Source organism: Phalacrocorax aristotelis, chromosome 18, assembly GCF_949628215.1.
Source record: "Phalacrocorax aristotelis chromosome 18, bGulAri2.1, whole genome shotgun sequence".
In the NCBI taxonomy this organism is placed as follows: domain Eukaryota; kingdom Metazoa; phylum Chordata; class Aves; order Suliformes; family Phalacrocoracidae; genus Phalacrocorax; species Phalacrocorax aristotelis.
In genome coordinates this window covers 11871693-12157725 of record NC_134293.1, presented here as the reverse complement: position 1 = coordinate 12157725, position 286033 = coordinate 11871693, and the positions used below count along the sequence as shown (strand labels likewise).

The 286033-nt window shown below is 47.3% G+C and overlaps 2 protein-coding genes across 6 annotated transcripts in view; both read left to right on the top strand.

Annotated features, from left to right (window-relative positions):
• LOC142066269 (S-adenosyl-L-methionine-dependent tRNA 4-demethylwyosine synthase TYW1-like) overlaps window positions 1-81515 on the top strand; it is a 108670-nt gene extending 27155 nt beyond the window's left edge. For 2 of the 4 annotated variants that reach the window (XM_075113543.1, XM_075113544.1), the window contains exons 9-17: window positions 5352-5404; window positions 8074-8192; window positions 19065-19174; window positions 25512-25689; window positions 29562-29697; window positions 53635-53745; window positions 66755-66922; window positions 79234-79431; window positions 81382-81514. In XM_075113543.1, the coding sequence (XP_074969644.1) occupies window positions 5352-5404; window positions 8074-8192; window positions 19065-19174; window positions 25512-25689; window positions 29562-29697; window positions 53635-53745; window positions 66755-66922; window positions 79234-79431; window positions 81382-81423 (1115 nt within the window). In that variant the 3' untranslated portion in view covers window positions 81424-81514. Of the gene's footprint in view, window positions 1-5351; window positions 5405-8073; window positions 8193-19064; window positions 19175-25511; window positions 25690-29561; window positions 29698-53634; window positions 53746-66754; window positions 66923-79233; window positions 81275-81381 lie in introns of those variants that run through there. The other 2 variants (XM_075113541.1, XM_075113542.1) reach the window with 2 other exon arrangements.
• Window positions 81516-150793: 69278 nt separating this feature from the next.
• On the top strand, window positions 150794-285808 carry CALN1 (calneuron 1). Of its 2 annotated transcripts, XM_075113138.1 has the most exons (7): window positions 150805-150851; window positions 151648-152529; window positions 165305-165429; window positions 204948-205091; window positions 219117-219229; window positions 271600-271753; window positions 278626-285808. In XM_075113138.1, exons 3-7 carry the CDS (start codon window positions 165312-165314, stop codon window positions 278751-278753), a joined length of 657 nt encoding a protein of 218 aa, XP_074969239.1. In that variant the 5' UTR covers window positions 150805-150851; window positions 151648-152529; window positions 165305-165311; the 3' UTR covers window positions 278754-285808. The 2 variants fall into 2 exon arrangements, with proteins under 2 accessions (XP_074969238.1, XP_074969239.1); XM_075113137.1 differs by lacking the exon at window positions 151648-152529 and having other exon boundaries at window positions 150794-150851.
• Window positions 285809-286033: the final 225 nt, after the last annotated feature.

Below are 286033 nucleotides of genomic sequence, written 5' to 3'. Positions count from 1 at the left end.
GGGCTAGAATTTGTTATAGCTACTGGCATTCCCATCCATCCAACTTTGCCAGTCTCATCTTCTTGATACTAGGTTAGGATGGGTTTGCCTGCTGAAGCAGCTGCATTTCTTTCGCTAACCTTAGTAGGCTTTTACTATGTACTAAAAATATTCAGGATGTTCTTCCTGTACGATGGGAAGGGTCTGAAGCAGCATTTCAGCAGCTCCACTGAAAGACCAAACTTCTCATCCATTTTGGAACGACAGTATTTTTGCATACAAGGTGCAGTCCTGTAATCCTTTCTTGTGTCCTCACTCCTGCTTTGAGTTCATGGAAGCAAGTCCTTCCACAAATCCCAAGCTGTTTGTACTTTTTAAGAGCACTTTCTTCCTTTTCAAAAAGAGAGAAAACCTAAAGAGTACATCTTGATGGATTTGGCAAGAGTTTCTTGAAGATTGAGCAATGCTAGGAATGAAACTGGAGGTTTCTCCTGTTGTGCTTGGGCAATCTGAAAAATTCCACTGCACAGATCCCACTTCTTTCTATTTTGGTATAAAATACTGATGTAATTTGAACAGGTTCCTCTCACCAACGGCATTTCTTGTTGGTGTTTTTAATTTTTTGTGGGAGGTTGGTTGTTTGGTGTTTTCCTCTTATTATTTTCTAGCTTTAGTCAGACATTGTCTTTTGGGCAGTGGCTCAAGTGCAGCAATTGTGTTACAACTTTCAAATGGTCCTTAAAGTGGTGGTGATGCGTTACTGCTGTGTCGCTGACCTTCAGCTCCGGCCCTTTTAAACTGCACGCTTGCAAAATGGCAGGAAATGGGAAACTCCTTTCCCCCGTAAACATGCATCTAGTGTGAAGGTCCCTTTCTGCACTGAGTTTCAGCTTTAACAGAAAATCATTGCTTTGAACCAGGGGGGGTTTATTTATGGAGATTTCTTGGTAGAACCACACTGATTTGCCAGCTCTATATTGCTCTTCTGAGAAGAAAAGCCTTCTGAAAAGTCATTTGAGTTTGTGAAGCACATGTGACATCAGCTTGGCTTTTCCAAGCTTACGGTGGCTGAACTCTTAGAGGGGGATGGCGAAGTCTTTTCTTTGTACCTTTTGGGGATTTTTCAACCACTGATCTATTTCATTCTTCCATAATTAAATCTTTTGCTCTGTGTTTTCAGTGTCTTCCGTTGAAGCAAGCTTTTGGTGGTGCAGAGATTTGTACTGGAAGGTGCCTTTGGTTTTTTGCTGGACATTTTGCTGTATTGGGATAGTCAGCAATCTTCGGAAGCTGTTCAGCATGGCTGTCTTACAGATGCATTTTTAAATTTTTTTTTTTAAGACTGCAGATACTGTGATACTGCTTCTGAGATGGACACATGTACTTGTAGAAATTTGGTTTATCTGTTCTGCTTTCAAAACTAAAATAACATAATTGCTCACATGCACATAATTCATCCATGTTCAGGAGCTTAGAAGGGTTTGTTATGTGTAGAGCACTGGGAAACTAGCAAAACCACAACTAGAATACCTTGGTGTCTTGGAATGTGACACGGGTATAGAGATAGCGGTGTCCTGTCTCGGTGGCTGAGAGCTCAGCAGGGTCCCTTGATGAATTCTCTGAGTTTCAGAGAATGGACTTTTGAAACTACTGTTTACACAACAGAGTTGAAATGCTGCAGTGTAGTTTTAAACGGTTTGCCCCAGACAATGGAGCGGTCACCATCTGCAATGCTCTTTGGTTAAAAATCTGTCTGTGGTCTACTAAACTCCGGTTGGATTGTCAGGGTGAGCAATCACCAAATGTTTATCAGCTTAGTGTTATTGCCTGATAATACTCATTTCACCCAAAAGCTTGTTTAAATGCTTAATTCATGTCACCTTACAGTTAAAAATGACACTTAATATCAGTGAAGTTTGGCAGGCTTCTAGGTCATTCAAAATTTATCATCTAGAGCAGGATCAACTAACAGAGACTTCTGATTAGACGTTCTTGTGCCTTTAGTCAGGAGTTAGGCTGATTACTTTGAGCCTGCTAATTATTTAAGGAATCCTTTGATTATTAGGCTATAGAAATAATAAATGTATTTTTTGTTAAGCCTTAGTATCTCCAGATACTAGGGACTGTGAGCTCAGTTCCATCAAGACAACACTCCGTGTTGTTTGGAAGGTGGTGTATCCAAATATTCAGAGTTATTGCTCACAGGTAATATATCTTAAGAGCAAAGAAGTGAATGTGTTCAGTGAGTCCTGGCGTACATAGGTGCGGATTTCTGGGCCATTAGTAAGATTTGATTCAGCCATCTTTTGCCTTGGCAGAGCCACAGTGAAGTTGTGGCAAAGACGATGGAAGACTTGAGCTAGTCTGAGCTTTCAAAAGGGTGGTTCAGCAGAAGCTGCAGTGTGGAAATGGAACGGAGAAGACCCTCAGACTTGTTCTCGAACATATTTCCTCCCATGTTTGGTTTAAAACTCAGTGCTTGGTTCTTGCTTAACCCTTTGTACTTTTTTTTTAGCCCAAATCGGTTTGCTACCTGTGTTACTAGCCAGCAGTAGAGCAAGCACTTGAAGAAACAGGCTTTACAGAGGTGGGAGGAGTAGGGTAGCTCACCTAGAGTAGACGTGTAACAAGTGTTCAGCCTTGATCACTGATATTTTATCTAATTTCTGAGTCTGAAAAAGCATGGCACAGCCAGTGTTCACTGTGGTGGCTTAGCAGGGTAACCACACTTTCTACCCAAGTTACCTACACGGTGAAGGCCTGAGTTTAGCAGCTTTGTACAGTGCTTTTAAGATGTTCTGCAAGTATATGCTGTTTCTTCCTGTAACCGTAGCTGTGACTCCTGGCAGCAGCAAACAAGATGAGTAAACCCCTTCTCATCATTAAAGCTGGCTGAAGTTTGTAAGACTCTGTTTTGATGTTGAATGTGTACAATTTTCTTGGCCTTTATAGGAAGCTGTGGGCGCTCCACATGGTGGAAGTTGATTTAAGTAACTTAAGAGAAAATGCTGCAGCTTTAGGCTCCAGAGCTTGGCACCTTGCACAGTTTAGCTGCTTCCTCTCTTCTCTCAAACAACTCAGTAGCAGATCTGGGCAAGCATGTCCTATTTCCAATTTAATTTTAATCTAAAACCCATTTTAAAGCAACCATATTACTTCTGCTGACAAGTGATCTGTGAGAGAATAATCATATGTGAATGCTGTTGCTGGATTCTGAAAAATTGAGGAAAAATGGCTAGGGCTGTGCTGGCTGAGATGAGCAAAGGGTCTGGCTTGAACAGCTGTATTAGAGGGAGAAGGAATGTATCGCCCTTTTCCACGCTTGTCAAGAAATGCCATAAGGACCTGAATTCTAGCAGCACAGGGAGGTCTTGGTTGAGACTAGACCTGGCTGGACAAGCCCATTTGCAAAGAAATGCAGAAGAAATAGGCAGGACAGACCCGGGGGGGAGGAGATGATGTGATGCAGCCAAATGCAGTTGTGTGTACTTGGCCATGCCTCTGACAAGGGTCAGTCAGAAGTTGCCGCAAGGTCTTCTGGGTCTCATCCAGTCCTAGATAAAGGTGTTCCCAATATTGCATGTGGTTTTGGAGACTATCAGTTCCATGTCAGAAGTGCTGATCAGGCTTACACTGATGCCTTTCTCCGGGAAAGGATTGGATGATGTGAAATACCAAGGCTTTTTGGCTTTCAGCAGTTTGTTCTTCCTTGCTATATTGGCTTATCCATGAAAATGCGTGTGAGGCTTGGAGTTATTAATTTAGGCAGGAAAAGGTTGAAATATTGTCTGTTCCTACTGAGCTGGAGGGGGAGAGGGAGGTCAGGACATGGGAGTGGCCTGACACTGAAGTCACCAAAGCCTCACCTAATCTGGCAGTTGGCCCCTCTGCCGTCTAACGGGGGTCCCTACTGCTTGCTCCTGCTAGCTGCCTCCCGTCTGCTGGCCCAAGCACTTGTACAGTCTCCCGGAGAGTCGCCCAGGGTGCAGATCAGGCTAAAATTGCTTTTGCGCTAACCCCCCAGCAAGGTTAGAGCCAGTGCGAGGAGGCAGGACAAACATCAGGTCAAGGAGAAAGAGGAGACTGGGCAGGTGTCTGCCAGATTTAAGTGGCAGAGTGACTAGAGCAGTGTGTTCTAGCTGCTGTATGATTCCTTGTTAGCCACGTGTCTTCATGTGGCTTGATTTTTATAGTTTGATGTTGTGGCATTTTCTGTCACTGTAGTTCCCGGCTGGCTCGGTGTCCCTGGGGTGGAGGGGACTTTGGGGTGCACTGGCACTGTCCTGGGATCTTGCTGTGCAAGAGACACATGGTGACAAATGAGCAGGGCAGGGTTATTGTGCCACCTTTCGTTGTAGGAGGTGGAGGCCAGTTCTGCTGAACAAAAGGCTTTTTTTTTTTTTCCTCTGTTAAATTCTTGCTGGTTGGCAGGAAGGGGACTAGATACCTAAAATTTATTTCCCTTGAAAGTGTTAATACAACATCAGGCTAAAGCAGCTAGTTGAAAAGTGCTGGGTTTAGGGACAACCAGGCCATTGACTTATAAACGCTACTGTAGGACACAGTGAGGCTTCTCAAATCCCTCTTATTTTTATGCTGATTTTGAAGTGACTTTTAATCCTTCAGACATATTAGTCTCTAAGCACTTTTTTCAAAGGAGAAAATAACCCAACTCAAGCAGTTTGGGTAATAATAGTACTTAGTGCTTAATGAACGTTGTGGAATTAATCCTACTGGACCAATAAATTTAAATGAAATTGTGTTGATCTTGGCAGGGGAACAAGGAAGTTATGTGAAATCAGCTTTCCTCTGGGCACGGAGGAGCAACTCCCTCACTGTGGCAGCACCATGGTCCATGGAGCTGGAGCTGGTGAAATTGGTGAACCTGTGAAGTTTGGGTTCAGCTGGGCCCTGCATTTCAGTTCTCTTCCTCCACTCTCACAACTGCACTGCAAATCTGATATTCTCCAGGCTTGGTCAGCCCTGCTGAGGAGCCGTGGGAATGTGTCTCCTTGGTCCCAGGGAAGAGTCGGTCCTGGGGTGACCGCGCAGGGCCAGGGAGATGCATCCCCTGTGGATTCAAACAAGGCTGAGGAATGTAAATAAATCTGCCATTAAAATATATGGTTTCAAGTTGGCTGAAGTCCCTTGGGTGGCGGTGGCCTTTGCTCTGATGTGCAGGCCCCTAGAATCAAATGGAGAGTGCTGCAGGTAGGCACTGAGGTCTTGCTGGTAGTGTCACCTTTGGCCAACAGGGAAGATCAACATTGAGACAGTGATGCTTAATAAACTTGTGTACACCGATTTATTTTTTTGTGTGTATTGATTATTGTAAATTAAAATTGATGGTTTGATTTATTTCTTGTTTTCAGGTTATAAGCTGATTGGAAGCCATTCTGGGGTGAAGCTCTGCCGATGGACGAAGGTATGCTCTCTTTTCTTTTCTCATTTTATAAATTAAAAAAAGCTAGAGGATTTTTCAGGTGTTACAACTTCCAGGTGAAATATCCTTTTAAAAGGTGATAATACTTGCACAAAACCAATTTCATGTTCCAAGCTGTAGTTTTGTGTTTCAAGCTATTAAAATCCCGCTGCAAAGGGTGAGAAGGCGACCATGGCAAAGAGCTGGGAACAAAATTTTCTGTTGTTTTTCCTGTTATTCTGCTGTCTGCTAAAATACCTCCTGCCTACTAAAATATATGGCAGGAGCAGAACACCGCAGAGAAAATTGGGAAGGTTACGTCACCAGCGTGAGGTCTTCTGGAACAAAGATAACACAGTCCGTCATTACACTCGAACGGGCACCCAAGAGCATTTGAAGCTCTTGTTCTGTGACTGGTACATCTGGTTTGTGGCAGTGCTCCTCCACTGGTTTTCAGCGTTTGTTGAGTAAGATTTAGATGGCGAGGGAACTGTCACTTGTTAATGCTAGGACTTTTTAAAAATTACTCTGTGGGAGTGTGTGTGTATGTATATAGCCGTGTATAGTACGTCTGTGCGTGTATGTACACGCATACATGAAAATGTCATCCTCCAAGCCCTGCAGCTGTATATTGTAGACTACATAAGCCAGTAGCTTTTCAGGTAGTTTGCACACATTAAAATATTGCCAGCAGAAGCACAGAGCCGGGTGGAACAAACTTCAGCCACCTTGGTGTGTTTATTGTTTCCGCTGTCCTTTGCAGGTCCCCAGGAAGCTCACGGGTTGAAAGCTGGTCTGTAATGTTATACATCTGGGGAGTAACATTGATAGAACATCCTAAACCCTTCAGTATTTGTGGGAGAATAAACGATGGGAGTCATCACCTCATTAAAATGCCAGCACATCTCTAATTCTTGCACTGTGGCAGCGATCAGTTTCTTGGACTCTCAGCTCTCTTTCACTGCATGATTAACTTTGTTTATTTTTGAAAGAGCTGTTTGAATGGCAATCACCAAAGTGGGTGGCTGCAGCGAGGTTTTCATATTGAAATGCCTGGTATCAATGAACTGCCTCATCAAAAGACTTGTTCTGGTGAACAGTTTAAAGAGCCCACTGCTGTATTGTCATGAATATTTGTGAGATGTACTGATCCCACTGATGCTTCTGCTGTTTACTCATACAAATATTTCTCTCTTCTATCATTTTTAACATCAGAGAAGGCCATGAAAAGTTTAAAGAAAAACTTGCCAAATTTCTTCAATGCTGTGACTGAGAGAGGAAACCAGCGAACCTATTTTTATTAAAGAATCAGAATTTAATGCAGTACTGTAAAGCCATTTTGCAAAATAAATAGCAGCTCTGTGTGCTTAGATAGGACCATACTATTTTTAGCTTAAGCAGGAATTGAACATAAAGTGTTCTAATAAATTGAGCTGAAATTGGTTACAGGCAGGAACTTTGACTCAGATTCACACCAATATGTGAATATCTTCAGGAGGCTTGTTTGAGATTTGTATCAGCAGAAAGCAGGAGCAGGGCTAGAAGGATTAGTATTAAGTAGAGTTTCATAGCAATAGCTCAGATTGAAATGATTGTGTTTTGCCATGTTCTGGAAAAGAGCACAAAACCTGCAAATTTTAGGAAGAGTGTCGATTTGCCTGTCTTATGAAATCCAAAAGATAGCTTGCTGTCCTAGAATTTGTGAATCTCCTGAAACCTGTTTTCTGAGGGTTGGGTAGAATAAACAGTATTTTCCATTTTGTTTAATCCCCCAATCTCATAACAAGGCTGCGCATATGTTAGGGATTACCTGTATATTCTTTCCCTGCTGCTCGGTGGAGACTTTCTCTTGGATCACCAGGACTCTTCAGCTAGAGCAAGGTAGATTAAAAGTTACTGTGTCATATTTCAAATTTTCCCTTGAGTGTAGTAAAGATTCTTTCTCACTTATTATTATTTAACTGACATAATGAAAGACAGTCTTTGCTCCAAGCAACTTGCATGCTAAATAGGAGATATCTCCTGGCGGGAAGGCTGCTGCGGTTCTCTTGTGAAGGGAAGCGCGGCGTCCTGCTGGAGCCGCTGGCTGGTGTGAATGGGGATTTATAAGGTCAGCGTGTTTGTTTAATTTAGCGCTAGAAGAAATACTCTACTAGACAAATGAAAAAACTTGAGTGTTCAGTAGCGCAGCCTTGAAATTGATCCTTGTTACTCTTTAGTGGGCTTTTACAATAGTATTTCTTGCAGCTTAAGTGGCTTCGCCTGCTTTCTTTTGTTGGCTGGTACACGTAAAAGCTTCAGTAAAGCACATTGTTATGCTTTGGTGTCGCAAGTAAGAAGTTATGGATTATGTTGAAGTTTCTGTCCTCTGAAACAGTTGCAAATTTGACATCATAAATGCCTTGTTTCTGTAAGGATGTAGATAAACAATCAGACTGTATACTAATCTGTGAGCTGTGAATTTCTTTCTGCGTCTGTCATTATTCAGACTTGCTCCACAGCTGTGACCTTGCTCTGATGTCTGCCACAGGTGACTTTGAACAGCGAAGTTACTAGGGACTGGAAACTGCAGATATGCCTGGGAGCAGATTTCAATCCTTTGCACTCAGTTTGTTTACAGATGGTGCATTTTAACTTTTTTGGTATTTGTATGTGTCTTTCTCTGCTGTTAGTCAATGCTTCGAGGCAGAGGAGGCTGCTACAAACACACATTTTACGGAATTGAGAGCCACCGCTGCATGGAGGCCACGCCGAGCCTGGCTTGTGCAAACAAATGCGTCTTTTGCTGGAGGTAAAATACCGATGCAGTTTTACTTCGGGATGGGGGGCTCTGTTCCATTCTGTCCCTCTCCTGTTCCTCACACCTAAAGCAGCGTGCGTTGCTTGTGTGGCCTTTTCACTTGGGAGCTGGGGAGGAAGGGTTTAGAAGGAAGCAGTGTGGCTCCCCCTTCCTACCCTTCTCCTGCCCTTCCGAGAGCCGTGGGGCCCGTGGGTCAGGGATGGTAGGGGGTGAGCTGGGTGGGTGGGCTCTGCACCTCAGAGGCTGAAGAGGATCCAAGGGCTCCCTAGTGCTGCCTCCCCTAGAACTGTCACCTGTGCAGCCAGGTTGTGGGCTCCAACAAGTTCAGTCTGGCTGGGGACCCATGGGAGGAGGAATCAGGGAGGCTGGAGATAGACACCTCTCCATCAGCCACCCTGCAATTCCCACTGCCCCTGCTCTGAGCGCTTCCCAGAGGCTTGGCTCCCTCTGGAGATCACTGTCTGAGGCTCCCCATGGCTCCGGTGCTCTGGAGAATGTGGGCTGGCTTGTCTTGTGCAGAGCCACCAAGGTGTTAAGCACTGCGGGTATCTTTGTTCTGAAATTGGACCGTTTTTCTTATTTAAAGCACCTTCACCCCCACCAATTCAGCTGCATTCTTAATGAGTGAGAAGTGGTGACCTGGTAACTCTTGCCTTCCTGAAACAGTAGCTAATAAATGACTTTCCATTTTAGTCAGTAAAGTGACCCCTTTTCTCAGAGGAATTACTTTGTTGTTAATTCTCTAAAGGAAATGAGCTTTGCCTGGATCTGAACCATGAGCCGCTCTAGCAGCGCTTACTCACCGAAATGCCTGGATTTCCGAGGGAGGTTTTTTGCGAGGCTGGGGGTGTGCAGGATGGGATTGGGGAGAGAGAGACTGAGGGGTTCAGCAGAAATAAAAGCAGTGACGTGAAAGCGTACTGAGTGGGAGGACATGGAGGTTATTCTTTGAGCTCTTTTGTCTTCTACCTTGCTAGTTAATTCAGACCATGGGGGCTGTGCTTCCTTTGGTGTTTATGCCTACCCCAGGGGTCTGGCTGCCAATAACACCCATTCCATCCCTAAGCCTGGGTGTCCAACATCCCAACACTTCCATGCACAACCAGCCAAATTCCTCTGAGTACCATTTTCGTGTCTTTCATAGTCTTAAAGTTATAATAATGTGACTCTTTCCTGAGAACGTTTAAATGACAGCATCAGTGCAAAAGGAGCGCTATAATTTTGAAGGCACTTGGAAGCTGTCTCCCATGTTAGTGTTAAGTATAAGCGTTAGACAGTGGTCATTTGGGGTTCTATACCAAAATGTTAATTGGTGCTCTTGGTGGGCTTTCATCATGATGTCCTGGCTTGAAAGGACACAGCAAATGGCTTGTTTAATGTGCAAGTTCTGCTGCTTTTCTTCGGAGCAATTTGATGTCTGGGAAGAAAAATGTACTGCTCGTTCCTCTTTTTTTCCAATGTATCAGCTAGCAATCACAGAATCCCGGGTTGGAAGGGACCTCAGGGATTATCTAGTCCAACCTTTCTGGGAAGAGCCCAGCCTAGACAAGATGGCCCAGCACCCTGCCCAGACGACTCTTGAAGGTGTCCAATGTGGCCGAGCCAACCCCTTCCCTGGGGAGATTATTCCAACGGTGACTGTCCTCACTGTGAAAAACTTCCCTCTGGTGTCCAATCGGAATCTCCCCAAGAGCAACTTGTGTCCATCCCCCTTGTCCTCCCCGTGGGACTCCATGTAAAAAGGGAGTCTCCATCCTCCTCGTAGCTGCCCCTTAAGTCCTGGTACATGGTGATGAGATCCCCTCTGAGCCTCCTTTTCTCAAGGCTGAACAAACCCAGCTCTCCCAGCCTAGCCCCGTATGGCAGCTTCCCAGTCCTCTGATCATCCCGGTGGCCCTTCTCTGGGCCCCTTCCAGCCTGGCCACATCCTTTTTGTACAGCGGGGACCAGAACTGCACACAGCGCTCCAGGTGTGGCCTGACGATGGTGCATTTAATTCTGCAGTGGTGACTGTACTGGTAGGAAGATTGCCATGCATGTTATCTCTCTGTCCCTATACAGAAGGTACATAAACACCAAATAGAAAGCAATAACATCACCAGAATGAGGCATTTTGTTCCTGGTATTGCACTGCAGACCATTTCATACTGTTCCCCTTCAAAATGACCCAACTCTGATATTTCTTAGCAGCAGCAGCAGCCTGTGTCTGGAGTATGGGACTGAACTGGGGAAGTCAAATGAGTGTACATTGAAAAGTGCAGTAATTGGGATAAACAGCTATGTGTCTCTAACTCTATGTGCCTCTAACTCATCGTCCTGTACCTTTCATTTGTCACTTCTAAGAGGAATCCTGGAAACAGCAGCCCTAATGATAACAAATGCTAGAATGCTTATTTTACTAATGGTAACAGCCTGGATGCAAGGGAACAGCTTTCCAGGGGACTGTGCTGAAAAGTATTCTCACTTCTTTACCTTCTGTGGGTGAAATGGGTTGCAGTTGTTGGACTTTTCCATATGGACTTCAGCTGCCTGTCTTCTCTCTTCAGACCTCTACTGAGTTGGAAGAATTGAGGCTCAGTTTGAGACTTAATCCCAAGGCTTGCTTTATGTAAACCTTAAGCTGACTTAAAGCAGAACTGAAAGAAGCTTTCTCAGTTCTGGTTGCTTTTTCAGACCTCATGCTTGGGCTGCTGTAGCCTTTGTGTGGCTGTGAGCTGTGCCAGGTCCGGTTAATTTGGTGTAGGAAGAGGAGACTTCCATACCCACTCTCCTCCTTACCAGCTGCGTGTCAGTGCAGTTCACAAACCCTGCAGCCAGGACTACCTCTGTCTCTCTCTATATTTCTTTTTAATTTTCACCCCACCATGCCTTGCAGATTCTTAATCACGTGAGGCTAAATGTAAAATCACAGGCACCGCTGGCTGGGTAGGATAAGCATGTTACCTTCTTATTAACAGTTACCATCTGTGCTGTTGGAGACACAAGAAGCAATAGTTTTGATCTACTGCTGGCAAAATGTTTTAAATACAGGTTTTATTCCTTGCTGGTCCCATCGTGCAGCTTTGCACACGAAGTTGCAGATAAGACTGCTGTGTTTCTCATCCCCCGCCCCGATCTCTTCTTTCAGATTTTTGACATTTGTAGAGTCTGCCAATGTTTCCAACTGCATAACCACTGCAGCTCTCCCAGGATTGCTGAGGAAAAGGCCAAGGAGCCTGTTTATTTTCTCTTCCTTACTTTGGCAAAAATGCTGTAGTTGAGCTGCTTTCCCTGGGAATTAGATGTCATTGTAGTTGGCCGGTCATGACTGACACATTTTGGCCCTGAACCAGGCATCATGGTTGGAGCCAGCATCCAAACACACTCAGAAAGTTAGGGTTTTTTTTGTAAAAGATGTAGTTTGACTCTGCACTGGAGACCTTTTTTTCCTCCTCCTTGTCCTTCGAAGCAGTACATCCCTGGTACAAGCCTGCCGCTGCCCCCTTACTGGTGTGACTGCTGGCTCGTGCTTCCTGCCTCTCCGCTTCAGGGAGCTGGCTGAGAGTTTGATGATGCAGGTTTATAACATGGCAGCTTCTTCGGAGGGCAGGAAAAGCAGATTGATCGTTTGTGTGGTGTTTCCCCATGCCGTGTTGAACTCCTGCAGTTGTTGTATCAAAAGCAAGGTTGGGGGGGGGGGGGGAAGGAAACACCTTAATTACTGCAACATCCCAAAGTCATAATTCTTCCTATAAAAATAGTCTGTCACTATCCATTATTGCTCTCAGCTGGTCTCACTGTGTGTGTAGTGTCTCTTTAGCTTAATTGTCTAAATGGAAATGTGCAAGTGACCGAATCTTTTAATCAATTAGAGCAAGTGTGAGGACTGAGGCTTTCTGACACTGTGTATTGTGGCACAATCACCAGGCAAACCTGATTAGATTATGTTTTCTGGCGGAGTGTCCAAAGCCCAATCAATTATTGTGGAGAGATGGAACAGCTAAATAAGATTTAAATTAATAGAGTTTATTATTTTTGCATCTGAGGAGGAAGCAACACAGGGTGAAATATCCCATAAAAAATTGGTTTATATTTCTTCTTCTGTAATTTTATGATGTTTATTACCTGTACTTGGAGGTTTAAGCTTCAGCTGTTGTCTACTGTACAAGTTAAAGTTCTGTTCAGATGATCTAAATAAGTGTGTGACCGAAAGCCGGTGATCATGGTAAGCCCTGCAAAATGAAGAGATTAATAATCTCCCATAGGAGGGGTACTTAAATAAGGCCTTTAAAAAATTAGGAAGAAACTTAAAACATAGATTAAACCAAAAGCTTCTCATTAAGTAACTTGACTCCAGAGGCTGAATTCTTCAGGAAAATGTAAAATATTATGATATTGAAGGAGCTGACACTGCAGGTTTGTAAAACTCGGAACCTGAGCCTGAAAGCTCAGAGCCTCTCTGCATCTCCAGCCTTCTGTCCTTGTTCTGCTAAGTGACTACTTTCTGCTTCCAGTGTTTCAGTGTGGTTATTTTTTGTTTACAGCATTAATATGTGGTGACCCAAGGTTCATTGTTTTCTTCAGATTTGATTCTTCACTCTTTTGTGGTCCTTTGGCCTTGTCTGTCTTCAGGAGCTCTTGAGGTAACCATGTGAATGCTGTGGGAGAGGACATCATAGAATATAGCTCGTTCATGTCCCTGTCAATGGTGAAGGCACAAAAAAGCCTCGATGCCATTATGTGCTGCTCTGCCAGCACTGTAAAAATCTGAGGCATTTCTAGGAGAAAAGGGTCCATCGGGTGAGATGGGAGCAGACCCTAGTGACTGTCGCAGCTGGGTGCTCGTGTGCCAGCTCACGGGAGCGTTGGCCCTTTGCTAAGGCACTGGCAATGCCGTTGGTGCTTCCCGTTTGCACGGGATGGGGTTGCATCAGTTGCTCAGCACTGTGCAAAAGGCTGTGCTGCTCAGGGTGGCTCTCGGTGTTGGTTAGACAGCGCTTTGCCAAATCAGGCACGGAAACGTGGGGGAAGGTCACTGTAACTGCGCATAGTCCCCAAATTAGAATCTGCCTCGGGAGGATTCCCAGCTTACCCTGGGCAGTGGTATGTTATGCAAAAAGGTTATGATAGGAAGAAAAAGTACCCTGCCAGCGACTTACTGGGATTGAGAGCTATACTCTTCATCCTACGGCAGTGTGTTTTTTCCTGGTCTTGGCCTTGTTGAAGGCTTTTGTAGTTGGCCTTGGTTATTAGTTTACATTTTATGGAATCAGCAGTGAATATGAGCAGGTGAAATGCTCACACGTTTCTTATTAGTTGCTGCAGGTGGTTGGTGACTTGGTACCCAGTTACAGTAATCGATAACGTGATGGAGTGATCATGGCCTTTGAAAGCAATCTTGTACATCCTGACATGCAAGCTAGTTTTGAAATAACCTTTGGGACTGCGCTGAGTGTGGTGCTCTGGGAAGGAATGAAATATGTTCACACAAGCACAGGACAGACTTCTGGGAGGTGCTCAGCATTGCCCACCTTTCTAGAAACTGTGCTTCTCTTAAAAAAAGCATTTCTTAGAGTTGGAATGTAGCTTTTCAGTATGAGGCATCTTCCATCCTTATGATTTCAGAAGTGTGAGTTAGAAAAGAATCATAGAATCATTTAGGTTGGAAAAGACCTTTAAGATCATTGAGTCCAACTGTAAACCCAGCACTGCCAAGCCCACCACTAAACCATGTCCCTGAGCACCACATCTAAATGTCTTTTAAATACCTCCAGGGATGGTGACTCAACCCCTTCCCTGGGCAGCCTGGTCCAGTGCTTGACAACCCTTTCAGTGAAGAAATTTTTCCTAATCTCCAACCTAAACCTCCCCTGGCACAACTTGAGGCTGTTCCTTTGCGTCCTGTCGCTAGTGACCTGGGAGCAGAGACCAGCCCCCCCCTCACTCCAGCCCCTCTCAGGCAGCTGCAGAGAGCGAGAAGGGCTCCCCTCAGCCTCCCCTTCTCCAGGCTAAACCCCCCCAGCTCCCCCAGCCGCCCCCCAGCACACTTGTGCTCCAGACCCTGCCCCAGCCCCGCTGCCCTTCTCTGGACACGCTCCAGCCCCTCAGGGGCCTTCTGAGCCCAGCATTCGAGGTGGGGCCTCCCCAGGGCCGAGTACCAGAAGTGGGTTGTTCTAAAAACCTTCTGAAGTTCAGTCCTCTCGGTTCAGAGGAACTGCCAAAACCAACCTGGTCTGAAGTCCTCACTATCGGTACTATCATGAGTTACCACCAGGTGTTGTAAGATGGCCAAGTAATCTCCCAAGGAAAAGACTAGATTTATTTTGATTGAGCAGCTGATTTAAAAAAACCTTAGGAAGTTAGTGAGGGTTCAGCTGCAATGCACTCCTAGTGAAAGTGTAGGAGTTATGGGTTGATATATTTTGTTTAATCTAAAATTCATCAATTAATTTTGGGCTTTTTCACCTGTTTCTGAAATATTTTTATTTAAGTCGATTTTAAAACATGAGAAAAACCCAAATTTGGTTTTGAAAATACTGAATATTTTGTGGCTTTTAAAATGAGAGTTTTCTTTGGATGTTCAGATATCCAAACATTTGACTTCAGCCTTATTTTCCCCAACTCTTTCTTCTCTAAAATTGTTTAAAATTATCAACCTTTAGGAATAATTCCATGACTTTCCAAAAGTTTTTTTTCTCTTCCTGGATTTATTCACAGTAAATTATTATTTTTCTCATCCCTACAGCTAACAAAAGACTGCTCAGAGCAACATGAGAAACAACTGTCTGTTATTGAACAGGAAATGTCTGTAGAAACATCGCGTTCCTCTCCCTCAGACAGCAGTCTAGATAGGGATGGTTTAATTGCTCTTCCTATCAAGACCTTGTTTTTTCTTTTTAAAGTGAGTGTCATCTGATTTGTAGCAAGTAAATCTGAAGGGCTTGGTGTCTTCACTTTATCCCCACCACAAGGCATTTTGCAGTGAAATGCAAGTTATGACTATGTAATACCGTAAATGTGGTGATCTTTAGTTGCACGCTGTCCTCCCGGAGTTTGCATGTCCAGGTGCCAGCTCAGCTGTGGTAAGCCTGCCTCCCGAGCCACCGTTCAGCTCTTGGGAGCTGCTGAATAGGACCAGTGCAGGACCCAACCCTGCAGATGCCTTTTGGGATGGATCTAGTGTCCCACTGAGCCAGCAGTAACTAATCTTTGATTCAGGTTTTCTGCCCTGATTTGTGCTCTCTTACGAAACAGTACTGCTTACAGAGTATTTCTCTGGGCAGGTTATGGGAATACTGGGTAAGGCGGTGTCAAAAGCTCAACCTCTTCTCCTTTCCCTTTGCCTGCAAGGCCCAGGGATGGTCTTGGCATGAAGTGTTCTCAGCAGGTTCATGTTGGCTGTTATCTCAGTGCTTTGTTCTGGGGCTCATGCTTATTTAAGCCTGTATGACGTGAGGAACTGGAAGTTAAGAGGGCTGGTAGGGAAATCTTTGGCTCCTGCAAAAGTGGGCATTGGATTTAAAACACACTTTTCCAGTGTGTTTTTTAAATCACTTTCATGCTCCTCACAAACTTTGAGCTTATTGCTAGCAACTCTGATACTGTCAGCCAATCCATCCAGCGTGCTCCAGGGTGAGTTTACCCATCCTAGTGAAAACATTTAATTTAATTTAAATATCTCTAACCTGTCCTCTTCCTAGTTCCATCTGCGTTCTTCCCGTTGCCATCAGGAGAAAGTAGAAGAAAAGGTGGGAACAGGCCTCTTGTTGTAACAGAGAAACATTAAACATTTGCTTGTGCATTGGACAAGTTTTTCCTTGGTCTTCCTCTTATTCCTGGCATCATTACAGGAAAGTCTTGTTAGCCCTTTTGTATATCCCTTCCTACTTATATCTGATTTTCTGCCTTGACCTTTCTGATGATGACCTTGTGTTCTTGTGCTCTTCCTTTTATTTTCAGCTGGGGGATTGCAAGGTTGCAGAAGAGCCTGTGATTCTGCCAGATTGGTTTCTTACTGCTCTTCACATCTTGGCTTTTTGTTGCCACAGTTTGCACTTCTGCCTTAGTAGTGTTTAAAAAAACCCTGCCATTTCTCCTGAACTCCTTTGCCCTTAAACTCTTCTCTAGGGTCTCACCTGACAGTCTCAGGGTTCACTGAAGTCTGCTTTCTTGAACTCTCTTGTTCTAGTTCTGCTCTTTCCCTCCTGTCCCTTCCTGGGAGCCATGTGCTCTGTCTTTTCATGATCACTGCCACCAATATTTCTTCACCTTTGAGTTCCCCACCAGGTATCAGCATCAATCAGTTGATCATTGGAGTAAATGATACTTCACACTCGTGCTGTGTTTTCCCTCAAAGTTTCTTGAAAGACTTCATAATACTAAGGATTGCTCACAGAAGGGAGCAACCACGTTAAAACAGGGTATCAAGCAAGAGCTGATTTATTAAAATAATACACAAGTGACTGGGGAAGGGGATGCACTGCCCCACTGAAGAATACGCCTTCACAGAGGTCTGACTACCAGGGACATGTTGGCAAATAACACTGGTAGATCACAGGTCTGATGAGAATACAAATAAGGCTGGATTGGAGGCAGTCTTGTTGCCAGGCAAGAGCAGGAGCGAGCTGGGAGCTCCCCATCACGTTTCATGCAGTCTTGCATCGCTCCATGGTGGTGGGCGCTGTGGTGGTGATGGCTTGTCTCCGAAGTATCAAATCAAACCTGTTTCACACCTGGAGTCTAATAAAATAAGGCTTTTCTGGTGTGTGGTTATGGGTGAGATTTGGTGTGTTTTTTTTTTTTTGCTTGTGTTATTTTGGGAAGGGAAGGAATACTATGCACATTACCTGCTCCAGACTGGAGTAGCTGGTGAGGCGGATACTGCAGAGGGTCACAGAGCCTGCAGGAGAATGGGAAGGTTACAGTGAACTAGTGTCTGTGCCAGGGACTGTGAAACAATCTCATAAGCCACAAGACACTACTTTTTTTCCCCCCTATTAGAAGAGAAACTGTTTTTTGCCAAATAAGTCACTTTGTAGACATGGCCTGGTATGTTTATTAAACAGAATGTGTTAAAAATTCAAGGACTGTTAGACACTAACAGGCTCTTGATGCATGCTGGACAGCTATTGATTTTTCTGCCAACTTGCACTGTTAAATATACAAGGTACAAGTTATGCAGTTAAACATGTAAGAGTTTTATAAGTGCCTTTTATAGTTGGCATTCAGAAAACTTTCTGTGTTGGCAGATGAGGGGAAAAAAAGAAAAAGAAAATTCAGTGTTTTAGCACAGTTAAAGCATGGAGGTGCAGGTCTTTCTTACTTGGAGAAGTCAGTGGGAGTCTTGATTGTCTTCAGTAAGAACTGGACCAGCCACTTCATTCTGACAAGGTGCTTCTGCCTGTCTTTTCTCGTTTAGTTAAATGCTGGGTGTCACGTCCTAATGCACATGTAGCTGGAAGGCTGAACACGGCAGGTAACCTCACAGTCATCTCTGGCTGACTTCTAGGGATGATAGAGTGGTTAGAAGAAAAGGAGATCAGCTGGTCAGAAAACCATTTCATTAGTATGTATTGCTTGATCTTGTTTTCTTGTCCAGAGCTATCTGGTCTAGAGCCTAGTCTAACAGTGCTATTTTGAAAGACGCTGCAAAATATGCTACTCTTCCATCAGTAAGTTATTTTGTGAGCTGCAGTAGAATTGGTAGGGGAAAAGTGGAGGAACTTTTGTAGCCTATTTTGGGAAAAAGCGAGAGAAGAGAGAACAAGGAGGTGAAAGCACAGAAAGTTGTTGATTTTCTTGGGATGATACTTAAAGGCTGAATTACCCCTGTTCGATACCAGTCTAAGTGCGGGAATGTTCATGGGAAATTCCTCTCATCAGGAGAGGTCTGTGCCCTTGTGCAGACTCTCTCTGCATTGTTTGTCCAGGTGCAAGTGCGATGGGCACCACACCAGTTGCTTGTAATATTTTATTTGCTGGTCAGGATGCGTTTTTTTTCCAGATGACTTACAATGGCTTTGTAACATCCTCTCAGGCTAATGAAATAGGGAATGGGGAGAAACTCCATATATCTTCCAGGTGCTTGGGTGGTTTTGCCCAGGTAGGCTTTTTCTGTTTTTGAAGAAAACAAAATGTGGGTACAGTGGTCCTTTCTGGGTAGGCAGGGTTGGCTTCCTAACCCAATGTGATACCAGCTGTCCCTCAGATGGAAGATCAGTGGCTTTATTCTGCAGTCTGCTTGGGTTTTAGTAAAGCGGTAGCTAGCAGGTCTCAGAAGTGATGAGAAGTCCCTATTGAGTAAATCTGAGAGGTTAACCAGATCCACCAGCAGTGCACCTCTGGCATACTGCTGACTTCCTAGTCTCTTCATACAGTTTCAAGTCATCTGCCCCCATCTGTCTTGTTACTAGAGCATTACACAAAGACTGGATTAGAAACAAATCGTGTGTTTGTCAGGGTGGCAGTTAGTACCTTTGCAATGGAACTAAAAATGGCTTAGGGCCTTCCTTTTCTAGTGCTTTGCACAGCTGTGGTCAGAAGAGAAGGTAGAATGAGTTTTCCTTCCTTTATAGAGGTCTTTCTGGCTGCAGAGCATCATTTTAGCTTAGAAACTGTTTACCTGTGATTCAAAATAGGTATGTTAAGTTTAACATAAACTGCAAGTTCCATTCTTCTGGGGAGACCAGAGCCTGGAAGGACAGGGGTATGAGAATGGTGTTCAAAGATGACATCTGCACATTGTGTCAGAAGCAGGATATTGCTGAGAATTTCTTGTTGCTTTTAATACTACTAAACAGTGCCAAAGTCCCTGGGTCGACAGACGGGTTCTTCCATGTACGTTACAAGCAACAGTGAATAACTCTGTCTCTTTTTTTCCTTCAGACATCATACAAATCCAGTGGGCACAGAGTGGCGATGGAAGATGGACCAACCTGAAATGATCTTGCAGGAGGCTATTGAGAACCATCAGAATATGATCAAGCAGTTCAAAGGTAACTTCTCCCACTTCTTCCCTGTTAATAATGCCTTTGGAAGATAACCAGCAGTAACATCTTCAAAGCATAGATGAAAACGTTCTGGTCATCTCTGAAATGCTGGGAAGGAGGCATGAGATTTGTAATATCAGAGAGGTGGTTAAGTGAGAAGAAACTTTTGTGGCACACATTATTTTCTGGGATGTTCTGCTTTGGTTTTGACATTTACAATGTCAGTCAGCCATTGGGTATCTACTGCTGCCTTGAGGGAGCAGGGTGGAGTTGCCTCTTGCGCATCTTGGTAGTTGTCATGTCCTTTTCCTCGGTGTGCGTGGAGGCTTCCACAGTGGTTGAATCTGGTCTGGATGATGAGGAATCTTGATTCTTATGTAAAAGTGAGGGCAGGTGGGAGGCAAAAGGAATCAACTTCTAACCTGACAGGAAATACACTGCCCAGCCTTAATCCCCTGGGAGCTTTTGTGTTAGCTCTGAAACGTCTAGATTGCATTTTTTCTCATTAATGAGTGAGCAGCAGCATTCAGCGTATTATTATTTTCAGGAATTGTTTGGTACATCTGTTTGTGACTGAAGCTGCAGTTGCACAGCACCTCTGAAAAGCACTGTACTTTGTTTCCCATAGGAACTCCTTGTGAGTTTGTTATTTATTCATTATGTATCTATATAAATAGATGGTTGGGTTTTTTTCTTTTTTTTCCCAAATGCGATAAACTTGGTTACTCTGCCAAGGTCAGCTTTGTGTGCTGGGAGGGCTGGCCAGCTTGGCAGGGCAGCTCTAGGGCTCTGTTCTCTCTAACTGACAGCAGAGGCTGTACAAGCAGCAGGAGTGGAATGAAGCATCCATAAAATGTGCAAGATGAGCCTTAGTCCTGGCTGTCATTTTGGGAACCCGTTTGTTTATGTTGGCTGTGCACAGAGAGAACCCAATGGATTAAAAAAGTGACAAGCAAAAAAACCTTCTGTCAGCAGAGTAGAGTTGCTCCGTCTCATTCACTGGAGTTATATAATAGGTGGAAAAATAACTCAAGTTAGGGCCTCATGAGTTTCGTTTTCATCAAGTGGCTGGTTTGAATCATCTTACGCTCTCCGACCAGCAGCTCCAGGGAAGCCAGCTCCCTAGGAGCTCCTGTGCTCGAGTGGATAGGGAGCAGCCAGAGGCCTGGCCGCGCTCTGCCTGTCGCACACATGTGCCGGTGGGCTGGCTCACGGCTCTAGAGCTCGTCCGGGGGGAAAGCAGTGAAGGTGCTGTAGTGCGATAGGGAAAAATGATGTTTATTTGGTAGGGGAGGCTTTCCTGGGGAGGAGGTAGCGAGGTGAGAGGTGGCAGTGGAGGAGGTAGTTGGTGTCTTCCTTCAGACTAAGCAAAGCGCAGCTGTCAGTGCTTGAGGCAGGGCAGCCTGTAGGGAAGTGCAGGTCTCATGCCCTAGTCTCCGTGTTTCTTTTGTGCTGCAGCCACGTGGGCAGTGGGCAGAGTGCTGAGTTAAGGCAGGGCGCCTGACTGGGTAGGCTGGAGCTGCTGCAGGGTTTCATGGCTGCCGGTTGACGCGGCTGGTGGGATGCAGTGCCATCACAGCAGTTTGGGTACAGGTGGTTCGTATGAGTGAAGAGCATGTAGGATGTCAAATTTTGTCTGGAAGGCTATAATGGCCACAGAAGACTGTTACAGCTATAAATACAAGAATCACATTTAATGCTTAAGGCACTGAGCGCTTTTCAAACTCTACTTTTTTATTCAGTCTATTCTGGATAGCCAGGCTCTTAAATGAGTTGAAATGTGGCTGGGCATGCTGAAAAGATTGTGATCAATAGCTTGAGGTCAGTTTGGTGGCTGATAACAAGCAAGGTACTTCAGGGGTTGATCCAGGAACCCGAGTTGTACATCATCTCCATCAACAGATGGGGATGATGATACTGAATAAACCCTCACAGCTTTGCAGATGATACTAATTTAAGGAGGGTGGCAGGCACACTTGGTGGCACAGCTTTACTTCAGCGGGACCTTGAGAAACACGATTTCTGGGCCGATAGATGCACATGGACTTCAGCAAGAAGTGGAAGTTTCTGTATGCGAGTGTTATAACTCCATGTTGGTCTGTGCTGGGAGACCCACCTGACATGGTACAACAATGGACAACAGACTTGGGTTTCTTTTTGGGGGGTTCAAGTTAGACATAAAAATAAGCTTGTTCAGCCGAGGTGGTGCCCAGAGAGGTGGGGGACCCTCCAACCTTGGAGGCATTAAGTAAAGCCATTATCACCCTTGTCCAGTGTTGGCAACTGTCCTCTCTGAGCAGGAGGCTGCACTAGAGACCTGCAGGAGCCCCTCCCAGCCAGCAGTTCTGTGACTTTTGCTGCGATTGTTAAAATGGAAAGTTTTAAACAATAACAACCTCCCTCCTTTTTATGAGGCAGGACTTGACTCAAAATAATTATTTATATTCGCTTAGGAAGAAGCCACATGTTTAAAGCGATGACTAGATTTGCCTGCAGTTGCTGATGGAATATCGGGGCTATGCTTGTGAAGGCAGGAATTGCCCTCGAACTGTGTGGCACTGGTGCAGTGTGATGGAAGTGTTGCCCCTGTATGGCAGAAATGTCTGTTGTTTGCCCTAAAGAAAAGTGAAACGCGAATGTTGTTTTGCAGATGCTTGAAAGCCCTACCTTCTTCTGAAAGCAGAGTGCAGGAATCTGTTTAAACCTAACCTCAAACTAAGGAATAAACCTCTCCTTCCCTTACTATCACCTGGTGTCTTCCCAAAAAGGGTTGGGGAGAGGGAAAGAATATAGCTGGACTTGGCAGCATCTGAAAATATTCCCCAAGCGTTGAGAGGCCTATAAGGACATCTCAATTGTCTCTTTTTGGGCTTATTTTCCATTAAACAAATCTGTAAATATTCCCTGAAACTTGCAGGTGCATCCCCAGCACAGTTGCCCTTGACCCGGAGCTGTGAAAGGAGAAAGACCAAAAAAAAAAAAACAGCTCTGGACTAGAACCGTGCTGCAAAGTGGAAGAAGAAAAGATGTGTTACTTTTTCAGAGTGATAGATGGCAACATGCTTCCTGTCTTGGGAGCCTAAAAGCAGAAGGTTTATTAAGGAGGAGAAAAATCAGTACGAAAGGCCCAGTAGCTCTCTGTTACATTTTGTGAATTTTCCCTTGTCGCTTCCCTGAGGTGCATGTGAAAATATTGTTAGAGTAGAATCAGTGAAAGCAAAATTGAGTTGAAACACGATGCGGTAAGCTGGAGCCAGGGAGAGTTAAAAGGTGCACAGTGTCTTGCAGGACAGAAGTCTCCTGCGTGCCGTGCCAGAGCTGAAGTCCAGGGTTGAAGTGCCTCAGGCAAAAAACATGACTGCATACCTCCAGCAATCTTAGCAGCTCTCCACAATAGCAGGTTGGATTTTATTATGATTATTTAAAAGACAAAAACCCACCAAAACCCCACAAACCACCTCAAGGCCTGAGCAGGGAGATGGACTAGGTTGTTCTGAGGGAGAAGAGGGTGCGTCTGTGGTGCTGGCTGGGCAGCCTCCGGGGCTCCCAGAGGAGCTTCCAGCAGGGTGCTGCCCGTGTCTGCTGAGGTGTTTGGACACTGACCCCCAGCACAGAACAGAACAGACTATTCAGGCTACTGGAGAAGAAAAGCATGGGGAAATGTCTTAGCTTTAGAGCCCTCAAGGCTCTTGGGTGTCTGGTAGTGCTGCTCAGGTAATATCCAAAGCTATTTGAATAAACCGGTGCTCTTTCCAATACCAGGACAAAACTTTGCGTTCAGGTGCACACATACAGACATCTCATGCGCCAAAGAAAATGGCAAGCTAATCTCATGCTCTCTTAATTCCACACGTTGTCGTAAAAATGAGGTCATCTTTGAAGGAACAGAAGAATTCTTGGACACCCTCTATCACATAGCATGTCCTACAGGATAGCCCTCTATCCCGTAAAAGTCTCTGCGTGCTTTTAGAGATGTAATGTGTCATCTTCTCTGTTGTTGTTGCCATAGTTTGTACTGTTTTTGAAGACCATAGGCGTTAGTTAATGTCACATAATTCCCTTGTAGAGTAACTGATGGAGAGACAACTTACTGATAGGGAGCTGAGGTGCGAAGGTGCGAAGTAGTTTGATGGATTAATTTTCTAGGTAGTGACTTGTAAGTCTCTGTGCCTTTGCGAAGGGCACACACAGAATGGAAACATAATTCAAAAGTAGGAGAGCGGGAGCCTCTGATAATACAGCCCTGGTTCAACTCGGGGAAAAATGAAGGGAAAAAAAACCAACAACAACAAAAAACCACAAATAAACGAAAAAAACCCAAAAAACAAAAATGAATGACCTGAACTAGGAAATCCTAAGACTACCCGTGTGTCTTGCTGTTAAGAGTGGATAAAACAGGTTCCTTGTCACCCAGTCACTCGTGATGACTGGTGTACAGGTACTTGCAGAGGGGTACCCGAAGTCACCAACCAGCCTCTTTAGGGTGACGTGCCAGATGATGCTTTTCTTTCCCAAATTAAAGCGCACCGGCAGGAGAGCACTGGAATGAGCTTTTCAAAGGAGATGTGCTGATCAGAGGAGGCTTGGCTGCGTGCTCTGTTGAGATCTGAGCTCGGCAGGAGCTGAAAGCTGTGTGCCACTGCCTCTTGCAGAGGCTTCTCAAGTTCTCATGGCTCCAGGCTCCTGCACCTGTGGACCTGCTGTATGCCGCTGTATGCCATACAAAATCTGCCCAGGCTCTGACTTTGAAATTCAGTGACTGAAGATAGAAGGAGGCTCATATACAGGAGCAGAAGTTGGCTACCATACCACTACAGCACTCAAAAGTGCAGGAGAGTTGATGCGCTCAGTGGAATACCCACTAATCCTGTTTAGGTTATTGTTGATATGGTTAAAAGATACAAAACCCCTACCCTCCTCCGGAGTGTATATACTATGTGCCAGGTTTGCTGTAAACTGTTGGGGAAAGTTACTCTCAAACTTTACATGTTATTGGAATTTTCTTCTGTCTGCTTATAAAGCTGGCGTGGTAATTATTGTAGTCCCAACTGCAAGATGCTGAGGGAGAGAAATTAATTCCCAAAATGACTTACATTAGCTTTAGGAATACGAAAGTTAGTCCTTTAATCTCAGCGTGTGGTTGAGATCCTTCTTTCTTCTCAAATGAAGTTCTCAGTACTGTCAAGTTTCTGCAAATAACCATTAGTCCCGTCACTCTACTCAGGACTGAGCCTGGCTGGTTTAAAACGCACTAAGCCTGGCTCTGATCGCAAACCAGCTTTTCTACGTGATGCTGAGGTAATATCCACAAACCTCTTCCTATCTTGACTTTGCAACATAGCATGAAACTTTCTGTACTGCTTGAGCTCCAGCATCGAGGCAATGAGAGGTGAGCTGAGGACCTCAAACTTAAGTCTTTGGGTTTGTGTAGTTTGGTTTGGGTTTTTTTTGTTTGGTGTGGCTTTTTTTTTCATTTTAAAAACAAACCAACCCCCAATCCAAAACAGATATTATTCGAGCACATCAAGGCATGTCAAGGAAATGTAAAATGACATATTGGGAACAAAAGCTTGTTTGTAGTCAGATGATTTCACACGGGGTCCTGAGCACTGGGTTGGATACAGATGGGCTGGAGGAGTATTCGCCTCTCCCCTGCCCTCCCGTGGGTATAATAAATGTGACTCAGATTGGTTAAACCTGCAGGTAGCGTTTTCGTGTGGACGTTACAGTTGAGCTCCTTGCGTTTTCCTCTTTGTTGTGAAATGTCTCTCACTGTTCAGGCTGGTGTCGTGCGCTGGGTCTTCCTTTTGAACACATCCCCTTTGGAGTTGCGTTTCCTGTGGTTGCCAGTATGGCTTCACACCTGGTTGGTTGTGGCCTGCTTGGCCAAGCGTGCCTGGCTCCTCTGGGGGGCTGGTCTTCATGGGGCTGGGGCAGCGCGGGGGTCAGCGGCAGAGACAGGCATAACCTGGTTGTCTTTTTTTAAGACACCGGCTTGAAGTGGCATTAAACTGGCTCTTACCTTCCTATCTCAACATGCAGGCAGCATCTTTGAGGTCTTGGCAATGGAAAGCTTGACTGAAATGTTACTAAAAAATCACTTGCAGGTAGTTACCAGGGCACATGAAGCCCCAGGCTCCACGTGTCTGGGCATACGCTGTCTTGTGGATTCCTGCAGAGCCGGCTCAGTGGGCACTGGCTGTGGCCTCGTGGCCCCTCTGGTACAGGAGGGCTCCAGCTGGTTTTGCTCAGTCTTCTGTGTGCCAGAGCGTATTTTCAATATGGGTGTATGGTTTGGGAGGGGGTCTTAGTTGACTTAAGCCTGTTTTCCCTCTTTTTGCAGGTGTGTCAGGAGTAAAAGCAGATCGCTTTGAGGAAGCAATGACAGCAAAGCACTGCGCACTCTCGCTGGTGGGAGAGCCCATCATGTACCCGGAGATCAACCGCTTCGTGAAGCTCCTGCACCAGCACAGCATCTCTAGTTTCCTGGTTACAAATGCACAGTTCCCAGATGAGATTAGGTAAGAGCTGGACAAAATATCCCCATACTAAAACATTTGGGCGCTGACCTGTGTTTTAATTCCATTTTATCGCTAATCAGAGTCGGCTCTGCGTGAGCACTGACAATGAAAAAGCCTATTCAGCATCTCCTTGATTTTAACTGTAATCTTCCTGTGCTTTTTCTCATCTCTTTCCGTCCCCCAGTTTGATTTTTCTTTTCTGTATCTCTTAAAGTGTGGTTATTTCTGAAAGCAAAGAGAATGTAATCTAGTACCTCCTGGAGGCGCAAGGGAAGGAGAGCAGCAAATGAGCTGAGTTTTGTGCTTGGGGGCACGGATAGCTGGTGTGAGTGTTTCCTACTGTTAGAGCAGGAGACTGAATGTATAAATTGCCGTTCTGGTTTGTCTGCTTCTCTTGCAGTCTAATCTTTGCTCTAACTCCGTAAGACCAGCCGTAACGGCTCAAACCAAAGACCTGTACAGCCCAGCACCTCCAGTAGGACCCAGAGTGCAGGATAAGGACGGGTGAAAAGCGCACACTCTTCTGCAGAAGTGGGATCAGCAGTTTTTAACCTCGCTTTCAGAGGGACTTGAGCTGAACGTTCATGATGTTCTAATGAACTCTGATGAAAGAGTCTTTACAAATGCAAAGAACCCCTGTTTCTGGTGTTCTTGAGTATCCAGGCTGCTTTTAAGGAAATCTGAAGCAATGCAGCCAGGAAATGCTGCATGCGGTGCGAGCTGCAAGATGGCTGGGATCTCGTCGGCTAATAATGCTGACAGAGTCCAACCCTGGAGTTACGTGAATGCGTTAGCGGAGCTGTGCGCAGGGTCGTTCTGATATGTCGCTCAGCTTGTCACTTCAGCTCGATGCCTCTCCGTTAGCCCTTGCCGGTAGAGCTTCCTTTTCACTTCCTTCTGGTGGTCTGAATACGGCAGTGAGGGGGGAGGGCATGCAATTTTTGAGTGAGTAATTATACACTACAAAGGCATTCCAAATGATTGAATAATTGTGTAATCAAGTTACTTTAAGTCATGTATTATGTGCCTGATAGACAGAAATTGCTCTTTCCTAAAAATAGTGTTTTAAAAAGAGAGCACACGCTATATTTTGAAGCTGCGTTTCTTAGGATCTGCTGAATGTTTTTAAAAAGAAACAAAAAAGAAAGCGATGAAATGCTAGTCTTGCTGTCTTAAAAATTGCAACTGATCTTTGGCTCATCAACGCAAATGATTTCCTTAATGTGGGACTCGAACTAAGCACCAAGCTCCCTTTTCCATTGTCAGTAGAGAGGAGCTATAGTCTAAAAGTTAGTCCTAAAACAGGCAGCACGACCTCTGGCATCCAGCGTGCAAACAGCGAGCGTGGCCCGGGGTGTTCGCTGGGTTTAGAAAAGGGGTCCGCTGGCTCTGCAGACCCCCTGACTGGGTCTCCAGCATGGTGCTCCCTGTGCCTTCGTCCCTTCTCTCCTCTTCCTCCTCTCATATTGACTGCAGCTTCATCTGCCTCCAGGCACACACGTTTTCATAAAGTGAAGGAGGTTTTATGGCACATGAGCTCGTGTTGAACAGTTACCTGGCTCTTCTCCTCTTCCTCCTCTTGTTTCTGATTAGTGGATGTTAACAAGAATCCTTGTGTACGTGTTTGTCTTTATGAGCATCAATAACAATAACGAGCAGGTGCTTATTATTGCTCATAAGCAAATGCTCATTTTTATTATATTGGTGTTTCCGTTCTTTGTATTACTGACCAGGCTGTGTCCCGCCTGGCTTGTGAAACCTCCTCATGGCTGCTGGCCTGAAGTCAATTTACGGCTCTTGCATTGTGCTCGTGATTTCTGCCCAAGTTCAGATGTGGTAAACGCTGTGAATTTGATCTCCTGGACGCCATCTGAGCTGTCTAAGCTGGCTTGGAAACTACAACCAAAAATTACGGAGGAGCATTGGAAAAATCCGTCCTAGTACCGTACAACTAAATTTCCTGTTAATTATGAGATGTAGCTGTGTTCCTGGAACATCAGGTTGTGCTCGGCATCTCCCTGCTGCTGGCTGGACCTGTGACCGCCCTTTCTCCTTGTTCACCTCTGGCAGCACGTGCACAAGGTCGTCCTGGCTCCAGTCCCGGCCATGGCAGAGCCCTGGCAGACTGGATCACTCTGTTTTGGAGCAATGTGGGGCAGAAATCCCTCTCTGGGATCTCTGTGAATTCTTGATTTTCTCCAGTATAACAGTGAGTCTGGCTCTTGCCTGTCCTGAGGGCTGAGTTCCTCAGAGAAGAGATGATTTTTTTTTTTTTTTTTTTTCAGCTCATGTTTTGAAAAACACTCACTCCATCTTCAGTGGGGCCCCTTTTAATTAGGCAAATGCAACATTAAGTAAAGAAAAGAGTATTTTGGCTATGTTCTTTGAAACTGAATACTTCAATCCACTTATGACTAGAAGATTTGGTCATTTTTGGAGATCGTGGCTTTGAGCGGCCACTCCAGACTTTTTTTTGTCTGTTTTTGTAAACAGGCTTGGTTTTGGTTTTGGTGGTGGTGTTTTTGTTTGGGTTTTTTTTTTTTCTTTTAACCTAAAATGTTAAATGTGCTCTGGGCTGTTTCATTCTTCTGTCTAAATACATACAGAGAAAATATGTTTAGATGGGTTGTTTGAGTGTCCGTGTTAAGTGGATTCTTCTGGATGGTTCTTGTCACTGTGTCACCTCTGGGGAGGGCAGGGGCTTGGTGTATTTTTAGGTGGCACTGTTTGGCAGCTGCGTAATAGTTTCTAATTTCTTCTCATCTTCTATGAAGAACAAGATCAAGCTGGGCTGTAGCCTGCTCGTTAACAGACTTCACAAAAAAGCGCATGCAGAATCTTGTCCTAAAACTGCGAAGAGCCGAAGAGTTACGCGGTGCAGTTAGGGTGCTGACGTTCCGACTCGGACACCAGGGTGGAAGGGGCCGGGGGGGTGTCACACGCGCTGGCTTTATCAGTTTTGTCTGTGGTGACAAGGGAGCTCCTTTGAGGTTGTTCCTCTTAATGCCCTTCATTATCCCTTTGCTAACGGACCGCAGCATTGCTGCTTCCCCTTTACACCCTTGGGGTTTGTGGAAGGGATTAGACTTGACCCAGGCTCTTTCCACAGCAGAGGAGGTTTAATCTTTTTAGAAGTTATCGGTGTTGGGCTCACAGATGCTGTGCTCCCCGACATGATGTGACCAGAAAGACTATACTGCAGGATTTATATGAAATAAGAGCCTTGGAAGAGGAAGGAGAACGTGTTGTGGGATTGTGCTTGGTTTTATTTTCTAAACAGCTTTGGTTTCCCTTCAAAAAATTATTTGACTGATGATGCCAGCTGCTGGTCAGGTAAGTTCAGCAGTAGAAACTGGCTGAATTATGGCTGTATTTCTATTGAATGTGATTATGTTTCTGTGGGCCAGGGCAGATAGAACTTGGGGAAGGGGCTGAGCTTTATGGTTTTTAACCATGGGAGCTGTGGCGAGAAGCAGAGCCTTTCAGTGCCTCGCGTGAACCCCTGGCACACTGCTTTGGGAAGCCTTTCTGAATGTGTTATGGCTGCGCTGGAGTGAAGTATGTTCCAGTTCAGTGAGGAAAAGATAATTAAAATGTCAGCCAGGGCCTCTGTATGTGACATTCTTATCTTTGGGGTGTATTGTTGAAAGTAGGTTGTAACATCTTGTTATTAAGATGATGGTCACTTGACAGAGACGAACTACTGCACTTGGATAGTTTTTCCGGTAAATACTGTATAGTTCCTGCTGCTACTGGACCAGCAGAGCAGCTTGTTCAGAGATACTGTATTTTATGTGTGCTTTGGTAGAAAAGCACAAATTCAGATAGCAGTAATGCCTGTAAACAACAATTCCCTTCTTTTTATTTCCAAGGAACCTTGAGCCAGTAACGCAGCTGTATGTCAGCGTGGATGCCAGCACCAAAGAGAGCCTGAAGAGAATCGATCGACCCCTCTTCAAGGATTTCTGGCAAAGGTTTCTAGACAGTTTAAAGGCCTTGTCTGAAAAGGTACCCAGTTAAGAGTGTATTTTTAAATTTTTTTTTTCTTCCTTCTGCACCTTACCTACTCAGGACAAAAGTAGAAGCCTTGAGAGGCTTAAGATGGACCGTGGAGTGGTTTCTGGATGTGTTGGGAGCATATTTATATGACTATTTATATGACTTGTACATCAAGGCGTATAAAGTCCAGCAACTTTGATCGGTTTTCCGTGTGGGGAGAAATTAAATGACAAAAAGAGAAGAATGTGTGTCAAATTGGACATTAAACTCTGCTGTGAATATAAGATGCTAAGAGATGGAAAGATTATAAAATAATAGAAGATTTCCTGATGAAGTGTTTACACAGAAAACAGGATGCTGAAGGAAAACTGGAAGTTCAGGGAAGCCTGGGGAGAGTCATAAATCCTCATGTGGCGCTTAGCGTTGGTTCTCCAAGGTTGGCTTGAAATTGCAGCACATAAAGGACATTAAAATGTGCGTTCTGGAGTTTGAGAAATGTAGTTCTAGTCGCCCTCCTGTTACATAGAAATCTGCTTATTTCTGGAAGATTTAGCCAGAACAGTTGATCTGAAGATAATAGCAAGGGTGACCCTTTACACTGTCAGTGGTTTGTAGTAGTTTGTGTCCATTTAAGACAGCTGAACAGTGACCTGAAGGCCCATGGGATGCTGCTGCTGTCGGCTTAGAACATAGCCTACTGTGTAACAGTTTTCATAGTAATTAATGAAGCATTGCATCGCATGAATTAATAAGAATAGTGCTTCATGAGCATGTCTTCTCTCTCTTACTTACTGATCCTGTGCTCTGAGGGGAGCAAGCACTTCTGTTTACCGATTTGGCAGAAGTTGACATGTTACCTGCTGAGATGAAGAGACAAGAGAGACTGTTTCATTTGAATAATGAGTTTTTCTGCTTTCTGAGATGACAATGTTGGACCATTTTCTGCCAAACGTACTTAACGTTAGTCGATGTGGGAGACTCAGTGTAACTGAGTGACGCTTTCTTCCCCAAAAGCATGTGAGGAGCTTGATCAAGATGTTTGCATGCAAGTGTGCGGCTGATCTTGTTAAGCAAAATCTCAGGCCAAACTCTGAGCTTACTGAAATCAGGTACAAACTTACTGAGTTCTCTGTGTGAGTAGAGGAGGCTGTGGAAAGAAGGACGGCTAAAATATTAAAGGCAAAAATATTGAAAAAGGCTTTTGGAGACTTGCTTTTGCCCATTGTTTCTTTCCTTCCGCCTCTCTTGACTCTGGATAGGTATGGTTCATTCATTGCTGTGTGTTGTCAGAAATTTCCTTGCAGAGAATTGAAGGTGAAAGTATTGGCAAGTCTGTCCATACAGCTAAAAATACTCTGGTCAAGGTGAAGAGGAGAGGGAAAAAGAAGCTCAACTAGCAGGTGCATTTTCTCCTCAAAGCCAACTGTGCTTTGAAGGGTCCTTGAAACACTGAGAACGCAAGAGCCAGTTAATAGTTGCTCCAGTTGGTGATGCACAGTCCTGCCAGCCCCTGCTCAGCTGCATATTCCATCATCACACTGGGGGACAGCAAGAAGTCTTGGGGAAGCTGCTCTTTGTTAATGTTATACATGGTTGTGGTACCCAAAAACTACCTTGAACTGCTTCGTCTGGACAGAAGCACCTTTCTGTTTTCCTTCTGAGCGCGTTGCTTGGTGCTCATGAGTGAGGTTACGCATGGGTCTGTAGGACTGCGATGAATGAAAGGTGGTGAAAGCTACTGCATGGGCTGATTCTTGAGAAATGCAGCTCCTGTTTCGGAATAGGTGGGGAAGCGCTGACGCGTTGCGTCGGGAAACTGATGGTAATGTATCTGGAAACAAAATACAAGTCCCGTGTTTTCACACTGCCTGACAAACCGTCCAGGCTTATTCAATTCTCCTGAGACAAGCTGGTGTTGCAGCCGATAGGAGTCACTGCTAATAAGAATCACGGATAGGTTTGATCTCTGCACGTTTAAAAAATAAACACAAATGGGTGAAAGGAGTTTTTTTAAAAAACACAAGCTGTACCTCGCTGTGCTTGCTGCTGTGTTGTTTGGCAGGTGCCGTTCCTGCACTGTTACCCAGCTTGCTTGTGTGCCCGCTGGCTGTTCTGGGCGCTGGGCTCGGTGCTGCAGGGATGGGGAGCTAGAGACGGGTCCTGCTGCAAAGTGTTGATAGTCCAGATAGACAAGGGGAGAAAGGAGGAGGAGGGGACACGGTTCTAGATGAGCAAGGAGCGAGGATGTTCTCTTTCTTGCCACCAAAAAGCAGGCTGATTCTTGTTAAAAACAGAAATGGGCCTGAGCAGAGAGGTGCATTTCAAATTAGTTACCCTAGTGGGAGGTAGTTATACTGATAATGATTTTAACTGAAGTTTTGCACAAAGTTCCTGAGCCTGTAGTGAGGAGTGAATTTAACAGTGACTTGTTCCCCGTACGATTTGACAGCGTCCTACAGCACATTGGTGACTAGTTGCTACAAAGTTTTCAAAGGAAGTTCAGGAATAAAAGAAAAACAATCTCTTGTGAATTTTCTTTCTGCAACAAGCAGCAAGAAATCCCCTCCCCAGCCTGCTGCTATTTGGAGCAAGTTTTGTCCTTTCTAGAGTGATTCTCATTGAGATGATCTTCATGTTGAATTTTCTATGCTGAGAAATGTTTCTTGAGAGAGGAGCTTATGTTAAACAGCAAGTAGACTCCCAGAAGGCTCCGTTTGTTTCTTGTCATGTGTCTTCCGCTCTCCAAATTAAATTGAGAGGAAAAAGAAAGACGTTAACATGTGCAATTTAGAACGTGCCCTTTCCAAACGTCACCTTTGAGAAGTCTTGTAGACTTGTTCTCTGACAGCCTTGAGTTCATCAGAATGATTGAGGTGACTTGACTTGATAGACAAGCGCTTGGAGGAATCACTGAGGATGTGAATCCTTATTCTCATTGTAAGAATGAGAAATCTCTGCTCCAGTGGTTGAAAGACATTTTTTCCAGCCATGGCTTCTTCACAATGCTATATCCAAATAAGAAATAAGGTACAAATTAATAATGAAGGCCCAGAAGCTCAGGAAGGAAGAGGTAGATTTTTTCTTCCCTTGAACTTCTATGCTTCCGCCTCCCCCCCTCCCCACACCACCAGTAATACCATGAACCAAACATGCGCTGTCTGGGGAAGGAAATAAGGAACCGGTGTTCTTTGAGCTCTCATCCACCAGCAGGCAGACTCGTGATCCATTTGCGTTTTGACTTTGTGCTCCCTTTCCCCTAGCGTTACTAGACCAGGTTCTCTATGTTGAGAAATTTTGAAAACTGTTGTTGTCGTTCATAAATCACCACGTGTTTTCCCAAGCGATAGGGATGTTGACTGAGACAAATGGGAGTCCCCCACCGAGTTGCTGATAAATGAAGTGGAGATGCAGTGATCTAGTACGGCAAAAGCCCTTACAGATTTCTACCCAGGCACTTTGAAGATAACTGGAGGAAAGATGGTGATGGACATAGCAGAAGAGCAAACCCCATTTGCGGTTCAACACCACATTATAACATCTCATCATGTTTTATCCACCTGCTTAGAGGGTAAGACAAGTCTGGAAGCAAGTGGCGGCTGCTCCATGGACATTCATGGGCTTGATGAGCGCTGGGGAATAGAGGTTCCTGGTGTCACGCACATGCTCTGAGGAGCGCTTTTCCAACCTTGGTGCAGTGTCACCTCTTCTGTCTGTATCTTTTTTACTTAATCGTGATAAATACTGTCCAACCTGCTTGATACACTGTACCTTGCAGTACTTGCTGTGCTGCCAGACACCAAGTAGGCATTGCTGAACTGCTTTAACTTTCAGGGGACAGGTGCCAGTGCTCTCCTAAACAGACTGGAGTCATACAGGGGAAAAACCCTTCAGGTTAATAGATGTTACGGCATTGCAGGAACTGATGATGAAGCAGAACCTGATCCTTCCTGTCCTTCCAGGAGGGTCACTAAAAGCAAAAGAAACAGCTTATTGACACTTCACAGAGTGCGGTTAGGCTTGTGTCTTCAGGCATTGTATGCAACTCTTGCTTTAGATCTTGGGTAAAACCTCGCCCTCACTTTTTTTTTTTTTCCTCTACTTTATTCCCTTTAAGATTTCATGGAGAAAGAGGGTCATGCCTCTGTGGGTGAGGTATAGCAAATGTCTGGTGGTTTTTTTTGTTTGGTGTTTTTTTTTTTCCTATTAAAAAAAGGACCACAAAGGAAAATTCTTAGCTCTGCTTGTCCTAGGATATCACATATTTGACAGTGTATGGGTTCGTACTCCTTACTGGAAGGTGCTAGAGATGGTTTGTCCAGAGAAAGGCATAAAGTATAACAGTGTCCTACTACCATCTTCCAGTTCTGCATTTGCATGCTGCTTACAGGTAGTTCCTTTTCCATTTCTGGGTGATGAAGACACCAGCTTGCATATTTAAACATTTTCAGGCTTGCATCTGGTGCTGTTCACTTTAGTCATCTTTTTGTTTTTTTTTTTTTGATGTGATCCTTTTTTCAAAGTTATCCTTGGCTTCTATGTGATTACAAAGTTAGTGTAAATACATTGAGTTACATCTTAAGCACGTTTTAGTGCTTATTATATAATATATGACAGTAACAATTGCTTTCATGAAAAGAGCATTTTTGATTTGCATGATTATTTATGTGGTTACTGGGGGAGGGGAGCTGGTTTGTAGAGCCTAGTCTCATGTTTCTGAGCTAAGTGACTTTTTAAGGAGAATTTAAATGTAAAATTTGCAACAGATGTTAGAATCAGTAATCAATTTTGCCACTATAAATTTAGAAGAATTTGACTCTTCTGCATAGTAAATGCTCTCCACCAGCTGTGTGCTTGTTTTAATCGTTTTGTTAATGAGACTTCTGGCGTAAGCCTTTTGAAACACAATATGATGCGTGTTACAAAGGTACGATGTTTAATATTAAGTTATTGTTTCTGAAACACATCATCTCCTTTCAGTTTAGCTTACAGCAAGCAGCAATCCAAATGAGGCTTCAGCGGGATGCTTGGCTGCAGCAGGAGTGAAATCTTATTTCTTCTGCCTGTTCCAGTACCTCTTGGTTTGCTTGCAGGCAAGAAAAGGGGGGAAAAAATGTTCATAAACACACTTCACAATCAAATTGGTGTTATTCCAAGCTGCTGGTTGTTACTGTGTGTCTTACGAAGACAGGATAGGGAGGCTGGGAGGCAGGCAAGGTGTCTCTGGCCACGCAGCAAGCCTGAGGCAGAGGTAAAATCCGTGTTGTCTTAGCCCTTGGCCAATGCTTTGTCCATTATCCCACATCCATCCCCTTCTCATTACTGCCTGGTGTTTTGGGGTAGCCAGGCCTGTGGGGTATTTGCTGCTTGTTCTTGCCAGGGGAGCAGTTAGAGCTGCAGGGAGGCTGCCCAGCTGTCACACTTGTTTGGTAGAAGGCACTCCTCCCCCTTCCCATGTCTTCTGGAAATGGGCTCTGACCTCTGCAGTGTAAATGGGAGAAACAGAGAGTGCTCCTCAGCCGCTTCCAAATTCACCCTTCTCTTTCACTCCTTAACTAGCACACTTTATTTAGCTTGCCTAGCTTTTCAGCTACTTAACATTTAAGACGCGTTCACTATTCTTACCCTTTATTAAACATGATCTTTTTTTGCCTTGAGCTCTTCCTTAGAGACTGCATGAGAGATGCCAGACTTGGCTTTTAGAGAACTTGGTTTAAACCAGTCTCTATTCCCCCTTCCAGCCCTTCTGTTATTTATTAACCCAATCCCTAGCAAAGGGCTGCACTGTTCCCTGGGGCTTGGCTTTGGGAGCCAGAACTCCCAGCTGCCCCAACAGGCTCCATGGTCTTGGGGATGTCTTCTCATTTTCTCATTCTTTAGTTGTGAAATAGAACAGGAGTCTTCATGTAAAGCACCCTGAGAAGGCAGAGCATATGTTTTGTTGTTTGGTTGTTGGTTTTTTTTTAATGTGAACTCTTAAAAAGGAAAGAGTGAGCCTAAAATTCTGCTTGTGGCAACTAGGCAAAGGAAACTTGTATCTGCACTTCATTTTTAAAACATGTTTTTCTTTAAGCCTATAAAGTTGAAGTAACTGGGCCAAATGCCATAGATTGGGATTTTGCAGAGCATTGCATAATATTCCATTCTGCTAAATGCATTAGCTGTTGGGTTTTTCTACTCACTGACCGATTATCATTAGCTCTAGCATGATGGTTCAGATAAGAAGCGTTTATTGGGTTCATTGAATCTGTTCGTTTGACGTATCAGGATAGATGAGTTGACAAAGCATCTGTAAGTGATCTATTTTCTCATCTCAGACAGTGAGTGTATAATTGAGGTGAAAACACTGCAAACGAGAAAATGGGTTTTATGGGAATGTGGTAACGGGTGTGCTGGTGCCCCTCCGAAGCAGAGGGAACATACTCATGGGCTTGTGCGAGGCAAATAAGATCAGGAAGACTTATTGCTTTGGAGGGGTGAGAAGTAAGGGGTTAGCTGCGATGGAGTGCCGTGCAGGTACGTTCAGGTGAGAGAGGCCGGGCTGCTGGGGCCAGGCTTACAGAAGTAGCTGAAGCGACACACGGACTTGGTGCCTTGGGGCTGTTCGGTGCTGCCTGTCGTCCGGTGGGTGGGCTCTGGGAAGGCTCTCCTCTGCTTCAGGGTGAGATCGGTGTGCGTGGCTCAAACTGCTGCTGAAGGTGATTTGAATGAATGTAGTTGGTTTGGGGCTGAAGCAGCTGAGGAGGGCTTGGTCTCTTCCTCCGGTTCTCCTTTTGGGCAGGGTCCTGCAGCAGGTAGGTGCTAGTACAGCTCAAGGAACAGTTGTGTCTTCAGTGCTCTGCTTGTCAGTGATCTTCCTCAGCTCCCATTTCAGCTTCCTGGGGTTACCTGAGTGCTAGCGAGAGCAGAATATGACCCGAAACTTCCGTTGTCAGATTGACTTTTAGTAATAAACCAGCCTGTGTAAAGAAGTGCTGCTTTTCCTTGTCGCATGTAGATGTTTGTGCCTTGGCCCCGTTCCTTCATATTGCTTTCCCCTAGAAAAAAAACCAAAGGGAACTGGTGTTGAAGTTGGGTAACTGTAACTTTGGACGCTCGGTGGTGGGTGTAGGTGATGGTTGTGATCATTGGGGGTGGGGTAGGCTGTGACCTCCCAAACCACGTGCCCCATCCATCATTTCTGTAGCTGCTGCAGTTACCCATCTGGAGCCTTCCTGACTCGCAAGTTGCGCGCTTGAGAGCCAAGTCTTGTATTTTCTCCTTGGATGAAACTGCTGTTAGATTTGCCAATGTAAGAAACGCAGGAACTACAACACATGTATTCAGAGTCTCCTCTGAAGCTGCTAAATTGCTGGACCATCTTTCGTATAAATCTGTGGAGTTCATTGTCTTGCACATACTTGAATACAGAAAGCTGGTAATTAGTAACAGTGACAAAAGGTCAAAGCAAACTGGCAAATCAATAGTGATTTTATTTTTTGTTTTTTACACAATTAACACCTTTTTGATGGGTAAGATCGGCTTCTCTCAAATTTGTTCAGCCGTTTCTAAGTGCAGTAGTTGGGAGCAATTACTGTGCTGACTTATTTGGGGATCTCCCTTTCTTGTTATCCCAGAAGAGCGCTTGGCTGCTCATAAATCTGTTGGGTAGAGGGACTGATATTAGATGCACTGTAAATGATCTCTTCTAACTGCTTAGCTCTAAAAACAGAGGAGCATTGAGAGTATAGGTGGTGATGAGCCCTGGAACTGGAGAGTTGATGATCCATAGCACTAAAGCGACTGTTTACAGACCTGCAAAAACGTGTCTCTGCTTCATTGCCTTTATTTCATTGTGTCTTTGTGGGTTGAAATTTGCTTAACAACCTTGAGGAGCCTTATCACCCAGCAGAGCTCTGCTGAAGAGTCCAGCTTTCTGTGAAAGTAAGAAGATCTGAAGGTTTTTTGTAGAGACTGCGTCGCTAAAAGAAAGCTTTAACTTGAGATGTCAGGGTTTCGGGTAATGTCAAGCCCGTACCCCCAAGGGCAGGCCCAAGCGCGAGCAGAAGTTGCCCTGTGCATCCAGAGACACTTAGGACTTTGTTAAACCCTTTGTTGTGATTTTTTTTTTTTTTTATTTAAGAAGCAACATAATTTTTAAAAATCCATATATTGGGCTCATGAATGCCTTTGAAAGGTGCAGGATTTTATTATTGTTGCAGACTGGACTCACTCCCCTGCAGAAGGTAGAGACTGCATACTGATAGCTGTCTTCTTCGTCCAGCATTTGCTAGGCAGTGTTCCTGCCCGCGGCTCTGGCTGTGCTGGCAGTTGCTGTTTTTGTCCAGAGGTAGGTAAGTTACAGTTGTGGAAGGTGGGTAATTTGACAGATAAACCTGTGCCTCAGTGAAACGAGGTGAAGGGATGGAGCTCATCAGTAGGGACATGGGGAGTCTCCCGTCTGAGCTTTGCATTCAGGCAGGTCTGCGAAGCTGCCTGCTCTGCAGGAACGGGACCTGGCTTAGACCCTGACGCTAGCCCTGGTCTTTGCCATGACTTTGGATTACTTCTGCAGTCTGTTTTGAGAGATTCATTCTCTTTTCTTCTTTACCCAGCCTATCTTGCATTGAGCAAATCCCTCTGATTCTGCTCTAAATACTCAGTTTTCAAGCATTGTTTCTGTCGCAGTTGTCTGTGGGGAACTGACTTGCAAGTCTGAGGGAAGAATACCACGCTTTGAGCGAGGTGGGGATGGCTGGATGCTGCCTGGTGGCAAATGAGAGCTCTTATGTTTTGCACGATGCTTCAAGAGAATCTTCTCTGGTAGCTTTCAGAGATGCTCAGTTACTTCATGTTCATTGTGTCTCTGCACTTGAGAGCACATCAAGCACAGGAGCGGGGCTGAGGTGAGCTTTGCTAATGCCGGTGCCTGACCTCCTTGGAGCTCCTGTACACGGGGATGTGCCCCCCTAGTAGGTATAAGGGGTCCAGGTCAGGTGCAGTCTGATGGTCACCCAGTTGTCGTGGAACATTTAGATAGCTTGTAGTAGTTTTCATCATATTGAGGCAGGGGTGATGGCTGCCTGCAGTGGATTGCTGGGTGCACCTTTGCATGGCTGCAAGATGAGTGGAGTGCTGTGCAGAAACGTAGCGGCAGGTCCTTTGCAAGCAGAAGCAATGCTTGCCTTGTGAGCTGCCAGTCTGCAGTCTCTCCAGACGCTCTTCTGTGATGCTGACCCACACGGGCTGTGGGACCCGCGGAGCCAGTGGGGGTAAACTTTCTCAGCAGATGGAAGTGATGGGATAGGGGTTAAGGAGTTCGAGTACTGCTCCCTCCTTTGAAGTGGTGGTACTCTACAGATTTTCCTAGAGTACATCTGTAGGGGGTAATCCTGTAAACTGCTGGGAACTGAAAGGAGTCCAGCTCCTTGAGGCTACAGCCCAGATGCTAACTGCTCAGAACAAAGAGCCGGGTACGAAGCCTGCAGGAGCTGCTAAAAGGGTCCTAGTGCTGCACCTGAACACTCGGGTAGGTGCTAGTGAGAAGCGTTTGGAGGCGGCTTAACAGCAGCCACTGCCAAACAGCTGTTTTGCAGCAGGATTGATCTCGAGCATCACCCAGGTGCTGTTCAGGCGCTGCTTTCACAAGCCTGCCTGTGTGGAGCATCATTCCTGTGCGTGCTCGGATGGGGAATGTCCCTTCTCGATGCTTCACCTCCTGGCATGTCTCACTCTGCCCTAGCACTGTGCAGGAGCGCTCGCGGTCCCCAGCTCAAGCTGGAGCTCAACTGTTTAATAGGATGGGCAGTTAAAATGTTTAAAGCCTATTTACCTTCTCATAATGTTTGTTACTCTAGAGCCTAACTCCTGAGTTAGGGCTTTATGCGAGCAGTAGCCTTGTAAGGATTGTTTAATCAATAAGAAAGAAATTTACTTTAGACTCCTTGTTTATGTTGTTCTTTGTTAAATGAAATGGGCAGGATTTTCAGCAGATCATGGTGGGGCTTTCAGTTCTATTTTTAGGTGATTTGGACAAAGCCCAGATGAAAAAAATATTATAAATCCTTTGCTTCGCAGACTACAAAAGTGATTTTTAACAAGGTAATTATGTTTTTATGGCGGATTAATCTCTGCTTTCAAAATCATTCGACTCTTGAAGTTGCGTTGCTGGTTTGTTGTTTCCTGAGATAACGAGCGTCAGTTTATTCTCTTAAACACAGTAGCCCCTTCCCAGGCTTCGGCCGAGCCTGCGTGCCGTGCCGTGCCGCGAGTCACGCGTCCGTCGCGACTGCATGGCTGGCTGCTGCCGCCCGCGAGTCATACCCATGAAAGTGCTGACGTTTTGTCAAATCGTGGACTCTCTTTTTACCTTACAGACATGATGCCTCTTCATTTTTCATTATCCTGCAATTGCTCGCTTAAACCATCGTTATTACAGGATTATTTAAAATGCAGTTTATTCTTCCTTCCTGGATCCCCCATTGCTGAGCAAAAAGCACTGACTTTGAGGAAATACTCTCTTAGAGCCCTGCAAAATTTCGGTGGGATGTTGTTTTCCTGACTGAGATTTCCAGCTACAGAGGTCCGTAAGGAGGCATCCAAGTCTCTGGCTGTATCTATAAATAACTACTGGGATGGCTTAAAAATACTGAACACCTGGCAGCTGATGTGGGGGAGATTGGGTTCCTCCATTGGATCTGGAGAGATTTTGGTGAACGTTCAGTTCATTCTTTAGCCAGAAGCATTTGGCTAAAGTTGGAGCCTGTTTTTAAACTGCTCTTATCCTTCCCCCTCCCTCCCCCCCGCAAATGAATGCCATTCAAGTTTTTTCTTCTTTTTTCAAGTTCCCCAGTCTGTGCGTTAAGATATTTTGCACATTACTGTTCAAAACAGACTTTCTTCGTGGTGCCCTCCTCTTTGGGGCTCCCCTGCTTGTCTGTAGTTTGTTTTTTAATGTTGTCCTTCTCTTGACTTCCTTGCACGGCCGGGGTTACAGGTGTGTGTTACTAAGTGAGATGTTTGAGGTGGGGCCTCGCCGGGACCGCCACACCAGGTACCACAGGCTGCCCTCATCTCTGGCCAAGCAGCCAAGCCTGAGGCACCAGGTCACGGAGCTAGAGGGACATAAGTGCATGGAGCTGTAGCTGTGCGCCCCTTCTGGGGAACATGAAATGAAAGGAGGCTGTGGGAAGTCCCAGAGGGTGATTTCAGCTTTTCCCCATCACAGGACTGGATCTGATTGCCTCTTCTCTTCTCCGCGCCTGACCAGACACAAGTATGTTTACCCGTCCTGCACCTTGCACGCTACGTGCTGGCCCAGACGAAAGTGGAGGTGCCTACTCAGCTTCAATACGAATAATTTTTATGGTCAGATCGAAGCAAGTCAGTGATCCTCCTGGATTTTGCACCTCTCTGGCGAAGGGGCAGTTTTGCAGATGGGATGGAGCCGAGGGCCCGAGCAGGTTGGTTGCTGACCGAGCTCCCGTGCTCGTCCTCGCTTGGTGCTGAAGAGCAGCAGCCGGAGCTGGACGAAGTGCTTGTCACTCAGTGCCGGCGTGGCAGGTCCCTGCTGCGGTGGCAGCTGCTGCTCCGACCCGCAGGGCTGCTGCTTCTTAATTGCAAGATGGCAGTGTGGGAAAGGTCCTGATCTCGCCTATGATTGGGAGCCTTCACAAGAGCATACCCTGCCAAGCTTCTTGTTCAGGTCCTTTCAAAGTCAGCGGGACCTGGGAACAAACTTGGAGCGTTGCTGAAGGCTTTTATCCCGGTGAAAGCGCTTTTAGTCACTGCCCCCGAGTTCACTTTCTCCTTAGATTCGAGCCCATCTTTGCTTGTAACAACTCCTTGGCGCAGGGCTTGGTGGGAGTCCTACCCAGGCTCGTGCTGATGCTTTTTCTGGCTGTTTGGTGTTAAACATACTGTATTTCCTCAGGAAATGAAATACCGTCAGGCTGTGCGCTCTGTTTAACAGCAAGCTTTGAAGTGTTTTTTTGCCAATGATTTGATATGATCCATTTTAATGCTGTTCTTCTATTTTAAGTTATGTTGCATTAGACTTTTTTTCCTCTGTATAAATTTTACATGATAATTCCTTAAAACTGCCTTAGAAATATTGAAAACAAATAATCACTGGAATATTGTTGGTGCTGATTTACAAGAGTAAGTGTATTAAAAATGAGTCCATGGAAAATTAATAAGGAGCAGTCATGGTTCTGGATTTACTTAAGAAAAACATTTTTAAGGCTCAGAACAAAGCTGTTGCTGTACTTCGTCTTATTTTTAGAGATTTTTAACTAAACTGATTAATTTCTACTGAAGTGTGAAGCAATAAAGTAGATTACAAGCAATAGGTGGCAAGTACAGGAAGAATGATTGTGGAGGGGAATGTGGCTTAGGACGCTGGTTTAGGAAGGTAAGATAATGAAATATGATTTCTTTTCTCCTTGATTCCAGTCTGGATCGCTTATTTCTGTGGTTCGTACATCAGTAGGACAGCTCACAGGCTGAGCAGCTTTTCTGGTTTAAAATTCTGGCTTGGGAATTAGTACTGATGTGCTTGTCTCACTCCAGGATTGTCTTTTTATTTTGAGGCAGAATTTCAAAGCTGGTCAGTACAAACCGATTTTGTATGACATGAGGACAGTTGTGCTGACTGATTTCTGTCTTTTGAAAAAAACCTGGTCCGAACCAAAAGTCCAACTTTCAATTTTTTGTAATTATTATTTATGACAATTTTTTCATCTTATTTCCAAGGCTGTAGAAAAATAAGAGATTTTTTTATGGCTTTCAGACTCAGCACCTCATAATAACAACACTTGATAGAGACAATTTTGTTTCTCGGACAAGTATATTAAAACCAAGAGAATTAGTTTGCCTAGCTCTTCGGCCTTTGTTGAAGGGGACTGACTTGGGATCCTGGTGTCAAGGCGAGGGGTAGGACCAGCCCCTCCTCATTTAGCTGTGTGCGCTCCGGAATTGGTTTTGTGACCCGATTCTCTCACAACGAGCAGGAATGGCTTTTGCATGAGAAGATAGTACCAGGTTTGTGGGGGTGCGTAAAAAGCTTTTTTTATGTTAAAACAAAACAAAAACCCAAACCCCAACCCTTTCATCCTAGTTTCCTTGGCGTTAGAACTTCAATATTGAGCTGGAGCAGGTGAAGAGTCTTCGCGTGCTGCTTTAAAAAGAGGGTGGTGGTGATGGGGTTGGTTTCCTCTTGTGTCCTGGGGGTGACATGGGGACAGCTGTCGTGCTGTAAAATACTGGGCGAAGACCGAGGGCTTCGGTGCCGATCTGCAGGTGGATGCTGGGGTTGAGTGCTGCCACTTCTCCAGCAAAAATGAAAGTTCTGAGCTTTGCTCTGGTTTTACAGGAGAGTAGCTAATGTGTTAATTATCTTATGGTAATATGCACCTTTTTTAGCAGTGAAGACAAAGCCTCAACTTGCTTTAAACCGGTGTATTAATAGCAAGTGCTTGAACAATGTATGTTTTTAGTAGGTACCTACGCAGCATAACCTATTCAGGATTTTTGCTTTAATGACTATTAGCCTGAAGAAAGGAAGCTGAAAAGTTTTGTGCTCTGTGCTGAGTTAATCTTTGAAGGGGAAAAAACCTCCTCTGCTGTGCGAATCTGCCCAGCAGAATGCTTTCAGGTGTTGGCAATGTGACTTTCAGGAGGATGTCATCCCTCTGGTGCTTGTTCAGGGCTGGTTGTGTAGTGATAGATGATCCCGAATGAAGTGATGAGCCCTTTATTTAAGGGGATGGTCCTGGTTGCCAGAAGAATTGATTAATCTGCCGTCCTTTCAAGGGCACTGAGTCTTTCCCTGATGATGTTCTCCTGGAGCATGATGGGTGCTACAGCTCATCTGCAGAGGTCCTGGGAGCCTGGAGGCTCAGCAGTGCTGGATTTGGGAGAGGCACAGGTGATCTCCAGCCCTCTCTTACAGAGCCTCTGCCTCCAGGCTGAGCTTTCCAGGGTATGGAAAGCTGTGAAATTTGGGGTGTGTTGGCATTTGAGACTTCCTTTTGCTGTGTTTTGGATCTTCTATCCTTCATAGGGTTTTATGCATAAAGATGTGTGTTACTGAATATGGTGAATAGATGCTCAGCGGCAGGGATTTTTTTCTGATTGGATCCCTGTGACAAGTAATTTCCAAGTGTGAAAATTGCTTTGATATCTTTATTCAGGGCTTGCTCACTTAGTAAGGTGTTGCATAACCTGAACAAGGGAACTGAATCAAGTCTTTGGAGAGGACAGCTTCTCCCTTCGCAGGGGCTGTCACTCGGAAAGGGCAGCTCGCCTCCTACCGCCTGAGAGCAAGGAGCCTGCCAAGAGCACCAGCGCTGTACCGGGCTGCGGGGTTGCACACACGTTGCAGTTTTTAGTTTGTTTTGTATCATGATCAGAGCGGGTCCTTGCCAGCTGGGAAACTCTGAAAATGTGTCATGAAGTTGGTTTAAGTCAAGCCTTTCATTGAAGGAAATAAGGAAAAATAATGAAACTAAGAAGCTGGCTTTTGAAGTGGCTTCTTATTCTTCATCTAATACCTGCAAAGGATCTGTGAAGTTGTGTGAAACAACGAGCAATTTCTGTTTAGAGTCTACACCATAATTTCTGTTCCCCAAGGGAGCTTTCTCCACTTAAGCAAAGCAGTGTTTCTATTGACAGTGTTGGTTTTGTTACTTGAGTTTCATTAGCTGCAAAATACGGATTTATGTTGAGTCGTCTGTGAATGAAGTGTCATTTTCTAGCAATAAAATTATTTTATCTATATCTAAGGAGGGTATATGAGTGTTCAGAATACCTGGTTTTAAGGTAGTGAGTAGAAGTCTGGGTTTTGTGGTGTTTATTTCCAAACAGCGGGACACTGTTACTCTGCTTTATCGAAAGAGCAAGTTCAAGTGACACAATCCAAGGTAGGGTCCTGTAGGACTTTGGTGCGTGGTTTGGAGGAGGAGGTTTGTCTGCTCTTTGCCTTTCTCTCCCAGCCTTGTGCCGTCCCATGAGGTCCAGTCCTGTTCCCAATGCCTCCCTGCCACGGCTGGAGAATGGGATGCTCCCCTGCCTCGGCCAAACTGGTATCAATCTATCAATCCAGCAAACTGCTCTTTACAGTAGGGTTGACGTGTTCACCCCTCCCTCTTCCTCCTGAGATTAGACCTGGGATGTTTTATGAAGAATAATTATATTTGATGTATGAAAAGATGAATGTGGGGGAGGAGGGAATTAAAGAGAAATTATTAAAAAAAAAAAAAAAGGCAACCCAAATCCTTCATGGTTATTGAAGCAAGAAGGGAACACTTTGTCAAAGTGACAGGTGAAGCCTTTATTTTAACATCTGGGCCAGCAGCTGTCAGAGGAGCAGCGTCACCTCCTGGACTTGGGTTTGGTCTGAGGTGTGTTGGGTGGTTTGCCTTTGATGTTTGGCCGTTGGCAAAGTATGTGCATGCAGAAAATGCTCATTTACAAATGTTATAGGACTAGGAAAATTTTAAGATGGTTTCAAAGGGAGATGTAACGGCCTTGGAAGTGGGCAGAAGCGCCAGTGATGCTCCAAGGACTGGGCTTTGTGCGGGGCTCGGCATGGCCAGGGTGGGTCACGGCGCTGCTCTCCGAGCTGGGCTGTGGAGCCACCGCAGTGCTTGGTATTGTGTTTCAATGTGAGCTGCTGCTGGAGGGGTGCAAGAGCGCAGCGGCTTGGTGACTCGTCCGTGGCTTCACCCGCATCTCAGCCACCCTGTGGGAGACGGAGGAAAGGCACCGCATCCCCGTCGCTGGTCCCGATCATGACTTTGAGCTCTGGCCGGGGGGCACTGCTGGTGTTGGGACCAGGGCACGAGACTCTCTTGAGACTTTTTGGACTTTTTATCTTCTGGTTGAGAGACCAGGATCTCGGGCCCACTTAATGGCACTTTTTTTTCTTTTAAAATAATAAGTACCCTTCCCTCACCCCCTTCAGTTTATTTTTTTACTTCCCCTTGTGCCCTGTTCTGGCATTCAAGGGCTGTAATGCTTTTTGGGGTAGCAGGGATTGTAGCAAGAGCTGCCTGAAGCAAAAATACTGTGTTTCCCTAGGTTTTTTTTTTTGTTCCTTTATCCTCAAGTCTACTTTCTCCTCAAGTGTTTGGGAACCAGAAGGCTGAGCTAGCCCCCGTTGGCTTGCATTTGTAAGACCCCGTTAGGGAAGGGTGACAGTGCTTACATGGTTTTCAGAATTCAATGAGAGAGAAGGGGCAGTACCTCTTTCTTGAGCATGCTGCCAACACCAATGTGGCTTATGCGTCCTCCAAGGAGTAAGGTTTTTTTAAAGATTTGGGGGAGCAAGTCATAGTGTGGTATGTGCCAAAGTGGTTATCATAGTTTTGTTGTTTTTTTTTCTTTTAAGATATTTCTTGGACAAAATTCTGCATTAAGTTGCCTTTAATGGATAAACTACCACATATAATCCCAAAGAAACTGCATGTGCTGTATTTTAGAGAAGTCTGCTGTGATAACCTGAGCAAAGGTTTGGGAGTTGAGAGATATTTGTATAAAATTGCTCAGTTTCTACCCATATGCTCAGTGGCCTGTTGTAGGACAAAAAAGTCTCCCATTAACTGCTTTTACACCTGAGATTGAGGGTTGAGAGTTGGAGGAATTCATCGGAACGGGGCAGGGTCACAGAACCACGTTGCCCCTTTGCTCCCGAGAGCTGTGCACTAGTCTGAAGGAACATCTCCCGCTGTGAAGGACTCGCAGAAGCCGATGCTGATTGTCCTTAAGCAGCAGCACAGGCCCTTCCACGTGCTGTTTTGGCAACTCTTAAGGACGGGCTTTGCGCTTTCAGCGTATGGTGTGACCTGTGCTCGTTGCCGTTACGATGATGTGCTCGGTCAGAGCAGCATCTCCTCCTGAGTCAACTGATGTACCAAGGGCAAGAGTAAGAGCATTGCTGACCCCTGAGATTTGGGACGGAGTGGGGATTCCCTGGCAGAGAAGGGTGGGGCCGTCCAGGGATACTGCTCCCAGGGGCACAGAGCATATGTGGGCACCCGAGGGAACCCAGCAGTGATGCTACTTAGCCTCTTGGGAGGCTGCGGAGATGTTCGTCAGGGCCTGACTGCTCCCTCTGTAGCCCTTACTCGCCCGCATGGTGAATGCGCTGTGACCTGCAGCCGTGCAGTGCTCTTCTGTACCTTGCAGAGACAGAGGGGAGCTCTTTTCTGCTGCTTGGCTGCAGACTGGAGCAGAAGCATTGAGAAGTCCAGCGCAATGGTCTGCTGTGGCAGACCGGTTGGGCTTGGGGTGCAGCCAAAGAGGCTTCATTTGGCTTTCGAGTGCTCACAACTGAAAAAATAATAACCCTTTAATAGTCAGTTATTCTGTTTCTGTGATCAGCTGTTTGTAGAGCATGCTCTTTGGCCGTGATCGCACTCAGGCAAAGGCTGAGGATTGCTGCTCAGTGCTCTCCTTTTCCCCGGGCTGGGTAAGCATGGTCAGTGCTCAGAGCAGAGGGTTGTGTTGAGTGAGAATGCGCCCCGCTTTCCATGCAGACCTGCAGGCATCGTGCCATATAACTGCTCCCGTGAACTCCATGTTTTTCATGGTATTACTTTAAAAGTTATTCTGATTTCCCCAGCCTTAAATAGATTTGTTTCCACATACTCAACTGCTCTTCTCTCTGTGCTCCCAGCTCTTCATTGGGCTCTGAATTGCTGCTTATTTAATCTCCTGCGATTATGATCTGATGGGAGGGAGGGCTCCCGCTCCGGCTGTAAGTAGGCTGCTTGGTTGCAGCATGTACTGTCTGTTGCCCTCCCAAATTGTTTTGTGCTGATGCTCGCCTAATCTAAGGGAACGTTCTCGAAAAGCTGCTGCTTGTTATCCTTTTTCGTGGGGGTGGTCTGCATGCTGCCCGTGGCTCTCCTCCTGAAAGGCACTTGACAAAGATCTGCAGATGCTAGGTGGGCAGGATGGGAGCTGTCAAGGTGGGAAGGCATCTCTGGAGATCCTCTAGTCCAACCTGCCTATTCAAAGCAGGATCAACTCGGTAGGTTGAGTGCGGAGTATCTCCAAGCATTGAGACTCCTCAGCCTCTCCAGGCAACCCCTTCTGGGGTTTAGTTACCCTCCCTGTAGAAATTTCATTTAAAAAGGCAATTTTCTGTGCCTCAGCCTGTGCCCTTTGCCTCTTGTCCTTTCCCTGGGTATTGCTGGGAAGGGTCTGTCTCCATCCTCTTTAATTCCCCCACCAGGTGGTTGTTTATGAGGGCTCATTCTCCTGTTTTCTTTCCCATCTCCGATTTTCCATCACCGCACAACAGGCATGCGCGGCCCTGCTGGGCCCTGGAGCTGCCCCTTCCTGGGAGGCTGATCATCAGCTGCACAAAGAGCTTTTTGGCATAAAATAGGTGCGGTTCCACGCCCTCAACTTTCACCCTTTCGAAAGGCTCATTATCGTATTAACTTTTTCTTTTCCGCTAATGTTACTCTGATGGCTGTCTGAAGCGAAATAATGGTTGCTTTTCCTGGAAACACGGGGCGTAAAGCATTGCAGTCTGGTTTTATATCCTGATGGTTTAGATCATTAAATTCTCAGGCCTTAAGCTCTTATTTCTTGTTTTTCAGTGCCTATTAGAGGATCTCCCGGGGCCCTATTGTACAACCAAATACAAATAATGCATTAATAAAACAGGATTGTCTATTTGTACTGCCAGCAGTCTGTAAGGATTACTTGTATATAACATTTTGTGGTATTAGGCCCTTAGTCATTTTCATCTGTCCCTTCTACCACTTCAAAAAAAAGTGGTTTTTCTCTCTGCTCAGACCATGCTTGAAACGCTCCCCTCTGGAAAGAGGTTTCTTCAGCTGCAATATTAATTTCTGATTTTTCTACCTTTTTTCTCTGTGTCCCTTTGGCAGTATTTTAGTTTCTTTACCTGCTTCTTTTGCCGCCAGTCATGATTAGTTAATACAGTTTTTGTGATAGTTCAGTTACTGAAGTGATGGATAATACACGTGGGCTGCAGTTCTGACTTGTCAGTTAGTGCTGCCCGATGGGGAGAGAGGCCCTTTTAATGCGCTTACAGCAGTTTTAGTTTTATGAAGTACTTGAACTTTAAAGCTAGACTTCTAAAATGATCTAGGATGTATATTGGAGAGTATTAAAAATGAGATTTAAAGAGGAGAAAGCCCCTCCCTTCGTTCAGGCATTCATTGCCGTAAGGAGAAACACTCGCTGAAGCGTTGTACTTAATGTATGTTAGGAAATATTGTGATAAAAGTGAACTGATACGGTTGCATCCTCTCTGCAAAGCTGCTGTTGCAGTGTTGCATTTACTCAGCTCTGCCGGCGCTCCTCGTGTGTTCAGCCTGTCAGCCTCAGCTTCGAACCATTTTTTAGCAGCATTTTTATGTTTAGTCCCTCTGCAGAATGAGTGTAAAATATTTTTTTCTCATAGGAAAAGTATTTGCGTGCCTCAGCCTAGTTCCAAAGTGAGGAGAGAAGGAACTGTTCGTTATAAGAACAAAGCACAGAGAGCGATTGGGGATTAGCCCCTAAAATCCATTTTTTTTTAGATTAGAGAAGGAAGAAGTGAGATGGTCCCAGCACTTGCACGCACAGACGTGCTGGGCAAGGGTGTCCCCACTCGCCCTGGCTTGCAAGCTGCCAAGTGACTGGACTTCAGATGCCAGAAGAAAGGGGAGGGAGGGCTGGCAGGCTGCTTGGTGGTGGTCGTGGCACATGGCTGTCCTCTGCCAACATGAGGTTTTTTGCAAATGTTTGTATTTTTTCAAGCTTTTGCTGGTCCGGTTGGGTTTTGGTCATATCTGTGCGTGTCCCCCTGCTCCGAGGCAGAAGCAGCTGTTGGTGGCTATGTGCCAGCTTTCCACGCCACACCACACCACCACCAGCCTTCATGTTGCGACCTCCCGTTGCATGGGTGGCAGCCACTGGGAAGCAGGGTGGCTCTTCCAGTTGCTGTCAGTGATTTGTGGCCTTCCCTGAACCTTCCCCATCTGCTCTGGCAGTTGCAGGGATGCTTTGGGAAACACCCAGGAGCGTATAAAAGATGTTGACAAGTGCCGGAGGCTCTGCCTGTGATCCCAGAGGGAGGCAGGGCTCCATAGGGTCAGTCCTGTGTTTATGAACCCTGGGGGACCCCTGTCTTCTGCATCGGCAGGGACTGAGCCACATGTGTGGGAGCAGGCAAGAAACCTTCCTCCCTGCTGCCTCCTGGAGAGCTGTCCCAGCGAGAGACGTCCCGGCAATGGCCATAAGCGCAGGGCTGAGGATTGGCGAATAAGAACCAAGTGTGTATTTGGTTCTTCTTTAATAATCACGGATGTTAATCTTTGCAATTTGATTTAATCCATTTTTTAATAGCGTAGACTTGGATTTCAATAAAATATATTGCTTCCGCTGTATTTTGGCAAGAAACATGAGCTGCAGGCAGTCCCTTCCAGTGTGGTCTCCTGCGGGGTGTAATGTGTTTGGCACATTCTTCTGCCAGCAGGGATGGAGGGGTGAACCAGTGTGACCCCCAGAAACCCAGAGCACTCCTCTGAAGTCCCAGCGTGGCACTCCCAGAGTCATCTCCCTCCAAACCATTGACTTCAATTTTTGCTGCTAAGGTGCTATTCATCTTTTTATTGCTTAAATGGTCTTTTCCAGCTTTTAGAAAATGTTTTTCACCATTTTGGAGGTCTTGTAGAGGAACTGAAACTGGGGAGAATGCTTGGTGGCATTTTCTAAGCTTGCTCCAAGCAAAGTGGTGGTACCGTAAATGACACAGGTCAGACGTGTGCCTGCCACAGTAGCAGATGCTCCCCTGAACTGCCAGCACTTCAATTACCTAAAGATCTTGCCTTCGCTGCTCAGCAGACGTGATGTGCAAAGCTCTAGTCGATCCGCCTCGTGCTTGGGCTAGGTATAAATGTTTTTCATGAGTCTATAGGAGCTTTCCATATATCTATTGATATCATTCACTACCCTTAGTTCCAGCACCTGAGGCCAGTTTCTGTCTCGTCCAGTCTCCCATTATGTCTGTCGTGTTCAAGTTCCCCAAATAGTAAGTATCTGCTGGCTGAAGATCAAGTGCATTTTTTAAGACTTTCATTCCATAAATGGATTTTCCTGTATTTTATTTCTCTGTGTTAAGCTTGAGGTTCTCTTCTCTTTTTCCCTTTTTCTAGGTCCTCCGCTGGTGCTGAGGATCCAGCCAGCAGTGGCGATGCTGCTCGTGCTGGATTTCACAGGCTGCGCTGTCCCGCTCGCTTTGTGCTCCCTGCCAAGCTACGTTTTCTATGCACAACAGAGACATCCAGAAATCTGCTCTTAATTTGAGCACAAAACCATCCTGCCAAAAAAAAGAGACACCCCTAAAGGCTTCACTTTGTGGTGAGCTCCCTGCTCCAGGGGTTGCACTGGCGACCTGACCCCAGTCTGAGGAGTGGGGCTGGATCAGCAGCCTTTGATTTTTATTTACTGTTGCCTTGAAGCTGCCTGCATTTGTTTACCACTGTGAGCTGACCTTTGGGGAGACATTTCTCGATTAATTGGGTATCTAATCACTTCAGACGATTGATAGACCTGTATGTATTGGAGTTTTTTTCTCGTTAGACGTTTTCCCTCTGCTTTCTTCTTTCCCTGTTATATGGTAAATGATGCGTTTATTTTTTTTATTAGTTCCTTCATTATTTTTCTCTTTAGTAATTAACTGTTGATTTCATACTTGCCTGTCGTCTCTTGGCCTGAACCTTTCTTTTGCCAGTGCATTTAAATCATAACCGGCTCTTGCTCTTAAATATGTGCTTATATGCTACGGGTAAAGTAGAGGCTAGCTATTTTAATTCTTGTAATATTTGGCCTTCGATAATCATGCTCTCAATTCTTTAAGGTTACTTTCCACAGGGTTTTTTTTTTTTTTAAAAGAAGCTCTACCTTTAATTATTTCCTCAAAGCACTGACTCCTTGTAGGTATCGAATCCTCACTTGTGTTTATCCCCTGGAGAATTCTGCAGGTTTACCTGGTGCTTTAGGTTCCCAAGACGACAGGCAGCAGGCAGTGAGTGTGTTGGGATGCTTCTGCCTGCACTGGGTTTAGTTCCCTGTACATATGCGCCCTAAAGACCTGCCCCAGGCTGTGTTCAGATGTTGGCAGGAGGAAGAAGATGCTCCTGGTTTTTATTTTTGTCCTCTAGTTATTTGTCAGTAAATAATCCGGAATGTTTCCATACCAAACTGGTGTAGAAATCTTTTTCCCCCCTGTGGAAAACATAGAAATGTGTTTTGGGTAAGTGATGTTTTGTTTTTATACAGAAGGCAAAATTCACCTATGTGGCCTGTAGATCAGAGGCTCTGAAGAAGTAAAATGTGGCTAGGCTGGGGATTGGTACTGGCAAGCATCGTTTTTCTTCTGGGGAGGAGTAATAGCATGAATTTTTTAATAGCCTTGGACTGGGACTCGGGCTCCAGGGATCTGTCCCTGCTTTGCCCCTGGCCAGCGGGTGCTGTCAGAGGTATCGCAGGGGAAAACGGTCTGAGGTTTAGTGATGGGAAGTTCAGTTCAGTAGCAGATCTCTTCACTAGCTTATAATTGTAGGTTGAAAAATGCAGTAAACTGAATAGTGTGTATGCTTCCCACACATGGCGTTGAAGTTCAGGTAACCTTGTGCCATGGGCGCATCATGGGTGATGGGTAAGGGAGAATCTCTTGACTCAGCCTGAGTGTAAGCCTGGACTTCCTGGAGCAGGAGAATTTGATTCCAGCCCTTGCTGTGCAGGGAAGTCCCAGCCCTGGGATACAGCCTGGTCCTAGCCGTGGAGCCTTGGGTTGCTGTGGATTTGTTATGGTGCCCTTTCGCTCTGGCTAAACTGGTGGTTTTCTCACATTTTACAGTCTAGAGTGTGCCAGGGAAGGAAAATGAGGTAATTGAAAAAAAAAATGCACGAAAATTGCTCTATAAATAAATTCCAGAGATAAGTGAAATAAAACATTAGTGGATGATGAAGGGGAGGAGAGGGGAGAGGTGGAAACAAGCAGATGTAAGCAGTAAGACTGGAATTGTTCCATGGCCAAGTGCTTAAACTGATCGTAGAAGTCCTTCTGTTACCAGGAACTTCTTTGGTGAGCAACCTTTAGAGGGTAAAATCAGAACAACTCCAAGGAAAGAAGTCGTCAGAGTGCCGGCTGCCACTGTGCACAGAAATAAGTCGGGTCTGGGCATCCTGGAGAAGCACTGGGGTGATGAGGAGCTGCGGGCCGGAGAGGACAGGTCGTGCAGGGTTGCTGCCAGGCAGAAATCCAGCTGCAATCCAGGGCAGTGAGGGTTGGATGCCGCTCTTGTAGTTGGTAGCTCTGCAGCCACTGTGTTTTGTTCCTAATGGTTTGCACCACACTTTTTATAAGGCTAGGTCGTAAGGCGGGTATTTTCAGTGTTTCCAGGTTGTGATTTTAATTGTCACTTTGTGCTTCCAATAAAATGTTCTGCGTAACTGATCACAGGAGAGCCTTTTCTCTGTGATATTGTACCTAATGTGCTGGACGAGTTCGCAGACAATGGTCTGTCTATTCTTGTTCATCTGTCCAGAAGTCACCAGTGCCAGTGATCCAGCTGGAGGAAATAAAAATATCTGTGTAGCAACTAATGGTGAGATTTTATGCCTGGGGAAGCAAATCAGAGAGAGAAACTTCCTGATTATTTTCCTGTTAAGTTAAAACTCCTGTAAAACCAAACTGCTTTAGATATATAGAGGGAAGACAAGTCTTTGTATGGCAAAAGGTGGCTCAGCTCACAGATCTGTGGAGTAGCTTTCCTGAAAGAACAAGTGAGGTGACTCCTGGTTAGGGTCTGGTTTGTTTTAGCCCTGGGTTCTTGAAAAAAATTAATGATATCCCCCCACCCAGTTTAAAGCTGTGTGGAAGGATGGACCATCCTCCCTGTGTCAGAATGTGTTACTAATGGGGTTTTTCCTTTGTTGCAGCAACAGCGCACTGTTTATAGGCTGACGCTGGTGAAAGCTTGGAACGTGGATGAACTCAAAGCCTATGCTGACCTGATATCCCTCGGTAAACCAGACTTCATCGAGGTCAAGGTGAGCTGCACAGAGCTACCTTATTTTTTTCCATTCGTATTTTACTTTTTTCCTCTCTATTCTCCACCCCAGAACAGTCTTAAACTTACATAAGTAAATTCAGTTCTTCCAAAGACTTTGGTGATGCATGAGGAACTTATCTCTTGCTTTTGAAGTTAGGCAGCCAGGTTTGTAATATCTTATGTGTACATTTGGAGCAGTCTTCAGTGCAAGCTTTGTACCAGCCAGCATCAATTTCTGCTCCACAGAATCATAACCCTCTGGGCTTTTTTGTAATTCTTATGAAAGCAGAGACTGATAAATAGATGTTCCTTCTTCTTTGTCAACCATTACTTTAAACAAAATATTCTGGGACAAGCGGGTAGTTCATGGTGGTATTCTTCCCGTCCTGGTCTCAAACTCTGCTGGGGGAAAAGGCGATAACGTCTGGCCTACTGATGTGGTATTTGTCAGGCTGTGCAAAAGAGGTGGAAATATTACCCTCTGGGACTGGAAGAGCTACTAACAGGAGCATGTGAGATACAGTGGGGCAGGAGGTGCTGTATCTTGGGATTAATCAATGTAGTATATAGAAAATGTAAAAAAAGGTACATTACAGAGTGCTCTGTAAGGCATCACTATCGGCAATTCCATCCAGCAACTCCCCTGCGGACCAGCACATTTACCTCAGGTCTGTATTTTTGCACCTCTCTTACTTCTGGACTTTGTCTTTTCTCTTTTCTCTTTTCTTTCTTCCCTTTTTAAAAAATCTTTATTTACTGCTGGTTTGAAGGAAAAACCTGGAGTTTGCTGCAATGTCCTTATGAAATAAAACCCAAAGGTTTTGATATTATTGGTAGCGAGCGCTTTCTTTCTGAATGTGCTGCTGAAGTTGATAGCTTAATACAAAATAAGATTTTTGTATATGGTTTGGGGAAAAAACTCAGTTTTACAATGTGTATCAGACTGTTTTATATTCCTCAGGTAAAATCTAGTGGAAGGAGTGCTCCTATGGGACCCTTCCCACCTTGCATCTCCTGGCTTTCTTACTGGAGCCTGATAGTACAAGCTCCGTTCTTCCAGTGTGGGAGGAGGGCAGAGATGAGTGTGCACGCCGGTGTGCAGTGTGAGGCTGTCAGTGTACGTGCTGCTTAGGCTGCTCTGTCATGTGTAGCAGCTTTAATTAGTAAAACAAGTCAGGTGTAAGTTAATCAATGTTTCTGAGTGCAGATTCCCCTGAGCGCTCTCCAGGACGAACATCTGCCTCCTCCAAGGCAGAGGGCTGCTCTCCCCTCTGCCTGGGGAAGGATTCAGCCGTGCAGCTGTGGTTTCCCAGCAGCGTGGAGCTCAGCTCTCCCTCTTGCTCTTCCCTGGCAAAATCATGCCTCGGCCTGCCAGGGGAATAAGTGAGAAAAGAGGTGGCCATAGATGTACTCCTGGCACTCTTCTGGCTGGGACAGGCTCCTGCCGAGGCAGAGAGGGGCTGTACGACACTCCCAAAAACCACGTAGCACGGTAGTGTGTCTGGGCGTTCAGCATCGCTCGCGCGCCTGCCAGCTCTGGCTGCAAAGGGGGTTCAAAGGGGTTGCAGGATGAGGAAGGCAGAGGGGTGCACCTGGCGCCTGCTGGCCATGTGCTGTTGGGTGGATTTGGGTCTTTTTGTGGACTGATAAGAGTGTAAGTTTGCAGTTTGGTGGTTTTTTTCTCAAAAAAAAAAAAAAAAAAGGTGTGTGCTGTTTAATGTTACTTAATTAGATTTGCAAGTGGGCTGCTTTGATCTAAATGTCATTTTTTCAGAACTATTCCAGCAGGTAAGTGAAGTTCTGCAAGCTCTAGAGGACAGAAGTGTCAACCAGGGTGCTGATCCTTGTCAGATGATGGTGCCTTCAAGCTAAGGGACAGGCCATCTCATGCCTCAGTTTCTTATTCCATGAATGGTTTGGCGTTGTGCCTATACTGTGGCCACAAAAGCAGTCTGTAGTTGGCACGTGGAAAATCTCTCATCTTTCCAATCCCAAGAACAGTAGTCAGGGACACAGTGAAACTCACGTTTAAGCCTTTTCAAAGGATGCAGATCTCTGCCCCGTCTCTGCTAGTTGCTGTACTTACGCGGGGAGTGATGCGGAAGGTCTCCCCTTCCCTGCTTACAGCTCTCATTGCAAACCACGGTCCGGCATTTCACAACCTCATTGCGATCTGTATACTCTAAAGTCCGAAATCATCTTCTACAGTTTGCTCTTTGTTTCTAGTCTAGTGGAGGGAGGACAATTTTCCAAAGCTCTCAAAACCATACAGCAAGTCTGACAGCAGCTAAGCCCCGCAAGACAGAGGCGAGCAACCGAGTACAAGAAAACCCACTAATTCTTCTTCAGCTTCAGCAGCAGAAATGAATTGTCAGGGTGCTGCTCCACCTCATTCACCAGCAGGCTCTGAAATAGTCTCCATTTTTTTCCATTTAATCGAGCTTCTAAATAGAGCTGCGCTGTCCTGTTATCTTAATTTCGAGGCCAGGAAAGCGCAGGGTTCATATTCCTGAAGCACAAAGCGCTCCTTGTGAGCGGTGTTGCGGGAGCACCCATTTGCAGCAGGAGCTGAACTGATGTTAATCGCTGTTTGAAACAAATGGTGCAACTCTGTGCTGGCACAACGTTCGGGGTTTAAATGGCATTTCCATCCCTTTAAAAAGCCACAAAGTTCTGTGATGGCTTCCCTGGAGCAGGGGATTTGCTTGGCCCTAGGGTGTGTTTTGTCCAACTTAGGGTCTATTTAAAGGCCTTGCTCACAGGTTTTTATATGAAATGCTTTTATGTCCGAGGAGGGGTTTTTTAACAGTCGCCTTTCTTCCTTGCCTCTTTGGAGCAAGTGTAATGTTCTAAAAGGTGGGCACGGGGTGCTGTGCAGAGGACAGGTAGCTCGCGTTAAATAAAGTATTAGCCCAGTCAGTGACCTTATTTGTTTTGCATAGTTTCATCTGCCAGTTCCTGCTAAGCAGAGTTCCTAAAGTGTGGCAGATTTGGCTCAGTAGGGAGGCGCAGTGGCTTTCTCCCCTCGCTGCACTCTCTTGTGTGACTTTGAAATGTGAGGGGATTACAGGGTTTCTCATCTCAAGCGTGGAGCAAATTTTTCCCTTTCCTTGGCCAGAAGGAGTCAGCAGCGTGTTCTGGAGTGGCTGATGATCAACGAGCTGCGCTGCTGCGGGGTAGCGAGAGTCCAGCCGAGTGCCGAGGGGACAGGCTGACAGAGGGGATGTCCTCTTAAGGATGGCTTCCTTCCTTGGCTGTCCTTCTCTGAAGTGTCGGTTGGTTGCTGGTGGGGTGGTGTGCCCCCCGTGCTGCTGGAGATGTTTGTGTTGCTGCTGTGCCTGCACTCGGACCCTTACCCCGTGGTCTGACCTCACTAAATGAGGCGGTTAGCCTCCTTCGCGTTCAGCTGTGCGCTCTGTGGACAGCTTGCTCCCATCTGATCTTCTTTAATCCTGGCTTGCAAAGCTCTTGTCCGACGCCCTACCCATGAGATCAGCCTTCTCTTACGGAAGGATTGCTGGTGCAGGTGGCTGCTGCGGTGGTTTCAGGGGTGTCTGAGCTCCGCTGTTGAGCAAACCGGCGTCAAGAATGCTTCGTGGTCCTTCGTTGCTTCTGCCTGTGCACCTGTGGGGTGAAGCAAGGAGCCGGGGTCTCTGTCCCTGCGACTTTTGACTTCTCTGGAATAAAAGACAAGCAGATCTTCTCAGCAAAGAACAGCAGCAGAAGAGGGGCTGCATCGTGTCCCCCTCCAAAGCCTGGCAGTTTGCGATTGTGCAGGCAAAGTGTACGTAAGCAGAGTGATCACGTAGATAGAACCCCACGGCATTCGAAGTGGTGCTTGGTACAATAGTCCCTAAAGGTAGGAGTTAAATTCTGACCCAAAGGAAGACAGGTGGGGTTGCGGTGTGTTCACATCTGGCACTCATCGTTGCTGTTGGTATTGCCTTTCCTGCACCCTGTGGATTGATCCGCACTTGGACAAAACCTCCTGCCAGCGTGTAACTGGCCTTGAGTCCAGCTGTGGTGTTCACACGGCGTCCGTGACCTGGGAATTTTCCCCAAAAGACTTGATATTTTTGATTGAAAGTGATTTCTTGTGTTTTTTGAGAATGAAGCATATTGAAGAATCTATTCAGCATGTGGATAGGGCTTAGCATTTTTTTTTCTCAAAACCCACATGTGATAGGTTAAAAAGGCAAAGACCGGGTCCTGCTCAAAGCGAATAAACAAAAACAAAAAAAATTATTACAAGACATACTGGAAAGCATACGCCAGAAAATGAGGCTCATCTCAGCTGGATTTCCTGGTTAAATACTTGAGATAAATAACATTCGTTTAAAATGAATGTAGCTAATCCCCTGTTGCTCCGGAGAGGCTCGTGGGGTGGAGTGGATAGAGATTTAGATTCTTGAAAGGCTTAATACTTATTCCCATTTACATGAGTATCTTACAGTGGTGTAACTCTGTGGGACCCTATTCTCTTATTTAAGCCAATAGAAATTAGCCTTGATTACCCTTGTGTAAAAACCCAAGTAAAGGAAGAATCAGGCATGTGGTTATTAAATACGCATCAATTTTATTTATTGCCTTAGTCTGCTTTAACGCCATAATGTCACTGTCACAGCTGTACAAAGTTGATTGCTGTGTTTAAGATCTACAATATGCAACTCATCTCTTTGCAATGTTACCCTCTTTTTGTTTTAAAAGCCAGGGGCTTGTGTTGACGCGCAGTATTTTGCCATTCCTGCTCCTTAAACCGAAGGGGCAAAAGGATTTTGAAGTAAAACGTAAGTGCACCCTAAAGAACTCATTCAGACATAAGCGAGTGGAGTGTGCTGCAGGGTCCTGTTGGTGCAAAGCCAGATGAGCGCTCAGAGACCCGTAACGGCCCTTCGGTCGTTGCCACAGCCACGGAACAGCTGGGCACGCTTGCACGTTTCATTGTGGCTGTGCCCACGCATCCTCTCCGCGCTGCCGGTAGCTTTAAGGTCGTACCTATTGCAAGCGTGCATGTCAAGTGCTCGGCCTTGCGAGCATGGCTTTGCATTTCAGAGCTGCCTCTGCAATGGCGAGGGAGATCCGGCTGCTCTGGTCAGAGCCGCAAGTGGAAAGACAGCCCTGGGGAAGTGGTCTTTATTTGCTGAAAGGGAAATAAAGGGATAATAATAATAAATAAATAAATAAAGGGATAATAATAAAAAGGGAAAAAGAAAAGCCCGCCTGGCTTGTCCTTTGTTTGAGGGCTGTTCGAACCACAGCGCGCTGTCTCAGGGCAGGACTTGGGCAGAGCAGAGACGAGAGTCGTGGCACTGCACTGGATTTCCTCGAGCCGTCATGAAATCAGTTTTCAGCCACTTGAAAGCACTTGTCCCTGGTGATTGTTCTGCAGCTCCGGCGCCAGCGCGGCAGCCTCGCACTGGGCTCAGCGTCCGGCAGAGTAAGGACGATTTTCTGGGACTGCAGCTCCCGCTCTTGGCGTCTGAAGCTTTGCCACGAAACTAAAACAAGCAAGTAAATGTCTGGAACAAAGGACCAGAGGGAAGCATCTGTCCTAGCCTTCTCAGTCCTGTCATATTAAACAGTAAAGATTGTTTAACTGCTTAAAATAATGAGGAAAATGAGCTCAGTTTTAATGAGTTTTTAATTGCATGCAGCAAGAGGCGATTGCCCCCGCTTGTCAAAAAGCTATTCAGAGTCTTGCTGCCATTCCAGTCTGCATTTAGATGAAGAGGTGAACTTAAAAATTTCCTGTCCTAGTGCCTGCTATAAAATAAATCCAAGCAACGTATGATTTCCATGCCTGGAAAAAAAACAAACCCAAACCACTCACTGACCACTGACTGTTCTTTCTAAACTGTGAGCCATGGGTCTACCAGCCTGCCTGTGTTTCCCAAGGACAAGACACGAGGTGTGGATGCTCCAAGGTGACCAGGTAGGCAGTGGCAGGGCTGCGTGGGGCTGGTGATGGTGCCGCACCACCTCCCCATCGTGCTGGGGAGCTGCGGGGCAGTCAGGCACCCGAGGGCTCAGCTCTGGCTCTGCTGGATAAATCCCGGTCACCCTGGGCTGCTATGGAAAGCTGCCTCTGGCTGCGTCCTGAGAAGCCTCTGCTGAAGGCTCCGTCTGTCCTTACTAGCACCTGCGGGTGACAGAGGCGGGCACCCAGCTTGCTATTTCTGTTGATCCAGCTAAAGGTTACAAGTTACTGATGGATGTGTCTGAGGAGTTCAGATTGACATCAGTGGGTTTTTCCATGCTGTGACTACATGGTGAGCCTTGATAACAAGTTTCATGGCAAACGTAGGTGAATGATTACATTCTGAATTCTCAGGTGACCCTGCCACACCGTTTCATCAAAAAGTCAGTCTTTTGTCCAGACCTGTGTTGATACAGATACCTTTCTGAAACTGAGGCAGAATTTCTGCAGTCCAGCATTGGCTTGGGTGCACACGTAAGCCTGATGAAAATCCAGGCTAAAATGGGTTGTTCTCATCTTTTTTGTTGGTGTGGGGTTTTTTTTTGGTGTGTTTGGTTTTTTGTTTGTTGTTTTTTTTTTTAATTTCAGTAAAGGTTAGTATCCAAAATAAGTGGGAAGCACAGGGTGTGGAAATTGCATTAGGCTTGTGGGGCTTTTAGATATGACCAAGGGAAGCTGTAGAAAATAAAGAGCATATGGAGACTGGTTGTGTGTGATGCCCAGTGTTGCTGTGCTCATTAACAGCCTGTAAATAATAACTTTCTATCTGTGGCTCCGAGTGCTGGCTCGCAGGAGAAGGGCTAGCACCATGTACTGTGTTTTGCAGCTGGGGAAACCAGGGCAGGGTAGGAGTGGGTCACAGCAAAGCAGGTCACTGGCCGAACGGCCACCTCCTGCCTTTCAGCCTGTCTGTTCCTCCCGCCTCCCTCTTTCTAGTCTCTCTTTAACAGAGCATAAGGAGCAGGGAGGTGAGGGATTTAACAGTGGTCGTTTCTGCCTTGATATCTGTGTGGCTTATTTTGAAGAGCTGGAAAGAAAGGCTGCAACCAGCATTTCAGAGTTTAGCTTTAACAGGAGGAGTTCCTTTGACTTCAAGGGAGCTGCTGAAGATTTATGGGCCGCTGTAGCACCGATCTGCATGTAGCCATACGTGTGCTGCGTCTGGAGAGCTGGTGCTAAATATTGGGGGTTTTGCTATGTAACTAACCATTTCCATTCCTGCTTTTCAGATTTAACTGACATAAATAAACCCATGTCCTTTGTTCAATCAACTTGAAAGCAATTATTAAAAACAACCAGTGAGCCAGCATCCACTCCAGCGAGGAGTAGACGTGCATGAGAGCTTGTGTATATAATTTAGACAATGCTGATGCTCGGATCATAAGCATTTTTATTACAGAGAGTGCAATCTATCAACATGTCATTTGAGGCTTTTTATATTTGTCTTGGGTCAGGGCTGCCCCAGTTTTTAAACAGTGGCTCTGTCACTCAGCAGCTTGGCCGACACTTTGTTCTTCTGTTAATTCACATGAGCCTCAATTAAACAAATTTATAATTTGTGGGCTAGGAGTTAAGAAAATTCTCTTGTTCGGTAATTAAGTTGGGAAGCCTGGAGTTTCAGAGTTGAGAAACAAAGCGCTGTCATATTTAGTTCCCCAGTAATCTTTCCTTCTTAGCCCTGCGGATTAAAATGATTGCTGGCTGTCGAGATCTCCGTCAAGGAGCCAGATCGCGGTGGGAGAAATGTGCTTCTTGTGCTTCTTGCTGCAGCGACAATCATCTTGGCACAAGGTGTTGCTTAAACACAGTTGTGCACGCTTGGCTCTGTTAGAGCAGCGTGGAAATCCAGAGCACGCCCGGCGCGGTTGCTCCGGATTTGCACCGGCATAACCAAGGATAGCCGAGATGCTGTTGAAAAGGCTTCTGTGTTTCAAGGCATTTGGCCAGAGCTATGTGGCATGATTAAGCTGCTAAAAGCACCCTTATTAAAGATTAATTAAGAGGCAGCATCGTCAGTGTTGCTACTGCAGGGAAGTTGGTGTGAGAGCTGGGGTGTACAATAGAATGGTTTCCTTTTTTAAACTTGATGTCTTAATAACTGTCTTCACGTATTACTGAAAAATATAACATGACCGCCCTAATCAACTGTTCACATTTTTAAAGTGGTATCAGCACTGTTAATTAACTCAAGGTTTAAGAAGTTTGGGAAGTTGCAAGCTGATGTGCTTTCAGTCGGTGCGCTGCTAAGCTGATTTTCATTGATTTGTGCTTGTGAATTAATCAGCCATCCGAGCACTTAGTTATTCCATTTGCCTCTGTGCTTTCTTTGCTTGTAAATGATATCTTTGAAGTTTATTAAAAGAGTGAGTCATGTTGTATCTTCCTAAGAATTTTCCCCCTCTGTAGTCATACATTTTTCATGCTGCTCAAATCATAATCTGTATAATGAACGCAGGGAAAATATTGCTATACGGAGCTGCGTCTATACAGCTGAACATTGGAGATGCATATCCTACTATTTGCGAGGCTGGCTGCTCTAATATAAGAACACTTAAAATCTTTTTCAGACTTTCAGAGCGAGCAGGGCTAAAAAATTAATGTACTTCCCCGTTCAGCACTCCCTGACTTGTCTGCAGGTCTGCGCAGTCAACCCGTTTCCACACCGGCTCAGAGCTACAGCGTGCAGCTCTAATATCCTTTGCTTGGGCAGATTAATAGAGGGAGTCCCTCATAAATTTACCAGCAAGAAAGTAATTGCTTCCAAAACTTGTACAGTTTCTAATCAGTATGAGTCTGTTTCTCTTGTAGCCCTATTTAAGCACTGTGTGGTTCACCTTGCTCTAATTTTAAGTGTTTGCAAAGGTTCTGCCTCTGTTGCTGGACGTGGCGTGTCAACTTCAACGTAGGTGACTTAGGTCTTGGGAGTGCGGCATCACCCGGGACTGGGTGCCATAAGCATAGCGTGGATGCAAATGCCATTTAAAAGAAGTAGAATTATCCTTCACAGAGGAAAAACATGAGAATGCAAAACATAATCACCCGTAAAATTGTGTGTGCTCTGTTTTAAAGGCTGATGCTTGATGGGATTTTGTGACTGGAATAAAACAGCTCAGCCAAAGAGCAAAGGTGATGAAACCTCCTGGAGAGGTACAGAGGAGGTGGGCTTTGGTCTGGAAGGAAAGCTGTTTCTCGTATGAGTTTGCCCTTTTGGGTGGTGGTGGGTTTGTAATCTGTCTTGCGATACCACAAGCTAAGCCCGTTGGATGAGCCTTTAATGAATTTTATCTGGAAAGGAAAAGCAAAAACACATCTCAGCAAGCCACGTACTGCTGAGCTAATCTATGACAATTTTACTAACTTAATTAAAAAGTAAGCAAGGCAGTAGCGAATTTGAGGTCATGGCTAAGACTCAGTAATTCGGGACATTCAAGAGATCAGATCTCCAAATTAAGAGCCGCTGATCTCAAAATGATGCAGCTGAAGTTGGGTGGAGCGGGGTGTAGAACTTGCGGGGGGCACTCGCTGACCAGTGGAGCTGGCTGCTGCAAGGGGTGGGTATTGCCGTGAGCTGGAGGACCTCAGCTTCCGTGGCAAGTAGATCACCCGAGGCAGCAGGCTTGTGCCTTGGCTTTGTGTAGAGCACAGCAGGAACATGCGTCCCGCTCTGACGTGCTCTCCTTAGGTCTGTTTGCCGTGTCTCGTGGTTGGGAAGGGAGCTGGAGCAAGAACCCAGTATCTCTGCTGACTTAATACAATTAAATCTTAGATGAAGGCATCTTTTGAACAGTGTCACTTCTAAATTAGCAATTAGAGTGTTCTTCCAGAAAAAGATCAGAAAAGCTGTTTCCCCAAAGGCTCTGCTCCAGCCTGTTCACACCAGTGACCTACAGAGCTTTGCAGGCTGATGTGCGGTGGGAAACTTCTCTCCGTGCTCTGCCCAAAGGATGCTTGTAGTGCTCCTCATGTCAGCCTGCACGTGCTGGGTCCTTCCCACTCCGGAGGCTGGGCGGTTTTTAGGTGCAGATACAATGTGCCAGCACTGAGCGACCTTTAGTTCTGCCAAGCCAGGGGAGATCAGGAGCAATGGGGGCTGTGGGGGCGCGTGAGCGATGGTGCTGGCCTTTCAGCTGGCAGACGGCGTTGGGTGGGAGATCTGCAATCAGTGCAAATCAATCTTATAAAAAGAATCCCTCGATGTTTCCTGCAGACGTTCATTCTGGGGCGATTACTTCAGCTCTCGGCATTTCACAAAGCAGCACAGACTCTGCGGAGTGGTAGGATTATAGAAATTCCGCGATTGTTCTGGTGGCCTTTGACCAAAGCAACACAAGCTGCTTTTTAATGTCATCAAGTCAATTCTACTCATGAGTAAACAATAAGAGTTTCTCTACAGCACCAACTTAAGCCTGGATTTTCACCCTCCCTCTGTGTGTGCGGGAGGCGCAGGCAGAGGTGGACTTTTTCCAAACAGGTCCCAGTATTTACAGAATTAATTTAAGCAACAGATAGTGAGGTGAGATGAGCTGGGGGAGTTTTTACAAATGCCTTTATATTTTGGGGCGTTTGCTCGTTTACTCAGCCCTGAAAAATAATCTGTGTGTTTACTGACCGTGTTTGCACTGGCTTGATTGTGCCAGTGTTGCTTTTGTACCTAGCTCATGGCTCCTGATATCTGGAGGGGTACCCGTCTATTTATTTATTTTTAACAAGGGTCCGGAGCACTGAATGCCCAGCATTCTCTGTAGCTGTCTTCTCCTGTAGTTGAGGTCTGGGGGGAAAGGCAGGGAGGAACTCAATATCTCCCTCAAAATGCTGCCACCACCCAGCAGGCACTTGGGGAACAGCCTTGCAGACCTTTGCACGAGCAGAGCTGCTGATACCAAGCCAGAGAATTAAAGAATAGTCTTGGAAAGCGGTGGTTGTGTTTCTTCAGCTAGATGGACAAAGTTAAGCAGAGTTCTCCACCTGGTTTCTAGAAATGCTTGGCCACATGAGGCTTCAGGTTCATCCTTGCATGCTGGCGTCGAGGGTCTCGGTGGAACCGAGGTAGTCGCAGAGCCAGCAGCAGACCAGCTCTCACGCTCTGTGCCGTGGTTGCCTCTAAACAGCGAGCTCATTGCTGAGCGACTGGGGTGCTTCTGACTTGCAAGGGCTGAATGAACAGCAAAGGGCAGCACCACCCTCTAGTCTTGGAATTTTCTTACAGTTTTGTAAGTCTTGTCCTAACTGGAAGTCAGAGGAGCAGTGCTGCCGTGGGGAGGAGCAGAGCGGAGTGAAGCGGCTGGATTAGGAAGGTGAGGTTTCAGCAGTATCACAATGCTGTCCAGGGCTGCTGTCCTTCCTCCCCCACAGCTTCTCCCATGGCCCTGTGCAAATCTTTGTCTCCCTTTTTCCAGGCAGAAAAAAGAGGGTAAGAGCACATCCCTCCCAGAGGTGTTGCCCTGGCAGCTTTGTTAAGGATCATTAGGTGTTTGGCTACTGCAGAAAAACAGCTTAGAGGAGCAGAGGGGCAGAAGCAAAGCACAGTTATTTCTGGTGGAACTCTGTTTTTGCCCCCAGTGAAGGTGCTTGCATTCATACACAGTTGCTTCTGGTTAGGAAAGGTCTTAGAGAAGGGAATGGGTGACATGAATTCGCATGGTCTTGTGCCACCAGTTCTGTACCTTTAAAGCCCAATTCATCCCTCTGATTTGAACCTAAAATTAGCTTAGATTAGATCTAATGTAAGCTTTATCTAGATCTAGCTAAGATCAGCAAGGATTACTCGTCTTCAGAAGACCTCAAGGCTCACAGAGATACCCTTTGTTCCACTTTTTCACTATTTAATTTTTATTTTAGTGATTTTGCTCTTTGTGCTCTCAGGAGTCACGCGCTTTGTGCACGCACAGAAAAGAAGGGTGATTTGTACATTTGCAGGGTGTTTTTTTCCCCCCTTTACTTTGGAAAGATGTTTAAAAGAAATCTGCTGTCTCTGGGCTCAGGGTGCAGCTACCCTGCCAGCATCTACACCTACACCTCTCTCCGAAGGAGCCACATGTCTGTCGGTGCTCCGCCTGGGCACCGCTGCCCGGTGAGACTCTGCCCAGCCCACCTGTGCGTGGATGTGTAATGCTGTGCAAATGCCCGTTTCTCACACCAACATGGGGAGGATCTTATTTTTTCCTATAAAATGGCCAGTAGTTGGGAAGAACCTTGAGATCTCAATATCCAAACAATCATGTGAAGAGAACTGAGCGTTTTAATCAAAATATCCGATATTATCGACATTCATGGCACCCCAGGTTACAGTTGCCTGGGTCTTGTTGTATGGGCACCACGGGGAAGACAGAAAGTGGGTTTTGGTGCGCGGGGACTGTCTTTTTGTCCTGGCTGCCAAAATGCGCTTGATCTGGGGCAGTTACAGCAATTGCCTGCAGCTAAAATAGGTGGTTTTAATTCTCTCATAATTAAATTGAACAGCTGGAAGCAGGGAGAGCCGGCACTGTGCAGCTAGGGGAGCTTCCCCAGGCACAGTTAGGGAGGAGGTGTGTAGGATGGTTTTACAAGGGCCTGGAATGAGATTTGTATAGATACTAGAGGACAGTAGCCAAAATCACAGCCCTGGCTTGGAAGGGGAAATGTCTGTACCTCTGAGGCACAGTTATCTCTGGAAATGTCACGCTGACTTGCTGCACTGGTTGTTTGTGGGACTTTTTTCTGGGTATATCACATTTCACAGCAAAGTGGACCTTTTTGGAGATCCCTAGGTAGCTCAGGAGCACAAGCATCCTCTATTCTGAATGCCTTCAAAGCTACTTTCCAGGATAAAGACTAACCTGTGTGTTACTGCTGGGGAAGCCTTGGTGATGTGTCACTGAGGGAGAGACCGATTTTTGACACAGTCTCCAAATTTGTTAACTTTCTATAAGATACAGGACGAAGGGGGGACAAAACCGACTGTTTTCAGGGTTTGCTGCGGCTGATGTGCCGGTGCTGCCCTGAGCTTGTGAAGGGATAAGCTGACGGTGACAGTTTCCGTGTTTCTTTTCAGGGCGTGACGTACTGCGGTGAAAGTTCGGCCAGCAACCTCACCATGGCCAACGTCCCCTGGCACGAGGAGGTGGTGCGTTTCGTCCAGGAGCTGGCCGACCTCCTCCCCGACTACGAAATCGCGTGCGAGCACGAGCACTCGAACTGCCTCCTGATAGCTCACAAGAAGGTGAGACTGCCAGGTTGTGACACCAGGCGCTGTATCTTCTCCTTGGAAGTGCTGCACAACTGACTTGTTCCAACACACTTTCTCTCTAGAGCTAGCTGGATACTTTTTGGGGAGCAAAAAACCCAATGCATAGCATGTATTGCAGAGCACGCTGCGGAGTAGTTACTGAAGCTGCGGCAGGTTGCAGCTGGTCGTGATAAGCCACAGCACTGCCCTGGCAATCCGGGCAAGAAGGATTTAACGGCCCCGGTAGGAGTTTGGTGCAAAATCTCCTGTGCTTTGTCACACTCACTGTTTTGCATTTTGAGGAAGGCAAAAATAAGTCTTGTTGAGGTGGGTCAGCTGGTTTTGTCTTGTTTCTGTTTTTTTCATGACAGCTTTCAGTGGTACAGACAGTTCGGTGAGGAAGTTACACCCGGATAGGCTAGGGTTGTGTTTTTCCTCTTTGGATCTTTGTGATACCTACCAGAACTGTAGACCTCCTTCCTTTCAACCAGAGTTAAGATGATGTATTTTTCTTCCTTTGGAGAAATAACTTCGGTAAAAGACATTGATATGTGAATGATAACACAGGATGCTTTCCTTTCGAACTGGAGCTGCCTTTCTGCAAAACTGTTTTGCAGGACAAATTAAGCAGCTGGAGCAATCACACGTGATGGAGACGAGGTGCTGCCTTCTGATGCCAGTCCAACATTCCTTTATGCGACTGGGGTGCCTCAGCAGCCTCTGTGTGTGTGTAAAATGTTTTGTTTGAAACTCGGTTTCCTTCGTAAATACCATCGACACATTTCGAAAAGGCAGTAAAATATAAAAAAAAATAATTAAAGGGTGGAGGGTATAAAAAATATCAAGTACAATCTGGCTTTCTGAGCTTCAGAAAAGCTTAATAGAAAGATAACAAAAATGTATAACAACATGCTAGCTGGGTAACTGATAGAGCAGGTACTTAGGCTAACTGGCGATTTTGCTCTTTGTGTATTCTTCGCTTGTGTTTGCTGAAGTCACGAGCACTCTCGTGTCCCCTGCTTAAATGGGAGCTGACTGTAGCGAGTGGTGGTGCAGGGCTTCCCACGCGAGGTGGTTCACAGTACGCACAGGGAACAACTGGTTAAAATCACCACTTGCAAAAGATACAAAATATTTTAAACCCATGTTTGAAAATAATCAGAAACTCGTTGAAAATGTCTGCACGCTTGCAAGACAGTTGCTTGCTTTTGCGATTTGTGGCTTTACGGGAACAGAGCAGAGGGCAATGGGATGCCTGGCCCTATTTTTGTGTTAACTCACCTTAAAGTTGCTTCATTTACAGTCTCGGTCTCGGTCGTTGCCACTGGCAACTGTGCCCGAGCAAATCCTTGAATGCAAAATATCCTTTTCCGTTCGAAGGTGAAGGGCCCAGAGAAAAAAAGGGAACAGATTGCCACCTAACTTATTGATGCATAATTTAAGTAACACACTTAGTAACAAGGATAGATTGATACTGGCCCAGGAGGAATTCAACAGCTGCTTTGCTTTCTAAAGCCATTAGGAGGTGTTGTGTTTTGGAAACAATCTATACTTGGTACTAAAATAACTAATAAAAAATAAATTTATTTCTATTACGTTTAATTCTGAATTTCAGGCTCCAGTGGAGAATAAAATTTGTCAGTGTATATTATTCTCAGAAAACCTGTACTCTGGGAACAATCAAACTGTAGTGAGTAAGTGCAAAATCGAAGGTTTCTTTAAAAAGTTAAGGAGTTGCAGGAAGACAGTAATAAAAATCATCAGGAAATGTGATTTATTCCACCGGGCTCTTCTAGGTCTGCTTTTTGAGGTGTTCAAACAACACTCACATTAATAATTTTACACACCAATATTGAAATGCCAGCCTGTACGAGAGAGTCTGGAAATGTCAGAGAAATAATGCACGTGCTTGCACAGCCCCTGCTCCTTGACTTGTGCAGAAACATTGATTGGCACCTGCTCACCCGATGAGTAATAGTTTAGGATTTAGGCTCTGAAGTCTCTTAAGGCCAAGGATTTGGGTAGAAAAAGGGATTTTAGGTAGAGGAAACTGCAGTTTGTATGTCTGGTATTGTTTTCTCGGGAAATGAAGAGGTGATATAGAGATTGGAGCTGTTGCATTTTTGGGTACTTCATTGTCTTAAAAATCTACCATTAGGCTTCCAAGTCTCTTCCCACACACACATCCCCCCCCTTTTTTTTTTGCCTGCTGACCAGAACTGGGTTCCTGGTGTCTGAGGTTCTCCCTGCAGTCACAGGTGAGGTGCCTGTGACAGCCTTCAGGACTTGGTGAGTCTCGGGAAGTGACACGTATCCCCCTTAACCTCGAGAGCTTTGGATCTGGCACTCTTGCGCTATCCTCAGAGAGCTTAAAAAGTCTCATAAACTGAAGTCTGTTTTCCAGTTACCCTTCACGAAGTCCTAAAAAATAACACAGAGAACGCCTCCACACCCTCATTGCAATGTGAAAAACCATTGGCTCTTGGTATTTCCACTTTCTGGGGGGGACCGACTGGGTATCAGCTTTGTGAGCCTGAGGGACAAGCCAGGACAGCAGGGTTGAGTGCAGCCCTGCTTTGGCTTGATCTGGGCTCCCACGGGTGGGAGAGCTCCGCTTCCCTGCCTCTTCTGCATCCGCCCCCCACGTGTGGCTTCCACCTCTCCTCGGGAGGTACCCGGTGTGTTTTGGCTCCATCCTCTTTGGTTCTTTTCTTTAACCATAGTGCTGCATTCTTGAGTAATTATAGTTGCTTTGTAGCAAATCCTATAAACACCATGGTACAAAAAAACCAATTTATTACGGTGCTTTTGAACTAATTGGCTGAGATACTGAGACAGTGGCAACTTTATAATTTAACAGTTAATTCAAGTAACCTTTTTCAGAGACTAATCTTAGGTGGCTGCTTTTCCTGGGTTGTAACAATAAATATGTCCTCAAGATGACTATAACAAGTGCCTAAGAAAGGGGAATGTGCTGCAGCTGCCTTGCAGCAAAGATTTTTTGAATGAAAATGAGAATCTTGGTAATTTCTAGAATAAAACCCTCTGCCCCACGTTGTTGTATTTGCTTTATGCATATTTACCACCCGATCCATTGGGTTGAAACATTTGCCTGCCAATTATCTCCTATTATATTCATTTAAATATCTACCTTGCTTTTGCAAGCCATGTTCTCCTTGTTGCTTTACAGCCGTGAGTTTCTCGTTAGTGCAGTATGTGCCGTGTGCTGCTGCTCAGCCTGGCCCTTAGTAAGTCTGCTAGTAAGTGTGAGCGTGCCTGCCTCTTCCCTGGGATGCTGGCATTGATTTCCGTGTCAGTTAGCCATGCATAGCACAGGGAATGGTCCTGAAATCCTGTCCCTTTTTGCTGGCTTTGGAGGTCTTGGTTAACAGGGTGAAATGAACGGCTGGCGGGCTCAGAAAAGTGGCTGATGTTCTTTTTTTGCCTTAATAAATGGATATGCCTGAGTTCCACGAGCAGATCTGAGTCCACACCCAGGATCAAGGTGTTCCCTGTGGTGCTGATGCAGTCCTGTGACCCAGACGTCCCTTGCCTCACCAGTTGGATTATTTCCTTGGTTGACATGGTCTGGGTTAGCGTTGTGTTCTTCAGCACGGCACGGTGAGCCTGGCATCCACTAAATGACTCAAGGCAGATGCTTTTAGGAAGGTCCCTGTAATCATTCCATTTCCCATAACTAAAATGCAGTGCTGAGAGTACACAGGGTGCCTCCAAGGCAGGTGTCATGGGTAGTTTGAACTGAGATGAGCTGGGGGGAGATAGCCTGGCGAAAGCTGCTCGTCGCTCTCCATCAACCAAAAAATCTTCCCAGCAAAGAGGGAGTTGGCCTTTTCCTTCCCACTGGATTCTCCAGCACCACCCACGTCTGTACTGTGGGGGCTTGGATGGGATGGAAAGGCTTCATGTGCGTCCTGGCTGCACTTGCAGAAGGCTTGAGAGGTTGGGTGAAAGGCATTGAAGCTGTTCCATGCTGAGCATTTCATCTATATTTAGGGAGGAAAAGGAAGCACTTAACTACCAGCTGCAGATCAGCTAACAAGGGTTATATTAGAGAAAAATAGTCCATCACATTTTGTTTCCTTCCTGCCTTCCAAATCATTTGGAGAGCGTGAGCTGTCCTTGCGATCCAGAATTTGGATCACGCTCTCTGCCTGCTTGCCCATCAGTTACCTGTGACAGCATTACAGTGCAAGGGGAAAAACAGACTTGGGTTGCTGCTTCGTGTTAAAGGTCACCAAATAGGTACAACATCCCCGTGTGCAGCAGACGCAGGGGATGGGGTTACTCTGCAGCTGAGGACAGGGTGTCTCAGTAGCCAAAGAACAGCCTTAGTGCAGGCGTCAGTATGTTCAGTATGTTTCCTGAAGGTTTTTTCTCTTTCCGTTGTCTCCTTCCAAATAGGAAGGTGGCTTTGCTTTGCTTGATCTGTTAGTTATTAAAAGAAGATCACAGTTGTGCTAAAGTAATCCGTTTTTCATCCATCGGAATTAAAACTGTCTGGATGTACCCCTGGCTTAATTGGCAGGCGAGATGTGCCGCTCTGCAGCGGGTAGGGATTAAGAAACAAATCTTCAGTAATGAATCTTTTCTTTAGAATAACTCATGCAGCATTAGATATAATAAATAGAAGTTAACGAGTTGCAGAGGAACGGTCCCACGGGCATAGGGCCACACAGCACTGGTGAGGGCCTGTGCCCACCCAGCAGCGCACAGGTCGGGTCGGTGCTGGTTTGGGGTCTCCTTTTTGTTTGTCTCTTGGAAAACACAATAGCGAACCCCGTTCCCAGGCATTCTAGCTGCCAGTTTTGGAAGGCGTTTCATCTACTTCAACGTATCTGAATGCTCATGAGACTGAAATAAGTCACTGAATGTATAACTACAAGGCTACTTTTTGTTTCCGTCTGAAATTGATGGAAACTTTTGGTGCTGGTAACAGCTCGCAGATACTGTCTGCAGAGTTGCTGAGGGGTTTAAAGCGCGGTTATTCCCCGGCTTGGTGTCACTGTGCAGATTTTCGTTTAGCCCCACGGACACGGGATGTAGTGAGACGCTCGCTTCTGTGTGCCTGGTGTCCTGCTGGATTGGTTATTACCTTCTTGTAACTTAATAACCAGCTTAATCTTAATTTCTTCCTCCTAAAGCCTGAGGTTACAACTGGTAATCAAAAAGAAGAGGTTTTTTAGCTTTTTGACAAGCAGTATGACCCTGTTAAGATTAATTTATCTACAGTATTTCTTCTTCTTCTCCTGAGTGACCCCAGTTCAGCCACTTCCACTGTCGAACAAAAGGAGCCCTAAATAATTGTGAGCCTTAATTAGGTGAGAAACTGTGTGTAATAATTCAACGAATTATTTGTTTGACTTGGAGAGCTTCATACTGGCAGGTGGTGAAGATAGTCCTGGCAGTTGCGTAATGTAAGTGCTTTGCACTCCCATTATATGATCTGTTTAATAATACCCTGTGTGAAAGTGTAAAAGCTGTTTTGTTTATTGCAATGATGGGCTGTCTTCAAATTCAGATGAAGGCGCTCAGGATTGGAGCCACCAAGATCACTTTTCCAGCTGCCTGTTTGATGTTGCACCCAGAGAAGTGGTTGACCATAGAAAAGCTGCCGCGCTGCCAATCTGCGGCGGTAACTAAACCCCAAGTAACACCTCTGACACGGCATTACCCTCTACTCAGACATCTCCTGTGTCAGGTACCAGCAGTCTTAAATGCTTCTAAGCCAAGAGACCTTGGGAAGTGAAGTGGAGCGGGAAGATGGGATTTTATTTTTCAGAAGGGGAATGCTAAAGGCTGGCAAGTCAGCCATGGCTTCGTGCACGGCCTCGGCTGCTGCGGTATTTCAGTTCCTGCAGCCTGCAAGAGCCCAGCTGCACGGTCTAGACAGTTCATTGGACTTCTGTCCGTCTGTTATAGAAGGTCCAGGTGTGTACACTACCCCACCAAATGTGTGGATGTGGTTCGCAGTGCCATTCTCTGCAAGCTTTGCGCTGTTCCTGTAGGGCCGATACGCTGCAGCAGAGCTGGGGTCTGTAAGCGTCCCTTGGTATCTTTGGTGACAATAAAAATGTAAGAGGAAGTAAAAGGGATGATGGGTGTTAACTCCACATAGCCAGGTGTGGCCAGCATAAAAAGTAGCTGGGATGGATTTATTTTCGTATTCATCTATACATATGTGGATATTCACATACACCACTGCAGGTTGACGAAGGCTGCAGTGTTCTGATGCTGCTGAGTTGTTCCGTCTGCTGCCAGGGGCTCTGAGGAGAGGGGCGTTTCTACTACAGATATTTTTTTTCTCAAAATACTTTTAATATAAGCCCTGTAGCGTGCCCGTGTGGGACGAGTGGTTGTCAGTGACCCTGTGAGCTCTGAACTCACCCAACCTGAGCTACACAGCCTGCACAGCTGGCCGGAGGCTGTGCGGGTACTTGGAAACAAGTTTTTGAGTTTCAGGACCAGAGATATATAAGTGTGGAATTAAAAAGAAATAAATCTGCTTAAGACCTGTGCGCAAAACAACACTCCATTTCCCCAGAACAATGCTTTTCCTTAATAGCAAAAGAATATGTTTAAGCTCAGCAAAGAAAATATTTCAAGGGAAGCCAGTGAAAAACAGACTGAGGATATCCTGGCTGCTTCTCCAAAGATAAGTTTTATTCTCAGGAAATAATATGAATGGAGTGTAGTGGGGTTTTTTAAAATCCCTCTGTGTGTTTAAATGTTCAGGCGGTGCAGGGACTGTAATTTTTGCATTACATACCTTAAAAAAACCAAAAAAGTCTTTGTGCACAAAATTATTTTGGGGGTTTTGGGGAGGTTTTTTGGTTGTGTTTGGGTTTTTCGATGTTTATGTGGTGCTTGGTTTTGGGGTTTATTTTTGGGGTGGGGGGGTGGGGGCGGTGGCGGTGGGGAACAACCCCCTGCTTGCAACACCGAGTACATCTTGCAGCCCTGGGCCACCAAAGCCACGGCGCAGCGTTGCCCTTGGCACGTGGGGGCTGGCTTGCGGGTGACAGCCGGGAGGGGGCTGCGCGGACGGTGCTGGGTCCAGCCGCTCCGCGGGGAGAGGGGGTGGGGAGCGGGGCACCCCGGCAGCGCAGAGCCCTTGCGTGAGCTGTCGGCTTGTGCCGCTTGCTGGGATTTTAACACTCACGCAGGGAGAAGGCTTAGTCATTTCTGAATGTCTAAGAGCAGAGCTGGCAGCTGGGTTTAACTTGTTTTTCTGGGATGGGGCATAAAAGTGTGGACTGGGAAGCATCAGACCTGCGGGTTATAAAAGCTGAGTTGCCGAGACTTGCTTTTGCAAAGGGCTCCATTAACGTCTTGTGTTATGTCCAAACCAAAATAAGTGTCAACTGAAACGTTTGGCAAAGCCAGGTTTTAAAATGCTGGAAATCATAACTAGAAAAGCCATCAGAGGGGCAGTGGGCTCTGCCTGCCCTCCTGTATGATGCTACACCGGTTTCTGTGCATCTCTGCGACTAAACCGTGCGCTGCGTTCCCTGCTTAAAGCCGACTGATTTGTGTGTGTGTGTGTGTGTGTGTGTGTGGTCTTTACAGCAGTTTTATGTGTAGTTTTATTTAACCATTAAATAAATGATTGTGCATCTGCCTGGGGAAGTATCTATTTGCTAGACTTCATGTCCTCGAGTAATTAAAGAGCAGCTGTTTCAAGACCCAAAGCTCTGCTTTCTCTTCCCAGTCTTCCCTCCACTCCTCGGGGATGCTGGCGTTGCAACACAGCGTATCGGAGAGAGGTTTCCCGTGGGTCCTCCTGCCATCAGGGATGGACTCTGGCCTTCCAGCCCAGGGCTTGCTCTGCGAGGATGAAGTCTGCAAGGAGCTGCAGCAGGCTTTGCCCCACTGGTCTGCTTTATTTTCTTATGTAGCCCATACTATTTAGTCCTTTCCTGAAAACACATCAAGGTGGGGTTTGTTTTTTCTTTCTTAAGAGAAAGACCAGAGTGAGTGGATGAAGAGTGGTTGGACTTGGTGATCTTAAAGGTCTTCTCCAACCTAAACGATTCTATGATTCTAAGAGGAGCCTCCTTATTTCAGTGTGTTTTTCTCTGAAGAAAATATAACATTATCCTTGTTAGGACAAACTAATTGATTTTTGGCTGTCTTCCATTTTTCAGTGTTAACGTTTCATGTGTCACCATCTCTGCCTCTCTTCTATATTTTATCCCTTCGTATAAACCCTGTGTTTATTTCTCAGCAATTATGCATGTCTGGAGGAATGTAGTAAATTATACTACTATATTGTCCTCAATATATGCATATGTGTTTACCCCCCAAAAAAATTGCTTATGCAAATACGTTGATAAGAAAAGAAATATGTAGCGCAGCTCTTCTCCTTCATGAATGCTGATGGGTTTCTGTAGCAAGAAGCTTCTCTTTCTGCAGTCGGAGCAGCTGTAAACCTGCTACAAAAGATAATTTTAAGAAATTTCCTGTTCGTATCCACTCTTGTGAGTTATAAGAGAAAAGGGAGGTGTTAGCCATGCTCTGTTGATGCTCCCAAGTAACTTGGCTCTCCATTTTAGTCCTGGCAGTGGGTGTGAAAATATATATACACATATATATATATATATAAGTTTTGCTATAGTTTTAGGGACCGGCCATGCCCATGGACAGCACAACCCAGGCACATAGCTCTGTCCTCTCGCACCACTTCCCTGTGGGCCCCCTGGGCCCAGCCACGCCACTCCTGGCAGAGGTGTGTAATCCCTTGACAAAAGTCCCCGCTGGTGGTCCAGCATCACACCTAGGTCTGCTTTTCTGGGCTTGAAGGCCGTTACAAGTTTCCCCTCATGTCCTTTGCTCCTCGTTTTCCCAGCGTTAATGCCTGCTCAGGGTAGTGCTCCTTGCCCTGGCTGCAGGATCTGCAGAGGTCAGGCAGGTTTTGCGTTGCTGTGCACCAGGGCCGTGTCCGTAGGGAGCGATCGGTGGTGGGACCGTAGGGACCGGAGCTTGGGGACCAGAGCTCGGAGAGCCTGGGAGCACGAGCTCTGAGGGGAGAGCGTGTGCTGGCTCCCGTGTCCTCTTGCTGCTCGAGCAAATCCTTCGGGGGGGGCGAGTTTGCCTTTCCAGACATCACAGCCTGGCTTCAGAGCCAGCCAAAGGAGGTGTATTACTTTTTTTTTTTTTAATGATGCTGGCTTAAATAAAAGAAAAGAGGGGAAGGTTTAAGCCATTTGTCTTTTGTCAATGTATTTATCACCATAAAAGGCTTAACCAGGTAGTGAAAAATACAATAAAAAAACCTGACTGCATTAGTCTGAAATAACACTGGTGTTTAGCATTGGCGTGTCTGTTATATGGATGTTGTGAAACTATTTTGAGTCTTAAATCTTTTGTTATCTATGGAATAATCACAAAACTGTTAAAATCCAATCTGTAAATCTGGTGGGCGATTGAGGCTGTTCTCCCCCGCCCCATGTTTGTCTGTTTCCTATTTCTCAGCAGAAGTAACTGCTTTCCGTGACACACTTAAAGGATTGCTCCCATTGCTTCGTGTTTTATAGCTGTGCTATTGCAGCACTGAAAATATTTAATAGTATTTAATCTGCTTTTGTAATGAAACCCAGGCAGACTTCATATGGTTGTTCTGGTGGGAACGGTATCGTCGCCTTAGTCTGCAGCAGGCGGCTCCCAGCCTTAAGAGCCCCACTGGGTCAGGGGCTGCACGGTCAATTGGAGTCAAAATTAAATAGCTTAAAATCTCACTTTGGTGACCTAGCCAAAGTTCAGGATACAGAGCAACACAAGCCCAGAGGGTTTTGTCCCGCAAGGGAGTGGTTTTATTCCCAGGAAAGCGTACGTAGGGCTTTATGCTAAGAGGAGGGAGCGATGAGGGGAGGAGAGGGCAGAGGTCCCTTCCAGCCGCTCCCCAAGCCACCTCTCGGCATCCCACCTTGCTCCTGAGCACAGCCCAAAAGCCAGCGGGTCTGGGCATGCGTCCTTCAGGCCAGCTGCATCCTTGCTTGCTCCACTATGCGCTTCCTCCGGTGGCCTCTGAAAGCTTTGCTGCCCAGCTCCAGGTGACGGGGGCTTTTTGGGACTGGTGTTGGGAGATAGTCGGTTTTATTTCCTTCTGCTGCTAGCCTCATCAAAGGTCGCTAACTCCATGGAAGAACAGCCGGTGGGGAGGGGTACAGCCATGGTATGATACAGGGGGAAACAAAATTGTTTGCTTCTAAAAAGCGGGAAGCCATCTGACCATGTCGCAGCAATTCATGTCTGACTCTTGTCCCTGTACAAGACAGCTTCTGCCCTCGGCTGGGCAGTGGCAGTGTTATACTGATGTTGAAGCTGCTGTGGATGAAAGCACGAGCTGTGATGCCGGCCTGTTCGCAGGATGGTGGGTTTCCACCCACCCATTGCCAACAAAACCAGTTGTGAGTCCAGCTGCTGCATCACTGGTGACGGGCTTGACACAGCAGTGGTCTGAGAAGCACTTCTAGAAACAGTCTAGAAACAGTTCTCAGTATCTCCTGCAGGCAACAGGACACTGATTCGTGCAGTTCCTACCTTTGAGGATTCTGGAGAGGCGGGTGCCTACGTCTGGGTTGGGGTGGTGGCTGCAGTCCGTACCCTCTTGGAAGCTCTTTTGTTCGCTGCTAGGATTCTCGTAGTTGGCCTCAAGGCTGTCTAGGGACCCATCCAACGTGTTAGGAGTGCTCCGCACCCATCGTGGGAATAAGCGCAGCAGCTCGTGTGCTAAACAGCTCTCCCATGTGCCACGTGTGTTAGAGGCTTTGCTGGTTCCTGTGGGTTGGGGATTTTTGCCCTTAATTTGTGTGAGAATTTGCTGACTGTTAGTGAACCAAATCTGGGGGGAGCAGGGAGCCTTACACATGGTGTTAACTTGTCAGCGCCTCCACACGCGTTGAGGGAAGTTTGGGTCTCTTTGAGCCCGGATCCTGTTTGGGACCTGCTGCTTTACAGGTGACACGTTGTCTCCTCTGCTATTGCTTTGCTTGTGGCCGTGCGCACTGGGAAGGACGTGTCGCCTCGGTGAAACGTGGCCTCCGCCTTAGCGTATGAAGAGCGAGCATTGGGCGCGTTTGTTTACAGCGAGACTTGTTCCGCACTGCTATGACTCTGCAGTCTCCCATCTCTGCTCTGTGCCGAGGATGACTCCTGCAAGAATTCACTGTAATCACGCAGGCAGCAATAGATTAGCATTAGCAATGTCTGACTGCAAAATTTTGCAAGTGTCAGCAGTTCTTCCAACCAAAAACGCTTTTAGCTCTTGGGCAGAAAGTCAAGTGCCATTTTAAATGTGTAGCCATCAGGTTTTTGAAAAAAGCGGGGAGTCAGTCTGGTTTCCTTTTTTTTTTTTTTTTTTTTTTTTTTTGGATGAAGTGCATAATAAGCTCTTAGCTCAGATAAATCCTAATTGAGGATTCAGTCAGGGCTGTTGCTAAATTAGCAAAGCAGGTCCGCTAGACAAATGCAGCTTCAGCTTGTCAAAATAAGCAATTCTTAAAATTCTCACATGGAAAGAGGATTCATGCCACTAAACCTTTTTGTCTTCCCCTGTTCCCAGACACAGGCCTCTTGCCCCTTTCAAGAATCACCCAAATCCATCCCATTCACCACAGCACACAGCTCTGGTGTTGCTCCCATACCATTTTGCCAGGCTGTGACTGCGCTAGAGCCGGTGTCACATGCTCAGAACAGGGGCTTTGCTTGACACTAAGGTCCCTTCATCAAGGGGTACCCGGGCATCGCTCTCAAATTTACACGTTTTCTCCAGGACTCTTCCAGTTCCCCCAGCCAAGGTCTTTCAGGTATAAGTGACACCTGGCAAGTACAGACACGGCTGGGAAGGCTTTGGGATGCACCGTGGAAGCGTTCCTCCTGGCAAAGTGGGGCTGAAGTGGTGGTAGGATCTGGTACTTTGAAGGGTCCAGCAAAGCACCCAACAGTCAAACCCACATTATCTGCTGGTAGACGGCGCTAAATGACTAAAACCGTGAGAAAAATGGCCATCCTGTATCTGTGTGTGTTGTCAAACCCCATGGAAGAAATGTTGTGGCTCAGAACAGTAAGTTCTAGGTGTTTGTCCACCTGAATTTCTTTTTTTCTATTAAAGCAGGTATCCCACATTGGCTTCTGGATGGTTTTACCCTGGATCTTAATGTGGCTAGAAAATTAAGACTACAGCTGGATAACCAGTTTAGTATGCACCCAGCTTGTCTGAGCATAAATGTGGTATTTAGGACTCCTCATTGCTCCCTGGCTCAGTAACACGTCTCTCTTCCTTCCAGTTCAACATCAATGGCGAGTGGTACACCTGGATCAACTACGACCGCTTCCAGGAGCTGGTGCAAGAGCACGAGAGGAGCGGCAGGTCCAAGACTTTCACAGCGGCTGATTACACAGCCAGAACTCCTCGCTGGGCGCTGTTTGGGTCCAGAGAAAGGGGATTCGATCCCTTGGACGTAAGATACCAGCGGAAGAATAAAGTGAGAGACATCTCTGGGTGCTGAGGTTAGGCTGGGGCTTGCAGAGCTCTGGGCTGGCTGGCTCCTGAGTTTTGGTCTCCATTTCTAGGCTAACACTGATTTTTGAATCTGTTTACCTGGATTTTTCTCATGTTTGATATTGACAAGGAGGGTAAAGCCTTTATTTAACCCTTCCTTCCTGTTTTTAGGGCTTCTTGGATGAAAATATTTATAATGCTCTCTATCTCAAGATAAATCACAACTGGTGCATGCCAGCAATTTATCGTAACCGGCAGCATGATGAGGGAGGCAGGGGCTGTGCTCTCCACAGCAGAGAGTGTTTGGAGTCAGATGTGGAGGGGGAGCATTTGGCTTCTGTGCCCTGCTGCAAGGAGAGCCCGGCACATGCTGGCATCCAGCTTGGCAGCAAAACGTTGCGCGTCCGTAAGGATAAGTGCCAGGGGGATCTCAGCGCCGCAGGCTGGTTGGGTCTGTGCAGGTGGGACCACAGAAGGATCTGCTTCTAAAAGCCTGAGCCCTGCGGGCAGTATCATTGTACAGACAGTAACAAAGATGTATGTATTTTAAACACTGGTGCCAATTCCTATGAAGACCTCGACCCCAAGAAGTTGAAGCTTGGGAACAGTAGAATTAACACCACCACTCTTAATATTGTCTGCAACCTCTGCTATCTCTCTGAATATTTTCCAACTTCATGGGTTTGGCAATGAATATTTTCTGAGTAGTTTTATCCCACTCCCCCAGCAGCCCTGAATTCAGGGCTTATTGTATGTAAAATAATTATTTAAAGCCCCATTAGGCTCCTGCTGTGTCCAGTGTCCTGCTGCTGGTGAGGACATGCCATGGGGAGCCAGCAGGTGTGGGTGTCAGCGGGTGCCTGCCTTCGCTCCACCCGGGCAAGTCAGCTGTTTCGAGTGGAGGTGGTAATCTGATGTAAATGAAAACTGAATCCAGTTGACATCTCTAGTGTCAAGAAACCAGCTCTTTTAGTTTGGAGAGGTGGCATCTAGGCGCCAGGTCCAGCGGCACGTCCGCGGGTGTTGCTCTTGGAGACCCTGGGCCGTGCCTGGGACTCTGTTTGGAGGCGCTGCAGCCTGGCTGGAAAATTGCATTTAAATGAGAGGGGGGCTTGGGCTATTTTCTGTTGGGAAAATCCCCGCTTTCGTGTGCCGATGAGCTTTCCCTTTCTGTTTATGCAACATCCGCGTGGGCCACAGTCCCCAGTGCAAAGGCTCGGTGCAGACCCCAGTGTTCGGCTGTGCCTTCGGTGGCCAAGCGGCTGAACCAGACCGTCGCGCTGCCGCTTCCCGGCTGGCCTCCGCGCCTCTGCCAGCGGCTTCCCCCTTTTGCAGCCCCAAGGCACGAGGCAGCGCTGGTTGCTCTCGGGCTCCTTCCCTGTGCCCGTCTGGCCTTTTGGGGTGAAGGGGCTGTGGTGTGGGAGGTGGGAGGGCAGAGGACAACGGCGCTCCCCCGTTACCTCAGTCTGCTGTGCAGTGGCTTGACCTACTCCAGCTGAAGCCCATCAGCCGAGGAGCCTGACCAAACCAGCTACAGAAGGGGCTTTAGTTTAGATCCAGAGGTGTCAGCTGCTGGTGGGAATTAAAGCACAGCTGTGCTTGGGAGGTGGTGTTCTCCCGCTGAGCTCCAGGAGCACAGATCAGAGGTGTTCACAACACTCCCAGCATAATGGCGAGGTCCATACGCCTGCGATGCCCAGCACCTGTGGCACTGTGGATAGGACTGTTACTGAGATTGTGGTTGTTTTTTTTAAAAAGGATGCTCATTTCTTAAACTGTAAAAACCGTTTCGAAAGAAGAAAGAGAATAAAGTCATTTTCCCTAGAGCGCCTTTGTTGTCATTGCTGTAGGAGACTTTGTAAGAGGGGATGCTAAAGGGATTTTAAGGAGATCAAAAGCACAAACATTGCAGAATGTCTTTTTTTCTTGATAGCACTTGGAGTGGAAGGGAGAGCATCTGTGTACGCATAGATGATGGAGAGGGCTTGGCTGATGGGAGGCTGCCCTAACATGTCGGTCACCTGGCTCCTCTCTGCGAAGCACTGAATGGAGGTTGGCGGTGGTCAGAAGTAGTCACCAGGCTTCCTCAGGCCAATGGCGAGCCTGACACAGGTGGCACCAGCAAGCCCTGGGGAGAGAGAGGATGTTTTCAAGCAATCTGTCCGTCTTCCTCCGACAGAAACCTGACACGATGACACTGCAGCTTTGCGTGCATTGCATCACCAAAGTCCAGCCGTGGGACTCTCAGCCCCAAGGTGCCCATGCTGTGTGGTTGTATCTGGCTGGAGGCTGAGCTCGCTGTGCCGGGTGTCCCAGCAGGACGGGGCGCGACCACGCTGCGTCATGGCCTGTCTTGAGAGCTGCTGCGGGGTGAGCCAGGCCGTGCTCACGGCAAGAACTGATCTTCTGGGCTGCTAGTGCTGCTTCCTAGCTAAGACGCGTCCACGTGTTTCATCCTTTACAGCCCCATCCGTGGGAGCTGGCGAGTACCAAGCTGAGCTGGGAGGGCACCTGCTTGTTACCTTCTTCCACCAGAAAAATGTGTTTTTTTGTATTCTTGGTGATATATTTTGCTGTTCAGTGAATGGTAGAGGAAAGACATGGACTCATTAAGGCATTGAAAACTCTGGGTGAGGATCTTTGTATATTTAGGTCAGTGGTGGGCACCTGTCTTCAAGCAAGGTCTCCAAAATTACTTTTTTCTTCCTTTCCTGACCATATTTTCAAGCAATACCTCCTAAATCCTTATGGGATGTTAGTCTTAGGGATTTGATTTCATTAAGAAACAGGCTAGAGAAAGGGTGCTCTCCCTTCCCCCTGGTGAGAAGGGCTTGTCCTGTCCCCACCACAGTTCCTCTGCTCAGTCACTCCTCTGTTCTCTTGGTCACGTTTGACACCATTTAACTCCCATTTGGAGTGAAGGTTAGTGGCGCTGGAAGGCCCAGATGCTCAACGCTGTAAGATTTGAAGCTGTTAACAGGAAAAACATGTTTGCTAGGAAGACCTGTACTCTGACTCCTGCTTCTGATGGGAGAATGTGACTTCCCAGAAATTCCTAGTGTTGGACCACGTTTGAGTTAAAAACTGTTGTGTTTTGGGCTTATTTTGCAGAACTAATGCAGCTTGAGTAAATATATCAGGGGTGAGATGCAGCTACCTGAACACAGATGTTTAGTAGCTGCAAAGACCTCTCCAAACACCAGCTCTGCTCTGCAAGACTCTTGGAAGACCTGGCTTGCATCTGCCAGCCCAGAGAGTTGTGCTAGGGCATCTCCCAAGCCACCAGGTGTGTGTTTGGGCAGTGGTCTTCCCTATTTACTGATCAGCTGTGGGGTTACTGTCATCCTTGTTCTTCCGTGTGACCTCTAGTAAATGTACAAGAGGGGGGACCTTTTTGTAGCCAAGTCCTAGGGAGGGGAGGTTGTTCATACCACAAGAAATAAAGGTCCACAAGTATGTCACTGCCTCCTCATTACCAGCCTCCGGAGGGTTCGGCTAGTTGAGGTCATTAGCGGCTTAGGCAAGACAGGAGCTCTTTGTGGGACTCTTGTTAACCCTGGAGCATCAGTTGTGTGTGGGCACAGCTGGGGTTTCGGGTCGGCATGTTTGGTGTCCGCCATAACCCACCATATTCCCCTTGATGGATGCCAGCTCTTCTGCACCTATTCCTCCTTTCTGGGCCAGACACCTCCGTCCTGCACCACCGTTCCTGACGGGTGAAGCAGCCATACATCACCAGTGTTCACCCCAATCCCTTGCTCGTCCGTGGTGAGCCCTGGTGGCAGCCAGTTCCGCCCCAGGAGAGGCGGTCTCTGTGCCGGAGGAGCCCTGAGGCTGCTGCCCTCAACAGCTGCCGTGGTGATTAGCACTTCGTGTAAAATGTTCCATAAAACCCTGACAGTGCCTTCCCTTAGAAATCCTAGGGGAGCCCTAAAGAAAACGCTGTGTGTTTTCTCTGCGCTGTGGCGTTAACGCTACTTCTTCTCCCAAACCCCCTTGGGACACGCAAATTGCTGCCGTCCCCGTTACACGGTGCTTCTCCACGGGCCATTTGGCTCAGCTGAAATAACTTGTTGGCACTGTAAGAGGCCTCTCCCTGATCCTTCTTGTGTCCCCACATTCTCTCCATCCCTCTCCCTGATCCTGTGTCCCTGCGCTCCCTCCATTCTCATCTTCCCCATGCTCTATCCTTCTCCTGATCCCCCCTGTGTCCCCGCGCTCCCTCCACCCTCTCCCTGATCCTCCCTGTGTCCCAGCATTCCTTCAGTCCCTCTCCCTGATCCTGAGTCCCCACACTCCCTCCATCCTTCTCCTGATCCTCCCTGTGTCCTTATGCTCCCTCTATCCTTCCCCTGGACCATCCCCCCGTGCTCCAGGGCTCCGGGGCAAGGCTGCCCTGAGCAGGTGCTGGTGGCTGGTTTGAAGCCCTGGAGATGGGGCCGCCACCACTCGAGCTTGGAGGAGGGTTGAGGTGGGTGACCTGCACTGAGGCCAACGCTGTGGCATCCTCCTGGGGATCGGCAGCTGAGATGTCTCAGAAAAATCATGATTTCCCCTGCTCAGGGGCTAGAGGGAAAACACAGCTCCCACGTACCGGGCAGGGTGGTAAGCAGGGCTGCGTCCTGCCCACTTGTCCCTCCCTGGGGTCCATCTCGCGTCTGGAAGGTGCTCTGAGAGCAATGTGGGCAGGACTCGCTCCTGCAATTACACCTGGATTGCCTTGTGCTTAAAGCAAAGCTTTCAACCCGCGTATCCCAAAGCAAGCCTCTTACACAAGCAGCTTTCAGTTGTACAACTCGATGGGAATCGCCATCTGCGGCCATTCCGTGAGCACACCAAACTGAAGCCCCAGCCAGACAGCGTGGGTTGCCGCTGTAGCTCCAGCCGTCTGCGGGTGGTCTGCGGGATCGTGCTCCGCGCGTGCTGGGGCCGGGGAGCTTCGCGTCTGCTGGGAGGGGGTTTTCTACCCGCTCTCCAACAGCAGCATTTCCTGCCTCACCTGAAATGGCTTCTTCTGGGTTTAAAATAGATTGCCGCTCACTGGGATGCTCGTGTGGGGTGGAGGTTGTGGGTTTTTCGCAGGGAAGCTTTGATGGTATGGGGTGCACGCCGGAAAAAAGCGATCTTAAGTTAAATGAGGTCTTTTCTATTCTGTCGGAGATCGGTAAAAGGTTCCAGTCCAAGAAAACTTCTCCAAAGTCACGATTTCAGGACCAGCCCATGCTCTCGTGGTGGTGATGCTCTGTCACTCTAAATATAGTTGACTTAATAACTGGATAATCCCAGCCCATTTTCCATAGGTTTCGATCTGGACCAGGGCCACCCTCCAGCAGCACATGCCTGCGGTGCTGCTGAGGGCCCTGTGGTCTCCATCCTACTCGCTGCCCCCAGGGCTGCCCAGGACCCCCCCGAAGAACTGCTCTCCCTCTGGTTTGGGGGATTTTGCCCAAAGCCAGGGCAACGATGTTGCTTCAGTGGCCAACCTGGAGGCTCAGGAGGTTCCATCCTAAAGGCAAACTGGGCAAAAATTATTTTAACCACTTAAAGCCAGGCTCCTCTGCCTGCTCCAGCTCATCCTTCCATCGCAGGGCTGGCATCCCTCCTAGCCACGCTGCGGGCTCTGTCCGGCCACGCTGCGCTGGTGCCCTGACTCACGGGCTAAGTCATTCGGGATGGGGGTTGCGTTTCGTTTTTGAATGAGGATAAATATATTTGTTTCCAAAAATCTCCAGCAGGAAAACATCGCCCAAACAGAGAATTGTCATCCATCAGCTTTGTCTTCATCTGGCTCAGCTCCTAAATCATTTATGATGTTAGAGCCGCTATTGTGCCTCGAGGGGAAAGGAAGAAGATATCGGAATTAATTGAAGGAAGGGCATCTTTTTCATTTCATCAACAACAAACTGAGCCAAGAGTTGGCAAAGGCTGTGGGCCCCGCGGGAGGGGGCCTGACCCAGCAGCGAGAACATGTGCTGCTCTAGCAGCTCGCTGCGATGAAGGGGAGGCAGTTAATCCTGAGGAAATATTTCAAAGGAAGCCCTTGCTTTTCTGGAGCTGAGCTTTCCAGGAGGTGGGAGCTCACCAGTTCCTTCCCCTCCTCCTCCTCGGCTCCATCCCCTCCCCCCGCCCCAGACAAGCGAGACCAACCAGCGACTGCTCCCTGCAGCAGGGATGGAGGTGGCAGGAGCTCCTGTGTCTCATTTCTAGTAGTGATGGGACATGTTAGAGGAGGCAGGGAATGCATGTCAGGCACCGCCCGGCTCCTTCAGCCGCAGCGCGACTGAGGCCAACAAGAGCACGAAGGGGGGGTGATTTTATGGCTGTCACCATCCACCGCCCCATCCCTGGTGCCCACGTTCCCCGTGTGGCCGCATCCTCCAGCTTCCTGGGGCAGGGTCACCATGCTTGGGTTGTCTCCTTGGTGGTTAGCCAAATCCCAGCCTCTTGCTTCATCCCAAAGCCTTCCTCTGTTATTACTTTGAAAGGCTGAGGAAGAAAAGGTCTTTCTGCCGTTTGCACAGCCCTGGTGACCCCGTGTCATGAGCAAAAGGTGACGCTGCGATGATCTCCCGTCCCAGGAGACGTTGGGAAATGTTTGCAGAAAGATGACGAGGTGGCGATAACCACTTCCAAGAGCAAATTGCTGGTTTAAATTCATTATCCACATCTTCTGCACGTGGGGAACCCCAGCTGGAGAGAGGCCACGACCGTGAGAGCGGGTCGGGGGTGCCTGGGGTGCGGAGAGCCTGGGGCAGGGGAGGGCTCCCGAAGCCCTGCAGCTGCTGACGCTGAGGGCGGCCAAGAGGATGCGGCAGGGCCCTGGAGGTGCAAGGAGGTGGGTGCCAGGAACAGTTACATTTAGTCTGGCGATTTGAAGCATTTCCCCCAGAAGCTGCTTTTCTTGTCAGACTGGAAAAAATCTAACGTCACAGCAAGCTATTAGTTTTACTATTTATTATTTGTTTGTTTAGGTTTTGGTTTTTTGTATTATTTTTTTTTTAACAAAAGCCCGCCCTCCCTGTGTTCTCAGCACCATCCCCCAGGTCTCGTACCCCGGCTGTGACTTCCCCTGGTTCCCGGTCGACCCCCTGCCCTCTCCCAGGGGACCAGTGTAGCCGGCGCTCCCTGTGCTGCCGTTCGCCCAGCGGGGCCTGGCGTGTGCGTTGCAGATGGGATGTCACTGTGTCTGACCTCCCCTTTTCCTTTCATACCTCTAAAAGCCTGATGTGGTGGCTTGGAAATGCCAATCAATACCACCTCCCTGGGATGCTTGCCTGGCTGCAGCGCCCAGCCCTGGGGACTCCCCATCCAGAGAGGATGCTCTCTCCTTCTGTCTCCCAGACTCTCTGTCTTCAGGCTGCCAAGGCCACGGCTCCAGACGTGTATTAAAAGTGTCCAAAATGGTTATTCCCAATGACAGATCTCCCAGGATGGATGTGGGCTCCTCCAAAGGATGCTGTGGGCTGCTCCGAAAGGGCAGTGAAGGGGCAGCCCTGCGCTGGGACGGCATTCCTGCACAGGGCTCCCCACTGGGAAATCTGGGGGAGATGCAATACAGGAGGTGCCAAAACCTGCTGGATCTCCAGTACAAGAGGGTTTGTTACTGCAGGAACAAGCTACAGCAGCTAATCTCTCGTCCCAGCTGTGTCGGGACTGTGCAGGTCAGAGAGGAGCCACTGCAAACGTGCTGGCCTGGGGGTCCAAGCTTTCCAATAAACAGTAAAAAGCTCAGTTCTGGTTTTCCATGAAATTTAGATTAAATCTCTTGGGAGACTTAATTAGATTTTTTTCTTTTATTTTCTCCTACACTTTTTTCTACTTTCATATACTTTAAACTTTTTTTAAGGAAAAAAGTAACTAAAGGGTTTGGTTTGGGGTGTTTTTGTTTGTTTGTTTTTTAAATAAACTGTTCTTTTGAATGAAGAAGGAGATTTTTCAAAGGTTTCACAACCTAAAAATGAATGAACTGGAAGATGTGCTGGGAAGGGTCTGTCTTCATAGACATTTTCTGCTTCAGTGATTTGGTATTTTCACATTCTTCCCCATCTCGTTTCAGGGTGGGCTCAAGCCTGTCGGGCCGCTGCCAGGGTGGGTGGGTGCTCGCTCGCTGCCGGCAAACCCTGGCCATGGGAAGCCAGACCATGGGACAGCCCCAGCTCCCCCATCGCACGGAGACCGGTGGCATCTTCGGAATTGAACTTTCTAGACCAGAAACCCTTTTCAGGATTGATTAAAATCAATGAGAAGGTTTGCAAGAAATCATTCCAGCCAAAAAAAAAAAAAAACCAAACCATGGAAAAATTCAGAATAGCAGCAGTTGCTGGGAAAATATTGTGGTGAAACGCTGATGGGAGAAATCTCCCAAAATGTGGTGCCCTTTTTTTGCTCTGATGGAGCCGGGTTTGCCTAAGCGTGAGCTGGTTCAGCTCCCTAAACCAGCCGAGGACTAGCTGCTTGTTTGCAAGGTGGGTTGGAAGCCCTTGGGCATCCCAGCTGGGTGACCGTGCGGGACAAGGGGCGCATCCATTTGCCTCCAACAGACACCTGCACCTGTGCCAGGGCCAGCCCCAACACCCCTGTCCTGCCACCGCATTGCCGTATGCCTCTCCTACCGCTGGGATTTTTTGGGGATGCTGATAACGTAATCCTCACCTCTGGGGCAGCCATCTGGGAGCTTAAACCGCCGCTGTCTCACTGAATTTCATCCTCTTTGCCAGGGGCTTAGATTAGATCAGCTGTTTAAATCATCTTAGTGCTAAATACATGTTATTTGGAAAACACAGAGAAAGCATCAAAGACATGAATAATTAGCCGTTAAATGCCGCAGCTGGGCGCAGCGGCTGGCCCCAGGAAATGTGAAGCCGCTTGTCAAATTATCCCCAGCGCCCCGAGCTGCTGAGCTGGCGTCAGGAACCGGTAATTTCTCCTCCGGCTGGGGCTGGGGGAGGACGGCAGGTGAAACCCCGCTGGCCGGTTGGTTTCTCCCGTAATCATGAAGACAGGAACTGGCTGTGACGTCCTCTGTGAAACGGGCTTGTTGCACCTCGTGGTGCTGCCGCATCCCAGCCATGGCGTTCGATAGGGGGTGAGTGATACCTTTAGGCAGCTGGCGTGTCGCGCCCTTGGTGGAGCCGGCAGAGGGGCACGCTGCCTTGCTTCCCTGGCCTTAGCGTTGATATTTCCACTTCCTTCTCCAGAACCCAAGAAGCCACCAGTGCTGGGGGGAGGGAGAGCCCGCAGGGAGGTGTGCGTGGAGCCACCAGCATTGCCCACAGCCACGCTGCTGGCACGGCTGCCTGCAGCCTGTGCTCGGTCACCACTTCCCACCTTCCCTCCTCAAATATGTGTTACAAAACACAACCACTTGCTTCTAAATCTTTGCTAAATCCAAGTTTTACTCATTCCCTCCCCATATCTGTTATTTCCCTCTCTGGCTGAACTTGGCCCTGATGTTTTGGCAGCGCAGGAGGGATGGGGTGTCCCGGACAGCCAGGAAATCACAGGACTTGTAAGTCCAGAAATTTCAGCCTTTTTTTTGGGTCAGGTCCTGTGATCCTGCTCAAAACCCTCCTGGGACAGCTGCCCAGCAAGAAGATGATAGTAAAATATTGCCCTTTTTCCCCTCTCCCCGCCCCGCCACCGCTGCTGCGTCCCGCGCACCCATCCTTTTGTGGGGGGAGCAGCTTTAGGGCTTTCGGAAATGTGTTTGTTTGGGGTTTATTTCCAATAAAAGGCAAGATCCGTAGGAATCCTGTCCAGAAGTACAAAACCAGACCCACCAGCAGTTTATTTCATTGAGATACACATATGCTTAGCCTGGGAGAAGGTGCTCCCAGTAATCCTGTATTATTCCATTCCTCAAATCCTGCTTACGAACGTGATTCAAATAAAAAAAAGAACTGATTTAAGGATGATATTTGCTAACCGACCACGTGGTTTGAAGCAAGCCACATCGGAAGACGCATTTCACCCTGCGCTGGGGGGCCCGGCTCCAGCAGCGGGCGATGCCCCGCACCGCGCCGTGCCCCTTGCTGGGGCTGGGGCACCTCCGCTGCCCTGTGAGGCGGCTGCAGCCCCGCGGTGGGGCGAAGTCACGTGCGCCTGCAGCGGGTGAGGGTGTACCTTACACATGGCACTAACGCTGCCCCAAATGAAAGTGAAATAACTCTCTTGACTGCTTGTTAAAAAAATACAGGTTATGTATCATTTTAGGAGATCCTGCAAGTCCTTTTTTTAATGTGAAAATAGGCTAACTGACACCAATAATACAAAAAAACCAACAAAAAATAAAACAATAGTAACGAAGAGAATTAGTTGTGGCTTACAGTTTCTATTTGCCACTTTGGGACAAGTCTTTGACTTGAGATTCTGCTTTCCCCTTCCCCTTAGGGGACGGACACGTGAAGGTCCACTTTGGGTTTCGGGGGGCCAGGGGCTCCCATCCTTGCTCCAGCCCCTCCAGGGTGGGGACGGCTCTTCCCAGGCACCCATCACCAGCTCCCATCTCTCTACAGTCGCAAGCCAGAGAAGTGAAGATATGGGTTTTTTGAGCCTGGGGTTTTATTTTGCTTTTTGCCCAGGCGTAGGCTGGGCATATAAAACCGTAACCCATCTTTTCTATTTCTGATTAACATCCAGCCCTCTGCCTGTGAGCCGCTTCATGCCGAGGTCTGTTCTTCCCCCTGGCCGTGGTCAAACCTTATCAGGGGCCGGTGGGGCATCCACCGCCACGGGCTGTGCTTGCAGCATCAGGGCGATGTACATTATAACAGAGTTGTCCTCTCCAGCACGTGGCGAAGGTGGGTTTTGTTGCACCGAGGCTGTGTGCTCCCTGCCGGGGAGCTAATACATAAAAATCCACGTTGGAACCTTTGCACAGGGTTGATGCTGTGTGGCCTATTTCGGCACAATGTGGGATTCCCAGAGGGATTTCTGGCATGCTTTGGTCTCCCTCAGCAGACCACCCCATGAATGATATGGTACATTGTCCACCTATTATGAAAATCTACTCTCCAGATTAATTCAGGAGGAAAACCAGTGGTGAGCTCTGCAGGCAGGAGCTGAGGCTGCGAAACACCGGATCGTGGCATTAGCATGCTAATAATAAAATATTGTTCTTTGGTGGCAGGCTTAGAGCATTACAAGAAAAGCTGCCCTGAGCTCTGCTCAGCTTATGCGGGTAGCGCCAAAATACCTGCGCTGCTGCTCTCCCAACGCCTGCTCAGAGCAAAGCTTTTCGGTTTCTTTAAACAAATAAGCTGTGAGAGCTGCTAAACACTGCGGAGAAGCAGCAATGAGAAAGGGAGGCCACAGAAATTGAAGTAGTTATCCAGCTTTTTTGTCTTGAGCCTCTTGGAAGTGCTTGGAAGCACTTGGAGGGATGGGGGATGGAGCCGGCAGTCTCCGGCGAGGTCTCTGTGATCACCTCCAGTGATCCAGAGGTGAAGCTGGTGAGGTGCCTGAGTCCGGGCACACTTGCCCGGGTGCCCATCATCTCAGGGTGATGGCATGCAGCTACATGCAAGGCCCCACGCGGTGGCCAAGTGGACCCCTTGGGGACATGGGGGGCACAAAATCTCCCATCCTGTGTGGAGCCGTCTCCAGTGCTGAGGTGTCAGCTGTTTCTAGAAGGTCTGCAAATGCCCACTTGGAAAAGGAGCAAGTGTGCATGGATTTGTGTGATGGGTTGGCTGCCAGGTGCCCACCCAGCCACTCGCACACCCTCCTTCCTCAGCAAGACGGGGAGAAAATAAGATGAAAAAGCTGATGGGTTGGGAGAACAGCATCAAAGCTGCTCAAAATAAAGCACCAAATGATGCCTCCTGGTGTGAGGAAGTGAAGGTGACTGTCTCCTGGCCACAACGGGTACTGCTGGAGCAGAGAACACGCGAGGAGCAGCGTAGCCTTGGTTGTGTAACACACGGTGTGAAGGCACAGAGCTAAAACCGGTGTTGTCGCTTCCTTTGCTGCAGGCACCATCCATCACACGGAGGAGTGTGCCAAGGTAATTGCCACCTTTCCTTGAATGCGTTTGTGGGTACTTTTAAAATGTCAGGGATAAAGCTTGTTTCTCAAATTCCCTGTAACTAAACCAACTTGTTCATGGTGGCCCCTCCATGATTAAGTCTGCAGCGGATTTGGGGCTTCCCTTGCAGAGAGAGACCGTGCTTGGGGCAAAGCCCTTCCCTGGGACAGGGGATCACCTTGTCCGTGGATTTCCTCTGGGCCCGGAGCTCTCTGCAAAGGGGGTTATGGCTAGAGAGTGGATGGGGACACCACATTTTTTCCCCTTCACTCCCTTTGGGTCTGCCCCTGCCCTTGGGAAGAGGATGGGACAGGTCCCACCAGCCCCAGCGGGGTGGTCGATGAGAGCTTACAGACAAGGCGCAGACATGCTGTTGTTTTTCAACAGCCCCGTAAGAAAGCAGCAAGTTTAGCTTAACAAAGTGAGGGCTGACATGCGGCTGGGTTCCCAGCGGGGATGGAGCACCCCTCCCTGCCCTGGCTTCGCCGCAGGCTGTCTGTGCCTGCTGTCAGCCCATGACGCTCTGCTCGTCCCGGGCGTAGCTAAAGAGACCGAGATCTGCTGCCTGTGATTTTATAAGGGAAAACTTGAAAACAGTAAATGGGAGGGGGTCACGCAGTCCTCCCTGCTGGGATGGCCGGCTTTGATTTCGCTGCTGCGGGCAGGACCTCCTCAGGCGCGCGGGGCTTGCCAGCGCTCTGCTGCATGCTGTGCTGGGGCTTAAGGACAGATTATTCCCACATTTTCCCTTCTTTACCTATTTTTTCTTCTTTATGTTTAGGATTCCTAAAGATCTTGGGAAGACTCACAGCAAGGGTGGTGTGCGTGGCTGGAAGCATCATGTTTGCTGCTCCACAGTGCTGGGTAGGGAAGACCCACGCTTAGCCCAGACTACAGGGATAGACACTCCTATGGCAGCCAATAATATCAAATCTATCAGAAGGAGATGTGTTTATCCATGGTTTCAAGGTGTTTGCTGCTTCCCCAGCGGGGCATCACAGCTCCCTGAGGGTGCTTCAGGAGAGCCGCAGTGAGCATCCATCTCCACCTGCACCACAGACGCTTCCATCTCTACCTGCAGCCTCAGGTTGGACATGGCCAACAGCAAAGCCCATTCAGTCCCTGTAGTTATTTTCATAAAACCTTTACTTTCTGCAATTTGTGCTCTCCCAGGTCAGTGTTACAGGGTACTTTCCACAGCTGTGAGGGCCATACTGCTCTGTGGAAGCAACAACAAGGCTGGCAAAGGGCTCTAGAGGAAGAAAACCAGCAGCAGGTGATCTCTCTACAGGTGCACCAGGTTTGCGGTAACGACAGCAGGAGGGAGGGGCTCAGGCAGGGCTCTTGGAAAGGTCGCACAAATAAAAAGAGGCTGGTTTTGTGCTTCAAAGGTAGATCCTCGAGCATGGGGAGTTGATGCTGAGGGACGTCACTGCTTGTGGGTGGTGCCTGAGGTGAGTTTTGCAGCCTGGTGGGCGCAGGGATGGGGAAGAGCTGCCCGTGGTGCCGCATCAGACAAACTGCGCTGGTGGGGTCGGCAGCGACTATGGCTCTGAGGCCCCGGCAGCATTTCTTGGGGACCTGCGAGGTGTGCCCTGCTGGGTCAGGCTCCGCTGCAGGCGGATGAGGAGGGTGCGCCCCCGCACCTGGCAGTGGGGTTAGAGGTGGTGTGCTGGTTTTGGCTGAGAAGGGGTTAATTCTCCTCACTGTGGGGGTCAGCTACCTTTCCAGCTTCCCGCGCTCTGCCGCGTGGCGTGGCAGGGGGGGCTGGGAGGGGCAGGGCCATGGTGGGGGCGGCTGACCCCGACTGGCCAATGGCAGGTTCATTCCATACCATGTGACACCATGACCAGTATATTGAGGGGGGGCAGTGGCAGCGCGCAGGCGGCGCGGCGTCGGGTCGGCGGGCGGCGAGCGGCTGCGGCGCGTGCGGTTTGTTCCGGCGGTTCGTTCCCCCTCTCCCCTCCCTTCCCCCCTCCCCCGGGGCTTTGCGCCTCTCGTTGTTCTCCTTTACATTGCATTTCTACTGTTGTTTCTTTTAATTTTCATTATTAAACTGTTCTTATCCCAACCCACGAGCGTTACCCTTCTGATTCTCTCCCCCATCTACCGGTGGGGGAGTGAGCGAGCGACTGTGTGGGGCTGAGCTGCTGCTAAACCACGACAGTCTTTTTGGCGCCCAACGTGGGGCTCGAGGGTTGGAGATAACAACAGCTGCTGGTCCCAGCACCATGTTGTCCTTTTTGCAGTTGGTGTTAAAAATCGGTGTTGGTTGTTTGAGTCTGCTGTGTTCTGCTGTGATTAGTAATGTTTTGCCTACGAGATTTGTTATACAAACACTCGTTTTCAGCTTTATCTGGTATTTGGGGTTTTTGCTGAAACCGTTACTGTACTTCGGATACCACCTTGTTGAGGCAATTAGCAATTATACCTCCTCCTCTGAGAGATTTTACATGGAGGAAATACAGAATTGTACCTTTGCAACTTTGTTCTATGATGTCTGTGCCTTTGTTACAACAACCTTTATGTATCTTGAACATCCTTGGGTGGTTAAGGTGCAGTCATTGTTAGTTTTTGGGCATGTTGTTTTGGTTTTGACTAAGCAACTTAAGAATATCACCCAGAAATCTGCCCCGAGGCTTGATAGTTACGAGTGGCAGGGCATGTGGGATAGCATGGGCAAGTACCTAGGGCAGTGGGCACCCCCAGTGTTTTGGAGTTTCACCCCCGAGCAAGTGCAGAATCCTAAAAAACTAGTAGAATATTTGGAGAAAGTATGTTGTTACGCTGGGAACTCCAGAGAGACACAGATAACTGCAACGTGCTGGGGTCTGGCCCATGCATACCGAGCCCTGCTCAACAGTATTCAGTGCCCCCAGGGGGAAGAGAATGTCTCTGGATTGAAATGCAAAGTGACTGGCACTGTAGACAATCCAGCCCTGACAACAGGCACTGCAGCCACTCAAACCCCCACAACAAGTACCGGAGCTAGCTCAGAAAATAAACCCGTACCAGTATCAGTTGCCCCCATACATAAGACGAAATATTGGAAGCGGACATCAACTCGTTTAGAACGGGATGATGAAGAACCAGGGCCATCGCGGGGAGAGGAGGGAGAAGTAATAAATGAAATAGAGACCACCCGATCCCTGTCCTTAAGCGAGTTGCGAGATATGCGAAAAGATTATAGCCGTCGTTCAGGTGAGCACATTGCCACCTGGCTGCTCCGATGCTGGGATAATGGGGCCAGTAGCCTGGAACTAGAGGGAAAAGAAGCCAAACAATTGGGATCCCTTTCTGGGGAAGGGGGCGTTGACAAAGCAATTGGAAAAAAACCACAAGCCCTCAGCCTCTGGAGGCGACTCCTGTCTGGAGTGAAGGAAAGGTATCCCTTTAAAGAAGATGTTACATATCGCCCAGGAAAATGGACAACTATGGAGAAAGGCATCCAGTATCTCAGGGAATTAGCTGTGTTTGAGGTGATTTATGGTGACCTGGATGATCAACGGTCATCCAAAGATCCAGATGAAGCCGAGTGCACACGACCCATGTGGCGGAAGTTTGTACGGAGCGCACCATCTTCGCATGCAAACTCATTGGCAGTGATGTCCTGGAAAGATGACGAGACACCAACGGTGGCAGAGGTGATAGATAGACTCCGGGATTATGACACAAATATCTCTTCCTCGCTTGTCTCTGCTGTGGAGAAACTATCCCAAGAGGTCCAGCAACTCAAAGAAGATCTGTCCTACTCCCCACCTCGACAGAGCAGTGTCTCAGCTGTTAGGAATAAGCGTCCTTTGGCTCAAAGAAGGGGATACACACCACGGGCCACCCTATGGTTCTACCTGCGTGACCACGGAGAGGACATGATGAGGTGGGATGGCAAGCCTACTTCGACCCTACAGGCACGAGTACATGAACTGCAAGGAAGAACAGTCACTCAGGGAGGTTCTTCCAGGAAAGCTGCTGCTCCAGTTTCCAGCGAGCAAGTCCCCAGACAGAGGAGTAGAAGCGCAGATTTTATTTCTAAGTGTAATAGAGGGACTCCTGATTCACATTTACAGGAAGTGAGTTGTGACTGCCATGATCAGGACTAGAGGGGCCCTGCCTCCAGCCGGGTGGAGGAAAGGGATAACCGGGCTTACTGGACTGTGTGGATCCGATGGCCTGGCACGTCCGACCCACAGGAGTATAAAGCTTTAGTGGACACCGGCGCACAGTGCACCTTAATGCCATCAAACTATATAGGGGCAGAACCCATCAGCATTGCTGGAGTGACAGGGGGATCCCAAGAGCTAACTGTATTGGAGGCCGAAGTGAGCCTAACTGGCAATGAGTGGCAGAAGCACCCCATTGTGACTGGCCCAGAGGCTCCGTGCATCCTTGGTATAGACTACCTCAGGAGAGGGTATTTCAAGGACCCAAAAGGTTACAAGTGGGCTTTTGGTGTAGCTGCCTTGGAGACGGAGGAAACTGAACAGCTGTCTACCTTGCCCGGTCTCTCAAAGGACCCTTCTGTGGTGGGGTTGCTGAAGGTCAAAGAACAACAGGTGCCAATCGCCACCACAACAGTGCACCGGCGGCAATATCGCACCAACAGAGACTCTCTGATCCCCATCCATAAACTCATTCACCAACTGAGGAGCCAAGGAGTCATCAGTAAGACCCACTCACCCTTTAACAGTCCCATATGGCCAGTCCGGAAGTCTAATGGAGAGTGGAGACTAACAGTAGACTATCGTGGCCTGAATGAAGTCACTCCACCGTTGAGTGCTGCTGTGCCAGACATGCTAGAACTTCAATACGAACTGGAGTCAAAGGCGGCCAAGTGGTATGCCACAATTGATATTGCTAATGCATTCTTCTCAATCCCTCTGGCAGCAGAGTGCAGGCCACAGTTTGCTTTCACATGGAGGGGCGTCCAGTACACCTGGAATCGACTGCCCCAGGGGTGGAAACACAGTCCTACCATTTGCCATGGACTGATTCAGACTGTACTGGAACAGGGAGAAGCTCCAGAACACCTTCAATACATTGATGACATCATTGTGTGGGGCAGCACAGCAGAAGAAGTTTTTGAGAAAGGTGAGAAAATAGTCCAAATCCTTCTGAAAGCTGGTTTTGCCATAAAACAAAGTAAGGTGAAGGGACCTGCACGAGAAATCCAGTTCTTAGGAATTAAATGGCAAGACGGTCGTCGTCAGATTCCAATGGATGTGATCAACAAAATAGCAGCCATGTCTCCACCAACTAGCAAAAAGGAAACACAAGCTTTCTTGGGCGTTGTGGGTTTTTGGAGAATGCATATTCCAAATTACAGTCTGATCGTGAGCCCTCTCTATCAAGTGACCCGGAAAAAGAATGATTTCAAATGGGGCCCTGAGCAACGACAAGCCTTTGAACAGATTAAACGAGAAATAGTCCATGCAGTAGCTCTTGGGCCAGTCCGGGCAGGACAAGATGTAAAAAATGTGCTCTACACTGCAGCCGGGGAGAATGGCCCTACCTGGAGTCTCTGGCAGAAAGCACCTGGGGAGACCCGGGGTCGACCCCTAGGGTTTTGGAGTCGGGGATACAGAGGGTCTGAAGCCCGCTATACTCCAACTGAAAAAGAGATATTGGCAGCATATGAAGGGGTTCGAGCTGCTTCAGAAGTGGTTGGTACTGAAGCACAGTTGCTCCTGGCACCCCGACTGCCAGTGCTGGGCTGGATGTTCAAAGGAAACATCCCCTCTACACACCATGCAACTGATGCTACGTGGAGTAAATGGGTTGCACTGATCACCCAGCGGGCTCGAGTAGGAAACCCCAGTCGCCCAGGAATCTTGGAAGTGATTATGGACTGGCCAGAAGGCAAAGATTTTGGATTATCACCAGAGGAGGAGGTGACACGTGCTGAAGAAGCCCCACTGTATAACAAACTGCCAGAAGATGAGAAGCAATATGCCCTGTTCACTGATGGGTCCTGTCGCCTTGTGGGAAAGCACCGGAGATGGAAGGCTGCTGTATGGAGTCCTACACGACAAGTAGCAGAAACTGCTGAAGGAGAAGGTGAATCGAGCCAGTTTGCAGAGGTAAAGGCCATCCAGCTGGCCTTAGACATCGCTGAACGGGAAAAGTGGCCAGTGCTCTATCTCTATACTGACTCCTGGATGGTGGCAAATGCCTTGTGGGGCTGGCTGCAGCAATGGAAGCAAAGCAACTGGCAGCGCAGAGGCAAACCCATCTGGGCTGCCACATTGTGGCAAGATATTGCTGCCCGGGTAAAGAAACTGGTTGTAAAGGTACGGCATGTGGATGCTCACGTCCCCAAGAGTCGGGCCACTGAAGAACATCGAAACAACCAGCAGGTAGATCGGGCTGCCAAGATTGAAGTGGCTGAGGTGGATCTGGACTGGCAGCATAAGGGTGAACTATTTCTAGCTCGGTGGGCCCATGACACTTCAGGCCATCAAGGGAGAGATGCAACATACAGGTGGGCTCGTGATCGAGGGGTGGACTTGACCATGGATATTATTGCACAGGTTATCCACGAATGTGACACATGCGCTGCAATCAAGCAAGCGAAGCGGGTAAAGCCTCTGTGGTATGGGGGACGATGGCTGAAATATAAATATGGGGAGGCCTGGCAAATTGACTATATCACACTCCCACAGACCCGCCAAGGCAAGCGCCATGTGCTTACAATGGTAGAAACAACGACTGGCTGGCTGGAAACATATCCTGTCCCCCACGCCACTGCCCGGAACACTATCCTGGGTCTTGAGAAACAAGTCCTGTGGCGACATGGCACCCCAGAGAGAATTGAGTCAGACAATGGGACTCATTTCCGAAATAGCCTCATAGACACCTGGGCCAAAGAGCACGGCATTGAGTGGGTGTATCACATCCCCTATCACGCACCAGCCTCTGGGAAAATTGAAAGGTACAATGGACTGTTAAAAACCACACTGAGAGCAATGGGGGGTGGGACATTCAAGCACTGGGACACACATTTAGCAAAAGCCACGTGGTTAGTCAACACGAGGGGATCTGCCAACCGAGCTGGCCCTGCCCAGTCAGAAATCCTACATACTGTGGAAGGGGATAGAGTCCCTGTAGTGCACACAAAAAGTATGCTGGGCAAAACAGTCTGGGTTCTTCCTGCCTCTGGCAAAGGCAAACCCATTCGTGGGATTGTTTTTGCTCGAGGACCTGGGTGCACTTGGTGGGTGATGCGGGAGGATGGAGAAATCCGATGTGTGCCTCAAGGGGATTTGATTTTGGGTGAAAACAGTAATGAACTGAATGGCACAATGTGAACTGCTATATAATATTGTGTGTCACCTCTGTGTTGTATCAATGATATCAGAGTACGAGCCTCCCAACCCATGGAAGATCAACTATGAAACAAGCCGTGCAGCAGTGATGGAACGATGACTGACTCGGTATGCAGCAACCCAACGCCACACACCATCTCTCCCACCCGGAAAGACTGATACAACAGATGGAGCCCAGAGTCATGGACTGGGTGAACTCAATGGACATTTTAATGGACATTTTACAGGGAAGGTCCATGAACTAAGGGAATGATGTCTGTGTATTATGTTAAAGGATGGGAAGGGGAGGGGTGGTGGTTGGTACGGTTGTATTGCATCATATGGGACCTGGGCATGGTGTAAGTGGTATGGAATAAGGGGTGGAGAATGTGCTGGTTTTGGCTGAGAAGGGGTTAATTCTCCTCACTGTGGGGGTCAGCTACCTTTCCAGCTTCCCGCGCTCTGCCGCGTGGCGTGGCAGGGGGGGCTGGGAGGGGCAGGGCCATGGTGGGGGCGGCTGACCCCGACTGGCCAATGGCAGGTTCATTCCATACCATGTGACACCATGACCAGTATATTGAGGGGGGGCAGTGGCAGCGCGCAGGCGGCGCGGCGTCGGGTCGGCGGGCGGCGAGCGGCTGCGGCGCGTGCGGTTTGTTCCGGCGGTTCGTTCCCCCTCTCCCCTCCCTTCCCCCCTCCCCCGGGGCTTTGCGCCTCTCGTTGTTCTCCTTTACATTGCATTTCTACTGTTGTTTCTTTTAATTTTCATTATTAAACTGTTCTTATCCCAACCCACGAGCGTTACCCTTCTGATTCTCTCCCCCATCTACCGGTGGGGGAGTGAGCGAGCGACTGTGTGGGGCTGAGCTGCTGCTAAACCACGACAGGTGGGGAAGGGTCCTGGCAGGCGGCGGGTGGGAAACCTGCTGGGAAATGGCCGTGAAACAGGGCAGCAGTGGTTCCAGTGCTTTGCAGCGTTAGCAAAATTGACCTTATAATTTCAAGAGAAAAGAAAAAATAAGACTTCTGGGATCCTTTTGAGATCTGCTCAGGCCTCTCAGAGGCTGAAAGGTCATCTCCACTGGGAGCCCTGGCGCGGGCCAGCTCCCTGGGGGCTGCCAAGGACCCCGTGGGCTGTGAGGAACAGTGTATTACTCGTCTTGCATGTCCTTTTCCCTGAATCCTTTGTTTCCCTCCGTTAAAGCCTGGCACGATGGGACATGTGCTGCAGGAGGCTGGATGACTTTGACACTCTGGGGTGGGTTGGGCAGGAGCTGCCAGAAGCATACTCTGACTTCCCAGAAAAGGCAAAATATGTATATTTATTACTGTATTTCAAAATACATGCATATATTCCTGTATTTAAGCTCTCGTTTATCTTTCCCGCCTCTGGCATGGCTTCATTCCATCCTGCTGGTCCTCCGACCTGGGTGCTTGCACCCTGCAGCTTGTGCTCCTCTCCTTTGTTGTAGAAAAGCAATTGCAAGGTCGGGCTCTGGGTGTTCCTTTCCTGGCTGTGAGCGAGTGCCCCAAAGGATTCTGAGAGTCCCCAGCGATGCTTCTGCCTTCCCCATGGCAGCAGGGGCTTCTTGCTGCTCTCATCCCCCGTATCTTGAGCAGCAGCCAGGCTCTCAGGATGAGACGTCCTGCCTGCACTTGCACATCCAGCCCAACACACCTCCAGCACGTGCGGGTTTAGGGACTTCTCTGACCTCGGACCAGGCATGCCTCTTTTTCCAAAACCTGGCCCAAATTCTGAGTTTGGCAACTCATCAGCACTGGCAATACTTTCAATGGAAAAAAATTAAAGGGAAAAACTGCCAATGTTTATATTGAAAGCTTGAGTTTCAGACAATATTTGGTAGGTGAGTGTTTCTTTCCTAACTCCGTTCTGGCCTGCCTGTCTCAGGTACGTATTTCCTGCTAATAGTTTGATGCACTTAGTTATTAGAATGATGATCGTTCATAATTGTAATCCTGAGAAGCTTCTGTAAAAACCCAACTGAGCTCTGTAAAGCCAGCTGTGTCTTTCTGAAGTGGTCTTGGGTATTTTTTTTTAAAATAGGCTTTCACTTTATTTTATAGTCGGTCTCTTTGGTGTGAAGGTCTGTAGATTTTCTGCCCATGTTGGCAGCCTTTCCTGGGCACCCGATCTGACCCTGTGATGTGCTGGGCTGCCTCTGGAAGAGGCTTTGTCATCACAGACCAAGGTGATGGTAGCAGAGAGCGAGGAGTGATGGGGCAGGGGTTTCCCTGATTGCAGCTGATGCTGGGGATTAATTTGGGTATCAGTTTTGTTGCAAGGGGATGGGAAACATATGCTTACCAGACTGCTGATGGGCTGAGGCTGGTGCCTTACCCCAGCTGCCTGGGCTCACCCATGCAGCAGATATTTCTTGTTTTTTATGTTTCTTCTCCTCTGAGTTTTCTGTCTCCTCCTCCCAAGATTAAACAGAGAACACTGGGAACATCCAGGCCCTTTTGAACAATCCTTATAAAGCTCTGATCTCTTCAAAGACCCTGTTTGATGTCTGCTGTAAATGATGCTGTGCAGGTTTTCCTTGCAGGGCTCGTTGAGGCCGTGGGTGGGCTGCTGCTGGTGCAGCTCCGCAGCTGTCTCCACTGCTGGAAGGGGAGCAGAGGGTGCTGGGACACCCAGGAGCTGAGCCATTGCTTTGTGGCAAGGCTGTTAACTCAAACCTGGCACCAAATCACCCTCAGTCACTTCAGTTTGGGAGTCTTGTGTCTGCAAGAGATATGGACATCCGCAGAGTGGACTGGGAGCCCTGGGAGTGCTGGCGAGGCGATGCTCTGGGGGCTAGTACCCCAGAGGGTCATCAGGGAAAGGTGCTGGGCATCGGTCACTGCTCACACCCCATCCTGGTCTCCTGCTGCCCAGCACAGCTGTCCCTAATGCCTCTCTGCTGCCCATCACTGCTGCTGGGTTTGCAGCAAGAGGAGGGAAGGGGCACTGTGGCAGCAGACGAGGTGGCTCTGGGGCTCACTTTGGGGAAAGCATCTGGGATTTCCAGGCATCTGGCTTCCTCTGCAGAGCACTTAGAAAGTGGTCCCGACACTCAGCTGTCCCTGTTGCAGGTGATGCCCTGGTGTGACGCTGCGGGGGGGGCTTGTGACCGAAATGCGTCTGCGTGCTCCTGTCTCGGGTGGACGGTGTAATGGCCCAAGGTATTCATTATCATTAAATCCCCAACAGTAACATGTGCAAATATTGCTATTTGTATCACCATTTGTGGTCTCAGAGTCCTACAGAAAGCAGCTACCAGTGGTGTGTTTTTCTCATTATCTTAACAACTTTGTAGACTGAGATCCTAAATTTTAAATGATGGATGGAGGATCAGTTCTGCAGGAATGTTGGCAGCAGTGAACTACTCCACGTATGAAACAGATTTCAAACTCACATAAGCTGCTTCCTTCGTTTATATGTGCTGAAATCATGTTAAATATAAGTAGTGCTGAGTAAGCTTAGATTCATAGAAAAATCAGGAGGGTCTGAGACAGAAAATGAGGCTTAATATTGTTTAGGTATTCAATAATATTTTATAGTATTTAATATTTTCTAGACTGTTTCTAGATTTGCTTCACCATTTCTTTGATAACATATTGCAAGGGTTTTATGTTTCATGTCTTCCATCTAAAGTCTTCAAAGCACTTTGTTGCCATCAGTGAAACGTGCTTCCCCACGTGGCTGTGCTGGGCAGGCTTTGCAGTCCTCGTTCCCCATGTTTCTCTGTTCCTTGGAGGCTCTGGTGATCCTTGTGCATCAGGCTTTGCATGCACACACGGAGCGATTGCAGCTGCTCCGTCGCCCAGCAGCCCTGACATTAGCAAACACGGAAGATGGGAGTGTTGCCACCTCCCGCGTTGGGTGGAGGTGGAGCTCTGGCTCTGTGCAGCTATGCTGCTTCCGTCCTTGGGGGGGTTGTAAGACCCATGTGGATAAAGCCCTCAGCAACCTTGTGTGACCCCATAGCAGACCATGTCTGAGAAGGTTGGGCTGGAGACCTCCGGAGGTACCAAATTATCTGGATCTATCTTTCATCTACGAGCTGAGCTTTGCCACAGGTCATCTAAAATGACAGCCTCCCTGGTACTGAGCCTGTCCGGTTCCTACCACAGCCAGCCAGCTTTCAGTGATGGTTTAGCTCCTTGCCACATTGGACCATAACAAGAGTTACTGCTTCTTGCAACACAAAGCCACCAGAAGACGATCCATCTTTCTTACCCAGCCTCTTGGTTGGCTCTTCCTGTGGTTTGTTGGTTTTTTCTTTTTGAAGGCGTACCTGCTTTTTTTCTCAAAGATCTTTAAATTGCTATCAAAAAAATCAAACTTTCCCCAATGATTTCTATATTTAATCAGCAAATATCATCCAATTATATGGGGGAAAAGTAACTATGTCTCCCTCAGCAAACCTACTCCTCTTCCCTTCCCCAAGGGGAGGAGAGGTCTCCCTCAGGATTATGTGATTAAATAGAGATTTAAAAGAGAAATCTTTCTTTGTTACTTAAAGAGCTTAATCTGAAATCCCCTCAGAAGTGAACTGCGCTTTGGAAGTGCCGAGTAAGGGAACTAGAGCTGATCACCTGCCCAGGGTCCTGCTCCATTGTGTGTCACATGCCTGGATGCAGAAGTGAGCTCTAAGTGGGATCAGCCCTTGGCCAGAGTCTCGGAGCAATCCTGGTGTCCTTAGTTATGGTGGGTCACCCCTACTTTACTCCTAAGATGTGCTTTGAAATAGCTGGATGGGTCCCTGCTCCTTCAGTGGGATGTGGAGCCTGATGGTGTTGCCTTGCGATGTGGCCAAGCACTTCTGACCCACTAAGGCCATGGGAAATGCGATTGGGTATGGCCAAATTTGCCTCCAGATGCATCTTGCCTGTGTCTCTCTTCGCCCTGGGGAAGTTCCATCACTCCCAGAAGGTCTCCAGCAGTGGTTTGGCATGAGGCTGTCCCACATGCAGCTCTGACTTTACTGATAGTTCTCCTTGGCTCAGCCCTGCTTCTACTTCACAGCACCCATGGCCAAGGCGCTGGGGCAGGGCGGGGGGTCCTGCTGACCCTGCTTTGGCAGGCCAGTGGTGGCTCTAAACATCTTACCCTAAAGGAAGGTTGAAAGCCATGTCACACTTATAATTTCCTGCCTATTTATGTATTTATCAGCTCTACAAGGCACAAGAGCTATGGACTTGCTTGGGCAAGGTCTCTGAGCTACTGGTAAGCAGAAGAGCTGCTGGAAGGAGAGACCTGCTGCATCAATTAATTCAATATGGGCAAAAAGCATCTGAAAAGCTGTTATGTCTCCTCAGCAATAGTTTGCCACGCTCTGTCTCTCAAATTTTATGTGCATTTATGGCCAGATAGAGAAGTGCGGGCCATGTGCTAGTCCCATGTGCTTGGCAGGCGTGAGCACTTTGGAGAATAACACCCCGTGAGGCCACCAGGGCCGGTACCTGATGGAAGGAGATGGAGGTGGCTCCGTCTTGTTCTTTGTCACCAGCAAGAGGCCAAATCCCCAGCTGTGAGCTCTCGTAACAGCCCTAGGTATAGCTGGTAACTTCTCTGATGATTTTACCCTTTCAAACAGTGTCAGAAAAAACAGATGGGAGATTTACAAGCTTCTGTAGCTTATAGAAAGCTGAGAGCCCTCACAAGAGGACTGGAAAGCCTTTCCCAAGCTTTTACTTCCATGCTTGCTTTTGTCTTTCAGGTCTTGTTACACAAGACTGTCATTTTAGTTCAGAAGAAAGCACATTTAGGGAACTTGAGGGAGCCTTCTGGTGTGTTCAGCTGTCAGCTGTAATGTGGCAAGTGTGGCAGATGCCACCAAAGGAGGACTTGGGTGTTCTGGCAAATTGGCACTGTGTTTTTGAATGGGACCACGAGGAAAGGATGAGAGGGGAGGAGGGGCCAAGCTATTCCAGAGCTGTGTCCACATGTTGGCTGGTCCCCTGCTGAGAACTGGAAAACAACAGAGAAATGCACTAGAAATGTCCAAGGTGGATGTATTAGCACCTGCTGCGATGAGCACGCCAAGGACGCCGCAGCGGCCTGTGGGTGTCTGAACCACACTTAAAAATCCAGCTGGCAGGTGCTGGGATGGTACCTGTAGTGGTTGTTCCCAAAGATGCTGCTCAGGGAAAGGCCAGCTATGGAGTTTAGATGTGAGCATCACCCTGCAGCACACTGGTGGGGGCACACGATGTCTTCACCAGTGCTCCTGTGAAGCTGCCACAGCACCCTCCCTTAGCATCAGAGCATATCCAAAGCCTGGTGAAATGTGCCTGGCAAGTCTCCTGCTGATTTAGCCTTGTGTTTTACTATGCCTAACACCATTATGTTGCCCTGTCCCCCTTCCATTGCCCATGCCTTAATGCAGGTGAACACTGCTAAGCAGCAGCTTATCCCTCTGGATATCCCGGGGCCAGGCTCTGGTCAGGAAAACCACACAGATATTTTCCAAGTTTTGGTGACCAGTGCGTTGAGGCGGCTCTCCTTCCCTCTGCTTTTCTGTGGGTGTCGTGTTCCCAGCAAGACTGCAGGCAGCTGTAGAGATGGGAGAGTGCAAATGAGGGCAAGGCAGAAGGAGAAAAAGGAATTCAAGAAGATATGCATCTCCCAGAAGCCTGTGTTAAAAGAAGACAGTAAGCTGGGATGAATGATGCATAAGATAAAAAGCCTAGGGATGGTGGGGAGGGGAAAGGAAGAGTTGCATAGATGGAGAAAATATGTGAGAGAGACAAGGGGAAGATCCATGAAAGCAGGAATGGCATTTATCAGGTCATGCTTCATGTTTGCAAGAAAGAAATATCCACAAAACTAAACTATCCACCTTGTGGCAAAAATTCAAGTGAGCCTCAGGGAACATCTTGGAAGTTGGATGGTACGAGGGTTCAGTAAGCTGGGTTGAATGCTGTTATTTGCAATAGTTTGCATGTAAGTAAGCAACAGCTCTGATGAGCCCTGCTTGGGGCTCCCTGGCTCCCCGCATGCACCGGGTCCCCCAGCCAGGTCAGCGATGCACGGGCCTCCTTTAAATGGTATTTGGGCTGTGAGGGTGGGAGGGGAAAGGGAAAATGAAGGGAACAGAGAGCCCTCAGGCTCTTGAAGTTTGCTGAACTGAAAATGCTTAATCTCATCAGTAGTTAATGATATGCGTGTGTCTGTATATAGTGCAGGACGCAGGGTTTAGGGAAGGGGTCCTAAAGTCATCTCTCCTTGAAGACCAAGGAGGATGCAGACAGATGCCTCTGGGCAAAGGCACCAGCACGAGAGGTTTGCAAGGCAGAGCAGTGAGCCAGTGCCTTGGGAGCGAGAGGTACGCGTCTGAAAATGAGATAGAGGAGGGGAGCAGGGGCTGGGGGTGACTGTGTGCTGGTCCCTGCAAGAGCAAACAGTGCAGCTGGTGTGGCACATGGCTGGTTTTGCTCTGGACTGAGGGGCTGTGGGGGTATCTGGTGTAAAAAAAAAAAAAAAAAAAAAAAAAACTGATCTGGAGGGAAGGTGGGGTAATAGCTTGGGCTGTGGCTCTGTTAATGGGGCTTGGTGCCAGGGAAGGGGCTGATGGCTGAAGAGAGGAAGGAGAGGCAGTGGATGTCCTTCCATAGGGCACAGAGCTGGTCTCCTTGGAGGGTTGTCTGGAGATGAGTCTGTAAATCCAGTGTGCATTGCAAGTAGAAGTAGCTACAGGATAGTCATCACATCCCTTAAAACAGTGCAGGAGCTACTCTGTCATTGTAAACCCCTGTGTTACCGTGGCTCCAGGTTATCAGACATTTCACACGCTTTACATACTGATGCTGCCTGTCTCCAGGGGGTTGCAGCTGCTCCTGCAGTATTGTCTGCAACTGTGCCGGGGTTGGAGGGTAGCTGTTTTCCCTGAGTTCCCCTGCCTCTGGCTCCTGCTGCCTGCGAGATACCGGGGAGTGCGGGGCTGGATCACACTGCCCTGCCCTGCACGGGGAGTCATGTCCCCAGTGTGCTACAGCCAAAGGAATGGATCCTAAAAAGCATTGCTATGACATTTTGAAATCCTTGGACTGGATGAATTCAGCTGACCTTAGCACTCTCCAGGAGTCTAATGGCCATTGATTTATTCTGCTGATGTTAAACCTTTAACGCTAAAACCAGCCTTTCGGAAAAAGGTCTTTGTTTCCAATGACAAGGTGCAAGCTGGGTAGCAAGAAAACAGCTGCAATGACTGTGTCTGCTTTCTTCCCCCTTCCTCGCCACCCTGTTAAGCTTTTCCAAACCCCTCTGATACTGAAGCCCCTTTGCCAGTGGATGGTGCACTACAGGCCCCCTGACCTGGGAGATGTGCTTTGAGGCACAGCCTCTTGGATCCATGGGTCTTGCTCCCTCCACAGCCTTTACACCTGAGTCTGCATTTTGGTGGTGGGCTGACCATGAGCTGGGTTTGCTGGGCGATCCTCTCTCGCTTTGTGCATCCCAGTGTGGCGCCAGGAAAACAGCCCAGCCTGGGTTGTCTGGCCTCTGCACGGCTCTGCTCCACGACCTCTCTTCTCTTGGCTGTAACTATTAATGGTACAAGTTAAGTGGAGTTAAGGGACTACATTAATTATTGAGTAATTCCTCAGCAGTGGTTTTCTCTAGGAAAGGATGGTGGCATAGCACATTTTTACCTTTATTTTTATTTTTATTTATATTTATTTTATTTACCTTTATTTTGCCAATGCCGGCTGAGTGCACTGAGCAGCCCAGGAGCACCGGGCGGTCTTGGCTTACTCTTGTAGTCTTTACAAAACTGGTGAGCTCTGGTGCTTTTGCTGGGTGAGTTTGAGGTACGAGCTCCACCATTCCAGGGCAGCAGGTACAGCATATTCTGCAGAAACTAACGACAATAAAATTAAGCTGATCTCCAAAACTCAGGTCCCAGAGGCAGGCAGGATGCCCTCATGGCTTGGCCAGAGCTTCCCCTTCAGGATGAGCTCTGCTTCTTGATTAAAAATGCAAAGCCCCTAGTGATAACACTCATCACTCTTCTGACGTCTATTTCACAGCGGTCTCAAAGCCCAGTGTCGCAGAGAGTTTTGGGAGCTGTGTGTTAGCTGGCAAAGCAGCACTCCAGTTGAAGTCATAGGAAAATATCAGCAACAAAAAAAATTACAGCTACAGAAAGAGAATGGTGAGAAAACATGAGTGATTTGTTTATAATTGTAATGCTCGAGGAAGGAGTCGGGCTTAGTCCCTGCACTTCGAAACGCCAGCAGCTTTGGAAAGTTTACATTTTTCTGTACCTTTGCTTGAAACAAAACCATTTTCCAACTGCTCTCCCTTTGTCCTCTTTTCTTTGTGAAAAACCCATTAAACCCAGAAAGGTCAGATTTTCAAAAGCACATAGTGCACATTGAACATCTGCCTGTGAGCTTCCCATCAGAGGTTGGTGGATGTTGTTTGAAATACTGAGGCTTATGTTGGTGCCTGGCGGGGAGATGAGTTCTCCAGGAATCCTGCGCACAGGCGCTTGCTGCCATCTTCACTGTACCAAGAGGCAAAATGCTTGTAGCCCTGTGTCCCTGTGTGCAGAGACTGCCCGTGGCTCCTGAGAAACTGAGCTACTTCAGAAATGACCTGCCCTTCTGGGAAACTAATGCAGCTGAGCCCAAGTCTGTGTTGTGATGTGAAGACAGCAGCATTGACTGAGTCAGCGACCAAAGATCTATCTAGAGGTCCCAAGGTCCAGAAACTGACTTTGTGGGGTCCTCTGCCTTGCCCTGTTAGACCAGCCAACATGGAAGGGCTGAACTGATAACATCATGTTGACCTGTCCCTCAGCATCATATCAATAAGCTTGGAAAAGTTTTGCTAATAACCTCACACTGGCAAGTTCCTTGAAATCCAACCAACAAAACAAGAGAAGAGAGGAAAAACTCAGATGTAGTCTAAGATATACTAAAAAAAAAAGAAGTCTTGCTCGTACATGGTAGTGAAGAGAAGACCTTTATTCCCAGCAAAGAAGCTGGAAACACCTTACACTGGACAGCTGGGCCTCCACGGCGCCATGTGAGGTTGTATTTCTGAAATCAGACAAGAGTTTAGGGACTTCTTGATGTTAACTTCATCTTCTAATGATTGTAGTCCTCCTATATGCATCTGAAATAACATTTATGCAAAAGCAAGAGAAAATGTGAGTCTTTCTTGCTTTGAAAGAGGTTCACCGTGCTTGAACTCAGCTAGGAAGACAACTTGTTTTGCTGTGAACTTGGCAGCCTTAAGCCTACATTGAAGCAGCTGTGATTAAAATGCAGCTTCCCTTTTCCAGGTATAACCAAGTGGGATTGCTGCATCTGCTCTTCACGAAGCCCAGGGGAGCCACCTGAGCCCCAGGAAGAAGCAAGACCACCTCCTTCCCCTGCTCCACAGCATCCTGCTGATCCTCACAGGTAGGTGAGAGTTGGAGGGCTGCAGTGAGAAATACAGCTTAAAACAGGACCAAACCTTCCAGCCCCAGGTAGTGTGGTATAAAGAGACTGGGAAGAACAAAACCCAACCGTAAACAGCCTCTCACCTCCTTGCAGGTGCTCTTTGCATGGTAGCTCATCATCTTCCACCAACACCTCTGACAGCAGTGCAAGTAGAAGGGATGACAGCTAAATCATTGGTGTCCAACATGTGCATCCGCTTCTGGTTTCTTGTGGCATCTGTAAAACCTGCTAGCATAACCCTGGCAGAGAGACTGCTGTGAGAGCTGCTGCTTGGAAACAGGAGGAGAGCGGATCCCACAGGAGAACAGGAAATTGTTCTGCATGATCCTTAAAATACCACGAGGTGCTCTCGTCCCATCATTTGAAGTGCCACACCATTACTAATAAAGAGATTAGTGGGAACGGCAGTAATTCTCTGGAGAGACCTTCACTGTGAAGAGAAAATTGTGCCTTTCTCCACCTGGGACTCCCACAGCTCTTGGCCAATACTTCATTTACGTTCCTTTTTAGCATCTTGCTCTATAGACTTATTGTACTTACAACCACTGCAAACTTTGTGCTGCAGGCATAACAAGTCCCAGCCCTTTAGTCTTTCATCTCTGCTGTGAGTCTTTCTCCTTTCCTGAGCCATTGGGACCTTGCGTTGAGTGTTCTGCAGCCTTGGGTCTGCCATGCTTCAGGTGGAATGAAAAGCTGGAGCAAGGTAAGATGCTGTCATGACCTTTCTTCTGTGTGTGTGTTGGCACAGTAAAGCCTGTAGCTGGTTTGTAACATCTTCTGAGGCAACAGGGATGTACTTTAATGACGCAGGCAGAGCTGCTGCTTCAGGAGGGTTAAGGGGAGAGCTTTCTTCGAGCACCAGCCACGCTGGTTAACAAGCAAAATCTGGACACGAGGTGGGGAAACTCACTGTGGTCCCTGGGCTGAGCAAGAGCCCAGCAAGTTTGGAGAGCATCAAAGCGCAGAAAATAGAGGTAAGACACATGCAGACCTTTTCATCACAGCTTTTGAAATAAGGCCTCCCCAGGCAGCTCCCCTTGCTGTAACTGGGACCCCAGTGGACTCCTGAATTTGGGAGAAGTTGGAGGGGCAGGTTTGCACTGCTGCTGGCTCTGCCCTGAGGCTGAGTGAGCCAGCCCAGCGCTGACCCCATCCAGCCCATGCTCCTGTCTCCAGTGCAGACCCAGAGGGAATGTCTCCTTGCCTGCAATACCCCAGTCTCAGTGTTTCCCCCTCTCTCCCCCTAAATCAGCTGTGCAGGCACAATTTCTTTCTGCTGCCTGCTTTAAAGCTCATGGAAACACTTCAGCATTACAGAGGCTCTCCTGAATGGGTGCCCCTTGGTTTTCTTCCTGTGGAAGACTTCCAGATTTACAGCCTTGAATGTCATTGTTGGATCACAGTATTTTCTTGTACATTATGTGTTTTCACTTATTACTTCTATTATTTTTCCTTCCTCTGCAATTTACTTTCATATTTTATTCTGTAATGGTCTTGCTGTGCCTAAGGATCCTTTCAGCTCTAATCATAATTGTAGGAGTAATAATATAAATCATCCTGGTGCTACCTGCATGCATCTGGTTACTTTCTTTGCATTTCTAATAGCAGAGCTAGATGGGATCAAGTAGGGTGTTTTGACATTTTTCTTTTACCCCTCAACGGAGAATTGCCAGGTATATCTGTCGTTCCCAAACACATCGCAGCCCAAGTAATTCAGCATGTCACTGATGGCTGCCGGGTACTATCAGCCTGTTTACAAGTTGCTGAGGGCCCTCACTGAGTGTTTTTTTTTGTAGTAGTACGTTAAATCTGAAAGCTTTGGGATAAGGAATGACTGTTCGAAGCCCCCAGACCATAACATTAATTACTTATGGCACTGTTATTGATGATGTGTCAGCATTACTGAGCTTTTGATTACCGTAGCCATGATAGAAGTATTTATTTGCATTAAGGAAAAGCCTAGAGGCAGTCTGATTGTCTCAACCATCTCTGGCCATGGCAGTTTACAATTTTTAATATAGAAGAATAGCAAAGACTTGGAGAAAATCAGCCCTTAATTGTCCTGCTTTTGCATGGGTCCGACTAAGACATATGGGTTTTAAGACTTGTCCAGCTTCCTGCCAGAAGTTGTGGCTGAGTCATGAACACCATTCCCAGGGTAACAGCTTAGGGCTGCAGCCACATCATCATCCCTGACTCTGACGGGAATTACGTACTCGGGATGTTATATTCTCACCTGAAGGCAAGAAAATATTAAGTTTTGTAGAGGAGAGGAAAGGAAGGCTGGTGGTTTGCCTGATGAACTCGGTGCCTGCGGGACTGAGCTTTACCTGTCATGTCCCTGGAGTCTTGGCTCTGCAACCACAGGCTGGGAGTTGCTCCAAGGAAGGTGATCATTTTTCATGCGTGTGCAGAGAGCCTGGCACATCGAGACCTCACCTCAGGCCCCCGGGTACATGGCAAACCTCCCAACAGAACAAAGTGTGAAGATAAACCCCTGAAATGGCGGTACGGTTTGATTAGTGTCTGGTTGAGGAAATGTCAGGAGAAGGCCTGTTTCTCTTTTTGCCCTAGATCTGGCTCCTCAGTGTTCCATAGATGGAAAGGAGGAGGTGACGTGGCCTTATGGCTGCAAGTTGTTCTGAGACCAGCTGAGTCCTTCAATTCCTTCCTCCATCTTCAAACATCTCACCCACACAAGGATATATGAAGCAGCACATTTGTGGCATGTGCGAGTGCCTCAGACCTCTAGAGCCTCTCTGTTCATTTTGTATTTCTGGCGTGAGAAAATAGAGCTTTGGCGGGGACCAGGACATGGTGGAGAACTGTGCTGAGCCAGCTCCAAGTGAGAGCCAGCCAAAATCCTGAGGACCCTCAGCTGAATCTCATCTGACTCTTTTTCTGTGCTTATTTTTGCCCTTCATGCCCCTCCTTATGTTGCACTGCTTCTGTCTCTTGGTGATGGAGACACTTGAGGAAATGCCTCATCAAGGGCTTTGATGCGCTTCAGAACGCGGTGCCCAAAGGTGGATTCACCTACCGGCAACAATCCCAGCTGCACGCAGAGAGAGCAATGTTGGAGTCTCTCCAGCAGTTCTTGGGAGGGGGACTTAATAACCCGCTAGGGCGTCACATTCAAGGAGGGATGTTTGGAAACATGGCTGTTACAGCCAGGAGCATCCTATTAGGACTTTGGTGTGGAGATCTCAGGGATGCTGATGCTGGGCCGAGCTGGCTGCAAGTGGCTTCAGAAGAGATGAGTGACGTGGGACTGTCACTGATGGACATCGCTGGACAAAACACCCTGCAGGTGCCTTGTGTGTTTGCAAGCTGATGGGCCAGTGGATCATTTGGAGGAGAAAATATCCGGATGAATAGGAATGCAAATTTGAGTGAATGTAGAGCCCGTGCTTCCAGAGCTGCCCATGTCCTGGGCTGGATGACTAAGAGGAGATCAAATGGATCAGAATAAGCTTCCCTGACAGCATGAACACTAATGGGGGAAAAGAGAGGGAAAAAAAGAAAGGTACTGGAGAGATTTATCTCTACCTCCTTGCTGGGAATTAGGCAGCATTATCAGACAGCCTTTCCTACGAGGCTGATTTACTGATGGAGAAATAACAGATGGGCCTCTGAAGCAAGGAGCTGTGCTCGGATCACACCCTGGGCACACGTTTTGTGAAACATGGTGACGAAGTGGCTGTCTCCAGCCATCCCTCCCTTTTGTGCTCTCTAAACGCTTTCCCTGCTGTTACGACTGTGCAGGTCAGCTCTGATCTTGTGTTGCCCCATAGCACACATCTGTGTCCCTGATAAACATGGTACCCATGCGTTGTCTGGGCAGGACCTGGGTCCTCCCTGCCATTGCTTTATTCTCCTTTTTCATGTTACACGAGTCCATGTCTACAGCCTCCTACCTTTAAGTCCTTTTTGGATCTCTGTCTATTGTTCCTGGACTCTGTTTACAGGCTCTAAGTGCAGTCACTGCCCAGATTGTGCTGGGCTTTTGTTAGTGGCTCGGAGCCACTTGGAGTGGTTTTCAAAATGACACTTGAGCCAAACTCCCAGAGACTTTTACTTGTAGAAAGGGGATTTTGGGCAAAGTTTTCAGGCTGTCCCAAATCCCATTTCTGAAATGGCTGAGGATTCTGGGACAGACATGCAATTGATCTGCTCGAGTCTGGCCGGAGGCTTTTAAAGATGTTGGTCACACCGAGGGACTTATTCATAGTGAATAACTTGCAGGCCCTGAGCTCAGGATTGTATTTTAGGCATTTAAATACCCTTCAAGTCGGGACCCCCATAGCTCAGACCTCATTGGCAGCCCATGGGAATTAAAGTCCTGCATAAAATGGTATTTCGGCTTCCTAAACCACTTTTGAAAATGTCACTTAATATTATTGCATCTTTATTTCTCTTTACCTGGGCTCTCCATGTCAAGTTTTCTTTTCTAACTCTCCTGGCATCTTCAGATGCTGGTCCCTTTTCAATTGAGGTGCTAAGTATTTTCCTCACGGCATTAAGTGCTTCAGCGGGCTGAGCAGCCTGGTCACTCACTCTTCTTTTATACCTCCAGCCCATCAAATAGTCATGCTCATTTTGGCTCATTACACTTTATATCCTGGACTCTAACTGGCAGCGTGCTGCCAAGCCTGAGCATCCCTGGAGCTTCTTGCTGTTAACTCCAGAAATGAGAGAAGATTTCTAAAGTTGGACAGGAAATGTCATGGGTTTTTCCCCCACTCCCCCGAGGCTTTTCTAGAGGAGAATTTTCAGCCAGATGTGGGTGTTGAGGAGGTTTGGGGGTGCTGGGGCACAGCCTGGGCATCAACAAGACACAGCTGCTTGCCGACCTCCGCTCCTGGGGGGCTGCTATCAGCTGAACGACAGCCCCAGCTGATAAGCCCTTGCCATCTCTGTTACAGCTCGATCATTTCAATGTGGATTCTGACACCGTGTCTCTCTCCAGTCCTAACATAATGGGAAAGGAAATTATATGTATTTGAAAAAATCAGATCACTTTGACAGAAGTCAAAAGCAATTTTACTGAATCCGGATTCATTACCCTGTCTTGTATCACTGAACGAGCAGGCAGGACTTTTAATTTTAACTTGACTTTGTCCCTTTAAATAATAGAAATATGTGATGTCATGTCTAATGCTCTACCAGTGCCTGTAATGCTATCAGTCATATGAGAAATATTATGACATAGATATTTTTTTTTTAATGCTGAATAGCTTCTGTCATTTTGGAAAAGATCCCATCTTAAATGGATTGAGCTCCCGCAAAAAAACCCCAACCCTTTTCATTAGTTTGTTGGGATTTTTTTTTCTGTTTGCATGAAGTGAGGGTTGAATTGGCTTTGAAATGATGTTTGAAGTGGGAGACTGTTGCAAACCCAGAACCTCCCTCGCTTAAGTGTGCACCAGAGGGCACTGCACGATGGGCTGGGAAATGCAGACAAACCCAACTGCCAGGATTTGGTTGTGGTGTGTGGGGTTGTTTTGGGTTTTGGGTTTTTTCTTTTTTGCACGTAGGCAGTATTTGCATTCACACCAGGAGATGTGGGTCTTATTTTGGGGAGAAGGTGGTACCGGGTTTCACACCCCTGGGGCTGATGCTACTGTCACAGCAAGTTTAGCACAGCCCTGGAGTGACCACAGGCTCTGTCCCACAGCGAGGGCACAAACCGCAGCCCCCCAACTCGCGATGGGGATGATGGCGTGGTGCCAGCAGCTCCTTGCTGGCTGGAGGCATCTCACCACTCCAGATCACACCCCAGCTCCCCTGCAGCGTGTTGTCCTGGGCTGGGTTAGCCAGATCCCCCCGGGCTCGTGAGGTCCTTTCCCACCCTGTGCCTTTCTGCACCACCTCGGCTCAGCTGCCCAGCTGCCCGCAACTGCTGCCTGCTCCAGCAAAGGCTTTTCAGGAGGGGCACTTCTGCTCCAACACCAAGCTGTGGCACCGTCTCCACAGGAGACCTGATGGGGCACTCCGGGTGCTCAGTTTTATCTGCACAAAAAGCACGGAAGGGGAGCGCAGGGTGGGGGTGAGGAAACACCCCCAAATTAACTGGAAAAGCAGGCAGCTCTGATGGGCAGAGGGTGTCCTCAGCAGCCTTCCCTGAGCACCGTCCCACCAGCTCGGGCTCACTGCTGGCGTCTGGACGGTCCTTCTCTGAACCCGCTGCCCTCAGTCCAGTTTCATCAGATGCTCGTGCATCACTCAGGGTGTCCATCACTGCAAAAACCCTGGGTTTGGCATATGTTTCCCCTTTACTTCTTCCAAAGTTTTCCCTTTTTTGACTGCTGAGCTCATGTGTGACATGCCCTGCACCTTTACTGGTTGTGCACCAGTGTGAATCCCAGGTGGAGGTGAGGGCAGAGCTGTCTTTCTGGCAAAGATATTTTAGAGGTTCCTAATGCTAAGAATGTGGCTGGGAGGACTTCCCTGGCTGGTGCCAGCAAGAGGACAAGGCTGGAGAGTCAGAGCCATCTTTCTTGACCCTTAATTATGCCGTGGAAGTTGTGCAGGTAACAGAGAATCCTGCAGTGCTGCCAGCACGTGCCGCAAATAACAGTCACTGTGTTATGGTGATACCGGTAACAGATTAATGCCAAAAGCAACTATAAAAATAATAATGCGATCATGACTAAGAGAGTACATATGGGAAACTGGAACAGGACTACTGCCCAGAAATTTCCACTGTCAAACTGGGAAATGTGTTTCCCATAGACCAAGGGGTTTCTGTGCAAGTGAGCATTTCAGTGACGCGGGACTCTGCTGGTGTAATGGCCTGATGGCAGCTAAGCTGGCAGAGGTGTGTGCTGCCTCTTTTCTTATGAACTCAAGGATTCCTGCAATCCGAATAAGCCCCGTAGGACCGGGTTTGCATTTTTAGCACGCCACAGTCCTGCATCATGCAAAGCCAGGTTGCTTCTGGAACTGCCAGGAGCTATAAAGCAGTAATGGAGCTGGCAACCTGCTCCTATTCCTGCACCTGTTTTATATTATTTGTCGGCAAAATCCTGAGGCCTTTAGTCACTCACTGAACAGCCACGGGAGGAAAATGCTTCTGGGGGAGGAGGTGTTTGTGAGGGTTGTCTTGCAGATGTCTCCTTGGATAATCCTTTGGGGAGGGGACCGTAGCGGGACACTCTCCCCGCCTGGCTCATGCAGAAGGTTGAGGGATTATTCCTAAACGCCCTCCTAGCCGGGGGATTTCCTGCATGGAAAGATGTGCTCATGCACCAGGGATGCTCATGCATGTGTCTGTAAATCCATCTGGAAAAAAGCCCCCAGGCCCTCCCTCAGCTTCTGCGCAAGGGCCCTGTGGATGTTTCAGGCGAGTGTGGCTCAAGCATTTTGGCTCAGTCTGTGCCATGGGAGTGGGCTGGAAAGGGACAGCTACGGCTGACCATGAGCCCAGAAACGAGACCCCTATCGTGTGGGTCTCCTGCCTTATCACTACCATGCTCTCCCTGTGCCCCCTCACCCCCCTCGCCTCCAGCATCCCTTTTGTCTTGAGCATCCTTTCAGATCTTTCTTCAGGGTGGCAGTCTGGGACCAGGCTGGAGGGGCTTCATAGAGAAGGTGCCTTCTCCAAGATCCTCTGCCCAGCCAACCCATCTGGCTCCACAGCAAGGGCTGTCCTTGCTTGGATGGTCTCTTCTGACCAGCTCCTCTAACAAAACTATGAGTTAACATGTCTTTGAAGGCTTTCCTCTTGCAGAACAGGTCCTTTTACACCCTCCATCCCTGAGGAGCTCCTGGGTGGTTGCAGCATGGCTAGAAGGTCAAGCAGAGGGTAGTACTGGGGCACCCTATCACCTGCTTGTTCTCTCCAGTTCATTTAAGTTTATTCCCATCCTATCACCCCATATGCTCCCAATTCTGGGCCTGCCACTGCCGTTCGATTTCTTCTTCACGCCAAAATGGAGGGCTGGGGGTGTCCATGGGCTGCTCTCCTGGTGCCTCTCCTCCAGCATGGGGGATGGCTGGCAAGGGGCAACCAGCAGAGAGGTTTCCCAGGAGCCTGATGAGGAGCTAAGGGCTGCATGAAAGTTTAATCTTTGCTCTACAGGACTGAACTGAATTGATGTAATCCCCCATACACTGATGGGAAGCTTGGTATGACGATATTAGTTGTTGTCATGTCTTAGTCCTTCAGTTATTTGATTCATTCACATTTAGTATAAATACAGGATTAACCCAAAATGAGGGTTTAGGAGGGTGAATCTCTTACTCTTTAATTTTAATCTAAAATGTGTTCAAAAAAATCACTCCAGTGATTGAGGAGAGGTGATTTAGGAAAGGATACAGTCACGGGGCGGCAGCAGCACGGGAGTGGATGGGGCCTGGAGCAGCCACAGCGGTCACCAATGTCTTCTTTGAATAAACCCAACACATCTCTCTTTGTTCTCCTCTCCCCTCCGAGACCCCTTAATAAGATCTTCCTCCCAACCTTGTGCTTTTAGCTTTTTCTTTTTTTTTCCTTCCCCCCCGCCCCGAGTCGATACTCAAGACATCTCTCCTCTGGGGACTGCATTAACGTATGAATCGAGGCAGCTGAACATGGACACCACATCTGGCTGCATGCCAGGCACAAAATGAGGGAGCAGCATCCCATCCCTGTTGCTGCCCATCACTTTCTCAGCCATGCTGAGAAGCCCCTCTGCACCTCCCGGTAAGTGCTGGAGCAGGAGGGACCCAGCCCTGCCTGGAGCAGCCCCAGGCAGAGCCACGGGGAAGGGGCAGCAGGAGCGCCCAGAGGTCGGTGCACGGCACAGCCTGTGGGCTTTTCTTGGCATGCAAGTCAGGCAGGACCCTGGTGTTTTGCCTTTGCATTTGAGGGTTTCTTTGCATGTAGTAGAGGACTCACCAGTTGCAACTGGTATTTTTGGTGAGCTGTTCCCTCTCCGGGGTTTAGATCTGCAGGGCTCAAAGAACTGAAAAGCAGCCTGAAATGCCAGTCCAGACCCCAGTAACAGGGAGTGCCAGGCGCTGCTCTTCCAGGGAAGGAGGTGGCAGGGTGATGGAACCCCTCCTCAGCTTGGTGATGCTGGAGGTGACTTTGCAGCCCCTCCGCTGGGCACCGCAGACCACCCTGAGCAGCGGGGTTTGTCCATCCCTCCCGTGCATGACTGCTGGACGTGGACAGACAGACCAGCACCGTGTACTCGATGCGGTGGCCATGCTGGTGGGACAGCACTTTCCACACAACGTGCAATGGTGAGGAGATCTTGCTGCACTTGTTTCCAACCTGGGATCCTAAAATAAGGCCAGATTTTGCATAGGTTGAGGTTGCTGTGCTAAAAGGATGACGCAGAGCCATTGCCATGGAGACTGAAAGCCAAGGTAAGGAGCCACGCTGCTCCTGGCAGCATCCCGGGAGCAGGGACCTCACCCCGAGTCCTGCAGCATCTGCTAGGGGAGAATGGGGAAAGATGCAATCCCCCAGCTGCAAACACGCAGTTTGGTATCACTGGCAGGATCGTTCACTGGTGCTTTTATTTTAAGCAAATGCCTCAGCTCTCTACGGGATGTAAATATTTGAGCACAGGTTGAAATCTTCCTCCTCTTTCTGCACGCGCTCATGTGCCAGCTGCACATAACTGAGCAAACACAGGTTGCATAGTGTGCGGCCGGATGCAGGTTACACAATCTGGTAGCGTTAAATCGTGCTTAGCATTTTAGGTAATAATAGCTACACTTCAAAGAATTGCTTAATGACTCTTCTGCTGAGTCCTCCGAGTCGCTCACACGAGAGCAGCGCAGGAGCTCATAAAAACCCAATTAGCGGCTGCGAGCGCGCTGGGGCTCTTGAAATACCGAGCGGGGTTTTGTGGGGCAGGCGGCAGCCTGCGGGCACAGCATCCTCTGCCACAGCACCCGGCACTCCAACTTCCATCCAAAATCAATGCAGAGAGCAAGCACGAAGGGGCTGGAAAGTGCTTGAAAGATCCCCTGGCTGTCAGGACATGTTTCTCTTCTCTTAGGAAGAGAGCAGCCAAACTTTCTCATCCTCTCAGGGAACACTTTCACAGAGCCGGGGTAGGATGCTGAGACGAGGCCGCTGTGCTCGTGGGGCACCCCCATTCCTGAGCAGGTGCTGCTGCCGTGTGCAAATATCTGACCACCCGTTTACTGCTCTTCTCCTCTCACAGCATGTTACCAGCCCCCTTTTCTTGGCCCTTGGTGGGCTAGAAAACAGGGAGCTGCCATGAAAATATGGAAACTGGTATTTCCCATTCCTTTTCATATGTGATTTAGTTCAGATGGACATGGCAGTGGCAAGGCTGCCAAGGGCTGAGCTTGATTTCCACAATGCTGAAGGTTCACATTGTCCATACCAGGGCTGGGGCCATCTGGCCCCCCCCCAGGGCCACCCAGCAGGACTGGTGACCCCAGGACAGGGTTTCTGGAGCTTGCAATGAACTGCTCGAGAGCTGGGTTTGGCCATGGTAGGTGGAGAGCTGGTGGAACACCACATATAGTAAAACCACATGAACAGGGAGGTGGTTGTTGGGGATCTTGTAAAAAAAACAGCGTCTTGGCTTGCTCCATCCTACACGTGGGCGCAGGCTGCTCCGTGTCCTCCTGAAAGAGCAAAAGAAAACAAAATGACCACAGTGGCATGAAACATGCATTGTGGATAAGACACCGTGGACCCTCTGCAGTGGTTCTCTTAGGCTTTCCCCTCCGGTAGGCAAAGCCTAGCTTTGAGCGATAAAGGGATGGTGATCACGTTATAGCCACGGCGCAGGTTGGCAGGCGGGAATTGCCATGATGGATGAGCACAGCAAACCCATCCGGTCTTGCAGGTGTTGTGCAGAGAGGTCATGCTCAGAAGCAGAACAGATTACAGGGACCAAGCCTTGGTGGGTTTTATTTAAATGTTTTCCTGATTCAAGGCAACTTGAAACTCTCTAACTCTGTCTCTAATTCAGTTGAAGGTGAAAAAAAGCAGTCAAATAACTCTGTGAATGGCAGAATCAACAGGATTTGCTTTCCTATGGACTTATGACCTTAAACTCTTTACCCAGTACTCCCAGCTCCTTCCCTTATCCCCCACCGGTCTGGCAGGGCGGGTGGCACCACGTACTGCCCCTGGTTTGGAGCTACATGTTTGTTGATGGGCTGGAGAGTAGATGTGTTGCCTTGTAAGTACATGGCAGAGTTGAATTTGCCTCTTCTCTTACGGACTTTATTTTGGGCTTTCTTTCTCATCCAGCCAGTTGTCATGAAACCTGCTGGAAGAGCAGATCATTGAGATCTCTGCTCCAGTATGAAATTGAGTTTGAGTTGGCCAATATACGCAAAATTATTTTTAGTGAAGAAGAACAGACAGTTAAATGAGTGCATGCACTGGCTCTGTGAACTTGGCTTTTCCTTTAGCTAGGAACAGCCATAAAATAAGAAGCAGTTATTAAAACTGTCAGCAAACAGTTTCCTAATTTTTCTTTTACAGTTTGAAAACTTAAACCAACCCATCAGTAAGGTTTCTTCTGTTTCAACTGTTAGTTAGAGCCTGATTTATGTCCTGAAGCAGGATGATTTAGGTCTCCTTCACATTTTTCTTTCAAACTGTTTGCCAGTGGAAGCAGGGATTCCCATCATTTGCCTGCAAGCAGTCCTTCCCTGGGTACTGCTAAGCCCTTGCTGTCAACATATCTTGCACAAACCATCACCCACTAAAACTGGAAACAAAAAAAGCGCCTTTTTTTCATTTCCAGTTTTGAGCAGCCATTAGCTGGAGCACAGATACGATTATTTTATGTGTCTTCATTATATCCTTTTGCACTAGACCTAGTAAATCTTAGTGTTTTGCTGATTCCTGTCTTGTGAGCCCAGGTGAAGTTATTTTGCCAGATTTGCACCTCTTGAAGGGCTGTCTCCTTGAAGCACAACCTGGCATCTGTCACGGTCAGGCTGAAGCTGGGCATGACCCTGCTGAATATAGCTAAATTGCTTCCAGGGATGCCGAAGCCATTGGGACAGATGCACACATGCAAATCCGTGTGGCATGAATCTAGTTTCATTTACAAATCTGGGTGAAAAGAATAATGTGTGATTAAATAAGTGCCCTTTTATTCTGAGAGACGGATGGGAACTTTTCCTCATGGCCTGAGCTTGGACGTCAATGTCCAAGAGGGATTTGGAAAGTCAGCAAAAGGAGAGACTGGGGGCAAATACGCAAAAGTGGATTAAGCATCAACTCTTCCATGTTTAACTAGTTTTTCTGTTTGTTTCCAAATTCCTTTTGAAGTTCTAAATAATCCCTTGTGACACTTGGTGAAAACAAACAAGGTTTTCAAAGCTTTGCTTTTGAATTCAGGAGACCAGCTCTGCCTACAGGTTTCCAGCATATTTCATTCTCTTTGCTTTTTATCTTTATTAAAGGGCTGTAATTTGTGTGATTAATTGCAAAAGCATATGGCTATTTTTCTTGGCCTAACACAATATTGCACTTTGGGAGTCCGTTGTCTGCCCAGAGCAGATACACTGAATCCTGCTTCCAGTAGAAAAAGGGTTATCTTATAGACTCCTCCTTGGTTTGTGAATTAATTAAATCAGATTTAGGGTCTCCAGCCAGCATGGCTGCCCTGTAGCAATACGTTATATCAGTGAGACTCTCTAGTCTGTGTTGTGCGAAACTCTGAGAGAAGCAGCAATGGGGTCTTCCAGCCTTGAAACCTATGCAAGTGAGAATATGGTTTGCCCTCCAGAAAAACATGATATATGGAGAGGAGATGTATCCCGATGCATCAAAAACATGCAGTAACGACAAGCTAACACTATTTCGCTTGAAAGTGAAAGAATCCACTTGCCTGTGTGCTCGGCCATCCCTGACTTTCCAGGCAGCCTCACCATTTGGGTCAGAGAAGGAATTTAGCAGCAACATGAAGTGTTTTTTGGACAAGACCCTGCACAGCTCTGCATCTGGCTGATGGGTTTTCTGACACCCATCTGCCTGGATTGCACGTGGTCTCCCTGCCTCTGCACCCTTCCCACCCTGCCTAATTGCAGTCAGACCCAAGGATTTGGGCAGGGATGGCTGAGCTGGTGTAAATAAGAGAGGTGCCTCATGCAAGGGCAAGCAGTGAACCTGTTTGCTGCAGAGTCTGGGTGCTCTGGGCAAGGTAAACGGACCCAGGGTCTGATCCAGTCTAGCAGCTCCTTTCACCTGAAATGCCTTTGCCTTGGTGCTTTTTACATGTTGCTCTGATACCCAGTTCTATGTTTTTATCTCATCCTCAGAAACCTGCTGTTTTCCGCAGCGTCATGAGAAGCTATCCTCTAACATCCTTGTAGGTAATAAAATCAAAGTGACGCCTCTTCCATTAAGGAAGCAGGAACCCACCAGAAGTAAAACAAGCTGCCAGCTGCTATGATGCAAAGGAACAACACTGCAACATCAGCAGCTCAGCTGGGCCTAGCGCTGCCAGCACCTGGGTAATACAAATACCTGCAAACACCGATTTCTGCTTGAGATTAAATATCTCCTTAGCTGCAGGCTTTCCAGGAGACTTGTCCTGCAGAGATGGGACCAGATGAGGTCAAGGGCAAGATTTAGGTAGTTGGAGAAAAGAAGACATGACAAAACTTTTAATGAACCAAACTTCACGGTGTCCAATGAACCCAACATGGAAATTGTGGCAAATGGGGGGTTTTGAGCTCATTGCAGAAGGAAGACCTCCTGTGATGTCGCCACGGCTCAGCCCATCATAAAGAAAAGAGATTAATATTTCACAGTCGAATGCCAAAAAAATCCCAGATCCAAGGGTGTCGTCAGGCTGAGGTTTGCTTGCCCCTCACCATAGACTTCCAGGTCAACCAAAACAGATAGACTAAGTGCAAAGTTTGTTTCAGAAACACGGGTCTGTGGCTGAAAATACAAACAAGGCTGAGGATCTTCCAAAAGCTGAAGCTGCCGCTCAAGCCCGGCCAAGTCAGCCAGCACGCAAGCCTGTGCCTGCCAGCCAAGGTGTTTGATCTGGAAATCAGATAGAGCACACACCATCCTGATATAAAATATCACATGTGGTCCGTTCTTCAGGCTACTTTCCAGTATCTCAAGGAAGGGATCTTTTAATTGAAAGCCTTAATGTTTCTCGTTATAGTTAAAATTAGAGTGGAACAGCAATAAAATTGGTCATGGGATTGAGACAAGTTTTAAGGGAGAGAAGGAAATTTATCATTCATTTTTTACATCGGAGCATCCTTTAGAAGCTCATGCACATTTGAATACGTCAATGCAAGTATTAATAATTAAAGGAACAACAACCACACGTCTCTGAGATACACACAAGAAGGCAACAGCTCAGGCCGGAGGCTGGAGTCTCTGGGGATGCACTGTTTTTGTTGGCATTTCACCTCTGCCTGGTATACCTCATTATTTAGAAAAGCACTTTCCCACCAGCTTCTGCCAAGGAACATCTTACCTAGTAATTTGCAGCTGACGGCTAACCTCAGTGTTAGCCTGGGAAATTGTATCTATGCTTGTTATCGGCTTGATTTTGAAGGAAGACACAGAGGTGGTCACATAGATAAGAAGCAATTCGGAGAGTTGTGTTTTGGGGTGAAACCCCCCAGCCACCAGCAAAAACCCTTGCAGAGCAGAGGTGATGGTCCAGCAAACCCAATAGCTCCAGACCGATGCGACTCACAACTGCGGTTGCTCAAGACTTCTGAAAAAGCAGCCTCCAAAACTGCTTCCTCTCCACTCCCCAGATCCAGACGGATGTCAACAGGCTATGGCAATGAGACAGAGCCATTTTGCTCCCCGGCGTGGCCCCTGGCCAAGTAGACGTCTCAGCACGCTGCTCTGCAGAGCCATCCGACAGCCCTGCGGCTGGGAGCATCTTGCCGGGCGCTGAGGGAGGTTCAAAGCATTGGCTTGGAGAAGAGAGTCTCAGACTTGAATGCGGTTTCCCTCACCAGGCCCAAACTGCACCTCCCCTCCCTCCCCATCCTTCCTTCCTCCATGTTGGTAGTCTTCTCATTCATTAAAAACCTGCTAATTATCTCAGCAGCTTGGAACTGGATTGCAGCATGGAATTAAAACCAGCTTTTCCTTTTGGCATCCACAGTCTCATGTAATTAATAAGACAAGAGAAAGCCAGAACATGCGGGTCAGCCCTGAGTGCGAGGAAGCAATTGATCGGACACGGCCAGCGCCACAGCTCGCAGCTGGGATGCTCTGAAGCTGGCCTTGGCAAGGGTGGGTTGCGTTTTGAGGCCAAACTGGGGAAAAGGAGGAGGAGATGAGGTTCATTCTTTCCTGGTTGTTCACTTTGGGTTTTCCTCATTACTCAAAATCTGGACCAAGTAGTGCTCAGTGAAAACCCCGCACTATCTTAAACACCTCTTTGCTGGGGAAGGAGCAGGAAAGCAGTCCGGCAGGGCTTGACAGTATATTTTGGCTGTCCTTGCCATGCTGAGCAGTCCGGGATGCTCTAAGAGCCTGGACTGTTGCAGGCAGGCGTTTTGATGGAGATCTGGAGAACGGCTGGAGGAACCTGAAACCAAAGGAGGGATCAGTGCTGCTTGTATGCCTGCCAGCACCAGGTCCTCTCCCCGCTGCCTTGGCATGAGCAGGCAGCCACCAAATCCAAATGGAAACGCTGCCCTCCGTACCGGCCACAGGCAGAAGAAGGCCAAGGACCCCATGTTGCAGAGCTGAGCTGGGGTGACACAACCCTTCCCCACAGCTCCCCTCCACCCAGAGCTTGGGCTGGTGATGGGAGGGCAATGCCTTTGGGCACCGCTGCAGAGTGGTGGCAGCACCAGGACAGAGGGGACATGACCCTCCCCCTGACTCACCGGAGCATTGGGAGAGCACAAACTTTTCTCGCAATCCGCAGGAGCACTTGGGCTTCCCTCGCTCAGCCTGCTGCCAAAGGCATCCCCGCTCGCCACCCGCCATGCCTGTCCTCAGGAGCATTGATTTACAATTTGTTGCTCCTGCCTCTAAGTAACAACTATTGTTGCTTACTACGGACTTACTCGGCTGCCAGGATGCTCCTGACGGACGGCAAGACACTGCTGGAGCTGGCAGGCCAGGGCAGGAGACAATCACTTCTAGGGGAGCAGCAACGCCAAATTGGGGTTCTAGCCCTTTAAATCTCTTCTGGTACTGCAAAAAAAGGGCGAGCGAGCAGGAGAGAGCCTTCAGACTCTTTTAATTAAAGCTTGTACTGTATTCTGTCTTCCCAAGTCGTGGCAGTCACTCTCACTGCTTCAGGACATCTCGGGGCTCGCCGGCACCGTGGCATGGATGAGGGGAGCCGCTCACCTGGGACCAGCGGCAGTAGGTACGAGCGGAAGGACGGGACTGCTTGCATGGTTTCTCCCCCTCTCCTTGCTGTCAGCTGGAAGGCATCCCCCTTTTTTTTTTTCCCCCTGTCTTTTTGTTTGCTGGAAAGAAAGTCTAACGCGTTGTTTCTGGCTCACCGCCTCGTGCAGGGACAGTGGCAGGAGCCATCCTCCTGCAGCACACCTGGGGACAAGGGGCTCCCCATCCTGCCACCGCCGCTCTCTTCCCTCCCCACTCCCTCCCTCTTAAATAACTAAGTGCATGACCTAGAGTTGTTGTTTTTTTTTTTTTTTTTTTTCCTTGCTCCTTAAATCAAAGAGCTGCCATTCAGCAGAAGATAAGTTGGGATGCCTGTTTCATAAATTGCCAGAGAAGTTGGATCCCTGTCGCGCTCTCGCTGCTGATTGCCGCTGCCGGCTCCGCTCGCGGCTCCGCTCCCCTCTGCCTCCCCTTGTAAGTGCACCAGGTTAAGAGAGTTTTGCCATATCCTTTCATGCGCATTGCACTCTCAATGCAGAGCATTTCTTAAGAGCCTCACGGACTGAATCCCAGGGTTATTAGGAAAGACAGCGTTGTATTCACACCGGGGTCTCATCTCTTCAGCGGTACAAGCCAGAGCAGCTTTAGTTGGGCTTATAAATTGCCCTTCAGCGGGAACATCGTGCACAGAGAACATTTAACTGCTAACTATCCCATTCACTGATCAATTTTTCTCTCCCCCTCTGCTCTTAACGGAGTGATCTCTTCATTTGTATTTCTACACAACACGGCTATTTCTTTAAATTATGTATTGCCGTTCCTCCGTTGCCGTCTCGGGTCGGTGCATGGTTAGGATGTCCTGACCTTAATGAGAGCCCGTTTTCCTCCTTGCAGCCAGGTCCCAGGAGAGCGTGGGTCCCAAGGAACCTCCCTCCTGCGTGGGTACCCAGAGGGCAACAGAGGCTTTGCCAGGAAAACATTTATCCTGGTGTCTATCTGAGGTTAATAATGCTTTTGACAAATAGCAGACCTCCTCGAGGCTTGAAATAGGGTTGAAAAAGCAGCCACTAATCTGCTTGAGAAGTGCTAGATGGTGGCCACAGCTCTCAGTATATCAGGAGACAAGCTGTTTATGTATGGCGCGTTAAAATGTTAGCACAGCAAAAAAATCCTTCTGTTAATCCACCGGCAAAAACTCTGCCTTGTTGTCATTTTGCAGGGCAGTGGGCTTGTGCAGGGAATACTGTGAATTCAGCACGGCCCAAAGCTCACGGATCTGCCCAGCAAGGCTGGGGAAACGGGGTTTTTTCTCACCGACAGCATTTGCTGTAAGTGAGAGCACGACGGGACAGGAAACTCGCACCCGAGCAAGGGAAGCGGAACCGTCGATTGGTGTGTGAGCAGCTGAACAAGAGCACCTGGACGTATCAGGTGGTTTGGGGGCAGGAAGGTGTTTCAGCTTGAGCAGTCAAAGGAATTAAACTTAAAGAGGAGGAGGCACAGCACCTGCAAGCAAAAGCAAAGATGCCAGGGCAGAGTGAGATCTGCAGTGCAGGCTCTGCGGTTAACTCATGGGGGTGCAGGACTGTGGAGGAAAACAAATACTGTGTGCCCTGGGGTTTTGCATTTATCATTTTGCCTGATCAGGGTTGCTTTCTTCAGTGACTCCTCTCCCTCTTTGGTAGCGATTTAACCATTTGTGACTTTTGGTGACGTTAGGAAGGAGTTTGGCCCTTGTGACTGAGAGGTGGGATAAAAGCTCCCTTGTTTCCAGCTTGCGGCAGCGGAACAGATACCCTGCCAAGGAAACCTGAAAGTAAAAAAACCTGTTCCTGTGGTCCAAGCGGGGCTGCAGACACACTCTTCTTGTGTGAAGTCCCCAAAACCTGTTTCTTCCTCCCTGTGGAGCTGGAAAACCCAGAGTGGGATTTGAAAACCACCAACAAATACAAGTGGGGAGAGGAAAGATGAACAAAATGTACATCTCGGTTCAGCAAAGTGACTCAAGCCTCGCAAGCATATGGAGGGTGGGGAGTAATTATTTATAGTGCCATCAGCAGAAATAATAGAATGAAATGAAGGGCTGAAAAGTTTTGCTGACTATGAGGGAACACGTCCTGGCACAGATTAATATTTCCCAGGCCCAGCCCTTTGCATCCCCAGCGCTACCGAGTGTCCAGCCTGGAGACCCAGCAAAGCCTTGCCAGGGTGGGACCCCACCAAAAACAGGCAGGCAGTGCTTAGGAGCTGAACCGCCTGGAGGACGGAGTTTAAATGTCACCTACGACTTACACCCTGATGACCAGAGCCACCTCTGATGCCCAATGGTGGCTTTTTCTCCTGGTGGCTATCTGAACCTTGAGGGGAGCAGCGCTCCGCGGCAGGGGAGGGCTGGGTGGCCGGGTTTGGCTTTTCCATTCTAATTCTGTGAACACTAGGATTAAAAATGGGGCGGCAGGGGGAGGGGGTGTGCATTTTCGAGATCAGCAGTTAGGGTAATTCAGTGCTTTGTCCTCCATAATTAAGCTTTGTGTTCTGCGTTTCAATAACGCTCTTGAACCCTGATGACAAAAGGAATTAGAGGGATTGGCAGGCAGACACAGGCAAAGAATCGCTCACCTGGCATCACTCAAATTAAAGGTGACCTGCATAAGGTTTTCTTTTCTAAATTGAGAAAATTGAGTTTGGACCTCTCTTTGTGGCTTTGTGGTGATGAAAAGGCCTCTTTTTTCCTTTTCCTTTTCTTCACTTATGAGTGATGAGTAGTATCAAGCTTGTCTCTCCCTATCTGGGCAGATGTGCCGGAGGGCCGAGGCGGCCACTGAGGCTGTTGCGGGTGGAAAGGGTAAATTCGAACCCCAATCAAGCAGCCACCCTTCAGCAGGTTTGGTGGACAGTCACCATCATCCTGCAAAAATTATCCATGCAACAAGTTATCTGTAATCCCAGAGCCCTTTTCTTCCCCCCAGTCTACTTGATAACACCGAGAGAGACCGGTCCCCAGGGGGCACAAAGATCAGAGCTTCATAAAATTCCCACAGGCAATTTGCTCCATCTTGCCCTGCTTGTCACTCTCCAACCGTCTGCGATTTTCCTAGTACAAACAAGACCTGAATTTCTGAAGGACACACAGAAAAATAATTCTTTTTTTATTGTAGGTAATAACCTTTCCCACTTCCTTTACTCCATACAGTAGAAAGAGCACAAACACAAAAGGCATAGCTCTCGTTTTTGATTTTTCTTTGCCAGCCACCCTTAAACAAAAGAAAAATAGCAGGATATCTGGAGCAGGAAGGGACCAAAATGGATCTGACTGAGATAAAACCTAAATTTCCTCTTTGTAGCTGCTAGAGTCTAATATATTCTTCCATTCAGAGCAAGGGACGTATGTCAACCCCATTCTACATCTCTGGCAGGGAACTACAGTTTGAATTAGTATGATAAATTAAAAACAGTCATAAAATACTACAGAGGTCTTAAATAGTAAAAATGTATCTTATGAATGAAATTGCACAGTTATTAAGCGAAATGTTTGAGATAAAAACATTGGTGCGGCATATCAGTCTAGAAGGATGAGAGCAGTCACGACCAGAGGACTTGACATGATCCAGGTGTGGATCATGTTCATCGTCTGATCATCTTTGCTGATTATCTGGATGGTCTGGCTAGATTCACGTAGCCTTTCAGAGCCGGCTAATCCACCATCTGCTGTGGTATTTTCTTCTTTGATTTTTTATCTTTTTTTAATGCCTTCATGATACGTTTTTCCCCTTTGAACATAAGCTACTTTCAGCGTATTATTTAAAAGCTACATTTTAATGGAAGGAGGTAAGAGGCTGCACAGACAATGTAAACCTTGTTTTCCATGACCACCCAGAGACTGCCAAAAATCAATTGTCTGCTAGGGGCTAATCTTTAACTAAAGTTAAACCAAATTGTATCAGAAGCCCTCGGGATTCCTGAAAGCTGGTTTTCAAGAAAGTCTTGTACAGATGTTGCCCAGTTTGATATAGGTTTCTCCCCTTAAATCCTTTTGTGCTGCAACCAGGTCTGCTCAGGAGCTGAATTACTCTGAATTACTTATGGGTCTAACCGAAGCATTGACTCCAGTTTGAGAACTGCCCAACCACTTTGGGAGCCTGAGGCACTGTTTCAAAGTGCATTAATAAGCCCTTAGGATCTGCAGGTGCTTTACTGGAAGCTGGCAGGATGTGCCAGGGTGAGTTTGCAAAGATTTCTCTTGGAAGGTCTATTGCAAAAGAAAAGACAGGAAAGGTCTGGCAAACACACACCTGTAAATGAAATGGGAATCTATTTAAAATGTATTTTTCATTTTGCTCCTTCATAAATACACTGTGGCAAAACAGCCTACGAAGCTGGGAAAGGATTAACTTGAGACGCATAAAGGTTTAAGAATGAGAAAGCTGCTGTGCTACAGGACGTGTGTTCTCATGGAGGAGATACTGATTCTGGTTCCCCATGGATGTTTGCCTTTCATAACAACGTGCAACCCCACGACTCCAGCTCTGCAGAGAGAGTTCCCAGGAGGAGAAACCAGGAGTGTGTCAGCACAGGAAGGGATCTGTTGCCAGCTGGTGGCTCCTGGGAAGGGCAGAAGTTCTGCTGTGGCCAATGGGCTGGTGATGGAGATGATGTTGTTATAACATGTGAGTGGTATACATGCTAACACACAGTAACGTGCGAGTTGTGATGGTGCCAGGAAGCTTCTGTTAGGGTGGCATTGCCCCTTGGCACTACACATGCTGTCCACGCAGAGCGGTGTTATTTTTATAAGTTCCTTTTAATGAGCTCGCATGCAGAAACCCATATTCTTGAACAAAAGCTGCAGATCCAAGGTCTGTTGTAATGCTAATAGCACCAGTAGGATTAATCCTAACAGATACTGGCCTCAGAGGAAAATCCAGAGGAAAACGTGATGGGGCAGGGCCCCGTGCAGCTGAGGGACACAAGGTCCCCCCTCGGCGCGGCACCCCGGGACGTGGTGGGGTAGCTGGGCTGTAAGACAAAGCCAGGAGACCTACTGCTCCCACCTGATGGACCCAGCCCCATGGCCATTTGCTTTCTGAGTTTCTGATGATTGTACAGAGTAGGAGAGGAGATTCAGGCGTTTTAGATAATCTTCACCCATGAAGAGCAAGCCAAAAGAGTAGATGGATTCTTTTCTCCATCAGATTGTACCGTGGATCAAAGGTGCAATTTTGACCTGTGATGTGCTGATTGAAGAAATGAAACTGTACAGTCCTGTCATCAGGAAGTTTGATAAATATTTTATTCCTTCCTGAAATGTCATTTATGAGAGATACAGGCTTTCTCCGGGGTACAAGAAGATGGATCCATGAAAAATACTGTCACTGCTCTTTACAACCTAGCTGAACTGTGCAACCTCAATGGGAGGTTTTATGATGAAGTGATATGGGCTTATATCATTTGTGACACAAAAGATAGTAGGGGCTCCACCGCAGGTCTCATTTAATGCTTGAGAGAACAATTACAGCTCTAGACAGGCTGAGAGAAGCCAGAGGCATCAAGAAACCTTGAACAGTCCCATTGATCCCTTTGGTAACGCTGACCCTACTTGTGCCCTGTGTCAGCTATTAATAACCCAGCAGACGTTGTTCCAGGTCAGAGACAGACCTCACGAACTGCTCAGCGTAGTCCAGGATCAGCTGCAAATTGTCAAAACCACTGGTGTGGACAAGCCTTGCCAATCACATGATGAGTGTCCAGATGAGAATGTCCCAGGTAGGATGGCATGAGAGGAGCCGCTGTGTGTCCATGCATATCCATGAACAAGATGGCATAGGGGTGCCTGGGACCCTGGGAGCAGACATCGGGCTGCAGACCTTGGTCCCCATGTGTTTCAGTCTGCCGTCACATCGGCATAGGACCACCCATGGGCATCTTCTTGACCACTGTTACGCTTCTGGCTTGGCCTGGCTGACACGAGGAACACTTGTATGGCCAAAAACCGCATTTGATTTGTTTTGATTGATGGTTTGGCTTTTTAGGAGAGGGAAGTAGACAATGTAGTGATTCATGGGCACTGCTGCTGTGAGAAGGTACAGGAGTGGAAGGAGAGGGGAAGGCTCGGGATGTTGCTCTGGGCTTTTCCAGAAATACTTCGTTTTGAATTGAAATCAAATCCCATCCCAGAGAACAGAGCTTTACAGTGGGATTTCTGTAAAGGAACACAACATTGTCTCAGGCCCTATCTTTGTCATACAGGCTATTCCCAGTACATAGCCCATTCATGTGGTCTCACATGATGCTAGAGAAGAAAAATTGCAGAAAATTTGAAGAAAATAGGGTCTTTAAAATAAAAATAATGGCAGGATGTGTGAGTGAGGGGAAGCTGTGAAGGGCGTATAAAGCTGGAGGCACATGCTGGTACTCCTCTGATCCTGAGATATGTCCTCAGACAGGAGTGGGGAACAGTGCTGTGATGTAAACCGCAGCAAGTGGCTTTTGCGTTGGTGTTTGTACAGCAGGCTCTTGGTCTAACAGTAGGACACGAGGCCTTCTTCTGGGACCTGGAGAAACCAGAGTCTGCCATGATGGCTTCCCTCGTCCCTTCCCTACCGCCTCCTCCAGCCGCGACCACGTGTATGAAATAGCTGTGGCTGCAGCAGGTCAGAGTAGACAGGAGGGACCCGGGAGCAATCAGGGCTCGGCGAGGACAGCCGGTGAGATGAGGGCATTCTCCAGGACCTCGAGGCCCTCTACTATTTCTGGGACCTGCCAGGGGCACTCGGTTGTACTGGGAATATGAATCAATAAGGACAATGTTATCAAAGTATGTGACAAGGCAGTTTCCTTGCTCTGCAGTTTCTTGAAGACAAGCCCATGAAAGTCCCTGGAAAAAAGATATCTATTTTTTATGATAATGTGCCTAAGTCAGATTCACATAGAGGATTTTAAAGAACAGATTAGCTGAGTTTAATAGTGTGAATTATGACAAGGACCTGCTCTGTGCAAAACATAGGGTCACATTTGATGAATCACTAGGCTTTTTCTTGACCATTAGTTGAACACTTTATGTCAAAAATGTGATCCACGTAAAATTGCTGCTGTCTGGTGGAGAACGTCTTCCAGCTCTCAGTGTCCAGCAGCTACAGGAGGAAACATTTCCTTCTCTGTCAGCAGAAAAAAAAGCCACTCAGGGCAACAGTGTGGGAACTCCATGCCTTGACACAGGCTCTATAAATTGTAAGGACAAATTCCCCTCTCACCTAATATCCTGGAGGAGCGCAAGTGCAGTACACACCTTCTCTTACAACTTCCCAACTTCTCTCCAACACTCATGGAACCTTCCTGAGCTGAAGGCTGTGTCTGTCTCTGTTTCAATGCACTATTTTATTCCTCCTTGTACCTATTTCTGCTTTTGAGCAGCATGATGTCTTCCAGGAAAAATTCTACAATATAATTGTGCACTATTTACAAAAATACTTCCTTTGGTTTTGTTTTTTTTTTAAAGTCTTCTCTTCATAATTTCATGGGACCTCTTAGGTCTGGTGTTGTGAGAAACAGCAAGTATTTGTTCTCTATTCACTTTCTCTGTGATGTTGAGGGTATGATAAGACTCTGCTTTAATAGGTGTCTTCTACATCCCGTTCAACCAGTCTGAAGGGCCTTAATGTGTTAGTCTATTTTTGTGCAGAAGTTGCTCTCTGTCTCTGTCCAAGCTCACTTCCTTCCTCTCACCCATTCTCATTCTGTTATCTTCTTTCTTGAACGCACTGAGCACAGATTTATTCACCATGAAGGCACACAATGGATTCAGACAACAGCATACTTTCAATTTTGTTCTCTATTTCTTTGCCAGAAATCTCTCACATTACATTTACCCATGGCTACGCTGAACTTGAGGTGGATGTTGTCAAAGAACTGTCCGTATTCCTCCTAGTAACTCATTCCTGATTGGTAATGGCTAGTGCCGAGCTTACCCTTTGGTAGGGAGGCTGCAGGCTGTTTTTCTCATATGCATGATTTTACACTGATTGGCACTGAAATTCAGCTCTTGCTTTATTCTTCAGACACTGGGATTTGTGAGATTTTTTTGCAACTGTTGCAACCAGTTCTGGTTTTGATTATCCTGATTAATTCTGTACCAGTAATACATGTTGTCATCTCACTCCACACACTTCCAGTCCCCAGATAATTTCTTAATAAATGAATAGATCTATTTTATGGGTCTCTCTGGGATTGCAATAGGAAGTTGCTTTTATTATGAAAACAGATTGTTTATCTTTGTTTCCTGCCTTTTTCCCCCATCTCCTTCATAATGAAAAACAATGCAAACAATTCACTTAACCTTTCTGTTACGACCTGTCTCTCCCGAGTATGCTTTTTGTTCTGTGGTCATCCATCAGCCACACCACCTCCCTGGCAAACTTCCTTCCCCTAATCCTTCTGAAGAGGTTTTATTGTTACCTCTCATGTCTCTAGCAAGTTGCTGCTCAAAACCCCTTTTGGCTTGCCGTATTGTTCCTCTCCATGCAGTTTGTCATGTTCAGGGATCTATTTCCTCTCCTGAGCATGATTTGTGCTTTTTGAGAAATGCCTTTAACTCTTCCATTCTGCTGTGTAGCTGCACAAACTTTCTTCCTCTTAACTCTGGCTGGTTTGGCACTGTATGTTTATTCCAGGCTTGTAATGCAACTTTAAAACAGTTATTTTACTCTTTTAACTGCTTGCTTTAATTTTTTTTCAAGCAGCTTTTTAATTTACTTTCAATTTTTAAAGTCATATAAGCAAAGTTTATCTCTTGGATAGGTTGTAGGCACCTCTGAGCCAAAATGAGAGTTGCTTCTCTGCTTCTAGCGTCAATTATTTCAGCTCCAATAGTTATTTATTATGTCCAAAAGTTATTTTAGAGGTCATGCCTCAAGTGAGTTATGCTAGATGTAGTCTACCCACCGTGTGTCCTGGCATCAGAGAGCCCCACCAGCCTCTTTCCAACAAAATATGAGTGACAGCTGTATTGATATCCCCACCCAAATGGGCATCCCCATGCTTTGACTTCCAGCAGCGGCAAAAATATGGAAGTCAGCCGCTCTGAACTGTGCTCTACCCTCCTGCCTGCTTTGGGTGTACTGATAAATCAGCAACAAGCGTAGCTGGCTTCCACTTCTCAGAACGCCGCAGTTCCCATTGGAGGTTGCTTATAGACCCTCTTCAGCCAGTGGCCAGCAGAAGACAGGGCCATAGGGAGGGATCTGGATCCCAGCCCTTTGCCCCACCCCTGTGTACCATTTTGAAACAAAGCAAGACCTCTTATTTTCCTACCTAAGCCACATCTCCAGAAAGCAATAGGACTGTTTAGAGGTAGGATCCACCTTACTGAATGACGTCGTAGTATTAACATCGATGTTTCTATGGACAATTAAAAAACCCTTTCTTGTTGAAGACGCTGCTGAATTGCTATGGCGATGGTCATATGGGAGGCAGCAGAACTGTTCAGGCAGGCCTAAATTAAGTAATAACTGAAATGTTTGAAGGAAAATTATTATGGTTATTGGGGTCAGCCTTAAAAATGTTTTGCTAATATCCTGCAGAAAAATTTTGATAAAAATTGCAGTGCTGTGTGAGAGACGACCGGGTTTTATTTCGAAGTAAGGAAATAGAACAGGAGAGAGGGGGAGAACACACAAGAGCACAGTTAATAAGGTGTATAAACAAATGAAAACTTTTGCAGAGTGATATTACATGAAGTAAAACTTCAGAGTTTAGAAATGGAACATGTTTTTTTTTTACCCCAAAAAGCCCAGAATGTTTGAAAGCACAAAGGACATTTGACTATAATATACATCCCGTGCTTTATGGAGTATTTATTTAACATATGGAGGTTGGGGAAATGAAGCACCTTTTGATAAGCAATGACTCAGTGTTGCTGAAAAACAACATAAGCATAGAAAAAGTTGTTTTACAGAGCTCAAGAGCTGCTAGCAAAATCCTGATTCAGAAAAACATGCAACTTCAAGTGAAGAAACTTAAATCAATAGCACTTGAGCACATGTGGAAGTTAAGTAAATGCACTGGTGTTTTTATAAATCCTCACATTTACTTTCATGAGCCAGGGCAAAGCTGCGTGTGTGGATGTAGCAGATCAGGGCAGTTCTCTCTGCTTTGCAGCTGATTTCACCAGGAGCACCAACTGCTTCGTGCTGTAACACACACTAGCTTACTCCCACTGCGGCATAGAGCAGCTTTCAGAGGGGCACTATTTAAGGTGCCAGAACAGATGACAAGGTTTTTGGGTTCAGCATCTAAACCCCAGCCCCACTGCATTTCTCAATACTGGGATCAAGCCTTAATGCTGTCAGAACCCTGAGGGCACTAGCTAAGCAGCCTCACCTGGGTCCCACCCACAGCCCAGCCCATGGTCCAGGAGCCCATTAAGCTCAGCCCTGGACCTTTAGATCCTGTTTGGACTGTAAGTGTACCTGTGTCTAGCTGATGTCTGCCTTCTGGAAGGATCTCAGACCTATACTGCAGGTAGCTTTTCTCCTACCCTGTCTCCTGGATGGCCTCTGGACCTACGCTGTAGCTCTGTTTTCAGCCCCATCTGCTTCTGACTGAGCTCTGGGGGTGGACCTTGGACCTAATTTCTCACCTTATCTGGGACTGTTGCTGTACCCAGTTACCAGCACTCAACTCTGATCCTGTAGGACCTCTGTTGGAGAGGGGGCTTCCTGCCCTAGGGACCCCCTTGGCTCCTGGTCCTGTTTTTCCCACCATGGAGCAGAGCCATCTCTGCTACTCCCTTACAAGCCTGTTCTTGACCAGACATTTCATCTCTGAATCCTCTCCTGCTGAGTAGGTGCCAGTTTATGTAGTAGTGGTGTGGGCTAGGGTTGAGTTTGGCTTCGTAGCCTGCATGACTGGGAGCTAATTCTATGGAAGTCAGGAGTAGGATGTGAAAATGTTTTTGGAGAGGCCTCCGAAGCTGGACAGATGAGCATATCTGTGTGCTCAGATAATTGCTGAACACCATCCAATTAAGCCTGGACATTTCTTATACGTCAAGGTCTTGATTTGTGCAATCCTTGGTTGACAGAGCTCTGAGTTCAAAATAACTATTTGCTGTTCTACAGTTATTTAATTGGCTTTCCAGCCTAGTCATCCTTATAAATACCTACTGAAGCTGTGCTGAGATCCAGCCGTGCCAGATTTTGACCCTTCTCTTTGATTCCCTCACTGCTGCCTGCACTCCTGGTTGGGTCTTTGAGGATGGGAGCCACTTGCTCTGCACAAGGTGATTCCACCTTCGCAGCAGAAGCGTCTCTGGCGAATTAGCTGCAGCACACAACAATAATGTTACGGAAGTTGGGTGAAACGGAGCAGTAATAATTTGCAAGTTCTGCCAACAAAATCCCTTTCATTTTTGTTGTTGTTTTTTTCCCTCCCCATACCTTGGCAAGACTCTTTCCTGTTTTTCTTTCATTACATGGCAAATGCACAATAAGAACAGGAGGTCATTTACTCCAAATCCTCGATTTATAATTTTTCTGACATTGCCAGTTGCTTTTTCTAAAGACTGTGAACAATGTGCAAAGTCCTTGTTGTGTAACACTCACAATTAGATGCTTTCTAAATTTCCAAGAGCTTTTGAGTACTCAGCACACTCCTTCCCTAATATCCTGTGGCTCCGTATTTATGCTAATAAACAGAGTTGCGTCCGATTGACCCCAGAAATTCTGCCCTGCAGGTTTGGTTGGAGGTTAGGCAAAAAAGGAGCTGCTGGAAGGGAAGATCCTGTGCAAGAGTCCCACAATGTCTGGATTCATAGAGAAATAATATTTTTGTCAAAGTTCTTCCAGAAAAGCTTACAGAATCGGCCCAGGTACAGAGAAAGGAATAAGAAATGATTGTTGCAGATTCATATGGTTAGATAAGCACGTTCTGGTGGACAAGAAAAATATGAAGTGCTGCCTGCGAAAGTAAAAATGAGTGAACTTTTGGCTGGGTAGGGATGAAAAAGGCAGCTACAGGGAGCAAAAATAAAATCTCAGTCATGTTATGATGAAGCTAACAGCTCTTTTCCTCTGCCAAAATGGTAGCTTCTGGTTTTGGTCTGAAAGCATAGTTTTGGATCATGTGAAGCAGTTTTTTAAATTTGATGAACTCAGAATTAGAGGAATGGTCAGTGGGTAGAGCGGAGAGCTGAGCAACCCACATCTCTGGGAGCAAACAAGCCAGCAAGGTCTGCTGGAGATGCCTGAATTGGCCACAAACCCAACCCCGCTTCAGGCTGCAGTGTGGGTCCTGTCTATGACCCCCTTCCCCCAGCTCTCCTGGGGCATAGTAGATGTTTTGTGCTTCTTGACCACATAAAGATTGTGATTTGCACTCTCTAGAGTCAGAGAAGTATGCCAGTCTTTGATCCACCAGTGAGTCAGAAGGTGGGATGAGTTGGCTGAAAGCATCTTTCTACTCAGTTTGAAAGAAGGTGTTGAGCCAAGGACTTTTGCTTCCCAGTGGAGTTGCCTCCAAGCTTGTATCATGTCTTTGGGTGGGTTTCCCTTAAGTTCTCTTGCTTTACACTGTATAAATAATTGCGTATTCACTGGAAATGAAAAATAACAATCTACTGTCTGGTTTTTTTTTCCTGGTAAGACAAGGTGTATAAGCTCTACTCTCTGTCTTGGTGAGTTTTTAAACATTTCTTATAACTGGAGCTAGACCAGCTCCTGATTTCTGATAGCTGGATGTTTGGGCCATGCACTTTGCTGTTCTGAATCTGGCCGACTGAGTTCTCGGGCATGGGTCACCTGCTTCTCACCTGAGCATCTGAAACCAGTGGGGCTCACAGCTGAACAGATCGTCGCAGCCACCTCCTCCCTGCAGCGACCAGTGGTGTCTGGAGAACTTAGCCTTTCTTGTCAAATGTTCTTGACCTTAAGTGCCAAAAAATGAAGTGTTTTGCATTAGTCACCACCTTTTGTCAGGCGTGTGTTTTATTCATTGGCTTAAAGCCACACATGGATTTGAGATTGGATCAAGCTGAACTTCAGGTTCTGCTTGAGAAGATCAAGAGAATTAGATCATTTGCATGACCCTATATTGTCATTGATGCTTAGATGAGCTGGAGATGGCAAGGGCTGAGGGGCTTTGCCTTTGCCATTGCCTGATATGACATATGAGCAGTGGGTTGTGCGTTTTGGGAGCAGCCATGTACACACACGTTTGCCTCAGCCACAGCCTCACCATTACCAAGGCTATCACCCAGCCTGAATCCTACCTGAAAATATTGTCAGAGAGCATTTAAGTCATTTATTACTGAGCGGAGAGATATGCCCATGGTGATGTACTTCCATCCCACCAGGAACAGAGCAGCCCAAGTTATAAACAACCTTCTTGCTACTCCAGGAGCCAAGTGCCTTTCTTCAGCCTGTTCTCCAACTTAGAGGGCAACATATGCATTAAGAAAAAAATCTGTACATTAAAGAGCTTGTAAACCATGCTAGTCATCTTGGGTGTTACTGAGTGCCCTGTGAACGGAAGGGCTTTGTGTATGAAAGGAATGATGACGCACTATCTCGGTACCCTCCTGTCTGCATTCTTGCAACCCACTCTCAGATCTGTGATCCTCTCTCCTCTCCTCTGCCTCCACCCATGAAATGTGTGTTCACTGGAATGAGAAATGAGAGATGTGAAATGAAAAAGTATGGAGGAAAATCTGGAAATCCAGATGTCTCAGTATCAGAGAGACAGACTAAGCAGTGTCCTTCATGGCTTATAACGAGGAGCGTTGGAGTGCCTGAAAGCCCTGACCGCCAGCCAGCCATTGTACCTGCTCTCACCTACTTCTCTGAGAGGTGAAGTCTGGAGCAGCTGCTGATTTTCATTTTAAGTCTTAGGGTTTGAGCTATTAATAAGCCTGGAAAATAACCACATGTTCTCTGAATTATGTAGCAGATGTTAAATTCCCCAAGATGAAGAGGTGTCAGCCTGATGGAAGAAGTGATGTGAAGACCTTTCTTTTTCCTTTGAGCTGGGTTTCTCCTCTTACTAGTGAAATTGGTTATCTGCTGGTGGAGATAAAAAAGAAAATCAGTACCACCCCTTGAGTTTTGACTCAACTGCACTGTTCCCCTCCTCTTCGCTTTGTGCCCGTGTTTATGCTTTTCTTACCTTTCTCCAGCATCAGATTTTGAAGACAAGTGCCATCCAAAATGAAGCCCCATTGAAAGAATGTGTTGTGATGAAGAGCTGTTGAATGAGTCACTGCGCTCGTGCTGGCAAAGCAGGCTGCAGCGCGGGCCAGATCCTTACGCTTGGCACGAGAGAGCGAGAAGCAAAAGAGGAAAGTAAACTTAGGGCCAGGAGCACTGCAGTGCTTGGCCAGCCAGGGAGGCTGGGTTGCAAACGCTTTCCCACTTAACCATTTCAGTGACGCAGCCACCACCAAGACATAGACATGTTCGCAGCCTCGTTGGGACAGTGGGAGATGGGCTGAAGGCGAATACAGAGGAGGCTTTGTAGGCAAAAAGGGTTTAATTTCTGTCCTCTTTTCAACAACCATTTTTTCCTTTTAAGGTTCTCTTCTTCCTAATCCTCCTCTGTCCCAGAGTAAGCACTGGCAGCTCCACGTGGGGAAAGGTCCTCAGCAGCTCAGGATGGCCTTTAACCAGGATGGCTCTCTTCCTAGGATCCCTGCCTTACGCCTCTTGGTGGTACCTTGCATAAAGCTGGAGGGAAGCCACCATCTTCCCAAGGGAGCAGTCTCCCAGGGGAGCAGTTCCTTGGGAGGGACATTTATAAATGTAGACTGAAGATGCTGGGACCCAAGGATACAACATTTTCTGTGGGTGTAGATACACAGAGAGACTAATATATCAGCCTCTGCGCTAATAGACATGCCTGCAGTCTTGGCTGTGACCCTGCTGGCTGATCTCTCTGCGGGGTGACTTTGCTCAGACATTTATTTCTGACATCTTCTTTAGCATCTCCTGTTACGCACCCGCCAGCATGACAACTCCAAGCGTTTGTTCCAATACGTGCTCTTTCCTCCTGGGGATGCTTCTGGGGAAACATAGCTTGAGTCAGAAGAGGCTCATGGGGGAAAGTCCTGCTGGAGGTGTGAGCTGTGTTCTTCTACCACCACCATTACTGTGATTGTAGAGAGTGGCCCCTCTGGATTTCTCCCTCTTTTTTCCTCATCTCGTACCAGGGAGTTGAAGAAATTGCTGAAAGTGAGTTCCTGCTACGTGTGAAATTTAGCAGGACGGTGAATGTAACAGGAATGTCCCAAGTACCAGGGTCTAATCTGGACAACAGACTAACTGGCACAAGTCAGGGTCCCCCCCACCAAGAATCCTGCTAGAATTGGGTGTCAGCCACTTAAAGGAAGTAAAAAAGAAGATGTGGAGACCAAGGGACCAGATTTTGAGTGGTTTCACCGTTTTTCCACAGTTCCCCTTAGCTCGTCCTTTAGGAGCAGTTGACAGTCTTGCACTCTGTGTTATTCACTGCTCGCTACTGATTAATGGGCTTCTAATGTCATTACTTATTTCATTATCCAACCAATCTGGAAGATCAGCCATTATCTAGAAAAAAAAAGACAATTTCTTACCGTCATTTATGGTTGGCTAGCCGGGCAAGGTGCAAGGGTCACATTTAAGAATAAAAGCAAGACACTACTAGCAAGGAAATGTGCAGTGAAAGCCATCTGTAAATTCACATCATCCAGACAAAGAGTGGAGTCTGGCTATCAGAGGTTGCAAAACACGGTATTGCTAAGTGAGGTGGTCCAGATAATGTAAGGACTGCATCAAAAGCCCAAGCAGAGCCTCACAGAGTTGGTAATAACAGTGGTAGTAGTAGTAATAATAATGACAATAATACACCTTGGAGGTCTGGTCCAGGGTCAGTCCTCAAGTGCGCCAAGTGCTGTGCAATTGCAGATAAAATGGCAAATAAGTTCTTACTTCAAAGCACTTAAAAACCACGTGGAAGGAGAGCACGGCCAGAGGGCTAGCGACAGATGGGCAGGGGAGAAGAGAGAGGTAGCGGTGGCTGGCACAAGGAAGGCACATCTCAGGGCACCAGCAGGCTCATGGCTGTAACGGAGGTGGCTGCGGGAAAGATAACAAGGCACATATGTGGATCATTTGGGGGCACTTGCCCAGGTGCAAGGGCCAGACCAGGGAAAGGAATAAAGTGCTTGTTCAAAAGTGTCACGAGAGCCTGATAGTGGCTGACATTGCACGGTGGTTGAAGGCATGGGTCGATGTCCCAGCAGGAATTGGAGATGGTGGATCAACCAGGCGCAAGCCATGAAGTGTCCTTGCAGTGGAGACACTGGCTTGTCTTGGATGCAGAAGAGAAGGGGGAGTGTGGGGAGGTATCTCTGCAGTGGTGGGGAACGAGAGTTGCAGCTGTCTTTTGAACGGCAATGCTGCAGCAGGTGGCGTGTGGTGATGGACAGGAGCTTCGTGACGTGGTGCACCAGGTGTTGGTCAGACCTGTGTGTCACAACTGGGGAAGAGCTGCTTGCTGAAAATGATACCTTGCCTGGGGTCTCGGAGGTCAGGGGTACCTAGCGCAGGTGGGTGCCCTGCAGAGATACCTGCACGGCTCTTGGCAAGCACGCGGGTGGCCCTGGCTCCTCCTCTTGTGCGGGGGTGCTTGCACCCTCATCTCTGCAACACAGAGCGCCAGGCTGTACCCAGCTCACTCCTAGGAAAGGCAACAATATCTCCACGGGAGGGAGGCACTCATTTGACTGCGTGCAGGGATCCGTGCTAATGTGCTCCAGGCTGGCACTGGTGGGAGTGGGCATGGGGCATAGCTCACTGCTGGGAGGACTCGTGGCATCGTGTGTCCATGCTCCGAGGTGCGGTGCAGGCATCTGTCCAGCGCTTCCGAGGAGATGCCTGCAGACGCTGCAGGTCTGCTCTCTCATGACTACTGGGCTGCATCTGAAGCCAGCCGTGGATGCTTCATTTGAGCTGTGCCAACTCTGCATTGCAAAACACATGAGCAAATCACTGTTGCCCCCTGGAAGGAGCAGGGCCGCGTCCCAGAGCACACTATTCCCATGGCATTTAACATTCTCTGCAAAACCAGCTTTTATTTAGAGCCGAACATCTGTTCCAGATGTGGTTATTCACTGCCTGTGTCGCTGTGCTCCTGCCATTGTTGTCCTGCTACACAGTAAAAGGCTGGCATGAATTATTGAAAGATTGAGTTTAAATAAATGATAAACTGGTACTGTGTGTGCAGTTAAGTTTCTGTCCACTCCTTACAGAGTCACACTGCCGGCTTTGATGTCCCCATGATGAGCTCGCACACCTCCCAGAACCTGCCGTCTCATCTGCCTGATGGGGCTGATTGAAGAGCATGGAGAGGGGCAGCCCAAGCATGAAGGTGGCCAAGGGGACGAGTCTCCTGGGGAGAAGGAGGAGCCACGGCAAAGAAGCAGGCAACCAGAGTTTCCCTCCTGGCAAGTGTCTTTCTCATCTCAAAGTGTTCCTCGCGAGGGACAGGCTGGCACGGGGTGGGTTGCTTGCTGAGGGCGGTCGGTGTGCTGGAGGCTGGGGTGGAGGGATGCTGCCGGCTCCCAGAGGTGGGCAGCGGGGACAGTGCTGGGGACCAGCAGTAGGTGTTTCTGTTGGGAATCTTATAATGTAAAGGGTCCTTAGTTAAAGTCCTGGGGTGAAACCTCATCCCAGGGAAATATCTTGTGGGACTGTGCTGAACACAAATGTAGCCAGACCATCTACGTGCACATGATATGAGGGCAAGGGGCGCTCTGGGTTTGAGCCCACTGTGAGTCTAAACCAGCCAAACCCTCCTTTTTCGTTGGCTCTCGGCTGGGAAGTCCGAATGGATTTTTGGAAGCCTGGCAGTCTTGGAAATTGATTTTTTTTTTTCTTCACCATTTTGAAAAATGGCTTGACTCACAGTTGCATGAGGCTGTAGGGATTCACAGGAGACCATCTGTTTCAGCTGTTAGCAGTCATTAATTTTTTTCATTTTTTTTGCTACTTTTGAGATACTTTGGGAAAAAAATATGTTCTTGACGGCATTGGAGGACTTCAAAGTTGCTTACATATTTTTTTTTCTTAGAGAAACAATATACAGTGGATGCAGATGTTTTAAAAGAAGTTTTTATTGTGCCTTCTAAATGGGGAATTTGTCTCCTGTGCACACGCAGGAGGACGCAGTGTATTGTTTATCTCCTTTCCACCATGCTTTTGGCTAACACCTGCCTTGCTACTCTACTGCAATACATCTACCAAGGAGTTTTTTCTGGGTTAACTGTAATGCAGAAATGCTTTCATTAAAAAAAAAAGTATAGTGAGATTTTCTTTTAAGCCACTACATTTCTGGAGCTAAGTACTTACTGAATAAATCAGCCTTATTGTCTCCAGTTATTCTACCCAGAAACTGGAAAATTACTCAACTCCTTAACAGGTGTTCACAGCTGATGGCTCAGATTTGTGGATTCCGTGCTGGGGCATATGGCATGATAAATAATAGAACAGACTAATCCTATTGACACTGTCCCCCCTTCGGCCAGCGCACATTTATCCTTGTGCCTCGCTCTTGCCGCGCGACAGCCCGTTCCCTGAGCCAGCTCCTCTCAGAGGTGCTGCTCCCGAACCACTGACCAATGCGTTTGGCTCATCAATGTTTGAGCAAAGCGTCGTAGTGTTGTTTTCGCAGGGACCTCAGCTCAGTGTGGCGGGCAGGTGTCCACCGTGGGTTTGCTCCCCGTCTGCTTCGTTAGTTTGTTCAGCCCGTGCTCGTGATGGCACATCAGCCTGGGGTTTGCCCGAGAGCCTTTCCCTGTTGCTTGTGTGGAGTTTTAGACTCAGCAAAAAAAAAAGCTGAGGGGTGCTGGGAAATGGCGAAGGCTGGTACCACAGGGGAGGATGCAGTATCTTGCATGGGAATGTGTGATGGGGAGATGGTGGCAGCTCCTCCAGAGGAGGCTGAGTCCTGGCTTCGTGCAAACATGAAGCTGTGGCCATGCAATCGGCAGAGCGGAGAGCTCTGCACTGGGCTAATGGTTGTACCGGTTTGGGTCATGCATCCCTGAAAGGAAGACCTGTCGATAGGACGTAAAACATGAGCCGTGAACCTCCAAACCTACTCTTGAGTCTTAGGACGTGGGAGAGTGCAGAACAGAAACTGAGTATCTTAGAGCTGCCTGTGACAGCCAGAGAGCCGTGGAGTATTTTCAACTGTCCGTTAGGACTGCGGCTTTCAGCAAAATTACAAATGTGTCCTGGAAAATGCTCCTTCAAGCTGGCCAAAGAAACATTATCATTTCCGTGTGTGGAAGCTCGTTCTCCTGGCAGCTGGCGTGGGGCAATGCTGCGGCCGAACCCAGCATGTGCCACTCCTGGAGCGAGCTGGCACCGAGGGACACTGTGGGGATGGTGGCTCCTCCTGTCCTGCTGCCTGCTTCAGGGTGGCACGTGCTGGTAAAAACCCAAATATCTCTATAGTGTGAAGCAAAGGGACCATCGGACGCGTCCCGAGAGCTCAGCGACAGGTCTATCCGCTCCCATGTGCATTTTTGGGTACGGCCTGGGTCCACCTCTTGTCGCTTGTGTGCAGAGGAGGAGGAAGCGTCCCATCCCCGTGTCTCTTGCTGGGCAAGGCGTGTGCCCCGAGTAGTCCGGAGCAGCCAGCGCACCGTGGTGCCTGCCGCGAGCTCGCCGGCGGAAGGTGGAGGAATGCACATCTGGAGGCTCGGAGACGTTTGGTGCCTGTGTGCTTTTCATTTGGAGGCCTTTCTGTTGTTGATTGACTTAATTAAAATCTAAAAAAATGAGAAGCAGGCAGGATTTGGCTCTTTTTTTTTTTTTTAATGAGATGCCTGGCTTTGAGGGCTACAGAGCCAATTTTCATTTTGAAATTTCCTTTAATTTTTTTCCTAAAGTTCCCCCAAAAATTTTCAGTTGCAAACTGAAAAGAGGTGTTAGACTTTGTAAACCAAACCCAAACCAACCCCAAATCTATAAACTGGCTTAAAAAGCATCTTCTGTTTTGCAAAGTCAATTCTCTGGAAAAAAATTAAATATTTCATTTATTTTCCAAACAAAAGCATTGCTTTTTTCAAAATTAACTGAATGCTCCAAGGTACCTAAAATACCCCTTATACTTTTTTTTTGCCCCGGCATGAAGAAATGTGGGCTGCCGCTTGGCTGTGGGATGCTCTCCCCCTTCACCCTACCTGCTGAAAGCCTGCTCCGTGGTGCAGAGGCTTTCTGGGGCATAGCTTGAGATCTGCAGATTTTGATGAAGAGGGAGGAAGATGACTTGTGATCCTGGGGCCCCTTTTTGTTCTTCGTGCCCCAACATGTGTCTGCTTTTGCTTGCAGCCATCCTCTTCCTCCCTCTGACAGGTCAGACCTCAGTGCGTCCCTGAGAGACCCCACTTGTGGCACAGGGCACAGCCCTTCTTGGCTTGCCTGAAAATCACTGCCTGTATCCCGAGCGAGATGTAGAAGTAAGAAAAAAGGAAAAAAATATCTCCCTGTCAGGAAATTTGCCTATTAACACCCCAGACACCAAAGTCTCAATGGAGCTTTTCCCCTCTGAACCAGCTAAAATGTCTCTCACTGATGGGAAGTCTAAAAATAAGCACATTCTCCACAAACAGCTTAAAGATGTTGAAAATGAAAAGCAACAAAGGATGTAGAATGTATGAGTCACTAAATTACAGGGCTATCTTTCTAAGAGCAAAACAAAACAAAACAAAAAACCCCAAACCCTCCCTGCTGAAATTCATTGTGAGTTTTCTGAGTTTGGTTTGAGGCTGTTTGCCCCGCAGTGCCTGCGCAGAGAGTCATCTTATTTTTGTGGGTTAGCGAAGGGCTAAAACCTTATCCATTTTTATTACATAGTGTGCCAGAGCTGCTCGGTATAAATAATAAGAGTAAAACCAGTCTGCTCAGCAGCATGAACAGGAGGTGCTTTTCTCTCGCACATGGGCATTTCTCTTGATTTTTTTGAGATAACCCCCCTTGCATGCGCTCGCTGGATGTCAGGCTTTCTTGTGGGGAAGAGTGTAAGCGTATATTCATCTCGCCAGCGTGTTCTTCTGGCCCCGGCTAAGCCACAAGTGTCTGGACTCTCGGTTGGGAGCAAGCAGATTTTTGTGGGTGTAATTGCATTTGTCTATAGCTTTAGATTGTTGAGATAATGTAATTAAAAGGAGTTCTCGGGTTTTTTTGTTTGGGTTTTTTTTTTTTTCCCCTCCCTGAAGGCCTCGTTTCGTGATGAGCTCCACTAGGGTGGACTCTGTTGCAAAACTGAAGCTTTTTTAGTATTTGCAGATGAGCTTGAATCAAAATCTTGGCGTTTGAGGCAGCAGGAAAGGGGATGGACTCGTGCCAAACCTATGCCTACATCTGATGTTTGTAGCCAGCCCCAATCTCTCTAATAGGCTGAAATGAAACCTTGGATCCAAGCAGATGGTAGGGCTGGAGATGTGAATCTGCCAGTGCTGCCGCATCCCAGACCTGCTGTTAGGGTGTGCGATACCCTCACCAGGGTCTGAAGGAGCTGGAGGCTGCCCCTTTCTACCCATCATCGTCAGCAACTTCATTCCTCTTCTTCGCTGTGGCGGGGGGAGGTAGGGCAGCAGCACCCGGCTGGGCTGCATGGGAGCCCTTCCCTGAGCCCATGGCAGTCCCTGACTGCCTCACTCAGGGCCCAAAAAACCCATCAATCAATAAATCAGATGCTTGAGTTGGCAGGTTCAATACAGGCTGTACACAACGATCATAAATCCTGGAGCGGAGCTTGCTCAGCCATGATTTAATCTAGATATTTAGTTCTGAAATGCGCTAATTAAACTTCAGAATAAAGCATGCAGTGCAAAAGCGAGATGAATAAAAAGTGAAAAGAAAAGTTTCTCCTAGAACAATTAACCATAGTTAAAACATGAAAATCCAGGCTAGGGAGCAATTGTACACCTTCCGCAAAGTGTTTCATCAGAAATAATGGGATGAAATTAAGCACTACAAAAATGTAGACTGGAAGTTGAAAAACTTATCCCACTCATGAGATCCATTAGACTGTGAAACGTTCCTGAAGCCTCCCCAGGGAGCGGTCAGATGTGTATTTCTCAAGACTTTTAAAACTGGACTGGACAGAAACCCCCTCCCCAAAAGTGAGGGGAATAACTACAGACCTCTGCACTTCAAGGGCCTTACAGATCTTTTTGAATTTTAATTTCAGTGGGTCATCCCTAACCAAGCAAAACTATTTCATTTCAATAGAGGACTTTCTTATCTGAGGGACCTCTGAGTTTGACCCTGCAGGCCTTATGTCTAGATATTTTTAAGACACCAGCCTCTTCTAAAATCATACACTGGCTTGCCCTGCCTCCCCTTGGACATCGCATTTATTGCTGCCATATTTATCGTGTGTTCACCCGATGCTTTGGCCACAGTTTTCCTTGGTCTCAAAAAAGGCACCTGAAAAGAAATGGAGACCTCACCCTTCCTCCGCAGCCGTGGGTTTGCTGAGCATCTCCCTGCGAGCTGGGTGGTACCCAAAGGTAATCACACTGACTGGTGTACAACAGCTTGATAGCAAATTACATCAAGCGATAATCCACTTGTTATTAGAGTGACAGATCCGCGCTGACAGTGGCAACCATCACTGGTCCCCGACAGGCAGCCAGGCAGGTCTCTGACAACAGCCTTCCCTGCCTCGCATAATTTTTCAGCGCGTTGCTCTGTCACATTAATATTATATTGTCTCTCACCGTATCATTTTCAGGAGCATAATGCGAATGTCACAGTGCTGATTTCTGAGGTAGCCCTCTCATCCTGGAGAGCACGCCCTGCCATCGCCGCCCCCCGGCCGCGGGGAGCTGCTGGCCCTGCGAGCTGCCTGCCACTGAGGACACCCTCTTAAAAACAAAGGGTTTGACATGATCAGCTCTGCGTTTTAACAAAGAAAAAGAGCAAAGGGCCACTGGCTGGTCTCATTTATGCGGACACAAGTTTGGAGATATTCTGAATGTATTTAGGGATTAATGAGAACTTGGTCCTTTAACAATTTTTAATAATAAATATATAAGGCTAATGGATTTTCCAGCTACTGTGTTCAGCCATGAAGGTTGGAACCCTTTTTGGCTAATGTCTTCCTGAGCTGAAGGAATGGAAATTAGCTAAAGGCAGGGAATAATGTTGTGCAAATGAGGGGCTTTGCCCCGACTTTACTCACGTGAACAGGCTGGATGAAGCTGAGGGAGTCGCAGGTGAAAGTTTCCTTATGCATCAAGAAAAAAAGAAATGAAAAGTAAAAGGATGTGAAGAGCTTGGTCTGAGTCTCACTCTGGTGAAAGAGCGTTCAGTCCCACCGTTCACCTGCCACTGGTGGTGCTGAGGGCCACGTTGCTGGAGCAGGAATTATCTTCTCACTGGACATCAGAATGCCAATAACTTAATAAAAACGGTAAAATTGCAGGATGTAGCTGGGCCCACACAACCCTGATGGTTTACAAGGGACTTGGACCATGGCTAAATTCCTGCATCTCTGTCCAGGCCCAGGATCTGGTGAGGAGGCAGCGTGCGGGCACTGGGCAAGGGCAGCGGGACGCAGAAATCCCATCTTTGCGCAGGACAGCTGAGCTGGTGAAGCAGAAATAGTTTAATATCAATGGAGATGGGATTTCTAGTTTGCACAGGGAGCAGAGGAAGCACAAAGCCGTTTTCCCGTGGTTCCGGAGCTGGCGATTGTGTTCCTTCTGATGCTAAAATCCCAGCATGTGGAACGGCATGATCCATGGGGCTGAAAGGAAGGTGACGGGAAGGATTTTACGTCGGAAGAGTACAACACAGGCAGGATGTGAATTAAACACCTTTGAGCTATAAAATCAACACTTACTCTGAAGGCTTTGTTCTATGCTTACACAGTTGGGGGAGTGTTGCTGTCGATGCCGGGTAGCTCTCCAGGCTGTTTTCCGGATCCAACCGAGGCAGTTTGAGTTGAGTGTTGGGTTCCCACTAGAGACTCTCCTGCAGTTAGCTGCTTTCACCATCAGAACATCTCTCTGTGTATTTAGCCTGAATTGTCTTTAGCTAAATTTCACCCCAATGGAAGCACCCTGGTCCAGCTTTCCCCTGGTATGGCTTTGTTGGTGAGTTTGCAGAGGCAGGGCAGTGATCCAAAGAGCATGTGCCTCTGGTGCATTTAGAAAGGGAACTGGAAAGCCAGACAAGCTCCACCGAGCTCCGGTAACCCACTGAGGATGACTGCAGTAAGGAAAGGTACCTCCTGGCTGAGCTGTGGCAGTAGTTCTAGCTCAGTTGAGAAGCCTGAGGAGATGCTCAGCAATCCTGGAGAAGTGCGCTCCTTCAAGGACTTGCTCTTTCACTCGGGAGAAGTCAGGACCCCCCCGGAGTTGCCAGCATCAGTGATTTGTGGCTACCTGCTCTGCTCCTCTGCCCTCCTCAGCATCAAGCAGCGGGTCGGGGAGGCTGCCTGGGCGGGGACGCTGGGTCCGGGGACACCCGCACCTTTGTGCCCACAGAAGACATGTGCAGACATGCTTTCTTCTCCTCCATTGCTGTTTCTAAAAAAAGAACCGGCAGCTCACCCCCCCCACCCACCCCCACCCCCATGCTAAAAAGGGACCTGGAGAGCTTTCGGGGAGTGAACTTTCTAAGGGGCTCAGCCCCACATTAGTGATTCCTTTGGGGTCGTGGACTATTCGGGGTTGTGCTCTTTCCCAGCCGCCTCCGGGAGGGAGGAAAGGCGGGCGGGGGGAGCTGGCGGAGGATGGAGCAGCCGGAGGCAGCATCCCTCGGGGGGCTGGGGTTTTGGGGGTGGGGGGGTGGCTGGCACCGAGGTGCCGGCGAGGAAGGGGTTACGGGGGGGGGCTGCCGCAAGGTGGCCGCGGCGGGGGTGTTCCCCGGGAGGCGCTGCGCCGCCGCCCTGGCCGGGGGTGCCGGGGGGGGGCGCGGGGCGGCGCGGCGGGGCCGGGGGGCGGCCGGGGCCGGGGGCGCGGAGCCGCAGCGCGCTGCCGCGCCGCCCCGCACTCCGCGTTATTATTCAGCATTATCCAGCTTTATTGCATTTCCTTTTTTTTTTTTTTTTTTTTAAATTTGATCGTATTTCTTTTATTTATCTTTTTTTCCTGTGGTTTTTTTTTTTTTTTTTTTTTTTTTTATTCCGCCATCCTCACCGCCCAGCTCTCTCTGCCTCCTCCCTCCATCCTCCTTTGGATAACTCGGCCAGGAGGGATCTGGAGGAGGAGGGGGGGCGGGGGGGGGGAAGAGGAGCCGAGCAAACCTGTGGCGGAGGAGCCGGCTGGTGGAGAGGTGAGTCGAGGAGCGGGTGAGACCCCGAAGGAGGATGAGGAGCACCGGTTGCCCCCCACCCGGGGAAGGGGGGGGGGACACCCCCTCGGGGTTGGGGGGCAACCGCTGCTCCACGGGGAAACCCGCTTAGACGGGGCGGCGGCGGAGCGGTCCCCGCGAAGCGCGGGGTCCGAGGACGGAGGTGCGGGGCTGGGGGGGCTCTGCGGACGGGGATGCTCGCCCCACTCCGGCCGTCCCCACGCTGACTCGCGGGAGCACTTGGCACCCCGTCCCCTCGCATGTGTGGTTTGTCCACGGGTGGGTTTCCTCCCCGCCTCCCCCCCCGCCCCCCGCCTTGGCTGTGTGCGGTTGTGGGCACACACACGCGTGTTTCTGGAGAGGGGCAAGCAAGTTGCCATGGAGCAGTGTAACATCACTTTTGCTGCCCAGAGAGCCCTTTTTCTTAATTTCTGGGCCCTCTCCCCGTTCATACCGTGGATGATGTAACAAGCACTCGGTATCACTGTGGTGTCCTGCTCTTGTGGAGTTAGATAAGAATGAAGATCCCAGAGCAGAAGGAGCATCCACCATCTGTTTGAAGAGATGGGTCTTAACGAATCTGTCAAAATCGACAAATGTACGCGATGGAGGAATTTGGCCCCAAATACCTGCTGATGCCGCTGTCGGCAACCAAAAGACTCCCAAAGAGGGTCCTGCCTGTCGCCCACATGCCTACTAATAGATTTAATGTATTCAGCCCAGCCTCGTTTTATTTCAGATATAATTTCAATCACCAGATTTAATACATTATTTGCAGTGATTGCCTCCTGATTTACCCACTTGAACAGCAAAAGGAATGCATTAAGGAAGGCTGAGCTGCCGTGCTTTGCTGGTGTCCTGAATGTGAGCTGTTTCTCCCGTTACTCACCAGCAGCTCAGACCTTTTCCACCCACCAAGTTTCACTGTTTTCCACGTAGCAGCTGCATCCCCCTTAGTACACGCCGCGCTCCGTTGCACTAATTCACTGGGCGCCTTGCAAGCTTGTCTCAGCTCTTGGTGGCTTTGGAGTGTGTTGAAAGACGTCGGGATGCAGATGGGCTCCGCCAGGAAATGATAGCGGGACGAGATCGGCTGTGGGAACGGCTTGCTGAGGTCTGGCCGGGCTGTGGTTGCCCGTAACTCTGCTGGAGGAGAGGTGTGTGATCCTGTCTCACTCGATGTGCTGGCTGGACTACAAGAAGATCTCCTCATTGCCTGGGAAATCGAATTTCCCCATTGTTCAGCTGTAAAATAGCTGCACAAGGCCGTGATTGGCAAAGGACTGGATCACCCAGGTTGCTTGCATCACATAGGCAGCTGCCACCAAAATGACACACTTGATTGAAGGCCAAAAGAACCATATACGTAACTGCCTGTGATTAAGCTCCATATGATGCCTCAGAGCAAGTAAAAACCCCTCCTTCATCTCATCTTGTTTGTAACAAGACAACCGTTGCAGGGATATCATTTGGGTCATGTTGTGGCTTTTGGGGGATTTCTTAGTTTTGTTTTGGGTCTTGTGTTTTTGTTGGGTTTTCTTTTGCTTCTGGCTGTAAACTTCCATGACCTGCAACAATCTGCCGTTGCACCCTCCCGCGCTGCCCCATGAGAGCCTGGTGCTGTAGGTGTGCTGGTAGCTGAGAATACAAATTTTATCAGGTAAGAGCTCCCAATGCCATTCTTGAACAAGGAATGTTCCAGCTGGCTTCTTTTGGGGAGGGAGAGGGTCTTTGCATGCATCCTTTCCCCACTGGCATGCATGTGTGACAGTGCAACTGTTTATTTCTGGGAAGGATCTGATAGGGGAAGCTTCGCCATTTCAGTTTTCGAGTCTTTGTGGATGCTTAACTGTTTCCTCAGAGTATGCACTGTACCTGTAGATAAATCCTCTCTGCAGTGCACCTGTAGACAAATACTCTGCCCTGGCTCCGGTGAGGCAGTTTGCGTATCTCCGGGCAGGCTCCCGATCGGGTGGTGAGGGATGGGGAGCGTGGTGGGCCCGGGCCAAACACTTCACCGGGTGAAACTTACAGGTAGTGTAAGGACCGCAGGGGTCTCCCGTGGGAGGCTGCGTCCTGCAGGAGCTGGCTTCTGGTCCTGTACTCTTTGGTAGCGTGTAGACCTCATCCGGGTCTCACAAAACCTTCCTTTAACTTTTCAGTGGGGCAGGATCAGGCCGTAGCCCAACCCTGCAAACTGGAAGATTTCATCAGTGAACAAAAACACTTTGCAAGCACCTCCCTGCTGTTGCATCCCAGGGCAAAAATTGTCTTTATAAAATAATAAAAAAACCCCACTTAAAGATAAATAGTTTGCACAAATACTAATTTAAACAAAATCTCCTTCTTTTCCTGCCTCAGCTGCATGTGGAGACAGGGTCGTACCTCCTCTCTCTGCACTCCCACTCTCTGATTTCATTATCATGCAGTTTTTGTCCAATGATAATGTGCTTGAGGATTATGCTGATGCAGCTTTTTCCTACCATATCATGATATGTGGGTATATATAAATACAGGTGGATATATAAATAGCATTTTTGTGGCCACTTGTCCAGGCTTTCCTTCAAAAGACTAAATCCCAGCCCAGTCTTGGTATGTTTAAATGGTTGGTCCCATGCATCTCACACAGCCTCCAGAAAACCTTCCCCTCTAAGTTACGGTGCAATGCAAGTCCTCTCATTTTATTTTTTTCTTTAAATGACCTGACTTCTGAGCACAAATCATTGCTTGACCAGTAGCGAGAAGGTGGTACTATGCATGTTTTATCTTCCAGAGTTACCGTAAACTGAACAAAATACCCATTGAGAAACTACTTGTATTAGAAATACCAGCAAACATCATTTTAGTCGATTTGTGCACATATAACTTCATTGATTCTGCATGAAATATGGCAGGCAATCTATTAGGAGATGTAACACGAAACAGGCAGAGCCTTTTCAGAATATGTTGGGAATGTCAAATGGGTCTGAGAGCATTCATTTTAGCCAGGTGGCTTGCAAAGGTAGACTGAAATGAATTTTTATGAGTCCTGTAAACAATACCAAGTCAGTTTTATTCAGTTTTATGCAGTCCACAGCTAAAGCTATATTAGTTAGCTCAGCTGTTAATTGGAGGAACTGATTCATATGGAGAAGCTTTGCGAGACTGGGTAGGCTTTAATTGTATTTTTAACCTGTGAAATGTGGTTAGTGTTAAAAGTGTAAGCAAGAAACTAAAGTAAATACTGGGTATTATGCAATAGTACTTGGGCTATCATGAAAAGAGAGCAATAGAAACAAACTTTTATAGGTCTGCTTTTAATTAAATGCAGTCTACTTTGATAAAAGCACTAAAACGTGAAAATGCTTCTCAGAATAAAGACATTAAGCAGTGGCAATTAAAGCCACAGTGCAGATTTAGTCTGTTGAACCTAAAGTCCATGGGCAGGACACGGAAAATGCACAGAAATTCAGTGGGTGGCTCTAAAACTGCTCTCTCATTCCTTGAACTTAATATCTGCTTGTGGAGGCTTACTGGGCATAATTGTATATACATTTTTACAGCATGATAAAAGAAAACCTTAAACATCTGCACTGCATGCTGCCATTAGGTCTGTTTGTAACTGAAGCTTTCAGGCAGCATATACCTTCCTTTTTCATACATTATCGAGCCATTTAACCCGGATGGAGGTTTCAGATCCACGCCATTTGTTGCTTGTAGCCATGCCCCTCTGTGCTGGCATCCCAGCGACTTTGGTGGGTGCCTCCCGGGGTGCAGGCGTGGCAAAGCAGGGTGCTGAGGCACAGCGGCTGCCGTGTCTGTCTCTGAACCGATGCTCAGAGCTGGGGAGAGCTTAGTGGAGGTGCTGGTTTGGGGCTGTCTGAGCCGTCCCTTTTCCTTACCCACCTGTATTTCTGTCATCATCATGTGTGTTTATTGAAGTTCTTCCCTGGGGTATCTGCAGAAGGGATTTGGCTATTTATAAATGCAGTAAGGGTCAAAATCTGGCTGCTTTGCATTTTAAATAGGGTATATGCAGACACTGCATTTGCCTGTGGTCAGTCAGTGCCCTGGAGGATGCTTGCGTGGGATGACACAGGTGACAGCGTGGTGGGCACGTGCACGCGGAGGGAGCATCTGCGTCCAAATAGTTTCCTTGGGATCTTATTATCCTTCATGCCGGCACGTCAAACAATAACGTGAGCAAGCCGAGAAGATAGAAGCTTGTTCAGTCAAGGGAACGTCCACCACTTATATCCTGCATGAATTCCAGTTTGGCTTAATTCCTTCCTGACCTAAATTCTCTTTGTGTTTGTACTCGCTTCCTGCCGGGGGCCTGATTCTGCAAAGGGGTCAGTAGGGCAGAGCCTCACTGAAGTTAATGAGTTGCAGTGAGCTTGTGCCTGCACCGGGATTGATCCACTTTAATGAGGTTTTCCTCATTCTCCTCTATTTGCAGGACCATAGCTGTTTGCATAGCTACCACGATCATTTTGAAGGGTTACCCGATCCTGCAAAGCCTTAGGCAAACAGCTAAGTAAATAGCCCATTGGCTTGGATGAGCACTGCTGACGCTTGCAACCTGTCCCGGTGAAGGTAACTGGAGTTTTGCCATTGCCTCCCGCGATCGCTGCGGTGCCCTGAGGGAAGTGTGCCCATGGGCATGTGTTTGAAGACCCAGACGTGTCTGTGCTGCTAATTGGAAAGCTTCCTAAAGAATTTGAGGATGTACCTAGAGGCTACCAGGCATGTCACAGTAATGTGTTCTTTGAGATATACTTATGTATTCATCCTTAATCTTAGATACTCTGCTCCGCCCCCTTTTAAAAACTGCAGTTTAAGAAAAATGCCCTCTCTACACTATTTTTTTATGCATATTGTTGACTTCTGCCGGGGCAGTGATTTCCCCACAGAGAGCTGTCGGTCGGCACATCAACTGTTATGCAGATGAGATTCCAAATAGTTGATCATCCCTGCCAGGTATTAAGGTTGGGAGCAGCCAGCCCAAGAACAAATCCCAGGAAAAACAAGAAAATTAAGTCTCCATAACTGTTTTCAATTATTCAGTCTCGCTTGTTGTCCTTATGTTTCAAGAAGAAACATGCAAATCTCTCTGGGTCTAGCTTGTTTACAGAGTGCTCGTGGGTTTAAAATACAGCCAGCATCAGATTTCTGTTGTACTTTTCCTTCAAATAAATACTGAAATAAAAATAAGGATGCTGTAATTTGTGCCACCCCAAGAGCTAAATACTGCGCTCCAGCAGGAAATGATCATTTTGGTTTCTTGGAACAGCTTTACTATAATCTTCCACAGACCGGTAGCTCGCAAAGAAAGAAGCGCAGACTTTCTCAGGGCAGCTCAGCCCTCTGTGATAGGATCTGGTTTCTTGCGAATTAAGGTCTTGGACGAGGAGGCGCCCCGGCACGTGCTCGGATCCTGCTGAGGCCAGGGAGCGCTTTAGCGCTTGGCGGCACCGCAGTTCCAAGGCTCACCCCGCGGAGGGGGCCCGTCCTGCTGACCCCTGTGCCCGTACCGAGGCCATTGCAGGTCTGGGGCCTACCTACATACTCTTCCTATAAGCAGCTAAATAGGGCAGCGGTTGGAATTAAACCGTTGCTCTGGGTGGACAACGCGCCGTTCGGTGGATGCCCTGGCCGCCTTCGGCAGCAGCGCTACGTCCTGCGCGTCCAAAGGCAGCTGATACTTCCAGTCCTCTGGGTGAAGCGGTGCCGTGAGCACAGCAGCCGCTGAACCCTTTCTCACCGTAGCCTGTTCCTGGCTTAACAGTAGTTAATAGTAACCAGCCTGGTGGTTCTGGAAACTTCTTGTTGGGGCAGGTCTATCATTTGGGTCGGTTGACCCTCTCCCAGCAAGCGAACCGGGATTCTCCTTTTAAATCTGGATCCTCTTTTAAAGCTGGGCCATAGTATGTGTATGAAGACACTTTTCTGAGCAAACTAATAGCCCTGAATGTTTGCGCTGGGGAAACGCTTGGAGCGTATCTTGGTTTGAATCTTACACTATGATCCTCCTCAATTTATATGAAAATTATTCCAGTGTTATGGTTACCCTCGCCTCTCTAATTACCTTCTGGCTCATTTATATATGTTGATGGCTCCAGTCCTTATAGCTCCTAGGGAACTTTCTGTAGGAACCGTCAGCTATTGCTTTTAAAAAATAACCCTCACCAGATGTCCACAAGCCTCCTTTAAAGAAGAGGCCTGGCATAAGCCATATTTATTGGGAGTAATTAATTGTCCTGTTAAAAAAACTAAATGTTTTGGCATTTCATTAATAATGCATAATCAACCAACAGGGTATTTGTAGCGTGTTACTTTGTTAAATCTGCTGTAAAAATTGTCATTATTGGTATATTTCATGTTTATAATTACTCATCTGTGACGCACTCGGTCTGTTATGAATAATCCATTGTATATTGTTTTCTTAAATAGGATGCTTGCTTAGTGTGCTGGGGGTGCCAGGAATCACTGCTAATTACGTCTTCATGTCTGATTTATGCCTGTGAAGTGAAGGCAACTGGACATGAGTAAATGAACAGAAGCATGCGCAGAAAACTGTCCTTAAGATACTTGATAAGCAAACACTCAACAGTTGTGAGTGCGGGAGAAAACAGTTAAACAGAGCAGGAAAATGTGTTAGAAATGCATTACGAGGGGCTAAAGATGCACAAGTGACATTTCCTCCCTGTTTTGACATTCTCTTCATCTCAGCTAAAATCTCTGCGGGACTTTTTTTCTTACCGCCAGCAAAGACCGCGTTACCCTATGCCATCGGTTAGTTCGGTGTTACCTTCTTGTGTCCTCCTGCTCGGAAAAAAAAAAATGAGCCAAGTATTCCAGAAAAAAAGAAATCTGATATTTTTGTATTTGAACTGCAAAGGCTGTTGAGGGGGTTGGTGTGATGGCCTGAGCAGATGCGGATGACGGCACAAAGCCTCTCTTGCACCACTGACCTGCGATGTGCGCTCAGCTAAACGTGCCCCGTGTTGGTCTGTGCCCCTGCAGCCGATTGCCTGGGGGCAGGAGGAGCCCTGCTGCCTGCTGGCAGGGACTCCCTGGGGTAGGCACGGGGTGGCTGTCGCTCCCCTGGACAGTATTAACTGGGCAGTTTTGGTGGATAAAAATGAAATGAAGGTGAGGTGGAAGGTGCCTGGGACAGTGCTGAGAGAGCTGGCAGGTCTACCAGCTACCCATGTCCTCATCTCAGTCCCTCGGGGTGTCTTCACAGACTCCTCGTTTTCAAGGCCCAGGAGGACTGTCAGAGCATCTAATCTGAAAAACAATACATCACAAGCCATTAGATTTCACCCAGTTAACTCAAATACCGAGCTCGGTCGCTTGCGCTTGGCTAAAGCGTGTCTTCCAGCAAGGCAGCTGGTCTTGTCTGGGAGACAGCAACGTTCTGGTATTTTGTTCCAATGGTTAATCACCTTCAGCATTAAAAACTCTTGATGATTTTCCAATTTGCATGTTTATAGCCTTCAGCTTCCCATCACAGAAGCCCTTCGCCTTTAGATTTTTAGAGCTTTTAAGTAGCCTGTGGGTTTTTCTTCCATAAACTCTTACCTTGTCCTCAAACAGTTTTTCCCTGGCAGCCCCATGCTATGGATTCTGTCATCTTGCTGAGGAGCTGAACCCGTCAGAGGGAGCGGGAGGCTGGTGCGCGCACACTGCAGCCTCCCCAGGGATAAAAGCTCCACTCCCAAACTGAGTCTTCCTGGTTTCCAGGGGAATTTTCAGAGGGGGGAAGAGAGGAAAGCTCGGAGGTTCTTGTTGTGTCATTGGCTTTTATTTTGCTTTTTATTATCAGCTCAGAAGCTTTCAAAGACAACTGTGGTTTATGTGAAGATGGAAGTTTTTGACTTTCCCTGGCTAAACTCTACCCCTGCGGCCAGGGGCAGTAAAAGTAGCAGAAAGTGGCTCAGTGGCAGAAAGTGGGAGAGGGAAACAAAAAAAGCTCAGATTGATGGCTGCGAAAGGTGAGGATGAGTTTGGGGGCTAAGAGGAGCTTGTGTGAATGGATGCAATGCTGGTGAGCCAGTTATGATAGTTTTCTAATTATGCAGGTTTAAGCCTGTTTGGGAGTGGAAAGCGGTCTTTATACCCTCGGCGTGTGATGTGCTTGCCCTGGAGATACAGAGCTATCAAGTCATTGCAGTCCTCTCCTCCTGGCTGTTTAAGCTGAGGATCAGCCTAGGCCATAGTTAAAAAATAACAAAATACAACTATGGTCTAAAACTGTCCCACTGTGTCCTCATGTGTTCAGATTTCAGAAAGAAATGTGTATGTTTTGTACTTGACCTGGCATCTGCAGCTCTTCCTTTCTGCCATGCAGAATTCAAAGGCAGCCATGAAGCTTCAGTTGTTTAGCGATGTGATGTCTTTTAAAGTGACCTTCCTCTTCTTTTTAATTTCAAATTTTCTGGAGAAGGTGGGGAAAAAACCCAGCAGAAAACCATCTGAAGTGCCTATCACTTTGTAGTCCTCGAACCTGGAAGTTTGTCACTCACGAAATGCCTCTGTGGCACTACATCCATTAGGCTTGTCACTCAGACCTTGTTTTCTGCATTTCAGAGAACTTTCTTTCCAGTTACATTCTTGAATGCTGAAAATGGTCTACGGTTTGTAAAATCCTTTTACCCATTCATCCCCATGGAGAACTTCATCGCTAGTACCCCAACCCAGCATCTGTCAGCATGGGCATCTCCATTTTCTTGTTCATTGTCTGAAACAGGGGAATATTTTCTTAGGCTTATGCCAATAAATAATCACATATGGCATGAATGACATGTATGGTATGACAAGGATGAGGGCGCATGTGGGTATGGGGGGGTCAGGGCCCTGGAGGCCAGTTTTATCCTGTACCAGTATCACCACCAGCAAATGCGTAGTGAATCTCATACGTGTGTGTGCGCTGTGGATTAAGGTCTCATGTCTGCAGTCCATACATTCTTGTAAAAGGTATGAAATTAATCTGGATGGATTAATTTGCTGAAAATACCGTGTGTATAAATGCTGGGTCTAGCTTCTGATAAGTAACCCTGCTCCCAGAAAGTGGGAGAACTTGTGTTTTCCAAAAGTAAAAGAAGAACCCTTTCAGAGGAGGCTTAGGGCTCAGTTGCTCTCACAGCCCAATGACTTTGCATTACAGTCTGAGGAAATTTGGCTTCCAAAAACGGTCCAGTGTGTTTACTGCTCTGTGGAGGCTGCAGAAGCGGACTGGGAGCAGGGAGGCTCTTGTCTCTCTCTTCCTGCAATAGATCTGTTTATATATAGCCCAAATGTGCCTTCCCATGTGTTTTGGGGGATTTGGCTTTGTTGGTATCTATAGTCAGAAAATACAAACTTCCTCAAAGATTTTCCTCCCTGGGAGGATCTATTTTAGGGCTTTCTTTTAAGGCTCCCTATGCACCAAACCTTATTTTTCTCAGTCCCAAGGCGCCCTTCCAAGACCCACTTAAATTGATTTTGTAGCTACAGAAAAAGCCATCTGCCTGAGCACGCTTTCATTCCTGTGTCTCTTTACGCACCTGCGTTGAGACTGATCAAACAAGACTCTGCATTTTATTGCAGCAGCTAAAATCCTCTCACCTCATTACAGAGCTCTCGATGCGCTCCCCTTCCCCTTCTTTGCATCCACACAGCTCCTTTCAAAGCCAAAATAAGACTCTCAGGGCCCTTCAGAGTTTCCTTTGGTAGTTTGGGCTCATGTTGCATTTAAGGTGCCAAGTTTTTGCCCAAAATGAAAAAAAAAAAGTCTCTAAAGCTATTGTAAGCAGCAGCGAATGCAGGTGATAAGGGACAAAGTGACTTAGTGCTCTTCCTAGCAGAAAGGTTTTGCCAAAGCCACACGCCTGCAACAAAACCCTGCTTGGCTTGTCTTCCCTTAACTGGCTTGGCTTCAACCACAGACATAAGGATTTAGTCCAGCTCAGTCGCTCCCATGCCCCAGAGCATGGACTAACTGCGACCCTCAGCTGTTACTGCCTCCTTGGGAGAGAGGGAAGGGACGAGTGCACGGGCGGCAATGAAAGGAAAATGTACCAGAATAGCAATGAAGACTCTTTGGAAAGTTGGTTGTGGCTCCTGACTGAAGCGTCATGCCCAGAGCACGGAGGATCAAACAGCCCAGGGATTTCCCAGGTAATACTCAGGAGCCTATTTGCTCTGCTCTTCCCTTTGGATCCAGCTAGATATTGCACAGCTTACCTGGAAAGATCATGGCAGTCATTCAGCTCTAGGGAGAACAAGATCATTTTCTGGAAGTCACTGCTCTTATTTGCCTTAGATGTTATAATGTTGCTCTGCCCAGGGAGAAACATCTTTAACAACGTTACTTCATTTGATGATTTTTTATAGGGTTTTAGAGTGAGCTGGGGGACTTTCCAGCTACTGTTCCAGTTTCCCCACCATCTGGTTGCTTCATGGATTTTTCTATGTGTTCCTGTATTTTTTTTAGCTTGGTTTCCTAAGAAAATGAAGCTTACGCTGCTATATGGCACATGTGTGCTTATCCACACATGGATGTGTGTTTTCCCATACTATCAGCTTGAACCCTCTGCTCAAACTCAGCCAGGTTTGTGGGAGAGATGGAGTTCTCAAATTTACCATCTTCCCTTCTTTCTCCACCAGCATCATTTCTGCCTGGTCCGTGGGGCAGCGGCTGCGGGGCCGGTCGGCACCCAGGACAGGGACGTGTCAGGCTAGCTCCCATACAACCTGCGGAGCAGCAGCCAGGATCCGCTAAATTGCAGCTGAATACATGCTACTGGCCAGGCATTAACACCCAGGCGGTGCAAATGGTCTTGTGTCTTATGTGCCTGAGCCTGTAAAACCAGGATCAACCCGGCATCATTTTGTGCTACACATAGGAGAGAGGTTAGCAAGAAATCTTTTCCAAATTGGTAACTACCAAGGGAGGTCCAAGATCAATACAAATTGTTCCTGATTTCATCTTCTTGACTGATACTTAAGTTAAACCTTCCAGTTTAATAGTCGTGTGGATTTTCAATTGGGTCTGAAAGCCTTTTAAAAAAACATATCACAAGAGCTGGTGAAGAATGCAAACCAGAGCGAGCGTAGACATGTGAGCATCGTGTAACTGCCTTTTTTTCCTGACAGCAAATTGCTTACGAACATCTCATAAATTTCACAAATGTGGTTGTGCTGAAAGGAAAAAGCGAGGCTGGCAGTGCTGCTGCCGGGCGTTACGGGGGATGTAACCTGCTGGTGAGCTTGGCACAGAGACAGAAACCTTGGCAAGGTACCATGGTAACATTTCCATACACATGTTTATGGGTTCTTTGAGGGCTTTTTGGTTAAATGTCAATGTTTTCACGATATTATTCAAGGAGATTTCATTGGTCCAAAATCCCACTATATCTTTGAAAACTGCTTTCAGTTTGCAAGTTTCTCAGTGGAAAATGTGTCTGTCTTGACTGCTCAGAGATGGAAGCAAAGCTCACTGCTTAGCTGCCTGCCTGTTGTACAGCCCTGTAAAACGGGGCAAGAGCCAAGGCATCCTCCCCATTCCTATCCAGAGGAGGTGAGTGTGCGTTGCTGCAAATTTAACACGTTGAAGAGACAGAAAGCTCTGCGCGTCCTGCACCCCAGCACCAGCATCAGCTGCTGACTGAGCGCCCAGGAAGGGCATCGCCGTGGTGTGGGGTGGATCCCATCAGCACTGGTTCACTTATGGTTTGCATTTGCCCAGGGTCTCAGCGGCCGCGGGAAGGAGCAGCCATAGGCAAGCTTAAGGTTGCCATGTTTCTAGCATGGACAGTTTGGCTAAATTCAAAATGAGCCTGGACCAATCTGGCTGTGCTCGGACAGACCTCTTGTTCCCAGACAGGCATGAAGCACCTACGTATTTCCATTAAGCTTTTTACATGTTTCAACACAGGGTGCTTTGCAAAACGCGGTGCTTTGCTCTATGAACTCTCCCACAACCCACAGCTTGCAACGCCCTGCGTTGCTGTTTTCTGTCCCCATGCAGGCTCGGTTTTGACAGCAGGCTCCCGTCTGCAGGATGCTGAGGTCTCCTGAGGCGCGGCTGCACATCTTTGTTGGCACACCAGGTGTTGGAGCCACTACTGGTCCGGTTTTGAGCATCTCTTGTTAAAACTGGAAGCGGGCTGGGTCTGCTGAACTCTAGAAGCTCTGCAGGGTCTCTGTTGAATAATCTTACAATTTAAAAAAAAATAATATACCTAGGCATTTGAATTTAATCCAGGATTTCTCATTCTAAGATATCATGGGTCCACCCAACCCCCAGTACTAAAACACATTACAGGATCCCAGGTAGAAGCTGGTTTTAAGCACTTCAGCCCTCAGGGCAGATGGACTGTCATTTTCTTTTTTGCAGTGGTTGTAGAAGCAAAGGCACACGAAGTGATTTCAGAAATGCCCTAGTGCACCTAAATCCATGGCTTGGGGCTGAGCTCCCTTCATCCAGGTGCCAGGGCAGGCGGGTGCTGGCACCAGTCACCAGCCCCATGGGCTCATCACACGCTGTACTTGCAGCACAAGCTCACTCCGCAGCCCTGCCTGGGCTGTTGCAGGTGCTGGATTTAAATCTTTTTAATTTGATAAGGTTTCGAAAATCAGTGTAATTGCTTTTACATCGGGTGTGTGATTATTGAGAGAAAACATGCATCGATTGCTGCCTGAATACTTTGTGGGGGGACTGGAAGCTATTGAAGCTGGTGCAAAGGGCTGAAAGTGTCTCTCCAGCCCTGCTTGTCAGGACCTAGAGTCAAGCCAAAGCTGGCGTCGCATGTGTGCCTCCCTGTGGGTAGGTAAAATTCCTGTCTTACTGCAGAGCAATATGTCAGAGCGAGCAATATATCAGAATGAAATACATTAATTGGCAAGTGCTGGGAAATTACAGATATGCTTAATGAAAAAGAAAACCTTGTTTACGGTTTCTAATGTGCTGCTGAAGAAACTGGCTCCCAAATAAAAATACTTAAAAATACGATTAGGATTTATTTACATAATTACTGCAGAAGACATTCTAGGTACGTGCTAAGCAGTGCAAGAGAAACCTCATGGCGTTTCTTCTTGGCTTTCCTGTGTCTCGAGGTTAGTTTGCTCTTGGTGAGTCTATTAAAGCTTTTACTGACTCAGTGGGGCAAGAAGGCATTTGTTACAAAATTGATGCATATAGGTGTATATATATATTTGTTTTATTGACTGTGGTAAGACCATGTGGCTGAGTAAGAGCCAGATCATCCTTGTAATTGTAGTGTTGGCTGGAGAACGATTCAGTAGGTGGCACTTATCTCTTCATGGCAAAGCCAGACGATGTCCTGGCGTGGCTGTAGTAAGAACGCCCTTGGAGTCTGTTTTCAAGGGGCTGCGTCCCCCACTGGTGTGAGTGAGGTCTGCCAAAGTTGCCATATAAATTTATGTTAATGGTCTGTTCCAAACAACACTGCCCGGTGTGTCTTGGCCACTTTCCAGCTTCTGTGGAGACCCTGGGCCGGATCCTCGGCTGGTGTCTGGGTGGCTCTGTTGACTCTGCTGATTTATATCTGCTGGAAAAGTACAGTAGAGAATGCAATAGGCCCATGCTGGGGCTGTGCTGATTGAAACCAGCCAAGGGTATGACAAATCTTCCTCTTAATATTTCAATTGACTTTGGCAAACTTGCCTCTTTCTTGTGTATCCTAAATCAATATGTAAGTGCTGCTGACAGTAATTTCCACTTTTGTCTGTGCAGATGGCTGCCCTTCACTAGGCTGCGGTGTTTATACCTGTTAAGTTTGCAAACACTTTTCTGCTACAGCCTCCCATTGAGCAGTATTTTTCCTTAGCTGTCATATTGGTGAGATGAAAATGTTCTTTGTTGGGCCCTGCTCAAATGTGAATCCTCTTCTTTCGGTGAGGGCCACTGAAGTCTGGAGCGGAGGCACCGTGCGACGTGCGTCTTGCTCAGCACGGATGCTCGGGGCAGGGAGGGCTGTTGAACCGTCTTAGGGGTCTAGGTGCTCCAGAGTGGGGTCTGAGGGCTGGTGTCCAGACCCTTGCATTGCTTTGAAAGTCATGCTGCTGGATCCTATGACTCTCTAATTGCATGTGAACGTAGACCTCTATGCACCATATAATTATTATCAAATCGCAAATCTCTAGGCTGAAAGCTGCAGTATGAGTGCTAGAGACTCGTATTTTCCTAAGGCACCGTTGCTCTGTCTCTGCTAACTCTTGTTCAGTGTAAAGAAGCTGCTGCTTTTTTGTTTGTTTGTTTAGCTCCTGTTTTAGACAGTAAATACAATCTGCAATCCATCAGTCATGCTCCCTACTTCAGTGCGTGTTCCCTGGTGTAGGATGCTTTGGTCCAGCTATGCTTTCAAGGCAGGCTCTTGTACTATTCAAATAAAACAAAGACAAATAACTAAAATAAGCCTTTCTCTTCCCTTGTCTCTTGTGTCCAGGGAGAAGATGCCATTCCATCATGTAACAGCTGGCTTGTTGTACAAAGGCAACTACCTGAACCGCTCGCTCTCCGCTGGCAGCGACAGCGAACAGCTAGCGAATATCTCTGTGGAGGAACTGGATGGTGAGCATCGGCCTTGCGGTTTTCCAGAGGGGGCTGGGAACGGGGCAAGGCTCATTTTCACCTTCTCTGTAGCATTGTCTTGCAATAAGCGGAGGTATTCTCCCTGTGAATCAAGGAGCAAAAGGCAGGTCAGAAGTGAGATGGCTCAGCAGATAAGGGAGAAAGAAAAGGTCCCCAACCAAAGCTATGTGAGAGCTGTAGACTGATTTTAACCTCTGATTTTGTCCTGCCTAGAAATAAGGCAGCTTTTGGAAAGAGTAAGGCTGCTTTTTATGGGCAAAACTTTGCAAGAGAAAAAGTTAGGCTAATATCTTTTTATAAAAATACCTTTAGCCTTTCCTGGGAACCTGCAGAGCCAGATCTCTCTTCCTAGCAAGTCTTCTCATTTGCTTTGTGGCCTTTCAAAAGTGAAGTTTTTTTCTGTGTCTCAATATAACAAGATGCACGGAGGTGGCTTGTGGCTTAAAAAGCAGGAAAGAGCTTTATAATTCCCTTTTCCAGGTCAGTGATTGGGAGCACAGACCAGCCTCAGGCTGGCAAAGGCTATCAGGAAGGTTGTCCACATCTGCTGTGTTGTCCACAGGAACGCGTAATTTTCTCCCTAGAAGGTGGTTGCTCCTAATCTCTTCTGCCCCGCAGACGGGATGTAAGGCCAGGTAGACTCCCAGTCTGGTTCGCCGTGGGAGGGTCTCTTTCATAGACAATTTGTGGCTCACCAGGGTCATTTCTAAGCAAAAGTTAATACTGTTGACAGCTGGTCTTTGAGGGCTGTAGAACAAATTGAAGCTCTTGGTTTGCTTCCCAGTGGTCATTTGGTACAAGCCATCAATGGTCTCAATGGAGAACTTGATGAGGAAATGAGCAAGGGAACGGTGCAAGGTGGAAACAGCCCTTCCAGGAGGTTGGAGGCATTTTGGCAAAACAGAAGGCCAACACTTCTGCCCATCCTCCCCCTTTTTCACCCGTGCTTTGGTAAATCAGACCTCAGTTTTTGAGCCTTTTCAACTCAGAGCCTTTGGACTCTGGTTTTGTGAGTTCTACAGTAACTTAAGTACAGTGTTTTCCGAGTATTTGTAACTGCTTCTCTTCCTCCTAATGACTATGTGCTGAACACCGTTCAGGTGAAAAACGCAATGTGAGAAACCACTTTCAGAGCAGCTTAGCTAGACCCCAGGGACACCAAGACTGCAGAGGTATCTTCTGGGCTCTTCTGGCTTACAGGAGCTTCACCTGAAGCTTTGAGTTGGTGAGCAGAACTGAACTGGCTTAGCTTCTGTGCATCCTATCGATGACAAATTACATTGCCAGGTAAAGCTTAGCTGTTGTCCCTATTCAGGATGACAAGGGTTAGCTGAGCAGACAGGAGGATGCTGTATGAGGTCTTGTACCTGATTTCAGATGCAGAGAACAAGGGTTTTTCTGCTCTGCCTACCCTGGTTAGCGCACGTTTGCTGTAATTGCCTTTGAGATTTGCAGACCACTCTCAAGAGCTGATTCAAATGGCATCAGGGCTGCAACCCACAGTCAGGGCCATCCTGTTGCACAAGGGAAACTTGTCCTTGACTTGTTCCCCTGCTGTTTGCATGGAAATGGTCTGTGGCTGGACATGGGAAGGAAGCCCATTCTCATCCTTCCAGTGTCTCCCTGCTGTCCGCCTGAGCCACGGCGGGTGGTCTGCAAGCTTCACGAGCCCTCTGGCATCGCCTTCCCACCGGTGGCTGTGGGGTGGAAGCAGCAGCTGAGGGAGGCAGCGGAGCACAGCCCCACGGCCAGACACACCTTCCCCAAGGAGAAACCAGAACTCGAGAGGCTGTGGATCATCTCTGTTAATTAATGGCAAATGAAGTGAATTAGGTGTAGAGGAGCCATCTTTTGAGGAGGCAGAAGACGAGTTGCTGCATCCGCTTAATGTGGTCGGTGCCCCGTTGTAACTGTGCTACTGAATTGGAGAACAGCAGAGTTCATTCATCTCTGTTCACAAAGAGTAATCCCCCTTATTCTTCAGGAGAATGGTTAGAGCTCTTTAACTAATCATCCATTTATTCTCTGGCTGTTAAACACAGGCTTCTTGTTAGAATTTAGTTATTTTTTTTCTGACAGCCTTTTGCTTTACAAACACTTATTTTCGAGGGCTTTGTGTCTTTGCCATGAAGACACGCCCCAGTTCTTAGCCTAGCAGAGAAGAGCTCAACCTCAGGATGTTTTTTTCCACCCGCAAACACAGAAGTGGTACCAAATTGATTCATGTTTGCTAAAGCCAGAACAGCATAAGCAGCTGGAGATACTTTTCTGTGTGCCAGCTACCAGAGGACAGCCTAGCCACAGGAAACGATAAGTAATATGAGGTCAGCAGTCACTATCTTACTGTGTTTTGCCACTAATACTAGAATTAAGGAAGGTACCACTGTTCACTGCCCAAACCCAAAAGAGAAACAGTCTTTCTGCCTTTAAGCATAAACTATCTCAGGGTGAGTAACAAAATGTTCTTCCTTGAGAAGTTAATGTCAGTGTATGGAAGCTCTGTGGATATATCAAGCTGTGATAGCTTGATGCCAATAACATATTTGCATTTAATCTTACAGGCTGGGAAAGAGATGCCAAATTCTCCTTGGTTTCTTTTTCAATAAGACTTTGGTCCTGAGGGAGTTGCAGCCTATTGAGAAATTCCAGTCACACATATTAGATTATTAAAGATTTGAAGCTGGGGAAGTTGGTGGGAATTTTCTATTATGCTCCTCTGTGCTCAAGGCTCCAACAAGTGCCTGATCTTTCGGGTTTGTTCCAGCAGAATTTTTTCTCTTTTTTTCATGTTTAGCATTGCTTGTCTCAATGCCATTCACTTTGGGGAGGAGTCCTGCAAGTGTGGGCTCTGGGATGCTGCAGGGTGAAGGTGCTGCGCAGCCTGGCTGGAACGCAGCGTCTCCCCCTTCACGTCCCTGCAATGAATACGGACAAATGCTCCGTGTTTGCAGCCTGCAGGTGGTGGATGAAGGATAATTTGGAGATCAGGAAATGAAAAATATTTCTGACTTCAAGTAGTGTAAGGGGGAAAGAGTCCAGGTTTTCGTATGAACGCACGCCGTTCAGAGCAGCGTGCTTAGGGTGCTGCTCTGCCTCTTCTCCGACCGCTTATTTTTCTCCTATGAAAACTTTTCTGACTTGCATCAGCCATCTGTCGACTTTAACTCCACTGTTTTTTTCCATCCTGCTTTAAATACATTGCTGGCAGCAAGGAAAGAGGCTGGAGAGATAGCAGGTCACTCTGCTGATGGCTTGTCTATTCCTAGCAGTGGTGTTTGCTATTTGCAGTTCTGTAGTAGCGTGAGGGTTTTTAGAAGCTGTCACCGTCACAAAGGGAGTTAACTTGCAGAAAGCTATATTAGGCGATACTTAACTTTGTAACATCAAGTAAATGACAAAGTTGAAAGTGGCAGGCCATCCGTAACCTGTCTCTTAGGGATTGCGAGGTACAGTGGGGTCTCAGATTGAGGTTATTGCCATATGCTTAGCAGCTTCTATACGTGAGATTATAAAATAAGGCTGGGAAGAACCGTTTTACATATAGATTTTCTGGCTATTGTTGGTTGACATAAAATTGTGGCACAGTTTGTGCATACTCTGCGATTTCCACATCCCTTTTAAAACCAGCTTCTGTCTTCACATTACGAACTGCTAGGGGTATTTTTAATGAAAAATGGTGGATGGAAATCATCATGTCAAGCTTGAGTCATCCACCTCCATAGGCACTATCTAAAGGGTATTGTCAGGAGGTAAAAACATTCCCATAGTAGGAATCTGACAAATATCACCTGAAGGGAGGCACATGCATTATAAGTAGGATTTGAAAAAAGTATCTGTGAAATGCGTAATAGTCAGTGCCTTGCAAAGAAAACCCAAATGTGAACCACAGCAACAGCTATTTGTCCAGAGCGACGTAATGATAAATCCTTACCTGACCCAGATTCCTTTGAAATCAGCAGTGCCCGTGTAGAAGGCACGCTGCTGCATGACAGCAGGACAGCTATTGGCATCTGGTGCCTTAGACCACGTAGCCCCTGGCCCAGGTGGGGTCTGTGGCATCCACAAGGCTTTTTCTAGGCTGAGAGATACTTTTTTTATTTTATTTTTTTTTAATCGAGGTTGTAGACATCAACCTGGCCAGCTTGATGCAGTCCATAAGGTTGAGATCCAGAGTGGAAACACCAGTGCATGGTTTTGCCTGCCTAAACTGGAGATGTCAGCAAAGCAACGCAAGAAATGGGGGCAAAGCTGCTGCTGCAGCAGCCTGGGGTGCAGTCGACTTCAAGGCAGGAATCTGGGGCCTTCCCCCACCAGGGGAATTTTCTATCATTAGAGATTATGCACCACATTGCAGGGTGTGCTTTACCTGGATTCTGCCTCTTCCCAGCAACCTCCCTTCTGTCACTTGCAGGAGCTCTTAACTGGGTTACTCTTTCCTGGACTCCTGCATAAAAGTCAAGCATTAGCAGCTTCAGCATATACTGGGAAACAGTACTTGAAATAATTTAAAGGGCATGGTTACATGATGCCCATATGGATTTTAAATTAGCAGTTGCCTCCTGCATGCCATAATGCAGGCAATGCCAAGTGGCTGAAGGCGCGTCAGGGCTGCAGCCAGTTCTGGAGTCCCAGCAGCACAGCAAGGTGGTCGGTTGTGGGGCTGGTGGCACGCTGGGTCCCTGCTGGGGGACGCACCAGGTAAAACAGCCCCTCGTATGCAAACACAGCTATGCCATCCTAGCCCTGCCTCTGAAAATAAAGCCAAAATCAGCGGTGTTTATCCTCTTGTACCTATCTGATATGGTGGTCTTTGGATGTAAATCCTGGGAAGGGAGGGCCCGTGATGTAGATGCAGAGCACAGCCACCCCGCCGTCTCATTTGGGGATTGTTATTTAGCAGAAACGCCATGAGCCATGAGGACTGTGGCTGATCAGGATCCTAGTTCAGTTCAGTTTCCTGTTATCAGAAAGGCTCGATAAACAGTCCCTTGCTTACTGGAGAGCTGGGGCTGCTGTGCAACTCCTCGTATCTCTCTCCAGGTGTTGATTCTTCTCTGGGTCTCCTTGTTTGCTAGCAGAGATTTTAATCCTGCTGAGGGGGGCAGAAGGCAAAAGGGCAGGCAGATTCCGTCCAGCCTCAGCAGCCAGCTGGCTGTGCTGTGTCGGCAGCTGAGACTGATTATCTTTTGTGTCCCAGGTGAGATCAAACGGTATTTTGGAGAGCAATGTGCTCAAGGAGGGAAACCCAGGGGGGAGAGGCATTAGTCACTTGACTGACTCATGTAGCAGCAACAGGCTGAGTCTGCTCCGCTCAGCTTTTTGTCCATGGGAAGAAAAAACCACTTGGAAAAGTGGAAAGAGAAACAAAGAAGAAAGAGCATCTTGCTGGTGAGGAAGGAGTTGCAAAGGTATTCTCCTGGGATAGGAGACAGAGCAAGGGGGAGCGTGCACTGGGGTATGGCCACACCGGGATGCTCTGTGCGTGGATTTGTGCATGGGTCTCCAAGTCCATGCTTCAGTGCAAGCACTGCAAGCAGCCTGTTAATTAAGTGGATGAAACTGTATAAAGCTCATTTTCTCTCTTACAGGATTCTTTTTAAAGAGAGGTTTATCCACAGTGTCTCTGCTGTGAGCGATCATGGCTGGAAATGGAATAATTTATGTCTTTTATTGGGCTTTAATAGTGTTTTGTGTCTCTGAATATAAAATTGCAGCATCACTATGCAGATTCTTCTGTGGCAGCGGCAGCTGTACCTCACTTCTGCTGAGCTCCTTCTGCTAATTTTCCAGTTACTTATATTAATTACAGTGTGAGTTTCCTTGGGACTTAGTAGTTTCAGGTATGAAGCAGCCTCCATTTAAAATCATAAAAACTGGCACAGTATTAATATTCTGCAGGGTATTATTTTATTGCAAGGTGCACATTTGCTCCAAACAGTGAGTGTCCAGTGGAGGAGCAGAGTTGCTGATGGAGAAATTGTGGCTACCTGTCCCAGGCTGCGTGCTGGCTTAGCCCTGATGAGGTTCGAGGGAATTCACGGAGGGAGAGACAGTTATAATTCGCCGTGGTCTGCCCCAGCCTCATTAGTAGTCTCCAGATGTTAGCATTGACTGGAGCAGCTGGCAGACGTGGCGCCCCTGCCCTGCTGCAGTGCATCTGGAAGGGCTCAGTTCCCCTGTGCTGGCTTTGGGAAGCTTTCCCCACCTTGCACAGAGCGGCAGTGAGGTCCTGTGGGCTGCAGATGAACAGAGGTCCCTCCATCCAGCCCATGCATCCCTGACCTTTCACTCTTGGCCTCCAGAAAAGCTTTTTTTTTTTTTCCCCCCCCACTGAAATTAGTAGCAGTTTCCACCCCAAACATACAATGATAACATTTGGATACCCAAAGTGGCTGAGCACGAGGAGGTCTGGCTCCTCTGGGTTTTACCAGAGAGGGAGACCATGTCTTGAGGGTTTTAGCTGCTGCATTGCCTTAGGGACCACTGGGGCTTCAAGATCAGCACTGGGTTTTCTTCAGCACCAGAGATCCTCAGCAGGAAGGTGGCAGAAAGCTATGGATTGGGGGGTGGGGGGGTGGGGGGGAACTCCAGAACAGTAAGTATTTTCACCCTCCAACGCTTTACAGCCCAAGCCCTACACAGGTGCCAGTACTTCGGCAGGTTGATCACGCAGGGGGACAAACATGGTTTTGGGTACAGCCTTGGGAAGGTCTTGAAGAGGATCTGTTCCCTCTGTTCCACACCCCCTCTGCCAAGGGGCGATATGTCACCTGGACTCCCTGCCCCCAAAATACAAGAACAGGCATCAGATTCATCTCCAAGGAAAGAGTCCTTACAGCAAGAGAGTATAAATAAAATGAGATTGGCTGCCAACAAATTAAAATTACAGGGCCACCATCTGGACGACAATTAAAGAGATTGTTTGAACTCCAGCTATGCTGACATAGTTATAGGAACTGGCTGGCGAGCAAGTGAGTTACTAGTGGTAGGTATTCAGATATCCTTGATCAGAGGCTTGCGGGTTTCTGGCTTATTGTAGTGGAGAAGGAGACTCTTCAAGCTGGAAGAAGATGATTTTGGGGAGAGGGATGCAGACTCTGTTTTCATCCGGCTCCTTCCAAATCTGCTGGTTTTCTTTAGCACTGCAAAGATGCTGCCGAGGCTTTGGTGCTCCCTGACATGCCGTGAATCCTGCTGGCCCAATGCTCCTTGCAGCCATCGCAGGCACTGCCCATTCGCTTGCGAGCCGTGCTGTCTGTGGTGCGAGCTGATAACTCGCTGCCTGCATTGCCTCAGGCCACAGGAACAGAGCAAATTCAGATCAAGAGCTAAACATGCTTTAAAAGGCATTTAAATCTTGCTGTGACACGTTTATACAAATTTTAATATGGATTTTTAATTTTTTATGCAAGCTTCTAGGCTGGATCATTAATTTTACAAGTTCCTTCAAACCCTTGCCTTAAAACCCTGGCTTTAGCAAGTCATTCCTATTCTAGTAAGTGTTGCTGTGTGGACTCGGGGGTCTTATCCTTACCTGCTACATTATTGCTCTGCAAATACTACTCCCTAGGCAGTGACGTTTAGCTGTGCATGGCAGGGTGGGGGCCAGGGTAGGGTCGCTGCAGCCCAGGCCCATAAGGACGTGGCACACACCCTGGGATTGGGAGCAAAGGAGACAAAATGTCTCTGTCTCCCCATTTTCCAGATGAAGGCACAGGAGAGCTGTGGGTACAGTGGGGCATTGGTGTGTTGTACGCTGCCTGCGCATCTCGGTTGTGTCAGACCCCGACCAAGCAGGTCCTCCTGCTGGCCCTGGTCCAGCACCCAGCGAGTTCACTTGGGATGCGGTCAATCTGTCCAGAGCACCTTTCCCTGGCAAAGGGACACATTAATATCTGACCCCGGTCTGTAGCTTTCGGGGCAGTGCCCCAGGAACAAAGATTTCCATCCAAAGCAGCCTGGGAATGATCTCTCCACACCAGAAATAGAAGTGATGGTGCATCTTTTTTGAATCGAATGTGAAGCATCTTGGCTGTCCAGCTCCTTTTGGAGACATGGGATTGGGGCTCTGGGGAAACCTCAGCTCTGTGGAAGCCACAGCAGCTCTGGAGAGTCAAAGTAGTCAATCCCCAACTGAAAATTACTCTGCAAAGCCATTTCTTCTCATTTAACTGCACTGACAGAGGCATTAACCCAGACTCACGAGGTTATCGTGATGCTTTCCATGCTGCGCACATGTCCTTTTTGTGGTTGTTGTGCTGTGGACTGTGAGATGACCCTCTGAGTTGTGGAGACCAATGTTTTAGCCAGACTGTGGTAGTTGACTGTGTCTTTCAGTGCACCAGCTTTAATCAAGTCATAGCAAACCGTAAGCAAACGTTAATCAATTCCCGTGCCTCCATCGGAGCAGCCACCTCACCAACGTGCAAGCATCTGCAAAAAGCCTCTGTTCACAACTGCATCTGTGCACTCCTTATAGAGGAACATTCAGAAATAGGTTTGCCCCCTAAATAATGAGGTTTAGGAGTTAGATGGACATACAGAGAAGCAGGAGTCCAGATATCTATTCCTAATTCTTCACTGGGGTGTTTTGGCTATTGCTGATCATTTGTGCCTCAGTTTACCTAGCAACAGCAATACTTGTGAACAGGGAGGAGAGCAATACGTCTGCTACGGCTTGGGGTGCTACAGGAGCTCTGGGTCAAGCTTCATCTGTGGATCTTGCTCCCCCTGATCCAATGGCTTTGCTTTGACTCCCCGGTCCCCGCGTGGCTGTGCCTGTGGCCATGGCCAAGCCTGTTTGTGACATGGGGAGAGGCTGGCACAGAAGGACGGTGTCTTGGCACAGCACTGCTGCAGAAGTGACAGGGAGAAAAACTCAGTGATCCGGAGAGGGTTTCACCTGGCTCTTTTGAATTTTTTTTTTTATTTTTTTTTTTTTTTTGTGTCATTCAAAGCAGTGCGATGTCAAGGTTAGTGCTCCTGGCCTCCGTTTGGCTGTCGGGGCATCTGCTCAGCTGTACCAGACATCATCGCAGTCCTGCTGCGCTCCTGGGCAGCAGCCATCGCCCGCAGCTGCTCTTCGTGAGCCTGCGCTGCCGCACGCTGCTGATGGTGTCTGCGGTCCTGTCCTCTTGCCCCTGCTTACGAGAATGTGCATTTATCTTCCTGAGGATGAGGCCAGTGGCTTGGCAGAGTGAGAAGTCACTTAGCAGGTTGTGAGCCCAGATGAGGGAGGCAGGCAACAGTAATGCTGGGAATTAAACAAAAAGACCTGGCCGTCCTCTCCCTCTGGCTGGAAATATTTGTTTCCCAGTTTTTCTTACTCAGTCACGGTTCCTGAGACCATCTCAGCCCTATCTGAGATAAGAAATAGGTACATAAGACCAGGGAAAGGAAGCTGGGGCAGTCAGTCTGCTGCTTATTAAACGCACTGTCAGAGGTGGGGAAGACAGGAGGCGATGAGGGGCATCGGGGGAGGAATGTGGGGCCAGCAGCACCTCAACGGGATGGGGCAGGATGGGTGCTGGGCAGGAGGGAGCAGAGGGGGCAAAGGGCAGAGTTTGGAGCCGGAGAGGAGGTGAGAGGATGGGCAGCTGCATCCAGTATTGGATCTGCTATTCCTGGAGCTAAATGAACTGGCAGCCAGCGCTACGTGCAGCCGTTGTCAGCTTTCACAGAACCCTGTGGCTGCAGCCATCAGCCAGATGGGTACAGGGGGACAGAGCAGGAGCCCAGCGGGGAGGCATGCTTTTCCAGCTTGATTGGGTTTGGTGACATCAAAAGGGATCAGTACAAACCCTTTGAAGTCAGACTTAGCTCTTGCCTGCCTGTGAAAACAAGGGGTGCAAATCTCCCAGGGTGACCGCGATGCTCTGAGGAGACGGGTGCTGCGCAGGACTGCAGTGAGGGGTGCTAGCAAGCCCCATTCGGGTATAGTGATGCTCCTGGGTGTGCTGGTGAGGCACAGCGAGAGCTCAACCACCTTTGCTTTTCTGCTCTGACACTTGATGTCAGGGATGTGTCCAAGAGCACAGGGCATGCAGCAAAGCTCACCGGAGCCAGGCAGAGAGTGGTAGTTCATAAAACGCTTTGCGAGCCTTCGGTGCCAGAGCAGCCGCTGCAGTGGAGGGTGAATGGGCTGAAATCGCTGCAGTTCCTAAGGTTGGTGCCAGTCTGGCTCGGATTATTCACTCCAAATGAAATGAGTTAAAACTATGCTGGGTTTTTTGCAGACTAAGGTCAGCCCAAGGTCCTGCACCTCCCGTGTCGCTGGGTGGGTGATGCTGTTCCGTGCAGGGCCGTGCTCCCGGTGCAGCAGAGCAGGCTCAGGCAGGGGCTCCCTGGGGGCACTGTGGTCCTTGCACCGTGTGGGTTTGTGGAGGATGAGCTGAGCCAGGACCTTGCTGTGTACCTTGGTCTCCCGTTCATCTCTACATTGAATGACTGTTGTGCCCTGGATCCAGCTGGGAGGACTGAAAGAAAGAGATTGTGATGGTGCTCTTGGGACCAGCAGCAGGACCTGTGTGAGCATCACGTGGAGCAATACTGAGTTGCGACATGAGATCACAGATCACCGTGGCCTCAGGGACCGGGCACACAAAGTCCTGGCACCATCCAACAGAGGGAGAAGTAGATAGGATCAAACACCTGTCTGGAATTTGCTCAGTCCCACATTGCATCCTGCCGGGAGCTGAGGTGTCGCAGGCAGCACTCAGACCCTTTGCAGCAACAACCGTGAGACAAGAGCGAGCAAGAAAGATAATTTTCAGAAACATTAACATTTGGAATTTTAAATCTTTAGTATTGCAGAACAGCACAAAGTCTTTCTTAAAATTTATTTTGATAAGAATTCTGTGAAAAAAAAAAAGGGGGGGGACACGCACCCAAAACCTTGGGAGTGAAAGATATTTATGTCTCTTGATCCTGAATGCACATCATTAGGATGTCATTTAAGAAAAGTCTCTCTTTCTAAATAAGCCATTAGAACACAAGCCTATTAGCAACATGTGGGATGAGGCAGTATTATATTTTAGGATTCTTTTGGGCAATTTCTATTTAATTTGCTAAGAAACACAAATCTCATTACTTTTCTTTCAACTAAATCTAATCCAAGGCAGGAGATTTTATGAGTAAGTTTGGATGGGGAGGGGGAAGAAATATGGCTGTGTAACTGATTGTAATTGCTATTACTTCCCGAAGGTAAAAAAGATGTGAAGCATTTTCTTCCTCAGCAATTCTTCATGTTTGCACATAAGGAGTAAATTGTGCTTTGCAGGGACACAGTAATTTCTGCCTTTGAAATGTGAAACTGTGTTTGCCAATGTGTCTGATGGATGAAAAGTCCATCACAAGTACTTAACTGTAGCTTGTCACTGCTTTGTAAATTTGATTTCTGTGTTGCAGCAGGGAAAATGAGAAAACAGAGAGAGCTGGAGGATATTGCCGAAACGACATTCTCTCCTGCTTCACCCCTCTGGGAGGTGGGCGTGCTATGGGCTCAGGTTTCCCGCCATAAAAACAACATCGTCCCTACTTGCACAGGCTGTAGGACCCAAGTCTGTACCTCTGGGGCTGGCAATAAGAGGTAACAGCCCTAGGACAGGCGCTGCCTCACAAACTCAGCTGTGCAAACATGGGAGTTTTCAGTTCGCCAGCAGTTAAAAAAAACGAAGGCAAAAAGTAGGAGATCCATTTCAGTTTGAGCCAAATCAGCACATTTTTTATTCTTGTATTTTTTTCCACAAGTTGGAAGTTGGGGAAAAAAATCTCAACTATTCCAGAACAATTGTTTCATTGAGAATTTAAGCTTTTTAACTTATTTCTATTCTGAAGGTGTGGTAAACTTGTAGATTTTGGCTCACCAAAGTCATGTGCTTCCATTAAAAGAGTCAAACCAAAACACTTTATTTCAGCGGGAGCCTGGACAGGCAGCTCGTGCAGCTTCTACGAGCTGATGAAGTGTTTCAGAGAGGCTGGATCTGTGTTTTCAGCCAAAGCAATTCAGGAGGCAGATTGTCTTGTGATGTTTCTTCTCTGGCCAAGGCAACGGCAAGGTGCCGTGGTGGGGTGAGAAGGTTCAGGCAGGGGGCCTCAGTGGATCCTCCCATCCTGGCCTAGCTGCAGAGGAACCCCCCAAACTGGGGGTGTCGTGACTGAGTGACCTTGAGACAAGGAACTTTATGCCCACGGGACCTGGTTCCTTCAATGGAGCACTCGGGCCAACAGCCTCGCTAGCGCTTTGGTTGCTGTGTTGACGAGCTCCCGTGAGCTGAGCCTGGCCTGCTGATGAGCCCACGAGGAATGGGTGTTTCAGCCCGGTGCTGCTACTGAGCAGTAAAAATATACTAGGGTTAGTTTGGATTGAGATGCAAAAAAAAGCCAAAAGGGCCCCCCCCACCCATTGTGGGGCTGGTTAAGGAGGTAGGTAGCTAATGACTCCTTCAGAGTTCGTTCCAGTTGCCTTCCAGGCTTGTTTCTCAATAGCTTTATTTTGCTATATTCCCCATCTTCTTTTTTTTCTCTCTCTCATTTTTCACAATAAAGGGTGGAATATACGAGCCAAGGAAATGGAAGCAAAGCAAATAAAGAGGCTGGTTAAATACAGGGCTCTGGAGGGAGGTTCTGGCTGGCCTCAAGCTGTCCTGCTGCCCTGCACTGAGGCCTGGCATTTTCTGCCAGACCTTTTTTTGCTCTGATACTAGCAAATGGGAGATGTGCTTTGGTTTCTGTAACTCCTATCAATAAGGGTAAGACTTATGTCCCCTTTCAGGGGGGGAGGGTCACATGATAAAAACAAAGGAGGTTATTGGATTAGACAAGCAACCACTTGCTTAAAAAGCTGTTTATTGTTAGCTATTCTGGGTTTTTAGAGGTTTTTTTTTGAGCTAGTGATTGGAGGAATTTTTCTGCAGGTTGAGTTTATTGTCTTCTGTGTAACGGTGCAGCGATTCAAGGCTTTTGGCTGGATTCTGTGTGCCTGATGGACACTTTGCCTGTGTTGCTATGGCACGGCAGGAGTTTTGCTGTGGGAAAGTGCTGACCCTGTAATGCACTGGGTGATGTCTCTGGTGTTTATTTGCAATAACAGAGGCCTGAAGCTGCTGGTTTCAGGTATTTTGTGCAGTTATTACACCTCCCAACTCTTTCCAGGGTGCTTCGCAGCACACAACAAATTCAGGGTTGGAATCACGGTGTTAAGTCCCAGCAGATAAAAAGCCCTTCTGAGAACTTGTTGACCTTGGCAGCATGTGTTTCTCCATCAGAACAATGTTTAAAGCCAAACATTGCGCATCCCTGAATTTCCTAATTGCTTGGCTGCTTGGAGAAGCCGCCCATGAAGTGTTTCTTGAGAGCGGCAGAAAGGTCGGTGTCCTTCTCCTTGCTGAGGCAACAGAAGAGCCGCTTTCAGTTTGGAGAGTGACTTCTTGTCTTCAAAGTGAAACGTGTTTACTTCGCAAATGTGAAATTCTGATCCCATTGACAGAAGGAGCAAAATTCCCATTGATAGAGCTGGGCTTTCACTCTCTGTAGCTGAAAAAATCGGATAACTGGATAATCTCCTTAGTGTCTATTTCTAATGGAAAGCTTTTTAGTACCGACTCCTAGAGAAAGTTTCATCCTCCCTAACTTAGCGCTAAAAGACAGGACATCACGTCCCATCATGGGGTGCTTTCTGGGATGCAGCTGCGTGTGTCCGCCTGTGCACATGAGCACAGGTAATACTGACATCTCTTATCCACAGGCTAGTAAGGATCTGTCAGTTCTTGATGGCACAAAACCAGTCCCATCCCAGTTTGTAATGCACCTGAGCAAGCCTGCCTGTGTGAATGGGCCAGCCCAAGGCTGGTGTGGGTGTTTAGACTGAGAACTGATGATGGGAAAGAAAGAGGCTTTTTTGAACCTTAGTCCTTTGGGTAATTACCAGTATGATAATTTATGTGGATCATTAGTAAACAACTTTCTGCATTCCCACTTACCTCTTCCAGCACTTGTTCATGAGGCCTCTGAGGCTTTGATGGGATGGGAGCAAAACAAATTAAAATAATGGACTAAAAAGAGAAACTCTGGGGCAGGAGGGCTATGAGCCTGTCTGCTTTAGCTCTAAAAGGGATTAAATAAATTGGTTTGGTGCCAGCTTTGACATTTTCTTCCCACCCATGCAGTTTCTATGTCTCCATTGTGGCCTCAGCTCTGCTTTGGCTGATGGTGGTTTCAGACTCTCCATGACCTTGGTGGGAGTGGGACCGGTTCTGGCCATCCAGAAGACTAACACAGACATGATAAGGGAGGGAGAAACCCTGGTGTGGTTCACAGCTGTGGGCACAGGCCACAGTTTGTTCCCTTGCCTGGAAAGCTCATTGAGACTTGTCTAACCACTGATCTTCTATCTTCCACGGGGAAACGTGGACATTTCCAAGGGATGACTCTTGGGAGCTACTGGGGAGTGAGTCAGCCTGTGTAGCTCTTTACAGTAGCTATTGAGGGACCCTGAGCTTCAACTTAAGTTTCAAGTTATGTGGGAAAATGCTGGACAGCTATAGCAAGTTTTTATGGATGTCGGCTCAGGGATGTGTGTAGGAATCTTCAAGCCATAAATACTTGGTGAGTGCTGGAGTGACTTTTTAATTTTAGTGGGAAAACCAGAATGTGGCAGCCAGAAAAAAAAGATACAAAAATAGTAGTAGCCCTTTTGGGAAGAGGAAATGATATTCCACTAAGAACAGCAACCCCAATTAAATGGGAGCCTTTAAAGAAGTGAATAGCTAATTACCTAGATAAGGACGAAGCAGACTCTCACACATGGAAAACAGATTTATTGGGCAACTTTTATCTATGTACATATGTCCAAGTTGATTTATTTTCTTGCCACAAGCCCAAAATTGTCTGTGCTTTGTAAATATTGTGGTTGATGGCTATAAAGATTGCCAATGAGATCAAGTTGGAAAGCGTCATATGGTCAACCACAGTTACCAGAATTGGAGAACTTCATTAAGGGCTCCAGCAGCTGAGGAGGTTTTGGGGGCATGGCCAGGCACGTCGCAGCCCTTGTTTTAAATAACCACTGGCACATGGAGGCAAGGGAGCCCTTCCCCCGCAAGTTGTGCTTGGTGGCCTGGTGTGACTCTGTTGGAACAACATATTTTTAAAAGCAGGTTTGTGTTACGACTTGACACAATTGTGAAGAAGGACAATATATGAATTTTCTAACTGGGATGTGGGAAATGGCTCACAGCTTTGCTGCTGTCACGTGTTGAATGTGACCGCGATGTCTCTTTCTGCTTGCATTACACGGGGTGGGCATGATGTCCTGCACCGTCGCGGGGCTCCCTGCCCATGGGGTGCCCTTCTCTGCTGTCACCTCTTCTAGTACAAATTTTCATTGCTTTTTCACATCTCCACATCACTCAAGTTTTGGCATTAATAAGAATAGCAAAGAGTTTGGAGAAAGTAGTTTTGGCATCTACTGTGTTTAATTTGCACAAACTTTCATGTGGAGTTTAATTTAGACTGATGAGAGAGGCATAAGTATATGAGTATAAAACTCCATTAATTACAGATCCTGTCTTAATTATAAATGGCTCTATTTTAAAGTGAGTTTTACAACCAAAATTAAGACTTGGAGCAGTTCAATCAATACAAACATCAATTAGACCTGACTTTGTACTCCAATTAATTTATAAAGCTTCCCAATGAAGTGTAAAAAGTGTGCCACTTTGTACTCCTCTTTCTGCCATTCCTGGGCATCAGGAGGTCTCTGTGGTTTCATTAGCAGCCTCCTAATGATAAGTGTGGCTGGAATAACAAAAGTCCTGATGGTCTGCTTTTTCCCAAATAAACCAACAGAGTTAACTGCTAAAATGGCTGAAACTGGCACGAACAAAGGGGAAAACAGATACTCTTAGAAGTGCCCAGATCGCACATTTTGCTCATTTGACTGTGGTCCAGTGAAGTCTGGGGTCTCGCCGTGGAAAGCGCTGTCCCACCAGACCATGGCTGCTCTGAGGAGCTCCGGGAGGCCTGGGGTAGGATACAGTCACTTGTCACAAACATGAATATATTTAAGCCCTGTTCAGGTTCAGTATTATCATTCATTCTGATTTTAAAAGACAGGTAGAGGTATGGCACAGTTCGTTTCTCTGCACCATCTTTTCAGCAGCTTTATCCACTTGGAGTATTTGGTGTTGTAGGGGCTGACTCTGGGGACGCGTGTCCTTTACAACCCTAGTCAGGAGCTAAGGATCCAGCCCAGCTGAGGAGACAGGATCTGCTCCTGGTGACATAACATTGGTTACTTGATCCCCGCTAGCATCCTCAGTCCATGCTGCAGATGGTGAGGTCACCTAGAATGAGAGCATAAACCAAGGTTTTTCTCATCACCAGAGGGTGAGATGAAAGGACTTGAGATTCCTATGGGGAACCCAAGCATTAACAGATGAAGTAAAATATCTTTTTGTTTCTAAACTGAGTGCAGGTCATCTACGAGCTGCTGGTAAATATCAAATCTCTGTTCCTGGAAAGTCATCTGGGCATCCTCCATCCTTCAGCAGAAGCCGTTTGTCTGGGTTGGGGTGCCACATGCAAGGTCTTAGGCAGGGTTAAATCTTTAATGCAGGACGCAGGAAGAGATGGAGTTCACTGTGAGCTTCAGACTGGTCCCAGGTGTCTTCTCCTCCCACAGCTCCTCAGGGCAGAGACTCTGCCTTCCCACGCAGTGGTACAGTAGCTACCACGTGGGACCCCAGCCCTCTTGGACCGGCAGTAAAATGAACAAGAAACCATAACCTGACTATGCATGAGGTCATGTAGGAAGTGGAGAAGACATTGAGCTAGGTGTTAGCATAGTTTTTATTTCATTTCTGGTGAAGCTGGGTGTTTTAGTAAAGCCAAGCTCTGGGCTGTGTAACTGTTTGAAGTTAGGAACTAAAAAGCAAGCGACAGGCAGGCAAACAAAGGGAAAACCTGCTCTGAATTATCATAAGCTTTTTTGTTGTTTTAAACCCTTTCAAGCAGAGCCATTTGTACTGGAGCAAATTCTCCCAAGATATTTTTAGATGATATGAGCAGAAAAATATTACTCCATAGCAAGCTGTTTACAAATCTGCTAACCTTGTTTAGTGCTAGTAAAACTCTCAGCTTGGTGTGCTGCGGAGCATGCTAATTACTTGACAGAAATTACACAATGATGTCTTTCCAAAGTGATATACATTGGCTTGGCCCTACAGCTCGGTCCGTGTACAGCATTTTGTATAATTCAGTGTGAATGTTTCTGCAGCTTTCCCATTAAAACAGGGAGAGTGAGGCAGGAAAAAGGGAGACCCAGCCAATTACCCCTGCTCTCCATCCTCTCCTTGTTTCTGTAGTGCGGCCATTCTGCAAAAGGCAAGTCCAGCCGTTATCAGCCGATGTGAGCAGCATTGGAGGCACTGCTGGCCAGGCTGCTGCTTCTTCCACCTCCGCAGGATGTTGATGAAAATGGTCCAGTGGTTTCCTACTGGAGATGGCCAAGATGGATGGCTGCTGCTGGCCGATAGTGTGTGTCTAGTTTAAGAGTCCAGGTATTTGTCTGTCACTCCCTGGGCCTTGGCTGGCCATTCCCCATCTCATCTTGGATGCATAAATGCGTGTAGCAGGGTGGTGTTCAGATGCTAAGGTAATAGGGTATATGAATACATTGAAAATTGATATGGACTCCTACAGACAGCAGATCCTATCCCTCCCAGCAGACCTCGCTGGCCTTACCCTCTCATGAGTGTTGGGTATGGGGATGCGACCAAGCTCCTCGCCTTGGGGCCTGCTCACAGTGATCTTGGGGAAGCTCCTGTTCCCATGGGAGCTGTTTCCAGTACTGCTGACGACCGTAGTAGGGCATTGGTTTTGGGAGCTTGGAGGTTTCTTTATTTTCCTCTACTGAAAAGGGCTCAGCAACAGACTGATTATCTTCTGAAGGATTTGGTGGAAGCCTGGTGGTTTTGATGACCCCTGAGTGTTTAGCAGTGGTTGAACTGGCGAAGCTGGAAGGACAGATCAGATGAAGCACGTTGTGTGATAGCTAGGCAAAGGCTTTTCAGCCTGAACATGGCTGAGGATATGACAAATCTGTCTATAGTGGGTGAATGGTGTGGAGAAAGAAAACAAGCAACAGTTGTTTGATGTCCCAAAACAAGAGCTGGAAAATGTCACATGGAAGTTGGAGGAGGTGTTTCAGAAGAAGAGAAAGTGGATCATCATGTATTAAATTGTGGAACTCCTTGCTACAGGACAAACAAAAGTAAATGTGATCATAAAAGGAATTGGAAAAACTTGTGGAAGTCTTGGAACTGTTTGAAGATGGGCCCTTGGCTGAACATCAGACCTACTCTGGCCTGTTATCATCATTCTTAGGCATGGAAACACAACTGCTGCTGGTCACTGAAGATACGTAGCTGTCCCTTGGTCAGCTTGGACAATTCAGGTCCTCCTTAGTACCCTTCCTTGGGAAGAAATGGACTCGGCCTGAAAAACACTGCCCTAGGTGAGCTTCATCCAGGCTTTGGGTAAGCACATGTGACCTCTTGAGAGCCCTCCCAGTCCTTTGCTGGGATTTGTGTAGTACTGCATATGTGATGGACCAGATGGAAGGGAATAGAATAGGGAAAGCAGCTGATGTGCTACAGCAATAAACTAGCCTACCTGCTCAGGACTTTTGCTGTTGTTTTTTTTTTTTTTTGACTCTTCTGCACTGTTGCTTAAATACACTAGAAGAGAATCTCAGATGGAGATGAAGAACACGGAGCTATCTTTATCCTTCCCCCACCTCCTGGGTCACATTACGTGGTTGTGAAGCAGTGGTCCTCTCTGTCCAGGATCTTCCAGTGTGCTTGTGCCGCACCGCAGGCCACCTCCAGAGGCAGCTGGCACAGGGGATACAGCCTATGGAAGGAGCACAGCTGGGATTTCCCTCCTCCTTGTTATTTTTGGCCACTCTGAAATTCCCTGGAGCTATTGGCAACCTGCATAACTTGCAGCAGCTTTCCTAATAGCTCTGGTGATGGTGTTTTAGTGTAGTAACATCTCTGAGATAACAGGCAGATTTTGTCCAGCGCAGTGGGCTCAGCTGGAGAGGGATGCAGGGAGTCTCTGCAAGCAGAAGCTGCGTCACAGCTTGGGACACAAACCAGCAGTGTGTTTCATGGGACAGGGGTGGGAGTATAACAGAAACTTTTTTCCCTAACTTTTAAAAACTTCATCTTCTCTGAACTGCCTTAGAAACATCGCTTCCTTGTCCCTTGTCACTGCTCTCTTAGCAAGATTCTTCCCTGGTCCTCCCTCCCAAGGTGCTTTCGTAGCAAACTTCTGAATTAAACTGTGCAGGTGTTGGAACAGGGTCCCTGAGCTGTCCTCTCGTGGGGGAGAGCAGCTGCACACCTCTGGGAGAGTTCAGAGCAGGTAACCAGTGGGCACGTTTCTGAGCCTGCCCACTTGCTCAGTTTAGGGAGTTGTGTGGTGATTGCATTAGGAAAGAGATTAGTGCTGGAGCCTTTCACTTCCTGCAGTTGGTTTCCTCGTGCAGGGAGTCTAGACTAGGGACTAGGTTTACTTTGAATTTAATTATGTATTTAATGGCAAAGCTGCCAAGAGCTGTAAGGAGGTTTTTCTTTTCTTTATTATATTTCTTATGAATCTAAATAGATTAATATTTGCAAGAAATACATCCAGAGTAATTTTATCAAACACCTTCATTATAGCCATGGGAAATTCAATGCAATTTTAATCTGGGACCAGTTCCACTTTGCAGTCTAGCTAGACTATGAGTTTTAGAAGTAGGCACTGTGTGAGCATCATGTCTGCGGCCCCTATTGCACATGTGTATTGTGATGATATTTTGAGCCTGCTCCTGCGACTCTGCACATCTACCTAAGTGTCTATGCTGATGTCTTGTGTTTGCAGTTAATTAGTTAATAGTTGATGATAATGAATAAAATCCTCTCTTTACTGTGCTACACTATTAAAAGCAAGACATGTAGTGCATACAGGTGAGCAATATAATGACAGCAGCTGATGAGGATGAGCTATGTGACATCTGCAACTACATCAGCCCCTCCTTTATTAAAAATTCAGCCATAGTGTTATTTTAGCAGTGAGTTGCTCCCCCCCCAGCAACGTGAGACAGCAAATGAAGTATGCACGTAGCGGACCTGCATGGCAATCCTCAAAGCCTGCTGTCAGATTGATTACTTAAAGTGCATTTGAAATCAAGTGCTGTACAGTCAGCTTTAGATCATTTCACAATCATTTTTCATGTGGCAGTAAGTAAAACCACAGTGAATAATACAGTCAGTTGGAAATGGGGAAGCTACTCCGTCTTGTAAATCTAAATGGACCTCACCGTCTCTTCCCTCTGCCCTTGAGTGCAATGCAATCATCATGACATAAATAACAACCGCAGCGATATAATGGAATTATATGACTGCTGCTATTGTGAGCGCTGTAGAAATAAGGCTGGCAATATTTGGAGGAGCTGAGATCAGAGCTGGAATAGAGTAGAGGTTGAATTGATTTCCTTTTCTTTTTATCTGTCAGGAGAGGAGGGAAAGAAAGCAAGTCCTGATATGTTTGTAAAAGCTTCAAGGAATTAGTTGTGCTGGTTTGCAGGGTGGCGGAGTGGCAGGCACCCACCTGCGGGCTGCTTCTGAGGCTTCTGCTTCCATCCCCTCCCAAGGCAGCTGTGGTCTGGAGGCCTGGACGTCCTGTGATAGTCAGCGCTTGGGAGCACCTGGCACCCGCTCTCGGCCACCCCTGCTGTGGGATGGGGCTGTGCTGTGAGATGCAGCTGCAAGGCAGCAGGAAGGAGCATGGTGCATCTCCGGGAATTGCTCCCTTTCCTTGGGGTCCAGAGTTTCAGTTCAAATGGTTTCAGGAAAAGGGAACGTGCTCCTTGCCACCACCAGCCATCAAGGTGAGTCTGGTCTGTGGTGCAGGCTGGTGGATCAGCTTTTGGGAATTGGCCACCAGGGTCCTCACGCCAAGAGCCCATGGCAGAGCAATGTACCCAATGCCTAAACTCTGTAACTGGTCCTATATTCTGGTCCTCATACGTGCAGACCCCAAGGCTCTGGTCCCGCTCACACTGTGGTTAGGGAGGATGGGGGATTTCAGCCAAGTCAAGCCACCTTCAGGCTGAATCCTGGGAGACAGAGGGAGAAGGTATGGCTTGATCTTCAGATGGGACCGGAGACCTGCAGGGAACAGGGACGTAAGAATCCAACTTTAGACTATCTATATTGAACTGTGTGTCAGCAGGCATGTTTCCATTTTGTTTGCTGATGTTTTCTCCATGTTTGTGAAAGCAAATGCCCATAATTGCTGGGTAGGCAGCACACGAGCTCCACAAGGACAGGAGACCCTGAGGAGGAAGCTGCTTTTTGTGCTCCCTTCTCATTCGAAATAGTTCCACATACTTCTGCAACACCATGTCTTCCTGCAGAGGACCTTGAAGTGTTATTTACCCAAGGAAAGCTTACCAGGACCGTGAGCTTCTGTGTGGGGCTGGAAGAAGCAGATGTGAATGTGGGAGTCGAAAGCCCTTTCCAGATCTCTTGTAGGCTTGGAGAAAGGGAGGCATCAAATGGCTCTTCCAGCTCTGGGCTGAAAGCATAGCCGACAAGAGAAGGGAGGCTTTCTGTTCTCTCACCCCTGCCCACTGCCTAAAGGCCACCACTTGAATCAGACCCAGGTGGAAGAAAAAGTTCTTTCCATGATTTTTTTTTAAATCGGCTCTTGCTGCACCTTTTGTTACATTCAGCTTCTCATTTCTTATCTAGTTTCTTGCATGAATAAGATATGCCACATATTTCCCTGACGTGTCTACCTACTATAAATATCCTTCTGTGGAGAGAGAATATGGAATATATGTGTGTATATATATTCTGCGTGCATCTAGAATCCTAAATACCATTTTTCCAATATTGTGTCTTTAATGGGAATTCACTGATTAGGTGCATAAAAGGCTACAGAAGATGACAGTTTCACTGTGCTCAGTTTTAATACAAAGAGTACTACGGTTGCTAAGAGACTGATACTTCAAGTTTGGAAATCTTCATCCACACTAGATATATTATCTTGGCAAATTGGACTTTCTGAGTTGGCAGCAAATGGAAAAGAGTAACTTTTAAAAATAGAGATAATTTAGATGACGTCAAAGACATCTGGTGTCCTTTTCTAGAAATGTGAGACTGATCTGTTTTGCTTATGTGTATAAATCACTTTGCACCCAATGTGAGGTTCTACTTATGCCTGCATTTGAGTCAGATTTATTAATAAATACCCTTTATGTTTGAGATATTTAGCCAGGTGTATTTTAATTAAATTGGCTTTATGTTTACAACAGATAGTACCTGTCCACCCTGTGTACCTTGGAGAACCTCAGCTTTGTGCCTCTGTGCAGAGCAGGATCTTGTAGTGCCCAGAAACGCCCACCAGGCTCTGCAGTGACTCAGAGAGCACAGTCACTTATTTACCTTCCTGGAGTATTTGCTCCCTCATCCACATACGGATCCTGGCAGTGCATCCTCAGAGTAGTGTGGCTCCAGGCTTTATTACCACCTTGCTAATGGGCTGCCTCTCGCATCCTAATTCCTGCCCTGGATTGATGGGTGCAGCGAAAGGGGGAAGGTATGTCTGGGCTTAATCGTGCCTTATCATCCCTAATGCATTTTGGCTTTGCGAAGTGCCGGGGCTCCTGAATGGCAAGGAGGCATTGAATGACATCTGGAAATCAGCTAGGACTCTATCACTCTGTGCGTAAGAGGCAGTGAGGAAGAAATGAGGGAGCTGGAGCAAGAGCTGAAATGGGCAGCGTGAGGCTGACGTGAGAGAAATGGCATAAATTAAAAATTACTCGAAGATGGAGGGCAGGAGGAGGTGGGTCGCTGGGGGAGAAGGATTACACGCGCGTAGTGGGTGCCAGGGGCAGGAGAGGAGAGGAGCAGTGCAGCCCAGTGAAGGAAGGGAAGTCCAGGAGCACAGCTGGGAAGCACGTGAGGAGAGCGGTCTAGGGAGGATGAACAAGAGGCTCAAGCATCTGCTGGAGGATTTTCCAGCTGTAACGTGTGTTCTGGTAGCATCTTTCCTAGAGATTCATCAGGGTGCCGGCACCTGAAGTCACATAGATAAAGCATTGCTGCCTTTGTCATCTTTGCGCTCTGGCTTGCGGTGCTGGGGAAGGCTGTTCTCCCAATTCAGGTGGTGTTCTGTCTCCCACACAGATGGATGGCCAGGCATAAATTATTTCCTCCCAAGTAGAGCTTAAGCTGCCCTTCTCCATTGTTGGAAGGAACACATTTGAATTTTAATATCATCTCTGAAAGGCGATTTCAGCCTATGCACTTGATTATGTGTTCAGATTATGAGATTTTGTTATTTTTGGAAATATTCGTTTGTTCCAAGGACCAGGAGATACAGAAATGGCTCCTAAAATGTGAACATGTGATATATTTTTAAAGTATCAAGTGAACATAGAGTGAAATGATGATAAAGGCAGGTTACATGGGTTTTTTCAAGCTCAGACAATGCACTGTAATTGTATGGCAGAAGTCGTTCAAGTTTGATATCACGCCAGCTAATTAAACCATCCTCTCTGAAGAGACTTACTGTACTTTCAGCTTTTGCTCTTTCATTCTCAAGAACAAAAAAACCTCTGAAAGCAGCTCTCGTGTTCAGCGCTCACGTTGGTATTAGTTTGGATGGGAACCAAGACATGGGGAATGGGAGCTATGATCAAATCGTCATCTTTTTTGACTGGTGCAAACCAGGTTAATTTTCACCAAAGGTGATGGAAGGAAGAGAGGGGCCGTTTGCTGTCCCATATAAAGCATGCATCTGCTGTCACCCATTTTTGGTAGCTTTTCCCCATTAAAGTTTCCTTTATCCAGGAGACATGAATCCTGCTGTAGCTTTTGTTTCTCCTGGGTAATCTCCTCGTGTGTCTTGCCATTATGTTCATTCCACGCGTGTCACAGGACACAGTTTATAAGTCAGTGAAGGTGAGCTTTGCAGGAAGGAGGCAGTGCAGGCCTCCCGCCCTATAGTGAGGAGCCCCATCATGGCTTGAAGGGCTTGCATCTTGGACAGTGGGCTCACCCTGTCAGGTAAAAGAGCTGCTCCTGCAGACAAGGGAAGGAAGATCTCTTCTCTTTCTATTACCAACAACTCATTCCTCCTGTGGATGATATTCTTCCCGTATCTTATTTAATGACTAAAATGTTTAATTCATGGCAAAGCAACATTAGGAACAGCCAGAACTGAGGAGCTGTGCTCCTCAGACCATTTGTAGTCTAGTGGATGGTGTCCGGTAAGCTGGCTGAAGGCCACTGGTGGAAGGCCTGTGGCCAAGAGGAAATGAAGGTGTCTCCAAGCCTCCAGAGCTTGTTTTCTCAGGCCTGCAGTTCTAGCATTCAGTGCACAGACTGCAGTGCTGTGAAGTGCTGAGTTTACTCTTAACGTTAGAAAATAAGTGCTGTTTCTCAACTAATTCAGCCTTTTCTGGGACTTCAGGTGACCTCAACCAACATGGGATGCCCCCGTGGTGTATACAGCAGGTACAACCTGGCAGCTGTAGGAAGAGCTGTGCTTTTGGTCATGGGTACCATAGTGCCAGCCTCCCAGGAGGAGGGGGCTGGCTACACAACATGGTCTCCAGTGAGCACTGACTGGAAAAGTATGGTATATTTTCATGAAAGCAGGCAGGGAGAAGGTGTCCACTGAGAGTCCTTCTAGCCTTTTCTGTAGCAGGGAGAAACTGCCTCAGCTGAACGACTGAAGTGTCTGGGGAAGTTTGGATTCCTTGCAGGCAGTCCATCCTCTCCTGCACCAGACTTTGAGCCTGCTCTGCAGTGTAAAATGGATGTTTTAACCCTAAAAAATGCAATTTTTAAAATATGTTGTTCACTGCAGCAGCCAGAGGAGGCAAACCCTTACGGGGACTTTATTGCTGTTGGCACTGGCTTCTTCAAAGCTTAAATACATCACGGTTTAGAGCAGGCTCAATGGAGGGAGCAAACTGCCAACCCCACTGTCACAAGTGGGGTGGGGATGTGGGTAGACCTGGGTACAGCCTGGGAGCATTGCTTTCGGGTCTGATGTGTGAACTTTGGTGAACGTGAATGGCTTCAGAGAGTGTTAAACCTTGGAGCACCAGAGCGAGGTTACTTTGTTAACCACTGTCCTCACCCAAACTGATCTGATGATCTGCAAGGAGTAACATAATTAGGTTGTCTTTTTTGGTGTCCCAGTGCAAGCACCCAGTACTAGGAAAGGGTCTGAATCTCATTTCTCTTTCATCATGCCAGCAATGTTTCTCTTCGTTTCACTTCGTTCCTGTCTTTGAGACGGGGGCGGGGGGGGGGGGGGGAAGAAAAAAGTTACTTAAAGGTAGAAAATTAAAATAAAGTAGTTCTTCAACATTATTTAAGCAGTCATTAAAGCTTGTGAGTAAATAAATCCCTTTTAAGCTGGATTGTCTGTGCCTGCCTCCAGCACATATTTTACAATTGAATACTCAAGCACTGCTTTCAGGTACACAGTGCAGCAAAAGAACAGAGATTTATTCTTCAGAATGCTTTATTTTTATGTGCCTTTGATATGTAGAAACTGCATTTTCTTTCAAATAACCAAACAGGATAGAAATGTAAATATTTCAGTTGTTCTTCTGGAATGTTTGGAAGATGCAAGTTTTCTAATACAGCATTTTCCTGTTTTCTGCAAAAGATAAACATAGTAAAAAAAAAACCCAAACAACAACAACAATAACAAAATATCACAAACAAAACCCAGAAACGTTTCTCCTACATCTACTATTAAGCCCTTTATAAGTAAAAGATCTCTCTGGATACGTAGGTGAAGTCTTTCACATCAGAAGGGTCCTGAGCAGGTCTCTCCATATCTCAGTGACCTGACATGCATCAGGGGACCTGATGAGATGCATCCCAGAGTCCTGAAGGAATTAGTTGACGTAGTTACCAAGCCACTCCCCACAATATTTTAAAAGTCATGGCAGTCAGGTGAAGTCCCTGGTTACTGGAAAAAGGGAAATATTGCATCCATTTTTAAAAAGGGTAGAAGGGAGGACCCTTCGAACTACTGACCTGTCAGCCTCACCTCTGTGCCTGGGAAGATTATGGGACAGACCCTTCTAGAAGCTATGCTAAGGTTCATGGAGGAGAGGAAGATAATTCAAGAGAGCCAGGATGGCTTCACTGAGGGGCAAGTCTTGCCTGACCAACCTAGTGGCCTTCTATGATGTAGTGACTGCATCAGTAGACAAGAGAAGAGCTACAGATGTTGTCTATGTTCTGTAAAGCCTTAGACATGGTCCCCCACAACATCCTTCTTGCTCAATTGGAGAGATACGGCTTTGGTGGATGGACTTGGTTGGATGAGGAATTGGTTGGATGGTAGCATCTGGAGGGTAGTGGGTCCACAGTGGATCAACACTCAATGTCTACATAGAGATCGGTGACAAGTGGTGTCCCTCGGGTCTGTACCGGGACCAGAACTGTTTAATATCTTCATCAATGACATAGTGGGATCGAGTGCACCCTCAGCAAGTTTGCCGATGACACCAAACTGAGTGGTGTGGTTGACAAGCTGAAGAAGTGGGCCTATGTGAACTGCATGAGGTTCAACAATGCCAAATACAAGGCTGGGGGATGAAAAGATTGAGAGCAGCCCTTCAGAGAAGGACTTGGGGGTACTAGTGGATGAAAAGCTGGACATGAGCTGGCAATGTAAACTTGCAGCCCAGAAAGCCAACTGTATCCTGGGCTGCATCAAAAGAAGCGTGGCCAGTGGGTCAAGGGAGGTGATTCTGCCCCTCTGCTCTGGTGAGACCCCACCTGGAGTCCTTTGTCCAGCTCTGGGGTCCTCAGTACAGTCAAGACATGGATCAGTTGGAGCGGGTCCAGAGGAGGTCCACAAAAATGATCCAAGGGCTGGAGCATCTCTCCTATGAGGACAGGCTGAGAGAGTTGGGGTTGTTCAGCCTGGAGAAGAGAAGGCTCCAGGGAGACCTTATTGCGGCCTTTCAGTACTTAAAGGGGACTTGTAAGAAAGATGGGAACAAACTTTTTGGCAAGGCTTGGCCATAGGACAAGGAGTAATGGTTTAAAACTAAAAGACAGTAGATTTAGACTAGATATAAGGAAGATATTTTTTACAGTGAGGGTGGTGAAACAATGGAACTGGTTGCTCGGAGAGGTGATAGATACCCCATCCCTGGAAACATCTAAGGTCAGGTTGGATGGGGCTGTGAGGAACCTGACCTCGTTGAAGATGTCCCAGTTCATTGCAGGGGGGTTGGACTGGATGACCTTCCAACCCAAAACTATTCTATGATTCTATGAAACTCTGGGGCTTGCTGGTGACTTTGTCTTTAGCCAACACATCCCGTGGTAGGCTTGTGTGGATGCAAACCAGGCTTCCTGAGGTTAACTTAGCAATAAATATTCTGAAAATCCCTTTCATTTTCCTACCAGTTGCAGCCTCTCAGGATATAACCGACCCCAGCAGAGTGTGAGCTAAGGGAACACCTCTGGGATTTTGGACAGGATTTAGGAAGGAGATCTATTTGATTTTCACCTCGACCCCTGTAGCAACTCCCCTGACTTTGCACAGGGTTGCAGACCTGCTCAGGAGCAAATTTTCAGCAGTTTGATGAGTGTCTATGGGCATCCTGAGTAGGCAGAGCTCCCCTTATGGCTGGTGTATGGCAGCCTGGGAGCCCTGGTCTAGCACAATACTGTATCCCTGAGACAACAGGTTGGGGTTAGCAAATGCAGAATAATAAAGCATGATGCCAGGAAATGTGGCTGGATGCTGCCCAGAGATAAAGACCACAGCAATTTCCATTCCCCTCCAGTAGATCTTAATACAGTATCAGAATAACTTCTGCTGTTATAGATGCACCTTCAACCAGAGAGAAGGAAAATCTCAGATAATGTGGCTCTAAGGCAAAGTGCAGATTTTTTTTGGTGATTTGCAATGAGTTTTCTGCTATCTGCATAAGGAAATGCTTTAGAATTGCTAAAAAAAATGCTGAAGCTTTATCAGTTTTTCATATGGGCTGAAAGCATTGCTGTGGTGTGTTTCGGTGCTTCCTGTCCCTAAACAAGTATGTTCCAATGATACTTTGCAGTCATGTTGGGAAAAGCTTACTCAGATTGCTTTATACTTTGTAAAGCAATAAACTTAGACCAAAAAGTATGGAGGGAGCTGGGGAGCTCAAACTGATTGTAATTCTTCCGGTGGAAACATTTGCCATCAGAAAAATGTAGATTTGATTACATTCCCTGTTGACAATGGCCTTTTCAACTGAAAATAACAGAATAGGTTCATTTCAGTAATACTGCAATATTTCGTTTTGAATTTATGATTTCACTTTTTAAAATATTAAATAACACAGCCATGAAATATTGGGACTTCACTGCGGTGAAGCCTTTTCTGGAAACAATTCCTGAATAGGAATGATAGATGAGCTTTTGTTTTGTTACACTGCAAAGCCACCAAAAGCAAAGCCACCTGAAGGGCAGATTATCGCAGTATTTTCCTCACCTTTGTTTTGACCGGAATATTTGAGTTTAACCCTTTTGATCCATTGTGGCCCGATCACGGCTGCTGTAAGGCTGAGGAAGAGGCAACGCGCAGCCAAGCTGCCCAGAACCCAACCAAGCGCAGGATTGTAATTTACCACCCGGCAGAGCTCATGTTTTGGGCAGTGCCTCCGCCGCATCCCTCCTGCCTGCACCTAGGGCTGCTCCGTCGCCGTTCTCCTTTCCCCTTCTCCCACAATGAGCTCTCTCACCTCTCTGCATTACTGAGATCTTGCAGCCCTTGGTTTTGTCTTGTCTTCAAAGAAGCCTTTTTTACCTGATGGCAATTCCGAGTTTGTCTGGGCAGCTAAGGGAATTTCCAGTGTAATTAAGAAGTGTCAACTGAGGTGGTGGAGCATTAGTGCTGCAGGGTTCAGGTAATGAGGAGCGAGGTGTACAGCCCAGCTCTTCTGTCAGGTTGTTACTGGTTTCTCAGGGATTTGTGGATATATGAAGATCACCGTGAGGTAAAAGTGCTCAGCAGAGTTCGGAGACTGTAACAATTGTTGGCCAGAGAAGATAAAGAGGGACCCATTTTTACTGTGCAACTGAAAGCGTAAATAAGGGGGAAAAACTGGACCAAACCAAGGGAAAAACAATAATTTAATTCACTGCATTAGAGTCTGAGTTTCTGTTAATAAATCACAGAAATTACAGTTTGCCTCTGGCACTCGGACCAAGACAGCATTTCTGGCATTATTGAGTGCTTCCCAGAAAGTTTCATTCCAAAATGGAGCTAGCTCCGTATTTTTCCTCCTTTGAAGCCAGGATTGTTGCTTGTAGGATGAAGCTCATATTCTTGAGCCTTGAAACAGAGAAGAGGGGGAACTGGAGAGGGTGCTTTAAAGTCACATTTGGTTTGCTGAGCTCCTGTTCACAAGATATGTTCTGAGTGAAACAATTTATGTGCTATAATCACTTTGGCTTTTAAGGAGAAAAACTGTCTTTTTCTGGGTTGGAGTAGATTCTGGGACTTGGGGAACAGAAAATTCCCAGGAACAAGCAATTTTGAACTGAAAAGCATTAAATCATAGATTTAGTGTGGCCCTTCCAAGGGGCAGTCTCTCACCTTGCACGGTCATACCAGAGAAACAAGTAGTGGGAAGAAGTCCAAGGGCCAGGTGATGCATCTGCTGATTGGAAAGGGACTAGGGGGAAGCTGAAGGCATTGCTTCCGTCCCACCTGGAGGAGTCAGTGGAAGAGCAATGAGCAATATCTCACCATGGACTTAGAGGTGTGTGGGCTCATTTGCAAGTCCTGAGCAGCCACTGCCAGGGACCGAGATGCTTCTCTGGTCCTTAGTGTAATGGTAGTAAGGACATATTAAGTTGGGTTTAATGTACCACTAGGTAGCTATGTGGAAGTTAATTAAAGGCAGAGGGATTGGGAAAGCAATCGAGCTCCAGTGAAACTTGCCGCAGGTGCTGCCTGTCCTGACTCGAGAGTTATTTGGTGATGGGAAGAAGGATGCCAACTTATTATCTTTGTCAGAGTCAACTCTCTCGGTGTTTGAGACACTCGTAACAAATGTGTCTCTGCATAGCTCTTTCAAGGACATTATTCTAAATGGCAGATACCTACATATTTGAATATTGGGCAGTAAATTTCCAGCAAAGAGTGCTCAAAGTCTAACTAAGCCACCTTTGCAAAGTCTAGGGAAAAAGCTACAAATGTTGGGCAAGATTATATTTCCTACACAGTTATTGCCAGGCAAGGGTACAGACTGAATCTTTTATTTTCACAGAATCACAGAATTGTATAGGTTGGAAAAGATTTTTTTAAGATCATCAAGTTCAACCGTTAACCTAGTACTGCTAGTTCACCCCTAAACCATGTCCCTGAGCACCACATCCACATGTCTTTTAAATACCTCCAGGGATGGTGACTCAACCCCTTCCCTGGGCAGCCTGGTTCAATCCCTGACAACCCTTTCAGTGAAGTAATACTTCCTAATCTCCAACCTAAACCTCCACTAGGGCAGCTTGAGGCCATTTCCTCTCATCCTATCACTAGTTACTTGGGAGCAGACCAACACCCCCTTGCTCCAGCCCCTCTCAGGCAGCTGCAGAGAGCGAGAAGGGCTCCCCTCAGCCCCCTCTTCTCCAGGCTAAACCCCCCCAGCCCCCTCAGCCGCCCCCCAGCACACTTGTGCTCCAGACCCTGCCCCAGCTCCGTTGCATGGCCCTGAGTTTCTTTTGATTGTCTTTGGACTACATGTTGCAATTTCATCACCACCCACAGGGGAGAGCAGTAATGGGTAGTAGTCCGAGGGCTGTACCAGGCTGGGAAGTTTTCTATCAACGTCCTTAACCTGGGCCCCAGGGAGGCAGCAGACCTCCCTAAGAGGAGGGTCCATCCACCATATTGGACCCTCTCTTCCCCTCAGAAGGGAGTCACCTACAACTATAACCCGTCTTCTCTTCCTCATGCAGGCAGTTTTGATACGGGGGTAGGCCCTTCTGACCCTGGCCACACCACTGGTATAGATGGACTGTTATCCACATCTTCTGTTGACTGGTCTCCCACCTGCAGAGCCTCACACCTGTAATGCAGAGGCACCTGGGAGGGTGAGGTGGGCAAGGAGGGGGTTTGCCTGCTGCCCGGAGCATGGACTTCCCTCCATTCGCTCCTTTCCCTTGAGTTACTGCCTTCAGCCCTGGGAGGGGGGAGGGATACAGGAACAACTTGATCTTGGATTTTTTTCTGGTGGCTGCTCTTGTTTCTGTTTCAGGGAGCGCAGAGCATGACACCACCAGCGTATGTCTCTCTTTTTGGTACAATTTGGTAAGAAATGTATGAAGACTGTTCTAGCAGTAAATCAGTACAGGATGCAAATTATATATACTTAAAAAAAAAAAAAAAGAAAAGTAGTCAGCCATTGTCTCTTCAACATTAATGTGACTCATTCCTAAGCAATCTTGAATCAAATCACTCTCATTCTCTGAGATGTTCCTGGGTAGGGTCTTAAGCTCATTATTACCTATTTATTTCCAGAAAATGTTTCACTTCTGATGATGAATTGAGTCTTGATATCAATAAACTAAATCAGCAGCTCCCAGATATTACAGGTTTATGTCTAGACAGCTTAAAAAAAGTGTTGTGAAGTTAAACAATTCTCTACGTGGCCCAACTGTCCCCAGGAGAAAACATATTGTGCATGAGGTTCTCTGAAGCAGGGAAGTGTCACGGGAGGGAAAATCTTTTGTGCCTGATGTATGTAAAGGACGAGGGAAGGATAAAGATTGTTTCCTAATTTAAAAAAAAATACTGAAAGAAAAGATTGAGGTTTCTCTGGAAAACGGTGGAAATCTGTTCTCTCCTTATTCACCTTTTTAGTAGCGTGCTCTTCAGTTGTAAACAAAAGTTGTAGCATGCATCTTAAATTTATCTGCTTTCATACGAGTGATCTTCCTTCATTGTTAGGAGTTCCTTTTCCTTTTCCGTCAAGAATGAGTAATGAATTTTTACTCTACCTTGAACATCCACTACTATGGCACTTTTAGAAAGCTTCACAAAAGACCTGAGTCTGACTGCCCACCTTAGTAACAGTGCCATCACAGAGAGCAGAGCTGGAGAGGGCCGCAAACCCAGCCAGGGCAGGGTCCACGCAAGGACAGACGTGGCCTTCACCAGCAGTGTGCAGTGGCTGAGCTGCAGCTGCCTGGAGGTAAACAGATGGGGCTGTTTGCAAGGCATTTTCCAGCAGCTCAATAATCCATGACAGCAGAAGAACAAAAGAAACACAAGTGGAGAGTGTGAAGTCTTGTAGAACTCTCTGAATTGATATATTTTACCCTAATCTGTGCCTCTGGAGGTACGTTGCCCTCTCCTTTCTCTTAGCTGCAGGGTTTTGTCTGTTGAACAAGTCAAAAGAAGGGTGTCTCTTGATTGTTGGGTTGAATACATCACTCAACATGCCTGCAGGCACACAGGGTCCCATGGGTTGTGCCAGGAGACCAAAAGGCCCCTCTGGAAATGGCATGAGGTGCAGTGTGGGCTCCACATGCATTTCCTGCGAAGTGACAGTGATATGCAGCGCAGCCTTGCATAAAATGCTGACACCTTTACAAAGATACTTTCCATCCAATGAATAAAAATGAAACATTTGCTCATGCAGCCAACACCCATCCTAATGCTGCTATTTATAATGGCTTGTTTGATTGTGGATGCTCAAAAAAAGACCCACATTACGAGACGTTTGGTTGAGAGAATGGAACCAGAGAGCCAAGGAAGCAGCAATAAATATATCAGGAGGACCAGAGATCTGAGAAAAGTTCTGAAACGGGGATTAGCAGATGATGGACCTCAATACATGATCCCTCATGTAAGAATTAATGTGAAATCACCTTGGGTTTATGCTGGCTACTGCAGTGTGCACTGATATACTTGGAGTAAAAATTTTCTTAGCGTGCAGAAGGGTAGGGGCATGGGGTGGAAGAGGTCCCTGAAGCCGGTTCCTACTGCTGGAGGGGCCTTGGTCACAGAAACCGAAGCTGCCTAGAAGAGGTGAAACTCCATTTTTAAATGCTTCAGTCGTTGCTCATCTCTGAAACTTTCAACTAATTGTCAGGCTAAATTTGCTCATATCCATTTGTTCTTAGACCAATATTGCTGTTCACCTGAAATAGCTTTTCTCTGTCCCTGGGATGTCCCCTTTACCTCCCTGCCCTCCCCAGGGCATTGCAGATGGAAATCAAAGCACCTCCATGAGCTAAGCCCTGCTCTTCTCTCGCCTGGCAGCCTGGCCATTTGCATTCTCTCTGACCTCCTCATTTCTTTCATTCTGAGTTCATCCCTCAGCACTCAGGACTAGCCTGTACCTTTCTCAGGCACTGGAGACTCAATTATTCTGCACCATTTAATGGTGAGGGCCACAGCACAGCATATCTCCAACCCCGTGCATCCTTCTGTTGGCATTGGGAGGAGCTGAAGGGGAGCCCTGCTTGTCTCCTGGATGAAATTGTGGTCCTGGTAGGGAAATTTATAGGGAAAAGTGGAAGCTGTTATTTTGCCAAATTCTTCTGACAGCTGGCTTTCAGCACCCAGCTTCCCTGCTGGCTCCGTGCGATGCTGCAGGGCTTGTGCAATCGCACACTGCTCAGCGCACACCACCCACAGAAGGCACACGGCTACATTTACAGAGCAGCCTTGTGCGAAGGTGTTTGAGTGCTGCTGTCCATGCCGGCCTGCCCTCGGAGTAACTGTCCTCAGATATTCCGAATCCGGCCCCTGCTGCTTGCACTAAAAGCTTCCATTTAAGAGAGTATCTAGTAGCAGCAGATAGCCTTTACGTTGTGCATTTATATGGTAATGGGGTGTTCCCACAGGTTACTTGGCAAGTGTTAAATGTGTTTGGGAACATAACCACAGGAAATGTCATCCCTACAAAACATCTTTTCCTGGGGAAGAAAAAAAAGGGTCTGCCAAATTATGTATGAAAAAGTCCCTCTAAGGAAAAACCAGACAAGGCACTGAGTTTTGAGGCAGGCCTTTCTGAGCTGCGATACTTTGTCAAGTCAACTAGCACCAGTTTGCTTTGCCTGTTTGACATTACTGCGTCTATCCGCTGCTGTAGCGCTGAGGGCACTGTTATACCCGGGGGTTTATGCACTGTTTCCAGCGGCATGGTTTTGGTGATGCTGGCAAGACTTGGTGCCTGAGCCTCGGCCAGATGGTGCAGCTGTTCAGGGAGATGCGGCTCCAGGTTGCAGTGAAAGAGTTTGATCTGGGGATGCTGAACTGGTTTGCTGAGATTGAGAATAACCAAATGAAATATTTTGGCACTTTCGATTGGAGTATGGGAGGGGGGGAAGGGGAGGGCGTTTCTATTAGATGAAAAATGTAGTTATTTTGACACTTTGTTGCAATTTCCAGCAAAAAAAAAAAAAAACAACAAAAAAAAAACAAGCGTAAGAATAGCAGATGGAGGGATGGAAATTTCCATTTTTTTAAACAGTCGTAGTAGTTACAAGACTCACTTAACAGTTCACTCAAGGACGTGCTATTTGCAGCTTTTAGATCATTCAGTTTGTACTTTGGTGCCCAAACCTGCAATTAAGTGAATGAGATGACTTGCAAGATTTCGGGTGGTGGTATTTCTTCTCTAATCATACTAATGAAAATAACCGTATAGGACTCTGATGGTAATTACGGTGCGCTTAGGGTGTGGTAGTTACAGGATAATTACAAAATTTATTATGGTGGTATTCATACCCAGTGAAATAACCTGAAACCATCTGCACGCGCAAGGGTAGCTGGTGGACACCAATGGCTCAGGCTGAATTTATTTCCCGGAGAATCGTGATTCATTCTCATTCAGGAAGCAAAACAAGAAATAATGATGGTTGCCTCTAGTTACCAGTCGGAGGGAAATAATCTGTAAATAGATCTGCTACTGAACTTGGTGAAGGGATGAGCCAGGGAAGGGGGCGCAAGGTCAGGCCCAGGGCAGCCATGAGTGGAGGGGTGTTTTGAAGGGAAGGGCCGGAGCGGGTGTGATGTGAGCGGGTGGGTAAGGACCTTCTCTTTGGGTCTTTCTGGATGCTGATGATGAGAGTTAATGACTTTCTAGGCTGGGTATCAGGTCTGACTCTGACAGCAGTCTTGCTTTGTGCCCTTCAGAAAGGTAATTAAAAAAAATCATCCTTTTCCCTCATTCTTCCTTTCTTCCTTCCCAGAGGAGTGTGGGGGTGATTGGATGGCCGTGTCCTCCGGAATAGGAAAGCTGGAAGATGCAGCTGTTGAATGTGAGGAAAGAGGGGGAATGAATTAAAAGCAAACCCCCCATACACAGCTTTTGAATGCTCAAATAGCTCTGAGAAATGAGTGCTGCACTCTCGGCTCCCGTGGAACATAAATCCTCACCTGGGGAAAAACACTGAGCTAAACTTTCCCAAGAAATTTGCCTTCAAACCCAACCTACCATCCCTGCCTTGCCCAGCTGACTCTCAAGCGAGGGCCCTTCTGCTCCGAAATCTTGGCCCATTCGCACGGCGCTCCTTCCTTCTTGCTGGACTTTTTGTCCTGGCAACTATTTCCAGCCTTGTATTATTTGGGAATTTAATTGATGCTGTGCCTGCTCCTTCTTTGAGGTCATGAATGAAGATGTTAATCAGGATGGGCCAGATGTTGATCCCTTCTCTCCTTTCATTCACTTGAACACTGTTCAGCATTATAAGTATGGTCCACCCGACAGCCTCTTTGCAGCAGCATTGCTTGCTGGTACTGCTTGAATTAATTCTGGGAGTGAGATGGTTTAGTGCTGGTAGTAGTAACTGGCTGTCAGGTGAGTACTTTTGTGTCGAAATCACCTTGTATAGAGGAGCAGTATCACTGTTCCCAGGAGCTGGAGAAGCTGAGGCATGGAGAGAGCACTCAGGTCCCAGCCTCGGCTCCTCAGGAAGAAGTGACATTTCCTGAGGCTCAGGCCAGTGCCATCACCAGCAAAATGGGCTACTTTCTGTTCTCTGAATCTTTCTATATACCTTCTCTTTCTTTTTTTCCCCTTTTATACTCTTCAAATATTTCTGAGTCACCTTCCTATATTCAGGAGTAAAAGAAGATACTATGTAGTGGAAAGGGGAATAAATATTAATATTTCTAACACACCAAGGGAGGTGTAATCCGAATATACATGCTCAGTTTGGTGTGGAGGGCTGCTGCCAGCCGGGCTGGACAAGGGGAAAGGCAGCTGCTGGGGCAGCATCGTTTTGACACCCACTCCTCCGTTATCTTTACTCTTCCTTTTAAAGACAAAGCAGGGCTCTGCTTGTCTTGAACCGGGTAAAGCATCCCTATGCAGAGCAGCTTCCAGCTGAAATGGAGGAGGTCTCAAAGTTTGTCCCAAGCCCTGGCAATGTCTTTGTTGAGAGATTTACTGCATGGACCACATCCGCTCCCAGTCCTGAGCCAGGAGCATCAGTTGCCATGGCGACTTCTTTGGGAAAGTCATATGGGGAAAGTGCTGATGTATTTTTAGCTTTGGGTAATGAAATTTAACAGCTGGAAACAAAGGTGAGGGCCAGCCAGGGTGCCACAGGTTCACGGACCGCTGTTTGAGACCAGCTCTTCAGCTGTGCCGGCAGGAAGAGCTGGTGGGGCTGTGTTTGGGAAGGATGCTTGGGCTGCAGCTCACACTCTGGGCACTGTGCAGGACAGCACCCGTGAGTACGTCGGAGGAGAAGGAAGCACCATAAAGAAAAGCCGATAAGGAGGTGGTATTACGTGTAAAGATAAAGAGGAGGCACTGACTGAGGTCGTAGCTGCTTCGTGTACAGTGTGTTCAACCTATAAATAGCTCTTCAAATATACCTCTGCACAAGTAGTATTTATAGAGTGGTGAGTGCAAAAAGCTCCATTTGGGGTCAGGAGTTAAAGTCTGAAGGATGATTCAGGTTTGGTTTCTGACAGGTATGGGATGGAGCTGGACCCCAGATGTGTGGGGTTTTCTCCTCTGATCAAGGCTCAAAGGGTGCAGTGCTGTTAAATGTGCCTTCTAAAACCAGTGTATCTGGAGAGGATACTCACTAGGCATTGGCATTCAGATATCCTACAGCAGAGCCCCTGTACAGACGTAATTTTTTTCATGTAATTTGGATCAGTCTAGCTCACGTGTAAACTTTTCTGAAGGTAGACTCATTTTATTTTCTGAAATACTTTCTCAGCTCCCTGCAGTATTTTTAGTTCTTTCGTTTTCAGCTGTCAAAAGTTTATTTTAAAATTAATTTATTTCAATGTAATATTTACTGCACTTTAGCTTTCAGCACAGCATATGAAAATAGATTTCACTACAGCTGGCAGTGTCTAATGGGATTTGTTCCTACTCCAAAGGCTCTTTGCATTATGTACTGATACTTCCAGCTGAGCTTGCTTTGAACGGCCTCACCATCTTTTCATATCACTGAGCTTACACCAGCTTGGCCTGGCAGGGAGACAAGGTGAAGCATTGAAGTTTAAAGAAGCCGCAGTTGATGCATACCTGAATGCAAAGTGTAGGTATTACAGATCTGGCCCAATATTCATTGGAATTAATAGGAACTTCCCTTTTTGCATCAGTGGGCTCTTTGGCTGGATTAAAAATTGATCATATCTCATTATGATAACCACAGTTGTGGTGAAGATTAAGCAGTGGGGCACAGAGGTGCCCTGGCCCTGGCACATCACCAGGATATTACACACAGCAGAAAGCAACACAGGGAAATTGGAGCAGACTCTGCTAACACGCTGGTGTTGTCAAGGGAGGTGCTGAACTTTGACGTGAGGTGATTTAGAAGCAGCCTTTGAATTGTAAAGCTTTAAATAACCTGTTAGCAAAGAAGTTACTGAAATAATTTCCTGGTGGGTGACGATGCCTGTGGCTTTTTCCCAGGAGGTCCAAGGACCATCCGCTACCTTTCACATGGCCCTGCTGCAGGGGGCTGGTGCCTCCCTTACCCCTGGGAGCAGAGGGCAGTGATGTCCCAGGAGTCCACGGCAGGACAAGAGGTATTTTCTCATCTGAGTCTTAATGCCTGAACTACCCAGGGCTGGACAAACTTCTTCCATTCAATCTGTTTCCTGATAGAGAATAGAGTATTTTTTAATTAGGATCCCCCCCCCCAAAAAAAAAACCAAAAACCTGGTGAGTTTTCTCTCCCACTTTTCCAATGAAATGCTTTCACATGAAGATTAAACTCCTCTGAACAAAGTTGCAGCAGGCCCCAGCACGCTGGTTTTCATATAACCTCATTCCCAAAAGAGATATAAAACATCCTGTGTTTTCCTCTCCACAGCATGGTGCAAAGACCATTTAACCAGAACTAAGAGCTCAGCGCCTCTTCCTCTCCCCATCTCAAACCAAATCCTTTCAAGTAAACAGGCTCCCAGCTGGCTGAAATGTTAAAATTTCTCTGTTTGGCATTCGCAACAGTCAGATCTGGGGAGCTTGGTGGTGGGGCTTCAAGTTGAGAGGTCTGTGAGGAGCGGGAAATGTGCAGAGCTGTCGAGGCGGTGGATGCGTGGGTGTCTTTCAGTGTGCTGCACGCATGGAGAGAGGCTATTAAAGGCTGGAGGGGGATACGCCTGAATTAAAAAGCAAAACAAAATCAGATGTCAGAAGATGAGCTAGGCAGAGGAAGAATGATGGAAGTGATTCCTTTGATGCTGTCAGCATTTTTATTGGTCTGAAGCTGTTTATTGCTGTGAAACAGTTATAAATTAGAGAAAAGCTATGAAGATGAGTGAGAGGTTGAAATTGCCAGGGTGTGGTTTAAAGGATGTACATCTGCATCTATCGGAGGAGGGAGAGCGTGTGCCTCCTGGCTTCGGCTGCAGAGCTCCATACCCTGCAGAGGAGGCAGTCGGCAGCCAGAGGTTCCTGTTCACGTAGTTGTGTTGGAGAAAGTTAGAGCTTGGTCTGTCTGTGTGACATGAAGTAAATCTGCCTTGCAGACGTGCTGAGGGGCTTGGAGAAGGGCTGCTGGAGAAGCCCCTGGGGCTGGGGTTTGCTCTGCAGCCGTATGCAGTGGGACTTCACTGTATATCAGGGTGGTTCACCCACAGCAGTCCAGGGCAGATGCTGTTGAAAGAAGCAGAGTTCATTCTGTAATGACTAAATAATTCTGCAATGATATTTAGCACAGAAAATAGTCAGTGTGAGTGTGGACGCTGTTGTATTTATCTCTCTGCACACAGAGGCATGCACGCCTGAGTGCAGACACACACATATATATGTGTATATGAACGTATCATGATTACGCTGACTTGGAATGATCGATATACACCATTAACATCAGAAAATGCAATATATGCTCCTTCTGTGTCCGGTGTGTTCAGATGCCTTGACTGGGAGTCCTCTGCCATAATAACTCCTCTCTGTTTCTTTTCCTTTACAGAAATCCGAGAAGCTTTCCGGGTGCTGGACAGGGACGGGAATGGCTTTATATCCAAGCAGGAGCTGGGCATGGCAATGCGTTCCTTGGGATACATGCCCAGTGAGGTGGAGCTGGCAATCATCATGCAACGCCTTGACATGGACGGTAAGTCCTCGCTGTTGGTTCCCTGTTACCCGTGGCGGGGGGCTTTCCCAGTGCATTGTAGCCCATGTTTTTGGCTCAAAGAGTTTATGGTCACCAGGGAAGGACTGGGGAGGAAGCCATGAAATGTCGTCTTTCACCACAGCAAGGAAAGGGCAGATGACCGTGAGCTGTCAACCTCCCATAGATAAACCTGCCTCTTGGGCAACCCATGCAAGGGAGACGGAGGATCTTTTATGTGACTGATTGACACAGTTGGGTGAAAAGAGAGCACCTCTTGCAACCTTTCTCTGCAAAGTTGAAAATGGTCTTTTGCAAGGCTTTGTAACCTTTCATCTCTGGGCAGCATCTGGCCCAGTGACACTTACTGGGAGATGAGCTGGGTGCCCAACCAAATAGAGCTGCCCGGTCCTGTGGCCTCCCTGCTTCTTGCAAGTAAAAGATGCTGTGGATGGGAGCTGTGCTGTGCTGTAATGAAGTGTGGATGGTTTTTGAAGAAGTTTAGAAGGATGGAATAATTTTGAGCTAAGTCCTGCTGTGAGAACTCGTCAAACAATTACTAAGAGGTAACAAAAGAAACAGAACCCACCATTAACGGGAAGAGAGAACTGCAGCATCAGGATGTCGGAGCCAGGGGGGACCTTTTAACTGCTGCAAAGCTACAATCAGAGCTGATCACAACAAGCGGGCTGTCTTTAAAATGTCCTTGGTCAGAGCAGGAAGAGAGACTTTCCTGATGCCTGAAATGTGCAGGGAAGTGGGGGATGTGGATCTGACCTTCTTCCTCCCTTCTGCAGGCAGCTGCAGCAGGGTGGGAAACACTGTGCAAAGTTAGATGGAATAATGCCAAACCAGAGTGCTTATGCAGCCCCGGTCTGAAGAGGGGTGCCTGGCAAGCCGATGCAACACCAGCATCCTTGGGGACTCTGCTAAGAGTAGAGCCCATGGGAGACGGTGGCAGTGGGGGTGAAGCTCTCCTGCCTCCCTGGGGATATCTGAGCCGAATACCCCCATGAGGTGCACTGTGGAACTGTATTTCAGGCCAGGGGAAGTGGGGAAGAGGCTGTCAGCCTGCTCAAGGGTGTTCAGCATCTCTCCTAGAACAGGGAGACAAAGTAATGCAAAATCTGGAAGATAGAGAATATCAGTTGTTGAAATGATCTCATTCCTTAAAGAAAAGAAAAAAAACCATCCATCACGTCTAAAAGCGTTTTCTCAAAAAATCATTGTTTGCACCTTGTTATGTTCTGCTGGCCTCTCCCAGCAAAGCAGTTGATTTCTGTTTAGGTTTCATAAAGGCCAGACTCAGCATGGTGCCAATTCATGGGGTCTTTTACCAAAACTCTGTGATGTTTTGGAAAAAGAGTGCTGTGGACTTGGCTTCCAGTTTTGATTCATCTCCAGTTATTCCCTGACTCTGTCTCACAGACTTGAGACTTTGGCACTCTTTCGTATATACTCCGAGTGTGCAGGGACCTGTAATCGGAGAGGTGGAGTTAAAATGTAGATTAATGGGCTGCAGATGGAAGGTGTTAAATTCCTGTTTGAGACCTTTCAGAAAGCTCAGTGTGTTTCCTGCAGAGAAGGGAGGTGATGCTCCATCTCTTCCAGCTCAACAGTTCCAACAGCTCCAAAGATGCAGGCTGTTGTCCTGGTTGTTTTTATTGTTCTTATGTCTCAGCTGCCTCTTGTTGCACTATTTTGAGCACAGGGTTTTGAGGCTGGACACAAGTCTGTGTTATGTGAAGGTCAAATGGGCCATACATTGAAAAAGGCAGGGTAATGGGAAATTCCTTAGGCACTGAGCAAATAGGGGAATATTGTGTGAAAGATTTAGCTTGCCTGCAAATTGAATAAATACTGTATGGCTTGAATTAGTATTACATGGCTTATGGCTATTCTTCCTCTGATGGATTGTCTTCAATTTTCTGGGATTTAACTTGAAATATGTAGTGAGTGAGCACCAGCAATAGCTTCCTCCTTCGTCTCCCACTCTGTGTGAGCATCATTTGGTAGCTCCCCAATGAGTTCCCAGGGATGTCAGTTGTGCCCTGGGATCCCAGGGACAACCTTACCCTCCTTCCCATACGCTCCAGTTGAGGGTGGCCAAATTTTTCCGAGGCTTTGGCTCAGCATCGGGTGGGTGGGAAACTCAGCTGGATGAAAGGTCCCATTTAAAGAGGAGTCCCCAGTGGTCAGGAAAGCCAAGGGGGAGGTGGTAATCCTCCTGCGCATCCCCCAGCACCTGACATGACTTATGATGTGAAGGCAGGTAGCATAGCCAGACGTCCATTTCTCCACACAAGGCTGCTGCCAGTGTCTGCTAATAATGAGGTAATACAATTGGCAGTGGTTTATATTTAATCTGAACCAGCCTGAACAGACCTAGTGCAAACATACGGTTTTCATCAGGAATTACCTTGGGAGTGCATTCACATTGCAGGATGGCAGAGTGGCTGTATCTGCCGTGACTTATTTAACTGATGGGCTTTAAATAATGAGCAACCAGAGCTGGTCTGAATTTGGATTTCATTACAAACCCTGTTTGCTATAGGGATAAGGAGGAAGGCTCGGCCCTGTCTAGGTCAGGCTGAGGAGACATTCGTGCCGTGGGAGCAGGAAGGCTAGGTTGGACAAAACATGTTTTAAGAGAAGCATATGCAATGAATGCTGGAGTGGTTTTGTGGCTGAGCATAAACTGATATGACAAGAGCATTTCACACCTGTGTGTCACCTTCTGCCACAAAGGATCTCACTGAGCTCAGTAAATAACACAAGGATCAACTCCAGAGACGCCCAAGGACAGTTGCTTCTGGGGCTGTAGCGTGCAGCTGTTCAGTAACACAGAGAAAGCCTCCAAATCAGAGCAGAAATGAAGGTGCATTTCATAATTCATTGCATTCGAAGGCAAAATGTAGTTAGTTAAAAAATTGCTGCGTGAACTTAACTGAAAATGGCAATTGCACAGCTTGGATTTTGCCCAGAAACACTTCCCAGTGTCGTATCGCTTTAATGCCTCCATGGCTCTTGAGTGCTGCCACCAGCCTGCCTTCACAGATGACATGCCAGCAGCCCTGGCATTGACAGGGTGGAATTGAGTGCAATGAGTGGGTTTTCCCACAAAGAATGTCATGGGGTGATGCTGAGGATGCTCAAGACCTTCCAAATATCCTGCAGGGTTCAGAGTAGCAGGAGGGGACTGCTGCCCGTTGGATCGCAAGGATGCAGGTTGTCCCATGGCATGAAGTCTGTGGCACATGGAGAGGCTTGGGTTACTTACCTGCTGGGCTTTGTCAGGGGGCTGGGGAAGAGGGAGAGAAGATTAGCCAAGAAATGGTGGGATGGGACTCCAGGATGAGTTGGGGCTCAAACAGAAAAAGGTATATTTTCCTGTGCACAGGCAAGTTTAAACTCACAGAAAGTCCCATATTAAGAAGCATCAAAACCAGCTTGCCATCCCCAGAGATGGCTGCCAAATATTCCCAAGGCGTTGACCGCCCAGTTGCACGCTGTCTTGGCTTTTTTTACCCCAACAGGCGAGACAAGTTTGGGCCACTGATGTTTCATTCCCATCCCGTGGCAGGGGGTGAGTGATGGGAGCTCGTGGCACGTGGGAAGCCCTCAGCCTTGGCCATGCCTTGCCCTGAGGACATGCCACAGCCCTGCAAAGGACTATGCTCCCAGCTACATTTGCTCTCTTAGCATGGCTTTACTGAATGCAGGTATTTCCAGTGAATATCTAATTCTTGCCAGTCCTCACTGGAGGACAGTGGGCATCAGAGGCTGGAGTATCCACTGCATTTCCTAAAAACGCTTTCTCCACATTTTCTTCCAAATCTCTTTGCTGTTCTGCAAGGCATGCTTCGCCCTGTTGAAGAGTAATGCAGCTTCAGCAGAGGGAAATATTATAGTTGGCATAAAGAACTGATACGGGGAGAAAAATGAGAATATACTTGGAATATTTCAAGGTCTCAAGAGAAATTATAAATCATCAGAAACACCATTTTATGAACTACTGGAAGATGCTATGTCATTGCTGTGATGGGAGAGATGAGAGTGCTGAAATAGAACAGAAGGCAAAGGGGGTTTCTGTGCAGAAATGCCTCTTTTGGGGAAGGAGGGTGGTTCCGTCACTGAGACCATGAGATTCACCTTAGGCCAAAGCTTTGCTTATATCTTGATAGAAGTGGTGCATGACTGCATGCCAGCAGCAGGTTGTTCAGTACTGCTGGGCATCTATCCAGTGTGCTGTGCCTTACAGGGACATATTGTTTGCTTTTGGTCTGGAAATAGAAGTTAAATTTTACCTTAGTTTATACCCTTGATTTGCTTTATCCTTAGACACGGTTTGGTATTGCGTGAACATAAACATTGCAGACTATGAGAGGTACATACATTTCTGTCTGCAATCTGGAGAATGACCTGAAATGTTCTGCCAGTATGTGGAAAGTAAAATATTTTATATATTTATGTGCTGGAAAAGAAATTATTTGTAAATTCTTCCAATTGGCAGTAGTGCTAATAAAAATACAGAGAAATGGCACATTAAATATGTTGCCTTATCTGGGATGCCTACTCTTTAAGCAGACTTTTGCAATAAAATAGATGAATGTGTGACTTAAGTGTCAAACTGTTTCATTACAACATAAGACACTTCTATCTGAGGAATAAAATAAGCACTCAGTGTACTAATTAGAGGAGCAGCTGGTTTTCAGTACCCTGGAAAAATAACTTCAGGCTAACACAAGAGGGGAAAAAAACCCTGGTGTGTCAAATTGTTTATTATAGCACAAATAGGATATTCTTTGATCAAGCAAAAGATGAGCTAGTTTCATCAGCATACAAGTGAGCTACCTGTTACCTTTTATCACATTATGCGATGCGTCAGTGGTAGTAACAAAAATACAGCTATGACATCCTTATGAGCAATAAAAAACATGGGAAAGAAATCCCAGTTTAAAATTCTGCCTATTCCCAAGCTGCTTTGCAATGGCTTTTTGTGGAACAGGGAATTGAAGAGTGGGGGAAAAAACCAGTACGCTATTCACAGTGACCCTGGCAAAAAAGTTTTTGAAGATATGAAGCTCTCCCAGATGGCACTTCTGATGTTCACCCAGCTTTGGGCAGCCCCATGGTTGCAGTGGGGCTCTGCAGATATACTGTCGTCATATGCTTTGCATGCAGAAGTTGTGCTGCTCAGGAGCTGCCCGGTACGGCGAGGCATACATTTGCTGTGATCCCCTTTGGAAAGAGACTAAACGACAGCGACATAACTGCAGGGCGTCACGGGATGGTGTCAGTACACTGTCTCCCTAAAAGTCAGTTCTCCAAGCTGTCGTACTGCTGTTGGATCCGGGTTTGTATGTAGACACTTTGGTTTGCTTGCACTTGCTTCCCCATGCAAGGGGAGGGATATCAAATTAGGATGCTCCACTGGCTGGAGCACGTATGCCGTGTCACAGGGGTGGGAACCACCAAAGGACCTGGACTGGGAGATCTGGAGAGAGAATAAATCTCTCTTCTAAAAATCAAGTGCCGAGCATTCCCCTATAGCTTGCAGAAGGCGAGCTGCTTTTCTTCAGAGGTTGCAAGGCCAAACGTTTGCTTCTGTCCAGAAGATCAGCTTGTGCTGCCCTGTGTTGGACAGCAGTGGCGTTCACAAGCTGAAAACATTTTATCTCTTTCTTTGTCTCTCCCTCTCCTTTTCTTTGTTGTTAGGGTTTTTTCCCCCACTTTACTGCCATGGATAATTCCTTGTGTTTCAACATTTCAACACAAAACTGTGTAAAATAGCCCAGGCTGCTGGAAGTAGACCAGAAACTCTTTCTGTGTTTAAAATGCAGAGTTAACAGGAAAAGCATGGACAGGTTTTTGCAGACTTTGGGTTTGTCCCCTGTACTCAAAGGCCTCTGATTTTTATATGTGAGAAATGATCTAGGAACATTTCAGCTTGGTTGTCCTTTAAAGCGTGTTGTTGAGCTGAGAAACTTGGTCAGTGAGATGGATGTGATGAGACTTGTCTTTATTTATAGAGGCCACTTCCTTCATGTCTGCTCTGATTTGTAAAATGGAGATTATCGTATTATGTGTGTTCTCGCTGCAAAGAATGAAAAGTAATTATTGTTGCTGGTGAAGCTAGTCAGAATTGCAGCTCAGTACTGGGAGGAGGTTCATAAGAAATATCAAATTCTGTCTTCGATGCAGTGCCTGGATGGCTGAGTGCAGCAGTGGTAAATAGGCAGGACAAGAGGACACACTGAATTGCAATTCCCTTCCAAAACCTGTCCCCCTGGCGCTCCAGCGGGGCAGAGTCCTCTGCAAAACACGGCGTGCGATCTGTGATCTGTCTCACGCAGGCGTGCTTTGTAATTTTTTTGCATCCTTGTTTAATTTCATTTATTCCTTAAAATGCAGTGTTCCTGGTCTTATGATTTTGTTTTCACAGAATGCATACGCCACAGGGAACACACATATTCCTCTGTTTTAATGAGGGTCTGACTTGCTGGTCATCTCAAAGTTGTGCTGAGCTGTCTGGTACCTGCCACAATGCGCGCAAAGCTCTCCTGCTATTCCCAGGGCCTGGGGAGCAAAAGTAATTAAAGTCCTGGGTAGCTGGGATGAAGATTTTGCTCCTCTTGATCCATTTGACAAAGGGATCAACTGGTTCCAACTTGCCGGATACAGGAGTTCTGCAAAGACCTGCAAAATGAGCCCTCTTGGCTTTCCGTGCCAGGTGCCTTTGCACAGGGGAGAGGTTCCCAGGGGACGCAGGGTGGAGGGGACGGCGAGGGCTTGCAGTGGCCATGCTGGAGGCACGCCGTGCTCAGCAGGCTCTGCAGTGCCTTTCCCTGCAGGACGGCTGGTCACAGGGACAGCAATTGGGGCATCCTGTGACTTCCCAGGGCTGGCGTGAAGCTGACGTGCCGCTTGGCAGGTGTCTGATGGATATTTTTTTTAACTGCAGTCACTGTTTTTGTTGGACTTTTCCTCTAGCCAAGCACGGACAGTATCCTGCTTGTTTTAGTGCTGGTGGTGGAGCACAGGACACATCACACCTGGTGCTGCAGAGGCAGAGCCCCCAGTCCTCTTCAATCACTGTCTTGTGGGTCAGCTCCTGGACAGGCTCCCCTTGGGCAAACATGGGGAGTTAATAGATTTTTTTTTTTAATGGGGAAGCAAACAAGTCCTCTGCAGCTGTTTCCTCTTCCTCGCAAGACGAGCCAACAGGCTGTCAAAATGAGTAACTCTCAAGGCCCTTTTCTCAGTGTCATGATAAATGCACCCCCAGCTCTGTCTTTCTGGGCTCCGTCTGAGCCTTTCAGACCCCGTGGAAATTTCCTCCTCCAGGAACATATGTCTGTACAATTTGCTAATCTTTTACATGTAGTTGCCGTTGAATGAGAGCAGCCACCTCTGCACAGCCGCTCCTAAAACCACACTGCATGGAGGTGCCCTTAAGGGACAGAGTGGGCTCCAGTGGAGATGTTTCAGCTCTTCCTTCAGCTTCAGTGAAGTTTTTCCTTCATAAAGCAGACGTTAAAGCCATAGGATGTATGGCAGAGCTGATGAACAGTAAAAGAGTGGCTGATGGATATGCCCCCACTGTTCCCAAGGAGCAAGAGAAACAAGAAATTGTATATTTTACATGTATGCCTTGATAGGGAATATCAGAGAGCCTCTGCAGATCCTCCAGGGCAGACACTCCCAAGGGAATGCAAACAGGACTTTTTGGAAATAGGAGATGCATATTGTCGCCTTTCTCCATCCTGGGGACGGGTTGCCCATCCCATGTCTGTGGATCACCACGTAGGCAGGCGGGGGAGGTCTAGCACCCGGCTCTGCTGGCAGCCTCCTCTCTGGTAACATTTGGGGAGGTGGTGCCTCAGTCTCCCCACTGCAAACCAGCTATGTCAGCCTTGTAGTGGAGCTTTTTCCTCTTCATTTCAGCCAATTTTGTGGATGTCTAGAAATAAAACTGTTTTCAAAGTTGAAAGTTTTCTGAAAGACTTTCCCTAGTTCTCATTGAAGTTACGGATGGAGGCTGTAATTAGGCAGAAAGTCTCTGGGTCGTGCTGGGGAAAGGGTCAGGCTGGTGACCAGGCTGTTCTCCTCTGACCTTAAAATCTCTGAAACTGAAATACTCATCTGGGAAATATCCTGTGGCTGGAGTTTGCTGTGCCCATCCTCTGCATCATTTCAAGACACAGCAGCAACAGCCTTCACCAGACTGTATTATTACTGCACAGGTTACTTTATGGGCACAAACAATGACACAGAACAGGACAGAGAGTCACTGCAGCTAGCTGTTAAGAGAATAAAAATAAACAGGAGTGTTGTGTGCGCCTGGGACCCAAGCTGCAAAAGACTAGCTCATTAACTTTAAATATATCACCTAGCTGCACTCTGGAGGTCAAATTCAAGAAAAAAAAAAAAGTGTGAATAGTTATCAGTCTACACACAGCAGATCCTCACCTCTGTTTAAATGTGTGCATCATTTTAGTGCCGTGGCAAGAGACTTTTAAGGAGGGGGGAGAGCCCGATTACCCTGAGACTGGCCAGGGAAAAGACTTATTTAGGAAAGAGTCAGGCCCAGATTATGCAGGCACTCAGTTTAATGCACAAGGCTCTGAAAACCAGGTGTAGGTCTCTGTTCTGCCCTTGGGTATAGGTGATGCAATCCATGCATGTTTTCCCCTTCTCTTTTTCTTTCCCTCTCCCACTCTGCCTTTCTCCAATCCAATGAATATTTAATTACATCTTCCAAGGAAGCCGCTCTGACAGGAGACTTTTGGACAGACAGCGGTCAACTGAAGGCTGAGGGTTTGGGCTCTCCCACAGGATGGAGGGTAAGACGGGTTCACACTGCTGCTCCTCTGAGCATTTAATTATTTCTTCAAAGCAGAAGAGCTCTGGCAGGAGAGTTTGCAAGAGCCCATGCACAGGCTGCTGCTACCTGGGATGTGGGGATTTGCCGTCCCAGCTCAGCCCAATCCCTTGCTCCTCTTCCAGGTCCTTCATGGTTTGGGGGTGGTCTGCTGCACTCTCCCTGCCTGGCACATCCAGCCTGGGCAAACCACTCCTGATGGTAGATCCTGTGGGATCAGGACAAATGTACCAGAAGAAAGGCGGGATGGGGCCCAGGCTACACGGGTGTAGCTTAGCTTGCTTTAAGAGTATTTTGTGCTGTGTTTGCCCTCCCTGATGCCCTGACAAGGTGACTGCAGAGCTCTGTCTGCCCTCAAAAGCTTGCATTTTTCCTGCTAGACATCTTCCAGCAAATAAAACCTTCCCTTGCCCTCTTCATTAAAGTCATGGGGGCTGAGGGAAGATGAAATCCTTGGGCTGGCTGAAAGCCCATCAGCTTAGAGAGAGGGCTGTGATTTTCTGTACTCAGCTCTGATATACCAGCGAAGCACGGCACCTCCATCAAGAGCAAATGATAGTGCCTTGAACCTTCTTTGACCTGGGGATTTGGAAGCACAACCCCAGTATGAAAGAATTGGACTTGAAGGCAAGTAGCTTAGGAGAGTACGTCCCCCTTCAATAGTGCTGGAGGCTCCTTCGGCTCCCCCCAGCATACATGTCCAAGCCAGAGTTTACTCCCTGGGAGTGCCGTGGTAGTTTTACAGGGTCCTCTATATGTTAAGTCATTCACACTTTTCCTTTTTCCACATCCCGTTGGTTTTAGAAGAGCTAATGGCCATTTTTCAGAGGTGCAGACATCCCTTCCTTAGGGCTGTCATGTCTCAAGCATATTTCTTTGGTCTGCAGTGTCTGGGAGAGCTGGAAAAGAGCTTGGTTTCCCAGGTCTGTGCTGCTCTTAGCTGCCACTCCATTGTCTTTGGTGTTCTTGGCATAAGTGGATGTTGAATGTGTTGTGGGGCCCAATGTATCCCTGCTGTAGCTCTATGGAGTGCCGCAGTGGTGGCCAAACTGAGCTCACAGCATGGCAAACGTTGATGCTGGGGCTCCTCAAACTGAAATTATCCCCAGGGTCTTCCTACACCCAGTGAGCGAACAGTGCACATTGTGACTTTGGCAGGTCCAGGACTCCTTGCTGGCCACGTGTGGTCTTTGGGCACTGAAAAGGTTCCCAGAGGGCAAAGATGTTGCTGGGTGCCTTCAGCATCTTCTTTCCACGATGGAGCAATTAGTCAGGCTCACACTATGGCTCCTGTGGCTATTGACAGTGTATCCAGTTGCTACCCCTTTTATTATCACGTTTGCCTGGTTTCTGTCAGAACCGAGACAGTGTTTTGCAGGGAGGAAACCTTTGTGGGTATCTGGAAGCACTTAGCACCCAGCCGATGCTAACAGACTAGTAATGATAAGCAGACCTGGTTTGCCTCTGACGATGTGGCCGGCGATGTTCTGAGTCATAGTTTTAGTCGTACGAGGTTCAGCCACATGATTGCTAACCCCCTTCTGACTTTTTGACATTAATGCCAGGATTAAGAGGAAGCATTATGGGGAATAAAAATGTTAGAGCATAACTGTAAGTAAATAAATAAATGTTTTAGGTGCTTTAAAACCACAGGGTATGCTAAGCTCTGGTGTTTTGCTAAGATCACCCACAGAAGCAGTGACCATCCCTTGGCTGATGGGTGGTAACTTGGGGACAGGGTGGCATCTGGATCACATCCTGCCTGGAACCCTTCTGGTCCTCACCCGTCTTGCCACCTGATGGTCTTCCCCTGCCCCAGCTGACCCACACCGCCATGCCTCAAGGTTTTCCTGCCCTCCCAGTTTGTAACTAAGTTGTTGCAATATGTGAGTTCCTTCATCAACTGGGGACTTCAGCGTGGCTCAGGTTTATAAACCTTGTCTGCGTTTGTAACTGGTGGGTTCAGGGAGAGGAGGATAGCTGCGACCATCACTGGATGGGGAGCACAGCCCGCTCCATCCTGGCCGTAGCTTTTCACCTGCCTGTGCCCCATCCCTTCTTACGAGGTTGTTTTCTTTCAGTGAGATGAGTTCTTGCTAATATAATTAATGTGAGCTTGGAGGCAGAAGGTGTGGGGAGGATGTGAACACTGCAGACATAAATTGACCTGGGGGGATGCTGAGGGACTGGGGCTGTGTGATCGCTGCTGACAGCAGCGTTGTTCAGGGCTTGCTGGATGGCTCGTGGAAAGGAGCAAAGGAAGGTGAGAGCAGTGTAGACAGCACACTGCTCCAGCTTGGCATTTTCCTCCCTTCTTCCCATCCCTTAAACCCAACTAAAAGTTAATTTCTGAATAAGCCACACATCACTCGCTCTGAATTTCAACTACTCCCAGTGAGGAGAACATCTGTAGGCGCAGCAAAGCCAAACGTGGGGACCCGTACGTGTGCAGTGTTTGATTTGCCTCCAGTGCAGATTCTCGAGTCGATGCGTCATGTGTGCCTTGCACATCAGCTTGTAGCATGCCGTGTACGTGACTATGGCTTGGGGGAGGAGGACGGCATCTTTTGACTCTACCCAACACAGATTTCAAGCTGAGTGCTCCCAGGAGCCGATGGGAGGCCTGGACACCCATAGTTCCTGTAGGCAATGTGGGTATTGAGCATCACCTGGTTATGCCATGGTTGTAGATAGCAACTCTGTGCATTTTCACCTTGCAACCATGCAGAGTTGCACTAGGCGTTTCTTGGAGCCTTTGTGTTGTTTTTTGTAATATTTCTCTCCTGACTGTTGAATACCCTACAAGGAATTTTCAGCCAAAATTGTGAGTTCTCTTTCTTTATATTATGATGCTGCTGACTCCTGAGATCCTGATGGCAGGAAAGTTTGTTTTCTGCAGCTTAAAATCAATGTTAAAGGGATTTTTCTACCAGGCAAAATGTTTTGGGGTCTAGTTCCCTTGCTAGTTTACAATTTTGATTGAAAAAGCAGTCAATAAGGAGATAATGCATTTTGTAATGGCATCATTCTTCTGAGGTAGTGGAAAATGCTATAATTAAGCTGATAATTAAACCCTGTGAAGTAACTTATGATCCCTAGCAAAGGCACAGGGAAGTTATGAGCAAGGGTTTGCCCAAAGTCTTGTTCTGAGTCAGACACAGAGCCCAGGAGTCCTGGCACCCACTTTCTCATGAGTCACGTGTAGGACTAAGTCCTGCCTCTCCTCTGTGGATGAAATGACATTGTAGAAAATGCAAATTGAATAACTCAATATTTTGGGGTCGCATATGGATAGACCCCAGATATGCACGGGCAGGTACTAGAATCTCTTTAAAATGCAAATTGTTTTCTCCCTAATCTGGCTAATTTCTTTAACGCAATTTGCATCATAGTGTATGGTTTTGTTACTGCCTTTCCCTTGAAGTGATGTAGTGCAATGTAAACCACCGGGAGCCCACTGTCACCTTGCATTACCTTCCCCAACGTGATCCAACGTGCTGTGACTGATACAATCCGACTTAATGTCATAAAATGATGCCTCTCACGGGGACGCAGAAGGAATGTATTTTATTGTAGCCCATAAAAGTTTTAAAGAATAGCTTTCCAACTCGCAGGGTGCCCACCCCTTTCCTTTTCTGCTTAATAAGCTGTCCCAGAAATTAGCTCCATCCTGCAGGTGCTCAACCCACTCCAGCCCTGCAAAGCCCTTCAGCGGGTGCTGGGCCCTGAAGGTCTGAGCAACTTTAGCAGTTGGATGGGGTCTTCTTGCACGTTATGTGATCAAAGCTATTATGAAACCCTGCTGGGTTACCTTTCAGAGCCCCCGTCGCTGACTCACCCCGGGGATATTCACTCTTCAAGAAATTACGGGCAGAGCCTAGTGAATAGAGATCACTCTTCTGGCAAATGGGCATTTTGACTCTGCTTATTTTCACATTGTGTTTCTGTGAAGATAAGGCCGTGGAAAGATTTCAATCAGTGGTGCATATGCTCAGATCAAGCGTATGAAATATAATAAAAAGGAGGGATAGCAGCAGCATGCATTGCACGTGGTAAAGCTGTCACACAGGGCTGCTGCAGGTACTGCAGTCAATAGTGACATTTTAATGGTAGGCCTTGCATTGATCTGCTTTAGCGTGATGGTTTTAGACACTTCTTACATGTGTGAATTTAGCAACAGCAGCTACATGGAGAGGTGGATGCAGTCAGTTCCAGCTGAATTTGTATAAAAAGCAACCAAAAATTCTTACAGTTGCTGATTCTGTTTCTAGACTTGAAGGAGGGCTAATATACCCACCCATATCACTTGGCCTAATAATATATAGGAGGTTATGTCTGTGGACTGACAGACAAAGAAGAGGCATATAGACATTGAACTACCATGTTCAGAGAAGCACACATTTTTAAGATCCTTCAACGGGCATGAATTTCCCTTTTTTGCCATTTTCATTAATCATCGCAGAAGTTCTCTGAGGGAAAAAATATTTGATACAATGCTCAGATATACTTCAAGCAGCCACATGCCTCATTTACAAAACATACAATATACTGGAGGGGCTTGGGACTGCAGAGGCTCAGTTCATTAATGGCAGGAGCAGCTAATGGCACTGAAGCTGTGTCTACACTGCCTGCTCGGCATGCTGAGCACACAGGGCTTTTAAGAGATGGATGCTGATGGAAAGCTGAAATGAAACGCCTTGTGGATTCGCAATAGTGTGGCTCTTTCCTCTGCGTGTACTCCCTTCCTCTGGAGGATGGGGTTGGCTCTGTAAAAGCTTTGCAGAGACCTGGCTGTTCGGCGTCTCTGTAGAGGGGAAGAGCCCTGGCCATGCCGATGGCTGCTGTCCTGCCAAAATTGGGTTTCTGACAAGTGACTTGCCTACAGACTCTCTGGGGCTGGGGAACAGCCTATTAAATCTCCATTTGTGCAGCACCTGGTCCTGTCCTCCGCTGTGGGTACATCACAACACAGGCCATTCATTGGGATAACAGCAAACTTGGCTCTGTAGGCACCTTGAAGTTGCTGTAGGAGGTGCCATAGCGCATGTATGGGTCATGATATGCAGCAGGTCCGGAGTGGCATGTTGGACATTGGCACTAAGTGGTACTTCGGTGAAAACACTGGTCTTTTTCTTTCATTCCAGGGGATGGCCAGGTTGATTTTGATGAATTTATGACTATTCTGGGACCTAAGCTGGTATCATCAGAAGGCAGAGACGGCTTTCTGGGAAATACAATAGACAGCATATTCTGGCAGGTAAGTGGTCATTTTTTAAAATGCAAATTTAGCCAACTATCAATAGCTTCCAGAACTGATTTGCTGAAGAGCACAAGATGCTTTGCTAAGCATGAATGCTTGTTTAAAGGCTACTTGGGTCCCTCCTGCTGTGTGCTGTGTAAGACATTCTGTGTTGCTGGAGGGTCCTGTTCTCACCTAAGCCCTGCGTGGGAGGAAGGGAAAGAACTTACTGTGGCTGAACTGCAGCTGAACACAACAAAGCACCCAGTTATTTGTGCAACATGTTTTGGAGCATTTTGGAAGAGAAAAACATTTTTCTCAATGAGTCTTTTGAGTTGGGAGCTTTGCACCGGTCCAGCTGCTCTCAGAAATGTGCCACTGTTCAACATCCCTCCGCTGTTGCAGAGGGATGGTCCAAGCAGAGCGAGGTGTGCCGTACAGGTCAAGTCTGACTGGTGCTTCTGCGATTAATTCCAGTCCGAGGCTGAGGATAGCAACGTTGTGCCAGTGCAAGTTTTACCCATGGTGTTGCCCTGGGGTGATTTGCTCCTGACGGTTTCAGGCATCAGTGGGGAGCAGGTCTGGCAGCGGGAGCTGCCTCGTGTCTGCTGTGCAGTGTGATTTTAAACAACAGTAGACTTTCCTGCAAAAGCAAGGACAGTCCAGGCTGTTATGGTGGGGGTTAAAAGTCTCCCAAAACACAGTGCTGCACATTTCTTGCCAATGGATTAAATGTGTGGCTTCCTGTGAGATTACTGCTCATTTCGTTGATCATCCAACAGCCCTTGCTTGCTAATAAACTGTGGCTGTTACCAAGTTTATGTGAATCAAAGGAGTCAAACCTGGATATAAGCATGTCTGTCTTCTTTTACTACCCTCCAGCACTGTCCAGACTGAATTGGGTGGAGTTTTGTAAAAGTCTTTTAAAAACTTGTTCCTGGCCTCCTGACATGTGATAGAAATAACCCTGGAAATCCTGGTCTGGACTCTAGCATTCGGTTGCCAAAGCAAGAGTTTGGCATTGGTGAAGCTACAGTGGTTTGTAACGTATCTGGGGGGGATGTGAGAGCTGAACTTACACCATGAAGGGCAGGACTGTGGCAGTCACAAATGTTTTATTGCTTCCATTGCACCTTGCAAGCCTCATCCCAGCACGTGAGCAACAGGGAGAGGAGGAAGCACCATCCTGTCCCACTGAGGCACTGGTGCCTTCCAGACCCCCTGGTGAGACTGGCCTCACTGGAGACGTTCAAGAAGCAAAAATACCCATTGAGAAAATCAAGTTCATGAGCTGAACTCTTCAATGGGGAAGCAGAGAAGTCTGGAGCCTGCCCTAAAATTCAGCTCGCAGGTTAACCCACTGCCATTTAGTGACCCTTCAGCCCAGGTAAATGCCTGCAGTGGGTTTGCTCAGAGGAAGCGAGGAAGGTAGGATGTGTGCTCTGGTTTTAGAGCAGCAGGACTCCTAGACTCAGCTTTTGCCTTGCTCTTTCATCCAGCAGGGACCATGGACCTTGTGCCCCACCAGGCTGCAGCGGGATGTGTGAAAAGAGCACGGAGGCTTCAGATAACCAGCCCCACTATGGGAAGGGAGAGCCCTGGGGGTTGTCCTCAGGCAGCGAAGCTTTGACTGAATTACACGAGTGCTCCAGGGCCTCAGAAAAAAAAGTTTATAGTCTTTTACTTGTAAGGGTGAAAATACATCTCTTTACATAGCACTTCCCTGGATTTCAAAGCCCTTGAAGAGAAGGCTTCATTTCACATTTCATTTCTCCTGGGGTAGGCGAGCTCATGAAGAATACAGCAATTTTGCTGCTTATTCCTAAAGAAAAAGCTAGTATAGAACCATGTAGGGAAGTGCCATTCAAGGAACAGGCTCCCTTTGCCCATTCCTACCTAGCTTTACCCAAGACCTCTGCAGGGCCATAAGTCACCTCATCTTTAAGCAAAGCATTTATGCATTTGCATTATCTCCTGTAGGTTTCCATCTGTTTTGAAACAAAGCCCTTTTCGGAATCAGGGCCTGGCTCTGTTTCCCATTGCCCTGACGTGCCATTTTCACATTTGCTGGAAAGGAACGGCAGGGAGAGGGGGATGAGTTTGGGTTGCTGATAGAGCACTTCAGCCCTGCAGTCATCCCCAGGGAATGAATTTAAGGAGGGGATGGTGCCCACAAGCCTGTCGTTGTCGGTGGTGCTAGGTGGCAAGGGTAGCAAGGGTGGGACAGGAAAGGACAACTCTGCCTTGGCGTCAGCTGGCCAGGTGATGTTACCAGGACACCTCACCCCAAAGCTGCAGGCAGCAAAAGGCATCTTGAAAAGCCTCTTGTATCAGCCCCACGGGGAGAAAAAATCCATGTTGGCATGCACAAAGTGCCTTCCCCTCTTCCATCCAAACAGCTTCTCTCCAACTGTCACGATTTTGGCTCTCAGTGTATTTTTGCTGAGGGTCCAGCTTTCTATACTGTGGCATTTCTGTGCAGGCTCCGTTCCAAGCGCGCCTTAATAACGCCTTAAATAATGCAATGACGGAGTTAAATAACAAACAGCAGCAGAAGGAGAGAGGAATTCAAAGGAACAGGCAGGGCCTGGAGATGCATTTGCAGACAAAGCTGGGAGTGAGTTGGTGGGGTACAGGAAGGCGGTTCCAGATGGCAGAAGCTGTAGAGGGGAAGGATCTTACAACAACAGCAGTGGGGTTTCAGGAGACTGGGAGGGGTTAGAAACAGTGGAATAATAGGGAAGAGAGAGAGAAATCACACGTGGAAGAGGCAGGCTTGAAATAATAGTGAAAGGGTGCCTCCCTCCTATCGTATGTGTTGCCTAAAGAGAGATGGCCAGACCTGGAGAAGCAGGATTCGGCCAAGACCTGTGTTTTGGCAGGTGTTAGAGACACAGAGGGTCTCTCAGATGTATTTTCTTTCCTTGATTTCCCGTGTGGGCTTTAAATTGAGTCATATCGGTGTGTGTTTAAGGAAGCTGACTCTTGCTTTCTCAGGTAGGGGTGATCAGTTCTGCTCCAGTTAGAATGGCTCTCTGCGGTCCCTCAGTCAGGTCAGGAGATATTTAGAGGGAGGGAGAAATCATATCTGCAAATACTATTTCAGGCCAAGTCAATACAGACCAATGATATCAGGAGAGCTGAGGAAACATGGGCTCTCCTCCATCTCGGAAAGCCTGTCTTTCCCGAGCGAGACGTAGCGCGCAGCAAGCACCATTTTGCAAAGAACATCCCTGGGCGCCTCCTGCTCTGTTTCAAAATGGTTTTCTCATTCTTATGCCAACTGTGTGCACGTGGAAGTAATGTGTACCCATCCACAGACATCTTCAACTGTCTTCAATTTTTAAGACAGTCTTAAACTGTCTTAAAGAGTTTTTTCTTCAATACACAGCTGCCCAGTAATGATTAGCCAGACCTCAGTATGCAGGATCACGGTCAGGAGGAGTTTGAAGGCTGGAAGCACCCAACAAAGCTCCATTCTCCTTGGTTTAGGGCAGACCTGCCATGGCAAGTTTGCAGCAACAATGCCGACATGCCCTTTTGGCTGCTTCCACGGGGTCTGCCTGTATTCAAAACAAAATGTAAAGAAAAGAGTGTAGATGAGGTTTTGGGAGTACCTACTGAACACTGTTTTGGAAGCCAGTGGGGGGAGGTGAGCCTGGCCCTGCTCAGGGCTGTTGGTCCTCCCACAGTCTCTCGCAGGGTGCTGCCCCTTTCCCTCTCCATCTTTTTCCTTCTGTATTTTTTAAAAACTGGCCACCCATTGCTCACCTTCCTGTGCCCACTTTCTCTGAGCTGCTCACACTTGTTGTTCTGAAGCTGGTTTTCTTCAGGGTGGCCGGCAGTGTTTTTGCAGTGATGCGGTAGCTGTTGCATGACCAGAGAGATGCTATTTGATTAATTCTTGGGCATGAGAATTTGTTTTTCCAGAGCTCAGGGAATATGAGTCTGGTTCCAGTTCCATGCTGAGGGCTGCGTTTTGCACAAGTGAGTTTTGAGGCATTTCCAATGCATGGCAGTCCAGGGCTGTAAAGTGATTTAGATCAAGAGCATTACAGAAAAGGCAAACATCGCTACTGGTAAATATTAGCTCTTTTTTTGGCAATCAGACTCTGAATCTGTCCACGGTGCCCTGTCATTCTGAGCCAGAGAGAGGGATGAAAAGAGAGGGGAGAAACTGGGATTTCATAATCATTTACAATTTCTGCCCAGATTGCTTCTAAGTGCAAAGACCTTCAGGCACAAGTGTTAAATAGTTTGCACAGGATGTAGTATAGTGGATCTCCAGTCCCTGGGGGTTAGCAACAGAAAAGAAGTAATAAACCTCTTGGATTATAGGCTTTTAATTAAAATAAAACTCTCTGTCTTGGCTAAAATGCTTTTTGAAGTCAGAACAAGTTTGAACAGGGCTGTATCTGCATCAGATGCAGAATAAATTCTGTACCCGGCTGCACTGATGAGATCGTTCTGAAAAGTCAGTACTTTGTATGGTGATCATCTGAGAGGCCAAATGCTGCCTGCTATTTTTTTCCCTCTCTCTTTACTGTATGCACGTGGAAGCTGCAGGGAACATCATTTCAGCAAGTGCTAATGTACTGCCTGTGCAAGGATATCGGAAGCTTTGTCTTGCATGAGCGGACAGCACTGTATCATCTGCTCAGACGTGGTGCCCATTCGTTGCGTTAGATATCGCCCGATATAATTCACTGGTGTTCAGGAAGAGGCTGGTTGGTTTAGGATAAATAAGACTGCTTTGCTGGAGCAGGAAGACCAGAATACTAACATGGTGCTTCTGGCTGGGGAGACGCTGCTCAGAGACCTCATTTTTCCACCATAGAGGTGTCTCTGCAGTTCTGGGGGGGACAGCCGGAGGACTGGGGAGGTGGGTCCTGTGAATAGAGCAGCTCAGCAGTTGCTTGTTTTCCGGTCTTGGGAAAACCTTTTTCATCTCTCCAGGTTTCCACATACCTTTGCTCAGGAGGAGGAATGCATTGGTTTTTATGATCTTTGGTGGATGAGTAGGTACAGCCAAAGCTAGGTCCTGTGACAGTCCTAGGCAAGGAAGGAGGGACAGCCAGGGACAGCCTAGAGATAGCAGAAACCCCTGTGCTCCTGAGCCACCAGGCTCAGCAGCATGCACCAAAGGGCATTTTGTTCCCCGGATACAGCAAAATAGATCAAGGACCACATCCAGCTGTGCAGTATCGCATCTGGCGCTGGCTGGGGAGGGGGCTCAGGGGGGTGAAGGGGGTCTCAGAGCCGGCTGCAAATGCAGGATGGCAGAGAGACGTGGCTGGGACGGGACAGAGCACTTTTGTCCTCCCAGCACGGCTGCTGATGCTGTAATGATTTGCTGTGCAAAACTGCCCATTCGTAATCTTGTTTGCAGTTGTCACTGCAAATGCAGCAGCATCCCAGGGGAGAGATCCGGGCTCTTATGATCTGGTCAATCAATTAGTGCTTTAATAGAGTGAAATGAAGGAGAAAATGTGTGGGAGCCTCGGTGGCATAGGGCAGCGTATGGAGAAGGCGCAGCAGGCAGTGGTGTGGGATGGAAGGCGGGGCCCGTGGATGCGGTGTCGGAGCCGCGGAGCTGGTGAGGCGTGCGAGCAGTGCATGCCTCCAGTGGTACTTGGCTCTCTACAAAGATGGTTTTGCTTAGAGAGGGATTTTGCTTTATTAAGTCCATTAGATAAACCTAATGCAATTTGTCCCCATATGTGGGTTTTCTCCTCTTGTCCTTGCAGATGAGTTAATTTGATGATGGCAAGTTAGCCTTGCTGGAGTTGTGAAAAAAGTGTTTGTGTCTCCGCGTGCAATTTCATGTCGTAACAGATCCAGCCGCCCCCGACCACTGCAGACCGTGGCATTACAGCTTGCCTCTCGCAGCAGGGCCAGCTGGGTGTGGGGTGTACATGGCCTCCCCTCCTCACCCTCCTCCTCCTCCTGGGCTGGTGCAGCCCCCTGTACAGGTGTGGGATATTGCCAAGCCCCAGGCGGGGCCATTTTATGTCTTGCACGACAATTGCTTGCTGGTAGTGAGCTGCCCTGCTGCAAATACCCCTTGATTTCAGGATTCCAGGTGCTGCTCTTTCAGCCTTTCAAAGAACCATCTTAGATTGACTTCAGTGGAGGAAGAGAGTTAGTTTTGCAGTTCAGGGTGCTGGGTGATGCTTGGGGTCGGTGGTGGTTCCTGGCTGGGCAGGTTTCGTAGCTGGGCTGAATGCATGTAGTTTAGAGTGGGTAAGGAACTGCTGTTGTACTGCTGCTTGGACAGAAAGCTGAGATTCAGAGAGAAAGGACAGTTCAATAGTACGTGCAGGCTTAGCGCCCGTGTAAGCGACCTCGCACTTAGTGACTACTTTGGGGTTTAAATCAGCTGCAGCTCAAAGTGTGGGTGTCAAAACTTGATGGATTAGGTCAAGGATGGGCAACTGGGGCTGTACCATCGCACCTTGCACATCCCCTCACCCACGCATGTCCCCTTCCGCCAGACAAAACCCTCCACCCCACAGCAATATTTTCAGTGTTAGCAACAATGTGGGTGCCTGCTTTTTGGCTGTTGAACCTGAAGCATCTTAGAGTGATTTCCACAGAAACTAAGTTCTTTACTTCTTAAAGATCTACCCTTTCTTGAGTTTCCCAAGCTGGATATCACCAAACTGAAGGAGTGGTTGAAAAGCTTTGCATTGCCTCTCCCGCAGAAACCGCTGCAATTCGGCCTGGGAGCCAAGGCAGCCAGCTTTCCCGTGACAGCTAACACTGGCCTTTGCTCAGCTGGAGTCATTAAATTCACCTGGTGTGCCATTAGCTCCAGCCTCCTGACCATGTTTGAGTTTCAGATATTAAATGTGTCCTGCAGTATCTGTTCCTGCATTTTAGATTTGATGTGTGGCTTCCTTCTAACCAGTTTTAAAATGCTGTGAGATTTGCCATTACAAGGTCGCAGGTGGCTGTGCTGTGGTGACAAGCAGAGTGGCTCTGGCCATGTAGCTGGTGTGGACAGTGTGCAGTTCGTCTCAGCTAACTGCAGACACTTCTTAGACTCCCTTTAGAGGTAACAGAGAGAAATAGCCACTTCTAGGGTGCAATTCAAGGGATCTGCCTTAGGTATCAACCTCGGGAAGAGATGCATCATGCTTCAAAAGTGCCAGTTTTTCTCCATTTTGTATAAAGAAAGTCTAGAAAAGTGGCTCAGATGGAGATGTGTGCCCTGGGGACAGTTAAATGTCATCTGATGAGCCCCACCAAGGGTTTCGCCAGCCCTGCTGGTGCTGAGGCTGGTATCAGTGGAAGCAGAACAATTGTGGTTGCCTTATTAAATCTTCCTTTGTTGACAAAAACATTCCCACTGCGTACGTGGCACTTAATTGTTGTCACAACACAGTGAAAGCTGAATGCTTGCAGGTGATGAATTCATCAACAAGAGACTGCTCTTTGTTCATAGCCTGGGTACCCAGCCCAGAAGTGCTGTCACAGTGTCTGCTGTAAAAAACATTGGAGGGTTTCGTGGACTAGATCGTGGTGGTAAGGCTGTCCTTGGAGTGAGACTGTCATACCCCTGTACCCACTTTGTAATGTACGAAGTCGCCGGTGGGCAGGAGCGAGCAATAATATTTGGGTGGCCTCATTTTCATAAGTTTCTATGAAGAGACCTCATTTTCACCATCTTTCCCTGAAACAAAATCAGTTCTCCCAAGCGATCAGGATCAAAGTTAGCCCTCAAAACTGGAGGCACTGGAAATGATAAAGCTTTGAAAGCACTTGTGAACCAAATCAGGTCTGGTACCAATAGGAGGAGAAAAGGAAGACTTCATTGCCTGGCTGCGTTTTGTAACTTCAGCCAGCTTACTTAAACATTTAGCCTTCAGAAACACATTACAGCTTTGGTTCATAGTCTATTTAAAGCAGGCAGTTTATATCAAGAGTCGCCCTGCCTGCTGGATGACAGAGTACAACTGTCCTGGCAGGTGGTGATTTGGGTTTGTGCATGCTCTGGAGCACACATGTACATGTGCTCCATCCAGCTCTTATGGTACAGAGGTTATTTTTACTATGCCATCTTATATATAAGCTCAGCCTGCATCTCTGTGTGTCACTGGGATTTTTTTGCCCGTGCCTGATGGGTGAAATAGGAACTACACTGGTTTTCTCAGTGATTTGCTTAGAAATGTAAGGAGCGATGGACAGGAAAGGTAAACGTGTATGATCATCATCTGATGTGTACGTGGGTACCTGGAACATGGGCTGGGGAAAGAGGTTCTTGCGTGTCTGGACTCCTTGCTGAGGCGGGTCAGACTCCCCAGCACCTCTGAGTGTCCGAGTACGCCTCGGTGCTGATTTTGTTAGGGCAGGTATCTTTTTTCTTTGAATGCACTTTGATGCCTTTGAAAGGCACCATTGGGTGGTGGAGTGGGGGTGGCAGGTTTCATGCAGGGGAGTGTCAGGGGCAACTGTTCTGGCTTCAAATCCCACATCCCCTGCGCTCCCAACGCCAGGAGGATTTTCTTTCAGAGCAGAGACTCCACCAGTCCTCAAATACTAACCCAGCACCAGATCTCATGATCTGTCCTTTCTCTGCATGGAGAAAAGGACATGTAAGGATCTGCACCAGAGGACACTACCTTTGGCTTGCCTGAATACTTCATGTCCTTGTAACAAAATCACCTCTTCCGCTGCACTGCTGTCATTTTGTTGAAGGAAATCTTAGTTTACTATAAGGAAAGTTGGTTTTTCATGGAGAACAGAGTTTGGGAATTGTTAAAAACAGACTTGATGAAGGCGGCCTTTTTCTATTTCTTTTTTCTAAAGAATCCCCACTTTGAGATGGGTATCTATAGAGTGCTCTGCCTCCAGGCCCCAGGTTTCAGTAGAGTAAAAATATTGTGAAAATTTCACTGTTTTAAAGAGAAGAATAAGAGGGAAAAACAGGAAAAAAGATGCTCCATTGCTCATAAAAAACAACAACAAAAAAGCAAAAGGGTTGGCAACTGTTTGCAACAAACAAATGTGTTTAGAAAGGAAAAATCACCTTTTACATGAAAGAAAAGCCAGAAAAAGAAATTTCTTGGAAAAAAAAAGAAAGACCTCAGAAAAAATGCAAATGGAGGGGTGCAAAGGAACGCTGTGGTGGGGATGGTGGGTAGCTCAGGCAATGGCTGAGGTTTGTTGGTAGGAGCCAGATGAGTGGTAGATGCTGTGGCACTGAGGAAGGACCTCCAGGTCCTGGCTGACAGACAATTTTTACAGCACAGTGTATAACTCAGATTTTGACAGTGTGTATCCAAGATTTGCAGCAGTTTGCTGGAGCCTGACGTCTGAAGCCAAAGGAAAGCTACCCGGTACCATCAAGCCCTAAGTGACGCCATGGTTACATCTTACGCTTCTCAGTTTTACCAGCAAAATACCTTGCGTTACAGCCCTGCAGCGGGTGATGGCCGGGACCAGCAGCAGCTCTTGGAGCATCTCAGTGCCTCTCTCAGTCTGCATCAGCAAGGTGCTAAGAGCTGCCAGGTTTCTGCTTGCGCAGAGGCACAAGGAGCAGCTCATGCTGGGAATCGCCTGCGGAGGAGAGGGCATTTGCCAGGTGCCTGTGCCTTGCAGCAGTGGCCATCCCTGCCATGCCCACCCAACCTTCGCCTCTGTGGTGTTCCCATCCTGTCACAGAGCACACCCTTGCTGTCCCAGACTGCTGTTTCTGAGCAGTGATGATGGGCAAATTTGGTGGCCCTAGCAGTTGGTTCCCATCAACAGCCGTCTTGAGCTCCCATCAGGATGGAGATGTTTCCTTGGCCATCAGGACAGAGGGGTTTCCCTGGCCATGCTGCCGACACAGCCAGCTCCACCCTGCCCCTACCTCCTGCCCTCCATTGGCACTGAGGATGGGGGAGACGGGGACACGGCTGTGTAACAGCCACTGAGACCATTTCCTTTCATGCTGCTTTGCCAAGCTCTGCATGGCAGGAGGTGGGACAGAGTCTGTGCCACACACCTCCCTCTCCTTCCCAGGGGTCTGCACAAGCTCCTGCTTCGTTTCTCCAAGAACTCGTGCCATGAGTGCTGCCAACACGCCTGCCACACTTTGGTTTGGTTTTTTTTTTACGGTTTGGCAAGAAATTCATGGATTGATGAGTGATGTGCAGGTACTGAGAGTGTGTTTCTGGTGCTGCGAACATCACCTCTCCCTGCAAACTTGGTGCCACCACGCTGGTGCACCAAACAGGCTCTGGTAGCCCGTTTCCCAAAGTCTGGCTTTATTAACACAATTTTCCAACAGAGGCATAATGTAGTTTTACCAAGTGGGTGAAAAGATGCTGATCTTCAGGAGAAATTCCCTAACACCTTTTTTTCAAACAAATTTGCCACTTTGTTGTGAAACTGTTTCTTTTTATATGTGCTTTCTGCACTGTCATTTGACTATCTGTGGAGGTTTGAATATATTTCTGTGCTGGCAAAGATAGAAATTTTATACTCTGAGATGCATGCAGTCTCCAGATCCGGTAGTCCTGATGTAGTCTGTAGTGCCACAGAGAAATTTCGTTTTACTATTACTGTTGAGTAACACACAACGCTATAAAGGGGTAATTAAATAATTACATAACCCAGTACATTAACTTACAGCTAAGAAAATGTATGAGGGTGCAGATGCTTATAGCAGAAGTCCAGAGCAACCTAAGAAAGTCAGTCGAAGTATTCAATATATGTGTGAGCTTGGTGGGAAGCGTTCAAAACTGATTTTGATCCCTTTTTCATGGAAATAAGCAGATGTAGCATGTCGAGGAAAGGTCTCTGTTCAAAATGAGCCACAATGATGTTGGAGTTCCCTCTGGAGACGTATTCTAGTGTCCAACTTCCCTATGCTGAGCAGAGACACAAACTCCAGGAGGTAACTCAGCAAGGTCCACAGGTAGAGTTCGTGGGAACGCCCCCATTTTTGGAGCAGAGTGTAGAATACGCTTACCCTGAAGGAGAGATGCTAAAAAAAAAGTAATCATATAACAATTATTTACATGTTTTTAATCTCTTTCTACTCTTGCTGAGTGTGTCGGCTTAGACATTTTTCCCTGGAGGCTGTCTTGCTCAGGGGATTATTAGTACAAGACGTTGCTGTCAATCCATCAGCTCCCCCTGTGTGCACGAAGCTCCAGAACTTTTGGAATTGACAGAGCAGTAAAAAGACAAATGAAATAAATTGATGCTTTTTAGGGGAGCAGAATCTGAAAAGAGCTGTCACATTGCAGACAGGCTATACATAGGTGCTGGCTTTCAGGGCTTTCAGGAGCTGCGATCCCCTGTGAAGATAGACCCATGAACCTCAGCTTCCAGCACTTGTGTCCTTTGCATCAAGAGACAACTGAGCTAATATTTATTTTATGGCTAGTTGGTATGTGGGCACGTGTTTTCACAAACTCAGGCAGTATGTTAGGTTAAAATATATCCTTTCCCCAATACTAGCTGCTTCTTGCTACATATCAGCCCCATCCTTGCATTTTTCTAATGCCACATCTTTATTACAGACGGGCATGAAAACTCTGCTGAACTCCCGGCTCAGAAATGCTCTTGTAGTTATTCAAATAGCCTTCAGTAGACTGCATCTCTTTTTCCTACTGACATTCAAAAGCGCTTCAATCCCAAGGGCAGTTTCAGATCAGAAGTGGAATATATTATAGTCGTAGAATCAAATGATGATTAAACCCTCCAGGAATTGCTGGTTCGGCTCAGGAAAGGCGTGCACTGGAGTGCTGCAGAAAGAGAACACCTTTTCTCCAGGATTTTTGTTGCTTTGTTAACTTTGTAAAACGTTTAAGAGAAAAAAAAGGAACCACTATGATGATGGTATGCCCAGGCAGGTGGAGAGGGACCTCAGCTCTGTCCTGGTGTGTCCAGAGCCAGCTGAGGGTTTTCTATTGCCTCATCTGTAGATTTGTTCAGCTTCGTGTTTCTTCCTACGTAGGACAGGGCTCGCTTCTGTCCCAGTTAGTGCTGCGTGTGCCTCAAACTACAGACTTTAAAATAGGTGAGTAAGGGAAGAAGCAAACGTGCGTGGGACAGGGCTGGAGAATAGATCAGTCCAAAATGCCAGCCCAAAGCAGCCTTATGGGCTGGAAGGGGATGTGTCCCAGTATCCCAGGTCAGGCTTCTGGGGCTTGCTCTCAGCTCGCCTTGGCTTTGCGTCCTCTTGATTCATGCTGGCCATAACAGTACAGGCCAAGAAAAGCTGGCAAAAATTTTTCAAGATTGGGATCTTAGGAACTAAGGGAAGAGCTGAGACTTGCCTATTTGTACTGTGCTCCTTCCTCCTCTATTGAAATGGTGAGTTTATGTAGGATAGGTGTGTAATGCTTTAGAGAATCGTTATGCCGGTGATTGGAGATAATCAAAATGTTTTCATGAATCCAATTTTATTGAAAAATTACCCTTGTTTTTTCCCAAGTGAAACTTTCATCGAAGACTCTTTGAAAATGCCATCATTCTCTGAATTTCTGCATTGTTTTTACTGAATATGTGCCTATTTTTTATCATAATGTTTTTAAATGTTTTTACTCACAAGTAACATGGCATTCTTATTTATCTGGAGCATGTTTTTCAGCAAACAAATCAAATGGGTTTTCTATTATATTGTTTGTAACAGAAAATTGATCCATTTGGGACCTGGCAAATGAAAATTACTCAAACATATTTGATGTGGATTTTTCCATTTTTTAAACTCATAGTCATTTTTCACGTGTAACTGCCGGGCATAGCTATTTGGTCACTACACATTGCCTGGCGGACTGCCCAGCCAGTAGACACGCACCTGACTTGGGCAGGCATCTCTACAGCTGGTGGCAGACACTTGCAGATCTTGCTGCAGTACTGTTGTTTTGAGTGCATATTTTTCTGCTGTAGTGGTGAATTGTTCTCTCTACAAACTTGCTACAGATGCCTCTGGGTTCCCATGGGGTAAAGATAATTATGACCCATATATTGAAGAATAATCACTCCTCTGGCAACCTGCGTCTTTCTCTTCTGACAGCTCCTCTCTGTGACAGTTGTCACTAAAGCTGTTTCTGGCTGTGGCCGAGGACAAGGAAGACTCTGCCACGGCAGGGTCAGGAGAAGGAGCGGTGCCAGCCCTGGGAGCAGGGACAGGGGAGAGGCTGGGAGAGCCTCAGGCCCTGCCAGTCTCTTCTCATCTCCCCGCATGGGCCGGTCTGATTGCTTTGGAGACAGATGACTGTTGATTGCTGTACAGGAATTAAATTAGGTGAGTTAAAAACCCGTATCAATCACCGTCATGCATACTTGCATATGAAACGTAGACTCAAAAGGTTTATGGTAATCAGCGTGGAGTGGCTGATTAAAGTCCATTAAAATTCACTAGAAAAAATTCTAATCCTCTCTCTCCACTTCCACCCCGGCTCTTTTCCGTGTTCGATAATCGCTGCTGACTTCACTTACCAACCCTGACAAAGTGCCCCAGGATCGGACACATACCGCTGGCATCACAACAGCCCGAACACATGCTGTACATGCACATAGAGCCAGGTGGGAAGCGAAGGTAGGAATGATTTGATTTACAGCAGGCAAAGCATGGAATCTGTGGGAAAAACCATGCTGAAAGTGGTCTCTCACACTCGTGCATCCAGGGACATAGAAGAAATACAGATGATGTTAAAATTTTAATTGCAGAGGAGCTGATGATTTCAGAAATCCTGTGGTGTGTGGTTTATTGCAGAAATTTCTGGTGAATATGGTATCTTCCTTTTAAATATACTCCTTCTCTGAACGTGAAGCAAGTGTAGTCTCCACTGAGGAGCCTGCTTCTGACTTTCCTTCCTCCCACAACATGAAGGAACATCCCAGTTGTTATTCGTACAAGGTCGTTATGGACCTTATTACAAGACGGTACCTGCAACTAAACCTCCATGGGATCGTTTGCGTTATTATTGCCTGGCTCTGGCTATTTCAAAACCTCCAGGCCTGTCTTGCATGTGCCATTTGATAGACATCTGAATTGCTCCTAGAATTAAATCTCCATCCAGTTAATTTAACACCTGCAAAATTAAATCCTGGGCTTAGAGTGTTTTGATGAAACCAGGTGACAATTGTTAGGCGCCGCTGAGTCGGCGTTCGGGCTGCGATGTCGCAGGGATGCCGCCACGCCAAGCGCCCCGAGTCAGCCGAAGGCAGTGAGCATCGCTGCCATGCCTGCCACAACACAACTGGCAGCAGATGCTTTTCCAGCTTGCGGTTGGTTTTAATGCACCCCAGAGTGGTTGTTAGAGACCCGAATGGGTAATGGAGTCCCAGTTAAGCCTTTATGTGACCTCTTGGCATTCCCCTTTGTTATCCTTTCTGGTCATGTCAGCAGTTTGCCCTTCATGGCTCTGATGTTTCTGTGCGTGATCCCCCTCGGCGGCTGCTGGCGTGGTGCTGCGCGCCGTGCCCCAGCCACTGTCACCTCGCTCGTTGTGCCCTCCCTGCCAGGGAACGGGTACCCCCAGTCACGCAGCAGGGCTGCGATGCTCCCATGCCTGGCCGATCACCTCTCTCCATCACAGTGTGCAGCGTAGCCCTTGCCTGGTGTGCCCCTTACCTTTATCCCATCAGGGCTGTGGTTTGTGCTTTTTCTGTGCTGGTGACCACAGTTACACTGATGATCCTTTTGGACCAGAGACGGGTACAGTTTTCATCAGGTCAGGTCTTGGACACTTAATTTTCTTAATTCCTTCAGTAAAAAGGGGGAGACAGGAGAGATGTACAAATAACCCCTCATCATCACAGGCAGATGTATAGCAGTATACGTTTGTGTAGAGAAGCTCTATGTTAAAATGCATTTTCAACATTGAAAAGCTGGTTGCCTGAAAGAGAGTTGAAAAGGGAATTAGTGCAATTCAGCCCCAAAGAGACAATAATTCAGCATCCTTGTGTGCTAATAGCATGATTTACTCTTAAAGCTTTTCATTGCAGGCTGCTTTTGCGCAGCGTCTGGCCAGCGGCTCCTGATCAGCCCCAGAGCGCATGATTGCATTTGTTTTTCCCATTATTGATCTGTAGATGATTAATATAAAGGTTAGTGTCCATGAGTTGGTCCTGCAAAACATGGCTAATTTGTGTGGCACTCTTGCTGACTTCGGTGAGATCTGCCCTGCTAAGCACTGCTCCTGCTCCTTGCTTTGCGGGGAGGTTTTTAGAAATTATTGTGTCGTTGGAGTCTCTGTCCTTGGAGATATTCCCAGCCCGAGTGGGCACAGTGGGAAGTACAGTGGTAGGGGTCCTGCAGGAAAGCAAAGGGTGGGAGGTACTGCCCAAGGCCAGGCTTGGGCACAGGCTTCCAGAGGACTGTACAGGCTCCCGTGTTTCTGGAAAGCTTTCTAGTGCTGCACAGGCAGTGGGGCCATCTGGAGTAGCTGCTCTTTGCATCGGTCTCATCTACCCATGCTGAAACTCCCGTGATCCAGAGCTGCAAAGGTTGCCATCCCTGTCCTCCTTCACAACTTGGCCGAGTCTTGTTCAGAAGTAAATTAGAGCTTTCCTGGCTGTCTGTGGTTACAGCAAACGTAAAGAGGTGATTTGTGGCAAATCTGACCAGGAGTCGGGTCTGGTGTAACAGCACAGTAAATACCGCTGGTACATGCCAGTCAACAGCCTTCAGCCTTGCAGGCTTTTTCTTTTGTTCTCATTTTGCACATGGCTAGTTCCCCTCAGCTGGGATGCAGCGACTGATTTTTGCTTGCAGATGCTACAGGGAGCCTAGCTGGCAGGTAGAGAGCTCCAGCCCTCACGAAGGAACGCTGCTCAGGGCTGACCTAGGGGTTATATTCTCCACTTGAAATTAAGATGCAAATTTCTAACAATAACCTGGAAAACACTGGGGGTGATTTTAATTTTTGAATGCTGTGCACAAACATTTCCTCAAGTTTTGCAGGGTGCATGGATGCACAAGAGCCTCTTCAGTGTCTCCTGGCTCCATCTAGGGCTGACGCTTTGGCCATATTTGCCCTGGGTTAGTCACAGGCAAGAGATGCACCCCTGAACTCCAAGGGCTGCATTACGGAGCAATGTGATTTATAACCACCCAAGCAGCGGGGCGTTAAATGGTGCTGTTTGCTAACACATCTGGAGGAAGTGGGATACAGCTCTGGAGGGACCTCTTTGTCAGCAGCTCCTGCTGTTGTCCCAGTGGAGGTGCGGAGTGCTCCTTTAAAATAACTTGATGCTCTGTTTAAATACATAACCCAAGGAAGTTGTTGTGGTTCAGCCCCAGTCAGCAGCTAAACACCCTGCAGCCGCTCGCTCACTGCCCCCGCCCCTGTGGGATGGGGGAGAGACTCGGAAGAGCAAAAGCAAAAACAGAAAAAAAACCTTGGGGGTTGAGATAAGAACAGTTTATTAATTAAAATAAAATAATAATGATTATGATAATAATAACAATAATGATAATATAATAAAAAGGAAAAGGGAAAAAAGGGAAAAAAAAGCCAAAACCACAAGCGATACAGGCGCTCACCACCCGCCGACCGATTTTGCCCATCCCTGAGCCACGATTGCTGCCTCCCTCCCCCGCCAGCCCCTCCCAGTAACCTACTGGGCATGACGTTACATGATATGGAATGTCCCTTTGGCCAGTGTGAATCCCCTCTCTTGGCTGTGCCCCTTTCCCTCCCGGCTGCTCGTGCCCCCGGCAGAGCCTGGGGAGCTGGAGAAGCCCTTGACTAGTACAAGCGCTGCCCAGCAACAACCAAACCATCGGTGTGTTATCAGCACTGTTTTCATGCTAAGTCCAAAGCACAGCGCTGCACCAGCTGCAGGGAAGAAAATTAACTCTATCCCAGCTAAAACCATGGCAGAATTGTAGTCATCACATCCAAAATAATGAATGCCAAAAAAAATGGGATATGGAGGTCAGCTGAGAAGACTTGCCTGTAGCTGGGGATAAATAAAATACTTGATTATAAGAACTTTAATTCTTGATGTTTGCATCTGAAAACGGGCAGCTAAAGGTCAAAGCCTCTACTTGCTACTAAGATGGAAATATTTCTTGTTATTAATGCCAAAGTAAAGAGCAGAAAGAAGACATAGCTAATAGGAAACAGGACCAAACACAAATAGATCCATAGATCTGAAACAGACTGGAGACATTCACCCCCCGCCTGGACGCGGCCCTGTGCCCCTGCTCTGGGGGTGCCTGCTCCAGCAGGGGGTGGGACGGGGTGAGCTCCAGAGGGCCCTCCCAACCCCCTCCAGTCTGGGATTCTGGGATTACTAAAATGGATGTCGGAAGCGGAGAGCCCTAATATTGAAGATGGGCTCATGCCTTAATGTCTGGAGTTGGATTTCAGAATCTCTTGAATCACTGGATCATAATGATAAGAGAGACATTAATTTAGATGTTGATTGAAAATACAATTGCAACAAATGAGTGCATTTGCCGTCAAGGTGTTTTAAGCCAATTGCATTTGATTTACTAAATTGGAGAATCTTTTGGGCATAATGACAATTCAACTGAATATAAAGAGGCAGTAATATTATATCTCAATCTGCAGGTCATCGTGGGTGGCTGGATGATGAAGTCTCATTCGCTTTTAGTACGAACAAGACATTTACAGACTTTCAGATCTGACTTAAAATATCACTGACAATAAAAAGGTCACATTCTTTCAATATGATAAATTCAGTGATTCATAAGTCTCTCTTCTCTTTGGAATGGGGTAAGGTAAATAAGCTGAACGTATTTCCTGTGTTCTGACCTAGAAAATCTGGTTTTCAGTATGTAGCGATGGGTAATAACCCTTGCTCAAGGATAGGCACAATTTTAAGAGGTGATAGGCCCACATGTGGAAGGCCAGAGCATCCCTGTGGGCACCTGTAAGCTGACAAAAGGCTGCATCAGGGTGCGCCCCCCTCCTTCAGAAATCAGTCTGCAAGAGACCCGTCATGTAACATAATCCCATGAGCAGATGCTGTCTAAGTAATTAGCTCTGCTGCTAGATGAAAGGCCCATGCTGAATCGTGCTAAGATTGCCTGCTTCTCCGCTGTAATTGCTGAGATATAGCAGTGCAAAAGCAGAAGCTTGGGCTATTGCTTTGGAAAGTTACTTCCATGCAGCTCAGGGGAAAAGTAAATCAGTTAATGGTTTTAATTAGCAATCTTTTCATGTCTTCCCCTCATTGTCCACAAGGAGCTCTGCAGAGGCAGTGCTCTTCCCTCTACACAGATTCAAAGGCATAGAGCACTTGACTGCCCTGGGTTTTGCAGCTCGCTGTGGCAGTGGGATTCAAACCTCCCCTCTCTTGCTTTGATGCACCGTACAATGGACAGAACCCCCGACTTTTTCTAGTCAAAATAGGCTTAGGGATCCATCTGAAGCACCCTCTTCTGTCTGGTCCAAAGGACCGCTGTGGCAGAGCCTGTACACATTTCTTGTAACTGCACTAATTTCTTTTATTTCCCTCATTTCTCCTTTTGCTACTGGGGAATAAGTCCAAGTGTCCCACACTTCATTTCTTTAAGTCTATGCAGTAAGCAGGAATTTAACATGTCCTGGAGCACTGTCTCAGTGTGCAATAAGGTATCGAGGGAGCATGACTTCTGAAATCCCAGTAACTAATCTTATCACACAGGCAGAATCACAGAATCCCAGGTGGAAGGGACCTCAGGGATCATCTAGCCCAACCTTTCTGGGAAGAGCCCAGCCTAGACGAGATGGCCCAGCACCCTGCCCAGACGACTCTTGACGGTGTCCAATGTGGCCGAGCCAACCCCTTCCCTGGGGAGATTATTCCAACGGTGACTGGCCTCACTGTGAAAAATTTCCCTCTTGTGTCCAATCGGAATCTCCCCAAGGGCAACTTGTGTCCATCCCCCCTTGTCCTCTCCATGGGACTCCGTGTAAAAGGGAGTCTCCATCTTCTTTGTAGCTACCCTTTAAGTGCTGGTACATGGTGATGAGATCCCCTCTGAGCCTCCTTTTCTCAAGGCTGAACAAACCCAGCTCCCCCAGCCTAGCCTCGTATGGCAGCTTCCCTGTCCTCTGATCATCCCGATGGCCCTTCTCTGGGCCCCTTCCAGCCTGGCCACATCCTTTTTGTACAGCGGGGACCAGAACTGCACACAGCGCTCCAGGGGTGGCCTGACCAGCGCTGAGTAGAGCAGGATGATGACTTCTTTCTCTCTGCTGGCGATGCCCTTTTTGATGCAGCCCAGCACCCTGTTGGCCTTTTGGCCGCAGCAGCCACTGTTTGCTCATGTTGAGCTTCATGTCCACCAGGACCCGCAGGTCCCTTCCTACAGAGCTGCTCTCCAGCCAGGTGGATCCCAGTCTGGGCTGTACTCCTGGATTATGTTTTCCCAGGTGCACAACCTTACAGTTGTTTTTAGAATATGATCAGATGAGTGAGATAAATATTTAATTAAATTAGGATGAGTCTTTGTTTTGATGGACACTTCAGTTTTCACAGGTCCTGAAGAGAGACCACATGAGATCTGAGCAGGTCTGCGATGCTGAGGGGCTTGGGGGTTATTGGTCCCAACCTCCTGAGGAAGCTGAGATTGCAGAAGAGGGATAACAGGCTGCAGCCTCAGCAGGAACGTAAGTGATGGCCTTGGGATGGAAGTGGCTAATGAATGATGTCATCTGCTTGGTGATTGCTCAAAAACTCCTGTCACAACCTCACCGAAATGCCACCTGCTAAAGACTCAAGAAGCCCGTGCTCATCAGCCTCAGGAGTGCTCGCACGACTGAGCGCTCTGGGATGCGTCGGAGGGAAAATTCTCATGGGCAGCTGCTTACACTAGTTCGTCACCCCTCAAGTTTGTGGAGGTCGGGCGCGTTTAGCCCCAAGGAAGATCTCAGCAATGTAGCTGGCACGTCTCTGGCACATAACCCAAGCTGTCACTGCTTTAGCAGTATCACAAGCAAACTCCTTCCTGCAGAGAGGGCCATTTACCAAAGTTCTGCACCAGTGCGTTGAGTCAAGCCCAGGAAACCTTGTTTTTTTCACAGTCCCTCACCCCTGCCTGCATTTGCTAACCCGTCTGCATTCCTTCTCACTGAGCTGCTGCTGTCCCAAAACGTTCTCTTGCTTATCAGTTTTTCTTGCATCAAGAGCTTTTAGCACAGACAGTGTAGTTTTAATGCTGGCCATGTGCATCCTCCTTCCCCATCTGTTTTTTAATTGCATCTGAAGTACTTCAGACCAAAAATCTCATCCTAATACAATTAGAGATTATAGTCCCTAGGAACAGGGAGGAATGGGGCACCCGCTCCCCATGTATTTTTCCAAGTTGCCCGTGAAGTGGATAACTGGAAATTATTGCAAGTGTGTATGTCTCTGTGTGTGTATACATTTATTTTATTAATAACCTCTTCTAGCAGTGTTACAGAGCTGTAATTATGCTGTGAATAGATGCTGTGGTCTTGCCTGCTGAAAAGCAAATTCTCCTCTGTCTAACCCTTTGGCTGTACATCTCATCAGCACTGTGTACAGTGAAGGATGTTAAAAGCCATCATTCTGAGGTCATCAGAAGCGATAACATAAAAAGGAGCAACTGTTAGACAGTGCTGACATTGCATGCACCAAAGCCAGCAGCTTCTGATGCTTCCATGCTCTGGTGAGGTCTGTGCCAAACCTTTGCTGTGACCAGAAGGCGCAATGCCCATTTTCTAGGAGGCAGCAGAGGGATTTGCTACCTTGCCTTGTTCTCAGTGAAACACCCAGAGAGCATTTTTTTCTGTTTTCCAAGCTGTCATTTTACCGGGAAACATTGGTTTCTGGGGAAATATACATGTTTTGCATTTGCAGTTTTGATTTTGTTCCCCTCTCTTCTTGCTTTTGAGGGTAAGAACTGCGTCTTGGATTTTGCCTAAAGCCAGCTCTGCAGAGATCAATACATTGCTGTAATGTGTGTAAAATAATTTCAGATAAACAAAACAATGCAGACACATGGTTTTCTTTCTACTGTAGTGCCTACCTTAGCCTTGGCCATAGCTCCCCACGGGAAGACCTGCTCCATCCTCTTCCAGTCCTCACTGAAAAGTATTTGGCTGTTTCACTTTGCCGCTTGGGTGCTTTATCCTACTGCTTTGGCTGAGATTTCCTCTTATTGTTCTGTACATGCAGAGTTCCCTATGAAGTAAGTAGTTCTCAGAAGGACTGCCAAGCAGGGAAGCAGTCTCAGATAATAATAAAAGTTGTAAAAACACCCCCCCTCCCAAACCCGAGCCATTATTTTCTTGCAGACGTACTGAATATGCAAAACCAACTTATTAGCTAAGCATTCAGTCCTGATTTCATGATTTTATGTTTGGCTTTTATATATATAATATCCATTTTCCACTTTCATAACACCCAACAAAAATATCATTTCACAATCCACTCCTATTTTGTGTTTGCATATTTCCAGGCCAGTCAAACTCAGCAACAAAACAGCTGGCAGTTCAGATGCAAGTGTGATTGCAGCCTAATGTGATATATTTAAGGAATTTCAGACCTACCACACTGAATTTGAGGTAGTAACTGAATCTTGTGCTGAGATGTTGCCCCTGGCTGACCAAAGATATACGCTGCCAAAATGAAACTTTGACAAACAAGCTGGTTTCCTCCTTTCATTTTCAGTGGGAAAATTTGACCGTTAGTCAGAAGTATTAAATAGCACGTTTTCAAAGTGGAATTGTGGAATCCCATAAACTTCGTGTCTTTTTAACCAAAGCGGTGGCTCAGGCTGGATTCTCATACAAAATAATGCAACCTGACAAGCTGATGAGTTCACATCAATAATCTGTGGTATTCATGCATGGGAGGCAAATGATCCAACTTTCTAAGGATAATTAGACAAAAAGGAGCAGGTGGTGTCAGGTTTTCCTGTTAGTTGTTAACAACATAAGTAATTTCGACCAACCGTTAAGATGCGTTTCACTCCTCTCAGCAGGAAAAGGGCATAGTTCTCCAAAATGTACACTTGGCTCAACAGTTCCTGGATTCAAGTAAAATTTAAAATGTAGCTTAGAGTACTGAAAAGATCTCAATGAAATCCACATGTGCTTTCAAAGTCAAGGCTTGGCTTCTTGGTCTGTCAATATAGCACGTTTCTTAAATAGCACATTTACATGGAAGACTACTCTCAGCTGGCATCTGTTGTGATTGAAGTCTTCTTCACGTGAAAACTGCTGCCCAGAATGACGCATGGCTTTGCATGACTGGTGATACAATGTGGTGGTTGCTATTTCTGCAATAAACTGCATATGTCTGTGCTTCCCGGACCCCAAACCCTCTCTGCAGACCAGTGACTCTGTCGTGTTCCCATGGCAGACGCTCAGCTGGGTGCAGCAAGGATGCCACATGCCTGTATGAATCAGCTACAAACTTCGACTGGCATTTTCAGGACTAGACTTACCTTCTCTAGGGGCAGTACATGGCTTCTTGGAGTTTCTTCTTGAAGTCCCAACAGGCAAGGTGATATCCAAATGCAATGGTTAGGGCACTTGGCAAAATCAGGTATAGCAGGTATTAAGGTATTAAACTAGCCAAGTCAACAGATCAGTCAGTCTTAAAAGAAATTGAAGTTATAGCCAGTCCTGGTCCTCTTGAAACCAGCAGCAATCTTGGAGCAGAGCTTACTCTGCACAGTGTGCCTCTGCAGTGGGTGGAGACACACATCCTTGTACTGAGGCACCAGAAAAGATGGGAATCCTGACTCCTAATTCATTACGTATGTTAGAACACGGTTAAAATTGCTTCCTTGTGCCGTACCTATTTCCATTTGGCTGCTGTACAGATTCTTTAGATACATTTGGTACATCAGCATTTCCTTAAGTGGTGAATCACACTGACGCTGTGTTGAGTATTAATAAACACTCACTTGTGTTAGGCAGAAGAGGGTAGAGGACACCAATGTTTTTACAGCTTGAAAAGCCTGGAAAATTAGAATTCCAGTCATAGAAGCAAGTGTTGGAGGAAGGTATCTACCTGCATGTCTAGACCTAGCATTGAGAAAGGGTGCAGGACACTGGCAGGGCCAAATTCTCAGTGGGGGCTTTGGAGGAGACTTTACGCTGCTGTGGATCGTAGGTTGGACTGATGCATGGATTACGGTCCTTTTCATGCCAGCTCAGTGTTTTCCTCCAGGTTTGCCACAAGTTAGTGAGCACACTGTCTCCAGGGTGATGGTTTCTTGTTCCCCTGCTGATTTCACCATCTGTAGAAGCTTGCTGGTGGCCAGGATGACTTCTGTAGTGAGACACTGTGTCTGTTTTCCTCACTTTCGGTTACTCTGTGGTTGTAGCGTACAGGAGTTTAGTTTAGGAGGAAGACCTTCGGCAAAGTGGATGCCTACACCATGATGTCTGATTTGGGGCTGTGGTTAATGCTGGTCCAGTACAGCAGTGGAGAGGATGTCTGTTCTTCTGTATTTTGGATAGACCTTTCTTTTATCATTCTGAAAGCAACAGTGATGAACCAGTGAGACTCTTGAGAGAGCATCAGGGTATTTACCAATTTACTCCTGTTTTTGCAGTAAGTCTTGGCAGAGATTTCCTCTTTAGGGGTGCTTGGACACTCTGAACGCCCCAAGTCCAACACAAAGGTTTTAATGCAATGGCTCAGCTGGGAGCTTGCAGTCAACTTGGTGAGATTTCGGGACCCAGCCAGGTGCTGTGAGCTGCCACCACTGTTTTACCTCTCATCTAGTTGTCAGATCAGCCAAGGTGGCAACAGGCTCCTGAAGAGGGACATAGACCAATTTTCCGCCACTGGCACTTAGCAGCTGTTGGAACTCTTGGCCATTTGTTCTGCTGTATTTCACCAACTGTTGCCATCCTCTGTCAAACCAGAAATCATTCTGAGCCCTACACATCAAGCGAGCACACTTCATACTCTCCAGCATTTACCTGCAGTATGGCAAGGATGGTTCTCAACCCCAAGTCTTTCTTTTGATGTATGTTGAGTGGTCCTTCATGGTAAAGCCAGCTAAAAGTGGAAGTTATTGGCACTGGAGGCCACTTGAGGCAGCAGATGATGACTTGTCTGTTTGAGCAGAGCTTGAGCAGCCTCATGACTTTCATCAAGCTGGTCGTGATGTTGCTTGGATACAAATCTGAGAGCTTGCTGACAAAGGCAGCACAGAGGCACCAAGGCAGGTGCTGGGCCTGGATCTTTCCTTGGGAGTTGCTTCTGCAGCCAGCAGAAGGGCAACAGTCCCATTTCACATGTGGCACCTTGTTTCCAGTGTTTGCTGTGCTGACTGCTTCACTGTCTTCTCAGATCCCTGGGAACTATGTTAAGAAAAGCACCCATGGTAGGCTGAATGATTAACGCCGTGCCAGGTGTATGACCATCCTAGCTGGAGCCTTTGCTATTACAACTCACACGCAGAAGCTAGGTCCACAGTGCAGGTCAGGATGTGGAAAACACCACTGGATGCTACAAGGCCACCAGAAGAAAGATGCTGTTCTTGTTGCTCATCATCCAGTACCCACCTTCCGTGACAAAAATAAGCAAACTCTGAGTGACACCCAACCTTTTCCATATCGGGCGTCTTTGGAGCTCTGAGCTGGCTTGTTACCACTCAGGAACGAGCTCTTCAAGTTATTTATAACAGATAGATCCGTGAGAATGTCAGCACAACCCTCAGCAGCAGTCAAAACAGCAAGTGGAAAGTGAAGAAAGTTTCAGAAAGGATCAAGGAAAGAAACCGAGCTCATCGTTACGCTGGTGTGAATCAGCGGTGTGTTCGCATCTTGGATTTCATTGGGTTCTGCTCCTCTACATCTCGGAAAGGAGATGGTGGGATGGGAGAAGTTACAGAGAAGGGCAAGGAAAAAGGTCACAAATTCCCCAAGGTGACTCCTTAATGGGGAAACTTCAGGTGGAAAAATTGGTAAGTGGGGAGAGATGTGTTAGAAGCCCAGAAAATTATGACTGAATCTGAGAAGGGTACAAACGAAATCATAGGAGACAGTTTCAGAACAAGTGAAAGGAGAGGATTTCTCCTGCAAGGTGTGAAATTTCTTGATAGCAAAAGTTTTGTGTGCTAGAAGTTTGCAGGACTTCCAAAATTAACCTGGCAGATTATTCAGTCAAGGTCTCTCTTTTTCCATCTAACAATAGAGGTAAGATTTTTTTCCTGACATCTACTTTTGACCTATCCATTCACAGAGACTTATCCATCCATAGATTATTGTACTCATATGGAGGAGACCCTCTTCCCAAAGAGATGGCAGTTTAAGGAATAGTAAAAGCAAGCATTATGATCTTGGGGCAATACCACCCTAAATTCTGGCATTGGAGGGCAGTGCTGGATAAGTTTTTAATCATAAACCAAAAAGCAGAGCTCTTGGACTGGGGTCGGGACTCCAGCCTGGCATTTCTACTCTGTGTACATTTAACCAAAGCCTTTAATACCTCTTTTTCCTTTTCTCAAAGCGCTATGAGATAAGGAAATAACAGCTGTGATATACCATTAGCCTGAATTTCATCAGTCCATGCCCCATAGTTCCCACCACCATCTGTGGGGAAAGTGAGCACTTATATTCTCTGAAAACCAATGTTTCATCTTCTTTGCCTTTCAGTATTCAATATTTCCTATTTCAGCAGTCAATATTTCATAAGGAATTTGCTTCGGGTAAACCTCTAAACCCCACCATTGACCTGGAATGGCACTGGAGCGGTGGATTGCACCATCAGCATCTAAATAGGGGGTAAAAAAACCTAATTAATCATCCCAGAGTCAACAGAAAATTCCAATTTAAACAGTCACTTTTAGTTTTTATTCCATAAATTACAAATGAGACTAGTGATGTCTGGGGATTCCTTATGCCTTTCCTTTTGTTCTGTAGTTTAGCAAACTCTGCATCTTCCTGGCTAGTTGCCACAGACCGATGAACTGGAGCAAGTCTCTGCCAAGGATGAAATGAAATGAAGAATTGGGATATCATTAAGAGTGGAATGGAGGGATTTACTGCCTGTTGTGGTTGCTGTGATTGCTGCTGGTGGTGGTCTACTAAGGAAACACAGCCTCAGCCCCAGTACTGCTATGCATGGACCACATCCATCTGCTGAGCCAGCCAGCAGCCCCTGGAGATGACTCTGCATTAACTTGTTGGATAGTCTCCTGCATTTTGTTGGTATTTCCCAGTGGATGGCAACACCATGGTGCTCAGGAGCCTGGGAAGCTTTGGCAACCAGCCATCGGTTCCCCACTGGGATCATCATCAACACCGGGATCTCATACCTGTGGCAGGACAGGCAGGCACAGTCCTGATTCCTCCTGTGCTGTTCTCTACAGTAATGTGTAGGTCTGCCCAGTAAGTAAAAGAAAAGGTTTCAAAGCTGAATTTCATCAGAATGCAAGTCACACATTTCACAGCCAACAGCCTTCTTACAGCTGAACAGATTGCTGATGGCTCCTACTACTGGTGATAAAGATAACATGAAAATTTAGTGCCAAGAGGTGTTGTTTGTAGAACATGGGCTATAATTCAGTGCCCAGGTCTGTAAGTGACCCTGAAGTACCAAAATCCAAAACTGAGGGCTTTTCTTTTTGAAGTCTGCACTGAGGACTGTGTTTGCTTAAACTAAAGCTACCAAGCAGTGAGAGGACTAACAAGACAACAGGCACCAGCCTCGTTTGGAGATGACCACTATGACCTCTCATCATCTTCTTGCTTCCCTCAATGTAGAGACTATGAGGGCTTCCTTGGAAATCTCTGTCTTTTCCAAGTAATAAATCTTCCAGTCTAGTCTATCAAGCTCCTTAATGCTTCAGTCTGTATTTATTGATTTGAGCTAGGGGTTAGCAGGCACAATGAGAGCCCTTCAGCTGAAAAGTTTCAGATGACGGCAGACCTGGCTCCCCACTGCAGAGGAGGCTATGTAGCACTGCTCAACCAGCTGACAACCAGTTGTAACTTGGCAGAAGCTTCCTCAATATTGGTTGCTTTGTTACTGCAGGTGGAGCCAATTGAAGAGCCTGAAACATTTCTAATTAAACTCAGCAAGATTGAATTTTGTATTGTCAAGACTCCTTCCTTTTCTCTCTCCACTTTTTTGAACTGGCAACTCATAAAAGGGGGGAAGAAATGTATTACAGACCAGTCATGTGTCCCTGAGAAAGTGCCTCTTCTTCCAGCAGATCTTCAGGAGTGAAGCTACGATGCGTGTAACACCATGTAAGCATGCACCTGTGTAGCGTGGAAGAGGACCGTTACCTGGCTCATAGGAAGAGCTTTCAACAGCCTTGCTATGATCTGAGTCACCAGCAGCTTAGCAGCATGAATATGACTTAAAAAACATAAAAGTGGGAGTTGCGTTGTTTTCAAAGTTCTATTGAAAACATGTGCCAGATGTCACCCATTTGACTCATGTCGCGTTCAGGGAGAAAGCAGTTCACGTTCAGTGCATCTGCAGTAAATGCCAAGGCTTGGAAGAGAGGGGGCGGTGAAAGGGTGCAAAAGTTGGAGCCAGATCTGGGAGCACCTGTGCTGTCGGGCCACCAAGAGCTGCCTGGGATCTTCTGGCAGTGAAGGCAGCAGGTCCTTCTGGATCCTTGGGCTTCAGATTCTGCAGAGCTCCTGGTGGGCTGTGATTCAGTACATCTAAGGGAAAGGGAGACAAAGAAAATTTCCAGGCAAAGTGATTTTGGCATGACCCAGACAGAGTGATGGGCTGCACGGAGGGCTTGAAAGAAAGCTTTTATATGTTAGGGTTTGCTACTTGTACATCCTAGTTTTGGTGAGCATGGGAAGGGATTGTTGCCTCATTCAACACAACCTGAAGTTGGTCCAGCTGCTGTGTTTTTTGAAAGCAGCTTTACACATCTGTTTCACCACTTACAGTCCCATTTTGCAGTTCCTCTTGTTCTCCATCTCTGTGTACTCCAGTCTAGGATCATGACCACTTCCACCGCTCCTGTGATGGGCCCAAATGATGGAGTTTGAGAGTAGCTTGCAAGAATTAAGAAATAAAGGAAATCAGCCAACAACATAAACAGGTTAATTTTAAATCAGAACACGGCCACCGACAGAAAGGCCAAAGCTACCTGGATAACTAACCCATGATGAATTGTCTCTTTAAAACTAACGGCAACATAATGGTCTCCCTCCGTGATGGTGCTTGGAGTAGGATTTTAGATCACCGTAAGACATAGAAAACCACATCTGCTAAAAATCCCTTTATTCCTAAAAACAATTTATCACCTGTAGGATTATTTCAGATATGTTTTCACAAAGCCACACGACTTATAATGAGTTAGCATTCACACAACAAACTATTAAAAAGCAATTAGCTCAAGGAAATTTATCTAAGCTGTTTACAGGGCTGATCTAAGGAGTGATAATATTTTCTTGGTGGAGGCATGTCAAATTTGCATAGCCTGACAGGGGCCAGTCGCTCAGTTTTTATAACATCCTCAGGACTCCCCATGCCCCTGTTAATTTTAGGAAGTCTTCATTAGCACCCATAAAGACCAGCTAACAGTAACACCTCCTCCTAGGGATGCTCTTTCCTACCTTTTCCAAGGTACTTTGCTTTGACTGTTTCTAGGCTCTGAGAGAAGCAGATTCCTCTTTGCTCTCCTTGATCCTGAGCACCTCATTTATACCCATTCCTTTATTAACTGACATAAATTAGAAGTCGGGGTTTATTCTTTCTTACTACATATTATGTAGACTATTAATTCTAATAACTTTTCTCTTCCCAACTTAATGAATGAGTATTGCAAACTACTTAAAATTATATTTTACAATGCCTTCCTTTTAATTATATTCAGTCATTAAGTATATGTATATACATACACACGCACACACAGAGCAATAGGCAGTGCAGTTCCTGTTGGGCTCAGCTTGTCTCTGAGCTCAGTGACTCGGCAGCAGTAAGCTCACAGGGAGATGGCTTCAGCCGAACTCACTTCCCTGCAGCTCTTATCAGCTTTTCCCTTGGAGAATGAACAACAACCTCAAACTGCTCCAAATAGAGTGTGCAGGGGGAAAGAAAATGTTTAATATGGAAGGTGGCAGAGTCTGTTATGAACTTACGTTACTTATATGTAAATTTTATTCAATCAACCACGATAACAAAAAAATAAAAAGAGGGTGGGCGGTGTTGACAAATATGCAGCCCAAAACGTAACCTTATTATTGAAATTGTCTCCATTAGCTAAATCTCCTACGTGGCCTTCAGAAGCAGCTGTGTAGTCATGAAGACAAAGTGCAATTATTATGTTTCAAATAAAAATTAACTCTGTTTTCCCTGGCCAAGGCAAGTGCTACTACCTGTAGTTTGTCTCCATGGGGTGAAGGGTCCCAGCCTCTCCGCTGCAGTTCCCCTTTGCATAAAAGCCTTACAAAAAGAGCGTCTCTACCAACGAGTGTATCTGTAACAGTATCATAGTCCTCGGTCTAGGAAGGACGGCCTTTTGTTCATTTTTGTTCATTTTGGCCTTAGTCTAATGCATGAGGAGCTTGTTCATAAAACCTGAGTGGCATTAGTGACATGCAAAATTTGGGCACCTTTTCTGAAGAAGCCACATTTCCTTTTACTAGGAAAAAATACATCAGTGAAAAATTGAACCATTCTGATGCCTAAGCTACGGACAGATATAACAGAGTCTTCTCATCTCACCTATCTGATAACATCCAGGTGCACATGACATACGCAGGTAGAGAGCAAATATTTCAGCCTGGCTGCACTGGAGACAGCAAGATTGATCGATAGTAAACAGCCACCAGTGGTGGTCTGCACTGCTATAGGGGACCACGTTACCGAAGAGCAGCAGCAATCCGTACATTTTCGGTTGTTCATTTCCTTTTGGTTTTCTTTATACGTTTGTGAAATCAGATGTTGCAAAATGAATGCTTCAGGGCAGCAAAGAACACGGTAGCCCAAGAAATTATTGAAGGACCACAAAGCATGTAGTGCGAGGACACCCCATGGGCAGTAAGCCATGGCTTCGCCTGCCCCTCGCTGTGGCTATGCCAAAGAGGAAAGAATAAGGTCAGAAATAAGCTAACCAAAATTTAGCCAGATACGGATTTCTCTTTCCTGAGGTATTTCAAAGCAATATCACATGGATGAAGTGCTCCAAGAAAAGAGTCAGGGATGACAGGCTGATAGGAGTCAATCAGCTGGAACAGCTGGCCAGGGACCACAGCATCCCTGAAAGGAAATCCAGCTTTTTGAAGCATCCTTTCGTGATAAGAGAAAACAACAACTTGAAATGTGACACGAAGAATTTCTTCTGCAAACACTGCACAGCTGTCACCAGCATCACCACGTGTTGTCCCCTGCACACACCTGCTGCGGAACAGCCTTTAGGCGGTGTCGGTGTCGGGGTGCCCATGCCCTGCAGCACAACTGCTGATGAAAGCCTCTGCGTGGATATCATTCGGCCCCGTGGTACTGATTCATTCCCTCCCATAGTGCCTTGGATGCAGAACCTTGTGCATCCCTTTCCCACCAGGGAAACACAGGGATTTTGGAGGGAGGTAGGTTTTCTGTTCTTACAAAAAATTTTGCAATGCACTACGGTGTTGTGAGCAGGGCTTGACCTCCGCAAAGGAGCCCCAGGGCATGGGAAAGTTTTAAATTAATGAAAGGGTGCCGAGAGCTTTAACCTTACTGGCAGAGCTATCGGTGCCCGTGTTTGTTGATGGCTATACATGCAACTTCTATATGCATTGCTGTCCTGACCTGCTTGGGTCATTAGTGTCCTTGTCCCTGTATTTGTCATTAAAAGACAGCATGTAAGGACTGTTTTCCTTGCAGTAGCTCTGTAAGGTCTGTGAGGAGCTGTGCCGGGGGAGCTCTCTCTCGTGCGCTGCTGTTCCTGACGGCTGTCTCTGGGGGCTACTGCAGTGCAAATAAACAGTAGCAATGATAGGGACTGGCACTGGTTTGCAGTGAGATTAACTAGCAGCAGCCAGCCAGGGGGTCATCACGTACTTACACTGTCAATGCTGCTTCCATGCTGTCCCCAAATATGGGCTTGCAGCGTTGGGCAGTGGGAGATACAGGACATGGGGGTCCGAAGCAGCCAAGGGCTCATGGACCTGCTCAGCTCAGAGCATCAGAGCTCTGCCCAGCTGTTACCCCCAGGTGTTTTCGTTCTGGTTCATGCTGTAGCAGGATTATTTGGGTCCAAGTTTCTCTCTTGCTTTCCCTGCAAAAAGTAGTGGGGTCACCTTCGATATTAACAACATAATCGTTCCAAGTTACTCTTGCAACGAAGGAAGATGTCACAGGAGAAAGAAGGGGGGAGTCAGGGATCATTCAGAAAAAAAAGACCTAAAAATAGTAGCCTCAAAGAGTTTGAAAGCTTAAAAAAGTACTGCTGGGAGCCACCTGGGTGAGGAACGGCAAGAGTATGTGTGAAACCCTCCCGAGTGAGCTGCCTGATCTTGGCATTGTCTTGGGGAAGGAAAATAAAATTTGAGTTGTGGCTTTTGAGCCTCATGTGTCATTCAGGCATTACTGGGAAGTGAGTAGCCCCATCTCTTCTTTAGCTCCTTGTTAGCTCAGGTCTTGTAGGTCTGCACGTCTGGTGCCAAATATGAGTGTCACAGTCCTGGTTCTTCACATAAGCTCAGTCATCCAGACCGTCAGCCAGGCTTGTTGGGCAGGGGACAATTCAACAGAAAAAACCACAGAAATTTGCTTCTGGTCCACTGATAGTGGTGAGATGAATGTTTGCTCCTAAAGTTTAATCAATGTGAAAGTGCTTTGCTGAACTTTGACTGTGTTACTTGGCATTGATGCTACATGTGGAAGACTAAGCTGATGCTTGGCCTGAATCAGGGCCAGAGGAAACCTGCAGGTAAAAACTCCGTAGATCAGCAAGGGTCACTGCAGCCTGAATGTGCTGAGAGGACAGGTGCCTGGGGGACTGCCAACAAATATTTTTGGTATCGATTGGACTCTAGCTGTTAAGAGCCTGATGTAGTTAGACTGATGCAAGCCACAGAGCATGGTATGGTAGTATAAAAGGTCTGACTTCTGTACTGCTTATTTTGGCAACAGGTGATGCTAAGCTTTCAGAGCGATGTAACTGCATTTGTGGGAGGGAGTGTCTTTCATTTGATTATTTGGACTTCTAAAGGATGCAGTTAACTGAGTGCAAACACTGTGCCTAGAGAGGAAGATCCTCATCCAACAGGCAGCTTTTAACCTGGAAATGTGTTTGTCTAAAAATAATCCCATCCCTCACTCAGCAACTCAGTACCTGAGCAGCAGCATCTTACACATTGCAATGGAGCGTGGCACGTTAATAAGTGAAAACATTCTCTCCTTTCTTCATTTCTCCTTCCACTGAGTGAGGAGTCTGGTTGGAGTGGGGTTCAGTTAAATCTCCTTGTGCTTTCGGTGTTGTGCCCAGGGGCACAATGAAACCTGAGCACACTGCCATACTGCAAGGGACTGCTCCCAAAATTGACTGAAAGTCCGAGCTGGCTGTGGCTACACCTGCTCCAGGCAATATAAAAATGGTTTTTTTTGGCATGATGGGATAGATGGACCTCTCCAAGCCCCCAGAAGTGGCTGGCACTCAATCCTCAGCCACAAAAACCTACATTTCACTCCCTCTGTGCAGGGAACTCACCCGAAAAGAGGGTTTTGTGTACCCCATCAAGCAGGCAGCAGCTCCCTCCCCACTCAAAAACCCCTTTCTACAGTCAAGGGTCTCCACTGGACATCATTTTTCACAGCTGCCAGTCGTCAGGCAGCTCCTGCTAATGGGTCATCCCAAGGAAAAAGAGGGAAAAGGGCTTTCTGGAATTGGTGGTGAAGCTTGACCCTGGGCAAGGAAGGGAGCAGGACTTGCATGGCCTTTTCCAAAAGGCACTTCTGCAGTCAAGCAGAGAGGGCGTCTCATCCCTAAGAGCTGTGAGGCTTTCATCAGGGCTGACCAAATAACCCTGAAGGGTTATTGTGCCGGGCCACGTGGTGCAGCAACATTTGCATGCGTTAAGACAAAGGAGCAAAGTTCAAGATAAATCCTAGGACAAGTTCAGCCACTCCTCTCATACAGAAAAAGGCACATTTGTAGCTTGCATGTGTTAAGATCCCAAATGCTCCAGGAGACATCAGCGATCCCATTTGACTTGTGTCCTTGATCAGCCATTTTGCCCTATGTAAATGGAGCTGTAAAGATGTTTGCAGGTCGGGACTGAATGAAAGGCAAAAGGGCATCCTTGCTTTACAAGCCGCAGCCTGGTTCCTCCTGCCACTGAGAGTTACAATATTGATTTCAGTCTCTCTATTCTATTATCCTTTTCTTTTGCAAAAGTCTATTAACTTTCTCTTTTGCAAAAGAAGGCGCTTCTGTAGCAGGCAGGACGGGATTGTAACGCTGCTGTGGAGCCAAGGCTCTTGGGCAAATAATAAACATTAAGTAACATTTGCAAAGGAACTGGATTCAAGGACTAATGAAACCAAGGTCCTTTCTAGGCAAAAGGCCAGGCCAAAGCTTCTGGTGTTGCTGGTGTCCCTCACAACAGACCCTTTCTTCCAGGGATTAAATCAGTCAAATAAGTAGATGCCGTTTTTCATGCTCCCTGCCCAGGGTGAGTGTCTGCAGTCAGCTCATGAGTCAGCTGCCAGGTCTATGTTGGAAGCAAAAACCAGCTGCACCTTTCCCTCTCACTGTTAGGTCTCCAATTAATGAAGTTTTAATGAAATCAGGGTTTAGAAAGGAGGCAGAGTTTTCATGGCTCAGTGACATTTCCTATTAGAAAAAACCCCAGTCAAGCCGTTGAAGATGCATGCCTTTCTTCAGAGCTGAAACAGAAGCTGATGGCTCCAAGAAAAAACACAGGCTGGAACCAGATTTATCATATTGCTACTTTTCATGATTTGGTGAGAAAATGAGGTTTGGCACCTGTAGAGCAGAGGAGGCTTCAGTGAGGCCACAGGTGAGGTGCTTGGTCCCGTGGGTTGGAGAGAAATGGGGAATTATTGCCAGCAGAAGGGTCTGCTGTGAGTAGAAAGCAGTGAGTGGGGAAAATTTTAATGTCTCATAAAATGTACTTTCCATATCCAGGAGAGTAATGAATTTTAATTCCTAAGTCTATTTCTCTCAGAAAAGAGATATCTTAGGGCTGGGGGTGCAGAGGGAGCAGGCGGGGGCTCTATCTTCAGGAAATCAGCAATTGTGGCTGGGCAGATGGGTGAATTTTCAGCATTTTCTGTTCTTCCTGATCAGCCTGTGGGTGAAATGTATCAGCCAGTGGCAACGTCGCTTCAGTCGAAGACTTTGCTGAGATTGAGCAGTGCTCGAAAGCTGCATGGCAAAAAGCCCAGGGAACCATTCTTGTTTTGTTTTGTTTTGTTTTGTTTTTTCTTTTCCAAGATAGCATATTCTTTCAGTGTTGGTTGTATCTGTTCAACGATTTTCCCTGTGGTTCCTGGTGTAAGTTACCATGTGGCAATCAGGGATATTCAGGCAATGGGTTCAGGGTTGGTTTTTTCATATGCAGCAAGTTTGCACATCTTCTCATGTGGCTTGTTCAAAGGCACAGGGATTTCCCCAAGAGGAAAGTGTCTTACAGCGTGAAGGTGATCTGTTCAGGGGTGAGACATTGTCCTTACAGAAAGTGTCTTGAGACAGGACCGTGTACTGCAGCCCTTCGATATGGTGCACAGGGTTGCTGCTTTTCTGGCTCTGATTTTTCTTAGGTCTTTTTTGTGGCTTGCAATGTTTTAGGGTTTTTTTTTTTGTATATGTAATAAAAATTGATGTCACCGCTGTTAAGTAAGAAACCCCTTTTTTAGTGAACTGCCTAATCCTGTCAGAGATAGCAGCAAACCAAAACAAATTAGCCAAATATTTATGCGTAACTGTCAACATGGTGGAATAGGATTGTGTTTCCCTTGCACTGTATCATCAAAATTATCAGCTGCTTTTTGATTGCCATGCATTTCTCACCGCTGATAAAAGGCAGCTTCTCATTGTGGTGTGAGGGGGAGTAAGCACTTAGGAAAACTGCCTTGTTTTGGTGCATGGAGAAAAAAGGCTTGGCATGAGATGTCAGACCTAGAGTTGCATGTCATCAGGAGTGCATGGTCTTGTTTCCCCCACACTCGCTAACAATGATACCGGGGCTGTGTCCGGCCCTATGCCATATTCATGGGCTACATGTGGAGATGAACTTCAACGCAGCAGCAAAGCTTCACTATCTTCTTGAATGGCTTTGCTCCTCCATGGCTGAGGATGCATTGGAAGAGTAGCCCATCACAGCCATGAATTTCCAGCTGCTGGCAAAGACTTTTGGGTATAGGGCTTGGGGTCTGGTGACCACCAGACTCGTGCTGGGCTTTGACTGGAAGCACGGCCATTGTTTGCCACTCAGACCCAGTCCGTGGGCTTGCTGAGTCATGGGGTGCATTGAGCACAGCTCCAGCAGCCACACTAGCACAGCGCCGTTCGCAGGATCAGGCAGTTGAGCTATCATGTGACAGTTTATTTCAGTGTGAGAAGAGTCCTTAAGCATCATTGAGCTAAATATTTCTCTAATTCATGCATAACTTAAGTACAATTAGCAGCCCGATCTCATAGACCGAGGTCAAACCTCACTCCCGTGATGTGACTGTGCTATGACTGCGTGTTGCAAGATGGGGAGCTCAGGGCTGGGATTTGGCTGAACCTCCTGGACCATTAGTGACACTCCTTTAATCCGCATCAGCATTTCCCGCAGCACCGGGCAGACATTGCTGAGGCTCATTTTCACTTTACATTGCCATACACCATGGTGCAGTCATGAAGCAAATACCCCAGAGGGTTCACAGAGACTGGAGCAAGTCTAGGTTTTGCAGAAGATCTGTAAGCCCTCCAGCCATCTTGTTCAAGTCCACTTTGCTTCACTGTCTGCTGGGAGACTCAGCGTCAGATACCCTGAAGCATCCAAAGGCATTTATGTATTGTGATATATTGCAGAAAAATCTAATGATTAAGCCATTCGGCTAAACTAATGAAGGAATATATCCTGAACCAGCTACATCCCATGTGTCCTCTGTATCACTTGAGTAAAGACCTGTCCCAGGGACCTGGTGTAGAGCACGTGAGATGAAGACGCGGGTTCTTGGGAGGGTTTCCATCGCATTGCCAGTGGGCTCCAAACAAGCAGGGTGTCTGATGTGGAGCTCGTAAAGTCATCACCAAAATGCATCATCCCTTCTTGTCCCAAACCTGAGTTTATCACCAGACGGGCCGTTCTTACTCCATTTCACCTACACACTGGTGTGTGTCCCTCTGTGCTATGCTGCGTGTTGTGGGCACTAGAGCTCAGAGCAGAGCTAGACACCTGCTGCTGCTCCCCGTGGCCTCCCGAGGTTTTCTGCAGCCTGGCAGCAGGTACCGGCAAAGATGCTCATTTTTCCCAGTTTCGAGGTGTGAGCACGCTGTGCCTCGCTCCTTGTCTCAGACCCGCTGCTCTGAGTCATGCATTAAAATTACTTTCCTGAATTTTATTTTTTTGCAGTGACAGCTGATTTGTATTTTCTTCCTTCTCTGCTCCAGCATATTGGTAGCTGGCAGGAGCTTGCAAATGCCAAGTGAATTGCTGGAGGGGACTTCAGAATTGATCACCTTGTTTTTACCATGGCAAGGAAAAAATCATGTACTCCTAGCAACAAAGTAACTTAGCAGTTACTTCAGGCTTTAATTGAACTTTCTACCTCGCAGGTTTCAGTTGAATTAATCTTGTTTTCAAACAATGGTCATTATGTGGAGAGCAAAATGTTATAGAAAAATAATTACAAAATGCAAATAAAATAAAAGACAGATCCACATCCTAGGATAATGTGACAGAGAGAAACAAATCAGAAAGTATTAAAATCACTTAATGACTTTTCTTCATATCTTCTGAGCCTTGGTACACAAACACCAATTTTTCATATGCTCTGCTCTTGAGTGGAGGGGGTTTTGCTATGAGTTTCTGGCTCTAGCTGAATTAGGTATTCACCAACTCTCTTCAGGGCTTTAGACTTGTCAGGAAAGATCCATGACAGCCACAAGCCAAGCGGGGAGCTTCATCATCATCGATGTTCTTAGCTAATGTGTGACAACGCGAGCCATGGGTTTTGGAAGGCAGATGTGATGGACTTTGGGAGAACTCCAGTTTCTACAAGTTGTGGGGGAGGATGTAAAAATAGCAAAACCCAGGTTCTTCATGTGCTTTGGCTGGGCAGCTACTGGGAGTCCCCAGGTCACTCACTGGGGCAGACTGGTGCAGGCAGTCCCATCTTCAGAAGCAGCAGCCTGTCTGTCAGCTCCTGGGCCCTATTAATAATGTCAGTGACTTCTGGCATTTTAAATTTTTAATTTTTTTACTTCTCCTTAGAAAGTGCCAGTTTGACAAATCATAACTTTTACATGCACAGATGAATTTCTCATGTCTTATGTGAATTTCTCACTGTGAAAAAAAATTGCTTTTTTAATATTACATGCCTTCTAAATGAGAAGGTCCCAGTCCTGAAGCCACGACAACTTTGAGTTTCTAGACACAGGCTAAAAAATAGCAAGAAACCCAGTGTGAATTAATAGAGGTCAAAATGAAACCCCAAGGATTGTACCACAGTTACCCAAATTAGATGTTTTTACTGACTACGTTGGGTATTTTTTTTCCTCCTTCATCTTCTCAGGTCCCGTAGCCTTTGTAGGCATTGTCATTTGGGCCCCAGTCATGCAGGGAAGCACACTGCAGGATGGGAAAGATCCTCCCTGCTCTGGTTTCATTATGCGCCAAGGGAAGAGACATTCCCAAAAGTATCATTACGTTCCCAAAAAAGGTCCTATATTTCGCTACAATAACGCTGCTTAATCTAAATCCACAACGTAACTCCAGGATAAAGGTAACATAAGCACAAAGGAGGAACTGACAAAATTATACCGAAGCAGTTAAAACCAACCAAGCAGTTAGTCATGATAAAGCCATACATGTCTGAGCATCGTGCCAGGTTCTGGCAGTGATGTAGACATCAGTGCCTCTGAAATACCTGCGATGGGTGCTGGGAGGTGCTAGGCACCGAGCGCCTCCGGGCAGAGCCCTTGCAGAGCCGTGCATGAACACCGTGCCAGCACTGGTCGTTCTGCCCCATCCGCCCTCCTAATCACAGTCTCGTGCATTTATCCTGTGACTGGTTTAGGGTGAAGTTGCACTTTTCCAAGCCATTTTGTTGTGTGCTGCTGGTCTTCATCCCAGAAGTTACAGTGGTTCAGTGTTGGACTAGGATTTTTTTTTCTCTATCCTATGCACTATGCAAGCCGTTCATTTATCTTTAGGGGGACTCTTTGCAGGACATGTTATAGATTTAAGAGGGCAGTGACTATAGTCAATCCAGCATAAATAATCCCATTTCAAACCCCAAAGAGAACTGTATCAGTTCTGGTAGTGTAGTGTGTCTTCCCATGTTTGTCACTGAGGTTGGGCATTTGAGCCTTGAATAACTATTACCCAAGACAGCAGAGACCAGGGTACTGTCCCCAGCACGCTCTCCCCTGGTCTGGCTTCTCCAGCTGCAACCAAAGGCGACAGCTACCCCCCAGCATCTCTACTTGTGTCCCGACTCCTCCCCAGAGCTGCAAACACAGCAAGGAGAGCCCCGAGAGCTGAGGGACCTCTAGGAGGAAACACCCTGCCCCTCCTCAGCCTGCACGCAGGGGCTGGGGAGAGACAGAAAAGCAACACTTGCGTGCACGTCCATGTCAGCCTCTGTGCACGGACCATCCTCTGCACTAGCCTGGCAGCCAGGCTGCTCCTGGCAGCTTCGTTGATAGCGCAGATCATGCAGCACTCGCACCTCTGCTTCCCCAGCCCAGAAAGCCCCACGGCTGCTAGGCACACTTGCCTTTCCAGTGCAAGAAACAGTCTGGCTTGGGAGCGATGGTCCAGTATGCCTGCACACAGACTCCCCACCCTTGCAAGGGCAGGGCAAGGAAAGGAAGGCGTGGCTGCACCTGCACAACGTCCCGCTGCTCCCTTTCTGTGCTGCTGTTCGAAAACATTATGGGTTTTACAAGTCGTCAGTAGAAGGAATATTAAAGAATCAAATAATGATGATGTTCCTTTGCTTTCTAGGCCAGGGTGGCAGTGCTGTTCATTTTCTCAGCAGCACCATTTTGGCTTCATAGCACAGCCCAGCCAGGTTAGGAGGTGTCTCTGGGGGACCAATGAGACCAAATGCTGAAGCACAGCTTGCAGAAGGCTCCTAGGGAACCCTTGCTGCATCCCTAATGACGTAAGCACATCAGCAACAGCAGAAATTATGTTTGTGCTAGCTGAACTCATCTGGAGGGAGCATGTTTCCTACAAGTCAGGTTCTCTTCAGGCCTGTGTAACCCCACTAACCTGAATAAATAAATAACCATCTCTGCTCTCTTCATTTTGCCTTCCCAACAGTAAAACGTGCTGTAATGGGGCCTGGGGGTACTCAGGGTGCGTATCCTACCAGACCTGCTGGTGTATTTCACAGCCATTTTCCAGTTGCCTCCTCTTTATATTTGGTGACCGTCACCTCTGAGCAAACCCAGCCTATAAAGGACCATTTATTCTGTGCCCACCACAGCACAGATCATCACAGCCCACACTTGTATTTGGGGCTGAAGACACCATCATGAGCTATGAAACAAGGAGACCAGCCTAAAAAACAAATGTAGTTTGGCTAAGTACAGCGGCATGAGAAGCTGGTCTCCATCTATCATAGCTTTGTCTGGTGCTAGACAGCAGCATTAGAAGGTCTGTTTGCTGCCTTGTTATTATTTCTTGTTAACCATCATCTGCAGTGTCAAGGATGCCTCAGGTTTCCCACAGTAGCTCTCAGTGTCCCTGGTAAAGCTTTAATTAATTATTAGTGTCCTTCATGCATTTCGGGAACATGTCTCACCTTCTAATCCACTTCTCCCGGCATTCACAAAACATTTGTAACTGTTAAGTAAAAAATTGGTTTCCTTTGGCTAAAGGCTTTCAGGAGGTATTCAGCAGCGGGGCTGCACGGCCAGTTCATTTACTTCGCTCGGGATTCTGCTGCCTGATCTAATTCAGAAGCAGCTTAAATATCACTTCTCCAGGCAGTGATGCTGCCTGCAGCTGTGTGCAAAAAATGGGGAGAAGAGCAGTGGGTCAAATTCAATCTGTTTTGTAAAGCAGACAGGACAGGTTATTTTTGCTGGATGTTGGCTTCCCCTCACTCCATAATCCTTCTGTGCTTGCTGGGTGTCAGGTTTACCATTATTGTCAAAAAGCAATAGCCTGTGCCTCAAGTCTGTGAAGCTCCTTCGCTGGCAGCTCGCGTGGCACGAGCTTTCGCTCTGGAGCAGCTAATGCAGATCAAAACCCCCTCACACCTTTGCTCAGTGCGTGCCTGGATCAAGATGTAAATATTCTTACCTGGCACAGCCAGACACAGGAGCCACTGTCCCCCAAGGGTCCCAGCATGTCCCTCTGGGGTGCAGACACCTCTGCCCCCCCCGATGGAGGAGTATCTTGTGGGGCAAAGAATGAAGGCCCTTTTTTTCTTGCAAAGCATGGGGTTTTGGTGCACCCCACAGAGCGGCCTGCCACGAAATCCCTGGTCGTGCTCTCATCAGTTGAATTTGGGGGGGAACAGGACTGTCTAAAATTCACTGCCTGCAGTGCGACACGCAAGCATCCCCAGCCCAGAGCGTGTTTCTTCTCACCCCACTGATGGATTTACACTGGAGAGATGAATCCATTAGAAACCCTGTATCTGTATGATAGGTTGAAGGCGCTCGTTCCCAAACAGGAATTCCCAGCTTTAGCCCTAATTAAATCTTTCAGGTTTGCTCCTCTGAGAGGTTCCCACAGACCTTGCATTGAAGTTCAAGGTGTTGCAGACCTATTTATGTATGCACTTCTATTGGGATCAGACCGGGAGCTTGTTGTCGAGGCCTGGGAGCTTTAAAACCAGGCTAAAGAAATTGTTATGCCTGTTAATTTGTGCTTCAACCTGAGAGCATTCTCTAATTAAAAAAAAAAAACAACAAACCAAACCAACAAACACCACTTCTTGTTTTAGTTAAACTATTTAAAGTTAATTGAATGGGCCAAGGATTAATTTTCCTACTGTGTTTTCTGCAGAGGTGTTACTGCGATTTACCTATCAGGGGGCCTATTTCTCTTAGCCCAGTTTAATAACCATTACATCCCAGCTGTGAAGCGAGATCTGTGCAGAGGCAAAGCCGATGACCCACTCCCCTGCTTAAAACATCACTCCAGAGAGTTAAAGTCTGGGTCTAGTGAAGGTTGGCACCAACCTTACCAGGTGGGATCTAGCAGAGGGAACTACGTCTCCAGGTTCGCCGTGTTTTCTGTCACCAGACCCAAACAACAGTGTCTTCACGGATTCATTTTAGAAACATGCTGCGTGCATCAACTTGCATCCTGGGAATCCGGTGTCCTGTAGCCAGGAGGTTTAAGGGATGCTCTAAACCGACACTGGGTACAGGTGGGGACACGGGAAGCAAAGCTAATACCATTTCTGGGGAACTGATGAGTGGAGGAAACATGAGCACTGAGCACACAGGACTCATCGGGTGTACCCACCCCTCCCCGCGCCCCTGCTCTGTAGATATGCCCCAGCACTTGGGTGTGAGCTGGGACAACCCTATAGTTTAGCTTGTCAAATGTTAGCTTGCTGAGTAACTCTGAGACCTGAAGTAGCGTGTGACAGTGAGGGTGTCCAAGCCATTGGAGGCAGCTGTAATCAGGTGTGGAGATGTGCAGGGAGCCGACGGCACATGGGGAAAGCAGCAAATGGTCATCCCTGCCAGGAAGACAAGTATAAAAAAAGCTTAGCTTTACTCTCTCTGAATGAACAATATATAGCAATAGGGGTGAGGAAGCAATAAAGCAATAAGAAGTAGCAGCACCAGTATTTAGAAAATGGTATTTGAAGCATCCCAACCATTTGGACAAAGGGACAAGTGGGACCTTCCCAGACAGAGCCAGAGAGGGGTGCAGGGCACTCAGGCTGGCTGGGAGTTTCTGGTTCTGGGCTGCGCAGCTCTGCAGGAGCTTTGCAAATGATCGTCAGTATTTTTTGTTGCTTTATTCCAGTGGTTCAGGTGTAAGTGCCTGGGGAAAGGGCTGTGTAGTGTACACCGGTGCACCAAATGGTACTGAGCCAGCAGCTCAGAGCTATCAGTGCAGCCTGCGAGCACCAGGATGGAGTGAGGAACCCATCTCCATCCCCACTGTGTGGGGCAAAGGTGATTTTTTTCATTACGTTTAGCGTTGGACTGAGTTGTGGGTTTTCTAAAGATGAAATGTTATTTTCCGTATTGGAAAATGCCAAGCTGTCAAAACCTGAACTGGTCCCTGGCTGCGCACCGGTTCCAGGTGGGGCGATGGGGATGATGGGCGGGGGGGGACAGGCGGGGGTGTCAGCCTGCAGTTCACCAGTGGGGAGCTGGGGAGGGCATCCCGGCGTTGCTTGTACTTTGCCAGACTTTGCCCACAGTGAGCCTTTGTGGCCTCCTCAGGTTGGATGGCTTCTTGCCTCTGGCATACGCAGGCTCAGGACTGCCTCCAAAACACTTCTAGGTTAACAAGGAGTTGATGGGCATTTGTGTTCTCAAAGCATCTGTTCTGTCCTTCATTTTTATTTATTCTTTCTCCTTCTTGTCTGCACATTCAGATAGGTTTCCTGCACTGACCACCAGCCTGGGCCACCCTGACCCCCTTGTCCTTCACCCTGGCCCCCGAGGAGGACCGAGCACCAGTGACACTTATCCCAAGCACAGTGGAGGGGAGTGCAGGGCTTTCCTGTCCTGGGTTTCAGTCTGGCAGAAACGCAGGGGAGAGCTTACATGGTCTCACGCCATACACCCTTTTGCAGAGTCCACCACTGGTCAGCACGGTCTTTTTCCACCCAGACAAGCTGGTAAAGGAGGTTGTTTTGACCCATACACAGAACCATTTGTTATCTAGAGATGTCAGTGCCTCTCACAGAGCTACGGGCATACTGGCAGTGGTCCCACGTGGGCTATGGGGTGGCTGGAGGGACACGTGGTAGGGGGTGGAACCCACAGGCCCGGTTAGTTTTGAATGCCACATCATTTCATCATGCAAATTTAGGCCAGGTGCTTGGGGTTAAGGGATGCTGTGAATATGCACTTAGATCTGATTTTAATTTATCAATGTGTGTACAATTCCCCGCTGACAAAGCTGCCGAGAAGAATAGAGCAATCTCCCATTAGCCAGCACAGAAACGAGCCTGTTACCATGGAAATGAGCTTGTTACCCCTTCCCACTCCCCAGCAGGCAGGGTACTCAGGTGCAGCATCAGGTGAAGCTGGCTGTTCCTGAAGACTGTGTAAGCAAGTAGCACCTGGATGACAGCCACCCTAAACCCAGGGTAGGGTAGAGAGGCTGTTGCAAGCAGCTGGGTGCCAGCGTAGCTGCAGGGCAAGGTGGCCTGGGGCGCATCCCACCAACACAGAGACAGCTTGAGCGAGCAGGCACGTGTATCACGCAGCCCCAGCCACCATGGCATGTAAGTTTATTCCTACAGGAGCACTGGTTCGGGCTGGGCTCCTTGAGCCTGCACGCTCCTGGCACTGGGAGTGCATTTGTACGGACGGGGCCAAGCACAGCCTCATGCTCCCTGTGAGCGACAGGAGAGCAGGATGGAGAAACACTCGGTGGGTGTGCTGGCTGCTGCCACCCATGAAAGCTGGGGGCTCAGGCCTGGGCGACAGCCCATGGCGGGATGGGACCACGTCATTCTGCAGCAGCAGAGTTGTGCAACATCATCTCCTGGGAGGAGGAGATGATCCATCAATGGATGGAGCTCTGCTCCCTCTTACAGGCTAGTGGGGATTGTTGGAGGCAGCTGGGAGCTGCTTTTATATTTGCTGTCCTCCAAAAAGCCCCTCTCCACCTGTGTGCTAGGATGGTGACACAGCCCTGCACGGTGGCCATTTGGCAGAGAGGACACCCAGGGCCCCGAGCTCACCTTGGCAGGGTGAGAGCACGCCCTGACTACACTGCCAGGCTGCCTGCCTGCAACGGGCATCCCAAGGGAAAGGTACTGTCCTCTCTGCTCCAACAACCACCCCCGTTTAGGGTGAAGGCGTTTACTTCTCTTACCCCAAATGATGTTACCTACAGGGGAGCCGACAGCACAAAGGGGCAGGTGGCTCTCCCTGGTCTTTGCTAAGAACTATCATACTTCAGCCCACTCATAGGAGGCTTTTCCCAGCAGCGGAGGCACATGGCTAAACTGGGAGGAGGTGGAAGGTGACTATTGCACTGGATGCAGGGAGAAGCACATGGTTTGCCTTGCACTGACCCATCTTCTCCTTCCTTCCCCCCGTGGAAAGGCAGCAAGCTGGGAAAAGGCTGCTGGCAGCAGGGTGATGTGAGACCCCCACAGATGGCTGGGTGCGGTCCCCAGACAGAAAAAGTGCTTGTGCGCACATGACAACAGCCTCAGGCCCTGCTAGAGCGCACGGAGCAGCCCTGCGGGACCTCTGCATCCTTCACCCTTGAGCCATAAACGCAAGCGCACTGACATGGAGCAAGTGGTGGAAGGACAGAAAGAAGTTGCGATGGGGAAAAGAAAAAAGGAACCCCTTCCATCTTCAGCTTATACCACGTAGACAGCCAGCCTCCACAGGGACATGTGTACAGAGCAGAACAAAATACATCTTCTGTGCTTTCATTGCCAGCGCTGTAGGACTCCCACCCCTCCTTCAGTGGATGTGTGGGCCAGCAATGGGGGGGCGGGTAGAGGAAATTAGCTTTGCTGTAATGGTAGTCATGATCTGGGGGAACGCCGAAAAAAAATCATTGCTGTTTTAAAACCAGTAGCATGTTACAGGCTGTGAAATGGCTTTGTCGCGCTGACCCGGGGCAGGGCACGAGAGCTGCTCCAGGTCTCAGGCTGGCAAATGTTCTCCCTTTAGTGATATGTTTTCTTTGATAGAAAAATAGACAATGAGAAACCTTCAGATTTGGAGGGAGTGTATGTCTGAACATTTAGAGAATATTTCATACATTCTCACATATTTCATACTTTAGACTTTAATATGTATATAACTAAGACAAGCCTTATATATATAAATATATATGTATATATATAAAAAGATATATGTATAAAAGCTCATCCAGGAGCTTTTACAGCGGGAGCCTGCCACAGTGCTGTGGATTGAACCGGCACTCGCTGCCTCATAGGCAAGAGCAGTGAGTCCTTCAGCCTTCACAGCACAGCAGATCCCGTCTGCAAACACAGCTTTGCTTGCAGGAGCTCACTCCCTTTCTGCACGGTCTCCCTGCCCCTCCAGACTCCTGGCTTCTTCAGCATACACTATTTTCCTCTCATTATAAAATTTCCATAGCTGAGCTTGTCTGGGAGGTACAGTCAGTACAAAATGGCCATTCATCCAGCCCCCAGGCAGAGATGGGAATACATTAGGTTCTGCGTGGAGCACACTGGGGCTGTGCGCTTTAATATATGGCTAACACAAAACATTGGTCCTATGGAAAAGTCCCAGATCAGTAGTTTATGAACTCAAAGCCCCTGTGGCTCAAGCAGCAGCTGCGCAGGCGGCTGCAAGCACTCACAGAGCTGCCTCTGCTCAGAGCCGCCCAGATGCAGCACGACTGTGGTTAGCACAGCATAAAGCCCGGCTGCTCTGCAAAGAGCCCGAGCAATTTTTGCGCCACATCCCCTGTTGTGGCAGTCAGCTGCAAGTGTGGGCAAAGCCAGTCTGCATTTGCCTTGCAGGTATTCAAGACACCTGTGGCCTGGTATGCAACAGGTCAGAGAGCAAAAGAAAGGTGTTAGCTCACTATTCAGAGATTATCAAGGGCCGCCCTAAACAAGAAATGTATGAAACGTAGACATGGTGCTTTGGGACATGGTTCAGTGGTGGAACTGGCAGTGTTAGGTCAATGGTTGGACTTGATGATCTTAAGGGCCTTTCCAAGCTAAAGGATCCTATAATTCTATGTAGCTTTTGGTTTTGCAGGCCTGATTTTCAAAAGCACCAGGCAAACGCCTGTTCTCCTGCTGCTGTCTCAGTCTCCACTTGGAGCCTTCAACGGCCCAAGATGTCCTTTTTAGATGGCTTACATAGGAACCCTGTGCCCAATAGGCTCAGGAAAAGTAAGTATCCAAGTGCCCTCCTAGGTAAATTCATCACTGCCAGAGGACCCAGTCCTGCCTCTTGTTGAGAAAAGCATTTTTATTGATGTGTCTTCAAAAGATACTGCAGGTCACCAGAGTGGCCCCTGTCACATTGCTGCAGGGTCCCAGCCTGGCATCACCCCATCTGCATGTCAGTGAGGCCAGCTTATGATTCAAGAGAGGAGCCTCCCACTCTTCTTAAAAGCAGAGCTGATATTAAAGGAAATTATAATAAGTAATATTTCAACATTTAATCTTCAAAGAAGAAAGCTCTTCCTATAGGGTCATTTCCCTGCATAGAGCAGAAGGAGAGAATGCCATGTAGGACACAGAAGGATCTGAAAAAGGTGCCAGGAGTGAAACTAGTGCTCTGCAGGCATGGCACCTGTCAATCAGCCACAAATTTTGGAAATTGGGGGTAGGGAGACTTCTTTGAAAATTGGGGGTAGGTACTCTGCTTTCATTCCCAGCAGGAAATTTAAAATGAGGAATCAGGAAGCTACAGGCTGGATTGGATGAGGTCCATTTTCCCTTCCAGGTGTCTCTTGGGACAACAGGCTCCAACTCCAGGAGATGTTGCTGCTGGGGACAGTTACTGAGGTCCATCAGAAACTGCAGTGCTCTCCATAGAAGCCAAATATACCTGTACAAGTACAGGTTTCATTCAGGGCACTCACTGCATCTATTGGGGCATTTCAGCCTCAGCATTAGGCACAGTCGGTTTCTATATCACTGTTTATAGAGTATGGCCAACTTTGGCCTCTTCAAAAACCTGCTAGAAGGAATCCCATGGGCTAAGGCTTTGGAAGGCAGGGAGGTCCAAGAGACCGGGACAGTATTCAAGGACCACTTCCTCTGAGCTCAAGATCGGTGCATCCCCAGGAGGAAGAAGTCAGGCAGAGGAGCCAGGAGACCTGCATAGACGAGCGAAGAGCTTCTAGAGACACTCAAATGGAAGAGGGAGGTTCACAGTATGTGGAAAAAGGGACTGGCCACTTGGGAGGAATGTAGGAATGTTGTCAGGGTATGCAGAGATGCGACGAGGAAGGCCAAGGCCTACTTGGAACTAAGTCTGGCAAGGCATGTCAAGGATAACAAAAAGGGCTTCTTCAAATACATCGGCAGTAAAAGGGAGACTGGGGACACAGTGGGCCTGCTGCTGAACAAGGGAAGGCTCCCTGGTGAATCAGGATGCAGAGAAGGCAGAGTTACTGAATGCCTTCTTTGCCTCAGTCTTTACAGCTAAGGCTGGCCCTCAGGCATCTCAGCCCCCAGAGGAGAGAGGACAAATCGGGGGAAGGGAAGGCTTACCATCAGTTGAGAAGGATTGGGTCAGAGCTCACCTAGGCAAACTGGATCCTCACAAATCCATGGGCCCCGATGGGATGCACCCGCGAGTGCTGAGGGAGCTGGCCAGTGTTCTTGCTGAGCCACTCTCCATCATCTTTGAAATGTCGTGGGGGACAGGAGAGGTGCCCGAGGACTGACAGCAAATGTCACTCCAATCTTCAAAAAGGGCAAGGAGGAGGACCTGGGGGACTCTAGGCCAGTCAGCCCCACCTCCATCCCCAGAAAGGTGATGGAGCAGTTCATCCTGGAGGTCATCTCCAGGCATGTAGAGGACACGGAGGTTTTCAGAAACAGTCAACATGGATTCAGCAAGGGAAGATCATGATTGACCAACCTGACTGACGGCCTTCTATGATGGCGTGACTGGCTGGGTCAACACAGGGAGAGCAGTGGGTGTTGCCTGTGTTGACTTCCGTAAGGCATTCAACACTGTCTCCCATCGCATCCTCACAGGCAAGCTAAGGAAGTGTGGGTTGGATGAGAGGACAGTGAGGTGGACAGAGAACTGGCTCAACAACAGAGCTCAGAGGGTCATGATAAACGGGGCAGAGTCTGGATGGAGGCCTGTCACTAGTGGTGTTCCCCAGGGGTCTGTGCTGGGTCCAGTCCTGTTCAGCATATTCCTCAGTGACCTGGATGATGGCACAGAGTGTAACCTCAGCAAGTTCGCTGACGATACCAAGCTGGGAGGAGCAGTTGATACACCAGAGGGCTGTGCTGCCACCCAGCGAGAGCTGGGCAGGCTGGAGAGCTGGGCCCAGGGGAACCTCAGGGAATTCAACAAGAGCAAGTGCCAGGTCCTGCTCCTGGGGAGGAACAACCCCCCGCACCAGCACAGGCTGGGGGGGACCTGCTGGAGAGCGGCTCTGCTGGGAAGGACCTGGGAGCGCTGGTGGACAAGTTGATCATGAGCCAGCACCGGGCCCTTGGGGCCAAGGCGGCCAACAATATTCTGGGGTGCATTAAAAGGATTGTGGCCAGCAGATCAAGGGAGGTTATCATCCCGCTCTACTCTGCCCTGGTGAGACCACTTGGAGTGTTGTGTCCAGTTCTGGGCCTCCCAAATTAAGGACATGGAACTGCTCAAGCAAGTCCAGCGGAGAGGTACGAAGGTGGTCAGGGGACTGGAGCATCTCCCTTGTGAGGAAAGGCTGAGAGACCTGGGTTTGTTCAGCCTGGAGAAGAGAAGGCTGAGGGGGGATGTCATAAATACCTTTAAATACCTAAAGGGTGGGTGTCAGGACGATGGGGCCGGGCTCTTTTCAATAGTGCCCAACAACAGGCCAAGGGGCCACGGGCACAAGCTGGAACATGGGAAGTTCCAGCTAAACATGAGAGAAAAACCCCTTCCCTGTGCGGGTGCCAGAGCAGGGGCACAGGCTGCCCAGAGAGGCTGTGGGGTCCCTTCCCTGGAGACATTCACACCCCGCCTGGACGTGGCCCTGTGCCCCTGCTCTGGGGGTGCCTGCTCCAGCAGCGGGTGGGACGGGATGAGCTCCAGAGGTCCCTCCCAGCCCCCACCAGTCTGGGATTCTGGGATTCTGTTTTCCAAGAGCACTGGTTTAGAAGAAGCATCGTTGATTATTTCTAATTATAAATCCTATAGAAAGTTCTCAGCTTGCAAAAATCAGAGTTTTCCTCTCAGCAGAGCTAATAAAAGTTAAGAGTTGCTCCCTGGTTACTGTCATTACAACAATAAAAAGCCAGAGTAATTGAAAAGTGAACCAGGGAAACTGCCACATTGAAGAGCTATGATAATAGAAGAAATTACCTGGAAACCGAAGCCCAACGCTAAGTCTTGTCTCTGGCTGCACCAAGCTTGAGCCCATTCTGGGCAAACTGCTGTGCTGATACATATCGAATGGAGGACATGCCTCCTGCATGAAAGTACTGCACCGTAGAGCAAAGCAGGAGCAATGACCATATGCTTGACAACAGGCCAAACACTCACTACATGATCCAATGGGGTGATTTTGAACCCCATCTGAGATGGTTCCTCTTCCTAAAAGGCAAAATGACAACAGAACAATAAAAAAATGATTTTTCCCTATATTAGCCTAAAGCTTAAAAGCAGGAGCTGGAGATGCAGCAACAGATGCATATTTGTCAAGAGAACAATTATTTCCCGCTAGATAGATAAACTGGTACAGGAAGACCCAAAACCCACAGGTCATTAATGTTTCCACATTGTTAAGATTCTGTGATAACCTTGGTTGTGTATCCAGGTAGTTTGAAGCAAAGGCACAGGTAACATCACAGTAGACTCTGCAAAAGCCTGTTAGTGGCAATGCTGGTACAAAAGGGAGACCGGCAAAGACTCCTAAGAGCGAGAGGAAAGGAGTAGCATATGTATGTCAAGATAGGCAATGGTGTGTCCTTAGGAGAGTTCTCACACCTGTAATTCTGGAGGCAAACGTGAAGGGATGGGGGGGCTGATCCAGAGATGTTGCTCTTCCATCACAGTCATCTTGGGACATAGTGAGGCAGATCCTGAAGCGTTCAGTCATCTTTTACTCTCCACAAGGACAGGATGCATGCAGCATAGTGGAGGTCCCTTATCCTCAGGGACCCTACCCATGTAAACTCTGTGGGCACTCCCAGTATGTCAGTCTTATGGAGGCTCACATATCGCTGCAGATATATTAAAAAAAGTAAAGAGCAGGTCTTAGAGACACTCTTCTGGGCTGTGAAGCACCCACAAGGGTGAGATCCATCTGGTGATGGGTGAACACAGGTTTTGGACAGCTTCTAGAAAGACTGTTCCCTGAAAGGGGAAAAAACCAACCCATAAACTACAGCAAAAAGGTTTGTATTGGCCTCAAAGAACTGTCCCTGAGCCAAGAACAGGAAGAAAACTCCAACACAGGTAGAACATCACACCCTGATGAGACGGGATGGGGTAACCACGTGCAGGTGGGCTGCTTCTGTTTATATGCCGTGACCATTAGGATGAAGTTACAGGTTTGGCATATGGGTGGATCAGGAAAATGCTGGGGCTCAAGTTCAGGTTTGAGTTTCCCCAGGACAAAGACCCCAGAGGAATGCAGGGTTGGCGGTAGGTGAGAAATCATTTTACCTTCATGGCACTGGTGTGTTAGCAGCGCTGCAGGAAGACGACTGGGAGGGCTGCAAACCCTGCGCAGCCTCAAGGCACCCTGTGAACCCCCACTAACAACACATCCTGACACTCCTAAAAGGCAACCATTTGAATTAATCCCCATTTCCACACCTCTAGTTGCCAAGAGAAACGCTTTTTATAATCATGCCGGTTGTGAAGTACACAGCTGCTCAATTTTACTTGCTCTTTTAACCATAAAGAAAGCAGAATACGGACAGCGAGATTTCCTCATGGGCAACAAAGCAGGCTGGAAATTTGTGACTAAATGCTGGGGGGATTTACAATCCAGCTTTGAACTGTGCAACAAGGAGCCACTGGTGACAATTGTGTGCTCGCTATTTTTAGCTGCGCAGCATGAATGAAGAACCCCTGAGGAACAAGGACAGCAGCAAAACCACCAGACTTGCTTTTCGGATAACTCCTCTGGGGCAAACCCAAGAACTTTGGCTTTTGCCCCTACTGTCCACTTTTCTGCAGATTTTCTGCACCAGGTTTTTGATTGTTGCGGGAAATAAACAAATAAATAGAATTGTAGAAATCAGCACTTCTAAGGATAGATGAATAAATATATATGTATGTGTGCAAGTCTGCTGATACACACACAGAGACACATAAATATTTCAGAGTCCAGATCTAATCAAAGTGCATTTATTTTTCTTAGTTAACTACTTTGAGGATTAATGATTTTGCATCCGTGTGATGAGGTGCGCAGCCGTGGTCAGGGACGATGACCTTAGATAACACACCTAGCAGCTCAGAACTGATAAGGTTTGTCCTGTCCTTATCAGGCTGGGGGGAAAGGAGTGGGGAATTTCTTGCTGCATTATTTCCAAAACGCCAGCTATGCAATCTGATCACACGCTCTCAGTTGCAGAAGCAGGCACAAGTTTGCGTTGCCTTTCCTCCACTACAGCGTTAAGCCAGAGTTGTTTGGCCTTTCTGAGGTTTCTCGAAAGTGGGTAGTTTAGAAGAGGGTGTACAAGTCCTGGTGCTCACTGGTTGCTGTAGGCAAGCCTCTGTTTTGGGTTGTAAGGCCTGAGAATTCAAGGCGCTGTTCACAGGTTGATCGTCTGCAGCACAGGGGGAGACTCGGGGTGACTCGGAGCATTTCCATCCTTCTTTATTGACTGCACAGATGACTCAGAGAGAATGGTCTCCTCACCTGGTACTGCAAGTCAGCCAGTATGAATGCTCGCTCTTCTATATCATTAGCTGATATTAATACCACAAACTTTACACATGTGCAAAGTTCCTCTGCTGGAATACGTTCATTTCTACATATACTGCAGGAACCATCTGTTCTAATATCTGGTGTACGTAAGAACGTTTACCTACTGGATCTACAGCAGAAGTCAGCTAAGAGGGAAATGTTCTCTGCTTGTGCTCACCACGCAGACACAACTGGAGAATTAGAAGGAAAAAGGGGACAGGTTCAAGGCTGTGGCTCGTGCCAAGGTGTAAGAGCTGCCAGAGAAGTCTCTTGGGGTTTTATCTCTGTTGAGATGGCCAGGATTGCTGCATCTCCAGCCTGGAAGACCATCCCTCACATAGGGCTGTGTTCCTGTACTGCCCTACCAGCATTAAGTAAGCTGGCAAGAGCTCTAACAACATCCCTTGCCAATATTCACGCTGTTAGTGATAAATTAATCCAAAAGAGCAAAATTTGCAAAGTTATATTGAGATGTTGAAATGAGGTTGAAAAAAAAACACAAGTAGGGAACTGTGTCGTGCCCACATGCCTGTCTTCCTCCTAGTACTATGCTTGTTACCAGTGGCTGAGTCTAACTTGGCTCTCTTCCCACAGTTCGACATGCAGAGGATAACACTGGAAGAGCTGAAACACATCCTCTACCATGCCTTCCGGGACCACTTAACGATGAAGGACATCGAAAACATCATTATCAATGAAGAGGAGAGTTTAAATGAAAATTCTGGCAACTGCCAAACAGAGTTTGAAGGTAAGAGAGAAAGTTTCTGTGTTTCTGCACAATTTTTCTCTTCCTGCTTTGTCTGTAAAACTCGGTCTGATCCATGGCATGCAGTGGGCAAGCATGGCGTTAGCATGGAGTTATTTTAGAGAAAGTAGCAATGACACATTTAAAGAGATCAAGAGCTGCCATTAGCCTTCTTCCATGTGGTCTAAGTAAAGCTGATCCTGTTTCAGGCAAGGGGATGAACTAGTGTGTGCTTTGCCTTATGGCCTTCCTTCTTCTGGTGGGATTCAGGCAGATGGATGTGCAGCCCATGCTGAGGTCAGTGTCTAACACAGACTGAATTTCCTTACAGAAATATACATATCTCTCTCAGCCTATCATGGAAAGATTTTATCAGCACTAGGTCCTGCTCTGTTAGGGTCCACCAGTTTTCTGTTGTCTTTCCACAAACAGAAAACATCTGCTCTGAGCTTACAGGGGACAGCTGAGGAGAGTCCTCTCTCTGCATTGAAACACCAGCAGCAAGCAGAGACAGTGCATCTGCACCCTGCTGCCCTGCACACCTCTTGTTTGGTGCTGCCGGGACCATGGCTGTAGAGCTGCAATATGCTACACCTCGGGACAGCTCATTTCAACACATGTGAGTGTGTCTGCAAGATCAAGGTCTAAGCAATCCTCAGAGGTAGCTAGAGAAAGGGAAACATGTTGCTTCGGCAGCTGTTGCTTAACACAGCATCCTCTCAGCTGTGCCACAAGACCACTGAGTAAGTGATCAGCAGCTGGGACCAGACACAACCTCAACTTTAACAGTGGATTTTGCACTTTGAATGGAGATAATCACAGAATCACGGAATCCCAGGTTGGGAGGGACCTCAGGGATCATCTAGCCCAACCTTTCTGGGAAGAGCCCAGCCTAGACAAGATGGCCCAGCACCCTGCCCAGACGACTCTTGACGGTGTCCAACATGGCCGAGCCAACCCCTTCCCTGGGGAGATTATTCCAACGGTGACTGGCCTCACTGTGAAAAACTTCCCTCTTGTGTCCAATCGGAATCTCCCCAAGGGCAACTTGTGTCCATCCCCCCTTGTCCTCTCCATGGGACTGTGTGTAAAAAGGGAGTCTTCATCTTTGTAGCTGCCCCTTAAGTCCTGGTACATGGTGATGAGATCTCCTCTGAGCCTCCTTTTCTCAAGGCTGAACAAACCCAGCTCTCCCAGCCTAGCCCTGTATGGCAGCTTCCCTGTCCTCTGATCATCCCGGTGGCCCTTCTCTGGGCCCCTTCCAGCCTGGCCACATCCTTTTTGTACAGCGGGGACCAGAACTGCACACAGCGCTCCAGGTGTGGCCTGACCAGCGCTGAGTAGAGCAGGATGATGACTTCTTTCTCTCTGCTGGCGATGCCCTTTTTGGATGCAGCCCAGCACCCTGTTGGCCTCTTGGCCGCAGCAGCCACTGTTTGCTCATGTTGAGCTTCATGTCCACCAGGACCCGCAGGTCCCTTCCTACAGAGCTGCTCTCCAGCCAGGTGGATCCCAGTCTGGGCTGCAAATGGATGGAGATAACAGTCCCCTTTTTAATTCACCTTGGGAGAAGGATTTTCTTGGCTAGAGGAACATGTGCTGCTCTGAAGCATTACTGGTTGGAACAACTAAACAGACACAAATAATGCAGAGAAGTCCGGGGAGATACCTACAGAGAATCTCGGAGTTTGTGCGCATCACCTGGGGGGAGCTACTGCGCTTTCCCACTCACAGCAATGCCAGTTTATATAGGCCATTTTGGAGGAAATCCTGATACTCTGAGGGGTCAAATAACCTCTGAAAGGGCACCACGCAGAGACGCTGAAGTGTCTTTAAAGCAAAGCAAAGGATGAAAATATTAGTGCAACTCTTAGCCTGGCTAATTAATAGGATTCAGAAGCTATATACAGCACACTCACCCTCTGCTAAATACTGCAGAAAAGATGTAGAAGAGCACAGCTGAATTTTAAAAAGCCTGCAGGAGGAAGGCAAGCAGCAACATTCTTCGAATCAAGCCAAGCAACATTTTTTTTTGTTCCTCCTGGAGAGCGGCAGGGAGGAAGAGCTGCTTACTTACATGAATGGAGTTGTTAGTCCCCACTGACCTGCTGATTCAGTGGAGACATGCGCCAGCTGTCACCACAGCGAGAGGCATGCAGACTTCTTTCAGCTTCAGTGCTTGGGTGAACTATCCCTGTCACCAAAAAATAAAAAAGGGTCCGAAAACCTAAATGCTCAGCATCTCATTTTGGAAGTCCCAGCTTCCAAAAGTACAGCAAGAACAGCTTTTCTCGTGGGATGTTGGCATTTCTGGTGCTAGGCAGAACCTAGAAGCAAAACAGACCCTTTTTTAGATGTTGTTAGAAATACACACACACACACGCACAAATCCATCAGAGAATAAAGATCAACTGAACGCTGTCAACAATGATGCAAAGTTTTGCTTCAGGTCCCAAAGGAAGGAGACAGTTCTTGTCCATGGCAGCTCTGACATGAGCTTTTCTCCCAGGAAAGGCAGGCTGAGAGTAGGCTCTGTCCCTGCAGCACTCTGGGCTGGACATGACATTACCTGAATGCCCTACTTGTGCCCCGGTGTTTCCATTTCCCAAAGACTAAGATCCCTACAGGGCTCAAAAGCAGGAATTATAGGGCCTCATGGCATGGGCGAATGGCACCGAGGGAGAGCTGTCATGAAGGTTGGACAGCATCTCTGCTTAGCTTTAAATGGCTGTACAGAAGTGTCTCCGTGTAAGCCAGCCAGCCACCCTTTACTTGCTTCTTAATTAGTGGAGTGAAGGAGATGCTTTTTGGGTATAATTCCTCAAGCTTATTTTAGGTGCTACCTTGGGATCGGATGAATTGCACCTTAAAAAGCAACTCTTTCTTTTAACTGTAAAGGTAGCCTAAAGGGACTAGCTTAGAGGCTTACATCTATATTTAATGTACATTTTGTCCACCCCATAGAAATGCCTTTAATTATGGGTAGGAATGAAGCCAAGATGAGCCCTGATGGTTATCACTGAGATTTGGGAATGGGTCCTAAGGGAAGAGACATAGATACTTCCAGTAGTACCTTGCTGAAATGGGGATCTCCACTCACTGCCACCTCACCATCAAAGAGAAGCCCCGAAACCCTTCTCTATCCTGTGGCCAGAGGCATCGCCCTTCTCCACACCTGGGGCTGGCTGGCTCAGCCCAGCTAGATGCTAAAGAGCCCTGTACGGGACACATCGCCATCGGCACAAATATGTACAAATTTCTGCTGTTCTTACAAGTTTTCTATTTTGGCTTCTTGTCATAATAAGGTCTTCACAACTATGTAATATTCTTCCTATATCAACATGGACAATTTACCTTATCTCTCTCCCACACTCATCTACACACAGAACCACACACAGGATTTAAACCAAACACAATATTCACATTATGGTCACGGACAAGTCCAGGATTTTGTTCCGTTCACTCTGAACATGAGAGTCATTTGCAAGATGTCAGATCTAGGCTTACATTACAACTTTCCCTCCTACGCATTTCTAGGGGTTTTCATTTGCCTTATTCCTGATGAAGAGAAAAGCAATGAAAATGCCCAACTCCTCAGTACAAGCAGCCCACACCAGACCTGCCGATAAAGAATACAACCAGAAGGGAGTCACAGTTATGTCTTCAGCCTTTCTTTCAATTTTTATTAATGCTTAGGGCAGGATAACAAAGCTGAGAGCCGAGTGCGTGTTTTTATGAGAAGCGACACAAGAAAATGACAACTGTTTGCCGTGACATTGTACTAACAAAAATTTGTAGTACAAAAATCATTTCTCTGGCAGTTCCCTTTATCCAAATGTTCACGACATTAGGCTTGTGGCAAACAAGAGTGCCAGCTGGTTACGGTGACTGGTGCTGTCTGCCACGGGTGTTTCGTCCTCAGCCCCGATACTCAGGCTAACTGGGTGTACAAGAGCAGCCACAGCTCCCCTCCCTGCTCCCCACCCCAGGCAAGCACTAGGAACATCCACTGTTCAGCTAAGGGCTTGGGAATGAAAAACTGAACCCTTAAAATGAAAATAACTCCATCTACCCAGAGAAAGCCAATATCACTCACCTTTGGCAGGGTTATGACAGAAGACACTATAAACACACTGTAGCTATTCATGTTAGCAAGCCTTTTTCCGCAAGCGAGAAGGCTCTCACCACTTACCCTGACCACCTCAAACGCACCGTGGGCATCATGACCAGCCTGGCAGCCACAGCCAGTGGACTGATGCACCCTGAAATGGGTTGGACCGATTAACCCCATGTCCTGGTGGAGAAGTTATAGCAACAGTAGCTCTGTCTCTGCTGCCTAGTGACACCATGGTGAGTCCTCCTTGCCAGCACGTTCTCTGCATGTTGAGAAGATGAAGGATGTCCCAGTCTCGATTTGCCTTTGCTTCTGGAGATCTCATTTACATTGGATAGCCTGGGGGTTGCTCTCCCCACTAAGAAGGGGCTGGGGCATCTCCGGAGGAGCTTCAGGTTCTGACCATGTTCAACGAACCAGCTCACGTCCAGACTCCTGCACGTCCCATGGGTATTAAAAACTCCTGCTGACAACTAAATGCAAAACAGATTGAGCATCCAAGCAGTGCAACAATGCCAGCTATGGAAGCCAGCAGGAAAAAGCACAGATGCCATGCTCAGGAAAGGATCTATGAATTTGGAGAAAGGAGACAACTGAGGGCAAACGCTCACCAGTTACCAGGGACAGGCTTCATATTTAAGAGGGTAATTCACAGGGCAGCACATCGTCTTGTTCACAGTGAAGAAAGTCAGTAATTTTGCCTTCTTTGTCTCCCTGTGGATGGTGAGGGGGCAGAGGAACTGTAATACTCATCTTCTCGCTGGAGTAATTCCTGCTGAGCCCCAAAAACCAGCAGGAGGGTCTCTGTGGGTCTCAACACCTCTACATTTCAGCACAGAACTTTCCCCTTTCTTCTGAAGTCATTCGGTAGGTTACTTGGTTATTTGGTGCACCTTCAGTTGGTAAAGAACAATAACAATGACTTACCTGGATTCTGCTGCTCTAAAACCCTGTTTTCACTTGATGACAGAAGACTATAGTTCCATTCAGGAACACTTCTGCAAGAAACACTGAGCAAGTTTTACTCTCTCCCTTTGAAAAGGAGAGTTGCCACCACAAAAAGCCTCGGCCAGTCTTTGACTGCTGCTCCCCGTCACTGCAATCGGCATCAGAGCCCCTCACTGAACAGCAACGCTGACTGTGATGGCTCACGTCACTGTTCTGTCTGCTGGCTGGGAGTGTTGTCAAAGTACAGAAATAATAGAAAAAGAAATAAAGAAATAACTAAAGCTTCAATTCAACAAGCTTTTCAAAGCGCCAGAGCATCATGCACAAAACCAAGGCACCACAGTATTGATTCTATGTGCTTTGTAAAAGCGAGCGAAGGAATCAAGGAGTAGAGCAGTGCAAGCAGAAAGCAGGTAATTTAGGACAGCTGCTGTCAGGGGAATTTCACTTTCTGCACAGAACATAGCAAGTCCCTCGGAGCGCTGGTAGTGCAGTGTTTCCCTGCCCTGGGTGCTCTGGCTCAAAGAGCTGACTAGTGAGGGCTGCTTGTGCCCCCGGCGCTGGGCCGATGCTGGGGGACCACATGGGAGCTGAGATTAGGACACAGGCACTGCTAATTCCTGGCCAGAGGAGGTAAGGGGGGGGGTGAAACAAGTGTTCAAATGCAGCATCCAACGCTCCCCACTCTCCCTGAGACAAGGTTCAAGCCTGGATCAGAACAAGGTTTTTTTCCATATATTCTAAAAACATTCTCCTGGACTTTTCCAAACATGGGCACTTGGACCCTAGTGGCATTTTAGGTTTATTGTAATTCTGAGCTGTCTGAAAGTCTTCCATCGTCCCAAGTCTGTCCAGTAGAAAAAGGCGATGGGTACCTCCCTTCTCAGGCCAAAACAAGGCCATACGTTACTGCCCATAGCAGCAGCGCAGAACTATTCAGTCGGTGCATGAGGACCTTCCAGCTTGCTGTGATTATCTCAGGAGACCTTCAAAGCTTTTTCAAACAGATTAATCATCACAGTACCCCAGTACCACATATTGTTTTTATATTCATAAGTAGGAAGGCTGAGACCGAGACGGGAACCGGATTTAGCAAGTCACAGCATGAATCCTTGTTGATGTACTTAAAAAAAATAATTAAAATTAAATAAAATAAGTCAAATGCTAAAAATCCCAACTCTGTCTGCATTTTAACTGCCAGAAATGACTCTCACCTCTTTTGACAATAATTCTGCAAGCATCCCTTTGAAAAGGTTCTTAATAAGTCTGATTTTGCTTAGGCACAGAAAACTTAGAGGTAGTTTGGAAAAATTACTAACGCCCTGTGCATATTCATTAGAACTATCACAGTGAGTTTTTAAGTGTTGTCAGGGAGCACATCTTGAACGTCTGCTCATTCCCAGTTGGCTGGGGTGAGTCTAAGGGACTCACAGAAGACCAATATTAAAGAACTTTAGAGAGAACTTAATAAAGAGATTAAAAGAAATACACAGATAAACCAAAACACACCTGCAAGCATTTGAAGGGTTTAAAAGCCAAGACGCCAGAGAAAGGACTTCCTGCGGTATGAGAGGGTTGTTTATTAGGAATGTTGGTTTGGAAGCAATGAAAGGTAAGGTGGATTATGTGGAAATGTCCCAGCAGGGACAGGTAAGACTTGCCTGGCGCAGGGGATCTCGGAGGTCTGGACTAGAGGGTTATGCCAGGGTAACCATCAGAGGCGAAGGAGGATTTCTGAGCCCAGCTGATCCTGGTGGAAAGCAAAAACATTACTTTGGCCAAACATCTCATCTTTCCCCTGTCTCCCCTGCAGTGCACGCCCAGAAGCAGAACAGACAGACCTGCGTACGAAAGAGCCTTATCTGCGCATTTGCCATGGCCTTTATTATAAGTGTGATGTTGATTGCAGCCAACCAGATCCTGCGAAGCGGCATGGAGTAGCCTCTCACCATGACACTGTGACCCAAACTGACCATGCATGCGCATGCCACCGGGTGAACTTCCCCCGAACCGACTCTCACACGGCAAAGAGACAGAGGCGGGCAGATAAAGCACCATTCGACAAGGAGCCTGAGGCCAGCAGCGTAATGTGTCTTGTGAATCAACTACATCCTTTGGCAGGGACATAAAAGGGCTGTCTTAATGCTTTAAAGGTTTTGTTTCCTAATGCAATAAAAAAAAAATATACAGGAGTCCCGAATTATTGCTTCAAAACAGCAATGGTAACTTGGAAGAAACTTTCATCCAGGAGCCTGTTTTGCAGTTTTAAGGAAGCGCAGCCTCATGACTCACTGCAGCGGGGCTGCCTTTTAATCTAGGGGCCGACTGACTATTCCGCATAGCTCTCCGCTGGGCCCACATTCCCAGGAAGTTGATCGTAGCATTGCCAGAAGCAAGTTCTCTTTGTTTTATTTCATGTACTCCAGCTTCACCTTCTTTTTCCCTTATGACCATGCCTTTGCGTTTACGGCATTAGAGGGGAGCTAGAGATCCTTGTACAGTATTTTCAGAGTAAAAAAGAGGAGAATTTGCCAGCGTCATACAAAATTTCTATTTTTGCTTCGTAAACACCACCTTTGGCACAAGACTGTGGGGTAGCATGAGTCCATTCGCCATTTTTTCCCAACTGTGAATCAGGGCTTGAGAAGCACCACCCATTTTCACATATGGGCATTTCTGAGATTTGTGCAGTCTTCCAACCAACTCTGCAACCACCAGCGCCAACTAAAACTCACTCTATTTGGTCCCGTCTGCATATTCAACAACATTTGTTTTCCAGTAGTTTTGCCCTTCTATATTGGTCTTCAATAACCTTATTTGAGATGAAAATAATGAGGAAAGCTTAGAAAAAGCTTTCCTCCCCTCTCCTTGCCTGCACAATTTGTATTTATTTATTTATTTATGTGCCCTGGTTGTAATCTGAAGTGAAACTTCGCTGTCAGACACCTTCTCGTGGGAGAGGTTGTATTTTCGCCTACATGGTAGTGTGTGGTTTTGACCAGCCAGCTGCTCTGGTCCCAGGAGCCATCCTGCCATCAGCACCACCATCCCATGGGCAGGCTCCAAAGGCGACTAGCTGAAAAGCAGACTGCAGCGAGAGAAGGAGGAATCAAACTAGAGCCTACTGCCATATGTTACGTAGTGCATCAGATTTTCAGATCTTGCAAGTGTTAGTTATTTTTCCTGGAAGAGATTTTAATGAGCAGCAAGAAGATGGAGCGATGCAGACTAGAGACACAACATGTCCCATGGAAAGCACAAAGCCTGGGCAAGCCTGGAGCCAGGATTACATCAGAAAGCATTTTTCCTTTTAAACTTGACACAAAGCCTTGCATTTACTTGCGGATGAACTCTGCACGTATGTGTCACCCCAGGTGAGATCTGGTTTCCTCGCCCTCACGGGAGAAGTTTCCCAGCCAGTGCTCATGGAGCCAGCGTGGGGAGCACTCCCAGGGAGGTCCACGGAGGCACCCGGGCATTGGAGTTGCGGTGGCTTCGTGAGGCCGAATGGGCGAGTTCCAGAAACACCAAGGAACAGCAAGGCCTTGCTCCTGCAAATGTAGATGAGTGTTTCCTATGTCATGAGAGGGGAGCAGGATGGCTCCCCAAGGGATTGCAAACCACAGGCTTCCCTCATCCTACACAGCAGCCATCAACCTAAGCCTGGATGTGTCCCAAAGACTCGTTTCAGGTCTTTCTTTGATTACAAGTTCAACTGATAACATTTAACCTGTATTTTTTAGTAGCCTAATTTAAAAAATCTGCTTCTCATTTTTCCGTCTCCCATCACCCCTTTAAACTCATGTCACCGCTTTGGATTTTGCCTTTATGTTTGTGTCTCAGTCGCCCACCTCCACATCATTGCCATTTGCCTGGTGCCTCCCCTCCATCATCAAAGACAACAGCCATCTTTTCCAGAGCAGCTGAGTTACTTTTTTCTGCCTTTCACAAATACACACTGTATTTCTGTTCTGCTGTGACTAATAGAGGTCAACCGCAAAATATTCCGCAAAAAATTGCTGTCTCTCCCAGAAGATGGAGAGATTTATGTTTGCTATAGGGCAGCAGCAGACTTCAAACCAACGGTAGAAAAATCTCAGGCAGGCTCTGAGTGTGAGATTCACACCGCTGGGGAGCCAAGGCACGCTCCCAGCTCTTGCTGCAGTGGACATTACAGATAATGAGCGCTGAGATTATTTTAAGGAAACTGTCATCCACATTTTTAGGTATCAGGGCCATGTGAAAATGTGGCAATGGCAGAAAAAAAGAGTCTAAATATCACTTGCCACTGAGTAATACTTTTTTTTTCCCCCGGGACTGTGTGGGAATGAACACGGGCAGCAGGGGCAGATGGAGATGGAGAGGAGAGGTGGAAACCAACCCATGAGCCCTGCTCAGCAACAGCAGAACCATGGGGCAGAGTGGTGCCTCTTTGCTGAGCCCAGAAACACAAGCTAAAACACATAGACCAGGCATTTCTCCGCATTGTTCTCACTTGACAGCTAATACCAGGCAGACTTCAATTATAACAGCTACCTTACGGGCAAGGTGATCTTTTGCATTCCTTTAAGCCTTCTGGAAGGCTCCATAATTTCTACATGCATGCTCCATAAAAACCTTTGTAAATAGAGTAATTTTTCAATACAATTCTTCACCTTGAAGCTCCATTCATAAAACCAAACCTGTACTTAATATATCAGTAAAAGCCATAGCCTGGTGTCAGTAGAGTTCATTGCAAAACTCCCCACTGATTTTACTGGGTACAGGATTGGGGGCGGCAGTGGGTTTGCTTTTTCTGTAGGGAACCCAATTTATCCATTGCGACTCAGTGTCATGTCTTGCCAGAGGTCTCTTATTCCTTCCTAGAACGGCCTTTCTCCATCTAAAGCCATCTTGAAGAGATCCCTTCCTTAATCAGTCAGGCTCTTCTGGTAGCTAGTGGCAATGCAGGATGGAGCAGGCCGAGCCATTTCATCCTTTCCTCTCCCCACAACCTTTCTACCAACACCTTCCCAGCCTTCCCAGCCAGCAGCACAGGACCTGTGTCTCTTACCTGTCTCCCTGGCCCTATTTATGTAACATCCATTTAGCTTTTTTTTTTCCTTCCACACAACAAGTCAAAAAAAGGGGGGGTTTGTTGCTTTTACAGACAGTAGGTAAAAATAGAGCAGTAAAATTTTGATTGGAACCTGATGGCAAAATCTTAGGGGGAAGAAAGTAGAAGAATGAAAGAAATAAAAATAAAAAAAAACCCCACACCCCATACTTCAAGAAAAAAAAACCTATTTAAGTGTTAATTAACATACTTTAAAAAATGCCCAGACTGCAGCAGTGCTAGGTAGAGCTGTCAGAAAAAGCACTAAACTTATGCTCTTGCCAGTTACATGAGAATTTAAGTGTCTTTTCAGCACTGCAATTCTGTACGAAAAGGATATTGCTATGGCAACCCTCGCTGTTCGTGACATGTGTGCCACCGTGTCGGAGCAACGCGCAGCAATTGCAGACACGCTCCCAGCCAAACCAAGGATGGACAAACAGCTCCCAGCAGCCCAGGACAGCATTTCAGCTCTTGAATTAGCAAATTATTAGCAAAATTGTGAGGACCCCAAAGACAACTCTGCTGGCTTAGCCACAAAATTGTGTGCAATTAAACAGATTGACATGCAGGGAAGGCTTTGAGATGGACATGATTATTTTAGCTTGAGAGAAGCTTTGGTTTGGTTTGGGAGCAAATGAAATCAGGGCAGCGTAAGCAGTGCTCAACACAGGCTGTCCTGTCCTTGTTCAGGACACTTTGGGCAGGTCCTTCATGTAGGGATCGACCTCTGGTAGGAAGGACTTGGGTTACTGCTCCCACAGAGCACTGGGCTGCATCACTGATAACCATTGACTATGACTTTAACCATTGGCTTTAACTTCGAAGGCAAATCCTGATTTTCTGCTCCTGGAGAAGCCAATGGAGGGAATGGCAGGCACGTGGCATGCTGAAATACTTTGGAAGCCATAGGGAAATTAATTCCAGCAAAAACTGCTGGAAGAACATTGCTTACCTGTCAGGTCCAAAGCCATACCATAAGGTTATCTGTGAAGAAAATCACAGCTGAGGAGTCACCAGGCAGCACAAGTGCACCGTGTTGGTGGCAGTGGCTCTGGGGCACAAGCTCCTGCCCACGACAGGCTGTGCCACCTAAGGACTTCAGTGGGGCCTGACCCACTTGATGAGTCCACCACTGAGCAGTAATTTCTAATTGAAGCAATATCAACAGAAATTTAAAGAATTAAATTGCGTGGGAAACTGGGAAAAATTGGTTTTTGTTAGTGGGCGGTTGGTCCTCATGCTGTTGGAGGCCATACAGGATAAAAGAGAGTTGAAAAGCAAAAGTAATTATTTTTCATGTTTAATGGGTACCCACAAATATGCCAGTTACTGTTAGCAGACACCCTGTCCTGGTGAAGGTGCTCACAGAACCCCAGGACAAGGGTCATCTGTGAGCAGAAGGGTGGGAGGTGGTAGGAGACCCAGCACCTGCCTCTGCTCCCAGGTGAGCTAGAGCTGAATATTTGGGTATCATCTGGTGGAGAGGTTTCATAAGGCCTATTCAGTGGTTATTGGGAGCTCATATGTTGGATATGGTGCATTGGTAGGGCTGGATGTTGGTTGATTTTGGGAGACTTCTGGCAACTTTGTAAAAGAAAAGATACATACATATCTTTGTAAGTTGGGGCCAATGGGCCCAAACCCAAATGGGGTTTTTTTTTTGGTCCTTCTCCCATAAGAAATAGAATAGCAAGCAAGCAAATCAAGAAAAGATAGGAAGCATTCCCAAGGATGCTCCGCTGGATGGCTGAAGTCTGACAGACCTGGATGAGCAAAGTACCTACTGGCAAACACTTTTTTCCATGGCAAGCACAGGAATATTATTTCACAAAACCACGCTGCATCTTTCTGCCTGCTGCAGAAGGCCAAAACATCTCCTGGGACACCCAGAGGACTGTGATGGCCATCCAGGGACCAGTGCTGGCTCTGCTCGAGGTGACACATTGCTTTGCAAGGTACCTGGTACAAGAAGAATCTCTGCTTTTTCCATGACAGACTCTCTCCCCCTACACTGCAAGCACGTGCATGGAGCAAGCAGCACTGCAAAGGGCTGTCATCACACAAAAGCAAGAGGTGCACAGTCCCGACTCAGACTTAGATCTGCAAGGACAGAAGCAGTAGGAGGAATACATTAAGATCACTAAGAATGAAGTTCCCTATTTTATCCAACTGTGTAATAAATTATTTAGTTTCTGCTTTATGGATGATTATTTGAAAGAAGAAAAACCAACTCTTCTAAAATGAAAATCTGATGAAGTATCTTTTTTCTTGGCTCTGAATCATGCTTACATTCCACAGAAGAAGACGTACCGAACTTGCTGGTTTTCAATCTATTATTTTACTGTACTGTGTTCTGACAGTGCAATTATATTTCCCTGGCATCACTTAAAACCTGTTACTTTCCCAAGAATTTAATACAGAAAAGGAAAAGGCTCACAACATTTTCATCTCCATATATTGTTCGTTGTTGTCAGGACTGGATCTTGTTTTACTCTGGTTCAAGTAGGACATTTTAGGCAGCTCTAGGAACTGTAGAAGCCTCACCAAGAGCAAGATGGACAGAAAATGTGACAACATTTTAATTGGAATTGGACTCCACTCTGTCCTCTCTAGTGGCAAAAGTCTGAAAAACTGCTTCACTTTGGCATCTTCACTAGGAAAGAAGTTTGGCCTCAGAAGCAAGGAGAAGAGGGAGAAAGGAGACAAAGGAAATAATCTGGATCTTAAGATCAGTAATTCACAATTTGAGGATGAAAATACCATAGGGGATTTTTTTTTTTTAATATTTTGTCAAGACAGACCAAAATACTTTGTAGCCTTGAAGAGCATTTCTAACTTAAATTGCCATTTTCCAAATAATTACTTTCTACAGATGTTCATGGCCAGTCTTTGCCAGCGTCATAAGCAGCTTCAAACCCTGCTATTTTTACAATGCCTTAGGTGAGATCCATATTACAACTTTCTTTTATCAGCTGGTCTTCTGTCTTCATCAGCCAACAAGTAGACATTTGAGCAACCCATTTGAAGCTGTTGAGCTTGCTCTAGTAGCCACCTCTCTGGCCCTACCAGCACTCAAGCATGTCTTGTCTCTCTAGTAAGCAGTCCTGGTAAACCCAAACCATACAGCTGATGTGTTTGCAGCATCAGGCCCCTGGGGTTGCATTTGACATCAATCTTCCAGTACATGCCTCTGTAGTCATATTGCACCAACCCGAGACCGTATTACGTTTCCTACCACCTCTTTCAGGGGAGCCAAAGTTATTTCAGCTTCATGCAGCAGCTCTTGTTCTCTCAGATTTTAATTGGGATGGTGGGTGGAAGAGATATTAAGTTCTTCACGGACTCCAGGGTAAATCAGAAGTAACTCATTAGAGTTAATTGACTTAAACTGGAATAAGCCCAGAATCCATCCTGATGCCATTTAATCCATACTAGGTTCTAAGTAATCAATGCCTCCTGATTCATCTCTAGGAAGTTCTTCACTAATACGTGCATCTCCTTTTTGTCATCATTTCACCCCTCACTCTTTTCAAGCCATTTTCAAGTTCATTGCTAAACTGACCATTTTTTGCTTGTTAACAAGAGACATGGCATTTCAATTAAAGACGACAACTCACAAAGTCAGCAGCATAATGGTAAAAAACAAAAACAAAAAAAACCTTTGTACAAAATACTGTAAATACTAATATAAATTAACTTGGCATGCAACTTAAACAAATCCTATGTTACTGCAAGTTACCCAAGTGTATAAAGACGTGTATAAAGGAAAACCGAATGCCATATGTATCGGCTGTTTCCTCTAACCAAACACTACTGTAAATATATAATCTGTATAAAAAGATTTTAATTTTACCATTATTTATGCAATAGAAATAAAGTTTTTTTTCTTTTGATGAGGGATGAAGTTTCTTTTTTTTCCTCATTTTGGAGGACTCATTGATATTTATTCATGCCCAAGTACAAGAGCAAAAGCTAGATTTGCATAAAATATTAGGACAGAGACCCTTTCTTCCTTCTGAGGGATACATGAACATTTGGGGTTTTTATTTTGCTTTGAAAATAGATTTACATATTTTAAATCCTGTTACTACAGAAAGAGCTCCTGGCTGAATAGATGCCTTGG

Coding starts and splice junctions, on each gene's coding strand:
- CALN1 (XM_075113137.1), top strand. CDS start 165,312: ATGCCATTCCATCATGTAACAGCTGGCTTGTTGTACAAAGGCAACTAC. Junction 205,092..219,116: donor GCAACGCCTTGACATGGACG/GTAAGTCCTCGC, acceptor CTTTCATTCCAG/GGGATGGCCAGGTTGATTTT. Junction 271,754..278,625: donor CTGCCAAACAGAGTTTGAAG/GTAAGAGAGAAA, acceptor TCTCCCCTGCAG/TGCACGCCCAGAAGCAGAAC.